This window comes from Phalacrocorax aristotelis, chromosome 3 (assembly GCF_949628215.1).
Source record: "Phalacrocorax aristotelis chromosome 3, bGulAri2.1, whole genome shotgun sequence".
Classification (NCBI taxonomy): Eukaryota; Metazoa; Chordata; class Aves; order Suliformes; family Phalacrocoracidae; genus Phalacrocorax; species Phalacrocorax aristotelis.
Genome location: NC_134278.1, coordinates 119,507,610 through 119,757,730, shown reverse-complemented (window position 1 = coordinate 119,757,730; position 250,121 = coordinate 119,507,610). Strand labels below are relative to the sequence as shown.

At 44.2% G+C, this 250,121-nt stretch overlaps 5 protein-coding genes across 6 annotated transcripts; 1 reads left to right on the top strand and 4 right to left on the bottom strand.

Moving 5' to 3' along the window:
- The first annotated feature begins 20,943 nt into the window (after positions 1-20,943).
- Positions 20,944-30,981, top strand: SCCPDH (saccharopine dehydrogenase (putative)). Its single transcript, XM_075089350.1, has 12 exons — positions 20,944-21,252; positions 21,499-21,611; positions 22,479-22,559; positions 23,037-23,166; positions 24,699-24,748; positions 25,586-25,716; positions 26,218-26,335; positions 27,494-27,613; positions 28,136-28,192; positions 28,727-28,838; positions 30,140-30,221; positions 30,663-30,981. The coding sequence occupies exons 1-12, from the start codon at positions 21,051-21,053 to the stop codon at positions 30,766-30,768; spliced, it is 1,302 nt and encodes a 433-aa protein (XP_074945451.1). The 5' UTR covers positions 20,944-21,050; the 3' UTR covers positions 30,769-30,981.
- A 7,717-nt stretch (positions 30,982-38,698) lies between these two features.
- On the bottom strand, positions 38,699-80,093 carry LOC142055414 (protein ELYS-like). The gene is made up of 35 exons (XM_075089349.1): positions 79,973-80,093; positions 78,510-78,763; positions 74,557-74,737; positions 73,581-73,788; positions 72,160-72,276; positions 71,360-71,444; positions 67,042-67,192; positions 64,727-64,859; positions 64,458-64,639; positions 63,922-63,983; positions 62,845-62,973; positions 60,629-60,719; positions 60,445-60,534; positions 60,142-60,282; positions 59,257-59,361; positions 58,615-58,708; positions 57,826-57,949; positions 57,645-57,701; positions 56,344-56,490; positions 55,404-55,591; positions 55,083-55,227; positions 54,857-54,988; positions 53,503-53,650; positions 53,263-53,413; positions 52,595-52,702; positions 51,906-52,101; positions 50,388-50,585; positions 48,646-49,081; positions 46,999-47,101; positions 45,990-46,096; positions 45,185-45,369; positions 42,231-44,070; positions 41,320-41,453; positions 40,748-40,854; positions 38,699-40,100 (listed from the first exon to the last, which is right to left on the bottom strand). The coding sequence occupies exons 1-35, from the start codon at positions 80,091-80,093 to the stop codon at positions 39,908-39,910; spliced, it is 6,843 nt and encodes a 2,280-aa protein (XP_074945450.1). The 3' UTR covers positions 38,699-39,907.
- An 11,524-nt stretch (positions 80,094-91,617) lies between these two features.
- On the bottom strand, positions 91,618-137,332 carry LOC142055412 (protein ELYS-like). 2 transcript variants are annotated; one of them, XM_075089347.1, is made up of 36 exons: positions 137,314-137,332; positions 132,871-132,997; positions 131,408-131,661; positions 127,454-127,634; positions 126,478-126,685; positions 125,057-125,173; positions 124,257-124,341; positions 119,939-120,089; positions 117,648-117,780; positions 117,379-117,560; positions 116,843-116,904; positions 115,766-115,894; positions 113,550-113,640; positions 113,366-113,455; positions 113,063-113,203; positions 112,178-112,282; positions 111,536-111,629; positions 110,747-110,870; positions 110,566-110,622; positions 109,265-109,411; positions 108,325-108,512; positions 108,004-108,148; positions 107,778-107,909; positions 106,422-106,569; positions 106,182-106,332; positions 105,514-105,621; positions 104,825-105,020; positions 103,307-103,504; positions 101,565-102,000; positions 99,918-100,020; positions 98,909-99,015; positions 98,104-98,288; positions 95,150-96,989; positions 94,239-94,372; positions 93,667-93,773; positions 91,618-93,019 (listed from the first exon to the last, which is right to left on the bottom strand). In XM_075089347.1, exons 2-36 carry the CDS (start codon positions 132,989-132,991, stop codon positions 92,827-92,829), a joined length of 6,843 nt encoding a protein of 2,280 aa, XP_074945448.1. In that variant the 5' UTR covers positions 132,992-132,997; positions 137,314-137,332; the 3' UTR covers positions 91,618-92,826. The 2 variants fall into 2 exon arrangements, with proteins under 2 accessions (XP_074945448.1, XP_074945449.1); XM_075089348.1 differs by lacking the exons at positions 119,939-120,089; positions 124,257-124,341; positions 125,057-125,173; ... (3 more) ...; positions 132,871-132,997; positions 137,314-137,332 and adding an exon at positions 118,346-118,567.
- Positions 137,333-144,501: 7,169 nt separating this feature from the next.
- On the bottom strand, positions 144,502-190,233 carry LOC142055411 (protein ELYS-like). The gene is made up of 36 exons (XM_075089346.1): positions 190,215-190,233; positions 185,756-185,882; positions 184,293-184,546; positions 180,340-180,520; positions 179,364-179,571; positions 177,943-178,059; positions 177,143-177,227; positions 172,822-172,972; positions 170,531-170,663; positions 170,262-170,443; positions 169,726-169,787; positions 168,649-168,777; positions 166,433-166,523; positions 166,248-166,337; positions 165,945-166,085; positions 165,060-165,164; positions 164,418-164,511; positions 163,629-163,752; positions 163,448-163,504; positions 162,147-162,293; positions 161,207-161,394; positions 160,886-161,030; positions 160,660-160,791; positions 159,306-159,453; positions 159,066-159,216; positions 158,398-158,505; positions 157,709-157,904; positions 156,191-156,388; positions 154,449-154,884; positions 152,802-152,904; positions 151,793-151,899; positions 150,988-151,172; positions 148,034-149,873; positions 147,123-147,256; positions 146,551-146,657; positions 144,502-145,903 (listed from the first exon to the last, which is right to left on the bottom strand). Exons 2-36 carry the CDS (start codon positions 185,874-185,876, stop codon positions 145,711-145,713), a joined length of 6,843 nt encoding a protein of 2,280 aa, XP_074945447.1. The 5' UTR covers positions 185,877-185,882; positions 190,215-190,233; the 3' UTR covers positions 144,502-145,710.
- Positions 190,234-197,429: 7,196 nt separating this feature from the next.
- On the bottom strand, positions 197,430-243,164 carry LOC142055410 (protein ELYS-like). The gene is made up of 36 exons (XM_075089345.1): positions 243,143-243,164; positions 238,684-238,810; positions 237,221-237,474; positions 233,268-233,448; positions 232,292-232,499; positions 230,871-230,987; positions 230,071-230,155; positions 225,750-225,900; positions 223,459-223,591; positions 223,190-223,371; positions 222,654-222,715; positions 221,577-221,705; positions 219,361-219,451; positions 219,176-219,265; positions 218,873-219,013; positions 217,988-218,092; positions 217,346-217,439; positions 216,557-216,680; positions 216,376-216,432; positions 215,075-215,221; positions 214,135-214,322; positions 213,814-213,958; positions 213,588-213,719; positions 212,234-212,381; positions 211,994-212,144; positions 211,326-211,433; positions 210,637-210,832; positions 209,119-209,316; positions 207,377-207,812; positions 205,730-205,832; positions 204,721-204,827; positions 203,916-204,100; positions 200,962-202,801; positions 200,051-200,184; positions 199,479-199,585; positions 197,430-198,831 (listed from the first exon to the last, which is right to left on the bottom strand). Exons 2-36 carry the CDS (start codon positions 238,802-238,804, stop codon positions 198,639-198,641), a joined length of 6,843 nt encoding a protein of 2,280 aa, XP_074945446.1. The 5' UTR covers positions 238,805-238,810; positions 243,143-243,164; the 3' UTR covers positions 197,430-198,638.
- Between the last annotated feature and the right edge of the window lie 6,957 nt (positions 243,165-250,121).

Here is a 250,121-nt window from a genome sequence, read left to right as displayed (position 1 = left end):
CATCAGAAATGGCGGTGGAAGCATATGCGTACCAGGAGGAGAGCAGCGTGAGGACATTGTTACTTTGTTACTTCCACATAAACCTTACACTTTTTTTTTTTTTTAATACTTAGGAACCATTCATCAGTTTTCTTTGTCATATTTTATTAGAGAGAGACAGCATTAAGCCAATTCCTCTGGTTCTTCTCCAGGAACTGGAAGTGATGCTTTTTGCCAGAGATAATATGAATCTTATCACTCGGATATGATGCTGGGAATCCTCATGTTTGTACAGCTTAATATTTCTGGCTTTTCTGCCCAAATTTCTATGAGAGTAGCAAGAATATTTTCACACCACTTTTCCTGAGCTGGCTGAATTCAGTGCACTGTAGAAAGGACTCACAGGAAAGAAGAGAGCAGAAAGTTTGAATCATAAGGATCTATACAGATGATTTCAGGAAGACAAAATGTCACTATCATAGAAACTAGCAATGTTGCCCCAAAAAGGCCCACCATAATTAACAGCCAAGAGTATATTTGAAAAGAGTTACAAAGAAAAAAATTAAGTACTGAGGTTTCTCAGTGACTATTCAAAGATCTGAGGCTTTATGTACAGGTTAGTAAATGAAATAAGGGAAAGCAACTTCTCAAGGTTGTGCAAAGGTAAAGACTGGGTATATTATGGGCAAAAGGGCTGCAGATAGACCTTCAATCAAAGGTGATTTAAAAAATGTATTGGTAAAGGATGAAGAATATTTCTAATAATTATATCTTTCAGTGATGGTGGGGTTTTTCCAATCAGATTTTACAGAAACAGGAAAAAAATGCATAATATTTTAATGCCATCAGGGAGGAGAGTCACTAATGGTTAAACTATTGCTGAATTCTTTGTAGAACTCCTCAGGAGGAATTTAAGAGGTTTGTACAAGGTCACATAACAGAAAGAAGCAAAGCAGGACCAGAGCTTATGAATCCTATCTTCTGATATTTTGTCTGGTCCCAATTCCCACTAAGACAACACAGATTAGGGAAGATAAATGAGTACCTGTTCACATTATCTTTGACTTAACACAGCTTTGAAGACTTTAAATAAAGATATTTTTATGGTCTCATAAATTTTGTGGTGATCTTAAGGAATAAAATTGATTCCAGTATGCAGCACTAAGTGCAAATGCCATTTTAGCATATATTTAGGGCTTGATATCATCACATCCGTGGTAGTTGGTTGCTATTTACATGTATTAAAGCAAATTGTATCAACAGACTACATGGAAACACATAGTATAATGGCAACTTCTATTATCAGAAAATGAGGCTTAAGCTGTCTATAATCACTTTGTTTTTCGCTGTCTAACCCTTACTACTCATGTTCTGTTAACCACCAGGAAAGTAACAATGACCAGCAGAGCAGGCCCTGTTGAGAATCCTATTAAAAAAACCAAGCCATGATCTTGCAGCTCTGCTGGGCTTCACACAATACGTATCGCTGTGCCAAGAGTGAGGAAACAAAGCGATGTGGAAAGAAGTAGCGGTCACCAGATTCTGGCTCCCAGCAGAAATGAAGTTCTTGTGAGGCACAGAAATGTTTTGACCATGAAGTGGACGTTGTCGTCACTGTCTGCAAATGTGAAAGATGAAAATAATTTCAAATGTTCTTGGCATCCCTCAAAATACATTTAATAACCTTTGTTTCCTTTCAATTTTTGTATTATTGAAAGCTTTCCCTTAGTTGAAGGGAAAGAGGAAAATTAAGCAATGGTAGCTTTTTTTTAAAAAAAAAAAATTGGCATGTACTGTCTCTTATATTTTTCTATAAATAGGGCAGTGCTTTTCTGAGCCAGTTCATTGCTGGGTAATAGCCCGTGGTTTACCTACAAAGGCAAAATAGATGGCCTTTAGCAGTAAGTGACTCATGTATTATAAAACATCCCCATTAAAAAGAACCATCTCTATCGACTTATGCAGTAGGATGACAAAACATTTTCAGTAAACTGGCTGAATTTTGCAATGCAGTGCAAGCCTTCTGCAGGCCACCCACACTTTGTACTGGGACCTTTCATAGCTACAATTTCCCAGTAGAGAGTAGCCAGGAAGGCAATTAGTCTTCCCTTTGCTCCTTTGACCATTGAGATCACCGGCAGCTGCAGGTCTCTCAAAACCAAACAGAACAGCCATGAGTTGTCTATAAAGACCTCTAGAGTTTCAGCCATGAAACTCCTAAACAGCCTGCCTTTTCATACACTGCCCACAGCTAAAGATGGGGTAGGCGGTAGGCGTCTGCAATGAGTCCATATCCATGAAGCCTAGAGGAGATGCTCTTTGCCACAGAATTCCCTCTGTTGGACAACAGCAGCCATGATTGTGAGTCAAATGTTCCGCTAGCAGGAGATCCAGCAGTGTCCTTCAGCACTGTGCCTGAGATTGTACTGCCTACAGTCCAGCACAGAAGAGGCTGCACAGTATGTTCTGTCATCCTTTCAGAAGTATTTCAAAGTAATTGCTATCCTGAGCACTCCCAAAAATGTTTTAAGAATCTAAACCCACTGATCTTCCTTAAGTAGAAATATGTAGTATGAGGCACTGAAGGCTTTAGTGTCCCACAACAAAGGCATCGCAGAAGCCATAAAAATACTTGCAGAAAGTTTTGAATGGAAGCAGTGCTGCTGAAACTGCCTCAGGATTTCAAGATCATTCATATATGAACAAGAAGGGCAGACTTTAAATAGTTTCTTAAGGAAGAAAGGCTATGCTCTGTGGCACTTACCATCACAGAGTACTTAGCATCACAATCATTAATTCAAATATGGTTTAACAGGTTATGCTAGGACAGAGACAGGGCAAGTTCAAAATTAATTTTTCTGGCTATTCTTCTGAACTGCACTGTTAGATAGCAGAACACGTGCTTTTCAGGTCTGTCCTTATGTTCTTTTCTATTTTATTTTCCTCAGACCTTCATTCCTGCCTCTGAATGACATCCCTTTTAACCAATTGGCTCAGTACTTCTTTTGATATGGCCAGGAAAAAAAAAAACTGGCTGTGGCTGAAAAAGGCTGTGCTGTGACATGGTTTGATGTAGTTGGGAGAGAGAGTTGATTAAGTGATAAGAACACAAAACTGGAACTTGGGGGGCTTTGATTTAATTGCCTGCTCTCCCACAAATTTCCTATGTGGTCTTAAGCACATCACTTAATTCTCCTGTGTTTCGGCACCCTGCCTATGTAATGGGGACAATTCTTCTTTGATGCCCATGTGATGATACAGCAGTAGACATTTCAATGTTCCTTATAGTGAGTGGGGTCATGGTAATCTTAGAAGTAAAACATTTTAAGCAATATCAGCAACTTGCTAGTCATGCTTTGTCTGAAATGGTTACCTCACATTGTCACACATAACTGCAATGAACCCTACATCTGAAAAAAGATGGGAAGAAAACCCTTCTTGTTTTCACTCTCTTTTTTGAGTTTTTTATGTTTCTATGGAGCTGTAGGAAAGAAACTCTTTACAGTAGGAAGATACACTTTAGTATTCTGGCCAGTTTTTGTGCTATGCCATCAGGTATGGAAATTGCATCCAGTTTTATTTTTTGTGAGTTTTTTTAGCATCATGAGCTTTTACAGCTATTTTAAACTACATGTAGAACTATAAACTGCTTTTGCATTGTACCATTTCCCTATGGGAGTGAGGGGTAAAACTAGTTGCTTGGTGGATTTCAGTAGAAGTCTTTTCCAACCTTAATGATTCTATAATTCTATGATCTGCGGTATATAGGATATAGTATATAGGATATATACTATATATATCCTTCCCACTATATATACTATATATATCCTTCCCACTTTATATTATCTGCAATGGAGCAGAGCTTTTAATGGTCTTAATTTTACCAGTGGTTACCTGCAGGGAGCGGGGTGGAGGCAGGAACAGGCTGTGGAAAATATGACCAGGTTGTTTTTTAGTACTCATACTAGATGCTTTGAGAGAGAATCTGAAAGTCTGTCCCCCATACTATTATCATTTATAGCAATTAAGCTTTTTGCTACTGTGTGACTCAGTGTAGTGACAGGATTAGTGGGGATTTAGTGATTTAGATATATTTAGTGATGTAGATTTTCAGGTTCACTGAGAAATTGTCCATCGTAAGCTATTCACTGGAAATCTTGAAAACAATGAGGGGAGGCTGACATAAAGGACAAAATGAGACAAATTAAGGTAGGGCTCCTGGACCAAACTCAACCAATTGCCTAGTGCAGGCACCTCCAGAAGCACCCTTCTGTCATAGATTAGCTGTGGAAACTGCCCTTAACTGCAGAAAGATTCAGGCATCTTGTCTGCTGGTTGTGTTTTTTATCTTTTCATAAGTGACTTTCTTGTGAGTTTTTGTGCAGATGGTAGAGGTTATAGCTTTTGTCCACTTCCTTCCAAATATGTACCCAGGTGGTGGCAGAGAAGAGTGATACCATCATAATCTCTTACTGAAATAGAAAAAGAATATGGTCACAGCAGGTAGCACCCATTTTTCAGTGCCATCATTACATTTCTGTGCACCCATTTTTCAGACCCATGTGTCTTATTCTTTTCAGTTGATGCTAGGAGTACTAAATACAGAGAAGCCACCATTTAATGCTGCCTATCCCTACGTCACATAGGAATACCAGAAATGGATGTTAGGTGAATAATCCTAGCAGCCCCTACTAAAATTCATTGTTAGAGCTTCATGAGCTGAGGCACTTACCTCAGCAGATCTTATGAAGGTACTGCTTTTCAGCACATGTCGCAATTTCCAAGGCACGTGTGAGTAAATGGTTAAAAAACCCTTTAGGAGGGGGAGGGGATGGGTAGGTCATGCAATTAGATGAAAATAGGTCATATGGCTGGGATTTTCCCTGTGATGAAATACTTGTTGCTGCCAATTTATTCAAATTGGGGAGGGAGACAGGAGGAAGGGATGGAACTGTATTGTCCTTTCTCCAGGCTATTTCTTGTTTCTCATTGTCTCTTGACCTAAAATACCTCATTCTACAAAAAAGTCACAGACTCCTGCTGCTGCTGCTTCTGTTACTGTGAGAAGCATTGCTTTTTTAAAGTAGATTACAGATAGACTAGGCTTGAAATGTCACCAGGACGCATATTATCATTAAGAGAAGTTATTTGCTTCCTTTTGAGTTTTCCTCCTTAGGAAGGAGGACTTTATTTAGGTGTACTGCGAATTTCCAGTGTAATTACATTTGAATTTCAAAACCGTCCTCAAACCAACAAATGGCCCATGCACAATATCTATAGTTGGCCCAACTTGCACTAGTTTAATGTGCATTGTAGAGCAGCCTTCTCTCACATTATGCAAACTTGTTGGCAGAGATTGTCTTCTATCTTTTTAAGGCAATACCTCAATATTTATAATAAAGCCTTCAAACATCGTAGTCAAATTAGAGCTAATCCATCACTTCAAATGAATAGTTTCCTAAGCAGAACCTGATGTGGAGGAGGCATTTTAACTAAGACCTGAATACACTCATTGAGTAAGGAAGGCAAAAAGAATACTGAATATTTTCGCAGTGACTGCATGAACAGCATTCCTGAGAAACAACAGGATATGTTAACGTAATTAAAGACAACAACATAATACATAGGTACGAAAAGCCTAAATCACAAAGGACAAGCAGCCTTATTTCTGGGATTTGAGGCATTGACTTTACAATCTTAATGAATAGTGCTCTTCAGAGAAGGAGCAACAAAGTTGCATTACGTTAAAATACGCAGCTCCATCAAAATCAGAACACTCTTGAGTATTAGGCTATTTTCTTCCAAAACAAAATCATAGCAAAGCGGGGAAAAAGCCTTTCGATAGTCCTACAACAACATCTCTAGCTAGAGCAAGGTCAGATTTTTTTATATTCTCACAACAGTTTTTCCACAGAAATTCTTGTATGGATTTGTTATTGATCTTCTAATCGTGGAGATATGCATTTTATCACTATTATAATTACCATTTACAGCACATGAAGAGTCATAATAAGTAGTGCACAGGTCCTATTATGATGACTCTTCTGTATATGCTTCGCTTCTAGCACATGTCTACATGTTTACGGAGATCCGTAAACCAGAGCTACTGAGTAGACAGCCAGACCTTCCTCCCCTTTCTTCCATCTCCCAGGTACGTTGCTTTTACCTACAGGGAATACCAGCGTAAGAGCAGCCCTGCTCTGACCCACACTGTGACAGGACATGGCTGAGGCGTAAGGGTGCTTAATTCCCCTCCCACCATTGCAGTGCAACCCTGTAGAGGAATTTCACTTCCAGTAGACTTGACACCCACCTAAAACTAGTAGAATGCTTTGAGACACTCCTGACTTAAAAAAGTGTTGAAAAAAGAGAAAAAGGTATTACTGTCATGATTTGACACCAAGATGAATTAATTTCAAGCTATCTACCTCATATTTTTTCAGTAAAATACCTACTGAAATAATTCTGTAACTGGCTGCTATAACTTTCCTGTTGTTTCTACATCTTACCCTCCTGGTGTAAATTTTATCTCTTTGATTCTTGTAACACTGCAGTTCAGAAACTGGAAAGCAGCATGACACTGCCTAATTCCTTTTCATGACACTGACATCCTGATATTACTGGTTTTCCCTTCCAAGTGGGTTAGCAAGAGAGGTTGGAAATCTATTTTAATAGCAGTTTTTAATTTTCCTGCAGTTCATCTTTTTCTTGCTGTCTGGGTAATTTATTTTGTTGTTGACCTAGTTCCAGATATGAAAGATTAGACTATTCATTATCACAGAAGTTTTATGTCATGGCCCTTAAAATAATTACACTTTTTGAAAATACATGCTATAGATTATTAGCAAATATTACAATATTTTGCTTATTGAGTTCCTTCTTTCAGATGAAAATATTTTGTTTGTACACAGCCCTGATGATGATTCTTTTTTAATTGTAAGGTGCAATTACCACCAGGAAGGGTGACACTAAAATTTAGCCATGAACTAGTATTTGATCAGCATGGCACATGATGTTGTTGTCTCAGATACCATGGCTTCATTGCATGAATGTTTCCCTCCAGCAATATTGAAGCAGAAGCATCCACTGTAATTAGAGGTTTGAAACCTATGTTGTGTAATTGGTTCTGCTACACTGCGCAGAATGAGTGTCCCTTTTAAAGAGTGGAAGAAGACAGAAAAACAGGTTATCTTCTGAGTGATTCCTGCTAGCTCCCTGCCTGTCCTGCCATCCCCTCTAAGTGACTGCACTTGCTTGCTCTCACTTTGGCAGTCCTGGGAGGAGCAATCAGTTCTCTCAAAGCTTCTTGGCAATTTGTCCGACTTCTAGCAGGTTTTGGGGAGGAGCTGAGTCCAAATGACCTTGGATAGGAGGTTGCAGCTGTGAGGGTGATGGCTAGGTCTTTTTTGGTTCCACCTGTAAAGGGAATTTGCCCCAGTTCCATCAATGTGTGACTAATTTCCAGGGCAGCTTAGCCAGCATAAACCTCTGGTGTAGGTAAGGAAAACACAATTGTTACTAGTTATAAATTCCAGTGGACTTAAGGTAAGTTCAGCTTTTCTTGACTATGCTTGAGATTTGGATGCAGGTCCAGGGTATTGCTGCTTGGCCAGAAGTTTGGTGGAACCTTGGACAAATTCCCAAAGTGCCTCTGGAAGGCTTCTAGGGTGGCAAGATCTGCAGAGCAACATTCCTGGAGCTGCTCAGTGATTAATGATGAAGTCTGCAATAACATGTTCACTACTAATGTTTATGCTGTTTTCCCTTCTAAGCATGTATTTAGAAACACTCCATGAAGACCTTTATGCCATCCATACCCACCAGAGTCCTTTGCTGTTCTGTTTGGCTGCCGCAGGGAATTATGTGAGTGTGGGAGAGAGGCAGCTGTATTTAATAGTGAAGCCAGGTCAGCCTGGGAGAAAGCAAAAGGGCCCAGGAGAATGGGAAGGAATAAAACTGAAAACACTGCAGCTATGGTTTTTGGATGTGAATGAGAGAGAAACTCCTCATGGGCCTTATTTGTAAGGATCAGTTAGGGATATCCCTTTTCCAGTCCAGAATCCTTATCTGCCACTAAGTGATTACACAATATGTTAGTTGAGATTTCTGGCATTTATTGTCCATCACACTGTACACAGATATTACTTGCTTATATCCACAAAACTGTTAAATCAGTCAGCCAGCAAAACAGATATTGCAAAGATTAAGAGGTTATTAAGATGTCTTGCATGAAACCCTAACCCCAAAGTCCTTGGGAGATTCTCCAAGTGTTACCTGAGGAAGATAAATACCATGCACACAGGAGGACTTTTTAGCTACTTGCAAGCAAAAATTTGTGCTTCCAATTTTTGAAAGACACTGTGCAGAATCAAAATTAATTATTGGTAATATGTTGCCACGTCAAACTGAGGAGACGTCTTCTCTCTCCTTGTTCATCAGTGAAATGTGAGTAACTGGGTGATGTCATGTGGTGCACGTTCTGTCTGCAAAAGTGGCACTTTCATATGTACCAGAGAGAATGCAAAGAGGAAGCAAATTAGAAGAGGCCAAAAGTGGAGGATGGAGACAGTGGGAGTGAGCTCTGGGCTCTGCTCAATGGCTTCCAGGAACTAAAGGAAGGCAGAGGAAAAAGCTAGAGACAATCCTGTTTGAGCAAGAGGCCAGATATAATAGTGCCTCCTCATTGGGTTTAGTCTAGTTGTGCGTACATCTTCAGTCTTACTTTTGGCTGCAATTATTTTCACTTTTGTTCACTCCCTCTCCTGTCCTTTCAAGAGCGAGAAAACGGGGCACATGTGTGGGCTGATGAACTGAGAGCAGAGAGTATTGAGAACCGCAAAAAGAAAGTTAAATGTAGCCTCTGAGAATGCTGATAAACAGACACCTCAAAACCAAACGAGCATCCAGATTTTTATTTCAAAACAAATGTTGACCTCTGTGCAGCAAGTACCCAGACTGCTGCTTCAAAAATACCTCCTTTTGCACACTTTGCCCTTCTTTGGATTTTTCCGATTCCCCCCCTACTTACATCAAAAGAAATTAAAAAAGCTGTGCACTCCTGACCTTAAGGACAGAAAGCTGTCCTAAATAGGACAGAGCCCATACGTGCGGTCTACACGCCAACGTCCGCAGAACATACAAAGGGAAAACCGTCAGAACGCAGCAGCGGCACAAGCGGCGATGCCACCTGCTGGCTTTGAGGCAGCCGGGCTTAATTCTCGGGCGTCCTCCAGGACCATCACACAGCGGGGCGGGAAGAGATGGCCTGTATTCAGTGATCCAGGCTGACGGCTGCAGCTGAAATAAAAGTGCTTGAAGGAACGATATTCTTTGTTTCTGCCTGCGTATGTTCCAAATTGGTCACACAAAAATACAGGAAATGATTGCAGTGTTAATGAGAGGAGAAGAAGTCCATATCGTGTGGCTGTAATAGCTGATAACAGCACAAGTCTGTTCCTCAGATCTAAGCAGTGCTTGGTGATTTCTCTGCTCCAGCTGATTTCAGTGCACAACCACATGACTGTCAATTTTTCTCATTAATGCTTGGGAGTAAATTTCAGGTTATTTGTAATGTTCTCAGAACCAGACGTGCAGGTTTAGTATCTGGTCTTAACTGGTAATTCTGACGAGCATCTATGGCCTGTGTTCAGATGACTTACATACTTAAATCCTAATGAGTTATTTTTAAAGCTAAAATGTCCTAATTTCAGTTTCAGCTTTACCTACTGGATCTTGTTATTTATTGCTATAAAGATGATTGGTCATTTTTCATAAAAAGTCAAATTCTAGTGTGTTGGGATCAGGCGCAGTCAACGTAGCTTCATGAAAGGCAGGTCCTGCCCGACCAACCTAATCTCCTTCTAGGACAGGGTGACCCGCCTAGTGGATGAGGGAAAGGCTGTGGGTGTTGTCTACCTGGACTTTAGCAAAGCCTTTGACACTGTCTCCCACAGCATCAACCTAGAGAAGCTGGTGGCTCATGGCTTGGACGGGTGTACTCTTCGATGGGTAAAAAACTGGCTGGATGGCCGAGCCCAGAGAGTTGTGGCAAACAGAGCGAAATCCAGCTGGCGACCAGACACAAGTGGTGTTCACCAGGGCTCAGTATTGGGGCCAGTCTTCTTCAATATCTTTATCAATGATCCCAACAGAAGATTGAGTGCGCCCTCAGTAAGTTTGTAGATGACTCCAAGTTGGGCGTGAATGTCAATCTGCTTGAGGGTCGGAAGGCTCTGCAGAGGGATCTGGACAGGCTGGATCGCTGGGCTGAGGCCAATTGGGTGAGGTTTAAGAAGGCCAACACTGCATTTTAGTCACAACAAACCCCATGCAATGCCTGGGGAAGAGTGGCTGGAAAGCTGCCCAGAGGAGAAGGACCTGGGGATGTTGGTTGACAGCCGGCTGAACATGAGCCAGCAGTGTGCCCGGGTGGCCAAGAAGGCCAACAGCATCCTGGCTTGTATCAGGAATAGCGTGGCCAGCAAGAGCAGGGAAGTGATCGTGCCCCTGTACTCGGCACTGGTGAGGCCACACCTTGAATACTGTGTTCAGTTTTGGGCTGCTCAGTACAAGAAGGACATTGAGGTGCTGGAGCATGTCCAGAGAAGGGCAACAAAGCTGGTGAAGGGTCTAGAGAGCAAGCTCCTTATATTCCCTTCAGGTATGGAACCCTTGTAAGACATAAGAGAGTGATCATTAGAAATAACCTTTCTTCTGCGGGGACAGGTATTGCTGATACGTATATAATTAAATGTAAGGGCACTTGTCTCGGGCCCATTAAAGGGTCTTTGGTGATGCTACATCAGCACTTTTAGTGATGTGTTGGTTTTTAACAAGGCCCTGGCAGGCTGCCATTAACTTGCTTTTATTCCTCTCTTGTGTCTTCATAGCCGCAGGCCAGACGGTTTCAGCATTATATGCTCCCTCTGATATGGAATCTGACCACCATGCTCCAAATTACTTGTAAGGTACCTGTCATTCCACATGCTGTATTTCTTGTTACATATCGCACTACATTCAGCATTGGTCATTTCAGCTAAAAAAAAAAAAAAACAACAACCTAGAAACTTTTCCATGTCGTAAGCAGCATGTAGAGCTGGTGACTGAGCACAGGTCTCAATGGGACTATTATTCTCCTTGGAAGTCTCAACTACTGCTGGATTTGTAGGGTAGGACAGAGCAACTGCTTTGAAAAATTCCACTCGAATGCTTAGTGTGTGATCAAATGGTGAACTAGCCAGGGCGATGGAGAGATAGTGCAGTGGTTTCTACTACCACAGCCTTTGGGTTCTTCCTCTCCTCTGAGATCTTTTGTCAAAACAAGTGAACAAACCCCCTGGTGGTGAGCCTATGACGAGCCTGATGTGGTGGGCAGGGAAATATTGCTCCTTGGTAACTTTAAAGGTAAAGCTCCAGTTCTTCATTCCCTTCCTCATTTGGGTAAATTAACTTCCTCTACAGCTCCCACTCATCCTTGTTCTTTTTTACTTTTCTGGAAACTTCTGAAAAGAACAACTTAGCTTTAGGAAGCAGAATTCATGTGAACTGTTACACGTCAGGCACAAAGATCCTTTGCCTGTTCATTTGTTTTAAAAGTATTTGGGTTTGAATTTAGCTATTCAATCAATAGGTATATATATGGTAGCTGGTAGTAATCTTCGAGCACAGAAAACCAACACAACTCACTAGAGGGAGCTCAGACACAGTTCCTGAGCCTGGCAAGGAGCTACTACACCTCACTCTGCTACTTGCCCCGTGTTTTGTTGGTAAATCTCTCCCACTGATTAATTTACAGCTTCTGTGTGGTCATCTACAGAGTCTGCATTATGAAAAGTACACTGAGCTTTCATTTGCAGATAATCCGCAAATCAGTACTGAACTGGGGCAGGGAGTCTCAAACTTTAATTATTTTGTCAGCATTGGTAGGTATTACCAGAATACTTTTTCCCAGACCATAAAAATGGGTCAGAAGAGGTTTGTTTCCCCTCCTGCCTGCCTCTTCCCTCCTAGTGCGTTCCTTCCCATCATTAGATGCTCAGATCCATGTACCAACATCCTTCTGCTGCACATCCGGCTCCTACAAACCAGCGTATCTACTTCAGATGCTCTACTTTCCTGTCTGAGCAACTCACCTCACTCAGATCCCACCCTTTTGCCTCTGCCCATCTACTGTGTGCCCCCAACCTAATCCACTCACTGGTAGGTATAAAGCACATTAGGTTTCACCAATACCCTGTGCTTTGGCTTATCCTTTCCCCTTATCTTTCCTTGCTCCACCACCCTGAGCTGCAAGTGTGGGTTCAGGCACAGCTTGGCTTGCTGCTGGAGGTATTTTGAGAGGAGCAGTTGAACACACTATATACAGCAGTGAGGTTCTGTTGACTGGCTGTAAATGCTGTTTTGAAAGTGTTTCTCTAATGTTCAGGAAGTGATGAATGAGTAAAGACCTTTATAAATGCGCTTCCCTTGTGGTCAGGTAGTTATCTGCCATCAAGCAGTCCTCCCCACATCACACAGTCGCTTTTCATGTGGAGGTATTTGCTCTTGTTCAGGCAAGATACAGCACACGGCAGACTTGGAATCCATTAGAGCTGCCACATAAGCTGATTTTTCCTTCAAAAAAGACTTGTAAAAACAGTTTGTGTGCCACACCTTGGGAGCCTTTTTGCTGGAGAACACTAAAATACTAGTATAAGTTGGAAAAATCATCCAAACCACCTAGGACAGTCTTAGGTACTCTGCTAAAGAGGAAGTCCTACAGGAGGAGGACAGAGAAGAACAGACTGGGGCTTTTTAGCCTTAACACCCTGCACATGTTCGGCGACATAGTGAAAAGGCTTAATACAATCAACTTCTTATTTCGTGTGAGTCGAGCAAGCTTTGGTAGGTGACAAACAAGATGGTGTTACTAAAGTAAAGCCTTAACCGACTGATTAGACACCTTGACGCTATCCCAGAAATTCAGAAAAGCAGGAGAGAATTGTCTCTGTGTGGGTAACCGAGGCTCTGTCCTGACACAAACCTATGCAGGGCTCTCTACACAAGCCTTGCAAAGCTTCACCTGTGGTGTTGGAGGTATGCCGAAGAACATGGCCAAACATGCTGCACTGAGGATATTCCCCATGTTGTAGGACTATTTGGTTCTCTAGTATTCCTAAAAGTTCAGTTACTGGCCCTGCATGCTGCTGAGCAGGCCAGCTCTATCAAATGAGGGGAATTTGCTGTCTCTGCATTACATTGCATGGTTTGTTCCTTCCATCCTTACAGTAAATGTTATGTGCTGACAGCTCAGCTCTAAACTTGGTCCTGAGGCAAGACAGTGGTCTGAAAGCTAAGCTTCTGCTTTCTACAGAATGAACAAAAGGATATGGTTGATCATTCTTGTGGCAATTTTCAGAAAATCTCTGTGATGAGATGTATTTGTGAGCAGCAGATTTTGGAAAACGTGCCCCATTCTAACGTTACAGGCACTAGAGATCTGTTAGGATCTTTCCTGTGAGGAAGATGGAAGACATCTTGCCTTTGTTCATATTACAGACAGATCTAAATTCAATTGCAGCTATCCTGTGATAAGCTGTTAGGCGCTATTGAATAGTACCTACATGGGAGACATAGAAACAGCAGCTATGAAGTGTTGCTTCTCATCTGTATTTCAGCATAGATATATCTCTGCAGGGTATAGTGGCTGAGAGCACAGGACATTTGGCATTTTGCTGTCACCCCCAAAACCCTGCAGCAACTCTCCTGCACAAAACATCCACACAGAGCAAGAGCAGCTGCACAAAACTAAATGGTGTGCTCTCCCACTTTCTTTCACAAGAGCAAGAGGGAGAAAAGCTCCACCAAGGCACCATTTCTTCTCCCCTTATGAGGAATTCCCTTCCCTTCAGTCTCTGACGGTTCATGAGGATGTAGCATTAGTGAGAGAGGAGGCTTCAAGGGAAGTTATGCTGGCACAAAGGCTTTTTAAAATTATTTTTTTTAAATTGGTATTATTTTTATAAATTCATATTCTTTTAAAAAATAGGGTTAGAAGGAATGGTTATGTGCTCTGCTTGCGGAATGTGGTTTGGGGGGTGTTTTGCACTGAGCTGCTCTAGTTTCTGGGATGAAGATCAGTTTTGTGAAAAACCATCCTTCCTAACACTTACTGTAAAGTAAACAGGTGCAGTGGATTGATGGCCTCACACAGGAGCTGTTCAAGATAGTACTGGGAAAAAGAAAAGTCTTTGGAGGTCAAAAGATGAAATATATTATCAATTCAAAGACAGCTACAAGGGTTTTGAGACCAGTAATACCTGCGTAGTTCAGCTGTGATTTATAAATGTGACAAAAATGAGTGGTCATGGTTTTGCCAATGTGTAAAACTGGACAATCTGAGAATACTTCTTTGCATGTGAACAGACAGTATACAACCTGAAAGAAGGAAAGTACTTGTACTTTTCATGAACACTGACAGAGCATTGAAATACACTGAACAGAGGCATCCAGGTGTGGGGCCAGGCCTTGGCTGGCCCCCAAGAAGTTCTGTAGGCAACTAAAGTCAGTAGAGTACAGAGAATGGCATCAAGGGACTGTATGTTTTTGCCTGTAAGCAGTTTTAGCTGATTAGAATATATAGATATTTTCCCTTTGTAATGATCTTGCTTAAATAAGATACAAGAAATAATTTAAGAACTGTTAGATTCTGTTATATTCACAAGGTAATTGAGGGAAGGGTGGCTAGAGAATTTTATGATTCAGTCTAATGCTGAAGACTGCACAGTAAAGAACAGGTCATCCCTCTAGCTCATCCACTCACTCTTGCTGCAACATATGGCTTCCTCATAGTCAACTTTCTGATGCTCTGTCCCACCTACTTACATGCTCAGTTTCACATGTCTTGTCCATTGGCACTCAACAAATCACTGGTCTCATTCTCCTATCGACGCCTCCCTTGCTGTGAGGAATAGACTGTGCTGGTCTATTTGCTCAGGTGCAAACATTTGCTCACTCTTTTTGTATTCCAAGTCCTTTACCCTTCATCCCTAGAAGTTACATCCTCAGATCTTTGCAAACCATTATCATGCCTCTGTAGCTATTTTTATCTTAATAATATATACTTTGAACTTTGGATTTGTGCTGGAAGGTATCTCCATTCCTACTCCTGGATAACTCATTATTTCCTGGATGATTTTCTTGTAACTGTCTGCAATTAGTCAGTCTATTCATTGTAGTGAATCCCAGGTTGGAAGGGATCTCAGAGATCATCTAGTCCAACCTTTCTAGGAAGAGCAGTCTAGACAAGATGGCCTGATTTTTGTTTCTTTGTATGCAATCCGATTCTTCTACATTGCTAATATCTCCCACATTTGCATCCACTGGGCAAAACATTTATCCCTGTTTCTTTTAGCATAGAATATTCCAGGTTTTAACTTCTCCAGTATAGATTAGTTTGCATTTTCTGAATCCTTTCATTTTAATTTCTTAGCTGCCTTTAAATTATTTCGCTGAAACTATGAGAGAAAGTTTCAAATCTTTAATTGTTGTCATCAAAATGACCAGTGAGCTGTGAGGTAGGGCACAGCCCCACAGTACCCAGCAAGTGCAGTCTGACGTTTAACTCTTTATGTCTTAATTTACTGTGCAGCCACTTTTATTACAGAGTGTTCTAATGCAACATTAGTTACCATTTAGTGTTATCAGAAAAATGTGCTCTTTCCCTACAATTTCTTGTTTGGTCTTCATCTACTGAAAAAACTGTACATTTATCAGTCTTTTCATGCCTGTAAGTGTTTCAAGTTCAGTGTGAGAAGTGACAACTCTAGTAAATATTGAGCCTGAACTCCAGTGGCAATGAAAAGCTTTGACCTCTACCATACTTCTATGGGTCAATGGTGCCTTTATTTCTTCTTTTAAAAGATTTTTTAGAGTTGTGTATGAATGGGAATGTGTATACAGATTATTAAAAAACAAAAGCAGGTGTGGTAGGCTGCCATCTGTTGTTTTGTAACCTCCCAAATTAGAAATAAGCAAAATACGTGGAAATAACTTTGTTATTTATTATTTTTGTTTGGCTGAATATATACTTGGTTGAAAATGTATATATGTACACAATATACATATTACATATGTGTATGTATACATATATATTATAATGGTCCTGCACTTTGGTCACTACAACCCCATGCAACGCTTGGGGAAGAGTGGCTGGAAAGCTGCCCAGAGGAGAAGGACCTGGGGATGTTGGTTGACAGCCGGCTGAACATGAGCCAGCAGTGTGCCCGGGTGGCCAAGAAGGCCAACAGCATCCTGGCTTGTATCAGGAATAGCGTGGCCAGCAAGAGCAGGGAAGTGATCGTGCCCCTGTACTCGGCACTGGTGAGGCCACACCTTGAATACTGTGTTCAGTTTTGGGCCGCTCAGTACAAGAAGGACATTGAGGTGCTGGAGCATGTCCAGAGAAGGGCAACAAAGCTGGTGAAGGGTCTAGAGAGCAAGTCTAATGAGGAGCGGCTGAGGGAACTTGGGTTGTTTAACCTGGAGAAAAGGAGGCTCAGAGGAGACCTTATCGCTCTCTACAACTACTGGAAAGGAAGTCATGGCGAGGTGGGTGTCAGTGTCTTCTCCCAGGTAACAAGTGATAGAAGAGGAAATAGCCTGGAGTTGTGTCACGGGAGGTTTAGATTGGGTATTAGCAAAAATTTCTTTACTGAAAGACTGCTCAGGCATTGGAACAGGCTGCCCAGAGAGGTGGTGGAGTCACCATCCCTGGAGGTGTTCAAAAGACATGAAGATGTGGCACTTAGGGACATAGTTTACTGGTGGACTTCGCAGTGATAAGTTTATGGTTGGACTTGATGATCTTAAGGATCTTTTCCAACCTAAATGATTGTATAATTCTATGACTTTAATTTGTTTTCCAGAAAGGTTAGGTGGTATTTTAATTTCAAAATAAAATTAAGAGAAAATAAATAAAACATTACTGAACTGCCACATGTGGCAAGCAACTCTGTTGGATTCTCTACAGTTTTTAACTTCAAGCTCCTCCTTTTAGTCCCAGTCTAAATGATTTGGTTTATTAGAAGTTCTTAAGGTCTGTATGGAGTGACTTTTTGGACAGTATTGCCTCTTGATTATAAAGTAATATTCTGCCTAAATTAGGGATAAGATATGTCATGGCAGGATGAACTGTGGCTTTGTTCCAGAAACATTTGTTCTCACGGCCTTACAGTACTGAGTAACTGTAGCAGGTACATAGATGCCAGCCTTTTTTTTTTTAATCCTCTATATCCTCACCCACATAATTCTTCATACCCTGCAGCAAATTATCCATGCATTGTTAATCCACTATATTTCCCAACATTTCTGCCTACTCTTACGCTCTATTTTTCTTGTGTTCTGTAGTAACTTTTGCAATGATGCAAGCCAGTGATATTATTTCGTCCTTTGGTGTGCAAGGCAATTTCCATGTTGTGCTTAAAAAAATTGCATTCATACAACATTGTACAATTGACGTCATACTGCACTCTTTATGCTATCTTATTATTATTCTAATTAAAAAGTAGTCATGGAACAACATCTACATTTCCACTCTAATAAACAAAAAGTAACCTAAAGTTATAAATGAGTATAAAAAACTTTACCACAAAGATTGGTGTCCAAGAAATATATAAATATTGATAGAAAGGATCTTATCAGAGCTACTGTACAGAATGAAGGGACATAAAAGTGCTTTTATAAATGCTTAAATAGATTTCTTAGATCCTGCCGGAGGCTCCAGGTGGAACAGGAGAAGCTAGCAAAGGGAGGAATGCCCCTTTTATTTAAGGAATTTGAAAAGATATGGCTTGTGTGTGCATGCATGTGCTTGTATGCTTCTCCGTCCCAAAGAAATTGGCACAGACCTCTAGTAACTGAAGTTATTTTAGGGCTAAACAAAGCTTTACATGAAGTACTGGAATCTTTTAAGTCTCTGTATGCAGATACACATGGTAAAAATAAGCACCTTCAAATCTGAAAAACAAGAATTTAAAAGAAACAGCAGTATCTTTTTTTGTGAGCTTCTAAAGCTGATTCAGATGGGAACCTCCTTTGCAGAATGGCACTTGGCAGCAGATCTGGCATTTCTTGTCTTCCTATTGGACAAGGGAAAACTGTAAATCATCCTACTGCTTTCCCACGGAATAATTTTTGCAATCCTGCGTTGGTGACACTAACTAGAGAGACAAGTTAACCTTTGCCTTTAGTCAAGACTGCTGTAAGCCTTCCATTTAAAATCAGAGCCTTGACATTGCCTTGATGTTTGCTATTTTGAAACCTACCTGTCTACTTGTTAGTTTCACAGGCAGGAATGTAAACTGGCTTAGAGACTTTTTGTTCTTTTTTAATCCAGTGAGTTGGAGTGAAACTGGAGATGTCTGCAAGCAAACTCTTCTACTTGCCAACCACAGGTCTCTCTTGAGAAAAAAAATGAGTTGGAGCTACCATAATTATATTTTATGTAAGCAAAAAAACCCCAGCTTTGCCTCATGATTTGATGCCCCCTAGTTGGTTTTCAGGTGACCCTCTGCAGCTCTGAAAGCCTGATTTCTTGCTTGTGTAAACTGCAATTTACAGGAAATATCTTGCTCCAGCAAGTGTGTTTTAAAGAAATATAGCTAACACTGAAAGAGTAGATGAAATCTTTAGAGTTGTGGATTGAAAAACAGGGTAAATCTGCCCAATTTGATGCAAAATTTCAGTCACTGAGAGGAGACAGGGTTAGCTCTGCATGCAAGCTTGTGCTTGCCAAGCCACTGCCTAACAGCACACTACAGTTCTTGCCAAATATATAGGGCCCAAGGAAGCTTGTGCAGCCCCAATTCTTTATGAATGGATGAGTCAGAGTCATAGGCTTATAAACGGCCTTGTTTTCTGGGAGTGACAGGGAACTAGATGTGAAAAGTGGATAATATGGAAGAGGGAGAGAAGGCAAGAGAGGCACACTTCTGGAGCAAAGGGATGAAGAAAGCAGGCTGAGCATCCCAGCCAGCCCTGCAAGGTACATCAGAATCCCTCTGCAATTTGCAGGCTGCTTACAGTCTCCTGTTACTGTCCAAGTTCAAATGTTAATGCAAAGTCTGAAGAAATAATGGTTTTTGTTAACTTCAAAATATGGGAAAAAATATCTATTGCTTATTGTTGCAATGTTTTTTCAAAGCTTTTGCAAAGGAGAAGGAAGATTAGAAGACCAAAGGCAGTGTCCTTGAAGAAAACAGACTTTGAGAATTGGTGGCAGAAGGGAAAAATTGAGCGTAAGAGGAAAGTAGCTCAGAGGAGTTCAACAGTATTATAAGCACAGCTGGAAATTACCCCAGTGTGTAGGAAGGACAGGAAAGCATTAAGAGACCAGCTTGACTAATTAGATGTTTAGTGACCTCAAACACAAGAAACTGGTTTTGCAGTGTTGCTCTGTAAATCAGATCAACAAAATTATCTGGACCGAAAAAGAATACAAAAACGTCTCTATCCTTCCCTCCACGCTCTTTGGTTTTTGTTAGACTGAGTTGTTTCACTGATAAAGCTGATAGTGTAGGCCTATAAACAACTGCATCAGCACTGCTCAAGGAGTTGATGCTGATGCTTAGAGGTAAGGATCTCCTGCTGCCTCAGAGATAAGCTGTTTAGAACGTATTCAGAAAAGACATTAAAGTTCAGTACATATCTGAGATGGGAGAAGACTGGCTAGGCAGCAGGGATTTGAAAAAAACTCAGAGGTGGAATAGATCATGAGCTGCAGGTGCACCAACAATGTGACACTTGCCAAAAAAAGGCAAATGCTTGGGGCATGTATAAACAGGTAAATTCTGGCACATCACATAACCTTCTCTCGATTTAGCGCTGACAATGTGAATGTGGGGCCAAGCAGTGGACACTAGACTTCAAGAAAAATATAAACCAACTGCAGAGAGTTCAGAGGAGAACAGGAAAAATGCAGGTATGAAGTGGTCTGTGAGGAAACACCAAAAGAATCAGTGCTTTTTAATCTAGGGAAGACTGAGGAGATGCATGGAAGCTTGCAGCTTTGCAGCATCTTTTGTTTTATGTTCCTCAGGTATTAAATCTTTTACCAACGTCCTCTAGAAACAGGAGAGAGAGTATGGGGCTGAAACTACAGGATGTGGAGATTAACTTCTTGTCTCCAGCCATGTGTATAAAAAAGCACAGGAGGAGACTGCCTCTGGAACAGCGTGAAAGCACCTATCACTAGGTGTTTTAAAACAGGTTGGACAGGCAACTGTCAGGAATGGTTTAGATATGGCAGATGCTCCCTGGGAGAAAAGGCTGGCAAGCAGGATTCATGAGGCTGCTTCTTGCGTGACTGGCTGCGAGCCTCTGGAATCCCAGTGAGCAGCCTGGCCATGAGAAGCACAAAAAAGTGACCGCACCTCACCGCACCATGCGGTCGCAAATGCTCCTTACCATCATGGCTTTAAACAGTCACTGCTTCTCCACACTGCAACAGGAACTTCAAATTTACATTCTTCTGCTTTTGTTGTTCAGCAAAACATAACTATCTGCTGGAGTTGTGGGGGAAATTTGACTATTTCATTTTACTTCTTGGTAATTACGGTTTTCTTTTTGATTAGTAACAGTCCCCAGTTCATCTGTATTACCTGTGCTGAAATGCTTATGGCAGTAACAGAGTAACGAGCCATGCCCATCAGGAGTGAGAATTTCTGTCTACTGTGGGACCAGTAACGACGGCCTCTCCCTACAAATGTTGTTGCTAAAACTGCCGAGCTGCGAAAGCTCCTGGCCGGACCTCGGTTTACTTGTTCATCCACGGCAAGCTAAACCCCCCTGACCGACCACACCTCCCCCGCCGCCCTAGCTGCCGGGATGAGCGCAAAGGCTAGGCCTCCCGCCCCTGAGGCCCGGCGCCCCGCCCCCTGCTCGGCACCGCCACCCCCAAACTGCCGCAACGGCCCTAACGGCCATCCTTGAGCGAGTCTCGCGCACCGCCCCCGCGGCGACGGGCGGGGCCGCCTCGTACCGGCCGCTGTCTGGCGCAGGCCGGCGGTGCGACGGCAGGAGCGGCTCCTCTCACCATGGCGGCTGGCGGCGGCGGAGCCGAGCGGCCTTACGAGCTGGTCGTGCTCGGGGCCTCGGGCTTCACCGGGCAGTTCGTGGTGGAGGAGGTGGCGCGGGTGGCAGCCGGCGGGGAGCTGCGTGGCGGCCTGCGCTGGGCCGTAGCCGGGCGGAGCCGGGAGAAGCTCCAGGCGGTGCTGGAGCGGGCGGCCGAGAGGCTGGGTAACGGGCTGCGGTACCCGGGGGGCCGTGTGGCGCAGCGCCGGGGTCGGCGCGGCCCGCGGGCCCCCATCCCCTTGCACTGGGAGCCGCCCACCGGCGGGTGTGAGGGGAATGAAGTGCTATGGGGCGAAGCGGGGCGACCCCCTCCGGTGTCGGGGCTGCGCCGGGGAGCTGGCGGCTAGGCCCGGGGAGGGAGGAGGGTGCGCCCGCCGGGCCGTGTCGGTGACTGTGGTCTCTGGTGCGCAGGGAAGGCGGCGCTCGGGGCGGAGGTCGGCGTGCTGCTGTGCGATGTGGGCGACGCGGCCTCGCTGGCCGCCGTGGCGAGGCAGACCCGGCTGGTGCTCAACTGCGTGGGCCCGGTGAGTGCGGCGATCCTCCGGGCGGTGCTCCCGGCCCGGGGCGGCTGCCGCCCCTCTGCCGTCGTGGGGCTGGGCTCCCCGCTCCTCGGGGCGGGGGGAGCTGTGGCCGCCACCGGGGTACCTGCCGCCGGGCTCTGGAGCCCCGGGAGCCGCCCGGATGAAACGTAGCCTTTTGAACGCGCACTAAAAATACACCTGTCTACTGTAGTCGCCTAAAGGTTTCCCGCCATGGTTTCTGGTGGTGTAATTCCCGGACAAATCCCACAGAAACACAGCGGGGCTGGGGTTTGGGCTTTTTTAAGTCTTTCACAGGCAGCATAAGAAACTGATTGTAAAGAGGGAAGGAGTTTTGGGTTGGGCCAAAACGTTTGAAGTGGTGCCAGGCTGAAAATAAAGCTGGAGAAGAAGCCCGTAGCCTTGGAGTTTTAAGTTCTTGGCCCCTCTAATACCTTCAGCAGCAACATTTCCAGCGCATTCAGAGGTGATTGAAGTGCAAGAGCTGCAGGTTGGGTCATGACAACGTCTTCGAAATGAGGAGTATTTAAGGAGAGAATGTGCTGATAATATCCGTGCAAGAAGCATAAATTGAGATTAGATACATTAAATTGGCCTTGGTGATCTTATGAGGAGATACAGTGGAGCAGTCTGTGCGGCAGACTGTTATCAGTAATGAAGTTTGTTACGCTGTTGTCGTCGTCCCACACACCCACACCCCCCCCCGAAATAGAGAAGTATTGTTACATTTTTGCCCCACTTAGCAAAACCAATAGCTGTCAAGTGTTTACTTTTATTGTAGATAAAGCATGTTGGGTGAGTTGTGGTGTATGTGATTTATTTTGTTATGTGTGGTGTTATTTCCTTTTATAGTATAGATTTTTTGGAGAGCCTGTGGTAGAAGCTTGTGTTGAAAATGGGGCAAACTGCATTGACATCAGTGGAGAACCCCAGGTATGTGACAGTAGAAAAATGCTACCTCATATCAAGGATCTATTAAAGGAGTATTTGTTTAGTATGTTTCATGTTTCTGCTGATGTTTTTGAACATGAAGACAAATCCTGCTTCCTGGTCTACTATTTTAAGATGCAGAAGTATTTTAAAGTACGTTAATGTGCGTTAGTTGTATAGTTTTCTTTCTTTTAGACAAAAGCCTCTTGGGTTCTCTTTGGAAATCCAAAACTCTAGAGTTCTGCTTTAAGTCTCTGTTGTCTGTCTACGTAGTAATTTCGTGTAGATCGCATTTCTTTGCACTGCTGTGACACTTTCATGCCATAAACCAGGAATAATATGGATCTGTCTTACAGATGCTTTTTAAGTGGTTTGAAGTATGCAGGGTGCTATGATATGAGAGTAGAGTGCTGACGGCTAATGTTGGGTGCAGCCAAATATGGAGTTCTGCTTAAAGTATCTGTTCTGACTGTGTTTTAGTTTCTGGAAGGAATGTACCTGAAATACAACGACAAAGCTGCGGAAAAGGGAGTATATGTCATTGGAAGCTGTGGCTTTGACTCTATACCAGCTGATATGGGAGTACTGTACACCAGAGACAAGCTGAAAGGTGACTTAGTTAAGTGTGACCTTATGCTGAAAAAGAAATGCAGATGATGCTTTCATGTGGTTTCCTAAAGCAGCAACACTGATGTGGATACTCTTTCAGTCTATCTTCTTGCCTGCCTCTACCAGCTGACCAGTTTCAACCAGATAAAAATTTAAATCATATTCCCATTAGATCAGAGAACATTGGTCATAGGTATAGGAGGGATTCAAGGTAACATTGCTCACTGAGAGAACAGAACCTTTGGTCGTCAGCAGCAGGCTGTTTAGCCAGGGTGGCGACATCCATAGGCAAGCCTCAGCAGGCTGCCTCCTGTACTGCGAGAATCTGGTGGGGAAGAGACAGTGGGGACAGGAAGGCTGTGGGAAAGGCATCACAAATCAGTGGGTAATTGGGTTTCCTAAGTTTTGTTTTTTCTACTGCAGGCACCAAGAAGCTATTGTATGAGTGTAGGTAGATAGACAGTGCCAAACAATGCCTTTTTCTTTAAGAGCAGCTGAAGGAAAAGAAATATATTTGAGAAAAGATGTGAGATGATTTAATTCTATGCAGATAGTACTTGATCGTATTCTCAAATGAGGATAAGTTGTTCATTATTAGGTCTGACTTTCAACTGGAAGGGCCCATAAGAGCATTCAAATGTTTTGCTTTTGTGTACCAGTAAAACTGCTGTTAAGTGCAGTTGCTTTATATTGGAGCGTATAATCAACTTTCAGTTTAAAAAAAACTCAGTTTGGGTCAGATTTGAGGGAGAGGAGAGGCATGGAAGTTAGTATCTGGTTGCTCCTGGGGTTATAATTTGATGTCTGATATTTGTTTTGAAAAAAGATGTCTTTTACCTCTTTGTATTTTGACTTCATGGTATTACCACCTGTCTATCCAGTTGCTTGCTACCCATACAAGTACAGTTTTACTATCTCAGAAGGAACTGAGCAAAGGAAAACAAAGCAGAATTTGGAGGAGTTGTTTTGTTTTGCTGTTCATCACAACTAAGCATTCTTCGCAAAACACAAGCTATGCTAAAATTAAATGTCTTAGCATATCTTGTGTATTTTGGGGTTTTTGTGGTGGGTTTTTTTGGCAGTGGTGGGTTGTTTGTTTCTGGGTGTGGTTTTTTGTTTTGTTTTTTAGTTAAGGTTTACCAAAATCTATAAGTCTGTCTTGGTTTTCACAGCCTACGTCATCCTTTATTTTGGAACTTGGAGGAAAGCTAAATATGGCTCTTGATATTATTTTCCCTTTTTTTATTGATTATTTAAATTGTCTTATTAACTAGATAAGACAAATGAAAAATTAAATGAGTAAAAATAATATTAGTGACCCTTACTGAGGTGCTTTACATAAGAAATTTTGTTTTTGGTAACTAAAATAGCTGTGGAACTTGATCTTAGTTTATTTTACTTTGAGATAAAGATGTGACTCTGCCTTTTCAACTAATAATGTCAGTGGCATGCTATTTGAGTCTTCCAGAGTGTACTCTGGCTTTGTGTACTAATGACCACATATGCCAAGTAATGTTTTCTCCTCCCTTAAAGGTACCTTAACTGCTGTCGAAAGTTTCCTGACAGTGAAGTCTGGGCCTGAGGTTAGTTAGTTTACACTGTCTTGGAAACTCAAGTATTTGTGATAACATCACCGTAGCCCACTAGATTAACTGTTGTAACATTAATTAAGACCAAGAAACAGGCAATTCTTGGATGATGAGTTTAAGAACTTTGTTCTTTAGGAGCCAATAAAAGTATCCCAAGCAAATGCCCTCTTGTAAGGTTCACCTGCATAGGCTGTCTACCTAAAGTTTGTTGTGTTAAGCTGTTTCAAGAAATACTTAGTTTTAACAGGGATGTGATAAGGATTCATCTGCAAGTAAACTATAACAGATACGTAGTGTATTGCCAGTAATCCTAGTGTTTGGCTGTTTGCCTTTTTTTTTTTTTGTTGGGGGGGGGGTGGGCAGGGGAGCTTTTTTCATTATACTTCAATGCATATAATCATAATACACATTACATATATTACATACATGTAATAATTCTAATAATAATTCTAAGGTCATTATTAAAATAATGCAACAATGACCCAAACCAAGCTGGTGCTGGTGCCCAGCATTTGAACATACTGCTTCTCCAGTCCTGAGCACCCATGTTAACAGATGTGGCCCAAGTTGTAGCCTGTTCTTACAAATGCCTGGAGGATTGGAGGGAGCCCATGGAATGGGAGATTAATATTTATCTGTTAAAGGACAGGGGATAGTAGTTAATGAGAATGTATACATCTGTATGTTATACTTTAATGCGTGTGATCATAATGCATAGATGTAATAATTGTAATAATGTGCAATATATGTAATAATTCTAAGGTCATTATTAAAATAATACATTAAACTTTTAGATACTGAATTAATTACGTTTTCACGGTATGTTACCAGGGTTCTTCTGCACATGATGGGACCTGGAAGTCAGCTGTGTATGGCCTTGCGGATCAAGACAACCTGAGGAAGCTTCGAAAAAAAATAGGATATGCCCCTCTCCCAGTAGTTGGTGCAAAACTTAAAAAAAGGTATAAGAAGCATAAGGTCTGAAACATGCTGTCTTATAACAGCTCCAGTATTTATTATATAGATGAACATATTATGAAATACGAAAAAGATGCATTCAGGACTTGAGCATAATATGAACATAGATGCTTTTCTACTAGAATTGAAGATAAGTTCCATTTCACTGAAAAAAGAACACCTCCCAGCATCTACTGGGTCTCAAAGTTAACTTATATTAAAAGATGTGGCAAACTCTTGAGTTTGATTTCACAAATGGTTGGTGGAACGGGAAAAAAAATGTGATGAGAATATTATTTTAATTATCAAATTCATCCTTGTTATAGTGCATGGAGTTTTGAGTTGTGCCAGGGATACATTTGGAATTGTTTGCTTTCAGTGCAAAGAGATAAGGTCATAAAAATGCTTGAGAAAAAGCCAGTATTGGTAGGGCTGTTAGGATCAGTTTCTTTCAGTTTGCATGAACATGTGATCATTTTTTTCTGACTTTTTTTTTCCATTTGCAGAGGACTTGTATTTTATAATCAGGAATTCAAAGAGTACTCTATTCTATTCATGGGATCTGATAGTTCTGTTGTGAAACGGTCTCAGCATTACTTGCACACGGAGTTGCAGGAAACACCTGTAAGTTACTGTACTAGTATACTATGTCTCTGTTACCATTTTCAACTAATCTTTTCTTTATGTAATAACTGTTCTTAGTGCAGATCTGTGTAGTAGGGTTTCTGTAGTCGGTTAAATAATAATGTGCTGCAATGTGCTTTTGCTTCTGTAAAGAAGGGGTTTTCTTCTGTTGATCACCTTTGGACGCTGCTTGGCCTGATGTGGTCCAGGTTCCTCTGGGTGCACTGGCCTGTTTCATACCACTTGATAGTCTCCCTGATGAGTTTGCTTATTGCTGCTAGCATAGTAGTTACAAGAGTCTCTTGTAGGGTTCTCGTGCTGTCTGATTTCTGGGTATGTATTTGTGGGGAATGGAAGCCTTGAGTCTTAGAAATATTTGAAAGGTAGACTTCATGATTTTGGGAATGATAAATACATAAATTCTGTTCCTGTGCAGAGGCTTTTTTGTTGTATTGGTAGAGCTTCTAAAAACACTGTAATTGTAGTTCATGTAACTATAGTCAGGTCAGTATAGTGTAGTAAACATTCTGATACAAATAAGCAGCATGCGAGTTCTTTATCTGGGGACTTCTTCTGATGCTTGGGTCTCTGGAGTGCAGAATAAAGGCAGTGTGAAGTGGTGGTGGAAAAGAGGTTTAGTTTTTGTTTTCCATGGTTTCCCCGAGAGGAGACCAGCACTACCAACCTGTATAACAGCTGTGCAGAATCACAGGCATCAGTTAAGAGATGAAGATGGGGTAGCGCTTCAAAAATATACGTGGAAACTACTAATGAGAAAGGCTTGCCTTTGCTATTCCAGAATTCTGAAGGCCTCAGTTTCTCTTAAACTAAAGCGCAAAGAGGAAGAAAGGAAGATCTCAGGAAAGAAGCCTGAAATTAGATACCAAAACACATATTTCTTTAAAGCTTTCCACTGTTGTTTACCACGCTTGCTCCCCACCATTCTGTAGTTGTATTGTTTTCTCATAATGAATTATAAAGTGAAGCATTATTCAGAGAGTTGTTGAGAACTAAGACAATTGTTTAAGGCCCTATTTAAACAGCTATCTATTGTATCAAACAATTGCATCCTAGTTTGGGGGTAGATTTATTTTTACAAATAATTTGATGCGAAAATTTAATGTAAATTCTATCACTGAAGGTATGTTTTTACCTCAGGTCCAATATGGTGCTTATGTGAACATAGGTGGTCTTGGCTCTGTTATCAAGCTGATATTTGCTGGCATGTTATTCCTCCTTCTTGTGAAGTTTAGCTTTGGAAGAAAACTTCTGACCAAAGTAAGTGTCCAAAACACAAGTCTTCTGAGGAGTGGCTGAGGGAACTGGGGTTGTTTAGCCTGGAGAAGAGGAGGCTGAGGGGAGATCTTATTGCCCTCTAAACTACCTGAAAGGAGATTGTAGTGAGGTGGGTGTTGGTCTCTTCTCCCAGGTCACTAGAGGTAGGCCTCAAGTTGCATCACGGGAGGTTTAGATTGGATATTAGGAAAAATTTCTTTACTGAAAGAGTGGTCAGGCACTGGAACAGGCTGCCCAGAGAGGTGGCGGAGTCACCATCCCTGGAGGTGTTTGACAAATGTGTAGATGTGGCCCTTCAGGACATGGTTTAGGAGACATGGTAATGTTGGGTTGATGGTTGGACTTTTGATGGTCTTAGAGGTCTTTTCCAGCCTTAGTGGTTTTATGATTCTATGAGAAGAAGTTTTTGGAGGGTTCCCCCCACCGCCTCTAGTTTACTGCTGGTCTCTCTCTTTTTTTTTTTTTTTTTTTTTGTCCCTTGCCCCACTGCCCCTTATTATATAGTACCCAGAATTTTTCTCTGCTGGATTCTTCACGAAGAAAGGACCAACCCAGAAACAGGTAACTGACTGTTGTCCATCACAATTATTGAACACCTTTGTTATGATAACAGTGGAATAGTAATCTAGTCAACTGCTTAGTCTCAAAGAAATAATTTCTAAATGCACATTGTGTGTGCCTGTTCAGATAGCTTTGAATATTTAAATAGTCATGTCTTCTGCTACTAGACACCAAAGTATGTGGAAGTCATATAAGGAAAAAAATGGGTCATGTTGCTGGGTCTGGTGTATTTACATGGATGGCTCACAGTACTCAGTCTGTCAAAGGTGATGACAGAGAGGGAGACTGAGTAGCAAAAGCCCAGGACTGAAATCACTGAGAGAATAAATGGACTTTAGAATAGTAACAGTTCCAACAAAGTGGGAGTGATTAAAAATTTAGATGCGAATGTACCTTCTAAGCAATAACTCAACTGCTCTTATGTTTAGATAGATCATAGTATTTGGCATAATAGATACTTATATTTACCACTTGTGCGTGCCTGATAGAAGTGAGTTACTGTTTTGGTAACCACGCTTGTCTTGTCCGCTACAGATGGATGGAACCTCTTTTACAATGACTTTCTTTGGTGAGGGTTACAGTGAGGGGCAAGATCCCCAGAATGGCAAACCAAATGTAAAGATCTGCACCGAAGTGAAAGGACCAGGTGTGTATTGATGCCGTGAAAAGCTGAAATCAGGACTCAATAGTCTGAACAACTATTAAGCAGGTATCCTTTATTGCAGCACTGGATGCACAGGGGATCACTCCTCCTAATGTGCGTGCCTGCACGGGGTTAATTACATAACTTATACAAGCTTTACATACATATTCATTAATTTTCTGATAATTCATTATCTTCTCCAGATGTCCTTTGCGCATGCCTGTTTATGTGTCTGGGTGGTCATCAGGGGTCTCTGGATGAAGGATATCCTCCTTCTCACTGCATCCAGTAGTTAACTTTTGATTTTGTGCAAACTCAGTTCTGAGATCACGTATATACTGTCCTTGAGAAATAGTCTGTTCTGGTTTAGTGTTTGCTCTGCAGTTCCTTATCTTTATGGTTTGTGCATCTGCCGTTCTAAGGTCAAATGTTGTCATCGTAAATTTTTGTTTAGGCGCTTCTTGTCTTGAAGCCTTTCTGACTCCCCCAAAGCAACAAGTTTTAGTCACAACAGTTATAACTCTATCAGTATGTTAGTAGCAGCTAACTGCTTTTGCCTCACTTTCCTTACTCCAGAATCGGTTTATAGGTCCACTGCTATTCTTTTTACCCTTGAGGAGCACTTGCAACATGGACAAAGACAACAGCTTTTACAGAGTATTACCTTGGATACTAGCATTCATTGTGACCTGTTCTTTGAAATAGCCAATTCATTTGTGTTCTTGCCATTTTTTGTAGAGTAGAGCAGTTAAAGGGAGAGTGCTTTAGGGATAGTTTCCAGTTGCTACAGCCTGGACTTAACTACTTGTTTATTTCTAGTCCCCTGTGCATGAACTTAAACGGATCTGGCATGGTGTCATTTCTACCTGTAACATGCGTTTGAGGAGAGATGAAACCTGAAGTAAAGTTTGGAGACAGCAAGAATGTATATTCAAAAAGAGTTAATAAAGCATAGCTTCTTTAAATAACTAGAGATGCAGCTGAATGCAAGTCTCACAGCAGAAGTCTTAATTTAACCACAGGATGGGGAGAGCTCTTGCTGTAATGGAGAGCCCTCTGTCACTGTGAGGTGATTGCTCTTGGCTGTTGGTGGTTATAGGCCTATATTTGAAGCAGTGTTTGTCCAGATTAGATCTTAAGGACTTCACTAGCTACCTGGGATGATTACCAGATAAAAAAGCTGTTCTTAAATGGGGAAGGCTGTTTCATTGCCAAAGAGATTATTCTTCAGCAACCTGTAAAGGCAAGAGCAAGATTACATTCTACATTTCAACACACTGTACATCACTTGTTGTTTTTGTCAGAGCCTGGCTATGTTGCTACACCAATTGCGATGGTTCAAGCAGCTGTATCTCTTCTGGAGGATGCAGCTTGTCTGCCTAAAAAGTAAGTACTTGCCCTGCAGAAGAGCCTGATCTCCCTTAAAGCTACTGCGTATGTGTCTCTTCGAAAATACAGATCTTATAACCCTGTGGATTTGTGTTACCTCACCCAAATGGCTGTGCAACCACGAGCTGATTTAAAGCCACTTCGTCTTCATCTGCCTTTCGATTCGAAAGGATGTAGTCATAGGTTTTCAATAATGCTGTAGCATCTGTTGCATCAGTGTCTACATTTTCAGTTAATGGAATGGTTTCTCTAGAGTTCGCTGGATACAGAATTGAACCTATTAATATAACCAGCATGCCAAATTCCACATGTGTTTTCCTGTGGGACAAAGTGGCTTTTTCTTTCTTAGGCAGGGAAACAAATCTTTGACTTAAAAAAAAAAAGTGTCACTCAATCACTGTATAACTAATGTTTTTCTCTTTTGATTTTCATTAACAGAGGTGGTGTATATTCTCCAGGAGCTGCCTTCTCCAAAACAAAACTTATTGATCGCCTCAACAAACATGGTGTGGAGTTCTCTGTTATTAGCAAGCCTGAAGTCTGAAATCAAAACATGGCTGTATGAACTAACACCTTTCCTGGGTCTCATTTAACTGTAAAAGCCTAATCATAGAATAGTTCCACTGTGCTATTGTTCACAGCAGAAACAGAAGAAAAAGAAAGTTAAAAATTATCCTATTTGCTATAGTGAGCAAACCCATAAAGGGTACTGAGTTTTAATTCACAAGCATATTAAATGTGAGTGACTTAATGGCTACTGGTCCTAGAATTTTGTTTAATCTTGCCATTTAAGTTTTATGTTATTACTTAATGGAACAACTATAGCATTTTTTGATATATATACATATATATTCATTGCATCAGTACAGCCTCTAAAAGCTCAATCTGAAAAGCACTCTGGAGTATAAAAAGCACTCTATCACCCTCAGCTGCATCACATTCGCTCTCTTTACTGTTAGGCAAATCACATGCAAAACGTTGCGCTCTAGTATCGTAGCTGTATCAAAGATTGCCTGATGGATGTAGTTCACTAAAGGGTGATGTTTCAGGTGCTTCCTCGGAGCTTTGGCAAAAACCAGGTCCCGGTAAACCACTGTTAGAAATCCTTTTGCTCTGAAACTCCACGCTTTAGTGCATCGTTCGAGGAAGCAGCCATTTGCTACAGGCATGGGTGCCTTGAAAAATCAGAAACTGCGTTTAAAGTTTGAGAAGAGCTAAGGGAGATTTCCATCCTTAACATTCTTTAGGAAACCTGTTTTCTCATATCAGAAAAGACTTTGCAACAAAACATTAAAACAAAAATAATCCTAAAAGATCCACAGTACCGCAAACGTTTGGCAGCATTCCATACTCTCACAGTTACGGTATCACCAGTTTACTCTGTTTTAATAGCAATATGGCTCATACTCATAAAAAGAAACAGAAAAAGGGGCTTTTTTTGTTCTTGTTTTGGTTTTGTTGGGGGTTTGGGGAGAGGGAGGTGTGGTTGTTTGAGAGTGCCTTCTAAAAACTTGTTTTTAACAGAAACATGATGCAAGAGGAGACAATCCAAAGCATTTTTAATTGGGTTTTGACACACTGTTGATAGAGGATGGTATCACACAGGAGGTGGAAGTTGCTTCTTCAGGACTAAGTCAAAGATAATAAAACAGAAATAGCCTAGAACAGTCATGCAAGTGTCTTTGTAACATCAGACATAAGTTAAGGCCAGTAAGAAGAGAGGGATGGTGAATCACTGCAGTGGTGTGGAAAAGACCCTTAAGATCATCATGTCCAACCATAAACCCAACACTGCGAAGTCCACCACTAAACCACGTCCTTAAGTACCACATCTGCACATCTTTTAAATACCCAGAGATGGTGACTCCACCACCTCTCTGGGCAGCCTGTTCCAATGCTTCATAACCTCTTCAGAGGAGAAATTTTTGCTAATACCCAATCTAAACCTCCCGTGACACAACTCCAGGCCATTTCCTCTTCTATCACTTGTTACCTGGGAGAAGACACTGACACCCACCTCGCCATGACTTCCTTTCCAGTAGTTGTAGAGAGCGATAAGGTCTCCTCTGAGCCTCCTTTTCTCCAGGTTAAACAACCCAAGTTCCCTCAGCCGCTCCTCATTAGACTTGCTCTCTAGACCCTTCACCAGCTTTGTTGCCCTTCTCTGGACATGCTCCACCACCTCAATATTTTTCTTGTAGTGAGGGGCAACTTCTAGCATCTTCCTTGAGGGGATACCTTTTCTTCATACCTGACAGGTGTCACCTCTAGAGGCTGAGAGGTTCAGTCTCTATTCCAATTGCTTTATCAATTCCCCCTTCCTTAGAAAGAGAACCCAGCTCTTTGGTTTCCCTCCCCTCTAATTTCAGGCTTCTAGCCCCTTTATCCCAGCATGGGAGCAGCCAGGTGACAATGTGCTCGCCTGGACGATGGCTAAAATCTTTTCGCATCTCTTGCAGTTCACTCAGGGATAGGGATTGAGTGGGTTTTTTTGTCTGGTTCACAAGTTCTTCCTCGTCCTCTTCTCATGATGGCCGTGCTTTTTCATCACCCCTCACTAAACAAGCTGACTTGCTTCCAACAGTTCTTCCTGTGTATAGGGGTGACGGGTTGGTTCTCTAGTTCAGCTACAGCACCAGTTGTGGGGTTGGAGTATCTGCAGTGCCTGCAGCCAGAGCTGGAGTAGTCGCAGTGCCTGTCGTAGGGATGGAGTATCCACAGAGCCTGTCGGTTTGTTTTCCCTCTGTTCTCCCTCAGGGTGCTGCATAATGTCAAGCAGTGTTTGGTAGACAGTAGCCAAGGCCCAGCACAGTTGCGTGCGATAAGTTGTGCCTCTTTGGAATAACCACGGCATTTTTTCTCCAAGCATTCCAGCACTTCCTGCGGACCCTGTAGTTGTCGGGGAGTGAAGTTCCAGACCACTGGAGGTGAGAGGTTCTCTAAGTCCCTGCCCGCGTTCTGCCACACGCGGTGCCACCCACGACCACCCAGCCTCGGGACGGATCTCTGGTTTAACCCTGAACAAGACCTGAAGCACATTCAGGAGACACAGCAACAGGAGCATGCTGGCTTGAACTTCCCAAAGATAGTCACAATTCTCGAGAGCTGGTGTAACTAGCCTGAAGGAGAAAGGGCAGGTGAAAGAGCAGGGAAAGCACCCGCCCCACGCCTCTTGCCCAGGGATCGGGTCTCCGAGGAGAAAAGGTGGAGAGGGTCATTATTAATCATTTTGAGAGACGGCGCCCGAGGTACGGCGATGACAGCACTACTGATCTCAAATACCAAATTAGTTTTGGACCAGGAATAGTATTGCATCATAAGCCAATGTTACACAGTACAGCAAAATGATAATCCCGACCCACCTCCCAGAAGGGATAAACAGCACCACAGGGAATGCGTGCTGCAAGTGAGGATTTCTGTACTACAGCCGCGCACGAGATCAAATAAAAAACCATTGTGACCAGCAACGATTAATCTAATAAAATGAATTCTTACAACTAACTCATTTTAACAGACTCTGGTCAGGTCTGCTGTTATCTCAACCCTTTGTGCCTCACGCCGGGCACCAGAAAGGACTGTTGTGGTTTAATGCCAGATGGCAACGAAGCACCACGGAGCCGCTCGCTCACTCCCCCGCAGTGGGAGGGGGAGACAATCGGGAAGGTGAAACCGAGAAAACTTGTGGGGTGAGATAAGAACAGTTTAATAATTGAAATAAACTTGAAGTAATAACAATAACAGTAACGACGATGATGAAAAGGAAAACAACAGAAGAGAGAGCGAGAGGAACAAAACGCAGGAGAAACAAGTGATGCAACTGCCCACCACCTGTCGAGAGATGCCCAGCCAGTCCCTGAGCGGCGACCGCTGCCCCTGGCCCCCTCCCCCAGCTTATATAGATACTGAGCATGACGTCATATGGTATGGAATATCCTTTGGCCGGTTGGGGTCAGCTGTCCTGGCTGTGCCCCCTCCCAGCTTCTTGTGCAGCTCCTGGCTGGCAGAGTACGGGAAGCTGAAAAGTCCATGACACAGTGTAAACACTGCTTAGCAACAACTAAACCATCAGCGTGTTATCGCATTATTCCCATGCCAGAACTAGAACACAGCACTATACCAGCTACTAGGAAGGAAATCTACTTTATCCCAGCTGAAACCAGGCCACAAGCAGAGGGGCGTAAGGGAAAATAAAGTAATAAAAAAGATGCTTTCTTCTTAACCCGTTTTCTTGAAAAAGGAGCAAAATACAGAAAGGAGGAGGAGGAAAAGTACCATGGGATGAAACAGCTTGGCCAGTGCTATGGCAGAGCAGCTGGGGAGCTGAAGCAGCAAGAAGTTGCCATCATGGCCAGACAGCAGCCACACACTCCAGCCAGCGTGCCCAGAAGGGTCATGTTCAGAGAGCACAAAGGGTGATTTTCATATTTAAATAAGCAAAAAAAGGAATAAACTTACATAGAAGAAACTAAGAGTTGTTAATACTGAAACAAAGCGAGCTCATTACCTGTTTGGTAGAAATTTCCAGTATACTGAATATCATCTGTGACGACAAGAAGTAAGCGGGAGGTAAAAAGCATTTGAAGACACCTCACACACATAACGGAGTGTCATCGCCTTGTAAAAACAAGGCAGGTTGCATGGATCGAACTTCCCTTCACCCCAAACTATTACATAAGCTTCATTCACGCAGTTATTCATCAGAGCTGTACTGTTTCGTCACAACTCTAAGCATCAGCAACCGAAGTCAGGTCACACACGACGGGCCCGCGTGTCTGCGGTGTCAGCGAGCGGGGCGGCGAGGGTCTCAGTGCCGGCAGCTGGACTGGGGACCACAGTCATAGGCTCCAGGTGTCCAGGGTGCCACCAAGGGGAGGGAGCAGGGTGGCTGTATTTTCCCCTAGCCATCTATGTGCGCGTGTCAATTGCTAGCACGCCTCAGGGAGGGCCAGCCAGCGAGTAGGAGGAAAGCCCCTCTCTGGAAAGACTTGCTGTGTCAGCCGGAGGTGAGGCGGGGGGCCCAGGGTCCGGGCGCAGGCGATAGCTGAGCTTGAGGCTGTGCTGACCTTCTGGGGCTCTGCAACGTGGGTGCGCGTGGGAACCTCCAGAGTGACAGCGCACCTCTGGTGTCACTCCTCAGCTTAAACCGCAACAAGCGCGAGAGGAGGCTTTCGGAGAGTTGCACTAGCGCTCGATGCGGGGTGTTGGAGGCACGGCCCCGTCTCCCGCAGCCTGTGCAGCCAGCCACGCTGCTCTCCTGCACGCGCGTGGTGCACGCTCAGCCTCGCTCCTGGCCAGACCTGCACAGGGGAAAGCGGCAGGCACAGCTGCCGTTCTGGGTCGCAGACACCCCCAGGGCTGGGGTGCGCCGGGCCGGGCTCTGCGGCCAGGAAGGAGGAAGCTCTGCGTTGGCAGCGTTCCAACACCCCTTCACGACTCGGCAGGCGCTGGCATCAAACGCCGAGCTTCGCAATAATAAAGCCACTAACTTCAAAAAGAAATCTCTTCCGTAACAGTACGGCTATGGTTACGAAGGAAAAGTAAAACTAGAGAGCCACGACATGACTTTCGCCTCTGGACAAGCAACAGGAACTGTCCACAATAGGAGTAACTCGGCTTCAGACAGGGTTTTTGCATTCCCACCTTGCTATTGCAGGCAGGATGGGAAGGAAGGAGTTTCCACCGCTGTGATTATCACAGGGGCGCACAGCGGCTGACCTCAAAGGCAAACAGAACCTGGTCACAAATGGCGCCCCTGCGTCAGCCGCGGAGTAAGCGACCTGAACCAACGGACACATCGGCAACCGTCCCTTGCCTTTTTCCCTCTACCTCCCGTATCGGCCATCCACAGAGCACAGTGCTTTGGAAAATGCTTTTTATTTTAGGAACGGCTCTAATTCAAGAGGAACCACAGTGCATGTATCTCCAAGCATATCAAAGAGACTCATCATCTTGGCAACCTTGGTGAAAAAAGCATTCCTGGGATCGAAACCTGGGAGCTTTGCACAGAAGACAAAAGTACCGACAAGTAAGGAACAAACGCTATCCTATTACTTGAAATTCTGTCCTTTCCCAGTATTTTCAGACTGGCTTAGACCAAGAGGTTACAAGCATTGCCTAACAACTCACGAGAAACTATGGATTGCCTTCAGCCTATAGCTTGCTTCTACCCACCAGAAATCAACAACTAGGCTATTTATGGCTGGTTACATGGGAAGTGATGAAATTGCAGCAAATAAATTTATTGCGCTGACAACCCTGAGCATAATCTTCCATGAGAGGAAGCGCTGATGGAGGGTGCAACCGCTTTGTTATCTGCGGCCTTATTTGCGCACTGGGCACGTACACATATTAAGGCAAATAAACGAAGTCAATGTGAATTATTTAACGCCTGAAGCATCAAGTGGCTATCAAAAGTAAAATGGATTTGCTTTAATTCTCCTTCATGTTATAACCTGGAATGAATACTTTCATCAACCATAGCTTCTAAACATCTGAAGAAAGAGAGCCTTACAAATATTTTTAACTCTCTGACTCAGGGAGCCACTTCTACTGAAACACTGCCTTTCTTGACAAATTCCCTCCTAACAACAGCCCTTAATCTTATTGATATTCATTCTTCCTTCATCAGTATCTCCTACGAGGGGTTTCCTGGAAATAAAATCTGCCATGACACCTATTTTTATTCTTTCTGAAAGGGGAGAGTCTACTACCCCAAGAGAGTCAGCCTTCCAATGGGATTTTCTCAGGGGTTACAGCCCCAAAGGTGTACCTTTGCACAATTTAGCTCCCGCTTTTAGCCATCTGCCATTAGGTCAAAGCAAATGCATCAAAACACTCTTGAGAAACCCCAGCTCTTCTTTAAGGGGAGAAAAACAACGAACCAACCCTCCAACGATTCAATGTCCTATAGAAAAGCTTCAGAATTGCTGTGCTTGGTGATGAACGGGACTGAGTAGCTCCTGGGAAGTTCTCACGGTGCTCACAAGAGCATTTCTGCTCTACACCCCTAGAGCTTTCTGCATGCAGCCACGACCATGATGCATCACCCCTTTTCCTTACACAGGCCCCTCACGCCCTCCTTTGGCACCAGGAATATTATCTTCCCCTCAGATGCAGGTGCAAACACCTGCAGGTCTCTGTTAAGACTCCTAGCCTGCTCAGCCACTCGCCCCCAAGCCATTGTAATCTTCTAAAAGGCCGTCGTCTCCTTCCCAATTCATCCTCACCGTTAAGAAGCGCTGCTCATGCGCTGGATCTCTCTTACCCTTGATGACATGATCTTGTCCACTCTATCCTTTACATACTTGCAGCAAGCCTACACAGAAACCTCAAGTGAAACCTCTTTTCTCCACTTCATCATAAACCCACCTTTGAGCTGCCATCGTGACGCAGTTCGCTAGCTTCTTTTCCTTTTCTCAGGCTCTAAATAAATATTCCCGGTGCCTCTTTTGGCTTCTCTCTCCTTCTCTGTCCCTTAACTTTCTGAAATCCCATTCCTTGTTATGCATTATGCTTACACTCCTCTATTCTTTTTAAACTGCTCCTTGGGGAAACTGGTCAGCACCCGAGAAACACGCACTGAATCTAAGTAGCTGAAGAAAAAAATGGAGGAAAACATTTTAACCTATAACTGGATTAAAATGCATTTAGTGTAAAAAATTGCTAGACTATCACAAACCTTTAAGTTATTAAATCTCAAGCCAATTTTCGTGTAATTACTATTGCTTCCTTTTTTTCCTCCAAAGCACTGCCCAATGAGGATACTTCAGCTAAGCTGGTTATAAAATAAAGGGGCTAAAAATTACTACGGATTATCAGTAAGGTTAGCTAGTATCATGTTTTCATCTCTTCTAATTTATTTTAATACAAAAAATATACTGTCAGTATAAATGACAGAAACATGTTAAAATCCTATTAAGCAATCTTCACTGGCATTTCACAGGTCAATTCTACTTGATCAGGAATTGGAGCATTTCGTAAATACTCTTGTGCACTACACAACACCTCTATTCAGATTTGACATCCATTTTCTTTTCCGGTTTTGAAACTTTGATCTTTTGCCCCATTTTCTAAGCTCTTCACTGCATTTTTTTGTTCAATGCCAATTAAGAAAACCAATATTGCTAGAACCTCCCCCCCCCGCCCCTTTCCTCTTTGACCCAATTTGTATTGTAGTTCAAGTGCAAAATATTGAGAGTAATAATTCCTAACCTGACTGAAAGGTCTCACTCAAAGGGTCACTTTGACACTGTCAACATTTGGCGCTTTTTAAGCTTTCATTCAGCCATCAGCACTCCCAAGGAGAAAACTATCCAAGTGCATGCAACTGCTTCTCTAGAATGACCTGTTCTGAGACAGAAAAACCATGGCCCCAGAAGAAACTTCTTCTACAAGCTTAATCCGTAGTTTATACATTCATCCATTAAGTACAGGATATTAGTTAAGCAATAAATTATTTCTTAGAGTAACTCTAGTAGTTTTTACTAATTGAAAAGTTTAATGTCAGGTTCCACCATTCTGTAGTCTGCAAAGTTGCATCCATATATAAATTAACATACATAAAAATAATCCATTGTCTAAAAGACTGCACATCAAAATAGTACTTCCGTGTCTGCTTTTAAAAGAATAGGGTTTTTAAAATTTATTTTTACAAATGGAAGCTTTATAGGGACATTTACTCCAGAATCCAAGATTATTCATGAAACAATTATCCAAAAATATGGTTTGTGACTAAGAATTCTGTACATTTTGTACCTTTTCCAGACTGTTGTGTTAGCTTTACCTCAGGTTTTCAGCGCTGTGACATGCAGCCTTCAAATATTGCAAGATACGTTGACAGAAAATAACTATTTCCATTACAGTAGCATTCCTATTAACCTTATGAAAATAATTGTGGCTCAAATGTCAAAGCATGTGGGCAGTATCCCTTTAAATTTGATATGCTATTGTAACCATCACGCCCTCTGCCCAGTTAATTTTTTGCTGACAACAAATGGTAAAAAGCAGTGAAACATCTGAGGTGTGACGTAGTTTTACGAACTAAAGAGCAGCTTTGCCAAAGTTTAAGACAAACAGATACAAAAAAAATATTGCACAACTTAAAATACAACTGTTTACATTCTGACTTCGATACAGTACAACGTAACCGTGAATGGAAGGAGTTACCAGTTTGTAGTGTGAGGCCGATTATTTGAGCCAGACGGTCAAACACCATTTATAGAATTCCAACTAGTACGTTTCAAGTGTTTACTTGTTACAGGAGTTCTAAGCAAACTTTTAAAAAGCTTGAGAAGCTTTTGGCCTCACTTTTCAGGGTCAGCAACTCTTGCAAACCAACAGTAACATTTCTGAGCGATACAGGCCATTCAAGCCACTATTCCCTCAAAAAGCTATCAGACAGTGAGCGTATTGTGAAGTATACATTTTTATTCAACATTCCTAAAATAAGCTGTATTTACAGATCATATAAATGTATGAAGTCTTAATATAAAATAGAAAACTGCATTTGGCTGAAGGAATTCCACTCCGTATGGAGTTACCTATTGAAGACCATTTGTTTATGAAATTTTACAATAATTTATATAAATTATCTCTTCCAAATTAGATGAGTTTTTCTTTTTACTAATGGACACAATTCTGATGACTTTACAAAGAGTGGTGTACGTTAGAAACCTAAAAAACTGTTACAGCATCTTCCGGCGCACAACTGGCTTTGGGAAATTTGACAGTCTTTTTTTGGTCTTTCGTACAGTCCTCTCCGCCGCCTCTGCGGTTTCTTTCTGTTTGCTTTTTGTTCCATCCACTGGACTTCCTAAAGGAGAGATGACTTTTATTTCCACTGGTGGAGGTGACCAAGAACCTTCCAGTCGTGGGGTTCTGAAAAGAAACAGAAGTATCAAATTCATTTTTTTATGACTGGCGGTATTTAGTAGAGGGGGGAATAAACCCGTGGAACTACAAAGTCAACGCCAAAGAATCATCTGTCGGTTTCTTTGCAAACAGGACCAAGGCAGAAAAGGTACCTAAGTAAGCTTCCTTTCGCATTCATTCCTCACCAGACCTTCCCAAGCATTCTCAGTCACATTCATATGAGCTTTTAGAGCCCTGCCACCTCAGCTTTTGAGAGGCAAATGCCTCAAAGAGTTTCCCAGAAGGAACCAGAAAACATGTCCGGAAACAAAAGGTTCTCTTTACTCATTTTCTGACCCCCTCCTACCTTGTATGGGGAACTAAAGACCACAAGAGCGCGGTTTCACGTGACAGAATAAGACAATATAAGAGCACGCCGTTGTTGCAAAAAGTAGTATCCACTTGCCCTTTTCCACCCCCTCCCTCTTCTGCTTCCGTTAGAAAACTAAACCATTAAGCGGGGGAAAAGGTGCCTTAGGCCAGCGAGCTGGAAAGGCTTGTAAAGTCAGAGCGGAATTGCACAGCCGAGTGAGGAAGAGGAAGTCAGGTGGCTAACAGCTGAATCAGCACCGCAATAAAGGAACGCGAGGAAGCGGTCAAATAGAATTTCATACTTGCTGGCTTTCTTCATTTTTGATTTTGCAGTTCTACCTCTCTTCAGTTTTTGCTTTCCCACAGGCTCTATGGATTTGGTATCCTCTTCCTCTTTAGTTGGAAGCTCCTGGGTTAAGGAAACAAAAACGTTGCTCATGCACAAGTTCTTACACTTCTACAGAATACAAATGAACGTTTCTTTTAGGAAGTCCTGACAAAGTTACTTCCAAAAGCATTACAAGTTCTCTCCGCAAAAACAAACCTTCCGTCTCAAATTATTGCACCATCCTAAAAGTTCAGATTCGGAAATTAGCAGATAACACACCAAGTAAGTTTAAAGCAAGCCACTGTGCCTTCTGTAAAAGGCAAAGCAATGCTTAGTCATTCTTGACTTAGATTCAGAACTGATTTTTGCAGCTAGTTTTCAGGAAGGAAAGAACAAATTGTTGACTTGATGAATTTAAAGCTCTTAAGATCTAAAGCTTTTTAGATACGCTTTCAAAGAAAACGGCAAGGCATTGCAAAGTATGACTTGAAGAAGCAGCACAGAGCAAAAAATCAAGGACATGAGACAACTAGAGCTTTTACTTACAGCTTCTTTCACACTTTGGGAAGTGGCAGACACATTTTTTCTCCTTGACCTCAAAAGAGGGGGTGAAAAGACAAATTCAGAAGACAAGTCCGGGTCTAAATCCTTCAACTGCACAGGATGGTCTGCTTTTCCAGCTAAAATGACAATGTATCGTTAACATGCACATACGTTACACAGAAAGGACAGTGACATTAAATTATAGCTGATAATCAAGAGCACAATATCTTCCTGAAAGAAAAGGTCCAGTCAGGTTTATAAAAACACTCCATGTGGAGATACTTTTCCCCTAATAACTGCCTCTTGGAATCCCTTCTTCTACAGGAGGTTGTGCAAGAAAAATGAGCCAGTGCAGTGATTTCACCTGCACTTACATAATCAAAGATATTATGCTCAAGAGGCATCAACTGTCCTTACACAACTCAAAAACAATCACAGTCTAATAAAAGTAAAGCTATGTGCAGAAACTTCACTAAGTATATGCTCACAAAAGAACAATCACATAATTAAAGAGCTGTAGCGTTTGTTGTGCGATGCAGCTCCTTTCAAGTTAAAAACTGAACAGAATTTGGAAGCAGGTCTCCTTTACTTCTCCTGTAGTGGGGGAAAGGGATGGCTATCAGGTATTAACAGATACCCTCCAGTTTTTGAAACTGACAGAAATTAATCTCATGCAAAGAATTCAGATTAAATTTCATTTCACTCTACTTAGACCAGCCTCCTCCTCTGTTTCCACCACAACTAGTCAGCCAGTCACGTAGAGTTCAGAGAAAAGATGAATTTCCTCTTTCCACATTTTTAAATTTTGCATGCTTACATTCTTCACAATACTTAAAGCCATCCTTGCAGTCTGTTTTGTGTAGTTTACAAGAAAGCCATATGCCCTATTTTGTGCACGCCCACAAGGCACCTACCTTTAAATTTCTGCGTCAGCTTTGTCAGAGGAGGAGAGAAAACGAAGGACTCCTGTTCCTCAAGAGAGGGCTTCTGGTGCGTGGCAGTTTTGCGGGATGTGGTTCTTGTAACACGGTCTGTCCAAGTTCTTGATCTTTCATCGTGTCCTGATGGGTTTATGTCTTCAAGCAGCAGAGGCGTGCCATCAGGTCCTGGGGGAAAGGCCTCCTCCCCTGTGCTCTGCTCCAGTATCAATTGTCTCTTCCTGCCCCGACGCCCCGTCCTCGCTGTACTCCTGGGTGTGGCCGATCCCTCGTTGGGCTGTGCAGGCGTTTGCTCATGAGTATCCATTTTTCCTGGTTTAGCCTGTGGAACTCTTCTTGTTCTTCTCTTAGGAGTATCAAGGACTTCCCCTTTCCCACCCGCGTGTACGTCTTCCTGAGCAGAGGTAGATTCTGTGTTTGCCAAGAGACTTTGTGTCCCCCTCCTAGCACTTCTTCTAGGAGTGAGAGCAAGTTTGAATTCTGTTTGAGGAAGCAATGATTTAGACAGATCAAGGTCAGAAGTTTCAGAAACTTCTGACAAACTTATCTTTCTTCTTCTGCCTCTTGTAGTTGGCACGGGTAAAAGGAGTTGGTCATGAGGCTGCACCTCCTGATCCTTGACAGTATTCTCAGTAAGCTGTAAATTAACACTTTTCAGTTTTCTTGCACTTCTGCTGGGGCTGACTGCTGTTTTTATCCTATGATGAGTGTCAGCCTGGCCAGTTTCTTCATCTCCTGCTGAGCTTTTTCCTCCTCTAGTCCTTCTGGAAGTAGCAGAACCAGTAACGCTACCTTCAGCAGGAGAAGTTCCCTCAGTAGCCTCTTCCAAGAGTTCAGATGCAGCTTCCTTTGCTCTCCTTAATCCTCTTCTTGGAGGAACGGCTACGGACTGCGCGCTGACGGACAATCTTTGCCCATCGGATTGGCTACTTTCTACTTTTACTAAATTAGCCACTTTAGGCTTCCTCCCTCTCCTGGGAGTAGCAGGGGTCACAGGCAGTTGCCCCTCTTGAGCATTTCCTTCTCTCTGAAGACTAGAAGTCTCAGGTGCTTCCTTTGTTCGCCTGGTACTTCTCCGAGGAGACAGTCCAAACAAAACTGGTTTGTCTGTCTTCCGTAGCTGCTGATCGCCCGCCAATGGAATACTTAGACTTCTACTCAGTTGACCCCTTGCGCGCGTTCGAGGAGTGGTGACATACTCTGCTTGATGTATGCCGGGTTCCTCTTCCACTCCTTCTGGCACAGTTGTTAAGGGGGCTTTTGCCTTCTGGAATCGAGTTACCTTTTTACCTATGGTTTCATGAATTGATTGTTCTACAACCTCAGATGTAAACTCTTTACTTCTTGTGTCTTTGATTACATCCAGTAAGTTCTCAGCAATAGCTACCTTAATGGGTTCAGGCACATACGGGAGTGACTCGGCAATGTTTTGAGACTCCTGGTCACTAGTTACAGTGGACACTGAGTTTGTAGCGTGTTCTTCCTTTTCAATATTTCCTAAATCGTCCACAGGTTTTTCCTCTGCTGTCGTGCCAGCCGGTTTAGAGGCATCTACTAAGGAAGGGTCTCCTATCTCCGCTTCACCTTCTTCTCCTTCCAAGACTAAAGTAAAGTTACTCTGAGATATGAAAAGCTCTCCATCTCCCTCAGCTGCATCACATTCGCTCTCTCTACTGTCAGGCAAATCACACGCAAAACGTCGCTCTATAGTATCGTAGCTGTATCGAAGATTGCCTGACGGATGTAGTTCACTAAAGGGTGATGTTTCAGGTGCTTCCTCGGAGCTTTGTGCCTTAACCGCACCATCTTCAATAACCTAAAGTTAAAAAATGTCTGTTAATGCACTATTAATTACCAAACAGACTAGCCTGAAACTGAGCTCCATGGTGAAATGTTGCTCCTCCTTTCAGATCACCGCTGAATGTAAACTTAGAAACATACAGCATACTCCCTTCTACAGATAAAAGCTTATGCGCGTAAGGGACAGAGAACAGAGCATTCCGTGTATGCAATCACATGCTCCGTCTGTGAGGTTTCTGGTCATGGCTAACGACTGGCCACCACCCGCGAACACACTGAGCATTTCACAATGCAAGCTGTATACACACCTGGCTGTAATCGTCTCACTGCAGTGCTGACTACAAACCCACACAGGGTGCCTGACTCGGCATCTAAGAGCATCTAACAGGGCAAAACACAGTTATGCCCCCAAAGCTTAAAGTTTCAGCCATGACAGTTGTGACCGCAACACTTGGTCGCACTGGCCAGGCGTCACATCCGACAACTCAACGCTGCGCCTTAAGCAATCGCTTGGATTGCAGGAGACAACACGTGCATTCTAAATACCTCCATCCCAGGTTTTGTAGTTCCCTGTACTGAGCAATTCTTCTTCCCTGCTGGATCCACGTGACAGTCTCAGGCTTTTTTGTTGAGAACAAAAGTAGTATCTGTTACTTATTTCAAGTGACCCGGGTGGCCAAGACAATTTATTCCCTGTGTAAAGACCTTTGCCCAACCCTCTAAGTTGTAGCGCTAGCCAACGACGGCAGAAGGAAGAAGCCACTCAACAGGAGCCTCCATGCAATCTGCTTATTTGCTTGCCTCCTGCCTTGCCAGAAGTCGCTAACGCATCCCATCGTAGCAACGGGCCGTGCTTCAAAACTAAATTCAAGAGATACTAGTCTGCATAAACTCTCCTTTTGTGCTTACAAATCTGCAAACAAGAAAGCAGTGGTACTTTGTCCTAAACTCAGTGAAGGCAGGCGAGCCAAAAACACATGTTCACATGTAAATCAGTAAGGACCAGGTGTATCAGAAGCAGAAACACTTGAGACATTTCTGTGTGCCTTCTGACTGTCGGTACGGCAGGACCGTCCTCAATCTGCAACGTGTCTCCTATTTTGTAGAAAATGGGAAAATAGTTTACTTACATTAAAGTCGTCAGTTTTAGGAAGATTGTTGGAAACAGTTCTTTCTTCCTGTGGAAAAGCAACATTTTCTTCAGCTTCAGCTGCTTCTAGGTTATGTTCTTTAGGTAAATCCACACACTTCCCCTCCAGGTGATTTCCTGAAGGAGTACTGACCACATCCTCACTCTCAAGGATGCTTATCACACCTGGAAGAGATTTATATCGTTTTAACCTAACTGCTATAAAGAGGACACAGGTAGTAAGAGAGGGAGCAGGGGCCAACAATACAGCTCTCCATCCTGCCACGCCTATTGGGCTTTCTCCAAAACTAGAAGCCAGAACTACCTATCTGGTAGTGGAGGCAGCCCCACAATAAATTTACAACAGGAAGGGGAAAATCAGCTGGCAAGTCCATGGAGAGAAACAACAGCAGAGCAAAGGGCGGCTGGAAGGGCACACTGATAGCTAGTTATTCTTCACAGCCTGAACACCAAGCATGCATCCTCTTTTAAGGTAGTAACTCAAGCAGCAGATCCCATAGCTCACAAATTACTAGTGGTGCACAACATTAAAACAAACACTGATGTCTCCTTCTAATATTGGAAAATCTACCAGTTTTCTCAATAGCTTTATCAAGAGGAGGAACATTCACTATGCATTGCTCTACAGGGACTTTCTTTGAGTTTAATTACAGTTAGCAGAAACACGCTAGTACTACTTCCATCTGAGAGACCTGTAGCGGTACGGCAAACTACACATTGTACTTCAGGACTTTAATTACTCGGCTGCCTCAGCTCACGTAACATCTCCAACATACTGTACATACGTTGGCTGTCTGCCTCCGGGGACTCAGAACGCTGCGGATTTGTTACAGCTGGTGTGGCTGCTTCTTCTGGTGCAGAGGACATTTTCCACTCCTGGCCGTTTGTTTCACTTCATGGATAGAAAGAGAGAAATTCGTCATCATTGAAGAGCTTCACAGATCACTTTCTCACTGTAAAGTCTTCAAGTTCCAAAACAGAAACAACGAAGAAAAGTCAGGAATTCCTTTACCAACCTAGCTACAGTAATTTTTATGCAATGAATTCAGTACTTGCCATTCTTCCCAGCTGTCTAACGCTAGATAATAACCTAACAACAGAGTCGTATTAAAGAATGATGTGTCATTTGGCTTCTGTAGGAAGAGTGCAACTGCTATATTGGAGGTTTAGGACAAACCAAACAGAAGTTTGTACCAGTTTGTATCAGCTGCCCCTGGAAATTAAGGGTTATGTTCTCTCTTTAGCACTCAGCATTTGCAGCTTCTAAAGTATCTGGTGAGAAAACTGCTTCCCTTCCCAGAAACAAATAGATGCTAGTCGAGCACACACAGCACATATAGAAAGTAAGTGGACAAAATGCTGCCAGGAAGTATCCAAACCCCCAGATGAACCCGCTAACGTTAGGGGAATCTCAGGTGTGATGTTTAGCTACACCATTTTCAGACAAAAGCAGGGCCTATGTTCACAGTATCTGTCCTGAGGAATAACCCTCAAACTGTAAAAAGGTTTATATAGCCTGTTCAATGAAGAAATCTTTATCACCATGCTTTATCACCATGCTCTGGGGTCTGCAATGATTTGAGGAAAAAACAGGCTCAAACTGGCAGCGGGTCCATCCGACTTATAGTCAAGCCAAATTAGTTCTGTTCGCAGACAGAAATGAACAGAAAAGCTGTTCTATGGAAGAACACAGGAAAGAACCAAGACCAGGTCAAAATCAGAGTTTTCAAACACAGGAAAGCCAGCACTTGCATGTCGTGTGAGCCCAGAGATGTACCTGTGCTATAAGCTTACCTTTCACTTGCAGTCCCAAAAGTAGCAGCCTCAGCAGCTTCGAATGCCGAGTGACCATCCTCAGGAAGGGGAAGGCAGTCAGCATTTGAGTCTTCCACAAAGCCTACAAAAACAGACAGAGGGAACACTTCCCTGTTGCACTCGGCTTCATTTCTTTTAAAATGCTCACATGACTTTGAAGCGAGCCTTTACGCATTTCATCTAGGACAGTCACCTAACTAAAGAACGCTACCAAGGCTTCAAACGCACAGGAGGTCTGAAGTCTTCTTCCCAACAAAACAAGAAGTGTGATGTGTCATTTCAGTCAAGAAGACAGTGACCACTGATACTCCGTCCACAAACTAAACTTGATATGTTACTCTCCCAATACTTCAGAAAACACCCCTCCTTCCTACAACTGGGAAGTAGGTTTTCTTATTTCTCTTTGGACATTCATCTCATTCCAGCAACACTTCCTTCCTTTCTTGACTCCATTTCCCCTTTTGTACAAGAATGCATCTAAGGTCTTGTCTTGTTCTTTTCTCTAGTGACTGACCGGTGCTGTTGAAACCCAACTACTTGCTAACCTGTTTTTATCTCAACAGGTTCGAGTTTAGAAACATCCTCCTTTTCTTCTTTGTTTCTAGTGCCTACCTTCCTCCAGAGCCAGCGACTACCTTTGCACACAGTGTGCGGGGCTGGGATAATACTGCGAGCTGAGGCCAAACAAGAGCTATACAGACGGCCCTCTAATCCTTCCAGAGTACTGAAATTGTACACAGCTCTCTGTGCCACCAATGACAAAGTTTCTTCAAAAAGTTATTCTTTAATGATTAGTCCCTTATGATTATTTTTCACGAAAAGCACCTTTGATTTCTTGTCCAAATACAGGACGTCTGAAATAGGGCAGGCAGATGTTCTGGCCCGTCTTACTGGAAACGCTCAGAACTGGAGAATCCCTTTACCATTGTACATGGAGTCTGTATCTGGGCACTTCTGTTACTTAAAAAGAAAAGGAGCTGCGGAACTCCAGCAGCAACAATCATTCTCTCCAGGATCCTCCAGAATCACCTCAGACTTAGGCCTAAATCAGGCTGCATATGATGCACTCATACTGCAGTTTACACTCAATGCTACAAACTGCCTCTTCTAATCTGCCAGTAGACCTGCTCATATGAGCACACCCTCAGCAGCCGGACTGGCTTGAGTGAGCTGAATTGAGCTGAATTCCCAAAGACCAACTGAAATGGGTTTGCAAAAGGCTGCATTTGAGGTAGAAGATGAGCAAGCATAGGTGTCATGAGAAGCAGATACACAAGCAGACCCACTTCCAGAAGAGAACATGTGGTCTACAGCAGTACGCCTAAAACATAACCAGAAGCCTAAGGTTTCAGCTCGTCTCCCTCCCAAAAATTCCCACTAATCACTGCTGCCTCTCAGCTGCAGTTACACACCAGAAACGCCAGCCAAAAGCAGGATATGTTCATAATGTCCATGATACCTAAAAAAGGACTCAAACACACCGTGGCAATTTTAAAAGCCTAGGACAAGGACATGCCCGGGACACTTGTGAACGCTCATCATTAACTGTTGCCCTCATCAGTAATTTAAGCTTTTGACGACACTTGAAAAATTCAGAAACTCAGGGTATCATAGGACGAAACACACCAGCTTCTTCTCTCAGGTCTGGTGAATCTGGTTGCTCCATCTGGAAAGGTTTCTCTTCAACCATTTCACTGTCTTCTTCCTTCCCCAGCTCTTGAAAATCGGCAGTTTCTTCAGTGGAAGAGTTAGCTGGTTTAGCAGCTATGAAGATGACATCGTCTTCAAAATCGCCAGGTGACTTTGCATCGTGATACTCCAAGGTTGTTTGGTCTGACCTGGCAGAGACGTTACTATTTTCTTTGCTGGCGTCCATCATCTCCAAACCATCTCCAGGTATGCTTTCTGAAGACTCTTCCATTTCAGCACCATCATCCTCAGGATTGCTCAGAGTAAACAGAGTTGCTTGAGCTCTACTTTCAGACCAAGCATCCTCCGTCACTCCATGATGATGCTCGCATGAAGCTCCAGATAGTGCTTTGTCATCTTCTGTTGCCTTTTCCTTTTTAAGAAGAAAAAATATCATGATCAGTAACATGCATTTGCTTTCTGTGGAAGCAAGGAAAAAAGAAAAAGCAAACATATACCGATGTCTGTCAATGTTACAAGTATCAGCTCAAGCAAGGCGCTACAGAATTAATTCTCATTCTAGCACCCTCTTCGCTTTTAAAGACAAGTGCAAAAATTAATCACGCTTTTGACCGCTTGTTGAGGTTCCACGACCTTGGAGAATTAAGATGAAGTGGGTCTTGTAAGGGCTTGCTTATCCTGTCACCTCAAGGCTGTTCACTTACAGGGTTCACTACTGTGTTTTCAACAAGAGGGAGCTTTGCATACCTAAAATGATAACTCAAGGCTTCTCTTCTTTTATGCTTGCCTCTTCAACTTGTGTGCACTACACTACCAAAACACTGTAGTGTTCACTATGCCTGTAGCACGGAACAAGTACATTACTCCGGCCACACCGCGCGATTCGTAACACCTTCAAAGAGGAGAGAGCGCCGCTTGTTACGGTTGAGTCGCTCTTTGTAACAGGCAATAAATGTGTAATAAAAACAGAGTCTGAGAATTTGCTAGAACGTGTACGGCAAGCTCATACACGTAGAGAGTAGCACGTGCCCCTGTTCTGCCCCTGATTTTGGTACGTCACTTGGGCAACTGCATGAGGAGCTGAATCAGGGAATCCAACTGACAGAGCAAGAGGAGGAGTAGAAGGGGGCAACTTTCAGATGGACCAACTTCATTTGACAGCTCTACGAGTGCGAGCCCTGGTGCAAGGCAAGAAAGAAAACGGAGAACTTTAGGGATGGAGAACAGACACCAGTACAGTTCTCTTCAGCAGGAGTCTATTCTTGCCACAATTTAAGCAAACACGGCCTTGCGAGAAGAGAGACTGAAATAAATGCAGCTCAGGGCTTCTGTTGCTTTCAGAGGTGTTTCATTCACAAAGCTTAGCAAACCCAGACAAGTGGCTCAGTCTATATTCCTTACCTTCCTGCCATAGCACCACCTGAAAGGTGCAGTGGGAAGATGACCTAGCAATCTGGAACAATCCCAGCTCCTAACAACACCTGAGTGAAAACCGCCAAGGGCACCGGCGTTTATGATGAGGATGTTCCTGCAGGCACGTGATGCTACAGAAGGTCTAACAGAACCTTTTTTGGACCAAATTCAGGTCTGCCGTCCTGATCTGCAGTTCCAAGTCTCAACAGGACAGAAGGAGTTTTGGCAAATGTGAAAAAAATCTAAATCAAATCACAGCCTATAAAGCCTTTCACTCCCAAAATCAGTAACTAAGCCCAGCTTACCCCAACAGTCCATTTTGCAGTCAGGTTCTCTTCCCTGAAAGATATTCTTGGTTCCTGTGCTCGTAGCGGAGGAGTAACTGATCGCCCTGGAGATGCAGAGGGAGTTGCTAGGGGTGTGGTGCGAAGGCTGGATCTGAGAATGGACTGAGGAGTAAACCCAGCAAACCCAGAAGCAGATGTGGCCAAAAGTTTAGCTCTCTATCAAAAGAAACAAAGATATTTAATGTGAAGCCAGCTAAATCCTCAAAAAGAAGAATTCACTTGTTAAAAGTATTAGTTTAAATTACAAACTGAGTTTGTAGCAGCAGGGAGGACAAAGTTTAGCCTCCGCGCTGCTCTTTTTCCAAAGGTACGAAAATCTTCATGATGAAAACCCATGGTTTTTAGGTTTCTTCTGGCTTTGGTTTAGGTTGTTTTTTTTGTTTTGGGTTTTTTGGGTGGCTTTTTTTTAAAAATGCCAACACAAAATGTCATTTTTCAAACTAATTTCCTGAGAAAACAAGGATACGGCATCTTGTCGTCTGCAACCTTATCTCCCATCCCAGCACCTTTTGCAATTTCTACACTGTTCTTCTACAAGGCATACAACCTCAAAGGTTACCCCGGATAGGGTCACTGGAAACACTGCCATGCAAAATGGCCTGCAGCAAACCAATAGCGACAGCTTGTTTTATCACTAATCATTCAAGCCGCGCACTAGACTAGATTAAGTGGCGCTGCCGTAAAAATACCTACACACCTTCATCTAGAAGCATTCATGGTCTTCTTACCTCAGCTCAACAAAGATTTTTCCACAATTGAAAGGGTTTAAAAGGAGCATAAGGAAACTACCTGAATGACATGGACAATATTTAATGAGAAGAAAAAGGTTACAGTTCAGAGAGATCACGGCTATGTCGCTCACAGGTAGGCAAAGGCACAAAGATCAGCACCACAAAGATAGGTCGGGTGTTATTTCCTTGCCGGGTGCAGAGTTTGATGCAGTGAATGGAAACACAGTTTCACACAAACCATTAATAACTAAAATCACTGCAAAAAGCCATCACTGAATTGGACAGAGACTGACATCACTCCCTTGTCATTCACCTCACGGCATTAAGAAACTGAAGCATGGGCATTCTTCCTGGTAGGTATCCAAGTCAAACTACACAGAGCTACCCAGCGCTTGCTTGAGTAACGAGATGGTTCAGCTACAGATTGCACCTTCAGGTATCCAAGTATATTGGAAAGTCCAATTTTAACTCGCTTTCTTACACGCAGTAAAAACAAGCGTATTTCACAAAGCTACGGGACAACGTGCATACTGCAATTACGTTAGAACTCAGATTTCCCTCTTCAAGACAGTTCCCAACGTGCTGCTTCCAAAAGGACCGTATACACAATAACCACATGCTTACTGAAAATACTCCACCACTTGAACCCAACAGCGTTTGTGTTAAATACTTTGGCGGTTTCGTTTAAGCAAACTTCACAGGCTTTTGGTTTGGTTGGTTGTTACCGGGTTTTTTAAATACAGACCTTGACCACAAGAGGAGTCCTTAGTAAATTCAGCTCTGATGCCGCTGAACAGTTCTTTTGTGAGATGGAACCGTGCGTATTTGAATTCAATGGGCTGGATGCCATGAATGAAGCCGGAGCTGTGCATGGTGACTGCCAGATACCGCCCTGTGCTGCAGAACAGGAAGGAACAGGACGAACCACCAAATCCAGCAATCTGTTAAGATACACAATTTAGGATATGAATAAAGAAAACAAAAAAATCATGCTGACTTCAAGAAAGCTGGGATGATACAAAACAAAAACATTCAGTGAACAGGAAACACAGGGGAACCCTCGCTGTTGGCGAGATGTACCAGGCCCGTGAAGGAGTTACAGGCATCTTCTTTCTTTTTAATTGTTTCTTTACATTTTGTACTTCACTTCCTAAATCACTGCTTCTGAGGCAAGAGTCATCCAAGTTTAAGTTGCACAAGTGATGTAGTGCTCATGTCAGAAGAAAATGCATCTACATTCCAATGCTGGCACCACTTGAGAGTCTCCACTGAGCCGTATCCCTAAGTTGACCTTTTCTTTAACAGAGACAAGCCTAAATGCAAACCGAACACTTTGCAGCAAGCACAGAAAATACACACACACAGACACATATGCTTATGTATACGTGAGGAGCAACACCTTGCTGAAATATTCGTTCTGTACATCTACTATACCTGGAACATTTTTGCGAGATTTTTGTGACTGGTGTCCCAACAAACGCATCGCGCAACTCTGCCTCAGGGAGAGGATGTGTTATGGCTGGTGGTTCTGTAACTCTAGGACTAGAAGTAAAAGGAAAATGTAACTGACCTTCATTCCCCTGGAGACCAAATATACCAGAATTCACAAGAACTCACCTTTATTTGACCACACCACCTGTCGGAAAACCATCTGACAACTAACAGCCTCTTTCCTGCTCCTGCTAATTCTGCCTGGTTTTAAGTAAAAGAGGCAGAAACGAAGCAGAAACTGGGCAGGAAGTGGGAAAAGATTACGATTTGGTCACACGCCCAAGCCTATCAAGATCCGTCCACCAGCGGCTTGATGGTAATCATAGTTTTAGCTGCAGCTGTCTTACATTGTGTAAACACATTTACCGTGATGTAAAGAGATGTATTTGCAACACAAAGACTGTCATGGCAGAAAAACCCTCTCTCCAAATGTTACGCTAAGACGCATTGATGCCTGAATGGTGCGTTTTGTTTGGCTTTTTTGCACTTCCACCGCTTCAGTCAGGTGCACCTCCCCTCCAAAACACTAACAGAATTCTAACGGATTTTTCTCTCTCTCTTTCTCTCCAAGCACGTAGCTCAAGACTAAACCTCGTTCAAAGGCTGCTTACCTATCGTACTGTGAGCAACTGGGTTTCTGCTCACTTCCTACCCACACGTCGCCAATTTTGGACAACATGTTACTGATGAAAGTTGCTCTTGTCTGCACATTTCCTGCACGAGCTTGTTTCGTTACTGTCGATAATGGCTTTGGTCTTGCAACTGTAAAGCAAGAGGGGACAAAATTAGCAGCCTGTGTAATCCAAGCAATGGTTAGTTGTCCATTCTATTTCCCCTCCCCTAAAAATTACCTGCTCTTAAGACCGATGAAGGCAAATGGTAAGGCTTGGCTCTCTCTACAGCCAGCTTCCTCTGAATTCTAGGAAGGATCTTCCCATATTGGCCTAATATGGAATTTCTGGCAAGCGCTCTCTCTCTCAAGCGAGGATCATGATCATTCTGATGAATGAAAAACCCAAAGCAAAAAGTTCACTGATTACAAGGGATTCATCGCACAGAACTCTCGCTGCTATTGCTAATTAGCGAATACATTTCCTCTACAGATGTAGTAAGACACATCCACTGCACAGAACAGCAGCAAGCTCAACCCATCAGCACACACCAGTTTCACCCAGTATTTTTAGCAGAGCGGAAGGAAGACTAGAATAATAACAGGACCTACGACTTTAAGTAAAACAGTTCTGGCACCCAGCACAGCCGTATTCTGATACACTTGATAGCACCTGCAATTGTTAAATGGCTGACAACATAGCAGGCTTTCCCTTGTTTTTCCTGAAACGCCGCTGACCGAGACAACTGAATACAGAGGGCAGCGGCCCATTACGTTGGACAAAAGGAAGCCGGTATTGGAACGACGAAGAGAAAGCTACCTACACGCACCTTCCGGCTGGATCAAAGTTTTCAAGTGCACGAACTGAAACTTCCAAAACCACCCCATGGCTTTGCTTCGCTGGAAAACTATGCTTCCGGAAAAGCGCAAATATGTCACGGATCCACAACGGAAGTTCACCTAACACAAAATTTGATCTGGCTATTTTGAGATACAGAAGTTGGATACGAATTTCTGTCCTAAAAGTGGTAAAATGAACGTTGTGGAATTGCAGAGCTCACGCTATGACTTGGGGAAATAAACAAGAAACACCCCAAACAACCCACAACACCAATTTTACCCATGGATTGGCATCCAGGCGGCTCTCAGCTAGAGAAATCTAGTTGCGTGCAAGACACAGGAGATGACGTACAACGTACTCGTCATTCCGCAGCAAGGAGCGACACAAACAACTTTCAGTAATCTAAACCATACATGGCATACGTCTCCGAATAACTGACTGGTAAGATTGGCTGACAGGAGAGATTATATATAGAGATATATATATATATTTATTCCTCAGATGCAAACAAACTCTTTTAGTGGAGTCAGCAAGGGTCTGTACCATTTGATTTACAACATCACAGGGTACCTCTGGAGTAGTGAAAGATCTTGGTCAACTTTTACATTCAGCTGTAACGTAAGGTGTAGAAACCCATTCCTAGCATTTCAAAGAACGGTGTGAAAAACAAAGCAGGATTTTTACTGAGTACTACCAAAACCGGTTAGTAACACCTAACAGGAACTCGCACGCTTGACAGCACTTTTGCCCTTACCATAAGATTAGCCTTCATTGACTGGTTCAACTGTAGTGCTGCGATATAGTTGGCACGCTGCAGATGGTGGACTAAAAGAATTTCTTGATTCTGAACACCAGCATTGGTCTGCAAAAACTTCTCCAAACACTTCTGTGAGAAACAGCACATTTCAAAAAATGTATTACGATTCTGCCTCTTCTCTTTCCAAAGAGACGATGAAGATTTGCTTCTGGTCCACACTTACTTGTTCAGTGTCTGTGAAAGGCAGCTTCAGTAATTCTTCCATGAGTCCCATCTCCTGACAGACTTCATACATGTGCTTTAATAGCTCCTCTACGTTCACCTTAGTGGCGTGCTGCTGCAACAGACCCCAAGCCTCCACCATGCACCTGTAATTGTTTTTTTAATTGAGACGTAAAGGAACATGAGTAGTATAACCAGAAAGATGCCCCACAATTATTCTATTGCAAGTTTAAAGGAAATTTAAGGGATCGTGATTTCTATCACTTGTTCTCCACCTTTCACAATATCGGAATGCAAAAGGGTGGGAGAGCTATTTCTTTACCTATTGGACAACAGCACAGTGAGGAAAAGCTGCACTTCACTATTGCTTGAGATTGATGGCTTCATCATCTGCATGTATCTGAGGGCTTGCCTCTGCTCTCCTCGGCACATGAGGGACTGAATAATTCTCACATGTTGCCACGACACAGTTTTGATTGTAGCTGGATGAAAGAGCAGGGCCAGGGAATTCTGTAGAAGTTAGAGATCAGGTTTATTAAGATACATACATACACACATGCACCCAACAACAGTATTCAAAAGTTTCTTAAGTCAGGGTGGAGGTCTGTTAAACAAACCTGGATGATGACTAAACAACGAAATCCTTGCTACAGGACAGGTAGATATAAATTCTTAAGCATTTGCAGAAGAAAATTCAGTTAACCGTACAGAACAAAGTCAGTCCTTTAAAGGGAGTAATGCACCCTCTTCTAGGTTAACCAAATCTCTGTATGCAACCATCACTCCTTATAAACGCAAGTTATTCTCCCAGGCAAACATGTTTGATTAACGTCGTGACAGGCAAAGAACAACCCTCAGCATCAGAAAGGACATGATTTGGGTTGAAAAGTCACTTTTGCAGTCTTCTGTCTCAGACCGCAAAGCTAGGATCGTAGTTTTAATCCTTCAAGTACCCAAACCACTCTTTTTGAGAAAGCGCTCAACTGCTCTGGTGAAAACAACCTAAACGGGCAGCTTCGACAAGTCACATATCGAGCATCAGTAAAGCTGATTTCTTCATTGTCTTAATCAATTTCCTGTCAAAGTAATTACAACTAAATTTCAAATCGTCGTTTTTTGCTGAAGATGCCACAGCAGTATCACAGAAAGCGCTTCTAACGTTTTATCACCTGTTGTTAGCTAGGCACCCGTTTTTGAAAATCACTGTATAAATCACAGCTTTGCACTGCAATGGATGCCTACCCAACCGGTAACGTACGTACTTCATAATCGTTGTGATCCAGAAGCCAAAAGCCTTGAATAAGCTTCACAAGACCCCAGGGGATAGCAAAGGCAGTTGGGAAGGAGTCAATTGAAGTTTCCCTTTTATTCGGAAGGGAATGCATGATATCCAGCAGCAAGTAAATTGTCTGATACCAAGCATCTAATTAAGGCTAATAAATTTGCCAGACCAACAATTTATCACATTACCTTTAGAAAGACAAGGAAATGAGACTATAGAAGCCGTGGGAAGCAGAAAATACTCATGAATTAGTCTTGCCCGTTTATGCCAGCATTACCTGAAGAGAGTCAGGTCCTAACAAGAAAATTGCACTCTGAATAAATAACCAGAAAGGAAGACTCTCTGATTTCTGCAAGGCATTCAAAAAGGTCACCTTTAGATATTTAAATGCTTCCGTTCAGAACTCAGGCTCCCTCTTTGAGCATGGGAATGCCCAACGCTTAATTATTAAAGCAAACAAATTCTACACTTGGTTTTTTCCCTCATTTCCAGCGTATATAAACCAATGCAAATTAGGGCGTCCTTACAACACAACTTTGCTCGGAATGATCAAAACTGGATTTAAAGCAGTATGTGGATCACTCCGTGGTAGTGCCATTTCCTCTTTCTGACACCCGTTTTTAGGGACTGTTCTAATAAGACAGCTCCAGGGCACAGCAGTTTTTAAACCCCTTGCTCTCTAGTCTTCCCTCTCGGGTCAGGCAACGAACAACAAAAGCCATTCTGTACATTTCAGCGGCTTAAAAATTAAGGTTCTGCCCAATGACTTGTCTCTCCCTCTCTGTTGGTTATCCTGCATGCCTGCACTCTTCACAGAACAAAAGCAAGCCCTGTTAGCTGGGCTGGAAAATGGATGATTTTGGCAAAAACCAGGTCCCGGTAAACCACTGTTAGAAATCCTTTTGCTCTGAAACGCCACGCTTTAGTGCATCGTTCGAGGAAGCAGCCATTTGCTACAGGCATGGGTGCCTTGAAAAATCAGAAACTGCGTTTAAAGTTTGAGAAGAGCTAAGGGAGATTTCCATCCTTAACATTCTTTAGGAAACCTGTTTCCTCATATCAGAAAAGACCTTGCAACAAAACATTAAAACAAAAATAATCCTAAAAGATCCACAGTACAAAGAAAGGAAACAATGCAACTTGATTCTAAACTAAATGTTTTCACTGGCATTGTGTTTGAAGCATCGTTTAGAAAACGTATTAAACACGTAGGTGGCAACCATTTCAGAGCACCGATGTGCATATCACGAGGGTGTAACAGAAATAACTCGAAAAGGATACAATTGCATGCTTGTAGCTTTCTTCAACGCTTTCGAGCAAATAGAGATCCAGCAGTGCCTGAAATGAAGAGTTAGAAGTTTTTTAGAAACTCCTCTCTTTGATAAATCATTGGCTTTTGGGGAGGGGTGGCCTGGGGGGAGGTGGGGTGGCGGTGGTTCTTTTCAGTGAACGTAACACTCACATGTAAACTAGCAGGTGGATATTTCCCAGTTCCTCCTCCATCTCTCTGCCACAACTTCTCAACTTGGTCTCCTAACTGGGAAACCATTCCATCGATCATCAAGCAGTCAGAATCCCATTTTCCTCTGCAACAAAAGGTAGCAAGGATTTGGACAGAGTAAAACACTAATTCCACCCTCTCAGTGTAACAGATTGCCTCCAGTCAAAAACAAACAAACCAGATGGGTCCGTACACGCACCGTTCCAATTACAGAGGGCTGCCCTTTCAAACATTACATTCTTCAAAACCCCATCACACTCTCCTGCTGACTGCCATGCTACCCTGTAACTTCCCAATGACAAAAAGCAGAAGCAGCACACCAGACGCCGTGTGCTTCTAAGGAACGCACGAGCCCGTATGTAAGTTACCTGAGAAGTAAGCTAAGTAAGGTGAACTTCAAAGTCAATACCTAACACAGTGCAGCTTCCACCTTAACTCATCTTGCAGCGCCTTGTTCGCAGTGCCACAGCCTAAGCTTCTTTAGGTCCTCGGTCAGTTTTCAGCACAAGTGCCAAAGGAAAATCTTGTCTCACCTAATACAAGGCATATCCCCTAGATGCTAGGAAGCTCGTCCAGGAAACAGGGTTCACTTTAGGAAGTGACTTTTATCCAAGAGCCAGCAGAGCGCTTGGTGTGCCAGCTACACGTAACTCTGACCGTCTGCTTAAATTACACAGATGTACAAAAGCCTTTCACTTCCACTTGTGGACGAGTAGCGGAAGCCTCTTTGAATTTCCCTCTAAGTCTTACCTTGATAAACGCTCAAGTTTCTGTCGATGACCAGCGTAGTAGCTCTGAATCAGAGGGTAATTGTAGAAAGGTCTAGACAAATGCATATCCTCATCTACAGGCAATACAGTAAAAGCAAGTTAAAGAAGTAGTATCACATTTTTAAGCTGAAATTTTTGACTAAGACGACAGAAGATCACACAAGCTAAGCATCAAGAAGGACAGGCAAGGCTCTGCCTTTGAAAGAAGCCAATCCTCTTTCTGCCTTTGCTGAAAGACACATAAGGCACAGGACTAGTTATTTCTTTAAAATCCCAAGCATTTCAAGCTCTGGGCGTAAGCAGCTCCTTGAATCGGAGGCTTATCGCTATTGCTAAGAAACCTCCCGGAAAGAAACTGCTTGACGCTTGGACTTGATGATCTTAGAGGTCTTTTCCAACCTGAATGATTCTACGATTCCACGCTTGCATTATTCTACACTATCGAGTTGAAAAAATACCAGTCAAATCTCAACTTCAGCAACAGAACTTCAGCATACGCTGTCACCGAAGCAACACGACTTCTTACTGACAAACATTTACAAAAACATGGCTAAGCACGTGTTCGTAGGAACCACTTACTGGGTCGTCCCCTTGTGACAAATGTAGTACAGTTTAGGCTTACCTAAACCCTCTGGCAGGAGACTCGATCGACAGAACCAGAGGACCACTTGTGCGTACAGAGAGATGAGGCTGGTCACCACCTGCTTATTCGTCAAGTCTGCAAAACCTGAAAAAAGGCATAAGAAGATTTTTGCTATGCAATTCCTTTCATTTTTACAAAACTCCCTTCATCACACTACAGAGAATGGAGAAAAATATCATGGTAGACGTCTTTCCCTTTGCATTTTTCACTCGGTATCACTTCCTTATTTGCAGAAAGAACCCACAATCGCCACCAAAACAAAAAGCAACCCCCACAAAGAAGCAGAGTCACTAAAGGTTAAAGAAAAAAAGGAAAGCCTGAACTATTAAAGCCTCTCATGAAGAAGACACCTCTTCTTCACATAGCAGAGACTTTTACCATCACAAACGGATATTCTCTCTTTCCCTCCATATGCCAAGAGCAATTTGTCATACAAAAAGCTATAGACTGGCAAGCAACTTACTTTACCTGTTATTCATTCATGCTTCCTGTATATTTTTAGTCATGTGCAATACCAGGGTGGCTTGCAATCATAAATTGCTAACTAAGAATCACAGAGAGACATTTCCAGCATTACAACATTCAGCGCCTGTAATTTCAACCCAGTTGCTTACACAGCTTCTTGCTGAATGTAGCCTCCCCTACCCACGTGCACAAACTCCACAACACACTGTTTCCCTGTTCTCCAGGCGTATTGAGTGGCAGTCCCAGCTCCTCCGATTTAGGCCCCTTCTCCCAGCTACCTTTGACTGCCTTCCAATCATCAAACACAACAACTAAAGCTCATGTTTCCACAGTTACAGCCCAAGCATAATTCCGAGCCTTAGGAAAACGTACCCGAGATTTAGAAATACCGTTACAAACCTTTCTCCGTGAGCTCTTGTGCTTCTGTGAGAAAACAGTTTAAGACTGTGCTAAGGTTGCTGAAAAGCAACTGGCAGTGCTGAAGAGACTGTAACGTCTGTGGGTCAATGAAGTTGCAGGAGCCATCAAACAGCGGAACACCTTTTCAAGAAGAAGCATTAAATTGTGAGCCTACAGAGCAATTTCAGAGTTTCAAAGTACACTTCAAGAACCGCGGCCAATATCCTATACCAGCAGACTACTGAATAAGCTCAGCTAGAAAGAATGATTTTACCTTTGCAGAATGACTACACTAGTACTCACATATTTGGTCCAGTTCGTCTTTTGTATAGACCACTTTGTTCCATGTCCACTCAAGAACAAACCGTAAATTAGCAGCAGAACTTGGCTGCTCTTTAAGGAAAAAAAAAAAAGAGAACAAACCAGAAATGAATCAACAGTTTCAAACTAAAAACCACGCAACATAAACACACGTAACAAGTATTACCTTCAGATGTCCAATGCTTAATGCATCCGGTCAGAAGTTCTAAAGAACCTGTCTGGACAGCAGCTGACAAGACCGCTTCTAGCTGCTCCTCCTAAATGCAACAGACAAAATAAAAGGAGAATCCTACCCCCTTTCAACATCCAAACCAGCAACAGGAAATGTCTGCTTCTAACCGTGCACTCATTCAGACATCACAGTCAATTAGTACACGTACAAGGGATTCCACGCTCCTTCTCTTAATTCTAGCCACAGCCTGGACTACTTGTTGGTCTGAGGAACACAGGAAACTTTTCCTCTGACATGTCAGCTTCCTGCAGGCTAATTCTAATCTTTATTCGCATGCCTCTGCATTACAGTCTCAGTTTACTGAGTTCCAATTAACTCTTCCCAGTACCATCCCCTGCTAATACCCATTACGTGTGTCGTGCATGTAAGTTTGCCATCAGGAATGCACGAAGGGGACAGAACAAACAGAACTCTGCAATGTTTGCACGGAAGCAGTGAAGCCAAGGTCAAGCAGCTTCCTAGACTATGAAGATCTGAAACAGCTCCCACACCCAAAACAGTTATGTAACTTATATATCATACATATATATGTTCTAGAATGAGAGAAAAGAAGTGAAACATCTAAATTCTAAGAGGTTTCAATTTTAAGCTCTTCAAGCACTCTATTTTAAGGTAGTGGGAGTCCTTCAGAAGGGCAACACACAGATCTGCACAGACGCGCGCTACTAAGTAGTAGCTTATTGCAGCTGGTGTCTTGATACTTTTTTCAGGTGAAGGGATCCCCCATAAAATTGGTTTTGGTTTGTTTGCTTGCTTGTTCTTTTTAAACACATCCACAGATATCTTTCCCTTCTAGGTAAAATCTTCCCATTCAAAGCCATCTCTACACATTAGGATAGATATGTGAGCTTTCCATCTTTTTCTGAAAACCGGTTTCAGACAATGCAACACACCGACTACTCCTTACGGTGGCAAACAAAAGCCAGACTAGGTTCTAGAGTCTAATTCTGAAATTTGCCCTACTAACATTCAAAAGAAAACCCTGCTAAAATGCCTAACAAGTCTTTGGACGAGGTAGTCACAATTCAGCAAAGGTTATGAAAAAATGTCTTCCTTTCTCAAGTTATTTCCAAACTGGAGTTGACATCAGATCATCCAATTTGACTGTAATAGTCTACATCAGGCTTGCAAAATGAACAGTCTAGGGGCTAGGTCGACTTGCCAAGAAATTCATTTTAGCCACCAGCCTGTGCAGAAGTGCTCTTTGCCCTAACACACGTCCACAAATCTGGTGAAGGATCCAGCAGAGGGGAAGATGAGAGTAGTGGAAACACTACTCTCCCCTTCCGACTAATTGCTCCACTGTCTGATGACTACCTAGCCGGTCATTTAGCTTCGATCCTGCCTGGGTGAAGGTGGCTGGTTCATCCCAAAGGCTCCATCCCTCAGGAAAATCCTTCAGATGAGAGAGAAAGGCTGGTGCACTGCAAAGGGAAAACCTATGAAGGAGGGGAGTGAAGTCACTACGGCGGCACAAAGCAGACAGAAGACACACGGGTGTCTTGAGATAAAGGTGTTTGAGCCGTTGCAGCAGCAAGAGGGCAGCTTAAGAGGAGTAAATTGGGTGACTGTAGCACAAGGCAAAGGCAACAGAGCTGAAGATCTGCTTTGAGAGGCTGCGGAAAAGCCTACTGATGAAGGGAAAATGAGGGGAAGCGGTGACGCAAGCGTCACATAGAGCTGCCAACAGTTAATTGTTTGCTGCAGCCCACTTCCTTGGAAGCAAATGATCACGTACAGTGCAGCAAGTGGATGTTTGCAATAGCTCGCATCCGAGCGAGACACCCCCTTCGTCAGCTCCTGCACTGAACCTAGCGCTCGGAGAAACTGACAGGGATGAAGCTTGTTCTGAGGGAAGAATGCTTTCTGTTGGACATGACCAGCAGCGACTGCGCGCTTCCTTGTCCGTACCTGTGGCACAGAATTAATAGATGGATCCTGAAAGACTGATCTATTAGGGCTGTTCCCTACCAAACGCAGGAGTTTGGATCGAAGAATACTATCGCTTCTGCTAACTAAAGTTAACACCTGCATTTCAACGCAGCCTGCAAATAATATGAAAAGCAGACTTTTTTCACATCTTGTAGCTTCTACAGCCCCGTCAGACAAGAGGGATGTATTTCCCCCTTGACTCCCTGATACGCACTCACCTGACTCAAACTGGATGGCTGGACATCAACTAGTCTCGGAGACAGCAAGCCAGCTACAAGGCACCTATTGTAGCTATCATGGATGGCTTCCCTTATCGAAGGACCGGACTTCTTTAAAAAATTCAAGGTCTGAAACATCAATCAAAAACTTCAGATTAAGACAACGTTATTAATCAGTCCCTAAGGTTCTGGATGACCACCAGGAGAAATAATAGGAACGTTGCCTTCAACTGTCACAAAGCCTGCATCAGTAACACGCTCTAGGTTAGCAATCTGAGTAAGCATTACTATGTAGAGCCTTAAAGACGGCAGCCAAACTAACGGTTCCAGCTTATAAAAACAAAAAAAAAATCCCGCAAAACCAAAACATCAGCCCTTGCAATGCTTAATTACATATTTTGTAGCTCCTCTGCCAATCCACAGGCCTCTCTTCTTCCCTGAACGCTGACACAAAATACATTCCGTTGAAGGTAAAACTAACACACGACTTTAAATCGCACCTCGGAAGACCCTTGCTATGCTTGTTCGTGCAGAACCTGATTTATGTTGGAAATATTTAGTGAGCTGAAACTTAATTCAAAATTATCTGATACAATCTGTGCTGTGGCTCTCAAGGTAGAATTTGGCTGAGTTTGGGAGAAAAACAATTCATTTCTTCCTAGAAACTCTTCCACAATTTTTCCTCTCCTCCATTCTGTCCTCCTGTTGCAAGTTAATCAGGGATCAAAACCCTAACTCAAGACTACGCAGGCAGTTGGGCTCATGGGTAATAAAGAAGTAACCGCTTTCCCCAACTCGCACAATACTTTTGATCTTGCTCCTCCAGCAACGCTCTGTTCCTTGCTAGACATTCAATCCCTGATGCCGCTTCAACAGGAGACAGTGGTAGTTTTACAATCCCAAGAGTGGACCTGAAGCATTGCCATTTGCATAAAACTGGCAGGATACAGTCACAGTTACGCGTGTGGATGGGCAGGAGGAGCGTAAAATGGTCTCTGACTCTGAAAGCAGTGCAATAGAAAACTTAGAAAAGGTACACCTCTTGACTTTCTCAGTAAAGATACAGTAAAAGATCACCTCCTTCTGGAAGCCGGTGCAAGTCACGTGAACAACTCCAGAGTTCAGCAAGCACGTACCATCTGCAGAGACAACAAAGGTTTGACAGCGTTCCATACTCTCTCAGTTATGGTATCGCCAGTTTACGTTGTTTTAATAGCAACGTCTGGAACGATAGAACTGAGTACCCGTTTTCTTCATCAGATCGCTTACAACCTTTTTTAAAAAACATATTTACTCAGTGTAGAAATTTTATCTCCGGTGCTATCAAGGTGCTGTGCTTTGAGCTTCAGTTCAAAGGCGTTTCATTTTATAGCCACCACCGCTTCACAGGCTCCGTTACAAAAGCACCAAACCCCAGCACTCAGCAGACCCTCCGATCTGTTTCACAATAGTTAATAATTTGTCAGAACAACGTAATCAGAGTTGGGCTGGGGGGGTGTTGGGGTTTCTTGCTTTGGCTTGGTTTTCACGGGACAAATAACAAACAAGAGAACCAATAATGGCATTTGACCTCACTTTAAGCTTTTCGCTAATCAATGCAGCAAAACACCTACCGAAATTATAGGTGCTTGGATTAAAAAACTGCTCAGGTGGTGGATAAGAAGGAGGAACTCCTCGACTTAGGCTCCGCTCATGTACCACAATATCCAAAATGAGGTTTGGAGAAGTCATGCTTACTACAGTATCCAGTGACCACAATGCAAAATAGGGGCAATCATGAAGGAATTCTTCTGGCCTGAAAGAAAACAAGTGCATAAGCTAAACGCCAACTTCCAGATGAATTATTTGTAGGGATATTGAAAACAACTTAATCAAAATCTACCTTAGTGAATCTGGCATTTGAGCATGATACCAGCGATTAATGTCAAATACACCCAAATAAGTAGATGGTTTTCCCTGACCATATGTATTCACTTGCCATCCAAAGATTGATACACTGGTGTCAGGAGATATTACTGCAAAAGACAAGACATTGTTTCTTATTGTTAGAAAATACCGTAAACCTCCTGCTTTCAAAACACCACTTTCTAGGTTTGCTTCGTTCTGCCATAGCACTCATGAAACACAACACGTAGTAAGAATGCTAAGATTACTAAGAATAATAAAAAAATTTACGCCACAGAGCAAACATCTCTGTGATAGGTTTCAGTCATACTGACCCTTTCTCTTGTTCAAATGCTATCAGTCCTAAGCCAAATCAAGTACACAATTATTAGCTAATCAAGGGTTCCATACAGTAAGAGTGGATCAAGACATTTAGCTGGATGAATAGTTTAGCAAAAAAAAAACCCCAAAAATAACGCTAGGACCATACATTGCTACTTTTAGAAAGCACACAAATAACTCTCATATACACGTGTATCACTCAGCTGGCAGTATTCATTTCCACATTTGACTCAATTACAAGCATTAAGAATAGCTCCTTTCCAGCATATTCAGAATGAACGGACACAATCAGCAGACAACAGAAATACAAAACCCCCAAAGCCAACAAACAGGTAATTGGAATAAAGATTCTAACATGAAACATCGGCAAGGCTATACTCCGGTTCTCTCAAGAAGTGGGATGCTCTGTCTTCTCTGGGGAGAATGCGTTCTCTAGACATAAGCAAAGTATGTGGTACATCATCTGCCCTCACTGAGCACGGAACAAGAAAACAGTTCGTTTGGCAAAATGTGCCTCTCTTCTCTGTCAAGTTCACCATTACTGCTTAGAGAGCCTCACACATTTGACTATATTTCGTTGAGAACTTCTGTGCCATCTCAGTTGCGTTACACGCTGAAACTGCCTTTGAAGGTATCAACTCTTTTCATATTTCAGAAGCCAGCTTCATTGCTAAACTCAATCCACCTCCAACGGAAGCTCATGTGTGCCTAGAACTTAACTTGAACAGATTCTGAATAAAAGCTAATTAGAAACCAGCAGAAAAATTACAGCTATTTCTCCATGCTTCATACTTCGTAAAATGGAGACAGAAAGGGGCTTTTTTGTTGTTTAGTTTGGGTTTTGGTTGCAGTTGGTGGGGGGTTTTTTGTTTGTTTTTTTTTTTTTTTTCCTGTTTTGTTTGTTTGTTTTTATGTTGTTTTTTTTTTTTTAATTTTGCAGGTGGGGAAAATCCAAAGGTGTTTTTATTAGATTCTAACACACTGCTCCCTCAGCTACTCCTCATAAGCCTCATGCTCCAGATTCTTCACCAGCTTTGTTGCCCCTCTCTGGACACGCTCCAGCACTTGAACGTCCCTCTCGTACTGAGGGGCCCATAACAGAACACAGTACTCAAGGTGCGGCCTCACCAGTGCCAAGTACAGGGGAACAATCTAGTTCTGCTGGCCACACTACCAGCCAGGATGCTGTTGGCCTTCTTGGCCACCTGGGCACGCTGCTGGCTCATGTTCAGCCAGCTCTCGACCGACACCCCCAGGTCCTTCTCCACTGGGCAGCTTTCCAGCCACTCTTACCCCAGCCTGTAGCGTTGCATGGGGTTGTTGTGACCCAAGGGCAGGACCTGGCACTTGGCCTTGTTGAAACTCACCCAATTGGCCTCAGCCCAGTGATCCAGACTGTCCAGATCCCTCTGCAGAGCCTTCCGACCCTCGAGCAGACCAACACTCCCGCCCAGCTTGCTGTCGTCTACAAACCTACTGAGGGTGCACTCGGTCCCCTTGTCCACATCACTGATAAAGACATTAAAGAGAACTGGCCCCAGTGCTGAGCCCCGGAGAACACCGCTTGTGACCGGCCACCAACTAGATGCAGATGCACACATAGGTTTGAACAGGGGAAAAAAGGAAATTCAGGTAACATTCCTAGCAATGGAGGGGATGATCTCACTGTTCAAAGGAGACAGCTGGAGGAATAGAACGACCGACAAGCACTGTCCACATGACCTCACCACACATCACTACAGCATGTCAGCAAGCATAAAATGAAACGTATTTTTTCCTTTAAAGAAGTCCCACATCACTTAAACACCCAGTTTTTCTTTTTAGGTAAGCCCAAGCTTACCCAAGGTAGCCCAACAAGCTAGTCTATACAGACATTTAAGATTTGCAGACTCTGGGTACAGAACAGCATTCATTGCTTAGATTCCAGAACCATTTACTTTAGAACAGCCCAGCGCAGACATCAGAACAAACCTTCATTTACGCTATCTTCTCTGTCAACGTGGTTGCGAAATTTTTCTACAGTCTGACAGCTGAGTAATTTGGTATTGCTGGTCTGCCCTCTCAATGGAAAGACTCCACCTGGGAGATCTAAACTGTACCTTTCGTCACAGTATTCCAAGCCCTGGGGAAAAAATAAAAGAAGAGAGAAAAGGACATTTTGAGATAAAAACAGACATCGTACCCAAGTAGGAAAGAATGTATATATTTAACATAAATACGCATATTGTACCGTATCTCTCCCATGCGCTTATTTCTGATGGCAAAGAGAAACTACATCTGACATGCAGGAGAACTAAGTGTCAAATCATAACAGGTACGTTTGGCTGTAAAAGCTTTGCCCGTTTTCAAAACTTAGCGTTTCCCTAACTTGATTCAGTCCTACACGTGTTGTGCGGAATTCCTTGCAACACCGAGGTTTCTTTACCAGCCTAACTATTTATCTACATAGAGATACCTGAAATAATGCAATACATACGCATGCATGCAAAGCTCTTTGCTCCGTGACTTGATTACTGAGCTGATGCAGTTAGAGAAGTCACGGCACTACAGCAGCTAAAGCTCTCTTGAGAGGTATTACCTAGAGGCACACCACTAGAGTCAAAACACCTCCCTCTGTAGTAGCTGTGAGAGCTTCTTACTGATTAACAATCTTCTCCCAAACCACGTAAGCGCCTACCATCTCCTCCTCTAATCCTGTAAAGACCAATGGGTGAAATATCCCTCCGCTCCTTCACCAAGCACAGCCAGCCAACAGTAAAAGGGGAAAACAGGGAGGATGTGGGATGCACATGGGCAATGCATTTAGGATCATGATTACTACAGAGTCAGCAAACTACTTTGAGATATACAGAAGCATCAGCAGAATTGCGCTGAACCTCTAACACCACCATTTTCTAAGGAAGCATTAACTGAAATACTGTCTTTCCAAATACAGCATTCGGTCAAACGGTCTACCACACAATACATGGACATGTGGATTGCGGACAAACTCTGCAGCTCTACAATTAAAAAGAAAAAAGAATAAACCCAAACAGGAAAAAAAAAAAACCAACACAAAACTCAAAAAAACCCAAAAAGAAAAACAAAATTTTTAATTTTTACAGCTAGAAATTTCACGCTTAATTCACATATGAAGAGCCAGTCTCTCACAAAGCTGGGGCAGAGTTCAGGAAGGGGAGAATAATATCAAACAAGACAACCCCTGAAGCAAACTAGCCTATTTTAAATTTTCCACACCGGGCCAAGCAAATCTAAAATAAGGTCTGCCATACAGTGCAGTTCCTTAAGTAATGACTTTATTGACCCATAAAATATGAAGACACATTTCAAATGAGATGCGCTGCTCAGACTCGGATATGGAAGGAGAGACTGTACACTCTGTCCAGCCGCAAGCATTGTGTAGGACACAGGTAAACATGTGCTCCATGACCACGATGGGATGCACTGGTTTAGCAACTGCTGAGATGGTATAAAAAAAGGCCTTTGAAAGCATAGCTCAAACGCACTGGTAGATTAATTACTTGAACACAGGCTTGAACTAGCCTTGAATGCAATGGAAGCACAAGCTCGGTGCTCATTTATAAAAAGACAGCGCCACATGTTCCAGAAGTCCTATTTGTGATTCTTGCTACGATACAAAGTCAAAGGTGCGCTGTTTCACAGCCTCAAGCCTGATTCCTGGAAAGGAAAGCACTGCTGTAGGAGACAAGTCTTTCAAGCTCCTGTGAACTCTATTCAGTGAACAAGGATCAACAGTCGATTGCTCCTTGTTTGCTCAAACTCGGCCTGGCAAATGGGAACAACTCCTAAATTTTCTGCCATGGACAAGAAACTTGATTCAGCCAAGTCACGTAGGCAGGCAGCCATGTAGTACTGACCAGTCTGTGACTCCAGGGAAGTATTCTGAGCCTAAAAGTGTCCACTGTAGAGCACAGAACCTGCCCTAATACGCCTTTGGGGGTTTTGGGGCATTTGGGAGTTGTCTGGGGTTTGGTTTTTTTCCAGCAGTAGGTATTACCCAGTCGTGGTACGAAGCCACATTGGCGAGTGGCTCATCTGGAAGCTAGCTGAAGAAGCTGCCTTTTCTCCCCAGGGGGCACAGCTGCTCAGTTCTCTCTTCAACCTGTGATACTCACTCCGATAACTTTGGGTATTAAGCCCCCTGAGTTGGGTATTCAGCCTCCTGAGCTGGATGGCAGGGACAGAGCGCAGAATAAACCCCCCATAATCCAGCAGGAAGCAGATTACCATCTGCTGAGCCACCTGGACACTCCCAAGTCTGTGAGGTCAGATTGGGATCCACCCGAGAGTACCGAGGGAGATGCGGAGGAGCTTGCCAAGTCACACTCCATCGTTTGATCAGCAGTCCTGGTGAACAGGCGATGTCCCAGACTATTGGAGACTTGCCAATCTGATGCCCATCTGCAAGAAGGGCCAAGAGGAGGATCCAGGGAACTACAGGCCTGTCAGCCTGACCTCCGTAGTGGGGAAAATTATGAAGCGGTTCATCTTGAGTGAGCTCACCAAGCATGTGCAGGACAACCAGGGGATCAGGCCCAGTCAGCACGGCTTCATGAAAGGCAGGTCCTGCCCAACCAGCCTGATCTCCTTCTAGGACAGGGTGACCCGCCTAGTGGATGAGGGAAAGGCTGTGGGTGTTGTCTACCTGGACTTTAGCAAAGCCTTTGACACTGTCTCCCACAGCATCAACCTAGAGAAGCTGGTGGCTCATGGCTTGGACGGGTGTACTCTTCGATGGGTAAAAAACTGGCTGGATGGCCGAGCCCAGAGAGTTGTGGCAAACAGGCTGAAATCCAGCTGGCGACCAGACACAAGTGGTGTTCACTAGGGCTCAGTATTGGGGCCAGTCGTCTTCAATATCTTTATCAATGATCCCAATGGAGGATTGAGTGCACCCTCAGTAAGTTTGTAGATGACAGCAAGCTGGGCGGGAGTGTTGATCTGCTCGAGGGTCGGAAGGCTCTGCAGAGGGATCTGCACAGGCTGGATCGCTGGGCTGAGGCCAATTGGGTGAGTTTCAACAAGGCCAAGGGCCGGGTCCTGCCCTTGGGTCACAACAACCCCATGCAACGCTACAGGCTGGGGTAAGAGTGGCTGGAAAGCTGCCCAGTGGAGAAGGACCTGGGGGTGTCGGTTGAGAGCTGGCTGAACATGAGCCAGCAGCGTGCCCAGGTGGCCAAGAAGGCCAACAGCATCCTGGCTTGTATCAGGAATAGTGTGGCCAGCAAGCGTGCCCCTGTACTTGGCACTGGTGAGGCCGCACCTTGAGTGCTGGGCAGATGAGGAAGGGATGTTTGCAGATGAGGAAGGGCAAAGGTCAAAATTTAAGCTCATTCAACAAAATCAAAACCCACAGTCCCTATAAAAACAGAGTACCACGGTACAAGAATCACCCCTCTTTCATTCCATACCTGTTCAGCATATGCAAAAGTATCCAAACAGGAGGAAAGAATTGCTCTGAATTCGGATTACTTTCCCTCAAAAAGATTTTGCAAGGGCTTCAAGCATACTGCTGAACAGAAGTATATATTCTACAGATGCGTCTTAGATCTGTTACATATCTGAGATGTAACGATAGTTCCAACCAACTTTAAACACATCATCTTTGGAGCCACTTCTAAAAATTTACGCACACTCTTTTGAACCAAATCGTACCACTGTTTACTCTATTTACGTATTCCACTGGCTTGAAGAGTAGATTTCATAGGTAACCCAGCCAAAAAGTAGAGAGAGTTATCTTTATAGCGACTAACTTGCAGGACCAACACTTAAGAGACCCTCTAGGTACATTTCATTGGAAGTCCTGCTGACAGAGCTCAAAAGAAAACAAAAAGAGAAACCCGGAGATCAGAAAAGAATAAAGCTATGCGACCGTACTCTAAGAAAGGGAATCCGACAGAAGCTTATTCAAGTCTACAGTTTGGTTAAACAAAGCTATTCAAAGCCCCGTCTTCTCTTCCTACGTGCCATTAATTTGGCGTTTAAATGAAGAATAGTTTTATTTTTAAAAGCAGCGTCCTCTTCAGGAATTGAATTTGCACGAGCTCCTGGCAGGTGAGTGTAGTTGGAACAGGTGACACTGCAGTATAAAACGGTAGGACTTGTTTTCAAAAGGCACGGGCAAAGGCCATGCCCAAGACGACTCAGCAAAAGGTCATTTTTAGTCGTCTCTGAATTTTCACGGTAAATATTACCCCTGCCAACTTAACTGATACTCACTTGAGAGAAAATTACTCTTTTCATCCTCTCACATACGTGCGCCTCTTACCTCATACATGACTTGTCCTGATGCCAAGCGTTTTCTGTCACCGAATGCTAACTGCAACAGGTGTAAACTCACAACATCACCTTCACTGAAAAAGGTATAAATCATGAAATTTGGTTACAAGGCTGCTCTATAGTCCTCATTATCGTTTCATTAGGTCTAAATGGAAGTTTTCTTAATAGCACGCTCTTGCTCAAAAGAAAAACACCACCTCCCAAAACATGCTGATGAGCCGCATTTAGCCGCTAAAACACAAAGGAGGACATCTGGACACCAACAGCTTCTGGGGCAAAGGCTAACCCTACAATTTGAAAGCTTTCATACGTTGTACGATTGCCACTCCAGGAACAGCTGAGCTGCCAGGTGAGCTGGACGGGCTCATGAAGGCTAAAGCTGGCACAAGGTAACCGGCCATACTGTCACCTCCTGCTTTAGGGGCAGCAGACTGTTGTACCACCACGTTTACTGTTCCTCATCTGCAGCCTCAACTACTTCTGTGGGTCTTTTAAGACCGTCGTGTGATATCAAGCAAATCATGAAGCAGTCGTCAAGAAACAAAGGAAATCATTTCAGAATGCAAGCCCAAAGAGCCACTGTTGTTTTGCCTCCTTTCAGCAGGTAGGAACTGGTAGGTGCCTCTTCATGTCTGTTAAATCCTGTCAAAACTGCACTGGAAGCTCAACAGCTTCTGTACCTGAGAGACACTCCTGCACGGCCAAATAAAGCAAATATACGTGTGTCCACTGTATGTGAAAATATACATTAAAAAATAATTCCGTGGCTTAAAGCAAGTTTTTCTTCACCTTTCTTGAGTAGACTGAACAGCCCACAAGTAGCAACAATTGTGAGGATCGTTCTCAGGCTCTTGAAAAGTAACCGCATAGACAGGAATCCTTCCTCCTTCAAGCTGAGAGTGGTGCCTACAGGTTTAAACAAAAAAAAGTAAGAAAGACAGTAAGAAAAAGAAAAAGAAAAAGAAAGAAGGTGAGCCTACTGGCCCCGACTGTTTGTACAAGGGTAGAAGCATCCTCTGAGAAAAGAGCACCTTCCGTGCTTATCCTAAAAGTACAGAAGGTCATACTCCCACCTCAAACAAGTGAGTCAAGAAGCAACTACTTTTTATGCAGCAGGCAAGAGGCGAGGAAATTACTCTCCAGTGAGTGCGATGACCTGGGTTTATCTCCTCCTCTGCCTGAGGAGGACGAGGAACAGCAAAGATTACTTCAGCTGCCAGGCAAAAGACTCTTCCTACTGTTGTAGCCTGCTTCCACATCGAACTGAAAATGCAGCACATCTTCTGAACAAGTTTAAAGCAGCGCCAAACAGAAGTCGTCTCTCATTTCTTTACTTGGGCTACCTAAAGCATTTTTCTTCCAGACTTCAGAACCTTATTTGTACCTTTGCAATCTATTCTTGCCACCTAACTATTCCTCCACCGTCTATTTAGGCACCCAATAGTTTCCCAGGACTCACTGCAGATTGGCTTCAGTGAATGCCTATTGGAATCTGGTCAAATATTTCAAGCGAGGTTGCTCTTTGGAAGATTTAAAATAATCTAACTTTTCTCTTGCTTATAAACTAACATGACCCTTATTCTCATCTCCAAGTGTTCCAAGCAGACTGTCATTCACACGCATCGCTGCCTTGCAATGCGTTAATCCCCTCGTTCGGTCAAGGCTGACACGTAGGGAAGAATGTGTTTTCAGGCACAGATCAGCGATTGATCTTTCACGTCTCAGTAGGCTCAGCCTGGACACTTTAAAGAATATCATCATCAAAATCACATTATTAACATACTTGAGCCTTTCAATGTATGCCCTACTTGCAGGAACTGGTTCTGAAAAACAATTTTAAAATCTGTTTCATCAAAATACACACACTTCCCGCTTTCACTGAATACTACTGACAGAACAAACTGCCTTAGGGAAACCGCTTCTATCACTTCCTAGCTGCTTAACATAACCCAAAGCAGCATGCTTTCCACAATTCCTCAACCAACAGGCACATTAAGGAAAACAATCCTAGTCCACTGGGGAGACAGCAGGCCACCTAACCCACGTATGACTGAATCGTTATTCCAGAGGAGGATTTCTAAGCATTCCAAGATTACGCTCAGCATTTCCATCCCTGATAAAGCTCCTTTTCAATTAACGCACTTCCTCCTTAAGCAAAGCATTGAGACCCCTGCACCTCCAGGCATCACCAAGTGCAAAGACCTACTTACTCCCTCTTCAAAGTTTTCATATTCCAGAGTGACAGGTAGCCATCTGAAAAACCCGCAACAAGCTGATTGCTTCTGCTGATGTAGCACAGGGTTGATATGGCTGTTCCTGAAGGGTTTTGGAGTTGAAAACAGAGATGTCTCCCTTCTCTGGTCACAGTTTCTCTTCTCTGCGGAACTTCAGCCGGAATTCTAGTGACAACTTCTAGATCTACGCACACAAAACCACGCAATAAATTAATGTGTTATGCCACTTAGGTTGCATTTTAAGCACTGACGTGACATCGTGTACTACCTAATTCTACTGGCCCAGGCAAGATACCCGTTAATGCAACACACTGCTTGCTGCTTCCCTTTTGTAGATATTCAAAGAACATCAGAACTCTCCGACTGGACAGGTATTCTCGCCCGTATTTCAAAACCAGGTAAAAGTGTAACCTTCATGGACAAATTATTCCCGGACTCTGCAGATCAGGAGTTTCGGCCTCATGAGGAAACTACCGAAGCCACTGTTGTAATAGACAAAACAGCGCATGCAAACGGATCACAAATTAGGAGCTGTCATTCAACCAAATGCATGGTTTTTGATAAGTCAGGTTCGGTTTCAAGAACAAGCCTAAAATTTGCCCCAAGTCAATTAACAGAAGCAGAAGAACATTCCCAAGAAACAGGGCACGTCCCACACAACTTCCGATCAGGCGGCTGCACTGACTCGGATGGTAAAATTCTTACACTTCACTGGCAAGAATCGTAGTGACATGGGGATCCTGGGGGAAGGGGAGGAATTTTTAACACTAGAAGGAGTATTAAGCCACTCCCATTTTTAATCCGTTCAGGACTATACGATGTCAAACTACCACCTGTAATCAGTAGTCATAAATGTCTGCACGCCACTATCTTCAAAGTGGGAGGCATACTGTTTGCCTAAAGACACGAGTTTTCTTACTTTTACATTCAAGTTGACAAACTGCAAGCTTACCTGAGGCTTCTACTTCATTCTGACTGCAAGACAGATCATCCAAACAAAGGTCAACCACAAGCAGATGACCGACATCCGTAGCCACTGCTGCCACTCCAAAGAGCCTTCGCAGAGTCTGATGGAGGTGCTGAGTGCTCACACTGGCTCCGCCGTGATTCGTTATGGGCTCTATAGCTGTTACCTACAGGAAAACTACAAGTTAGTATTTCAGCTCTTTGACAAGCTAAACAGAAATCACTCAAAAGGGAAGCCAGAATTAGCCCATCAGAAACAAGAAAGTCAATACAGGATCGTAAGACTTCAAAACAAAGCATTGCTTCCAATTCTATCACAACAAAAAAAAAAAAAGAAAAAAAAAGCCCTGTACAAAAATCCGTTCCTGCCTACCGTTTACTAGATTTCTTACAGTTATTTAACTGAGTTAACTTCAGCTTCAGTGGTGCACTCTATTATTGCAGCTTACCAACTTCCATTTCCTACTTAGAAACCATTAACTCTAAGAAAACACAGAAAATCAGGTACATGCACAAAACTCTAGCGTATTTAAGGGACTTAAGTAAGAAAGGCTAAATCTCGTCTCCCACTGCTCGCAGCCCATCAGCACCGGGATACAGTCTACGCCTTCTTTGCCAAGCAGGGATCAGGGTAAATCATGGCCCTAAGTCAGACGAGGCAGCGGTCGAGTTGCACAGCAGACACCCCATTTCCAAGGGAAGGAAATATTTTTAGAAAGCGTTGTTGGGAGACACCAGCTTAGCAAAACTTACGCCGGCCCTCGGGTAGAATAAGAAGAGCAACCAGGTAAAGCAAAAGAGTTGTAAATGCACACCAGGACTTTCACAAATGTGAACACAAATTTTAAAAGCCAACCGAGAACAGCGGCAAAAAGAACAGCAGCTTGTTCGGTGAAACGCTAACTCCAAATGAGCAGAAGCGCACGCTACCCTTTAACATGCAAAGCAGTCTGCATGCAGCTTTATTACAAGGTCTTTAGTAAAACAGACCTTTCAGCACCTGCAGCACCTCCCAGGACAACACTGGCTGCTATAGCAGAGATACAAGCCCACAAAGCCTCCTGCACTAAAGCTAGTCAACAAAAGAACACAGGCTATCCTTTAGCCTTCTTGCAAAACACAACACAAACAGGAAGCTTTACATCAACCACAAAGCTTTACATGAAAATAAAACAGAGAAGTGAGCATCACAAGGTATCCATTTTTTATATATATATATATTGGTTTTTCCCCCCAGAGGTGGGGGAAAATAGCTAAACCCCTAAGCCCCCAGGTTTTCTCCTCTCCCACATCAAGCACTTGCGATGACTACCCTGCCTGGCAGTCTACTCCAGAATTTACCTTTCATCTTGGCTACAAGAATCCTAATCTTAGAAGTGCCCAGAGGAATCCAGACAACTTCATTTTGTTTCAGATCTCCTATAAATCAAATTACATTTCCCATCTTCTCTGCTACTCAAAGGACTACCAAAAGCGCTCTCATTGTTTGAATTCTTGCTGCTCCAAGTCTTGACGACGGTTATGAGGAAAACAGAAATACTGCCCGTATCTTGCTGCAGAATTAGCCAGAATTTACCCCGTTCTAACACTTCAATCTTCCACGTAGAATCTCCTGAAACTGCATATTTTTCCACTGCGCTATGCACTGGCTTTGCGTATTCTCCTAGACTACTGCCAACTCATTCTGGGCATGAACAAAGACACCTTGTCTCAGCTCACTGAATCTGAATGCTACCCTTCTGCCCCATACAAACCAGGGAAATTGGGGAAAATACCGTCCCATAGTTCTGAAGCATACAACCATTATCAACCAATTTAATAGAATTAATGCTTTCAATTCAGATTTGCTTTTACGAGAAGCCAATTCAAATAATACTCCACTAACTTTTTCAGTTTCCTGATGCATTTCACATGTATATCCAGAGGACAGTTAGAGATGCTCCCACAAAAAAAGTCAACCGAACAACAAACACCCCCCGCCCCACCCCAAAACTTTCCTTCTAAGCTTGTGAGTTGGGTTTGTTTAATCTCATTCCTTTACTCTCTGAATGACTACACATCTACTCTTACACTGACAGGCAGTCATACAGTCACTATAAATGCCCCCTATTGATCCACCAAGGGCTTGACACCTTGCACCAGAATCACTCTAAGTTGGTGTTAACCTGTCCACAGCGTTAGCTCCCCACAGAAGATATACCCACACGGAAAAGACTCCAGAAATCAAGGTGCTCATTAAAGCCTTAACGCACTAACGACAAGAACTGCAGAAAGTGATGTTAAGGCTACACCTGCATTTTACTCTTAAAAATAATCAGCATGAAAATCAGAGAAACATTCAGGCAGATTCAAAACCCGTGTTACGTGATGCATCTATTTGGAAGGATGAGATACAGGATACCTTCAAAACGTACAGACAGTGGCCAAGTGCCAGGTTTATCTGCTTGGCCTTGCTTACCCTTACTGCCACTGACAACTTGGAAGTTAACAGTCCAACGAGCAATACCTGTCTCCTGTCGATGCTGATCTAACTAATCTAACAGCAAAAAGATAGGGAGCCAAATGAAAGCAACAGGCCAAGCGTGCCTGTACTCAAGGGCATTCATCAGGGCATAAGAGCAAAAATTCAGACAAGCTTTGGTTTTCTTCCAAAGTTCATAGCCTTTAGCCCACAACAGCCCACCTTTCCCCCCAAGGCTCCTTCCTATTTTCTCCTGAACCACTTTTTTTCTAGTCTAGAAAAACTCCCTAAGACAACTGAGAGTTATAACTACATTCTATTTCAAACCCCTTCGGTAGGCACGGATTCAAGATGTGACATGATCCCTCTTCACCTTTCCTTCTCCTCTTCCCAGATTACTTAGATTTCTTGCCATTTTTCACAAACATAATTTACTTACGGATTGTACGCTCGTGTCAGCACGCAGCTTGCCTTTCCACCTAAAACTCTAACGTTCACCAAGAGGATCATCAAACCAACACAGCAGAGCACCAGCCCAGCTCATCTCTCCAGAAATCGCCACCATACAAATGTTTAATACCAGTAATCACGCTGTAGCATTGCAAACAAGCAAAACTCCACCTGTATGCTAGCAAGTCAAACCAAATCACCTCATGGAAGGCTGAGTAATAAGGAAGTATTTATTTGTTGCAGATTCTAAGGTGATAAAAATAGGGGGAATCTTGATGTTCCATTAACTTACGCTGATTCTTGTCTACATGCAGATAATGAGCCGGGGGGGGGCGTGACATCAGCTGAGTTTATGGGCTACAGAAGACAGGAAAAAGTAGTAACCTTACACCAGTGTATCCCAACTACACTAACACAATAGTCAATAGGCAGAGTTTCAAGGATTTCAGGCTGAAAGGCGACCTCCTAACCATCGATCAGGTAACTCACTAAAGGCTCTTTTTCCCTATCCTAAGTCAACAGAAAAATGTGTTCTGCTCTGAAGTCACCTGCTACCTAGTCTGAGACCCAGGAGAACGTGTCAGTCACTTACAGCACAACCATGGAAGCCTGAGGTATTTTAGAGACCGTATTTCTGACATAAATTAACCTTTTAGGACATGTGTGCTGCAGACACCTGAAAGGGAGGGGTTGGGGGGGGATAGGGGTCTTTTTCACTCGGGCCAAAAAAAAAAGATAGCTTTCAAGGCCTTTTTGTGGAACCGGAGAATTAGGTAACTCTGTGCTTTACCATAAAACCAGAAAACTTGTTTTACTGTTGGTAAACTCAAAAGATAATGGTACCGTTAAGCCCACGATTTTACACCAAGGCGCTCTCGACTGCGCACTCTGAAGCGACAGCAGTATGCTGATGCAATATAGCAAAAATACCTCCTAACAAAGAGACGCTCCAAAGCTCTTCCTGAAACAGCATTATGCAGCGCCGAACGACAGAAAGGCTTCGTTTCTCCCGTTAAACAAACACCTACCCGCCCTGGAAGAACAACCGCTTTAACCACTCTTGATATTCCAAGGTCGTACAGGCAGAGAACACTTCCCTCTGCTTCCTCCAAGCCCACCAGCAGTCCAGTTCTCTTCTGCCAGGAGAACTCCTTTACCACACGAACGGTGGGAGGCTGTTCATTTACTCCGCTGAAACGGTACGCAGAGAGACGCTCTCCTGTCACAGAGTTCACTACCTCAAGCTGAGGACCACACGCCAACCATGCCAGGCCATTTCTCCCTGGAAGAGGAAACAAAGCGGACTAAAGTAAATGCCCAGCTAAACACTGAAAACAACGGGAAAAGCACAGTCGCTGCCCCTTCTCTTACTGCAATAAAAGTACCTAACAGATTTACCTAATTCTCGTCAACTACTGGAAGTCACCCACTGAAATCTTCAAGCGATACATCTTAACATTAACCACCTTATTGTTTTGCATTTGTACTTGTCGTTCCTGCACTGAAGAATTCTCATTGTTAGGGATAAAGATTGCAGTACATTGATCTGTACTCTTTATACCATATTCGGCTTGGGTTTGCTAGAAATCATCTCAATACATACGGGAATCCAAGCCTCCAAGCACACTTCAGAAATAACAAATCTAAGCCAATTCATTCCTAGGTTATTAATTTAGCTTGACGCATGCCTGCTTTGGGCAGGGATTTGGACTTCCACAAGGAATCTTCTTCAAACGGGCACTGCAGGAGTCAAATTGAACTTTCACACATGCTGATTACAGACAGAATTTAACACGTTTTGTTTCACTGAACTACTGCCAACCCAAAGGAAGTAGTAACTCCATTGCTGCACTTGCAGTCAGGTAGAGAGACCCTACATGGTCCCAACCGAAGCCTGGACACCCAGACAGGCACCCAGCTCTACGTTCAGATCACCTAGAGAGTCAGCTACCTAATCTGCTTAGCCACTTTCAGCAACTCTCTCTGGATACTCATCTGCATCCTATGAAACGCTTTGGAAATCTGGCTGCAGCGCTTAACGCTGCTATCTCTCCTCTCCCTTCTGCTTTTGTTCCATCTAGAAAAGAAAAAGCAGCGGGGTTTACCTCTCTCACATTGTAGAAGAACCATTTCTGCCTGTGATGTTACGATGGTGCAAATAAATACGGCCCAAAACAACACTACTACTTTTTGGGAAACTGCCTCTTATTGAATTAGGAATTGAGGAGGGCTCACTGGCTCAGCATGCTCAGGGGAATTATTTTCATAGCACACGACTGGCACAGGCTGCTCTAGTTTCAAAGTTTAACTACACTGATGTTTCAATATGAGCATTTTTCATAGTTAAAACATCCTTCCTGCTCTCTTGAAACCTGATGCACCTGAACAGCACCAACCACACACAGCTGATACTATGACCCTACAATACTTCAGGTAACCTCCAGGCAACAACACCTCGATACCAAAACCAAGGGTAAAGGAAAATGCTCACCTCCAGAAATCTTCCCACGCAGCACAGAATCGAGAGTTCTCTCATCTTCCCCAAGCGCCTGAACAGTGACCTCTGGAAACCGCAGCAGGCTGCTCGTTACCTGAGCCGTTAGGTCTTGCATTCTTCACTGTAAATAAAGAAAATAATGCAAAAATAGGCGCAAGTCAGCCATCAGCATTTTTCAGATTGACAGAAGTTTCATCAGGAGGCAGCGAATAATCTCCTCTCCATCTCCTGTAGCTCTTTTCCTTAAAGAAACGGCACTCAGGACAGTTTTGGATCTCAGAGCAGAGCAGAAGGAGACTCCTTTGCTTTTCTCATGCCGATGAGATCACCAACAAAAAGTGGCACGGCGGTGTTGACAGGATAAAGGGCAGGAACCACCCCGCCCCCAATACTCTGAGTTCACGCCTACTCACATAGGTGAGCAAGAGGCGATCTGAGAAAAATCATATTTTAAAAAGCTTCTCAGTAACAGGCATACATTTCCGCCTGCCCTTTCCCTTGATTTTATCCTTTATTCCTCCTTGTCCTTTGTCTCCTAGTAGATTTCACGCCCCATTTATGCCTAGTTCACTTCTTGCATGTTTAGTTTGAACACGAAGGAATACGATGTTCTTGACTACCTTCATTCTCAAACTCTTCCACAAAAGGTACTGTTGATATTTTCACATCACAAGCAATACAGACCTTCATAGCTCATCAATTAGACGGTAGTTCTCCATACACTTACGATGTCACCCTAAGAGAGCACTTTAAACATTGATGGCTTTCTACACTTAAAGCCTCCCTCGTATTCCTTACTCCAGTCCTCTCCTTCCTATTGCCTGTCCTTGTCACATCTCTGCAGTAGCTTGCAAAAATTTCTGGCCCTTGCAGACAGCTCCCGCACTTCTGGAGGTGCTCCAGAAGCGGGCGCCTAAATAGAGATATTCCATGCACATGGAAATACAAACTACTTCCAGTAACTCTGTTTTGCAAGTTCTGAAATGGTTAGTGGAAAAGCCTCTGGAAGGCAAGGCAGATTTAGTCAATTACCTTGTTCAAATCGCACTGCTTTCTTCATGAAATCTCAAAAGGAAGTTTTTAAACGTAGTTCACTATGCCTGGCTGTTACACGCGCTGACCAACTCAGGCGTCACGCAGAACCCTTACCCCGTGCTACAAAGCAGTACAGCCAGCCACTTAAACACGCACGCAAAGCAGGTTGTGTTACCTGTACCGTACACGTACTCCTGCAAAGGTTTATGATTGCTTCTTCCAGAGTGCAGCAATAACCTATTTTCCTTACAGCACAGGAGGTTACAGCTAGCTCTGACGACTAGACTCTGGGAGCAACACAAAGTTATTAAAGGGACAAGCTTAGAAATACATGCAATTTATACAAATTGTACTTCTGTGCAGAAGGACTGTGCTCAAAACGCCGGGCACTGGAATCTACTATACTTCAAGTCACACACACTGCAACTATTTGAGAATACGGTCCAGTATCTTCTGCCAGCATGAAAACGACGAGCGCGTGAAACACAGGACGTGGAGTCAGGGTCCCGCACGAGGCACATGTCAGCATTTTGATGCAAGTACTTCGTGATCGCTGACAGAATATATTACTCTAGTAGCAAGACAGTTTTAAGAAAACGAGTGAACAAGTATCTTCCAGTAGGGCAGGTAAGAGCATTCAGGAAAACTCCTCAACTGCATACTCTCCCTGGGTCGTCCCGAGTCACCCCGCCTTTGCCGCTGCCTGCGCGGACAGGCCAAGAGCACAGAACTTTGCGTGGACAAACTGGAAGGCAAATTTTAAGGTACCCTAGACTGGGGAGGTTTGAGTTTGAAAACAAACCACTCACCGCTCCAAACTCCCCACCAAATCAGAAATTCTTCTTCTCTGGTGGAAAGCTCACACCTTGACACAGTTGTAGTCCTGTCCACAGCACACATCAAATGTGCTTACCAGACCAATACCACCAATAAGAACCATCAAATAAGTAACCCTCTGACACCTGGACCGTTCATGTGACCTTAAATTTAATCACAATGCAGTTATTAACTGCGTATAAAAGCATGGGAAAATGCCGGCGCATCAGGCATGCCCTGGTATCCTGTAGTAAGCCAAGGGGCATTTCAGACATTTTATTTTCTAGGCATCTGCCTTGGCAATATGGAACTAGGAAGATAAAAGCCATAATAAATTACGAACAATATAGATACTGATCTGCTTATTAGTTTGTTGTACTTGCATCATTCTGCTAAGTTAAACCAAGGATTACTGGGAAACCAGAACAGTGGGAAGATAGAGATAGGTTAAAGGCACGAGGCCTCTCCTTTAACGGGTATATCCAACACTAACTGCATTTCTGCTCTCCTTCAAAACAGTGACTGCAACCACATTCATATTTCTCTCTGTTAGAAACCAGATGAGTGTAAAACACCACAGGCTTATTCCATGTTCAGGAGTAAACCAGAATCCAACCTCCCAGCTGTAGCCTATACCAAAGTGGTCTGGGAACAAGTTGCCAAAATTACCATTCTTCTTCACCCTAGCTACTCAGGACTTCCAAACATCTTGAACTATTTCCAAAGAAAGGAACATGCCACGAGTCAGAGACTGATGAGAGATTTTGAAAATTTTCTGGAGCTTTTTAATCCCAAAAATGAGAAATTACATGTCCAACCAGACTCACATACGGCCAAGTCCACATCCTGGGATGTCACTTTTGACTGACATGGAAGTACATGAAAGTCAGTTTCTAAGGCCATCAATGTTACGGCCTCACTGAAGAAGCAGCTAAAATTACGGTCAGTCGCAGCTGACGATATCATGTCACAAAACATGTTGACTTCACGGCCACCAAAAGAGAGGCCTTGCTGCCCACTCCCGTCTCTCCATCTGCTCCTTCGTTCTACCCCTGTATTCCTGCGGCTTCCCTTGCACTCACCTGAACACGGTTTGGAGCGCTTTACGAGCCACCTTCACTCCCCAAGCAGGCACAAAACTAACCCAGAAAAGCAGATACTTTCCCACCAGGTCAGAGAGCTAAACTGGCTTGCAGAGAGAAGTAGCAAGCGTAAAAGTTGGCACAAGGAAGGAGGCTGGACGATGCACTGGGGAGAAGGAGAGGCAGTTTGTCCGTCTCCCTTCTGTGGCAGCAGGCTGTTATGCTAGCTCGTACGCGTGTGAAACTACACGCTCAGTTTGCAAGGAGAGCTAAAACCCCTTTACTTTTAGCAAGGGCAGCACCCAAGACACACTCAGTCAACTTTCAACTCTCTCTCGCACGTAGAGACTCACTACCTCACTGAGAAAGCCGGCGTCATTCTTTCAGCCAGCCAGGTGGGGAAGCTAAAGAGATTTCAGGGGGTGGTTACTACTACATGTTTACACGCAAGAATGATGGCTCAAAGTGCACGCACACACGCACACACTCTCACAGAAGGAGCTCTCTGCCTCTCCCGGGTACCCAGAACGTACAATCACTTGCCTGGAGGGCAGATGGGTGCCGAGGGCTCACTCAGGATATATCCAGAAGGAATCACTCACCCAAAACCAGGCAAGGGCACTCAGTCCCAGGACGTTTCCTCAGGCGCGTCCCAACCCCAGGGGAGATGCTTCGAACACAGCAGCCACAACCAGCATGATCCAGAAGCTTCTCTGAGCCCTGGTGCCTCACTGGCTGTGCCCGAGAGGTCCTGCCTCTGGCCCCCCCATGCCCCCCACGCCCCCGGGGGTGCAGGTGCCCGTGCCTGGGGCAGGCAGAGCACAAACGGTGCCAACATGAGGCGCCAAAAGCCAGCGATCACCGGACCATAGCCCCCGTCTCCAAAGGGGGCAGGGGGGAGCAGAGTGTACCTGCCACACTTGCACTTTGCCATATTTCACTCCTGCAGAAAGAGGATTTAGTGAGCGAGTCAGCAGGTGAGGTAGGGAGTCCCTCTCGGCCATTTCTTTCCCACTTCAGCAGAAAACCTCCCCACAATGGTTTAGGCAAAGACCCTACATCCAGTCCAAAACCTACGCTTTTGTCTAAAAAGCCACTAGCATACCGGAGACCATCTGTATCAGAATTCTACAGTCATTCAGGCTTATTGCACTCAAGTGCAGCCTCCAGATTGTCCTGCAGCGTTCGTGCGGATGCTCCGCAAGCCCTCCGAGAAGCACGAATTGACAGCAGAAGGTGAGAAGAGGAAAGAATTTCAGCTCTCTATCTCAACAGCCCCAATCCATATCTGATGCAGTCCATAGGTTTGATTTCCCTTGAAATGGAAAACAAACAAAGCCAACACACATCAGAATTTGACACTGGAGCCAGTTTACCCGGCTACCTCCTGTGGTTATTCTCGAACACGACTACTCTTGCATGCAAGAGTTGCAGTCCCTGTCCAACGTGGCTAAGCTAGCAAAAGTTCCTAACATCGTTTCTGAAGTTATGCCCTTTTTTACATTGCTTGGCATACCTGGGCAGGCAGGCAGAGGCGCTGAGTGTCGCAGTACAGAACGCACGCGCAGCCTTCCTAATAGAGGGAGACAGTAGTTAAGACAGCATTCCCAGCACACCCCAACACCGCTCGCCCCTCCCCGCACAAATTCCAGAATCACAGAATCACAAAGGAGAGAAAGGCCTTCCAGAATCCCTGGAGGTCCTCTGCTCCAACCCCCCTGCTCAGGCAGGGCCACCTAGAGCGGGCTGCCCAGGGCCATATCCAGACGGCTTCCGAACAGCTAATTCTGACTCACGCCGCACTTCTTTCTATTGGCAGAAGCTCCAGGGATCATCTGTACGTTCTACGTTTCAACCCTGTTTGGTCTGTGGGACCCCAACGTACATCTTCAGCTTAGAGGTGCTGCATTACCAGGGGAGAAAGGGAAGGAAAGCAGCTGAATTAAATCACCCATATGAGAGAGACTCAGAATTCTCAGGAAAAATAGTTACCTCTGCCGTACACCTTAGCTGGAGAAATATATGCCGCTTCTTAATACGAATACAGAATAAGCTCTTAATATGCTGCCCTTGCTGATTGACAGAGTCACACTTTCTGCGTGCTGAGCTGTCACTCGCTTTGAACTGGTATCTTTTGTCATTTTGCCCAGCACCTGACTGCAATTTGCACCAAGACCGGAGAGGGAAAAATTATGACGCTGCACCTTTCTTTCAGCATGTCGTAAGGTTGACCAAGTTTCTTCAAGACAGATGTCTGCTGGGCTCACGGAGGCAATCTGTAAGCATAGGAAAAGTATCGACTGACATTAGGTTTTGCAGGAGATTTTCTAAAATGGTTTTAAACACTGTCAAAAATCAGATAAGGTTTAACACGGGGCATTACATTAAGTCCTTAAACATAAAAGGAGAATGCTAGTGTCTTAGCAATCTGGCTATAAATGAATTCTTTTTAACAGGGAGGAAGGGAGGGAGGGAGGGAGGGAGGGAGGGAGGGAGGAAGACACAGGTAGTTTTTGCAAAAATTAATACTGAAGGCACTTGGCTCCTAGTAACTCCGGCTTACGCTAACATCAATACAAAAAAACCCTTGTAAAAACCCTTTGATGATGTTTGTACAAGTAACAATTGAAGAATCTGTCCTTAAATTTGTTCAAAATGTCTTTAAGGAATCAAGACAGTTAGTATTTGAAGAAACCCAGGTAAGCTGTTTTAAGACTGTCAGCATTTACAGCCAACGTTTTCACATATGCACATTGTCTGCTTGTATTCTACCACCTTTCATTCAGTTGCACTTGCTTTAAAATTGCACCTCTTCAAAGGTGCTGGAGTATGCAGTTAACTCACCTGAGACAAAGAAGAACCTATGGGAGTTTCATCTTAGGTAGGAATGCAACAACTGGTCCATTTTTACTTCAAATGAAGAGATTTAAAAAAAAAAAACAAAAAACCCAACAAAAAAAGAAACATGATGGATGTGGTTAGACTTAGATTTACCTGTATTCCTTCATTCAGTCTGTCTCTACTAGCCAATGCCCAGCACAGTTGCGTGCGATAAGTTGTGCCTCTTTGGAATAACCACGGCATTTTTTCTCCAAGCATTCCAGCACTTCCTGCGGACCCTGTAGTCGTCGGGGAGTGAAGTTCCAGACCACTGGAGGTGAGAGGTTCTCTAAGTCCCTGCCCGCGTTCTGCCACACGCGGTGCCGCCCACGACCACCCAGCCTCGGGACGGATCTCTGGTTTAACCCTGAACAAGACCTGAAGCACATTCAGGAGACACAGCAACGGGAGCATGCTGGCTTGAACTTCCCAAAGATAGTCACAATTCTCGAGAGCTGGTGTAACTAGCCTGAAGGAGAAAGGGCAGGTGAAAGAGCAGGGAAAGCACCCGCCCCACGCCTCTTGCCCAGGGATCGGGTCTCCGAGGAGAAAAGGTGGAGAGGGTCATTATTAATCATTTTGAGAGACGGCGCCCGAGGTACGGCGATGACAGCACTACTGATCTCAAATACCAAATTAGTTTTGGACCAGGAATAGTATTGCATCATAAGCCAATGTTACACAGTACAGCAAAATGATAATCCCGACCCACCTCCCAGAAGGGATAAACAGCACCACAGGGAATGCGTGCTGCAAGTGAGGATTTCTGTACTACAGCCGCGCACGAGATCAAATAAAAAACCATTGTGACCAGCAACGATTAATCTAATAAAATGAATTCTTACAACTAACTCATTTTAACAGACTCTGGTCAGGTCTGCTGTTATCTCAACCCTTTGTGCCTCACGCCGGGCACCAGAAAGGACTGTTGTGGTTTAACGCCAGATGGCAACGAAGCACCACGGAGCCGCTCGCTCACTCCCCCGCAGTGGGAGGGGGAGACAATCGGGAAGGTGAAACCGAGAAAACTTGTGGGGTGAGATAAGAACAGTTTAATAATTGAAATAAACTTGAAGTAATAACAATAACAGTAACGACGATGATGAAAAGGAAAACAACAGAAGAGAGAGCGAGAGGAACAAAACGCAGGAGAAACAAGTGATGCAACTGCCCACCACCTGTCGACAGATGCCCAGCCAGTCCCTGAGCGGCGACCGCTGCCCCTGGCCCCCTCCCCCAGCTTGTATAGATACTGAGCATGACGTCATATGGTATGGAATATCCTTTGGCCGGTTGGGGTCAGCTGTCCTGGCTGTGCCCCCTCCCAGCTTCTTGTGCAGCTCCTGGCTGGCAGAGTACGGGAAGCTGAAAAGTCCATGACACAGTGTAAACACTGCTTAGCAACAACTAAACCATCAGCGTGTTATCGCATTATTCCCATGCCAGAACTAGAACACAGCACTATACCAGCTACTAGGAAGGAAATCTACTTTATCCCAGCTGAAACCAGGCCACAAGCAGAGGGGCGTAAGGGAAAATAAAGTAATAAAAAAGATGCTTTCTTCTTAACCCGTTTTCTTGAAAAAGGAGCAAAATACAGAAAGGAGGAGGAGGAAAAGTACTATGGGATGAAACAGCTTGGCCAGTGCTATGGCAGAGCAGCTGGGGAGCTGAAGCAGCAAGAAGTTGCCATCATGGCCAGACAGCAGCCACACACTCCAGCCAGCGTGCCCAGAAGGGTCATGTTCAGAGAGCACAAAGGGTGATTTTCATATTTAAATAAGCAAAAAAAGGAATAAACTTACATAGAAGAAACTAAGAGTTGTTAATACTGAAACAAAGCGAGCTCATTACCTGTTTGGTAGAAATTTCCAGTATACTGAATATCATCTGTGACGACAAGAAGTAAGCGGGAGGTAAAAAGCATTTGAAGACACCTCACACACATAACGGAGTGTCATCGCCTTGTAAAAACAAGGCAGGTTGCATGGATCGAACTTCCCTTCATCCCAAACTATTACATAAGCTTCATTCACGCAGTTATTCATCAGAGCTGTACTGTTTCGTCACAACTCTAAGCATCAGCAACCGAAGTCAGGTCACACATGACAGGGGCCCGCGTGTCTGCGGTGTCAGCGAGCGGGGCGGCGAGGGTCTCAGTGCCGGCAGCTGGACTGGGGACCACAGTCATAGGCTCCAGGTGTCCAGGGTGCCACCAAGGGGAGGGAGCAGGGTGGCTGTATTTTCCCCTAGCCATCTATGTGCGCGTGTCAATTGCTAGCACGCCTCAGGGAGGGCCAGCCAGCGAGTAGGAGGAAAGCCCCTCTCTGGAAAGACTTGCTGTGTCAGCCGGAGGTGAGGCGGGGGGCCCAGGGTCCGGGCGCAGGCGATAGCTGAGCTTGAGGCTGTGCTGACCTTCTGGGGCTCTGCAACGTGGGTGCGCGTGGGAACCTCCAGAGTGACAGCGCACCTCTGGTGTCACTCTTCAGCTTAAACCGCAACAAGCGCGAGAGGAGGCTTTCGGAGAGTTGCACTAGCGCTCGATGCGGGGTGTTGGAGGCACGGCCCCGTCTCCCGCAGCCTGTGCAGCCAGCCACGCTGCTCTCCTGCACGCGCGTGGTGCACGCTCAGCCTCGCTCCTGGCCAGACCTGCACAGGGGAAAGCGGCAGGCACAGCTGCCGTTCTGGGTCGCAGACACCCCCAGGGCTGGGGTGCGCCGGGCCGGGCTCTGCGGCCAGGAAGGAGGAAGCTCTGCGTTAGCAGCGTTCCAACACCCCTTCACGACTCGGCAGGCGCTGGCATCAAACGCCGAGCTTCGCAATAATAAAGCCACTAACTTCAAAAAGAAATCTCTTCCGTAACAGTACGGCTATGGTTACGAAGGAAAAGTAAAACTAGAGAGCCACGACATGACTTTCGCCTCTGGACAAGCAACAGGAACTGTCCACAATAGGAGTAACTCGGCTTCAGACAGGGTTTTTGCATTCCCACCTTGCTATTGCAGGCAGGATGGGAAGGAAGGAGTTTCCACCGCTGTGATTATCACAGGGGCGCACAGCGGCTGACCTCAAAGGCAAACAGAACCTGGTCACAAATGGCGCCCCTGCGTCAGCCGCGGAGTAAGCGACCTGAACCAACGGACACATCGGCAACCGTCCCTTGCCTTTTTCCCTCTACCTCCCGTATCGGCCATCCACAGAGCACAGTGCTTTGGAAAATGCTTTTTATTTTAGGAACGGCTCTAATTCAAGAGGAACCACAGTGCATGTATCTCCAAGCATATCAAAGAGACTCATCATCTTGGCAACCTTGGTGAAAAAAGCATTCCTGGGATCGAAACCTGGGAGCTTTGCACAGAAGACAAAAGTACCGACAAGTAAGGAACAAACGCTATCCTATTACTTGAAATTCTGTCCTTTCCCAGTATTTTCAGACTGGCTTAGACCAAGAGGTTACAAGCATTGCCTAACAACTCACGAGAAACTATGGATTGCCTTCAGCCTATAGCTTGCTTCTACCCACCAGAAATCAACAACTAGGCTATTTATGGCTGGTTACATGGGAAGTGATGAAATTGCAGCAAATAAATTTATTGCGCTGACAACCCTGAGCATAATCTTCCATGAGAGGAAGCGCTGATGGAGGGTGCAACCGCTTTGTTATCTGCGGCCTTATTTGCGCACTGGGCACGTACACATATTAAGGCAAATAAACGAAGTCAATGTGAATTATTTAACGCCTGAAGCATCAAGTGGCTATCAAAAGTAAAATGGATTTGCTTTAATTCTCCTTCATGTTATAACCTGGAATGAATACTTTCATCAACCATAGCTTCTAAACATCTGAAGAAAGAGAGCCTTACAAATATTTTTAACTCTCTGACTCAGGGAGCCACTTCTACTGAAACACTGCCTTTCTTGACAAATTCCCTCCTAACAACAGCCCTTAATCTTATTGATATTCATTCTTCCTTCATCAGTATCTCCTACGAGGGGTTTCCTGGAAATAAAATCTGCCATGACACCTATTTTTATTCTTTCTGAAAGGGGAGAGTCTACTACCCCAAGAGAGTCAGCCTTCCAATGGGATTTTCTCAGGGGTTACAGCCCCAAAGGTGTACCTTTGCACAATTTAGCTCCCGCTTTTAGCCATCTGCCATTAGGTCAAAGCAAATGCATCAAAACACTCTTGAGAAACCCCAGCTCTTCTTTAAGGGGAGAAAAACAACGAACCAACCCTCCAACGATTCAATGTCCTATAGAAAAGCTTCAGAATTGCTGTGCTTGGTGATGAACGGGACTGAGTAGCTCCTGGGAAGTTCTCACGTTGCTCGCAAGAGCATTTCTGCTCTACGCCCCTAGAGCTTTCTGCATGCAGCCACGACCATGATGCATCACCCCTTTTCCTTACACAGGCCCCTCACGCCCTCCTTTGGCACCAGGAATATTATCTTCCCCTCAGATGCAGGTGCAAACACCTGCAGGTCTCTGTTAAGACTCCTAGCCTGCTCAGCCACTCGCCCCCAAGCCATTGTAATCTTCTAAAAGGCCGTCGTCTCCTTCCCAATTCATCCTCACCGTTAAGAAGCGCTGCTCATGCGCTGGATCTCTCTTACCCTTGATGACATGATCTTGTCCACTCTATCCTTTACATACTTGCAGCAAGCCTACACAGAAACCTCAAGTGAAACCTCTTTTCTCCACTTCATCATAAACCCACCTTTGAGCTGCCATCGTGACGCAGTTCGCTAGCTTCTTTTCCTTTTCTCAGGCTCTAAATAAATATTCCCGGTGCCTCTTTTGGCTTCTCTCTCCTTCTCTGTCCCTTAACTTTCTGAAATCCCATTCCTTGTTATGCATTATGCTTACACTCCTCTATTCTTTTTAAACTGCTCCTTGGGGAAACTGGTCAGCACCCGAGAAACACGCACTGAATCTAAGTAGCTGAAGAAAAAAATGGAGGAAAACATTTTAACCTATAACTGGATTAAAATGCATTTAGTGTAAAAAATTGCTAGACTATCACAAACCTTTAAGTTATTAAATCTCAAGCCAATTTTCGTGTAATTACTATTGCTTCCTTTTTTTCCTCCAAAGCACTGCCCAATGAGGATACTTCAGCTAAGCTGGTTATAAAATAAAGGGGCTAAAAATTACTACGGATTATCAGTAAGGTTAGCTAGTATCATGTTTTCATCTCTTCTAATTTATTTTAATACAAAAAATATACTGTCAGTATAAATGACAGAAACATGTTAAAATCCTATTAAGCAATCTTCACTGGCATTTCACAGGTCAATTCTACTTGATCAGGAATTGGAGCATTTCGTAAATACTCTTGTGCACTACACAACACCTCTATTCAGATTTGACATCCATTTTCTTTTCCGGTTTTGAAACTTTGATCTTTTGCCCCATTTTCTAAGCTCTTCACTGCATTTTTTTGTTCAATGCCAATTAAGAAAACCAATATTGCTAGAACTCCCCCCCCCCGCCCCTTTCCTCTTTGACCCAATTTGTATTGTAGTTCAAGTGCAAAATATTGAGAGTAATAATTCCTAACCTGACTGAAAGGTCTCACTCAAAGGGCCACTTTGACACTGTCAACATTTGGCGCTTTTTAAGCTTTCATTCAGCCATCAGCACTCCCAAGGAGAAAACTATCCAAGTGCATGCAACTGCTTCTCTAGAATGACCTGTTCTGAGACAGAAAAACCATGGCCCCAGAAGAAACTTCTTCTACAAGCTTAATCCGTAGTTTATACATTCATCCATTAAGTACAGGATATTAGTTAAGCAATAAATTATTTCTTAGAGTAACTCTAGTAGTTTTTACTAATTGAAAAGTTTAATGTCAGGTTCCACCATTCTGTAGTCTGCAAAGTTGCATCCATATATAAATTAACATACATAAAAATAATCCATTGTCTAAAAGACTGCACATCAAAATAGTACTTCCGTGTCTGCTTTTAAAAGAATAGGGTTTTTAAAATTTATTTTTACAAATGGAAGCTTTATAGGGACATTTACTCCAGAATCCAAGATTATTCATGAAACAATTATCCAAAAATATGGTTTGTGACTAAGAATTCTGTACATTTTGTACCTTTTCCAGACTGTTGTGTTAGCTTTACCTCAGGTTTTCAGCGCTGTGACATGCAGCCTTCAAATATTGCAAGATACGTTGACAGAAAATAACTATTTCCATTACAGTAGCATTCCTATTAACCTTATGAAAATAATTGTGGCTCAAATGTCAAAGCATGTGGGCAGTATCCCTTTAAATTTGATATGCTATTGTAACCATCACGCCCTCTGCCCAGTTAATTTTTTGCTGACAACAAATGGTAAAAAGCAGTGAAACATCTGAGGTGTGACGTAGTTTTACGAACTAAAGAGCAGCTTTGCCAAAGTTTAAGACAAACAGATACAAAAAAAATATTGCACAACTTAAAATACAACTGTTTACATTCTGACTTCGATACAGTACAACGTAACCGTGAATGGAAGGAGTTACCAGTTTGTAGTGTGAGGCCGATTATTTGAGCCAGACGGTCAAACACCATTTATAGAATTCCAACTAGTATGTTTCAAGTGTTTACTTGTTACAGGAGTTCTAAGCAAACTTTTAAAAAGCTTGAGAAGCTTTTGGCCTCACTTTTCAGGGTCAGCAACTCTTGCAAACCAACAGTAACATTTCTGAGCGATACAGGCCATTCAAGCCACTATTCCCTCAAAAAGCTATCAGACAGTGAGCGTATTGTGAAGTATACATTTTTATTCAACATTCCTAAAATAAGCTGTATTTACAGATCATATAAATGTATGAAGTCTTAATATAAAATAGAAAACTGCATTTGGCTGAAGGAATTCCACTCCGTATGGAGTTACCTATTGAAGACCATTTGTTTATGAAATTTTACAATAATTTATATAAATTATCTCTTCCAAATTAGATGAGTTTTTCTTTTTACTAATGGACACAATTCTGATGACTTTACAAAGAGTGGTGTACGTTAGAAACCTAAAAAACTGTTACAGCATCTTCCGGCGCACAACTGGCTTTGGGAAATTTGACAGTCTTTTTTTGGTCTTTCGTACAGTCCTCTCCGCCGCCTCTGTGGTTTCTTTCTGTTTGCTTTTTGTTCCATCCACTGGACTTCCTAAAGGAGAGATGACTTTTATTTCCACTGGTGGAGGTGACCAAGAACCTTCCAGTCGTGGGGTTCTGAAAAGAAACAGAAGTATCAAATTCATTTTTTTATGACTGGCGGTATTTAGTAGAGGGGGGAATAAACCCGTGGAACTACAAAGTCAACGCCAAAGAATCATCTGTCGGTTTCTTTGCAAACAGGACCAAGGCAGAAAAGGTACCTAAGTAAGCTTCCTTTCGCATTCATTCCTCACCAGACCTTCCCAAGCATTCTCAGTCACATTCATATGAGCTTTTAGAGCCCTGCCACCTCAGCTTTTGAGAGGCAAATGCCTCAAAGAGTTTCCCAGAAGGAACCAGAAAACATGTCCGGAAACAAAAGGTTCTCTTTACTCATTTTCTGACCCCCTCCTACCTTGTATGGGGAACTAAAGACCACAAGAGCGCGGTTTCACGTGACAGAATAAGACAATATAAGAGCACGCCGTCGTTGCAAAAAGTAGTATCCACTTGCCCTTTTCCACCCCCTCCCTCTTCTGCTTCCGTTAGAAAACTAAACCATTAAGCGGGGGAAAAGGTGCCTTAGGCCAGCGAGCTGGAAAGGCTTGTAAAGTCAGAGCGGAATTGCACAGCCGAGTGAGGAAGAGGAAGTCAGGTGGCTAACAGCTGAATCAGCACCGCAATAAAGGAACGCGAGGAAGCGGTCAAATAGAATTTCATACTTGCTGGCTTTCTTCATTTTTGATTTTGCAGTTCTACCTCTCTTCAGTTTTTGCTTTCCCACAGGCTCTATGGATTTGGTATCCTCTTCCTCTTTAGTTGGAAGCTCCTGGGTTAAGGAAACAAAAACGTTGCTCATGCACAAGTTCTTACACTTCTACAGAATACAAATGAACGTTTCTTTTAGGAAGTCCTGACAAAGTTACTTCCAAAAGCATTACAAGTTCTCTCCGCAAAAACAAACCTTCCGTCTCAAATTATTGCACCATCCTAAAAGTTCAGATTCGGAAATTAGCAGATAACACACCAAGTAAGTTTAAAGCAAGCCACTGTGCCTTCTGTAAAAGGCAAAGCAATGCTTAGTCATTCTTGACTTAGATTCAGAACTGATTTTTGCAGCTAGTTTTCAGGAAGGAAAGAACAAATTGTTGACTTGATGAATTTAAAGCTCTTAAGATCTAAAGCTTTTTAGATACGCTTTCAAAGAAAACGGCAAGGCATTGCAAAGTATGACTTGAAGAAGCAGCACAGAGCAAAAAATCAAGGACATGAGACAACTAGAGCTTTTACTTACAGCTTCTTTCACACTTTGGGAAGTGGCAGACACATTTTTTCTCCTTGACCTCAAAAGAGGGGGTGAAAAGACAAATTCAGAAGACAAGTCCGGGTCTAAATCCTTCAACTGCACAGGATGGTCTGCTTTTCCAGCTAAAATGACAATGTATCGTTAACATGCACATACGTTACACAGAAAGGACAGTGACATTAAATTATAGCTGATAATCAAGAGCACAATATCTTCCTGAAAGAAAAGGTCCAGTCAGGTTTATAAAAACACTCCATGTGGAGATACTTTTCCCCTAATAACTGCCTCTTGGAATCCCTTCTTCTACAGGAGGTTGTGCAAGAAAAATGAGCCAGTGCAGTGATTTCACCTGCACTTACATAATCAAAGATATTATGCTCAAGAGGCATCAACTGTCCTTACACAACTCAAAAACAATCACAGTCTAATAAAAGTAAAGCTATGTGCAGAAACTTCACTAAGTATATGCTCACAAAAGAACAATCACATAATTAAAGAGCTGTAGCGTTTGTTGTGCGATGCAGCTCCTTTTAAGTTAAAAACTGAACAGAATTTGGAAGCAGGTCTCCTTTACTTCTCCTGTAGTGGGGGAAAGGGATGGCTATCAGGTATTAACAGATACCCTCCAGTTTTTGAAACTGACAGAAATTAATCTCATGCAAAGAATTCAGATTAAATTTCATTTCACTCTACTTAGACCAGCCTCCTCCTCTGTTTCCACCACAACTAGTCAGCCAGTCACGTAGAGTTCAGAGAAAAGATGAATTTCCTCTTTCCACATTTTTAAATTTTGCATGCTTACATTCTTCACAATACTTAAAGCCATCCTTGCAGTCTGTTTTGTGTAGTTTACAAGAAAGCCATATGCCCTATTTTGTGCACGCCCACAAGGCACCTACCTTTAAATTTCTGCGTCAGCTTTGTCAGAGGAGGAGAGAAAACGAAGGACTCCTGTTCCTCAAGAGAGGGCTTCTGGTGCGTGGCAGTTTTGCGGGATGTGGTTCTTGTAACACGGTCTGTCCAAGTTCTTGATCTTTCATCGTGTCCTGATGGGTTTATGTCTTCAAGCAGCAGAGGCGTGCCATCAGGTCCTGGGCGAAAGGCCTCCTCCCCTGTGCTCTGCTCCAGTATCAATTGTCTCTTCCTGCCCCGACGCCCCGTCCTCGCTGTACTCCTGGGTGTGGCCGATCCCTCGTTGGGCTGTGCAGGCGTTTGCTCATGAGTATCCATTTTTCCTGGTTTAGCCTGTGGAACTCTTCTTGTTCTTCTCTTAGGAGTATCAAGGACTTCCCCTTTCCCACCCGCGTGTACGTCTTCCTGAGCAGAGGTAGATTCTGTGTTTGCCAAGAGACTTTGTGTCCCCCTCCTAGCACTTCTTCTAGGAGTGAGAGCAAGTTTGAATTCTGTTTGAGGAAGCAATGATTTAGACAGATCAAGGTCAGAAGTTTCAGAAACTTCTGACAAACTTATCTTTCTTCTTCTGCCTCTTGTAGTTGGCACGGGTAAAAGGAGTTGGTCATGAGGCTGCACCTCCTGATCCTTGACAGTATTCTCAGTAAGCTGTAAATTAACGCTTTTCAGTTTTCTTGCACTTCTGCTGGGGCTGACTGCTGTTTTTATCCTATGATGAGTGTCAGCCTGGCCAGTTTCTTCATCTCCTGCTGAGCTTTTTCCTCCTCTAGTCCTTCTGGAAGTAGCAGAACCAGTAACGCTACCTTCAGCAGGAGAAGTTCCCTCAGTAGCCTCTTCCAAGAGTTCAGATGCAGCTTCCTTTGCTCTCCTTAATCCTCTTCTTGGAGGAACGGCTACGGACTGCGCGCTGACGGACAATCTTTGCCCATCGGATTGGCTACTTTCTACTTTTACTAAATTAGCCACTTTAGGCTTCCTCCCTCTCCTGGGAGTAGCAGGGGTCACAGGCAGTTGCCCCTCTTGAGCATTTCCTTCTCTCTGAAGACTAGAAGTCTCAGGTGCTTCCTTTGTTCGCCTGGTACTTCTCCGAGGAGACAGTCCAAACAAAACTGGTTTGTCTGTCTTCCGTAGCTGCTGATCGCCCGCCAATGGAATACTTAGACTTCTACTCAGTTGACCCCTTGCGCGCGTTCGAGGAGTGGTGACATACTCTGCTTGATGTATGCCGGGTTCCTCTTCCACTCCTTCTGGCACAGTTGTTAAGGGGGCTTTTGCCTTCTGGAATCGAGTTACCTTTTTACCTATGGTTTCATGAATTGATTGTTCTACAACCTCAGATGTAAACTCTTTACTTCTTGTGTCTTTGATTACATCCAGTAAGTTCTCAGCAATAGCTACCTTAATGGGTTCAGGCACATACGGGAGTGACTCGGCAATGTTTTGAGACTCCTGGTCACTAGTTACAGTGGACACTGAGTTTGTAGCGTGTTCTTCCTTTTCAGTATTTCCTAAATCGTCCACAGGTTTTTCCTCTGCTGTCGTGCCAGCCGGTTTAGAGGCATCTACTAAGGAAGGGTCTCCTATCTCCGCTTCACCTTCTTCTCCTTCCAAGACTAAAGTAAAGTTACTCTGAGATATGAAAAGCTCTCCATCTCCCTCAGCTGCATCACATTCGCTCTCTCTACTGTCAGGCAAATCACACGCAAAACGTCGCTCTATAGTATCGTAGCTGTATCGAAGATTGCCTGACGGATGTAGTTCACTAAAGGGTGACGTTTCAGGTGCTTCCTCGGAGCTTTGTGCCTTAACCGCACCATCTTCAATAACCTAAAGTTAAAAAATGTCTGTTAATGCACTATTAATTACCAAACAGACTAACCTGAAACTGAGCTCCATGGTGAAATGTTGCTCCTCCTTTCAGATCACCGCTGAATGTAAACTTAGAAACATACAGCATACTCCCTTCTACAGATAAAAGCTTATGCGCGTAAGGGACAGAGAACAGAGCATTCCGTGTATGCAATCACATGCTCCGTCTGTGAGGTTTCTGGTCATGGCTAACGACTGGCCACCACCCGCGAACACACTGAGCATTTCACAATGCAAGCTGTATACACACCTGGCTGTAATCGTCTCACTGCAGTGCTGACTACAAACCCACACAGGGTGCCTGACTCGGCATCTAAGAGCATCTAACAGGGCAAAACACAGTTATGCCCCCAAAGCTTAAAGTTTCAGCCATGACAGTTGTGACCGCAACACTTGGTCGCACTGGCCAGGCGTCACATCCGACAACTCAACGCTGCGCCTTAAGCAATCGCTTGGATTGCAGGAGACAACACGTGCATTCTAAATACCTCCATCCCAGGTTTTGTAGTTCCCTGTACTGAGCAATTCTTCTTCCCTGCTGGATCCACGTGACAGTCTCAGGCTTTTTTGTTGAGAACAAAAGTAGTATCTGTTACTTATTTCAAGTGACCCGGGTGGCCAAGACAATTTATTCCCTGTGTAAAGACCTTTGCCCAACCCTCTAAGTTGTAGCGCTAGCCAACGACGGCAGAAGGAAGAAGCCACTCAACAGGAGCCTCCATGCAATCTGCTTATTTGCTTGCCTCCTGCCTTGCCAGAAGTCGCTAACGCATCCCATCGTAGCAACGGGCCGTGCTTCAAAACTAAATTCAAGAGATACTAGTCTGCATAAACTCTCCTTTTGTGCTTACAAATCTGCAAACAAGAAAGCAGTGGTACTTTGTCCTAAACTCAGTGAAGGCAGGCGAGCCAAAAACACATGTTCACATGTAAATCAGTAAGGACCAGGTGTATCAGAAGCAGAAACACTTGAGACATTTCTGTGTGCCTTCTGACTGTCGGTACGGCAGGACCGTCCTCAATCTGCAACGTGTCTCCTATTTTGTAGAAAATGGGAAAATAGTTTACTTACATTAAAGTCGTCAGTTTTAGGAAGATTGTTGGAAACAGTTCTTTCTTCCTGTGGAAAAGCAACATTTTCTTCAGCTTCAGCTGCTTCTAGGTTATGTTCTTTAGGTAAATCCACACACTTCCCCTCCAGGTGATTTCCTGAAGGAGTACTGACCACATCCTCACTCTCAAGGATGCTTATCACACCTGGAAGAGATTTATATCGTTTTAACCTAACTGCTATAAAGAGGACACAGGTAGTAAGAGAGGGAGCAGGGGCCAACAATACAGCTCTCCATCCTGCCATGCCTATTGGGCTTTCTCCAAAACTAGAAGCCAGAACTACCTATCTGGTAGTGGAGGCAGCCCCACAATAAATTTACAACAGGAAGGGGAAAATCAGCTGGCAAGTCCATGGAGAGAAACAACAGCAGAGCAAAGGGCGGCTGGAAGGGCACACTGATAGCTAGTTATTCTTCACAGCCTGAACACCAAGCATGCATCCTCTTTTAAGGTAGTAACTCAAGCAGCAGATCCCATAGCTCACAAATTACTAGTGGTGCACAACATTAAAACAAACACTGATGTCTCCTTCTAATATTGGAAAATCTACCAGTTTTCTCAATAGCTTTATCAAGAGGAGGAACATTCACTATGCATTGCTCTACAGGGACTTTCTTTGAGTTTAATTACAGTTAGCAGAAACACGCTAGTACTACTTCCATCTGAGAGACCTGTAGCGGTACGGCAAACTACACATTGTACTTCAGGACTTTAATTACTCGGCTGCCTCAGCTCACGTAACATCTCCAACATACTGTACATACGTTGGCTGTCTGCCTCCGGGGACTCAGAATGCTGCGGATTTGTTACAGCTGGTGTGGCTGCTTCTTCTGGTGCAGAGGACATTTTCCACTCCTGGCCGTTTGTTTCACTTCATGGATAGAAAGAGAGAAATTCGTCATCATTGAAGAGCTTCACAGATCACTTTCTCACTGTAAAGTCTTCAAGTTCCAAAACAGAAACAATGAAGAAAAGTCAGGAATTCCTTTACCAACCTAGCTACAGTCATTTTTATGCAATGAATTCAGTACTTGCCATTCTTCCCAGCTGTCTAACGCTAGATAATAACCTAACAACAGAGTCGTATTAAAGAATGATGTGTCATTTGGCTTCTGTAGGAAGAGTGCAACTGCTATATTGGAGGTTTAGGACAAACCAAACAGAAGTTTGTACCAGTTTGTATCAGCTGCCCCTGGAAATTAAGGGTTATGTTCTCTCTTTAGCACTCAGCATTTGCAGCTTCTAAAGTATCTGGTGAGAAAACTGCTTCCCTTCCCAGAAACAAATAGATGCTAGTCGAGCACACACAGCACATATAGAAAGTAAGTGGACAAAATGCTGCCAGGAAGTATCCAAACCCCCAGATGAACCCGCTAACGTTAGGGGAATCTCAGGTGTGATGTTTAGCTACACCATTTTCAGGCAAAAGCAGGGCCTATGTTCACAGTATCTGTCCTGAGGAATAACCCTCAAACTGTAAAAAGGTTTATATAGCCTGTTCAATGAAGAAATCTTTATCACCATGCTTTATCACCATGCTCTGGGGTCTGCAATGATTTGAGGAAAAAACAGGCTCAAACTGGCAGCGGGTCCATCCGACTTATAGTCAAGCCAAATTAGTTCTGTTCGCAGACAGAAATGAACAGAAAAGCTGTTCTATGGAAGAACACAGGAAAGAACCAAGACCAGGTCAAAATCAGGGTTTTCAAACACAGGAAAGCCAGCACTTGCATGTCGTGTGAGCCCAGAGATGTACCTGTGCTATAAGCTTACCTTTCACTTGCAGTCCCAAAAGTAGCAGCCTCAGCAGCTTCGAATGCCGAGTGACCATCCTCAGGAAGGGGAAGGCAGTCAGCATTTGAGTCTTCCACAAAGCCTACAAAAACAGACAGAGGGAACACTTCCCTGTTGCACTCGGCTTCATTTCTTTTAAAATGCTCACATGACTTTGAAGCGAGCCTTTACGCATTTCATCTAGGACAGTCACCTAACTAAAGAACGCTACCAAGGCTTCAAACGCACAGGAGGTCTGAAGTCTTCTTCCCAACAAAACAAGAAGTGTGATGTGTCATTTCAGTCAAGAAGACAGTGACCACTGATACTCCGTCCACAAACTAAACTTGATATGTTACTCTCCCAATACTTCAGAAAACACCCCTCCTTCCTACAACTGGGAAGTAGGTTTTCTTATTTCTCTTTGGACATTCATCTCATTCCAGCAACACTTCCTTCCTTTCTTGACTCCATTTCCCCTTTTGTACAAGAATGCATCTAAGGTCTTGTCTTGTTCTTTTCTCTAGTGACTGACCGGTGCTGTTGAAACCCAACTACTTGCTAACCTGTTTTTATCTCAACAGGTTCGAGTTTAGAAACATCCTCCTTTTCTTCTTTGTTTCTAGTGCCTACCTTCCTCCAGAGCCAGCGACTACCTTTGCACACAGTGTGCGGGGCTGGGATAATACTGCGAGCTGAGGCCAAACAAGAGCTATACAGACGGCCCTCTAATCCTTCCAGAGTACTGAAATTGTACACAGCTCTCTGTGCCACCAATGACAAAGTTTCTTCAAAAAGTTATTCTTTAATGATTAGTCCCTTATGATTATTTTTCACGAAAAGCACCTTTGATTTCTTGTCCAAATACTGGACGTCTGAAATAGGGCAGGCAGATGTTCTGGCCCGTCTTACTGGAAACGCTCAGAACTGGAGAATCCCTTTACCATTGTACATGGAGTCTGTATCTGGGCACTTCTGTTACTTAAAAAGAAAAGGAGCTGCGGAACTCCAGCAGCCACAATCATTCTCTCCAGGATCCTCCAGAATCACCTCAGACTTAGGCCTAAATCAGGCTGCATATGATGCACTCATACTGCAGTTTACACTCAATGCTACAAACTGCCTCTTCTAATCTGCCAGTAGACCTGCTCATATGAGCACACCCTCAGCAGCCGGACTGGCTTGAGTGAGCTGAATTGAGCTGAATTCCCAAAGACCAACTGAAATGGGTTTGCAAAAGGCTGCATTTGAGGTAGGAGATGAGCAAGCATAGGTGTCATGAGAAGCAGATACACAAGCAGACCCACTTCCAGAAGAGAACATGCGGCCTACAGCAGTACGCCTAAAACATAACCAGAAGCCTAAGGTTTCAGCTCGTCTCCCTCCCAAAAATTCCCACTAATCACTGCTGCCTCTCAGCTGCAGTTACACACCAGAAACGCCGGCCAAAAGCAGGATATGTTCATAATGTCCATGATACCTAAAAAAGGACTCAAACACACCGTGGCAATTTTAAAAGCCTAGGACAAGGACATGCCCGGGACACTTGTGAACGCTCATCATTAACTGTTGCCCTCATCAGTAATTTAAGCTTTTGACGACACTTGAAAAATTCAGAAACTCAGGGTATCATAGGACGAAACACACCAGCTTCTTCTCTCAGGTCTGGTGAATCTGGTTGCTCCATCTGGAAAGGTTTCTCTTCAACCATTTCACTGTCTTCTTCCTTCCCCAGCTCTTGAAAATCGGCAGTTTCTTCAGTGGAAGAGTTAGCTGGTTTAGCAGCTATGAAGATGACATCGTCTTCAAAATCGCCAGGTGACTTTGCATCGTGATACTCCAAGGTTGTTTGGTCTGACCTGGCAGAGACGTTACTATTTTCTTTGCTGGCGTCCATCATCTCCAAACCATCTCCAGGTATGCTTTCTGAAGACTCTTCCATTTCAGCACCATCATCCTCAGGATTGCTCAGAGTAAACAGAGTTGCTTGAGCTCTACTTTCAGACCAAGCATCCTCCGTCACTCCATGATGATGCTCGCATGAAGCTCCAGATAGTGCTTTGTCATCTTCTGTTGCCTTTTCCTTTTTAAGAAGAAAAAATATCATGATCAGTAACATGCATTTGCTTTCTGTGGAAGCAAGGAAAAAAGAAAAAGCAAACATATACCGATGTCTGTCAATGTTACAAGTATCAGCTCAAGCAAGGCGCTACAGAATTAATTCTCATTCTAGCACCCTCTTCGCTTTTAAAGACAAGTGCAAAAATTAATCACGCTTTTGACCGCTTGTTGAGGTTCCACGACCTTGGAGAATTAAGATGAAGTGGGTCTTGTAAGGGCTTGCTTATCCTGTCACCTCAAGGCTGTTCACTTACAGGGTTCACTACTGTGTTTTCAACAAGAGGGAGCTTTGCATACCTAAAACGATAACTCAAGGCTTCTCTTCTTTTATGCTTGCCTCTTCAACTTGTGTGCACTACACTACCAAAACACTGTAGTGTTCACTATGCCTGTAGCACGGAACAAGTACATTACTCCGGCCACACCGCGCGATTCGTAACACCTTCAAAGAGGAGAGAGCGCCGCTTGTTACGGTTGAGTCGCTCTTTGTAACAGGCAATAAATGTGTAATAAAAACAGAGTCTGAGAATTTGCTAGAACGTGTACGGCAAGCTCATACACGTAGAGAGTAGCACGTGCCCCTGTTCTGCCCCTGATTTTGGTACGTCACTTGGGCAACTGCATGAGGAGCTGAATCAGGGAATCCAACTGACAGAGCAAGAGGAGGAGTAGAAGGGGGCAACTTTCAGATGGACCAACTTCATTTGACAGCTCTACGAGTGCGAGCCCTGGTGCAAGGCAAGAAAGAAAACGGAGAACTTTAGGGATGGAGAACAGACAACAATACAGTTCTCTTCAGCAGGAGTCTATTCTTGCCACAATTTAAGCAAACACGGCCTTGCGAGAAGAGAGACTGAAATAAATGCAGCTCAGGGCTTCTGTTGCTTTCAGAGGTGTTTCATTCACAAAGCTTAGCAAACCCAGACAAGTGGCTCAGTCTATATTCCTTACCTTCCTGCCATAGCACCACCTGAAAGGTGCAGTGGGAAGATGACCTAGCAATCTGGAACAATCCCAGCTCCTAACAACACCTGAGTGAAAACCGCCAAGGGCACCGGCGTTTATGATGAGGATGTTCCTGCAGGCACGTGATGCTACAGAAGGTCTAACAGAACCTTTTTTGGACCAAATTCAGGTCTGCCGTCCTGATCTGCAGTTCCAAGTCTCAACAGGACAGAAGGAGTTTTGGCAAATGTGAAAAAAATCTAAATCAAATCACAGCCTATAAAGCCTTTCACTCCCAAAATCAGTAACTAAGCCCAGCTTACCCCAACAGTCCATTTTGCAGTCAGGTTCTCTTCCCTGAAAGATATTCTTGGTTCCTTTGCTCGTAGCGGAGGAGTAACTGATCGCCCTGGAGATGCAGAGGGAGTTGCTAGGGGTGTGGTGCGAAGGCTGGATCTGAGAATGGACTGAGGAGTAAACCCAGCAAACCCAGAAGCAGATGTGGCCAAAAGTTTAGCTCTCTATCAAAAGAAACAAAGATATTTAATGTGAAGCCAGCTAAATCCTCAAAAAGAAGAATTCACTTGTTAAAAGTATTAGTTTAAATTACAAACTGAGTTTGTAGCAGCAGGGAGGACAAAGTTTAGCCTCCGCGCTGCTCTTTTTCCAAAGGTACGAAAATCTTCGTGATGAAAACCCATGGTTTTTAGGTTTCTTCTGGCTTTGGTTTAGGTTGGTTTTTTTGTTTTGGGTTTTTTGGGTGGCTTTTTTTTAAAAATGCCAACACAAAATGTCATTTTTCAAACTAATTTCCTGAGAAAACAAGGATACGGCATCTTGTCGTCTGCAACCTTATCTCCCATCCCAGCACCTTTTGCAATTTCTACACTGTTCTTCTACAAGGCATACAACCTCAAAGGTTACCCCGGATAGGGTCACTGGAAACACTGCCATGCAAAATGGCCTGCAGCAAACCAATAGCGACAGCTTGTTTTATCACTAATCATTCAAGCCGCGCACTAGACTAGATTAAGTGGCGCTGCCGTAAAAATACCTACACACCTTCATCTAGAAGCATTCATGGTCTTCTTACCTCAGCTCAACAAAGATTTTTCCACAATTGAAAGGGTTTAAAAGGAGCATAAGGAAACTACCTGAATGACATGGACAATATTTAATGAGAAGAAAAAGGTTACAGTTCAGAGAGATCACGGCTATGTTGCTCACAGGTAGGCAAAGGCACAAAGATCAGCACCACAAAGATAGGTCGGGTGTTATTTCCTTGCCGGGTGCAGAGTTTGATGCAGTGAATGGAAACACAGTTTCACACAAACCATTAATAACTAAAATCACTGCAAAAAGCCATCACTGAACTGGACAGAGACTGACATCACTCCCTTGTCATTCACCTCACGGCATTAAGAAACTGAAGCATGGGCATTCTTCCTGGTAGGTATCCAAGTCAAACTACACAGAGCTACCCAGCGCTTGCTTGAGTAACGAGATGGATCAGCTACAGATTGCACCTTCAGGTATCCAAGTATATTGGAAAGTCCAATTTTAACTCGCTTTCTTACACGCAGTAAAAACAAGCGTATTTCACAAAGCTACGGGACAACGTGCATACTGCAATTACGTTAGAACTCAGATTTCCCTCTTCAAGACAGTTCCCAACGTGCTGCTTCCAAAAGGACCGTATACACAATAACCACATGCTTACTGAAAATACTCCACCACTTGAACCCAACAGTGTTTGTGTTAAATACTTTGGCGGTTTCGTTTAAGCAAACTTCACAGGCTTTTGGTTTGGTTGGTTGTTACTGGGTTTTTTAAATACAGACCTTGACCACAAGAGGAGTCCTTAGTAAATTCAGCTCTGATGCCGCTGAACAGTTCTTTTGTGAGATGGAACCGTGCGTATTTGAATTCAATGGGCTGGATGCCATGAATGAAGCCGGAGCTGTGCATGGTGACTGCCAGATACCGCCCTGTGCTGCAGAACAGGAAGGAACAGGACGAACCACCAAATCCAGCAATCTGTTAAGATACACAATTTAGGATATGAATAAAGAAAACAAAAAAATCATGCTGACTTCAAGAAAGCTGGGATGATACAAAACAAAAACATTCAGTGAACAGGAAACACAGGGGAACCCTCGCTGTTGGCGAGATGTACCAGGCCCGTGAAGGAGTTACAGGCATCTTCTTTCTTTTTAATTGTTTCTTTACATTTTGTACTTCACTTCCTAAATCACTGCTTCTGAGGCAAGAGTCATCCAAGTTTAAGTTGCACAAGTGATGTAGTGCTCATGTCAGAAGAAAATGCATCTACATTCCAATGCTGGCACCACTTGAGAGTCTCCACTGAGCCGTATCCCTAAGTTGACCTTTTCTTTAACAGAGACAAGCCTAAATGCAAACCGAACACTTTGCAGCAAGCACAGAAAATACACACACACAGACACATACGCTTATGTATACGTGAGGAGCAACACCTTGCTGAAATATTCGTTCTGTACATCTACTATACCTGGAACATTTTTGCGAGATTTTTGTGACTGGTGTCCCAACAAACGCATCGCGCAACTCTGCCTCAGGGAGAGGATGTGTTATGGCTGGTGGTTCTGTAACTCTAGGACTAGAAGTAAAAGGAAAATGTAACTGACCTTCATTCCCCTGGAGACCAAATATACCAGAATTCACAAGAACTCACCTTTATTTGACCACACCACCTGTCGGAAAACCATCTGACAACTAACAGCCTCTTTCCTGCTCCTGCTAATTCTGCCTGGTTTTAAGTAAAAGAGGCAGAAACGAAGCAGAAACTGGGCAGGAAGTGGGAAAAGATTACGATTTGGTCACACGCCCAAGCCTATCAAGATCTGTCCACCAGCGGCTTGATGGTAATCATAGTTTTAGCTGCAGCTGTCTTACATTGTGTAAACACATTTACCGTGATGTAAAGAGATGTATTTGCAACACAAAGACTGTCATGGCAGAAAAACCCTCTCTCCAAATGTTACGCTAAGACGCATTGATGCCTGAATGGTGCGTTTTGTTTGGCTTTTTTGCACTTCCACCGCTTCAGTCAGGTGCACCTCCCCTCCAAAACACTAACAGAATTCTAACGGATTTTTCTCTCTCTCTTTCTCTCCAAGCACGTAGCTCAAGACTAAACCTCGTTCAAAGGCTGCTTACCTATCGTACTGTGAGCAACTGGGTTTCTGCTCACTTCCTACCCACACGTCGCCAATTTTGGACAACATGTTACTGATGAAAGTTGCTCTTGTCTGCACATTTCCTGCACGAGCTTGTTTCGTTACTGTCGATAATGGCTTTGGTCTTGCGACTGTAAAGCAAGAGGGGACAAAATTAGCAGCCTGTGTAATCCAAGCAATGGTTAGTTGTCCATTCTATTTCCCCTCCCCTAAAAATTACCTGCTCTTAAGACCGATGAAGGCAAATGGTAAGGCTTGGCTCTCTCTACAGCCAGCTTCCTCTGAATTCTAGGAAGGATCTTCCCATATTGGCCTAATATGGAATTTCTGGCAAGCGCTCTCTCTCTCAAGCGAGGATCATGATCATTCTGATGAATGAAAAACCCAAAGCAAAAAGTTCACTGATTACAAGGGATTCATCGCACAGAACTCTCGCTGCTATTGCTAATTAGCGAATACATTTCCTCTACAGATGTAGTAAGACACATCCACTGCACAGAACAGCAGCAAGCTCAACCCATCAGCACACACCAGTTTCACCCAGTATTTTTAGCAGAGCGGAAGGAAGACTAGAATAATAACAGGACCTACGACTTTAAGTAAAACAGTTCTGGCACCCAGCACAGCCGTATTCTGATACACTTGATAGCACCTGCAATTGTTAAATGGCTGACAACATAGCAGGCTTTCCCTTGTTTTTCCTGAAACGCCGCTGACCGAGACAACTGAATACAGAGGGCAGCGGCCCATTACGTTGGACAAAAGGAAGCCGGTATTGGAACGACGAAGAGAAAGCTACCTACACGCACCTTCCGGCTGGATCAAAGTTTTCAAGTGCACGAACTAAAACTTCCAAAACCACCCCATGGCTTTGCTTCGCTGGAAAACTATGCTTCCGGAAAAGCGCAAATATGTCACGGATCCACAACGGAAGTTCACCTAACACAAAATTTGATCTGGCTATTTTGAGATACAGAAGTTGGATACGAATTTCTGTCCTAAAAGTGGTAAAATGAACGTTGTGGAATTGCAGAGCTCACGCTATGACTTGGGGAAATAAACAAGAAACACCCCAAACAACCCACAACACCAATTTTACCCATGGATTGGCATCCAGGCGGCTCTCAGCTAGAGAAATCTAGTTGCGTGCAAGACACAGGAGATGACGTACAACGTACTCGTCATTCCGCGGCAAGGAGCGACACAAACAACTTTCAGTAATCTAAACCATACATGGCATACGTCTCCGAATAACTGACTGGTAAGATTGGCTGACAGGAGAGATTATATATAGAGATATATATATATATATTTATTCCTCAGATGCAAACAAACTCTTTTAGTGGAGTCAGCAAGGGTCTGTACCATTTGATTTACAACATCACAGGGTACCTCTGGAGTAGTGAAAGATCTTGGTCAACTTTTACATTCAGCTGTAACGTAAGGTGTAGAAACCCATTCCTAGCATTTCAAAGAACGGTGTGAAAAACAAAGCAGGATTTTTACTGAGTACTACCAAAACCGGTTAGTAACACCTAACAGGAACTCGCACGCTTGACAGCACTTTTGCCCTTACCATAAGATTAGCCTTCATTGACTGGTTCAACTGTAGTGCTGCGATATAGTTGGCACGCTGCAGATGGTGGACTAAAAGAATTTCTTGATTCTGAACACCAGCATTGGTCTGCAAAAACTTCTCCAAACACTTCTGTGAGAAACAGCACATTTCAAAAAATGTATTACGATTCTGCCTCTTCTCTTTCCAAAGAGACGATGAAGATTTGCTTCTGGTCCACACTTACTTGTTCAGTGTCTGTGAAAGGCAGCTTCAGTAATTCTTCCATGAGTCCCATCTCCTGACAGACTTCATACATGTGCTTTAATAGCTCCTCTACGTTCACCTTAGTGGCGTGCTGCTGCAACAGACCCCAAGCCTCCACCATGCACCTGTAATTGTTTTTTTAATTGAGACGTAAAGGAACATGAGTAGTATAACCAGAAAGATGCCCCACAATTATTCTATTGCAAGTTTAAAGGAAATTTAAGGGATCGTGATTTCTATCACTTGTTCTCCACCTTTCACAATATCGGAATGCAAAAGGGTGGGAGAGCTATTTCTTTACCTATTGGACAACAGCACAGTGAGGAAAAGCTGCACTTCACTATTGCTTGAGATTGATGGCTTCATCATCTGCATGTATCTGAGGGCTTGCCTCTGCTCTCCTCGGCACATGAGGGACTGAATAATTCTCACATGTTGCCACGACACAGTTTTGATTGTAGCTGGATGAAAGAGCAGGGCCAGGGAATTCTGTAGAAGTTAGAGATCAGGTTTATTAAGATACATACATACACACATGCACCCAACAACAGTATTCAAAAGTTTCTTAAGTCAGGGTGGAGGTCTGTTAAACAAACCTGGATGATGACTAAACAACGAAATCCTTGCTACAGGACAGGTAGATATAAATTCTTAAGCATTTGCAGAAGAAAATTCAGTTAACCGTACAGAACAAAGTCAGTCCTTTAAAGGGAGTAATGCACCCTCTTCTAGGTTAACCAAATCTCTGTATGCAACCATCACTCCTTATAAACGCAAGTTATTCTCCCAGGCAAACATGTTTGATTAACGTCGTGACAGGCAAAGAACAACCCTCAGCATCAGAAAGGACATGATTTGGGTTGAAAAGTCACTTTTGCAGTCTTCTGTCTCAGACCGCAAAGCTAGGATCGTAGTTTTAATCCTTCAAGTACCCAAACCACTCTTTTTGAGAAAGCGCTCAACTGCTCTGGTGAAAACAACCTAAACGGGCAGCTTCGACAAGTCACATATCGAGCATCAGTAAAGCTGATTTCTTCATTGTCTTAATCAATTTCCTGTCAAAGTAATTACAACTAAATTTCAAATCGTCGTTTTTTGCTGAAGATGCCACAGCAGTATCACAGAAAGCGCTTCTAACGTTTTATCACCTGTTGTTAGCTAGGCACCCGTTTTTGAAAATCACTGTATAAATCACAGCTTTGCACTGCAATGGATGCCTACCCAACCGGTAACGTACGTACTTCATAATCGTTGTGATCCAGAAGCCAAAAGCCTTGAATAAGCTTCACAAGACCCCAGGGGATAGCAAAGGCAGTTGGGAAGGAGTCAATTGAAGTTTCCCTTTTATTCGGAAGGGAATGCATGATATCCAGCAGCAAGTAAATTGTCTGATACCAAGCATCTAATTAAGGCTAATAAATTTGCCAGACCAACAATTTATCACATTGCCTTTAGAAAGACAAGGAAATGAGACTACAGAAGCCGTGGGAAGCAGAAAATACTCATGAATTAGTCTTGCCCGTTTATGCCAGCATTACCTGAAGAGAGTCAGGTCCTAACAAGAAAATTGCACTCTGAATAAATAACCAGAAAGGAAGACTCTCTGATTTCTGCAAGGCATTCAAAAAGGTCACCTTTAGATATTTAAATGCTTCCGTTCAGAACTCAGGCTCCCTCTTTGAGCATGGGAATGCCCAACGCTTAATTATTAAAGCAAACAAATTCTACACTTGGTTTTTTCCCTTGTTTCCAGCGTATATAAACCAATGCAAATTAGGGCGTCCTTACAACACAACTTTGCTCGGAATGATCAAAACTGGATTTAAAGCAGTATGTGGATCACTCCGTGGTAGTGCCATTTCCTCTTTCTGACACCCGTTTTTAGGGACTGTTCTAATAAGACAGCTCCAGGGCACAGCAGTTTTTAAACCCCTTGCTCTCTAGTCTTCCCTCTCGGGTCAGGCAACGAACAACAAAAGCCATTCTGTACATTTCAGCGGCTTAAAAATTAAGGTTCTGCCCAATGACTTGTCTCTCCCTCTCTGTTGGTTATCCTGCGTGCCTGCACTCTTCACAGAACAAAAGCAAGCCCTGTTAGCTGGGCTGGAAAATGGATGATTTTGGCAAAAACCAGGTCCCGGTAAACCACTGTTAGAAATCCTTTTGCTCTGAAACGCCACGCTTTAGTGCATCGTTCGAGGAAGCAGCCATTTGCTACAGGCATGGGTGCCTTGAAAAATCAGAAACTGCGTTTAAAGTTTGAGAAGAGCTAAGGGAGATTTCCATCCTTAACATTCTTTAGGAAACCTGTTTCCTCATATCAGAAAAGACCTTGGAACAAAACATTAAAACAAAAATAATCCTAAAAGATCCACAGTACAAAGAAAGGAAACAATGCAACTTGATTCTAAACTAAATGGTTTCACTGGCATTGTGTTTGAAGCATCGTTTAGAAAACGTATTAAACACGTAGGTGGCAACCATTTCAGAGCACCGATGTGCATATCACGAGGGTGTAACAGAAATAACTCGAAAAGGATACAATTGCATGCTTGTAGCTTTCTTCAACGCTTTCGAGCAAATAGAGATCCAGCAGTGCCTGAAATGAAGAGTTAGAAGTTTTTTAGAAACTCCTCTCTTTGATAAATCATTGGCTTTTGGGGAGGGGTGGCCTGGGGGGAGGTGGGGTGGCGGTGGTTCTTTTCAGTGAACGTAACACTCACATGTAAACTAGCAGGTGGATATTTCCCAGTTCCTCCTCCATCTCTCTGCCACAACTTCTCAACTTGGTCTCCTAACTGGGAAACCATTCCATCGATCATCAAGCAGTCAGAATCCCATTTTCCTCTGCAACAAAAGGTAGCAAGGATTTGGACAGAGTAAAACACTAATTCCACCCTCTCAGTGTAACAGATTGCCTCCAGTCAAAAACAAACAAACCAGATGGGTCCGTACACGCACCGTTCCAATTACAGAGGGCTGCCCTTTCAAACATTACATTCTTCAAAACCCCATCACACTCTCCTGCTGACTGCCACGCTACCCTGTAACTTCCCAATGACAAAAAGCAGAAGCAGCACACCAGACGCCGTGTGCTTCTAAGGAACGCACGAGCCCGTATGTAAGTTACCTGAGAAGTAAGCTAAGTAAGGTGAACTTCAAAGTCAATACCTAACACAGTGCAGCTTCCACCTTAACTCATCTTGCAGCGCCTTGTTCGCAGTGCCACAGCCTAAGCTTCTTTAGGTCCTCGGTCAGTTTTCAGCACAAGTGCCAAAGGAAAATCTTGTCTCACCTAATACAAGGCATATCCCCTAGATGCTAGGAAGCTCGTCCAGGAAACAGGGTTCACTTTAGGAAGTGACTTTTATCCAAGAGCCAGCAGAGCGCTTGGTGTGCCAGCTACACGTAACTCTGACCGTCTGCTTAAATTACACAGATGTACAAAAGCCTTTCACTTCCACTTGTGAACGAGTAGCGGAAGCCTCTTTGAATTTCCCTCTAAGTCTTACCTTGATAAACGCTCAAGTTTCTGTCGATGACCAGCGTAGTAGCTCTGAATCAGAGGGTAATTGTAGAAAGGTCTAGACAAATGCATATCCTCATCTACAGGCAATACAGTAAAAGCAAGTTAAAGAAGTAGTATCACATTTTTAAGCTGAAATTTTTGACTAAGACGACAGAAGATCACACAAGCTAAGCATCAAGAAGGACAGGCAAGGCTCTGCCTTTGAAAGAAGCCAATCCTCTTTCTGCCTTTGCTGAAAGACACATAAGGCACAGGACTAGTTATTTCTTTAAAATCCCAAGCATTTCAAGCTCTGGGCGTAAGCAGCTCCTTGAATCGGAGGCTTATCGCTATTGCTAAGAAACCTCCCGGAAAGAAACTGCTTGACGCTTGGACTTGATGATCTTAGAGGTCTTTTCCAACCTGAATGATTCTACGATTCCACGCTTGCATTATTCTACACTATCGAGTTGAAAAAATACCAGTCAAATCTCAACTTCAGCAACAGAACTTCAGCATACGCTGTCACCGAAGCAACACGACTTCTTACTGACAAACATTTACAAAAACATGGCTAAGCACGTGTTCGTAGGAACCACTTACTGGGTCGTCCCCTTGTGACAAATGTAGTACAGTTTAGGCTTACCTAAACCCTCTGGCAGGAGACTCGATCGACAGAACCAGAGGACCACTTGTGCGTACAGAGAGATGAGGCTGGTCACCACCTGCTTATTCGTCAAGTCTGCAAAACCTGAAAAAAGGCATAAGAAGATTTTTGCTATGCAATTCCTTTCATTTTTACAAAACTCCCTTCATCACACTACAGAGAATGGAGAAAAATATCATGGTAGACGTCTTTCCCTTTGCATTTTTCACTCGGTATCACTTCCTTATTTGCAGAAAGAACCCACAATCGCCACCAAAACAAAAAGCAACCCCCACAAAGAAGCAGAGTCACTAAAGGTTAAAGAAAAAAAGGAAAGCCTGAACTATTAAAGCCTCTCATGAAGAAGACACCTCTTCTTCACGTAGCAGAGACTTTTACCATCACAAACGGATATTGTCTCTTTCCCTCCATATGCCAAGAGCAATTTGTCATACAAAAAGCTATAGACTGGCAAGCAACTTACTTTACCTGTTACTCATTCATGCTTCCTGTATATTTTTAGTCATGTGAAATACCAGGGTGGCTTGCAATCATAAATTGCTAACTAAGAATCACAGAGAGACATTTCCAGCATTACAACATTCAGCGCCTGTAATTTCAACCCAGTTGCTTACACAGCTTCTTGCTGAATGTAGCCTCCCCTACCCACGTGCACAAACTCCACAACACACTGTTTCCCTGTTCTCCAGGCGTATTGAGTGGCAGTCCCAGCTCCTCCGATTTAGGCCCCTTCTCCCAGCTACCTTTGACTGCCTTCCAATCATCAAACACAACAACTAAAGCTCATGTTTCCACAGTTACAGCCCAAGCATAATTCCGAGCCTTAGGAAAATGTACCCGAGATTTAGAAATACCGTTACAAACCTTTCTCCGTGAGCTCTTGTGCTTCTGTGAGAAAACAGTTTAAGACTGTGCTAAGGTTGCTGAAAAGCAACTGGCAGTGCTGAAGAGACTGTAACGTCTGTGGGTCAATGAAGTTGCAGGAGCCATCAAACAGCGGAACACCTTTTCAAGAAGAAGCATTAAATTGTGAGCCTACAGAGCAATTTCAGAGTTTCAAAGTACACTTCAAGAACCGCGGCCAATATCCTATACCAGCAGACTACTGAATAAGCTCAGCTAGAAAGAATGATTTTACCTTTGCAGAATGACTACACTAGTACTCACATATTTGGTCCAGTTCGTCTTTTGTATAGACCACTTTGTTCCATGTCCACTCAAGAACAAACCGTAAATTAGCAGCAGAACTTGGCTGCTCTTTAAGGAAAAAAAAAAAAGAGAACAAACCAGGAATGAATCAACAGTTTCAAACTAAAAACCACGCAACATAAACACACATAACAAGTATTACCTTCAGATGTCCAATGCTTAATGCATCCGGTCAGAAGTTCTAAAGAACCTGTCTGGACAGCAGCTGACAAGACCGCTTCTAGCTGCTCCTCCTAAATGCAACAGACAAAATAAAAGGAGAATCCTACCCCCTTTCAACATCCAAACCAGCAACAGGAAATGTCTGCTTCTAACCGTGCACTCATTCAGACATCACAGTCAATTAGTACACGTACAAGGGATTCCACGCTCCTTCTCTTAATTCTAGCCACAGCCTGGACTACTTGTTGGTCTGAGGAACACAGGAAACTTTTCCTCTGACATGTCAGCTTCCTACAGGCTAATTCTAATCTTTATTCGCATGCCTCTGCATTACAGCCTCAGTTTACTGAGTTCCAATTAACTCTTCCCAGTACCATCCCCTGCTAATACCCATTACGTGTGTCGTGCATGTAAGTTTGCCATCAGGAATGCACGAAGGGGACAGAACAAACAGAGCTCTGCAATGTTTGCATGGAAGCAGTGAAGCCAAGGTCAAGCAGCTTCCTAGACTATGAAGATCTGAAACAGCTCCCACACCCAAAACAGTTATGTAACTTATATATCATACATATATATGTTCTAGAATGAGAGAAAAGAAGTGAAACATCTAAATTCTAAGAGGTTTCAATTTTAAGCTCTTCAAGCACTCTATTTTAAGGTAGTGGGAGTCCTTCAGAAGGGCAACACACAGATCTGCACAGACGCGCGCTACTAAGTAGTAGCTTATTGCAGCTGGTGTCTTGATACTTTTTTCAGGTGAAGGGATCCCCCATAAAATTGGTTTTGGTTTGTTTGCTTGCTTGTTCTTTTTAAACACATCCACAGATATCTTTCCCTTCTAGGTAAAATCTTCCCATTCAAAGCCATCTCTACACATTAGGATAGATATGTGAGCTTTCCATCTTTTTCTGAAAACCGGTTTCAGACAATGCAACACACCGACTACTACTTACGGTGGCAAACAAAAGCCAGACTAGGTTCTAGAGTCTAATTCTGAAATTTGCCCTACTAACATTCAAAAGAAAACCCTGCTAAAATGCCTAACAAGTCTTTGGACGAGGTAGTCACAATTCAGCAAAGGTTATGAAAAAATGTCTTCCTTTCTCAAGTTATTTCCAAACTGGAGTTGACATCAGATCATCCAATTTGACTGTAATAGTCTACATCAGGCTTGCAAAATGAACAGTCTAGGGGCTAGGTCGACTTGCCAAGAAATTCATTTTAGCCACCAGCCTGTGCAGAAGTGCTCTTTGCCCTAACACACGTCCACAAATCTGGTGAAGGATCCAGCAGAGGGGAAGATGAGAGTAGTTGAAACACTACTCTCCCCTTCCGACTAATTGCTCCACTGTCTGATGACTACCTAGCCGGTCATTTAGCTTCGATCCTGCCTGGGTGAAGGTGGCTGGTTCATCCCAAAGGCTCCATCCCTCAGGAAAATCCTTCAGATGAGAGAGAAAGGCTGGTGCACTGCAAAGGGAAAACCTATGAAGGAGGGGAGTGAAGTCACTACGGCGGCACAAAGCAGACAGAAGACACACGGGTGTCTTGAGATAAAGGTGTTTGAGCCGTTGCAGCAGCAAGAGGGCAGCTTAAGAGGAGTAAATTGGGTGACTGTAGCACAAGGCAAAGGCAACAGAGCTGAAGATCTGCTTTGAGAGGCTGCGGAAAAGCCTACTGATGAAGGGAAAATGAGGGGAAGCGGTGACGCAAGCGTCACATAGAGCTGCCAACAGTTAATTGTTTGCTGCAGCCCACTTCCTTGGAAGCAAATGATCACGTACAGTGCAGCAAGTGGATGTTTGCAATAGCTCGCATCCGAGCGAGACACCCCCTTCGTCAGCTCCTGCACTGAACCTAGCGCTCGGAGAAACTGACAGGGATGAAGCTTGTTCTGAGGGAAGAATGCTTTCTGTTGGACATGACCAGCAGCGACTGCGCGCTTCCTTGTCCGTACCTGTGGCACAGAATTAATAGATGGATCCTGAAAGACAGATCTATTAGGGCTGTTCCCTACCAAACGCAGGAGTTTGGATCGAAGAATACTATCGCTTCTGCTAACTAAAGTTAACACCTGCATTTCAACGCAGCCTGCAAATAATATGAAAAGCAGACTTTTTTCACATCTTGTAGCTTCTACAGCCCCGTCAGACAAGAGGGATGTATTTCCCCCTTGGCTCCCTGATACGCACTCACCTGACTCAAACTGGATGGCTGGACATCAACTAGTCTCGGAGACAGCAAGCCAGCTACAAGGCACCTATTGTAGCTATCATGGATGGCTTCCCTTATCGAAGGACCGGACTTCTTTAAAAAATTCAAGGTCTGAAACATCAATCAAAAACTTCAGATTAAGACAACGTTATTAATCAGTCCCTAAGGTTCTGGATGACCACCAGGAGAAATAATAGGAACGTTGCCTTCAACTGTCACAAAGCCTGCATCAGTAACACGCTCTAGGTTAGCAATCTGAGTAAGCATTACTATGTAGAGCCTTAAAGACGGCAGCCAAACTAACGGTTCCAGCTTATAAAAACAAAAAAAAAATCCCGCAAAACCAAAACATCAGCCCTTGCAATGCTTAATTACATATTTTCTAGCTCCTCTGCCAATCCACAGGCCTCTCTTCTTCCCTGAACGCTGACACAAAATACATTCCGTTGAAGGTAAAACTAACACACGACTTTAAATCGCACCTCGGAAGACCCTTGCTATGCTTGTTCATGCAGAACCTGATTTATGTTGGAAATATTTAGTGAGCTGAAACTTAATTCAAAATTATCTGATACAATCTGTGCTGTGGCTCTCAAGGTAGAATTTGGCTGAGTTTGGGAGAAAAACAATTCATTTCTTCCTAGAAACTCTTCCACAATTTTTCCTCTCCTCCATTCTGTCCTCCTGTTGCAAGTTAATCAGGGATCAAAACCCTAACTCAAGACTACGCAGGCAGTTGGGCTCATGGGTAATAAAGAAGTAACCGCTTTCCCCAACTCGCACAATACTTTTGATCTTGCTCCTCCAGCAACGCTCTGTTCCTTGCTAGACATTCAATCCCTGATGCCGCTTCAACAGGAGACAGTGGTAGTTTTACAACCCCAAGAGTGGACCTGAAGCATTGCCATTTGCATAAAACTGGCAGGATACAGTCACAGTTACGCGTGTGGATGGGCAGGAGGAGCGTAAAATGGTCTCTGACTCTGAAAGCAGTGCAATAGAAAACTTAGAAAAGGTACACCTCTTGACTTTCTCAGTAAAGATACAGTAAAAGATCACCTCCTTCTGGAAGCCGGTGCAAGTCACGTGAACAACTCCAGAGTTCAGCAAGCACGTACCATCTGCAGAGACAACAAAGGTTTGACAGCGTTCCATACTCTCTCAGTTATGGTATCGCCAGTTTACGTTGTTTTAATAGCAACGTCTGGAACGATAGAACTGAGTACCCGTTTTCTTCATCAGATCGCTTACAACCTTTTTTAAAAAACATATTTACTCAGTGTAGAAATTTTATCTCCGGTGCTATCAAGGTGCTGTGCTTTGAGCTTCAGTTCAAAGGCGTTTCATTTTATAGCCACCACCGCTTCACAGGCTCCGTTACAAAAGCACCAAACCCCAGCACTCAGCAGACCCTCCGATCTGTTTCACAATAGTTAATAATTTGTCAGAACAACGTAATCAGAGTTGGGCTGGGGGGGTGTTGGGGTTTCTTGCTTTGGCTTGGTTTTCACGGGACAAATAACAAACAAGAGAACCAATAATGGCATTTGACCTCACTTTAAGCTTTTCGCTAATCAATGCAGCAAAACACCTACCGAAATTATAGGTGCTTGGATTAAAAAACTGCTCAGGTGGTGGATAAGAAGGAGGAACTCCTCGACTTAGGCTCCGCTCATGTACCACAATATCCAAAATGAGGTTTGGAGAAGTCATGCTTACTACAGTATCCAGTGACCACAATGCAAAATAGGGGCAATCATGAAGGAATTCTTCTGGCCTGAAAGAAAACAAGTGCATAAGCTAAACGCCAACTTCCAGATGAATTATTTGTAGGGATATTGAAAACAACTTAATCAAAATCTACCTTAGTGAATCTGGCATTTGAGCATGATACCAGCGATTAATGTCAAATACACCCAAATAAGTAGATGGTTTTCCCTGACCATATGTATTCACTTGCCATCCAAAGATTGATACACTGGTGTCAGGAGATATTACTGCAAAAGACAAGACATTGTTTCTTATTGTTAGAAAATACCGTAAACCTCCTGCTTTCAAAACACCACTTTCTAGGTTTGCTTCGTTCTGCCATAGCACTCATGAAACACAACACGTAGTAAGAATGCTAAGATTACTAAGAATAATAAAAAAATTTACGCCACAGAGCAAACATCTCTGTGATAGGTTTCAGTCATACTGACCCTTTCTCTTGTTCAAATGCTATCAGTCCTAAGCCAAATCAAGTACACAATTATTAGCTAATCAAGGGTTCCATACAGTAAGAGTGGATCAAGACATTTAGCTGGATGAATAGTTTAGCAAAAAAAAACCCCAAAAATAACGCTAGGACCATACATTGCTACTTTTAGAAAGCACACAAATAACTCTCATATACACGTGTATCACTCAGCTGGCAGTATTCATTTCCACATTTGACTCAATTACAAGCATTAAGAATAGCTCCTTTCCAGCATATTCAGAATGAACGGACACAATCAGCAGACAACAGAAATACAAAACCCCCAAAGCCAACAAACAGGAAATTGGAATAAAGATTCTAACATGAAACATCGGCAAGGCTATACTCCGGTTCTCTCAAGAAGTGGGATGCTCTGTCTTCTCTGGGGAGAATGCGTTCTCTAGACATAAGCAAAGTATGTGGTACATCATCTGCCCTCACTGAGCACGGAACAAGAAAACAGTTCGTTTGGCAAAATGTGCCTCTCTTCTCTGTCAAGTTCACCATTACTGCTTAGAGAGCCTCACACATTTGACTATATTTCGTTGAGAACTTCTGTGCCATCTCAGTTGCGAAACTGCCTTTGAAGGTATCAACTCTTTTCATATTTCAGAAGCCAGCTTCACTGCTAAACTCAATCCACCTCCAACAGAAGCTCATGTGTGCCTAGAACTTAACTTGAACAGATTCTGAATAAAAGCTAATTAGAAACCAGCAGAAAAATTACAGCTATTTCTCCATGCTTCATACTTCGTAAAATGGAGACAGAAAGGGGCTTTTTTGTTGTTTAGTTTGGGTTTTGGTTGCAGTTGGTGGGGGGTTTTTTGTTTGGTTTTTTTTTTTTTCCTGTTTTGTTTGTTTGTTTTTATGTTGTTTTTTTTTTTTTTAATTTTGCAGGTGGGGAAAATCCAAAGGTGTTTTTATTAGATTCTAACACACTGCTCCCTCAGCTACTCCTCATAAGCCTCATGCTCCAGATTCTTCACCAGCTTTGTTGCCCTTCTCTGGACACGCTCCAGCACTTGAACGTCCCTCTCGTACTGAGGGGCCCATAACAGAACACAGTACTCAAGGTGCGGCCTCACCAGTGCCAAGTACAGGGGAACAATCCAGTTCTGCTGGCCACACTACCAGCCAGGATGCTGTTGGCCTTCTTGGCCACCTGGGCACGCTGCTGGCTCATGTTCAGCCAGCTCTCAACCGACACCCCCAGGTCCTTCTCCACTGGGCAGCTTTCCAGCCACTCTTACCCCAGCCTGTAGCGTTGCATGGGGTTGTTGTGACCCAAGGGCAGGACCTGGCGCTTGGCCTTGTTGAAACTCACCCAATTGGCCTCAGCCCAGTGATCCAGACTGTCCAGATCCCTCTGCAGAGCCTTCCGACCCTCGAGCAGACCAACACTCCCGCCCAGCTTGCTGTCGTCTACAAACCTACTGAGGGTGCACTCGGTCCCCTTGTCCACATCACTGATAAAGACATTAAAGAGAACTGGCCCCAGTGCTGAGCCCCGGGGAACACCGCTTGTGACCGGCCACCAACTAGATGCAGATGCACACATAGGTTTGAACAGGGGAAAAAAGGAAATTCAGGTAACATTCCTAGCAATGGAGGGGATGATCTCACTGTTCAAAGGAGACAGCTGGAGGAATAGAACGACCGACAAGCACTGTCCACATGACCTCACCACACATCACTACAGCATGTCAGCAAGCATATTTTTTCCTTTAAAGAAGTCCCACATCACTTAAACACCCAGTTTTTCTTTTTAGGTAAGCCCAAGCTTACCCAAGGTAGCCCAACAAGCTAGTCTATACAGACATTTAAGATTTGCAGACTCTGGGTACAGAACAGCATTCATTGCTTAGATTCCAGAACCATTTACTTTAGAACAGCCCAGCACAGACATCAGAACAAACCTTCATTTACGCTATCTTCTCTGTCAACGTGGTTGCGAAATTTTTCTACAGTCTGACAGCTGAGTAATTTGGTATTGCTGGTCTGCCCTCTCAATGGAAAGACTCCACCTGGGAGATCTAAACTGTACCTTTCGTCACAGTATTCCAAGCCCTGGGGAAAAAATAAAAGAAGAGAGAAAAGGACATTTTGAGATAAAAACAGACATCGTACCCAAGTAGGAAAGAATGTATATATTTAACATAAATACGCATATTGTACCGTATCTCTCCCATGCGCTTATTTCTGATGGCAAAGAGAAACTACATCTGACATGCAGGAGAACTAAGTGTCAAATCATAACAGGTACGTTTGGCTGTAAAAGCTTTGCCCATTTTCAAAACTTAGCGTTTCCCTAACTTGATTCAGTCCTACACATGTTGTGCGGAATTCCTTGCAACACCGAGGTTTCTTTACCAGCCTAACTATTTATCTACATAGAGATACCTGAAATAATGCAATACATACGCATGCATGCAAAGCTCTTTGCTCCGTGACTTGATTACTGAGCTGATGCAGTTAGAGAAGTCACGGCACTACAGCAGCTAAAGCTCTCTTGAGAGGTATTACCTAGAGGCACACCACTAGAGTCAAAACACCTCCCTCTGTAGTAGCTGTGAGAGCTTCTTACTGATTAACAATCTTCTCCCAAACCACGTAAGCGCCTACCATCTCCTCCTCTAATCCTGTAAAGACCAATGGGTGAAATATCCCTCCGCTCCTTCACCAAGCACAGCCAGCCAACAGTAAAAGGGGAAAACAGGGAGGATGTGGGATGCACATGGGCAATGCATTTAGGATCATGATTACTACAGAGTCAGCAAACTACTTTGAGATATACAGAAGCATCAGCAGAATTGCGCTGAACCTCTAACACCACCATTTTCTAAGGAAGCATTAACTGAAATACTGTCTTTCCAAATACAGCATTCGGTCAAACGGTCTACCACACAATACATGGACATGTGGATTGCGGACAACCTCTGCAGCTCTACAATTAAAAAGAAAAAAGAATAAACCCAAACAGGAAAAAAAAAACCAACACAAAACTCAAAAAAACCCAAAAAGAAAAACAAAATTTTTAATTTTTACAGCTAGAAATTTCACGCTTAATTCACATATGAAGAGCCAGTCTCTCACAAAGCTGGGGCAGAGTTCAGGAAGGGGAGAATAATATCAAACAAGACAACCCCTGAAGCAAACTAGCCTATTTTAAATTTTCCACACCGGGCCAAGCAAATCTAAAATAAGGTCTGCCATACAGTGCAGTTCCTTAAGTAATGACTTTATTGACCCAGAAAATGTGAAGACACATTTCAAATGAGATGCGCTGCTCAGACTCGGATATGGAAGGAGAGACTGTACACTCTGTCCAGCCGCAAGCATTGTGTAGGACACAGGTAAACATGTGCTCCATGACCACGATGGGATGCACTGGTTTAGCAACTGCTGAGATGGTATAAAAAAAGGCCTTTGAAAGCATAGCTCAAACGCACTGGTAGATTAATTACTTGAACACAGGCTTGAACTAGCCTTGAATGCAATGGAAGCACAAGCTCGGTGCTCATTTATAAAAAGACAGCGCCACATGTTCCAGAAGTCCTATTTGTGATTCTTGCTACGATACAAAGTCAAAGGTGCGCTGTTTCACAGCCTCAAGCCTGATTCCTGGAAAGGAAAGCACTGCTGTAGGAGACAAGTCTTTCAAGCTCCTGTGAACTCTATTCAGTGAACAAGGATCAACAGTCGATTGCTCCTTGTTTGCTCAAACTCGGCCTGGCAAATGGGAACAACTCCTAAATTTTCTGCCATGGACAAGAAACTTGATTCAGCCAAGTCACGTAGGCAGGCAGCCATGTAGTACTGACCAGTCTGTGACTCCAGGGAAGTATTCTGAGCCTAAAAGTGTCCACTGTAGAGCACAGAACCTGCCCTAATACGCCTTTGGGGGTTTTGGGGGCATTTGGGAGTTGTCTGGGGTTTGGTTTTTTTCCAGCAGTAGGTATTATCCAGTCGTGGTACGAAGCCACATTGGCGAGTGGCTCATCTGGAAGCTAGCTGAAGAAGCTGCCTTTTCTCCCCAGGGGGCACAGCTGCTCAGTTCTCTCTTCAACCTGTGATACTCACTCCGATAACTTTGGGTATTAAGCCCCCTGAGTTGGGTATTCAGCCTCCTGAGCTGGATGGCAGGGACAGAGCGCAGAATAAACCCCCCATAATCCAGCAGGAAGCAGATTACCATCTGCTGAGCCACCTGGACACTCCCAAGTCTGTGAGGTCAGATTGGGATCCACCCGAGAGTACCGAGGGAGATGCGGAGGAGCTTGCCAAGTCACACTCCATCGTTTGATCAGCAGTCCTGGTGAACAGGCGATGTCCCAGACTATTGGAGACTTGCCAATCTGATGCCCATCTGCAAGAAGGGCCAAGAGGAGGATCCAGGGAACTACAGGCCTGTCAGCCTGACCTCCGTAGTGGGGAAAATTATGAAGCGGTTCATCTTGAGTGAGCTCACCAAGCATGTGCAGGACAACCAGGGGATCAGGCCCAGTCAGCACGGCTTCATGAAAGGCAGGTCCTGCCCAACCAACCTGATCTCCTTCTAGGACAGGGTGACCCGCCTAGTGGATGAGGGAAAGGCTGTGGGTGTTGTCTACCTGGACTTTAGCAAAGCCTTTGACACTGTCTCCCACAGCATCAACCTAGAGAAGCTGGTGGCTCATGGCTTGGACGGGTGTACTCTTCGATGGGTAAAAAACTGGCTGGATGGCCGAGCCCAGAGAGTTGTGGCAAACAGGCTGAAATCCAGCTGGCGACCAGACACAAGTGGTGTTCACTAGGGCTCAGTATTGGGGCCAGTCGTCTTCAATATCTTTATCAATGATCCCAATGGAGGATTGAGTGCACCCTCAGTAAGTTTGTAGATGACAGCAAGCTGGGCGGGAGTGTTGATCTGCTCGAGGGTCGGAAGGCTCTGCAGAGGGATCTGCACAGGCTGGATCGCTGGGCTGAGGCCAATTAGATGATGTTTACACAAGGCCAAGGGCCGGGTCCTGCCCTTGGGTCACAACAACCCCATGCAACGCTACAGGCTGGGGTAAGAGTGGCTGGAAAGCTGCCCAGTGGAGAAGGACCTGGGGGTGTCGGTTGAGAGCTGGCTGAACATGAGCCAGCAGCGTGCCCAGGTGGCCAAGAAGGCCAACAGCATCCTGGCTTGTATCAGGAATAGTGTGGCCAGCAAGCATGCCCCTGTACTTGGCACTGGTGAGGCCGCACCTTGAGTGCTGGGCAGATGAGGAAGGGATGTTTGCAGATGAGGAAGGGCAAAGGTCAAAATTTAAGCTCATTCAACAAAATCAAAACCCACAGTCCCTATAAAAACAGAGTACCACGGTACAAGAATCACCCCTCTTTCATTCCATACCTGTTCAGCATATGCAAAAGTATCCAAACAGGAGGAAAGAATTGCTCTGAATTCGGATTACTTTCCCTCAAAAAGATTTTGCAAGGGCTTCAAGCATACTGCTGAACAGAAGTATATATTCTACAGATGCGTCTTAGATCTGTTACATATCTGAGATGTAACGATAGTTCCAACCAACTTTAAACACATCATCTTTGGAGCCACTTCTAAAAATTTACGCACACTCTTTTGAACCAAATCGTACCACTGTTTACTCTATTTACGTATTCCACTGGCTTGAAGAGTAGATTTCATAGGTAACCCAGCCAAAAAGTAGAGAGAGTTATCTTTATAGCGACTAACTTGCAGGACCAACACTTAAGAGACCCTCTAGGTACATTTCATTGGAAGTCCTGCTGACAGAGCTCAAAAGAAAACAAAAAGAGAAACCCGGAGATCAGAAAAGAATAAAGCTATGCGACCGTACTCTAAGAAAGGGAATCCGACAGAAGCTTATTCAAGTCTACAGTTTGGTTAAACAAAGCTATTCAAAGCCCCGTCTTCTCTTCCTACGTGCCATTAATTTGGCGTTTAAATGAAGAATAGTTTTATTTTTAAAAGCAGCGTCCTCTTCAGGAATTGAATTTGCACGAGCTCCTGGCAGGTGAGTGTAGTTGGAACAGGTGACACTGCAGTATAAAACGGTAGGACTTGTTTTCAAAAGGCACGGGCAAAGGCCATGCCCAAGACGACTCAGCAAAAGGTCATTTTTAGTCGTCTCTGAATTTTCACGGTAAATATTACCCCTGCCAACTTAACTGATACTCACTTGAGAGAAAATTACTCTTTTCATCCTCTCACATACGTGCGCCTCTTACCTCATACATGACTTGTCCTGATGCCAAGCGTTTTCTGTCACCGAATGCTAACTGCAACAGGTGTAAACTCACAACATCACCTTCACTGAAAAAGGTATAAATCATGAAATTTGGTTACAAGGCTGCTCTATAGTCCTCATTATCGTTTCATTAGGTCTAAATGGAAGTTTTCTTAATAGCACGCTCTTGCTCAAAAGAAAAACACCACCTCCCAAAACATGCTGATGAGCCGCATTTAGCCGCTAAAACACAAAGGAGGACATCTGGACACCAACAGCTTCTGGGGCAAAGGCTAACCCTACAATTTGAAAGCTTTCATACGTTGTACGATTGCCACTCCAGGAACAGCTGAGCTGCCAGGTGAGCTGGACGGGCTCATGAAGGCTAAAGCTGGCACAAGGTAACCGGCCATACTGTCACCTCCTGCTTTAGGGGCAGCAGACTGTTGTACCACCACGTTTACTGTTCCTCATCTGCAGCCTCAACTACTTCTGTGGGTCTTTTAAGACCGTCGTGTGATATCAAGCAAATCATGAAGCAGTCGTCAAGAAACAAAGGAAATCATTTCAGAATGCAAGCCCAAAGAGCCACTGTTGTTTTGCCTCCTTTCAGCAGGTAGGAACTGGTAGGTGCCTCTTCATGTCTGTTAAATCCTGTCAAAACTGCACTGGAAGCTCAACAGCTTCTGTACCTGAGAGACACTCCTGCACGGCCAAATAAAGCAAATATACGTGTGTCCACTGTATGTGAAAATATACATTAAAAAATAATTCCGTGGCTTAAAGCAAGTTTTTCTTCACCTTTCTTGAGTAGACTGAACAGCCCACAAGTAGCAACAATTGTGAGGATCGTTCTCAGGCTCTTGAAAAGTAACCGCATAGACAGGAATCCTTCCTCCTTCAAGCTGAGAGTGGTGCCTACAGGTTTAAACAAAAAAAAGTAAGAAAGACAGTAAAAAAAAGAAAAAGAAAAAGAAAGAAGGTGAGCCTACTGGCCCCGACTGTTTGTACAAGGGTAGAAGCATCCTCTGAGAAAAGAGCACCTTCCGTGCTTATCCTAAAAGTACAGAAGGTCATACTCCCACCTCAAACAAGTGAGTCAAGAAGCAACTACTTTTTATGCAGCAGGCAAGAGGCGAGGAAATTACTCTCCAGTGAGTGCGATGACCTGGGTTTATCTCCTCCTCTGCCTGAGGAGGACGAGGAACAGCAAAGATTACTTCAGCTGCCAGGCAAAAGACTCTTCCTACTGTTGTAGCCTGCTTCCACATCGAACTGAAAATGCAGCACATCTTCTGAACAAGTTTAAAGCAGCGCCAAACAGAAGTCGTCTCTCATTTCTTTACTTGGGCTACCTAAAGCATTTTTCTTCCAGACTTCAGAACCTTATTTGTACCTTTGCAATCTATTCTTGCCACCTAACTATTCCTCCACCGTCTATTTAGGCACCCAATAGTTTCCCAGGACTCACTGCAGATTGGCTTCAGTGAATGCCTATTGGAATCTGGTCAAATATTTCAAGCGAGGTTGCTCTTTGGAAGATTTAAAATAATCTAACTTTTCTCTTGCTTATAAACTAACATGACCCTTATTCTCATCTCCAAGTGTTCCAAGCAGACTGTCATTCACACGCATCGCTGCCTTGCAATGCGTTAATCCCCTCGTTCGGTCAAGGCTGACACGTAGGGAAGAATGTGTTTTCAGGCACAGATCAGCGATTGATCTTTCACGTCTCAGTAGGCTCAGCCTGGACACTTTAAAGAATATCATCATCAAAATCACATTATTAACATACTTGAGCCTTTCAATGTATGCCCTACTTGCAGGAACTGGTTCTGAAAAACAATTTTAAAATCTGTTTCATCAAAATACACACACTTCCCGCTTTCACTGAATACTACTGACAGAACAAACTGCCTTAGGGAAACCGCTTCTATCACTTCCTAGCTGCTTAACATAACCCAAAGCAGCATGCTTTCCACAATTCCTCAACCAACAGGCACATTAAGGAAAACAATCCTAGTCCACTGGGGAGACAGCAGGCCACCTAACCCACGTATGACTGAATCGTTATTCCAGAGGAGGATTTCTAAGCATTCCAAGATTACGCTCAGCATTTCCATCCCTGAGAAAGCTCCTTTTCAATTAACGCACTTCCTCCTTAAGCAAAGCATTGAGACCCCTGCACCTCCAGGCATCACCAAGTGCAAAGACCTACTTACTCCCTCTTCAAAGTTTTCATATTCCAGAGTGACAGGTAGCCATCTGAAAAACCCGCAACAAGCTGATTGCTTCTGCTGATGTAGCACAGGGTTGATATGGCTGTTCCTGAAGGGTTTTGGAGTTGAAAACAGAGATGTCTCCCTTCTCTGGTCACAGTTTCTCTTCTCTGCGGAACTTCAGCCGGAATTCTAGTGACAACTTCTAGATCTACGCACACAAAACCACGCAATAAATTAATGTGTTATGCCACTTAGGTTGCATTTTAAGCACTGACGTGACATCGTGTACTACCTAATTCTACTGGCCCAGGCAAGATACCCGTTAATGCAACACACTGCTTGCTGCTTCCCTTTTGTAGATATTCAAAGAACATCAGAACTCTCCGACTGGACAGGTATTCTCGCCCGTATTTCAAAACCAGGTAAAAGTGTAACCTTCATGGACAAATTATTCCCGGACTCTGCAGATCAGGAGTTTCGGCCTCATGAGGAAACTACCGAAGCCACTGTTGTAATAGACAAAACAGCGCATGCAAACGGATCACAAATTAGGAGCTGTCATTCAACCAAATGCATGGTTTTTGATAAGTCAGGTTCGGTTTCAAGAACAAGCCTAAAATTTGCCCCAAGTCAATTAACAGAAGCAGAAGAACATTCCCAAGAAACAGGGCACGTCCCACACAACTTCCGATCAGGCGGCTGCACTGACTCGGATGGTAAAATTCTTACACTTCACTGGCAAGAATCGTAGTGACATGGGGATCCTGGGGGAAGGGGAGGAATTTTTAACACTAGAAGGAGTATTAAGCCACTCCCATTTTTAATCCGTTCAGGACTATACGATGTCAAACTACCACCTGTAATCAGTAGTCATAAATGTCTGCACGCCACTATCTTCAAAGTGGGAGGCATACTGTTTGCCTAAAGACACGAGTTTTCTTACTTTTACATTCAAGTTGACAAACTGCAAGCTTACCTGAGGCTTCTACTTCATTCTGACTGCAAGACAGATCATCCAAACAAAGGTCAACCACAAGCAGATGACCGACATCCGTAGCCACTGCTGCCACTCCAAAGAGCCTTCGCAGAGTCTGATGGAGGTGCTGAGTGCTCACACTGGCTCCGCCGTGATTCGTTATGGGCTCTATAGCTGTTACCTACAGGAAAACTACAAGTTAGTATTTCAGCTCTTTGACAAGCTAAACAGAAATCACTCAAAAGGGAAGCCAGAATTAGCCCATCAGAAACAAGAAAGTCAATACAGGATCGTAAGACTTCAAAACAAAGCATTGCTTCCAATTCTATCACAACAAAAAAAAAAAAAAGAAAAAAAAAGCCCTGTACAAAAATCCGTTCCTGCCTACCGTTTACTAGATTTCTTACAGTTATTTAACTGAGTTAACTTCAGCTTCAGTGGTGCACTCTATTATTGCAGCTTACCAACTTCCATTTCCTACTTAGAAACCATTAACTCTAAGAAAACACAGAAAATCAGGTACATGCACAAAACTCTAGCGTATTTAAGGGACTTAAGTAAGAAAGGCTAAATCTCGTCTCCCACTGCTCGCAGCCCATCAGCACCGGGATACAGTCTACGCCTTCTTTGCCAAGCAGGGATCAGGGTAAATCATGGCCCTAAGTCAGACGAGGCAGCGGTCGAGTTGCACAGCAGACACCCCATTTCCAAGGGAACGAAATATTTTTAGAAAGCGTTGTTGGGAGACACCAGCTTAGCAAAACTTACGCCGGCCCTCGAGTAGAATAAGAAGAGCAACCAGGTAAAGCAAAAGAGTTGTAAATGCACACCAGGACTTTCACAAATGTGAACACAAATTTTAAAAGCCAACCGAGAACAGCGGCAAAAAGAACAGCAGCTTGTTCGGTGAAACGCTAACTCCAAATGAGCAGAAGCGCACGCTACCCTTTAACATGCAAAGCAGTCTGCATGCAGCTTTATTACAAGGTCTTTAGTAAAACAGACCTTTCAGCACCTGCAGCACCTCCCAGGACAACACTGGCTGCTATAGCAGAGATACAAGCCCACAAAGCCTCCTGCACTAAAGCTAGTCAACAAAAGAACACAGGCTATCCTTTAGCCTTCTTGCAAAACACAACACAAACAGGAAGCTTTACATCAACCACAAAGCTTTACATGAAAATAAAACAGAGAAGTGAGCATCACAAGGTATCCATTTTTTATATATATATATATTGGTTTTTCCCCCCAGAGGTGGGGGAAAATAGCTAAACCCCTAAGCCCCCAGGTTTTCTCCTCTCCCACATCAAGCACTTGCGATGACTACCCTGCCTGGCAGTCTACTCCAGAATTTACCTTTCATCTTGGCTACAAGAATCCTAATCTTAGAAGTGCCCAGAGGAATCCAGACAACTTCATTTTGTTTCAGATCTCCTATAAATCAAATTACATTTCCCATCTTCTCTGCTACTCAAAGGACTACCAAAAGCGCTCTCATTGTTTGAATTCTTGCTGCTCCAAGTCTTGACGACGGTTATGAGGAAAACAGAAATACTGCCCGTATCTTGCTGCAGAATTAGCCAGAATTTACCCCGTTCTAACACTTCAATCTTCCACGTAGAATCTCCTGAAACTGCATATTTTTCCACTGCGCTATGCACTGGCTTTGCGTATTCTCCTAGACTACTGCCAACTCATTCTGGGCATGAACAAAGACACCTTGTCTCAGCTCACTGAATCTGAATGCTACCCTTCTGCCCCATACAAACCAGGGAAATTGGGGAAAATACCGTCCCATAGTTCTGAAGCATACAACCATTATCAACCAATTTAATAGAATTAATGCTTTCAATTCAGATTTGCTTTTACGAGAAGCCAATTCAAATAATACTCCACTAACTTTTTCAGTTTCCTGATGCATTTCACATGTATATCCAGAGGACAGTTAGAGATGCTCCCACAAAAAAAGTCAACCGAACAACAAACACCCCCCGCCCCACCCCAAAACTTTCCTTCTAAGCTTGTGAGTTGGGTTTGTTTAATCTCATTCCTTTACTCTCTGAATGACTACACATCTACTCTTACACTGACAGGCAGTCATACAGTCACTATAAATGCCCCCTATTGATCCACCAAGGGCTTGACACCTTGCACCAGAATCACTCTAAGTTGGTGTTAACCTGTCCACAGCGTTAGCTCCCCACAGAAGATATACCCACACGGAAAAGACTCCAGAAATCAAGGTGCTCATTAAAGCCTTAACGCACTAACGACAAGAACTGCAGAAAGTGATGTTAAGGCTACACCTGCATTTTACTCTTAAAAATAATCAGCATGAAAATCAGAGAAACATTCAGGCAGATTCAAAACCCGTGTTACGTGATGCGTCTATTTGGAAGGATGAGATACAGGATACCTTCAAAACGTACAGGCAGTGGCCAAGTGCCAGGTTTATCTGCTTGGCCTTGCTTACCCTTACTGCCACTGACAACTTGGAAGTTAACAGTCCAACGAGCAATACCTGTCTCCTGTCGATGCTGATCTAACTAATCTAACAGCAAAAAGATAGGGAGCCAAATGAAAGCAACAGGCCAAGCGTGCCTGTACTCAAGGGCATTCATCAGGGCATAAGAGCAAAAATTCAGACAAGCTTTGGTTTTCTTCCAAAGTTCATAGCCTTTAGCCCACAACAGCCCACCTTTCCCCCCAAGGCTCCTTCCTATTTTCTCCTGAACCACTTTTTTTCTGGTCTAGAAAAACTCCCTAAGACAACTGAGAGTTATAACTACATTCTATTTCAAACCCCTTCGGTAGGCACGGATTCAAGATGTGACATGATCCCTCTTCACCTTTCCTTCTCCTCTTCCCAGATTACTTAGATTTCTTGCCATTTTTCACAAACATAATTTACTTACGGATTGTACGCTCGTGTCAGCACGCAGCTTGCCTTTCCACCTAAAACTCTAACGTTCACCAAGAGGATCATCAAACCAACACAGCAGAGCACCAGCCCAGCTCATCTCTCCAGAAATCGCCACCATACAAATGTTTAATACCAGTAATCACGCTGTAGCATTGCAAACAAGCAAAACTCCACCTGTATGCTAGCAAGTCAAACCAAATCACCTCATGGAAGGCTGAGTAATAAGGAAGTATTTATTTGTTGCAGATTCTAAGGTGATAAAAATAGGGGGAATCTTGATGTTCCATTAACTTACGCTGATTCTTGTCTACATGCAGATAATGAGCCGGGGGGGGGCGTGACATCAGCTGAGTTTATGGGCTACAGAAGACAGGAAAAAGTAGTAACCTTACACCAGTGTATCCCAACTACACTAACACAATAGTCAATAGGCAGAGTTTCAAGGATTTCAGGCTGAAAGGCGACCTCCTAACCATCGATCAGGTAACTCACTAAAGGCTCTTTTTCCCTATCCTAAGTCAACAGAAAAATGTGTTCTGCTCTGAAGTCACCTGCTACCTAGTCTGAGACCCAGGAGAACGTGTCAGTCACTTACAGCACAACCATGGAAGCCTGAGGTATTTTAGAGACCGTATTTCTGACATAAATTAACCTTTTAGGACATGTGTGCTGCAGACACCTGAAAGGGAGGGGTTGGGGGGGGATAGGGGTCTTTTTCACTCGGGCCAAAAAAAAAAGATAGCTTTCAAGGCCTTTTTGTGGAACCGGAGAATTAGGTAACTCTGTGCTTTACCATAAAACCAGAAAACTTGTTTTACTGTTGGTAAACTCAAAAGATAATGGTACCGTTAAGCCCACGATTTTACACCAAGGCGCTCTCGACTGCGCACTCTGAAGCGACAGCAGTATGCTGATGCAATATAGCAAAAATACCTCCTAACAAAGAGACGCTCCAAAGCTCTTCCTGAAACAGCATTATGCAGCGCCGAACGACAGAAAGGCTTCGTTTCTCCCGTTAAACAAACACCTACCCGCCCTGGAAGAACAACCGCTTTAACCACTCTTGATATTCCAAGGTCGTACAGGCAGAGAACACTTCCCTCTGCTTCCTCCAAGCCCACCAGCAGTCCAGTTCTCTTCTGCCAGGAGAACTCCTTTACCACACGAACGGTGGGAGGCTGTTCATTTACTCCGCTGAAACGGTACGCAGAGAGACGCTCTCCTGTCACAGAGTTCACTACCTCAAGCTGAGGACCACACGCCAACCATGCCAGGCCATTTCTCCCTGGAAGAGGAAACAAAGCGGACTAAAGTAAATGCCCAGCTAAACACTGAAAACAACGGGAAAAGCACAGTCGCTGCCCCTTCTCTTACTGCAATAAAAGTACCTAACAGATTTACCTAATTCTCGTCAACTACTGGAAGTCACCCACTGAAATCTTCAAGCGATACATCTTAACATTAACCACCTTATTGTTTTGCATTTGTACTTGTCGTTCCTGCACTGAAGAATTCTCATTGTTAGGGATAAAGATTGCAGTACATTGATCTGTACTCTTTATACCATATTTGGCTTGGGTTTGCTAGAAATCATCTCAATACATACGGGAATCCAAGCCTCCAAGCACACTTCAGAAATAACAAATCTAAGCCAATTCATTCCTAGGTTATTAATTTTGCTTGACGCATGCCTGCTTTGGGCAGGGATTTGGACTTCCACAAGGAATCTTCTTCAAACGGGCACTGCAGGAGTCAAATTGAACTTTCACACATGCTGATTACAGACAGAATTTAACACGTTTTGTTTCACTGAACTACTGCCAACCCAAAGGAAGTAGTAACTCCATTGCTGCACTTGCAGTCAGGTAGAGAGACCCTACATGGTCCCAACCGAAGCCTGGACACCCAGACAGGCACCCAGCTCTACGTTCAGATCACCTAGAGAGTCAGCTACCTAATCTGCTTAGCCACTTTCAGCAACTCTCTCTGGATACTCATCTGCATCCTATGAAACGCTTTGGAAATCTGGCTGCAGCGCTTAACGCTGCTATCTCTCCTCTCCCTTCTGCTTTTGTTCCATCTAGAAAAGAAAAAGCAGCGGGGTTTACCTCTCTCACATTGTAGAAGAACCATTTCTGCCTGTGATGTTACGATGGTGCAAATAAATACGGCCCAAAACAACACTACTACTTTTTGGGAAACTGCCTCTTATTGAATTAGGAATTGAGGAGGGCTCACTGGCTCAGCATGCTCAGGGGAATTATTTTCATAGCACACGACTGGCACAGGCTGCTCTAGTTTCAAAGTTTAACTACACTGATGTTTCAATATGAGCATTTTTCATAGTTAAAACATCCTTCCTGCTCTCTTGAAACCTGATGCACCTGAACAGCACCAACCACACACAGCTGATACTATGACCCTACGATACTTCAGGTAACCTCCAGGCAACAACACCTCGATACCAAAACCAAGGGTAAAGGAAAATGCTCACCTCCAGAAATCTTCCCACGCAGCACAGAATCGAGAGTTCTCTCATCTTCCCCAAGCGCCTGAATAGTGACCTCTGGAAACCGCAGCAGGCTGCTCGTTACCTGAGCCGTTAGGTCTTGCATTCTTCACTGTAAATAAAGAAAATAATGCAAAAATAGGCGCAAGTCAGCCATCAGCATTTTTCAGATTGACAGAAGTTTCATCAGGAGGCAGCGAATAATCTCCTCTCCATCTCCTGTAGCTCTTTTCCTTAAAGAAACGGCACTCAGGACAGTTTTGGATCTCAGAGCAGAGCAGAAGGAGACTCCTTTGCTTTTCTCATGCCGATGAGATCACCAACAAAAAGTGGCACGGCGGTGTTGACAGGATAAAGGGCAGGAACCACCCCGCCCCCAATACTCTGAGTTCACGCCTACTCACATAGGTGAGCAAGAGGCGATCTGAGAAAAATCGTATTTTAAAAAGCTTCTCAGTAACAGGCATACATTTCCGCCTGCCCTTTCCCTTGATTTTATCCTTTATTCCTCCTTGTCCTTTGTCTCCTAGTAGATTTCACGCCCCATTTATGCCTAGTTCACTTCTTGCATGTTTAGTTTGAACACGAAGGAATACGATGTTCTTGACTACCTTCATTCTCAAACTCTTCCACATTTTCACATCACAAGCAATACAGACCTTCATAGCTCATCAATTAGACGGTAGTTCTCCATACACTTACGATGTCACCCTAAGAGAGCACTTTAAACATTGATGGCTTTCTACACTTAAAGCCTCCCTCGTATTCCTTACTCCAGTCCTCTCCTTCCTATTGCCTGTCCTTGTCACATCTCTGCAGTAGCTTGCAAAAATTTCTGGCCCTTGCAGACAGCTCCCGCACTTCTGGAGGTGCTCCAGAAGCGGGCGCCTAAATAGAGATATTCCATGCACATGGAAATACAAACTACTTCCAGTAACTCTGTTTTGCAAGTTCTGAAATGGTTAGTGGAAAAGCCTCTGGAAGGCAAGGCAGATTTAGTCAATTACCTTGTTCAAATCGCACTGCTTTCTTCATGAAATCTCAAAAGGAAGTTTTTAAACGTAGTTCACTATGCCTGGCTGTTACACGCGCTGACCAACTCAGGCGTCACGCAGAACCCTTACCCCGTGCTACAAAGCAGTACAGCCAGCCACTTAAACACGCACGCAAAGCAGGTTGTGTTACCTGTACCGTACACGTACTCCTGCAAAGGTTTATGATTGCTTCTTCCAGAGTGCAGCAATAACCTATTTTCCTTACAGCACAGGAGGTTACAGCTAGCTCTGACGACTAGACTCTGGGAGCAACACAAAGTTATTAAAGGGACAAGCTTAGAAATACATGCAATTTATACAAATTGTACTTCTGTGCAGAAGGACTGTGCTCAAAACGCCGGGCACTGGAATCTACTATACTTCAAGTCACACACACTGCAACTATTTGAGAATACGGTCCAGTATCTTCTGCCAGCATGAAAACGACGAGCGCGTGAAACACAGGACGTGGAGTCAGGGTCCCGCACGAGGCACACGTCAGCATTTTGATGCAAGTACTTCGTGATCGCTGACAGAATATATTACTCTAGTAGCAAGACAGTTTTAAGAAAACGAGTGAACAAGTATCTTCCAGTAGGGCAGGTAAGAGCATTCAGGAAAACTCCTCAACTGCATACTCTCCCTGGGTCGTCCCGAGTCACCCCGCCTTTGCCGCTGCCTGCGCGGACAGGCCAAGAGCACAGAACTTTGCGTGGACAAACTGGAAGGCAAATTTTAAGGTACCCTAGACTGGGGAGGTTTGAGTTTGAAAACAAACCACTCACCGCTCCAAACTCCCCACCAAATCAGAAATTCTTCTTCTCTGGTGGAAAGCTCACACCTTGACGCAGTTGTAGTCCTGTCCACAGCACACATCAAATGTGCTTACCAGACCAATACCACCAATAAGAACCATCAAATAAGTAACCCTCTGACACCTGGACCGTTCATGTGACCTTAAATTTAATCACAATGCAGTTATTAACTGCGTATAAAAGCATGGGAAAATGCCGGCGCATCAGGCATGCCCTGGTATCCTGTAGTAAGCCAAGGGGCATTTCAGACATTTTATTTTCTAGGCATCTGCCTTGGCAATATGGAACTAGGAAGATAAAAGCCATAATAAATTACGAACAATATAGATACTGATCTGCTTATTAGTTTGTTGTACTTGCATCATTCTGCTAAGTTAAACCAAGGATTACTGGGAAACCAGAACAGTGGGAAGATAGATAGAGATAGGTTAAAGGCACGAGGCCTCTCCTTTAACGGGTATATCCAACACTAACTGCATTTCTGCTCTCCTTCAAAACAGTGACTGCAACCACATTCATATTTCTCTCTGTTAGAAACCAGATGAGTGTAAAACACCACAGGCTTATTCCATGTTCAGGAGTAGACCAGAATCCAACCTCCCAGCTGTAGCCTATACCAAAGTGGTCTGGGAACAAGTTGCCAAAATTACCATTCTTCTTCACCCTAGCTACTCAGGACTTCCAAACATCTTGAACTATTTCCAAAGAAAGGAACATGCCACGAGTCAGAGACTGACGAGAGATTTTGAAAATTTTCTGGAGCTTTTTAATCCCAAAAATGAGAAATTACATGTCCAACCAGACTCACATACGGCCAAGTCCACATCCTGGGATGTCACTTTTGACTGACATGGAAGTACATGAAAGTCAGTTTCTAAGGCCATCAATGTTACGGCCTCACTGAAGAAGCAGCTAAAATTACGGTCAGTCGCAGCTGACGATATCATGTCACAAAACATGTTGACTTCACGGCCACCAAAAGAGAGGCCTTGCTGCCCACTCCCGTCTCTCCATCTGCTCCTTCGTTCTACCCCTGTATTCCTGCGGCTTCCCTTGCACTCACCTGAACACGGTTTGGAGCGCTTTACGAGCCACCTTCACTCCCCAAGCAGGCACAAAACTAACCCAGAAAAGCAGATACTTTCCCACCAGGTCAGAGAGCTAAACTGGCTTGCAGAGAGAAGTAGCAAGCGTAAAAGTTGGCACAAGGAAGGAGGCTGGACGATGCACTGGGGAGAAGGAGAGGCAGTTTGTCCGTCTCCCTTCTGTGGCAGCAGGCTGTTATGCTAGCTCGTACGCGTGTGAAACTACACGCTCAGTTTGCAAGGAGAGCTAAAACCCCTTTACTTTTAGCAAGGGCAGCACCCAAGACACACTCAGTCAACTTTTAACTCTCTCTCGCACGTAGAGACTCACTACCTCACTGAGAAAGCCGGCGTCATTCTTTCAGCCAGCCAGGTGGGGAAGCTAAAGAGATTTCAGGGGGTGGTTACTACTACATGTTTACACGCAAGAATGATGGCTCAAAGTGCACGCACACACGCACACACTCTCACAGAAGGAGCTCTCTGCCTCTCCCGGGTACCCAGAACGTACAATCGCTTGCCTGGAGGGCAGATGGGTGCCGAGGGCTCACTCAGGATATATCCAGAAGGAATCACTCACCCAAAACCAGGCAAGGGCACTCAGTCCCAGGACGTTTCCTCAGGCGCGTCCCAACCCCAGGGGAGATGCTTCGAACACAGCAGCCACAACCAGCATGATCCAGAAGCTTCTCTGAGCCCTGGTGCCTCACTGGCTGTGCCCGAGAGGTCCTGCCTCTGGCCCCCCCATGCCCCCCACGCCCCCGGGGGTGCAGGTGCCCGTGCCTGGGGCAGGCAGAGCACAAACGGTGCCAACATGAGGCGCCAAAAGCCAGCGATCACCGGACCATAGCCCCCGTCTCCAAAGGGGCAGGGGGGAGCAGAGTGTACCTGCCACACTTGCACTTTGCCATATTTCACTCCTGCAGAAAGAGGATTTAGTGAGCGAGTCAGCAGGTGAGGTAGGGAGTCCCTCTCGGCCATTTCTTTCCCACTTCAGCAGAAAACCTCCCCACAATGGTTTAGGCAAAGACCCTACATCCAGTCCAAAAACCTACGCTTTTGTCTAAAAAGCCACTAGCATACCGGAGACCATCTGTATCAGAATTCTACAGTCATTCAGGCTTATTGCACTCAAGTGCAGCCTCCAGATTGTCCTGCAGCGTTCGTGTGGATGCTCCGCAAGCCCTCCGAGAAGCACGAATTGACAGCAGAAGGTGAGAAGAGGAAAGAATTTCAGCTCTCTATCTCAACAGCCCCAATCCATATCTGATGCAGTCCATAGGTTTGATTTCCCTTGAAATGGAAAACAAACAAAGCCAACACACATCAGAATTTGACACTGGAGCCAGTTTACCCGGCTACCTCCTGTGGTTATTCTCGAACACGACTACTCTTGCATGCAAGAGTTGCAGTCCCTGTCCAACGTGGCTAAGCTAGCAAAAGTTCCTAACATCATTTCTGAAGTTATGCCCTTTTTTACATTGCTTGGCATACCTGGGCAGGCAGGCAGAGGCGCTGAGTGTCGCAGTACAGAACGCACGCGCAGCCTTCCTAATAGAGGGAGACAGTAGTTAAGACAGCATTCCCAGCACACCCCAACACCGCTCGCCCCTCCCCGCACAAATTCCAGAATCACAGAATCACAAAGGAGAGAAAGGCCTTCCAGAATCCCTGGAGGTCCTCTGCTCCAACCCCCCTGCTCAGGCAGGGCCACCTAGAGCGGGCTGCCCAGGGCCATATCCAGACGGCTTCCGAACAGCTAATTCTGACTCACGCCGCACTTCTTTCTATTGGCAGAAGCTCCAGGGATCATCTGTACGTTCTACGTTTCAACCCTGTTTGGTCTGTGGGACCCCAACGTACATCTTCGGCTTAGAGGTGCTGCATTACCAGGGGAGAAAGGGAAGGAAAGCAGCTGAATTAAATCACCCATATGAGAGAGACTCAGAATTCTCAGGAAAAATAGTTACCTCTGCCGTACACCTTAGCTGGAGAAATATATGCCGCTTCTTAATACGAATACAGAATAAGCTCTTAATATGCTGCCCTTGCTGATTGACAGAGTCACACTTTCTGCGTGCTGAGCTGTCACTCGCTTTGAACTGGTATCTTTTGTCATTTTGCCCAGCACCTGACTGCAATTTGCACCAAGACCGGAGAGGGAAAAATTATGACGCTGCACCTTTCTTTCAGCATGTCGTAAGGTTGACCAAGTTTCTTCAAGACAGACGTCTGCTGGGCTCACGGAGGCAATCTGTAAGCATAGGAAAAGTATCGACTGACATTAGGTTTTGCAGGAGATTTTCTAAAATGGTTTTAAACACTGTCAAAAATCAGATAAGGTTTAACACGGGGCATTACATTAAGTCCTTAAACATAAAAGGAGAATGCTAGTGTCTTAGCAATCTGGCTATAAATGAATTCTTTTTAACAGGGAGGAAGGGAGGGAGGGAGGGAGGGAGGGAGGGAGGGAGGAAGACACAGGTAGTTTTTGCAAAAATTAATACTGAAGGCACTTGGCTCCTAGTAACTCCGGCTTACGCTAACATCAATACAAAAAAACCCTTGTAAAAACCCTTTGATGATGTTTGTACAAGTAACAATTGAAGAATCTGTCCTTAAATTTGTTCAAAATGTCTTTAAGGAATCAAGACAGTTAGTATTTGAAGAAACCCAGGTAAGCTGTTTTAAGACTGTCAGCATTTACAGCCAACGTTTTCACATATGCACATTGTCTGCTTGTATTCTACCACCTTTCATTCAGTTGCACTTGCTTTAAAATTGCACCTCTTCAAAGGTGCTGGAGTATGCAGTTAACTCACCTGAGACAAAGAAGAACCTATGGGAGTTTCATCTTAGGTAGGAATGCAACAACTGGTCCATTTTTACTTCAAATGAAGAGATTTAAAAAAAAAAAACAAAAAACCCAACAAAAAAAGAAACATGATGGATGTGGTTAGACTTAGATTTACCTGTATTCCTTCATTCAGTCTGTCTCTACTAGCCAATGCCCAGCACAGTTGCGTGCGATAAGTTGTGCCTCTTTGGAATAACCACGGCATTTTTTCTCCAAGCATTCCAGCACTTCCTGCGGACCCTGTAGTCGTCGGGGAGTGAAGTTCCAGACCACTGGAGGTGAGAGGTTCTCTAAGTCCCTGCCCGCGTTCTGCCACACGCGGTGCCGCCCACGACCACCCAGCCTCGGGATGGATCTCTGGTTTAACCCTGAACAAGACCTGAAGCACATTCAGGAGACACAGCAACGGGAGCATGCTGGCTTGAACTTCCCAAAGATAGTCACAATTCTCGAGAGCTGGTGTAACTAGCCTGAAGGAGAAAGGGCAGGTGAAAGAGCAGGGAAAGCACCCGCCCCACGCCTCTTGCCCAGGGATCGGGTCTCCGAGGAGAAAAGGTGGAGAGGGTCATTATTAATCATTTTGAGAGACGGCGCCCGAGGTACGGCGATGACAGCACTACTGATCTCAAATACCAAATTAGTTTTGGACCAGGAATAGTATTGCATCATAAGCCAATGGTACACAGTACAGCAAAATGATAATCCCGACCCACCTCCCAGAAGGGATAAACAGCACCACAGGGAATGCGTGCTGCAAGTGAGGATTTCTGTACTACAGCCGCGCACGAGATCAAATAAAAAACCATTGTGACCAGCAACGATTAATCTAATAAAATGAATTCTTACAACTAACTCATTTTAACAGACTCTGGTCAGGTCTGCTGTTATCTCAACCCTTTGTGCCTCACGCCGGGCACCAGAAAGGACTGTTGTGGTTTAATGCCAGATGGCAACGAAGCACCACGGAGCCGCTCGCTCACTCCCCCGCAGTGGGAGGGGGAGACAATCGGGAAGGTGAAACCGAGAAAACTTGTGGGGTGAGATAAGAACAGTTTAATAATTGAAATAAACTTGAAGTAATAACAATAACAGTAACGACGATGATGAAAAGGAAAACAACAGAAGAGAGAGCGAGAGGAACAAAACGCAGGAGAAACAAGTGATGCAACTGCCCACCACCTGTCGAGAGATGCCCAGCCAGTCCCTGAGCGGCGACCGCTGCCCCTGGCCCCCTCCCCCAGCTTATATAGATACTGAGCATGACGTCATATGGTATGGAATATCCTTTGGCCGGTTGGGGTCAGCTGTCCTGGCTGTGCCCCCTCCCAGCTTCTTGTGCAGCTCCTGGCTGGCAGAGTACGGGAAGCTGAAAAGTCCATGACACAGTGTAAACACTGCTTAGCAACAACTAAACCATCAGCGTGTTATCGCATTATTCCCATGCCAGAACTAGAACACAGCACTATACCAGCTACTAGGAAGGAAATCTACTTTATCCCAGCTGAAACCAGGCCACAAGCAGAGGGGCGTAAGGGAAAATAAAGTAATAAAAAAGATGCTTTCTTCTTAACCCGTTTTCTTGAAAAAGGAGCAAAATACAGAAAGGAGGAGGAGGAAAAGTACCATGGGATGAAACAGCTTGGCCAGTGCTATGGCAGAGCAGCTGGGGAGCTGAAGCAGCAAGAAGTTGCCATCATGGCCAGACAGCAGCCACACACTCCAGCCAGCGTGCCCAGAAGGGTCATGTTCAGAGAGCACAAAGGGTGATTTTCATATTTAAATAAGCAAAAAAAGGAATAAACTTACATAGAAGAAACTAAGAGTTGTTAATACTGAAACAAAGCGAGCTCATTACCTGTTTGGTAGAAATTTCCAGTATACTGAATATCATCTGTGACGACAAGAAGTAAGCGGGAGGTAAAAAGCATTTGAAGACACCTCACACACATAACGGAGTGTCATCGCCTTGTAAAAACAAGGCAGGTTGCATGGATCGAACTTCCCTTCACCCCAAACTATTACATAAGCTTCATTCACGCAGTTATTCATCAGAGCTGTACTGTTTCGTCACAACTCTAAGCATCAGCAACCGAAGTCAGGTCACACACGACGGGCCCGCGTGTCTGCGGTGTCAGCGAGCGGGGCGGCGAGGGTCTCAGTGCCGGCAGCTGGACTGGGGACCACAGTCATAGGCTCCAGGTGTCCAGGGTGCCACCAAGGGGAGGGAGCAGGGTGGCTGTATTTTCCCCTAGCCATCTATGTGCGCGTGTCAATTGCTAGCACGCCTCAGGGAGGGCCAGCCAGCGAGTAGGAGGAAAGCCCCTCTCTGGAAAGACTTGCTGTGTCAGCCGGAGGTGAGGCGGGGGGCCCAGGGTCCGGGCGCAGGCGATAGCTGAGCTTGAGGCTGTGCTGACCTTCTGGGGCTCTGCAACGTGGGTGCGCGTGGGAACCTCCAGAGTGACAGCGCACCTCTGGTGTCACTCCTCAGCTTAAACCGCAACAAGCGCGAGAGGAGGCTTTCGGAGAGTTGCACTAGCGCTCGATGCGGGGTGTTGGAGGCACGGCCCCGTCTCCCGCAGCCTGTGCAGCCAGCCACGCTGCTCTCCTGCACGCGCGTGGTGCACGCTCAGCCTCGCTCCTGGCCAGACCTGCACAGGGGAAAGCGGCAGGCACAGCTGCCGTTCTGGGTCGCAGACACCCCCAGGGCTGGGGTGCGCCGGGCCGGGCTCTGCGGCCAGGAAGGAGGAAGCTCTGCGTTGGCAGCGTTCCAACACCCCTTCACGACTCGGCAGGCGCTGGCATCAAACGCCGAGCTTCGCAATAATAAAGCCACTAACTTCAAAAAGAAATCTCTTCCGTAACAGTACGGCTATGGTTACGAAGGAAAAGTAAAACTAGAGAGCCACGACATGACTTTCGCCTCTGGACAAGCAACAGGAACTGTCCACAATAGGAGTAACTCGGCTTCAGACAGGGTTTTTGCATTCCCACCTTGCTATTGCAGGCAGGATGGGAAGGAAGGAGTTTCCACCGCTGTGATTATCACAGGGGCGCACAGCGGCTGACCTCAAAGGCAAACAGAACCTGGTCACAAATGGCGCCCCTGCGTCAGCCGCGGAGTAAGCGACCTGAACCAACGGACACATCGGCAACCGTCCCTTGCCTTTTTCCCTCTACCTCCCGTATCGGCCATCCACAGAGCACAGTGCTTTGGAAAATGCTTTTTATTTTAGGAACGGCTCTAATTCAAGAGGAACCACAGTGCATGTATCTCCAAGCATATCAAAGAGACTCATCATCTTGGCAACCTTGGTGAAAAAAGCATTCCTGGGATCGAAACCTGGGAGCTTTGCACAGAAGACAAAAGTACCGACAAGTAAGGAACAAACGCTATCCTATTACTTGAAATTCTGTCCTTTCCCAGTATTTTCAGACTGGCTTAGACCAAGAGGTTACAAGCATTGCCTAACAACTCACGAGAAACTATGGATTGCCTTCAGCCTATAGCTTGCTTCTACCCACCAGAAATCAACAACTAGGCTATTTATGGCTGGTTACATGGGAAGTGATGAAATTGCAGCAAATAAATTTATTGCGCTGACAACCCTGAGCATAATCTTCCATGAGAGGAAGCGCTGATGGAGGGTGCAACCGCTTTGTTATCTGCGGCCTTATTTGCGCACTGGGCACGTACACATATTAAGGCAAATAAACGAAGTCAATGTGAATTATTTAACGCCTGAAGCATCAAGTGGCTATCAAAAGTAAAATGGATTTGCTTTAATTCTCCTTCATGTTATAACCTGGAATGAATACTTTCATCAACCATAGCTTCTAAACATCTGAAGAAAGAGAGCCTTACAAATATTTTTAACTCTCTGACTCAGGGAGCCACTTCTACTGAAACACTGCCTTTCTTGACAAATTCCCTCCTAACAACAGCCCTTAATCTTATTGATATTCATTCTTCCTTCATCAGTATCTCCTACGAGGGGTTTCCTGGAAATAAAATCTGCCATGACACCTATTTTTATTCTTTCTGAAAGGGGAGAGTCTACTACCCCAAGAGAGTCAGCCTTCCAATGGGATTTTCTCAGGGGTTACAGCCCCAAAGGTGTACCTTTGCACAATTTAGCTCCCGCTTTTAGCCATCTGCCATTAGGTCAAAGCAAATGCATCAAAACACTCTTGAGAAACCCCAGCTCTTCTTTAAGGGGAGAAAAACAACGAACCAACCCTCCAACGATTCAATGTCCTATAGAAAAGCTTCAGAATTGCTGTGCTTGGTGATGAACGGGACTGAGTAGCTCCTGGGAAGTTCTCACGTTGCTCGCAAGAGCATTTCTGCTCTACGCCCCTAGAGCTTTCTGCATGCAGCCACGACCATGATGCATCACCCCTTTTCCTTACACAGGCCCCTCACGCCCTCCTTTGGCACCAGGAATATTATCTTCCCCTCAGATGCAGGTGCAAACACCTGCAGGTCTCTGTTAAGACTCCTAGCCTGCTCAGCCACTCGCCCCCAAGCCATTGTAATCTTCTAAAAGGCCGTCGTCTCCTTCCCAATTCATCCTCACCGTTAAGAAGCGCTGCTCATGCGCTGGATCTCTCTTACCCTTGATGACATGATCTTGTCCACTCTATCCTTTACATACTTGCAGCAAGCCTACACAGAAACCTCAAGTGAAACCTCTTTTCTCCACTTCATCATAAACCCACCTTTGAGCTGCCATCGTGACGCAGTTCGCTAGCTTCTTTTCCTTTTCTCAGGCTCTAAATAAATATTCCCGGTGCCTCTTTTGGCTTCTCTCTCCTTCTCTGTCCCTTAACTTTCTGAAATCCCATTCCTTGTTATGCATTATGCTTACACTCCTCTATTCTTTTTAAACTGCTCCTTGGGGAAACTGGTCAGCACCCGAGAAACACGCACTGAATCTAAGTAGCTGAAGAAAAAAATGGAGGAAAACATTTTAACCTATAACTGGATTAAAATGCATTTAGTGTAAAAAATTGCTAGACTATCACAAACCTTTAAGTTATTAAATCTCAAGCCAATTTTCGTGTAATTACTATTGCTTCCTTTTTTTCCTCCAAAGCACTGCCCAATGAGGATACTTCAGCTAAGCTGGTTATAAAATAAAGGGGCTAAAAATTACTACGGATTATCAGTAAGGTTAGCTAGTATCATGTTTTCATCTCTTCTAATTTATTTTAATACAAAAAATATACTGTCAGTATAAATGACAGAAACACGTTAAAATCCTATTAAGCAATCTTCACTGGCATTTCACAGGTCAATTCTACTTGATCAGGAATTGGAGCATTTCGTAAATACTCTTGTGCACTACACAACACCTCTATTCAGATTTGACATCCATTTTCTTTTCCGGTTTTGAAACTTTGATCTTTTGCCCCATTTTCTAAGCTCTTCACTGCATTTTTTTGTTCAATGCCAATTAAGAAAACCAATATTGCTAGAACTCCCCCCCCCCGCCCCTTTCCTCTTTGACCCAATTTGTATTGTAGTTCAAGTGCAAAATATTGAGAGTAATAATTCCTAACCTGACTGAAAGGTCTCACTCAAAGGGCCACTTTGACACTGTCAACATTTGGCGCTTTTTAAGCTTTCATTCAGCCATCAGCACTCCCAAGGAGAAAACTATCCAAGTGCATGCAACTGCTTCTCTAGAATGACCTGTTCTGAGACAGAAAAACCATGGCCCCAGAAGAAACTTCTTCTACAAGCTTAATCCGTAGTTTATACATTCATCCATTAAGTACAGGATATTAGTTAAGCAATAAATTATTTCTTAGAGTAACTCTAGTAGTTTTTACTAATTGAAAAGTTTAATGTCAGGTTCCACCATTCTGTAGTCTGCAAAGTTGCATCCATATATAAATTAACATACATAAAAATAATCCATTGTCTAAAAGACTGCACATCAAAATAGTACTTCCGTGTCTGCTTTTAAAAGAATAGGGTTTTTAAAATTTATTTTTACAAATGGAAGCTTTATAGGGACATTTACTCCAGAATCCAAGATTATTCATGAAACAATTATCCAAAAATATGGTTTGTGACTAAGAATTCTGTACATTTTGTACCTTTTCCAGACTGTTGTGTTAGCTTTACCTCAGGTTTTCAGCGCTGTGACATGCAGCCTTCAAATATTGCAAGATACGTTGACAGAAAATAACTATTTCCATTACAGTAGCATTCCTATTAACCTTATGAAAATAATTGTGGCTCAAATGTCAAAGCATGTGGGCAGTATCCCTTTAAATTTGATATGCTATTGTAACCATCACGCCCTCTGCCCAGTTAATTTTTTGCTGACAACAAATGGTAAAAAGCAGTGAAACATCTGAGGTGTGACGTAGTTTTACGAACTAAAGAGCAGCTTTGCCAAAGTTTAAGACAAACAGATACAAAAAAAATATTGCACAACTTAAAATACAACTGTTTACATTCTGACTTCGATACAGTACAACGTAACCGTGAATGGAAGGAGTTACCAGTTTGTAGTGTGAGGCCGATTATTTGAGCCAGACGGTCAAACACCATTTATAGAATTCCAACTAGTACGTTTCAAGTGTTTACTTGTTACAGGAGTTCTAAGCAAACTTTTAAAAAGCTTGAGAAGCTTTTGGCCTCACTTTTCAGGGTCAGCAACTCTTGCAAACCAACAGTAACATTTCTGAGCGATACAGGCCATTCAAGCCACTATTCCCTCAAAAAGCTATCAGACAGTGAGCGTATTGTGAAGTATACATTTTTATTCAACATTCCTAAAATAAGCTGTATTTACAGATCATATAAATGTATGAAGTCTTAATATAAAATAGAAAACTGCATTTGGCTGAAGGAATTCCACTCCGTATGGAGTTACCTATTGAAGACCATTTGTTTATGAAATTTTACAATAATTTATATAAATTATCTCTTCCAAATTAGATGAGTTTTTCTTTTTACTAATGGACACAATTCTGATGACTTTACAAAGAGTGGTGTACGTTAGAAACCTAAAAAACTGTTACAGCATCTTCCGGCGCACAGCTGGCTTTGGGAAATTTGACAGTCTTTTTTTGGTCTTTCGTACAGTCCTCTCCGCCGCCTCTGCGGTTTCTTTCTGTTTGCTTTTTGTTCCATCCACTGGACTTCCTAAAGGAGAGATGACTTTTATTTCCACTGGTGGAGGTGACCAAGAACCTTCCAGTCGTGGGGTTCTGAAAAGAAACAGAAGTATCAAATTCATTTTTTTATGACTGGCGGTATTTAGTAGAGGGGGGAATAAACCCGTGGAACTACAAAGTCAACGCCAAAGAATCATCTGTCGGTTTCTTTGCAAACAGGACCAAGGCAGAAAAGGTACCTAAGTAAGCTTCCTTTCGCATTCATTCCTCACCAGACCTTCCCAAGCATTCTCAGTCACATTCATATGAGCTTTTAGAGCCCCGCCACCTCAGCTTTTGAGAGGCAAATGCCTCAAAGAGTTTCCCAGAAGGAACCAGAAAACATGTCTGGAAACAAAAGGTTCTCTTTACTCATTTTCTGACCCCCTCCTACCTTGTATGGGGAACTAAAGACCACAAGAGCGCGGTTTCACGTGACAGAATAAGACAATATAAGAGCACGCCGTTGTTGCAAAAAGTAGTATCCACTTGCCCTTTTCCACCCCCTCCCTCTTCTGCTTCCGTTAGAAAACTAAACCATTAAGCGGGGGAAAAGGTGCCTTAGGCCAGCGAGCTGGAAAGGCTTGTAAAGTCAGAGCGGAATTGCACAGCCGAGTGAGGAAGAGGAAGTCAGGTGGCTAACAGCTGAATCAGCACCGCAATAAAGGAACGCGAGGAAGCGGTCAAATAGAATTTCATACTTGCTGGCTTTCTTCATTTTTGATTTTGCAGTTCTACCTCTCTTCAGTTTTTGCTTTCCCACAGGCTCTATGGATTTGGTATCCTCTTCCTCTTTAGTTGGAAGCTCCTGGGTTAAGGAAACAAAAACGTTGCTCATGCACAAGTTCTTACACTTCTACAGAATACAAATGAACGTTTCTTTCAGGAAGTCCTGACAAAGTTACTTCCAAAAGCATTACAAGTTCTCTCCGCAAAAACAAACCTTCCGTCTCAAATTATTGCACCATCCTAAAAGTTCAGATTCGGAAATTAGCAGATAACACACCAAGTAAGTTTAAAGCAAGCCACTGTGCCTTCTGTAAAAGGCAAAGCAATGCTTAGTCATTCTTGACTTAGATTCAGAACTGATTTTTGCAGCTAGTTTTCAGGAAGGAAAGAACAAATTGTTGACTTGATGAATTTAAAGCTCTTAAGATCTAAAGCTTTTTAGATACGCTTTCAAAGAAAACGGCAAGGCATTGCAAAGTATGACTTGAAGAAGCAGCACAGAGCAAAAAATCAAGGACATGAGACAACTAGAGCTTTTACTTACAGCTTCTTTCACACTTTGGGAAGTGGCAGACACATTTTTTCTCCTTGACCTCAAAAGAGGGGGTGAAAAGACAAATTCAGAAGACAAGTCCGGGTCTAAATCCTTCAACTGCACAGGATGGTCTGCTTTTCCAGCTAAAATGACAATGTATCGTTAACATGCACATACGTTACACAGAAAGGACAGTGACATTAAATTATAGCTGATAATCAAGAGCACAATATCTTCCTGAAAGAAAAGGTCCAGTCAGGTTTATAAAAACACTCCATGTGGAGATACTTTTCCCCTAATAACTGCCTCTTGGAATCCCTTCTTCTACAGGAGGTCGTGCAAGAAAAATGAGCCAGTGCAGTGATTTCACCTGCACTTACATAATCAAAGATATTATGCTCAAGAGGCATCAACTGTCCTTACACAACTCAAAAACAATCACAGTCTAATAAAAGTAAAGCTATGTGCAGAAACTTCACTAAGTATATGCTCACAAAAGAACAATCACATAATTAAAGAGCTGTAGCGTTTGTTGTGCGATGCAGCTCCTTTCAAGTTAAAAACTGAACAGAATTTGGAAGCAGGTCTCCTTTACTTCTCCTGTAGTGGGGGAAAGGGATGGCTATCAGGTATTAACAGATACCCTCCAGTTTTTGAAACTGACAGAAATTAATCTCATGCAAAGAATTCAGATTAAATTTCATTTCACTCTACTTAGACCAGCCTCCTCCTCTGTTTCCACCACAACTAGTCAGCCAGTCACGTAGAGTTCAGAGAAAAGATGAATTTCCTCTTTCCACATTTTTAAATTTTGCATGCTTACATTCTTCACAATACTTAAAGCCATCCTTGCAGTCTGTTTTGTGTAGTTTACAAGAAAGCCATATGCCCTATTTTGTGCACGCCCACAAGGCACCTACCTTTAAATTTCTGCGTCAGCTTTGTCAGAGGAGGAGAGAAAACGAAGGACTCCTGTTCCTCAAGAGAGGGCTTCTGGTGCGTGGCAGTTTTGCGGGATGTGGTTCTTGTAACACGGTCTGTCCAAGTTCTTGATCTTTCATTGTGTCCTGATGGGTTTATGTCTTCAAGCAGCAGAGGCGTGCCATCAGGTCCTGGGGGAAAGGCCTCCTCCCCTGTGCTCTGCTCCAGTATCAATTGTCTCTTCCTGCCCCGACGCCCCGTCCTCGCTGTACTCCTGGGTGTGGCCGATCCCTCGTTGGGCTGTGCAGGCGTTTGCTCATGAGTATCCATTTTTCCTGGTTTAGCCTGTGGAACTCTTCTTGTTCTTCTCTTAGGAGTATCAAGGACTTCCCCTTTCCCACCCGCGTGTACGTCTTCCTGAGCAGAGGTAGATTCTGTGTTTGCCAAGAGACTTTGTGTCCCCCTCCTAGCACTTCTTCTAGGAGTGAGAGCAAGTTTGAATTCTGTTTGAGGAAGCAATGATTTAGACAGATCAAGGTCAGAAGTTTCAGAAACTTCTGACAAACTTATCTTTCTTCTTCTGCCTCTTGTAGTTGGCACGGGTAAAAGGAGTTGGTCATGAGGCTGCACCTCCTGATCCTTGACAGTATTCTCAGTAAGCTGTAAATTAACACTTTTCAGTTTTCTTGCACTTCTGCTGGGGCTGACTGCTGTTTTTATCCTATGATGAGTGTCAGCCTGGCCAGTTTCTTCATCTCCTGCTGAGCTTTTTCCTCCTCTAGTCCTTCTGGAAGTAGCAGAACCAGTAACGCTACCTTCAGCAGGAGAAGTTCCCTCAGTAGCCTCTTCCAAGAGTTCAGATGCAGCTTCCTTTGCTCTCCTTAATCCTCTTCTTGGAGGAACGGCTACGGACTGCGCGCTGACGGACAATCTTTGCCCATCGGATTGGCTACTTTCTACTTTTACTAAATTAGCCACTTTAGGCTTCCTCCCTCTCCTGGGAGTAGCAGGGGTCACAGGCAGTTGCCCCTCTTGAGCATTTCCTTCTCTCTGAAGACTAGAAGTCTCAGGTGCTTCCTTTGTTCGCCTGGTACTTCTCCGAGGAGACAGTCCAAACAAAACTGGTTTGTCTGTCTTCCGTAGCTGCTGATCGCCCGCCAATGGAATACTTAGACTTCTACTCAGTTGACCCCTTGCGCGCGTTCGAGGAGTGGTGACATACTCTGCTTGATGTATGCCGGGTTCCTCTTCCACTCCTTCTGGCACAGTTGTTAAGGGGGCTTTTGCCTTCTGGAATCGAGTTACCTTTTTACCTATGGTTTCATGAATTGATTGTTCTACAACCTCAGATGTAAACTCTTTACTTCTTGTGTCTTTGATTACATCCAGTAAGTTCTCAGCAATAGCTACCTTAATGGGTTCAGGCACATACGGGAGTGACTCGGCAATGTTTTGAGACTCCTGGTCACTAGTTACAGTGGACACTGAGTTTGTAGCGTGTTCTTCCTTTTCAGTATTTCCTAAATCGTCCACAGGTTTTTCCTCTGCTGTCGTGCCAGCCGGTTTAGAGGCATCTACTAAGGAAGGGTCTCCTATCTCCGCTTCACCTTCTTCTCCTTCCAAGACTAAAGTAAAGTTACTCTGAGATATGAAAAGCTCTCCATCTCCCTCAGCTGCATCACATTCGCTCTCTCTACTGTCAGGCAAATCACACGCAAAACGTCGCTCTATAGTATCGTAGCTGTATCGAAGATTGCCTGACGGATGTAGTTCACTAAAGGGTGACGTTTCAGGTGCTTCCTCGGAGCTTTGTGCCTTAACCGCACCATCTTCAATAACCTAAAGTTAAAAAATGTCTGTTAATGCACTATTAATTACCAAACAGACTAGCCTGAAACTGAGCTCCATGGTGAAATGTTGCTCCTCCTTTCAGATCACCGCTGAATGTAAACTTAGAAACATACAGCATACTCCCTTCTACAGATAAAAGCTTATGCGCGTAAGGGACAGAGAACAGAGCATTCCGTGTATGCAATCACATGCTCCGTCTGTGAGGTTTCTGGTCATGGCTAACGACTGGCCACCACCCGCGAACACACTGAGCATTTCACAATGCAAGCTGTATACACACCTGGCTGTAATCGTCTCACTGCAGTGCTGACTACAAACCCACACAGGGTGCCTGACTCGGCATCTAAGAGCATCTAACAGGGCAAAACACAGTTATGCCCCCAAAGCTTAAAGTTTCAGCCATGACAGTTGTGACCGCAACACTTGGTCGCACTGGCCAGGCGTCACATCCGACAACTCAACGCTGCGCCTTAAGCAATCGCTTGGATTGCAGGAGACAACACGTGCATTCTAAATACCTCCATCCCAGGTTTTGTAGTTCCCTGTACTGAGCAATTCTTCTTCCCTGCTGGATCCACGTGACAGTCTCAGGCTTTTTTGTTGAGAACAAAAGTAGTATCTGTTACTTATTTCAAGTGACCCGGGTGGCCAAGACAATTTATTCCCTGTGTAAAGACCTTTGCCCAACCCTCTAAGTTGTAGTGCTAGCCAACGACGGCAGAAGGAAGAAGCCACTCAACAGGAGCCTCCATGCAATCTGCTTATTTGCTTGCCTCCTGCCTTGCCAGAAGTCGCTAACGCATCCCATCGTAGCAACGGGCCGTGCTTCAAAACTAAATTCAAGAGATACTAGTCTGCATAAACTCTCCTTTTGTGCTTACAAATCTGCAAACAAGAAAGCAGTGGTACTTTGTCCTAAACTCAGTGAAGGCAGGCGAGCCAAAAACACATGTTCACATGTAAATCAGTAAGGACCAGGTGTATCAGAAGCAGAAACACTTGAGACATTTCTGTGTGCCTTCTGACTGTCGGTACGGCAGGACCGTCCTCAATCTGCAACGTGTCTCCTATTTTGTAGAAAATGGGAAAATAGTTTACTTACATTAAAGTCGTCAGTTTTAGGAAGATTGTTGGAAACAGTTCTTTCTTCCTGTGGAAAAGCAACATTTTCTTCAGCTTCAGCTGCTTCTAGGTTATGTTCTTTAGGTAAATCCACACACTTCCCCTCCAGGTGATTTCCTGAAGGAGTACTGACCACATCCTCACTCTCAAGGATGCTTATCACACCTGGAAGAGATTTATATCGTTTTAACCTAACTGCTATAAAGAGGACACAGGTAGTAAGAGAGGGAGCAGGGGCCAACAATACAGCTCTCCATCCTGCCACGCCTATTGGGCTTTCTCCAAAACTAGAAGCCAGAACTACCTATCTGGTAGTGGAGGCAGCCCCACAATAAATTTACAACAGGAAGGGGAAAATCAGCTGGCAAGTCCATGGAGAGAAACAACAGCAGAGCAAAGGGCGGCTGGAAGGGCACACTGATAGCTAGTTATTCTTCACAGCCTGAACACCAAGCATGCATCCTCTTTTAAGGTAGTAACTCAAGCAGCAGATCCCATAGCTCACAAATTACTAGTGGTGCACAACATTAAAACAAACACTGATGTCTCCTTCTAATATTGGAAAATCTACCAGTTTTCTCAATAGCTTTATCAAGAGGAGGAACATTCACTATGCATTGCTCTACAGGGACTTTCTTTGAGTTTAATTACAGTTAGCAGAAACACGCTAGTACTACTTCCATCTGAGAGACCTGTAGCGGTACGGCAAACTACACATTGTACTTCAGGACTTTAATTACTCGGCTGCCTCAGCTCACGTAACATCTCCAACATACTGTACATACGTTGGCTGTCTGCCTCCGGGGACTCAGAACGCTGCGGATTTGTTACAGCTGGTGTGGCTGCTTCTTCTGGTGCAGAGGACATTTTCCACTCCTGGCCGTTTGTTTCACTTCATGGATAGAAAGAGAGAAATTCGTCATCATTGAAGAGCTTCACAGATCACTTTCTCACTGTAAAGTCTTCAAGTTCCAAAACAGAAACAACGAAGAAAAGTCAGGAATTCCTTTACCAACCTAGCTACAGTCATTTTTATGCAATGAATTCAGTACTTGCCATTCTTCCCAGCTGTCTAACGCTAGATAATAACCTAACAACAGAGTCGTATTAAAGAATGATGTGTCATTTGGCTTCTGTAGGAAGAGTGCAACTGCTATATTGGAGGTTTAGGACAAACCAAACAGAAGTTTGTACCAGTTTGTATCAGCTGCCCCTGGAAATTAAGGGTTATGTTCTCTCTTTAGTACTCAGCATTTGCAGCTTCTAAAGTATCTGGTGAGAAAACTGCTTCCCTTCCCAGAAACAAATAGATGCTAGTCGAGCACACACAGCACATATAGAAAGTAAGTGGACAAAATGCTGCCAGGAAGTATCCAAACCCCCAGATGAACCCGCTAACGTTAGGGGAATCTCAGGTGTGATGTTTAGCTACACCATTTTCAGACAAAAGCAGGGCCTATGTTCACAGTATCTGTCCTGAGGAATAACCCTCAAACTGTAAAAAGGTTTATATAGCCTGTTCAATGAAGAAATCTTTATCACCATGCTTTATCACCATGCTCTGGGGTCTGCAATGATTTGAGGAAAAAACAGGCTCAAACTGGCAGCGGGTCCATCCGACTTATAGTCAAGCCAAATTAGTTCTGTTCGCAGACAGAAATGAACAGAAAAGCTGTTCTATGGAAGAACACAGGAAAGAACCAAGACCAGGTCAAAATCAGAGTTTTCAAACACAGGAAAGCCAGCACTTGCATGTCGCGTGAGCCCAGAGATGTACCTGTGCTATAAGCTTACCTTTCACTTGCAGTCCCAAAAGTAGCAGCCTCAGCAGCTTCGAATGCCGAGTGACCATCCTCAGGAAGGGGAAGGCAGTCAGCATTTGAGTCTTCCACAAAGCCTACAAAAACAGACAGAGGGAACACTTCCCTGTTGCACTCGGCTTCATTTCTTTTAAAATGCTCACATGACTTTGAAGCGAGCCTTTACGCATTTCATCTAGGACAGTCACCTAACTAAAGAACGCTACCAAGGCTTCAAACGCACAGGAGGTCTGAAGTCTTCTTCCCAACAAAACAAGAAGTGTGATGTGTCATTTCAGTCAAGAAGACAGTGACCACTGATACTCCGTCCACAAACTAAACTTGATATGTTACTCTCCCAGTACTTCAGAAAACACCCCTCCTTCCTACAACTGGGAAGTAGGTTTTCTTATTTCTCTTTGGACATTCATCTCATTCCAGCAACACTTCCTTCCTTTCTTGACTCCATTTCCCCTTTTGTACAAGAATGCATCTAAGGTCTTGTCTTGTTCTTTTCTCTAGTGACTGACCGGTGCTGTTGAAACCCAACTACTTGCTAACCTGTTTTTATCTCAACAGGTTCGAGTTTAGAAACATCCTCCTTTTCTTCTTTGTTTCTAGTGCCTACCTTCCTCCAGAGCCAGCGACTACCTTTGCACACAGTGTGCGGGGCTGGGATAATACTGCGAGCTGAGGCCAAACAAGAGCTATACAGACGGCCCTCTAATCCTTCCAGAGTACTGAAATTGTACACAGCTCTCTGTGCCACCAATGACAAAGTTTCTTCAAAAAGTTATTCTTTAATGATTAGTCCCTTATGATTATTTTTCACGAAAAGCACCTTTGATTTCTTGTCCAAATACTGGACGTCTGAAATAGGGCAGGCAGATGTTCTGGCCCGTCTTACTGGAAACGCTCAGAACTGGAGAATCCCTTTACCATTGTACATGGAGTCTGTATCTGGGCACTTCTGTTACTTAAAAAGAAAAGGAGCTGCGGAACTCCAGCAGCCACAATCATTCTCTCCAGGATCCTCCAGAATCACCTCAGACTTAGGCCTAAATCAGGCTGCATATGATGCACTCATACTGCAGTTTACACTCAATGCTACAAACTGCCTCTTCTAATCTGCCAGTAGACCTGCTCATATGAGCACACCCTCAGCAGCCGGACTGGCTTGAGTGAGCTGAATTGAGCTGAATTCCCAAAGACCAACTGAAATGGGTTTGCAAAAGGCTGCATTTGAGGTAGGAGATGAGCAAGCATAGGTGTCATGAGAAGCAGATACACAAGCAGACCCACTTCCAGAAGAGAACATGCGGCCTACAGCAGTACGCCTAAAACATAACCAGAAGCCTAAGGTTTCAGCTCGTCTCCCTCCCAAAAATTCCCACTAATCACTGCTGCCTCTCAGCTGCAGTTACACACCAGAAACGCCAGCCAAAAGCAGGATATGTTCATAATGTCCATGATACCTAAAAAAGGACTCAAACACACCGTGGCAATTTTAAAAGCCTAGGACAAGGACATGCCCGGGACACTTGTGAACGCTCATCATTAACTGTTGCCCTCATCAGTAATTTAAGCTTTTGACGACACTTGAAAAATTCAGAAACTCAGGGTATCATAGGACGAAACACACCAGCTTCTTCTCTCAGGTCTGGTGAATCTGGTTGCTCCATCTGGAAAGGTTTCTCTTCAACCATTTCACTGTCTTCTTCCTTCCCCAGCTCTTGAAAATCGGCAGTTTCTTCAGTGGAAGAGTTAGCTGGTTTAGCAGCTATGAAGATGACATCGTCTTCAAAATCGCCAGGTGACTTTGCATCGTGATACTCCAAGGTTGTTTGGTCTGACCTGGCAGAGACGTTACTATTTTCTTTGCTGGCGTCCATCATCTCCAAACCATCTCCAGGTATGCTTTCTGAAGACTCTTCCATTTCAGCACCATCATCCTCAGGATTGCTCAGAGTAAACAGAGTTGCTTGAGCTCTACTTTCAGACCAAGCATCCTCCGTCACTCCATGATGATGCTCGCATGAAGCTCCAGATAGTGCTTTGTCATCTTCTGTTGCCTTTTCCTTTTTAAGAAGAAAAAATATCATGATCAGTAACATGCATTTGCTTTCTGTGGAAGCAAGGAAAAAAGAAAAAGCAAACATATACCGATGTCTGTCAATGTTACAAGTATCAGCTCAAGCAAGGCGCTACAGAATTAATTCTCATTCTAGCACCCTCTTCGCTTTTAAAGACAAGTGCAAAAATTAATCACGCTTTTGACCGCTTGTTGAGGTTCCACGACCTTGGAGAATTAAGATGAAGTGGGTCTTGTAAGGGCTTGCTTATCCTGTCACCTCAAGGCTGTTCACTTACAGGGTTCACTACTGTGTTTTCAACAAGAGGGAGCTTTGCATACCTAAAACGATAACTCAAGGCTTCTCTTCTTTTATGCTTGCCTCTTCAACTTGTGTGCACTACACTACCAAAACACTGTAGTGTTCACTATGCCTGTAGCACGGAACAAGTACATTACTCCGGCCACACCGCGCGATTCGTAACACCTTCAAAGAGGAGAGAGCGCCGCTTGTTACGGTTGAGTCGCTCTTTGTAACAGGCAATAAATGTGTAATAAAAACAGAGTCTGAGAATTTGCTAGAACGTGTACGGCAAGCTCATACACGTAGAGAGTAGCACGTGCCCCTGTTCTGCCCCTGATTTTGGTACGTCACTTGGGCAACTGCATGAGGAGCTGAATCAGGGAATCCAACTGACAGAGCAAGAGGAGGAGTAGAAGGGGGCAACTTTCAGATGGACCAACTTCATTTGACAGCTCTACGAGTGCGAGCCCTGGTGCAAGGCAAGAAAGAAAACGGAGAACTTTAGGGATGGAGAACAGACACCAGTACAGTTCTCTTCAGCAGGAGTCTATTCTTGCCACAATTTAAGCAAACACGGCCTTGCGAGAAGAGAGCCTGAAATAAATGCAGCTCAGGGCTTCTGTTGCTTTCAGAGGTGTTTCATTCACAAAGCTTAGCAAACCCAGACAAGTGGCTCAGTCTATATTCCTTACCTTCCTGCCATAGCACCACCTGAAAGGTGCAGTGGGAAGATGACCTAGCAATCTGGAACAATCCCAGCTCCTAACAACACCTGAGTGAAAACCGCCAAGGGCACCGGCGTTTATGATGAGGATGTTCCTGCAGGCACGTGATGCTACAGAAGGTCTAACAGAACCTTTTCTGGACCAAATTCAGGTCTGCCGTCCTGATCTGCAGTTCCAAGTCTCAACAGGACAGAAGGAGTTTTGGCAAATGTGAAAAAAATCTAAATCAAATCACAGCCTATAAAGCCTTTCACTCCCAAAATCAGTAACTAAGCCCAGCTTACCCCAACAGTCCATTTTGCAGTCAGGTTCTCTTCCCTGAAAGATATTCTTGGTTCCTTTGCTCGTAGCGGAGGAGTAACTGATCGCCCTGGAGATGCAGAGGGAGTTGCTAGGGGTGTGGTGCGAAGGCTGGATCTGAGAATGGACTGAGGAGTAAACCCAGCAAACCCAGAAGCAGATGTGGCCAAAAGTTTAGCTCTCTATCAAAAGAAACAAAGATATTTAATGTGAAGCCAGCTAAATCCTCAAAAAGAAGAATTCACTTGTTAAAAGTATTAGTTTAAATTACAAACTGAGTTTGTAGCAGCAGGGAGGACAAAGTTTAGCCTCCGCGCTGCTCTTTTTCCAAAGGTACGAAAATCTTCATGATGAAAACCCATGGTTTTTAGGTTTCTTCTGGCTTTGGTTTAGGTTGGTTTTTTTGTTTTGGGTTTTTTGGGTGGCTTTTTTTTAAAAATGCCAACACAAAATGTCATTTTTCAAACTAATTTCCTGAGAAAACAAGGATACGGCATCTTGTCGTCTGCAACCTTATCTCCCATCCCAGCACCTTTTGCAATTTCTACACTGTTCTTCTACAAGGCATACAACCTCAAAGGTTACCCCGGATAGGGTCACTGGAAACACTGCCATGCAAAATGGCCTGCAGCAAACCAATAGCGACAGCTTGTTTTATCACTAATCATTCAAGCCGCGCACTAGACTAGATTAAGTGGCGCTGCCGTAAAAATACCTACACACCTTCATCTAGAAGCATTCATGGTCTTCTTACCTCAGCTCAACAAAGATTTTTCCACAATTGAAAGGGTTTAAAAGGAGCATAAGGAAACTACCTGAATGACATGGACAATATTTAATGAGAAGTAAAAGGTTACAGTTCAGAGAGATCACGGCTATGTCGCTCACAGGTAGGCAAAGGCACAAAGATCAGCACCACAAAGATAGGTCGGGTGTTATTTCCTTGCCGGGTGCAGAGTTTGATGCAGTGAATGGAAACACAGTTTCACACAAACCATTAATAACTAAAATCACTGCAAAAAGCCATCACTGAATTGGACAGAGACTGACATCACTCCCTTGTCATTCACCTCACGGCATTAAGAAACTGAAGCATGGGCATTCTTCCTGGTAGGTATCCAAGTCAAACTACACAGAGCTACCCAGCGCTTGCTTGAGTAACGAGATGGATCAGCTACAGATTGCACCTTCAGGTATCCAAGTATATTGGAAAGTCCAATTTTAACTCGCTTTCTTACACGCAGTAAAAACAAGCGTATTTCACAAAGCTACGGGACAACGTGCATACTGCAATTACGTTAGAACTCAGATTTCCCTCTTCAAGACAGTTCCCAACGTGCTGCTTCCAAAAGGACCGTATACACAATAACCACATGCTTACTGAAAATACTCCACCACTTGAACCCAACAGCGTTTGTGTTAAATACTTTGGCGGTTTCGTTTAAGCAAACTTCACAGGCTTTTGGTTTGGTTGGTTGTTACCGGGTTTTTTAAATACAGACCTTGACCACAAGAGGAGTCCTTAGTAAATTCAGCTCTGATGCCGCTGAACAGTTCTTTTGTGAGATGGAACCGTGCGTATTTGAATTCAATGGGCTGGATGCCATGAATGAAGCCGGAGCTGTGCATGGTGACTGCCAGATACCGCCCTGTGCTGCAGAACAGGAAGGAACAGGACGAACCACCAAATCCAGCAATCTGTTAAGATACACAATTTAGGATATGAATAAAGAAAACAAAAAAATCATGCTGACTTCAAGAAAGCTGGGATGATACAAAACAAAAACATTCAGTGAACAGGAAACACAGGGGAACCCTCGCTGTTGGCGAGATGTACCAGGCCCGTGAAGGAGTTACAGGCATCTTCTTTCTTTTTAATTGTTTCTTTACATTTTGTACTTCACTTCCTAAATCACTGCTTCTGAGGCAAGAGTCATCCAAGTTTAAGTTGCACAAGTGATGTAGTGCTCATGTCAGAAGAAAATGCATCTACATTCCAATGCTGGCACCACTTGAGAGTCTCCACTGAGCCGTATCCCTAAGTTGACCTTTTCTTTAACAGAGACAAGCCTAAATGCAAACCGAACACTTTGCAGCAAGCACAGAAAATACACACACACAGACACATACGCTTATGTATACGTGAGGAGCAACACCTTGCTGAAATATTCGTTCTGTACATCTACTATACCTGGAACATTTTTGCGAGATTTTTGTGACTGGTGTCCCAACAAACGCATCGCGCAACTCTGCCTCAGGGAGAGGATGTGTTATGGCTGGTGGTTCTGTAACTCTAGGACTAGAAGTAAAAGGAAAATGTAACTGACCTTCATTCCCCTGGAGACCAAATATACCAGAATTCACAAGAACTCACCTTTATTTGACCACACCACCTGTCGGAAAACCATCTGACAACTAACAGCCTCTTTCCTGCTCCTGCTAATTCTGCCTGGTTTTAAGTAAAAGAGGCAGAAACGAAGCAGAAACTGGGCAGGAAGTGGGAAAAGATTACGATTTGGTCACACGCCCAAGCCTATCAAGATCTGTCCACCAGCGGCTTGATGGTAATCATAGTTTTAGCTGCAGCTGTCTTACATTGTGTAAACACATTTACCGTGATGTAAAGAGATGTATTTGCAACACAAAGACTGTCATGGCAGAAAAACCCTCTCTCCAAATGTTACGCTAAGACGCATTGATGCCTGAATGGTGCGTTTTGTTTGGCTTTTTTGCACTTCCACCGCTTCAGTCAGGTGCACCTCCCCTCCAAAACACTAACAGAATTCTAACGGATTTTTCTCTCTCTCTTTCTCTCCAAGCACGTAGCTCAAGACTAAACCTCGTTCAAAGGCTGCTTACCTATCGTACTGTGAGCAACTGGGTTTCTGCTCACTTCCTACCCACACGTCGCCAATTTTGGACAACATGTTACTGATGAAAGTTGCTCTTGTCTGCACATTTCCTGCACGAGCTTGTTTCGTTACTGTCGATAATGGCTTTGGTCTTGCGACTGTAAAGCAAGAGGGGACAAAATTAGCAGCCTGTGTAATCCAAGCAATGGTTAGTTGTCCATTCTATTTCCCCTCCCCTAAAAATTACCTGCTCTTAAGACCGATGAAGGCAAATGGTAAGGCTTGGCTCTCTCTACAGCCAGCTTCCTCTGAATTCTAGGAAGGATCTTCCCATATTGGCCTAATATGGAATTTCTGGCAAGCGCTCTCTCTCTCAAGCGAGGATCATGATCATTCTGATGAATGAAAAACCCAAAGCAAAAAGTTCACTGATTACAAGGGATTCATCGCACAGAACTCTCGCTGCTATTGCTAATTAGCGAATACATTTCCTCTACAGATGTAGTAAGACACATCCACTGCACAGAACAGCAGCAAGCTCAACCCATCAGCACACACCAGTTTCACCCAGTATTTTTAGCAGAGCGGAAGGAAGACTAGAATAATAACAGGACCTACGACTTTAAGTAAAACAGTTCTGGCACCCAGCACAGCCGTATTCTGATACACTTGATAGCACCTGCAATTGTTAAATGGCTGACAACATAGCAGGCTTTCCCTTGTTTTTCCTGAAACGCCGCTGACCGAGACAACTGAATACAGAGGGCAGCGGCCCATTACGTTGGACAAAAGGAAGCCGGTATTGGAACGACGAAGAGAAAGCTACCTACACGCACCTTCCGGCTGGATCAAAGTTTTCAAGTGCACGAACTAAAACTTCCAAAACCACCCCATGGCTTTGCTTCGCTGGAAAACTATGCTTCCGGAAAAGCGCAAATATGTCACGGATCCACAACGGAAGTTCACCTAACACAAAATTTGATCTGGCTATTTTGAGATACAGAAGTTGGATACGAATTTCTGTCCTAAAAGTGGTAAAATGAACGTTGTGGAATTGCAGAGCTCACGCTATGACTTGGGGAAATAAACAAGAAACACCCCAAACAACCCACAACACCAATTTTACCCATGGATTGGCATCCAGGCGGCTCTCAGCTAGAGAAATCTAGTTGCGTGCAAGACACAGGAGATGACGTACAACGTACTCGTCATTCCGCGGCAAGGAGCGACACAAACAACTTTCAGTAATCTAAACCATACATGGCATACGTCTCCGAATAACTGACTGGTAAGATTGGCTGACAGGAGAGATTATATATAGAGATATATATATATATTTATTCCTCAGATGCAAACAAACTCTTTTAGTGGAGTCAGCAAGGGTCTGTACCATTTGATTTACAACATCACAGGGTACCTCTGGAGTAGTGAAAGATCTTGGTCAACTTTTACATTCAGCTGTAACGTAAGGTGTAGAAACCCATTCCTAGCATTTCAAAGAACGGTGTGAAAAACAAAGCAGGATTTTTACTGAGTACTACCAAAACCGGTTAGTAACACCTAACAGGAACTCGCACGCTTGACAGCACTTTTGCCCTTACCATAAGATTAGCCTTCATTGACTGGTTCAACTGTAGTGCTGCGATATAGTTGGCACGCTGCAGATGGTGGACTAAAAGAATTTCTTGATTCTGAACACCAGCATTGGTCTGCAAAAACTTCTCCAAACACTTCTGTGAGAAACAGCACATTTCAAAAAATGTATTACGATTCTGCCTCTTCTCTTTCCAAAGAGACGATGAAGATTTGCTTCTGGTCCACACTTACTTGTTCAGTGTCTGTGAAAGGCAGCTTCAGTAATTCTTCCATGAGTCCCATCTCCTGACAGACTTCATACATGTGCTTTAATAGCTCCTCTACGTTCACCTTAGTGGCGTGCTGCTGCAACAGACCCCAAGCCTCCACCATGCACCTGTAATTGTTTTTTTTATTGAGACGTAAAGGAACATGAGTAGTATAACCAGAAAGATGCCCCACAATTATTCTATTGCAAGTTTAAAGGAAATTTAAGGGATCGTGATTTCTATCACTTGTTCTCCACCTTTCACAATATCGGAATGCAAAAGGGTGGGAGAGCTATTTCTTTACCTATTGGACAACAGCACAGTGAGGAAAAGCTGCACTTCACTATTGCTTGAGATTGATGGCTTCATCATCTGCATGTATCTGAGGGCTTGCCTCTGCTCTCCTCGGCACATGAGGGACTGAATAATTCTCACATGTTGCCACGACACAGTTTTGATTGTAGCTGGATGAAAGAGCAGGGCCAGGGAATTCTGTAGAAGTTAGAGATCAGGTTTATTAAGATACATACATACACACATGCACCCAACAACAGTATTCAAAAGTTTCTTAAGTCAGGGTGGAGGTCTGTTAAACAAACCTGGATGATGGCTAAACAACGAAATCCTTGCTACAGGACAGGTAGATATAAATTCTTAAGCATTTGCAGAAGAAAATTCAGTTAACCGTACAGAACAAAGTCAGTCCTTTAAAGGGAGTAATGCACCCTCTTCTAGGTTAACCAAATCTCTGTATGCAACCATCACTCCTTATAAACGCAAGTTATTCTCCCAGGCAAACATGTTTGATTAACGTCGTGACAGGCAAAGAACAACCCTCAGCATCAGAAAGGACATGATTTAGGTTGAAAAGTCACTTTTGCAGTCTTCTGTCTCAGACCGCAAAGCTAGGATCGTAGTTTTAATCCTTCAAGTACCCAAACCACTCTTTTTGAGAAAGCGCTCAACTGCTCAGGTGAAAACAACCTAAACGGGCAGCTTCGACAAGTCACATATCGAGCATCAGTAAAGCTGATTTCTTCATTGTCTTAATCAATTTCCTGTCAAAGTAATTACAACTAAATTTCAAATCGTCGTTTTTTGCTGAAGATGCCACAGCAGTATCACAGAAAGCGCTTCTAACGTTTTATCACCTGTTGTTAGCTAGGCACCCGTTTTTGAAAATCACTGTATAAATCACAGCTTTGCACTGCAATGGATGCCTACCCAACCGGTAACGTACGTACTTCATAATCGTTGTGATCCAGAAGCCAAAAGCCTTGAATAAGCTTCACAAGACCCCAGGGGATAGCAAAGGCAGTTGGGAAGGAGTCAATTGAAGTTTCCCTTTTATTCGGAAGGGAATGCATGATATCCAGCAGCAAGTAAATTGTCTGATACCAAGCATCTAATTAAGGCTAATAAATTTGCCAGACCAACAATTTATCACATTACCTTTAGAAAGACAAGGAAATGAGACTATAGAAGCCGTGGGAAGCAGAAAATACTCATGAATTAGTCTTGCCCGTTTATGCCAGCATTACCTGAAGAGAGTCAGGTCCTAACAAGAAAATTGCACTCTGAATAAATAACCAGAAAGGAAGACTCTCTGATTTCTGCAAGGCATTCAAAAAGGTCACCTTTAGATATTTAAATGCTTCCGTTCAGAACTCAGGCTCCCTCTTTGAGCATGGGAATGCCCAACGCTTAATTATTAAAGCAAACAAATTCTACACTTGGTTTTTTCCCTTGTTTCCAGCGTATATAAACCAATGGAAATTAGGGCGTCCTTACAACACAACTTTGCTCGGAATGATCAAAACTGGATTTAAAGCAGTATGTGGATCACTCCGTGGTAGTGCCATTTCCTCTTTCTGACACCCGTTTTTAGGGACTGTTCTAATAAGACAGCTCCAGGGCACAGCAGTTTTTAAACCCCTTGCTCTCTAGTCTTCCCTCTCGGGTCAGGCAACGAACAACAAAAGCCATTCTGTACATTTCAGCGGCTTAAAAATTAAGGTTCTGCCCAATGACTTGTCTCTCCCTCTCTGTTGGTTATCCTGCGTGCCTGCACTCTTCACAGAACAAAAGCAAGCCCTGTTAGCTGGGCTGGAAAATGGATGATTTTGGCAAAAAACAGGTCCCGGTAAACCACTGTTAGAAATCCTTTTGCTCTGAAACGCCACGCTTTAGTGCATCGTTCGAGGAAGCAGCCATTTGCTACAGGCATGGGTGCCTTGAAAAATCAGAAACTGCGTTTAAAGTTTGAGAAGAGCTAAGGGAGATTTCCATCCTTAACATTCTTTAGGAAACCTGTTTCCTCATATCAGAAAAGACCTTGCAACAAAACATTAAAACAAAAATAATCCTAAAAGATCCACAGTACAAAGAAAGGAAACAATGCAACTTGATTCTAAACTAAATGTTTTCACTGGCATTGTGTTTGAAGCATCGTTTAGAAAACGTATTAAACACGTAGGTGGCAACCATTTCAGAGCACCGATGTGCATATCACGAGGGTGTAACAGAAATAACTCGAAAAGGATACAATTGCATGCTTGTAGCTTTCTTCAACGCTTTCGAGCAAATAGAGATCCAGCAGTGCCTGAAATGAAGAGTTAGAAGTTTTTTAGAAACTCCTCTCTTTGATAAATCATTGGCTTTTGGGGAGGGGTGGCCTGGGGGGAGGTGGGGTGGCGGTGGTTCTTTTCAGTGAACGTAACACTCACATGTAAACTAGCAGGTGGATATTTCCCAGTTCCTCCTCCATCTCTCTGCCACAACTTCTCAACTTGGTCTCCTAACTGGGAAACCATTCCATCGATCATCAAGCAGTCAGAATCCCATTTTCCTCTGCAACAAAAGGTAGCAAGGATTTGGACAGAGTAAAACACTAATTCCACCCTCTCAGTGTAACAGATTGCCTCCAGTCAAAAACAAACAAACCAGATGGGTCCGTACACGCACCGTTCCAATTACAGAGGGCTGCCCTTTCAAACATTACATTCTTCAAAACCCCATCACACTCTCCTGCTGACTGCCATGCTACCCTGTAACTTCCCAATGACAAAAAGCAGAAGCAGCACACCAGACGCCGTGTGCTTCTAAGGAACGCACGAGCCCGTATGTAAGTTACCTGAGAAGTAAGCTAAGTAAGGTGAACTTCAAAGTCAATACCTAACACAGTGCAGCTTCCACCTTAACTCATCTTGCAGCGCCTTGTTCGCAGTGCCACAGCCTAAGCTTCTTTAGGTCCTCGGTCAGTTTTCAGCACAAGTGCCAAAGGAAAATCTAGTCTCACCTAATACAAGGCATATCCCCTAGATGCTAGGAAGCTCGTCCAGGAAACAGGGTTCACTTTAGGAAGTGACTTTTATCCAAGAGCCAGCAGAGCGCTTGGTGTGCCAGCTACACGTAACTCTGACCGTCTGCTTAAATTACACAGATGTACAAAAGCCTTTCACTTCCACTTGTGAACGAGTAGCGGAAGCCTCTTTGAATTTCCCTCTAAGTCTTACCTTGATAAACGCTCAAGTTTCTGTCGATGACCAGCGTAGTAGCTCTGAATCAGAGGGTAATTGTAGAAAGGTCTAGACAAATGCATATCCTCATCTACAGGCAATACAGTAAAAGCAAGTTAAAGAAGTAGTATCACATTTTTAAGCTGAAATTTTTGACTAAGACGACAGAAGATCACACAAGCTAAGCATCAAGAAGGACAGGCAAGGCTCTGCCTTTGAAAGAAGCCAATCCTCTTTCTGCCTTTGCTGAAAGACACATAAGGCACAGGACTAGTTATTTCTTTAAAATCCCAAGCATTTCAAGCTCTGGGCGTAAGCAGCTCCTTGAATCGGAGGCTTATCGCTATTGCTAAGAAACCTCCCGGAAAGAAACTGCTTGACGCTTGGACTTGATGATCTTAGAGGTCTTTTCCAACCTGAATGATTCTACGATTCCACGCTTGCATTATTCTACACTATCGAGTTGAAAAAATACCAGTCAAATCTCAACTTCAGCAACAGAACTTCAGCATACGCTGTCACCGAAGCAACACGACTTCTTACTGACAAACATTTACAAAAACATGGCTAAGCACGTGTTCGTAGGAACCACTTACTGGGTCGTCCCCTTGTGACAAATGTAGTACAGTTTAGGCTTACCTAAACCCTCTGGCAGGAGACTCGATCGACAGAACCAGAGGACCACTTGTGCGTACAGAGAGATGAGGCTGGTCACCACCTGCTTATTCGTCAAGTCTGCAAAACCTGAAAAAAGGCATAAGAAGATTTTTGCTATGCAATTCCTTTCATTTTTACAAAACTCCCTTCATCACACTACAGAGAATGGAGAAAAATATCATGGTAGACGTCTTTCCCTTTGCATTTTTCACTCGGTATCACTTCCTTATTTGCAGAAAGAACCCACAATCGCCACCAAAACAAAAAGCAACCCCCACAAAGAAGCAGAGTCACTAAAGGTTAAAGAAAAAAAGGAAAGCCTGAACTATTAAAGCCTCTCATGAAGAAGACACCTCTTCTTCACATGGCAGAGACTTTTACCATCACAAACGGATATTGTCTCTTTCCCTCCATATGCCAAGAGCAATTTGTCATACAAAAAGCTATAGACTGGCAAGCAACTTACTTTACCTGTTACTCATTCATGCTTCCTGTATATTTTTAGTCATGTGCAATACCAGGGTGGCTTGCAATCATAAATTGCTAACTAAGAATCACAGAGAGACATTTCCAGCATTACAACATTCAGCGCCTGTAATTTCAACCCAGTTGCTTACACAGCTTCTTGCTGAATGTAGCCTCCCCTACCCACGTGCACAAACTCCACAACACACTGTTTCCCTGTTCTCCAGGCGTATTGAGTGGCAGTCCCAGCTCCTCCGATTTAGGCCCCTTCTCCCAGCTACCTTTGACTGCCTTCCAATCATCAAACACAACAACTAAAGCTCATGTTTCCACAGTTACAGCCCAAGCATAATTCCGAGCCTTAGGAAAACGTACCCGAGATTTAGAAATACCGTTACAAACCTTTCTCCGTGAGCTCTTGTGCTTCTGTGAGAAAACAGTTTAAGACTGTGCTAAGGTTGCTGAAAAGCAACTGGCAGTGCTGAAGAGACTGTAACGTCTGTGGGTCAATGAAGTTGCAGGAGCCATCAAACAGCGGAACACCTTTTCAAGAAGAAGCATTAAATTGTGAGCCTACAGAGCAATTTCAGAGTTTCAAAGTACACTTCAAGAACCGTGGCCAATATCCTATACCAGCAGACTACTGAATAAGCTCAGCTAGAAAGAATGATTTTACCTTTGCAGAATGACTACACTAGTACTCACATATTTGGTCCAGTTCGTCTTTTGTATAGACCACTTTGTTCCATGTCCACTCAAGAACAAACCGTAAATTAGCAGCAGAACTTGGCTGCTCTTTAAGGAAAAAAAAAAAAAGAGAACAAACCAGAAATGAATCAACAGTTTCAAACTAAAAACCATGCAACATAAACACACGTAACAAGTATTACCTTCAGATGTCCAATGCTTAATGCATCCGGTCAGAAGTTCTAAAGAACCTGTCTGGACAGCGGCTGACAAGACCGCTTCTAGCTGCTCCTCCTAAATGCAACAGACAAAATAAAAGGAGAATCCTACCCCCTTTCAACATCCAAACCAGCAACAGGAAATGTCTGCTTCTAACCGTGCACTCATTCAGACATCACAGTCAATTAGTACACGTACAAGGGATTCCACGCTCCTTCTCTTAATTCTAGCCACAGCCTGGACTACTTGTTGGTCTGAGGAACACAGGAAACTTTTCCTCTGACATGTCAGCTTCCTGCAGGCTAATTCTAATCTTTATTCGCATGCCTCTGCATTACAGCCTCAGTTTACTGAGTTCCAATTAACTCTTCCCAGTACCATCCCCTGCTAACACCCATTACGTGTGTCGTGCATGTAAGTTTGCCATCAGGAATGCACGAAGGGGACAGAACAAACAGAACTCTGCAATGTTTGCACGGAAGCAGTGAAGCCAAGGTCAAGCAGCTTCCTAGACTATGAAGATCTGAAACAGCTCCCACACCCAAAACAGTTATGTAACTTATACATCATACATATATATGTTCTAGAATGAGAGAAAAGAAGTGAAACATCTAAATTCTAAGAGGTTTCAATTTTAAGCTCTTCAAGCACTCTATTTTAAGGTAGTGGGAGTCCTTCAGAAGGGCAACACACAGATCTGCACAGACGCGCGCTACTAAGTAGTAGCTTATTGCAGCTGGTGTCTTGATACTTTTTTCAGGTGAAGGGATCCCCCATAAAATTGGTTTTGGTTTGTTTGCTTGCTTGTTCTTTTTAAACACATCCACAGATATCTTTCCCTTCTAGGTAAAATCTTCCCATTCAAAGCCATCTCTACACATTAGGATAGATATGTGAGCTTTCCATCTTTTTCTGAAAACCGGTTTCAGACAATGCAACACACCGACTACTACTTACGGTGGCAAACAAAAGCCAGACTAGGTTCTAGAGTCTAATTCTGAAATTTGCCCTACTAACATTCAAAAGAAAACCCTGCTAAAATGCCTAACAAGTCTTTGGACGAGGTAGTCACAATTCAGCAAAGGTTATGAAAAAATGTCTTCCTTTCTCAAGTTATTTCCAAACTGGAGTTGACATCAGATCATCCAATTTGACTGTAATAGTCTACATCAGGCTTGCAAAATGAACAGTCTAGGGGCTAGGTCGACTTGCCAAGAAATTCATTTTAGCCACCAGCCTGTGCAGAAGTGCTCTTTGCCCTAACACACGTCCACAAATCTGGTGAAGGATCCAGCAGAGGGGAAGATGAGAGTAGTGGAAACACTACTCTCCCCTTCCGACTAATTGCTCCACTGTCTGATGACTACCTAGCCGGTCATTTAGCTTCGATCCTGCCTGGGTGAAGGTGGCTGGTTCATCCCAAAGGCTCCATCCCTCAGGAAAATCCTTCAGATGAGAGAGAAAGGCTGGTGCACTGCAAAGGGAAAACCTATGAAGGAGGGGAGTGAAGTCACTACGGCGGCACAAAGCAGACAGAAGACACACGGGTGTCTTGAGATAAAGGTGTTTGAGCTGTTGCAGCAGCAAGAGGGCAGCTTAAGAGGAGTAAATTGGGTGACTGTAGCACAAGGCAAAGGCAACAGAGCTGAAGATCTGCTTTGAGAGGCTGCGGAAAAGCCTACTGATGAAGGGAAAATGAGGGGAAGCGGTGACGCAAGCGTCACATAGAGCTGCCAACAGTTAATTGTTTGCTGCAGCCCACTTCCTTGGAAGCAAATGATCACGTACAGTGCAGCAAGTGGATGTTTGCAATAGCTCGCATCCGAGCGAGACACCCCCTTCGTCAGCTCCTGCACTGAACCTAGCGCTCGGAGAAACTGACAGGGATGAAGCTTGTTCTGAGGGAAGAATGCTTTCTGTTGGACATGACCAGCAGCGACTGCGCGCTTCCTTGTCCGTACCTGTGGCACAGAATTAATAGATGGATCCTGAAAGACTGATCTATTAGGGCTGTTCCCTACCAAACGCAGGAGTTTGGATCGAAGAATACTATCGCTTCTGCTAACTAAAGTTAACACCTGCATTTCAACGCAGCCTGCAAATAATATGAAAAGCAGACTTTTTTCACATCTTGTAGCTTCTACAGCCCCGTCAGACAAGAGGGATGTATTTCCCCCTTGACTCCCTGATACGCACTCACCTGACTCAAACTGGATGGCTGGACATCAACTAGTCTCGGAGACAGCAAGCCAGCTACAAGGCACCTATTGTAGCTATCATGGATGGCTTCCCTTATCGAAGGACCGGACTTCTTTAAAAAATTCAAGGTCTGAAACATCAATCAAAAACTTCAGATTAAGACAACGTTATTAATCAGTCCCTAAGGTTCTGGATGACCACCAGGAGAAATAATAGGAACGTTGCCTTCAACTGTCACAAAGCCTGCATCAGTAACACGCTCTAGGTTAGCAATCTGAGTAAGCATTACTATGTAGAGCCTTAAAGACGGCAGCCAAACTAACGGTTCCAGCTTATAAAAACAAAAAAAAAATCCCGCAAAACCAAAACATCAGCCCTTGCAATGCTTAATTACATATTTTCTAGCTCCTCTGCCAATCCACAGGCCTCTCTTCTTCCCTGAACGCTGACACAAAATACATTCCGTTGAAGGTAAAACTAACACACGACTTTAAATCGCACCTCGGAAGACCCTTGCTATGCTTGTTCGTGCAGAACCTGATTTATGTTGGAAATATTTAGTGAGCTGAAACTTAATTCAAAATTATCTGATACAATCTGTGCTGTGGCTCTCAAGGTAGAATTTGGCTGAGTTTGGGAGAAAAACAATTCATTTCTTCCTAGAAACTCTTCCACAATTTTTCCTCTCCTCCATTCTGTCCTCCTGTTGCAAGTTAATCAGGGATCAAAACCCTAACTCAAGACTACGCAGGCAGTTGGGCTCATGGGTAATAAAGAAGTAACCGCTTTCCCCAACTCGCACAATACTTTTGATCTTGCTCCTCCAGCAACGCTCTGTTCCTTGCTAGACATTCAATCCCTGATGCTGCTTCAACAGGAGACAGTGGTAGTTTTACAATCCCAAGAGTGGACCTGAAGCATTGCCATTTGCATAAAACTGGCAGGATACAGTCACAGTTACGCGTGTGGATGGGCAGGAGGAACGTAAAATGGTCTCTGACTCTGAAAGCAGTGCAATAGAAAACTTAGAAAAGGTACACCTCTTGACTTTCTCAGTAAAGATACAGTAAAAGATCACCTCCTTCTGGAAGCCGGTGCAAGTCACGTGAACAACTCCAGAGTTCAGCAAGCACGTACCATCTGCAGAGACAACAAAGGTTTGACAGCGTTCCATACTCTCTCAGTTATGGTATCGCCAGTTTACGTTGTTTTAATAGCAACGTCTGGAACGATAGAACTGAGTACCCGTTTTCTTCATCAGATCGCTTACAACCTTTTTTAAAAAACATATTTACTCAGTGTAGAAATTTTATCTCCGGTGCTATCAAGGTGCTGTGCTTTGAGCTTCAGTTCAAAGGCGTTTCATTTTATAGCCACCACCGCTTCACAGGCTCCGTTACAAAAGCACCAAACCCCAGCACTCAGCAGACCCTCCGATCTGTTTCACAATAGTTAATAATTTGTCAGAACAACGTAATCAGAGTTGGGCTGGGGGGGTGTTGGGGTTTCTTGCTTTGGCTTGGTTTTCACGGGACAAATAACAAACAAGAGAACCAATAATGGCATTTGACCTCACTTTAAGCTTTTCGCTAATCAATGCAGCAAAACACCTACCGAAATTATAGGTGCTTGGATTAAAAAACTGCTCAGGTGGTGGATAAGAAGGAGGAACTCCTCGACTTAGGCTCCGCTCATGTACCACAATATCCAAAATGAGGTTTGGAGAAGTCATGCTTACTACAGTATCCAGTGACCACAATGCAAAATAGGGGCAATCATGAAGGAATTCTTCTGGCCTGAAAGAAAACAAGTGCATAAGCTAAACGCCAACTTCCAGATGAATTATTTGTAGGGATATTGAAAACAACTTAATCAAAATCTACCTTAGTGAATCTGGCATTTGAGCATGATACCAGCGATTAATGTCAAATACACCCAAATAAGTAGATGGTTTTCCCTGACCATATGTATTCACTTGCCATCCAAAGATTGATACACTGGTGTCAGGAGATATTACTGCAAAAGACAAGACATTGTTTCTTATTGTTAGAAAATACCGTAAACCTCCTGCTTTCAAAACACCACTTTCTAGGTTTGCTTCGTTCTGCCATAGCACTCATGAAACACAACACGTAGTAAGAATGCTAAGATTACTAAGAATAATAAAAAAATTTACGCCACAGAGCAAACATCTCTGTGATAGGTTTCAGTCATACTGACCCTTTCTCTTGTTCAAATGCTATCAGTCCTAAGCCAAATCAAGTACACAATTATTAGCTAATCAAGGGTTCCATACAGTAAGAGTGGATCAAGACATTTAGCTGGATGAATAGTTTAGCAAAAAAAAACCCCAAAAATAACGCTAGGACCATACATTGCTACTTTTAGAAAGCACACAAATAACTCTCATATACACGTGTATCACTCAGCTGGCAGTATTCATTTCCACATTTGACTCAATTACAAGCATTAAGAATAGCTCCTTTCCAGCATATTCAGAATGAACGGACACAATCAGCAGACAACAGAAATACAAAACCCCCAAAGCCAACAAACAGGTAATTGGAATAAAGATTCTAACATGAAACATCGGCAAGGCTATACTCCGGTTCTCTCAAGAAGTGGGATGCTCTGTCTTCTCTGGGGAGAATGCGTTCTCTAGACATAAGCAAAGTATGTGGTACATCATCTGCCCTCACTGAGCACGGAACAAGAAAACAGTTCGTTTGGCAAAATGTGCCTCTCTTCTCTGTCAAGTTCACCATTACTGCTTAGAGAGCCTCACACATTTGACTATATTTCGTTGAGAACTTCTGTGCCATCTCAGTTGCGAAACTGCCTTTGAAGGTATCAACTCTTTTCATATTTCAGAAGCCAGCTTCATTGCTAAACTCAATCCACCTCCAACAGAAGCTCATGTGTGCCTAGAACTTAACTTGAACAGATTCTGAATAAAAGCTAATTAGAAACCAGCAGAAAAATTACAGCTATTTCTCCATGCTTCATACTTCGTAAAATGGAGACAGAAAGGGGCTTTTTTGTTGTTTAGTTTGGGTTTTGGTTGCAGTTAGTGGGGGGTTTTTTGTTTGGGTTTTTTTTTTTCCTGTTTTGTTTGTTTGTTTGTTTTATGTTGTTTTTTTTTTTTAATTTTGCAGGTGGGGAAAATCCAAAGGTGTTTTTATTAGATTCTAACACACTGCTCCCTCAGCCACTCCTCATAAGCCTCATGCTCCAGATTCTTCACCAGCTTTGTTGCCCTTCTCTGGACACGCTCCAGCACTTGAACGTCCCTCTCGTACTGAGGGGCCCATAACAGAACACAGTACTCAAGGTGCGGCCTCACCAGTGCCAAGTACAGGGGAACAATCCAGTTCTGCTGGCCACACTACCAGCCAGGATGCTGTTGGCCTTCTTGGCCACCTGGGCACGCTGCTGGCTCATGTTCAGCCAGCTCTCAACCGACACCCCCAGGCCCTTCTCCACTGGGCAGCTTTCCAGCCACTCTTACCCCAGCCTGTAGCGTTGCATGGGGTTGTTGTGACCCAAGGGCAGGACCTGGCGCTTGGCCTTGTTGAAACTCACCCAATTGGCCTCAGCCCAGTGATCCAGCCTGTGCAGATCCCTCTGCAGAGCCTTCCGACCCTCGAGCAGACCAACACTCCCGCCCAGCTTGCTGTCGTCTACAAACCTACTGAGGGTGCACTCGGTCCCCTTGTCCACATCACTGATAAAGACATTAAAGAGAACTGGCCCCAGTGCTGAGCCCCGGGGAACACCGCTTGTGACCGGCCACCAACTAGATGCAGATGCACACATAGGTTTGAACAGGGGAAAAAAGGAAATTCAGGTAACATTCCTAGCAATGGAGGGGATGATCTCACTGTTCAAAGGAGACAGCTGGAGGAATAGAACGACCGACAAGCACTGTCCACATGACCTCACCACACATCACTACAGCATGTCAGCAAGCATATTTTTTCCTTTAAAGAAGTCCCACATCACTTAAACACCCAGTTTTTCTTTTTAGGTAAGCCCAAGCTTACCCAAGGTAGCCCAACAAGCTAGTCTATACAGACATTTAAGATTTGCAGACTCTGGGTACAGAACAGCATTCATTGCTTAGATTCCAGAACCATTTACTTTAGAACAGCCCAGCACAGACATCAGAACAAACCTTCATTTACGCTATCTTCTCTGTCAACGTGGTTGCGAAATTTTTCTACAGTCTGACAGCTGAGTAATTTGGTATTGCTGGTCTGCCCTCTCAATGGAAAGACTCCACCTGGGAGATCTAAACTGTACCTTTCGTCACAGTATTCCAAGCCCTGGGGAAAAAATAAAAGAAGAGAGAAAAGGACATTTTGAGATAAAAACAGACATCGTACCCAAGTAGGAAAGAATGTATATATTTAACATAAATACGCATATTGTACCGTATCTCTCCCATGCGCTTATTTCTGATGGCAAAGAGAAACTACATCTGACATGCAGGAGAACTAAGTGTCAAATCATAACAGGTACGTTTGGCTGTAAAAGCTTTGCCCATTTTCAAAACTTAGCGTTTCCCTAACTTGATTCAGTCCTACACGTGTTGTGCGGAATTCCTTGCAACACCGAGGTTTCTTTACCAGCCTAACTATTTATCTACATAGAGATACCTGAAATAATGCAATACATACGCATGCATGCAAAGCTCTTTGCTCCGTGACTTGATTACTGAGCTGATGCAGTTAGAGAAGTCACGGCACTACAGCAGCTAAAGCTCTCTTGAGAGGTATTACCTAGAGGCACACCACTAGAGTCAAAACACCTCCCTCTGTAGTAGCTGTGAGAGCTTCTTACTGATTAACAATCTTCTCCCAAACCACGTAAGCGCCTACCATCTCCTCCTCTAATCCTGTAAAGACCAATGGGTGAAATATCCCTCCGCTCCTTCACCAAGCACAGCCAGCCAACAGTAAAAGGGGAAAACAGGGAGGATGTGGGATGCACATGGGCAATGCATTTAGGATCATGATTACTACAGAGTCAGCAAACTACTTTGAGATATACAGAAGCATCAGCAGAATTGCGCTGAACCTCTAACACCACCATTTTCTAAGGAAGCATTAACTGAAATACTGTCTTTCCAAATACAGCATTCGGTCAAACGGTCTACCACACAATACATGGACATGTGGATTGCGGACAACCTCTGCAGCTCTACAATTAAAAAGAAAAAAGAATAAACCCAAACAGGAAAAAAAAAAAACCAACACAAAACTCAAAAAAACCCAAAAAGAAAAACAAAATTTTTAATTTTTACAGCTAGAAATTTCACGCTTAATTCACATATGAAGAGCCAGTCTCTCACAAAGCTGGGGCAGAGTTCAGGAAGGGGAGAATAATATCAAACAAAAGACAACCCCTGAAGCAAACTAGCCTATTTTAAATTTTCCACACCGGGCCAAGCAAATCTAAAATAAGGTCTGCCATACAGTGCAGTTCCTTAAGTAATGACTTTATTGACCCATAAAATATGAAGACACATTTCAAATGAGATGCGCTGCTCAGACTCGGATATGGAAGGAGAGACTGTACACTCTGTCCAGCCGCAAGCATTGTGTAGGACACAGGTAAACATGTGCTCCATGACCACGATGGGATGCACTGGTTTAGCAACTGCTGAGATGGTATAAAAAAAGGCCTTTGAAAGCATAGCTCAAACGCACTGGTAGATTAATTACTTGAACACAGGCTTGAACTAGCCTTGAATGCAATGGAAGCACAAGCTCGGTGCTCATTTATAAAAAGACAGTGCCACATGTTCCAGAAGTCCTATTTGTGATTCTTGCTACGATACAAAGTCAAAGGTGCGCTGTTTCACAGCCTCAAGCCTGATTCCTGGAAAGGAAAGCACTGCTGTAGGAGACAAGTCTTTCAAGCTCCTGTGAACTCTATTCAGTGAACAAGGATCAACAGTCGATTTCTCCTTGTTTGCTCAAACTCGGCCTGGCAAATGGGAACAACTCCTAAATTTTCTGCCATGGACAAGAAACTTGATTCAGCCAAGTCACGTAGGCAGGCAGCCATGTAGTACTGACCAGTCTGTGACTCCAGGGAAGTATTCTGAGCCTAAAAGTGTCCACTGTAGAGCACAGAACCTGCCCTAATACGCCTTTGGGGGTTTTGGGGCATTTGGGAGTTGTCTGGGGTTTGGTTTTTTTCCAGCAGTAGGTATTATCCAGTCGTGGTACGAAGCCACATTGGCGAGTGGCTCATCTGGAAGCTAGCTGAAGAAGCTGCCTTTTCTCCCCAGGGGGCACAGCTGCTCAGTTCTCTCTTCAACCTGTGATACTCACTCCGATAACTTTGGGTATTAAGCCCCCTGAGTTGGGTATTCAGCCTCCTGAGCTGGATGGCAGGGACAGAGCGCAGAATAAACCCCCCATAATCCAGCAGGAAGCAGATTACCATCTGCTGAGCCACCTGGACACTCCCAAGTCTGTGAGGTCAGATTGGGATCCACCCGAGAGTACCGAGGGAGATGCGGAGGAGCTTGCCAAGTCACACTCCATCATTTGATCAGCAGTCCTGGTGAACAGGCGATGTCCCAGACTATTGGAGACTTGCCAATCTGATGCCCATCTGCAAGAAGGGCCAAGAGGAGGATCCAGGGAACTACAGGCCTGTCAGCCTGACCTCCGTAGTGGGGAAAATTATGAAGCGGTTCATCTTGAGTGAGCTCACCAAGCATGTGCAGGACAACCAGGGGATCAGGCCCAGTCAGCACGGCTTCATGAAAGGCAGGTCCTGCCCAACCAACCTGATCTCCTTCTAGGACAGGGTGACCCGCCTAGTGGATGAGGGAAAGGCTGTGGGTGTTGTCTACCTGGACTTTAGCAAAGCCTTTGACACTGTCTCCCACAGCATCAACCTAGAGAAGCTGGTGGCTCATGGCTTGGACGGGTGTACTCTTCGATGGGTAAAAAACTGGCTGGATGGCCGAGCCCAGAGAGTTGTGGCAAACAGGCTGAAATCCAGCTGGCGACCAGACACAAGTGGTGTTCACTAGGGCTCAGTATTGGGGCCAGTCGTCTTCAATATCTTTATCAATGATCCCAATGGAGGATTGAGTGCACCCTCAGTAAGTTTGTAGATGACAGCAAGCTGGGCGGGAGTGTTGATCTGCTCGAGGGTCGGAAGGCTCTGCAGAGGGATCTGCACAGGCTGGATCGCTGGGCTGAGGCCAATTAGATGATGTTTACACAAGGCCAAGGGCCGGGTCCTGCCCTTGGGTCACAACAACCCCATGCAACGCTACAGGCTGGGGTAAGAGTGGCTGGAAAGCTGCCCAGTGGAGAAGGACCTGGGGGTGTCGGTTGAGAGCTGGCTGAACATGAGCCAGCAGCGTGCCCAGGTGGCCAAGAAGGCCAACAGCATCCTGGCTTGTATCAGGAATAGTGTGGCCAGCAAGCATGCCCCTGTACTTGGCACTGGTGAGGCCGCACCTTGAGTGCTGGGCAGATGAGGAAGGGATGTTTGCAGATGAGGAAGGGCAAAGGTCAAAATTTAAGCTCATTCAACAAAATCAAAACCCACAGTCCCTATAAAAACAGAGTACCACGGTACAAGAATCACCCCTCTTTCATTCCATACCTGTTCAGCATATGCAAAAGTATCCAAACAGGAGGAAAGAATTGCTCTGAATTCGGATTACTTTCCCTCAAAAAGATTTTGCAAGGGCTTCAAGCATACTGCTGAACAGAAGTATATATTCTACAGATGCGTCTTAGATCTGTTACATATCTGAGATGTAACGATAGTTCCAACCAACTTTAAACACATCATCTTTGGAGCCACTTCTAAAAATTTACGCACACTCTTTTGAACCAAATCGTACCACTGTTTACTCTATTTACGTATTCCACTGGCTTGAAGAGTAGATTTCATAGGTAACCCAGCCAAAAAGTAGAGAGAGTTATCTTTATAGCGACTAACTTGCAGGACCAACACTTAAGAGACCCTCTAGGTACATTTCATTGGAAGTCCTGCTGACAGAGCTCAAAAGAAAACAAAAAGAGAAACCCGGAGATCAGAAAAGAATAAAGCTATGCGACCGTACTCTAAGAAAGGGAATCCGACAGAAGCTTATTCAAGTCTACAGTTTGGTTAAACAAAGCTATTCAAAGCCCCATCTTCTCTTCCTACGTGCCATTAATTTGGCGTTTAAATGAAGAATAGTTTTATTTTTAAAAGCAGCGTCCTCTTCAGGAATTGAATTTGCACGAGCTCCTGGCAGGTGAGTGTAGTTGGAACAGGTGACACTGCAGTATAAAACGGTAGGACTTGTTTTCAAAAAGCACGGGCAAAGGCCATGCCCAAGACGACTCAGCAAAAGGTCATTTTTAGTCGTCTCTGAATTTTCACGGTAAATATTACCCCTGCCAACTTAACTGATACTCACTTGAGAGAAAATTACTCTTTTCATCCTCTCACATACGTGCGCCTCTTACCTCATACATGACTTGTCCTGATGCCAAGCGTTTTCTGTCACCGAATGCTAACTGCAACAGGTGTAAACTCACAACATCACCTTCACTGAAAAAGGTATAAATCATGAAATTTGGTTACAAGGCTGCTCTATAGTCCTCATTATCGTTTCATTAGGTCTAAATGGAAGTTTTCTTAATAGCACGCTCTTGCTCAAAAGAAAAACACCACCTCCCAAAACATGCTGATGAGCCGCATTTAGCCGCTAAAACACAAAGGAGGACATCTGGACACCAACAGCTTCTGGGGCAAAGGCTAACCCTACAATTTGAAAGCTTTCATACGTTGTACGATTGCCACTCCAGGAACAGCTGAGCTGCCAGGTGAGCTGGACGGGCTCATGAAGGCTAAAGCTGGCACAAGGTAACCGGCCATACTGTCACCTCCTGCTTTAGGGGCAGCAGACTGTTGTACCACCACGTTTACTGTTCCTCATCTGCAGCCTCAACTACTTCTGTGGGTCTTTTAAGACCGTCGTGTGATATCAAGCAAATCATGAAGCAGTCGTCAAGAAACAAAGGAAATCATTTCAGAATGCAAGCCCAAAGAGCCACTGTTGTTTTGCCTCCTTTCAGCAGGTAGGAACTGGTAGGTGCCTCTTCATGTCTGTTAAATCCTGTCAAAACTGCACTGGAAGCTCAACAGCTTCTGTACCTGAGAGACACTCCTGCACGGCCAAATAAAGCAAATATACGTGTGTCCACTGTATGTGAAAATATACATTAAAAAATAATTCCGTGGCTTAAAGCAAGTTTTTCTTCACCTTTCTTGAGTAGACTGAACAGCCCACAAGTAGCAACAATTGTGAGGATCGTTCTCAGGCTCTTGAAAAGTAACCGCATAGACAGGAATCCTTCCTCCTTCAAGCTGAGAGTGGTGCCTACAGGTTTAAACAAAAAAAAGTAAGAAAGACAGTAAAAAAAAGAAAAAGAAAAAGAAAGAAGGTGAGCCTACTGGCCCCGACTGTTTGTACAAGGGTAGAAGCATCCTCTGAGAAAAGAGCACCTTCCGTGCTTATCCTAAAAGTACAGAAGGTCATACTCCCACCTCAAACAAGTGAGTCAAGAAGCAACTACTTTTTATGCAGCAGGCAAGAGGCGAGGAAATTACTCTCCAGTGAGTGCGATGACCTGGGTTTATCTCCTCCTCTGCCTGAGGAGGACGAGGAACAGCAAAGATTACTTCAGCTGCCAGGCAAAAGACTCTTCCTACTGTTGTAGCCTGCTTCCACATCGAACTGAAAATGCAGCACATCTTCTGAACAAGTTTAAAGCAGCGCCAAACAGAAGTCGTCTCTCATTTCTTTACTTGGGCTACCTAAAGCATTTTTCTTCCAGACTTCAGAACCTTATTTGTACCTTTGCAATCTATTCTTGCCACCTAACTATTCCTCCACCGTCTATTTAGGCACCCAATAGTTTCCCAGGACTCACTGCAGATTGGCTTCAGTGAATGCCTATTGGAATCTGGTCAAATATTTCAAGCGAGGTTGCTCTTTGGAAGATTTAAAATAATCTAACTTTTCTCTTGCTTATAAACTAACATGACCCTTATTCTCATCTCCAAGTGTTCCAAGCAGACTGTCATTCACACGCATCGCTGCCTTGCAATGCGTTAATCCCCTCGTTCGGTCAAGGCTGACACGTAGGGAAGAATGTGTTTTCAGGCACAGATCAGCGATTGATCTTTCACGTCTCAGTAGGCTCAGCCTGGACACTTTAAAGAATATCATCATCAAAATCACATTATTAACATACTTGAGCCTTTCAATGTATGCCCTACTTGCAGGAACTGGTTCTGAAAAACAATTTTAAAATCTGTTTCATCAAAATACACACACTTCCCGCTTTCACTGAATACTACTGACAGAACAAACTGCCTTAGGGAAACCGCTTCTATCACTTCCTAGCTGCTTAACATAACCCAAAGCAGCATGCTTTCCACAATTCCTCAACCAACAGGCACATTAAGGAAAACAATCCTAGTCCACTGGGGAGACAGCAGGCCACCTAACCCACGTATGACTGAATCGTTATTCCAGAGGAGGATTCCTAAGCATTCCAAGATTACGCTCAGCATTTCCATCCCTGAGAAAGCTCCTTTTCAATTAACGCACTTCCTCCTTAAGCAAAGCATTGAGACCCCTGCACCTCCAGGCATCACCAAGTGCAAAGACCTACTTACTCCCTCTTCAAAGTTTTCATATTCCAGAGTGACAGGTAGCCATCTGAAAAACCCGCAACAAGCTGATTGCTTCTGCTGATGTAGCACAGGGTTGATATGGCTGTTCCTGAAGGGTTTTGGAGTTGAAAACAGAGATGTCTCCCTTCTCTGGTCACAGTTTCTCTTCTCTGCGGAACTTCAGCCGGAATTCTAGTGACAACTTCTAGATCTACGCACACAAAACCACGCAATAAATTAATGTGTTATGCCACTTAGGTTGCATTTTAAGCACTGACGTGACATCGTGTACTACCTAATTCTACTGGCCCAGGCAAGATACCCGTTAATGCAACACACTGCTTGCTGCTTCCCTTTTGTAGATATTCAAAGAACATCAGAACTCTCCGACTGGACAGGTATTCTCGCCCGTATTTCAAAACCAGGTAAAAGTGTAACCTTCATGGACAAATTATTCCCGGACTCTGCAGATCAGGAGTTTCGGCCTCATGAGGAAACTACCGAAGCCACTGTTGTAATAGACAAAACAGCGCATGCAAATGGATCACAAATTAGGAGCTGTCATTCAACCAAATGCATGGTTTTTGATAAGTCAGGTTCGGTTTCAAGAACAAGCCTAAAATTTGCCCCAAGTCAATTAACAGAAGCAGAAGAACATTCCCAAGAAACAGGGCACGTCCCACACAACTTCCGATCAGGCGGCTGCACTGACTCGGATGGTAAAATTCTTACACTTCACTGGCAAGAATCGTAGTGACATGGGGATCCTGGGGGAAGGGGAGGAATTTTTAACACTAGAAGGAGTATTAAGCCACTCCCATTTTTAATCCGTTCAGGACTATACGATGTCAAACTACCACCTGTAATCAGTAGTCATAAATGTCTGCACGCCACTATCTTCAAAGTGGGAGGCATACTGTTTGCCTAAAGACACGAGTTTTCTTACTTTTACATTCAAGTTGACAAACTGCAAGCTTACCTGAGGCTTCTACTTCATTCTGACTGCAAGACAGATCATCCAAACAAAGGTCAACCACAAGCAGATGACCGACATCCGTAGCCACTGCTGCCACTCCAAAGAGCCTTCGCAGAGTCTGATGGAGGTGCTGAGTGCTCACACTGGCTCCGCCGTGATTCGTTATGGGCTCTATAGCTGTTACCTACAGGAAAACTACAAGTTAGTATTTCAGCTCTTTGACAAGCTAAACAGAAATCACTCAAAAGGGAAGCCAGAATTAGCCCATCAGAAACAAGAAAGTCAATACAGGATCGTAAGACTTCAAAACAAAGCATTGCTTCCAATTCTATCACAACAAAAAAAAAAAAAGAAAAAAAAAGCCCTGTACAAAAATCCGTTCCTGCCTACCGTTTACTAGATTTCTTACAGTTATTTAACTGAGTTAACTTCAGCTTCAGTGGTGCACTCTATTATTGCAGCTTACCAACTTCCATTTCCTACTTAGAAACCATTAACTCTAAGAAAACACAGAAAATCAGGTACATGCACAAAACTCTAGCGTATTTAAGGGACTTAAGTAAGAAAGGCTAAATCTCGTCTCCCACTGCTCGCAGCCCATCAGCACCGGGATACAGTCTACGCCTTCTTTGCCAAGCAGGGATCAGGGTAAATCATGGCCCTAAGTCAGACGAGGCAGCGGTCGAGTTGCACAGCAGACACCCCATTTCCAAGGGAAGGAAATATTTTTAGAAAGCGTTGTTGGGAGACACCAGCTTAGCAAAACTTACGCCGGCCCTCGGGTAGAATAAGAAGAGCAACCAGGTAAAGCAAAAGAGTTGTAAATGCACACCAGGACTTTCACAAATGTGAACACAAATTTTAAAAGCCAACCGAGAACAGCGGCAAAAAGAACAGCAGCTTGTTCGGTGAAACGCTAACTCCAAATGAGCAGAAGCGCACGCTACCCTTTAACATGCAAAGCAGTCTGCATGCAGCTTTATTACAAGGTCTTTAGTAAAACAGACCTTTCAGCACCTGCAGCACCTCCCAGGACAACACTGGCTGCTATAGCAGAGATACAAGCCCACAAAGCCTCCTGCACTAAAGCTAGTCAACAAAAGAACACAGGCTATCCTTTAGCCTTCTTGCAAAACACAACACAAACAGGAAGCTTTACATCAACCACAAAGCTTTACATGAAAATAAAACAGAGAAGTGAGCATCACAAGGTATCCATTTTTTATATATATATATATTGGTTTTTCCCCCCAGAGGTGGGGGAAAATAGCTAAACCCCTAAGCCCCCAGGTTTTCTCCTCTCCCACATCAAGCACTTGCGATGACTACCCTGCCTGGCAGTCTACTCCAGAATTTACCTTTCATCTTGGCTACAAGAATCCTAATCTTAGAAGTGCCCAGAGGAATCCAGACAACTTCATTTTGTTTCAGATCTCCTATAAATCAAATTACATTTCCCATCTTCTCTGCTACTCAAAGGACTACCAAAAGCGCTCTCATTGTTTGAATTCTTGCTGCTCCAAGTCTTGACGACGGTTATGAGGAAAACAGAAATACTGCCCGTATCTTGCTGCAGAATTAGCCAGAATTTACCCCGTTCTAACACTTCAATCTTCCACGTAGAATCTCCTGAAACTGCATATTTTTCCACTGCGCTATGCACTGGCTTTGCGTATTCTCCTAGACTACTGCCAACTCATTCTGGGCATGAACAAAGACACCTTGTCTCAGCTCACTGAATCTGAATGCTACCCTTCTGCCCCATACAAACCAGGGAAATTGGGGAAAATACCGTCCCATAGTTCTGAAGCATACAACCATTATCAACCAATTTAATAGAATTAATGCTTTCAATTCAGATTTGCTTTTACGAGAAGCCAATTCAAATAATACTCCACTAACTTTTTCAGTTTCCTGATGCATTTCACATGTATATCCAGAGGACAGTTAGAGATGCTCCCACAAAAAAAGTCAACCGAACAACAAACACCCCCCGCCCCACCCCAAAACTTTCCTTCTAAGCTTGTGAGTTGGGTTTGTTTAATCTCATTCCTTTACTCTCTGAATGACTACACATCTACTCTTACACTGACAGGCAGTCATACAGTCACTATAAATGCCCCCTATTGATCCACCAAGGGCTTGACACCTTGCACCAGAATCACTCTAAGTTGGTGTTAACCTGTCCACAGCGTTAGCTCCCCACAGAAGATATACCCACACGGAAAAGACTCCAGAAATCAAGGTGCTCATTAAAGCCTTAACGCACTAACGACAAGAACTGCAGAAAGTGATGTTAAGGCTACACCTGCATTTTACTCTTAAAAATAATCAGCATGAAAATCAGAGAAACATTCAGGCAGATTCAAAACCCGTGTTACGTGATGCGTCTATTTGGAAGGATGAGATACAGGATACCTTCAAAACGTACAGACAGTGGCCAAGTGCCAGGTTTATCTGCTTGGCCTTGCTTACCCTTACTGCCACTGACAACTTGGAAGTTAACAGTCCAACGAGCAATACCTGTCTCCTGTCGATGCTGATCTAACTAATCTAACAGCAAAAAGATAGGGAGCCAAATGAAAGCAACAGGCCAAGCGTGCCTGTACTCAAGGGCATTCATCAGGGCATAAGAGCAAAAATTCAGACAAGCTTTGGTTTTCTTCCAAAGTTCATAGCCTTTAGCCCACAACAGCCCACCTTTCCCCCCAAGGCTCCTTCCTATTTTCTCCTGAACCACTTTTTTTCTGGTCTAGAAAAACTCCCTAAGACAACTGAGAGTTATAACTACATTCTATTTCAAACCCCTTCGGTAGGCACGGATTCAAGATGTGACATGATCCCTCTTCACCTTTCCTTCTCCTCTTCCCAGATTACTTAGATTTCTTGCCATTTTTCACAAACATAATTTACTTACGGATTGTACGCTCGTGTCAGCACGCAGCTTGCCTTTCCACCTAAAACTCTAACGTTCACCAAGAGGATCATCAAACCAACACAGCAGAGCACCAGCCCAGCTCATCTCTCCAGAAATCGCCACCATACAAATGTTTAATACCAGTAATCACGCTGTAGCATTGCAAACAAGCAAAACTCCACCTGTATGCTAGCAAGTCAAACCAAATCACCTCATGGAAGGCTGAGTAATAAGGAAGTATTTATTTGTTGCAGATTCTAAGGTGATAAAAATAGGGGGAATCTTGATGTTCCATTAACTTACGCTGATTCTTGTCTACATGCAGATAATGAGCCGGGGGGGGGCGTGACATCAGCTGAGTTTATGGGCTACAGAAGACAGGAAAAAGTAGTAACCTTACACCAGTGTATCCCAACTACACTAACACAATAGTCAATAGGCAGAGTTTCAAGGATTTCAGGCTGAAAGGCGACCTCCTAACCATCGATCAGGTAACTCACTAAAGGCTCTTTTTCCCTATCCTAAGTCAACAGAAAAATGTGTTCTGCTCTGAAGTCACCTGCTACCTAGTCTGAGACCCAGGAGAACGTGTCAGTCACTTACAGCACAACCATGGAAGCCTGAGGTATTTTAGAGACCGTATTTCTGACATAAATTAACCTTTTAGGACATGTGTGCTGCAGACACCTGAAAGGGAGGGGTTGGGGGGGGATAGGGGTCTTTTTCACTCGGGCCAAAAAAAAAAGATAGCTTTCAAGGCCTTTTTGTGGAACCGGAGAATTAGGTAACTCTGTGCTTTACCATAAAACCAGAAAACTTGTTTTACTGTTGGTAAACTCAAAAGATAATGGTACCGTTAAGCCCACGATTTTTCACCAAGGCGCTCTCGACTGCGCACTCTGAAGCGACAGCAGTATGCTGATGCAATATAGCAAAAATACCTCCTAACAAAGAGACGCTCCAAAGCTCTTCCTGAAACAGCATTATGCAGCGCCGAACGACAGAAAGGCTTCGTTTCTCCCGTTAAACAAACACCTACCCGCCCTGGAAGAACAACCGCTTTAACCACTCTTGATATTCCAAGGTCGTACAGGCAGAGAACACTTCCCTCTGCTTCCTCCAAGCCCACCAGCAGTCCAGTTCTCTTCTGCCAGGAGAACTCCTTTACCACACGAACGGTGGGAGGCTGTTCATTTACTCCGCTGAAACGGTACGCAGAGAGACGCTCTCCTGTCACAGAGTTCACTACCTCAAGCTGAGGACCACACGCCAACCATGCCAGGCCATTTCTCCCTGGAAGAGGAAACAAAGCGGACTAAAGTAAATGCCCAGCTAAACACTGAAAACAACGGGAAAAGCACAGTCGCTGCCCCTTCTCTTACTGCAATAAAAGTACCTAACAGATTTACCTAATTCTCGTCAACTACTGGAAGTCACCCACTGAAATCTTCAAGCGATACATCTTAACATTAACCACCTTATTGTTTTGCATTTGTACTTGTCGTTCCTGCACTGAAGAATTCTCATTGTTAGGGATAAAGATTGCAGTACATTGATCTGTACTCTTTATACCATATTCGGCTTGGGTTTGCTAGAAATCATCTCAATACATACGGGAATCCAAGCCTCCAAGCACACTTCAGAAATAACAAATCTAAGCCAATTCATTCCTAGGTTATTAATTTTGCTTGACGCATGCCTGCTTTGGGCAGGGATTTGGACTTCCACAAGGAATCTTCTTCAAACGGGCACTGCAGGAGTCAAATTGAACTTTCACACATGCTGATTACAGACAGAATTTAACACGTTTTGTTTCACTGAACTACTGCCAACCCAAAGGAAGTAGTAACTCCATTGCTGCACTTGCAGTCAGGTAGAGAGACCCTACATGGTCCCAACCGAAGCCTGGACACCCAGACAGGCACCCAGCTCTACGTTCAGATCACCTAGAGAGTCAGCTACCTAATCTGCTTAGCCACTTTCAGCAACTCTCTCTGGATACTCATCTGCATCCTATGAAACGCTTTGGAAATCTGGCTGCAGCGCTTAACGCTGCTATCTCTCCTCTCCCTTCTGCTTTTGTTCCATCTAGAAAAGAAAAAGCAGCGGGGTTTACCTCTCTCACATTGTAGAAGAACCATTTCTGCCTGTGATGTTACGATGGTGCAAATAAATACGGCCCAAAACAACACTACTACTTTTTGGGAAACTGCCTCTTATTGAATTAGGAATTGAGGAGGGCTCACTGGCTCAGCATGCTCAGGGGAATTATTTTCATAGCACACGACTGGCACAGGCTGCTCTAGTTTCAAAGTTTAACTACACTGATGTTTCAATATGAGCATTTTTCATAGTTAAAACATCCTTCCTGCTCTCTTGAAACCTGATGCACCTGAACAGCACCAACCACACACAGCTGATACTATGACCCTACGATACTTCAGGTAACCTCCAGGCAACAACACCTCGATACCAAAACCAAGGGTAAAGGAAAATGCTCACCTCCAGAAATCTTCCCACGCAGCACAGAATCGAGAGTTCTCTCATCTTCCCCAAGCGCCTGAATAGTGACCTCTGGAAACCGCAGCAGGCTGCTCGTTACCTGAGCCGTTAGGTCTTGCATTCTTCACTGTAAATAAAGAAAATAATGCAAAAATAGGCGCAAGTCAGCCATCAGCATTTTTCAGATTGACAGAAGTTTCATCAGGAGGCAGCGAATAATCTCCTCTCCATCTCCTGTAGCTCTTTTCCTTAAAGAAACGGCACTCAGGACAGTTTTGGATCTCAGAGCAGAGCAGAAGGAGACTCCTTTGCTTTTCTCATGCCGATGAGATCACCAACAAAAAGTGGCACGGCGGTGTTGACAGGATAAAGGGCAGGAACCACCCCGCCCCCAATACTCTGAGTTCACGCCTACTCACATAGGTGAGCAAGAGGCGATCTGAGAAAAATCGTATTTTAAAAAGCTTCTCAGTAACAGGCATACATTTCCGCCTGCCCTTTCCCTTGATTTTATCCTTTATTCCTCCTTGTCCTTTGTCTCCTAGTAGATTTCACGCCCCATTTATGCCTAGTTCACTTCTTGCATGTTTAGTTTGAACACGAAGGAATACGATGTTCTTGACTACCTTCATTCTCAAACTCTTCCACAAAAGGTACTGTTGATATTTTCACATCACAAGCAATACAGACCTTCATAGCTCATCAATTAGACGGTAGTTCTCCATACACTTACGATGTCACCCTAAGAGAGCACTTTAAACATTGATGGCTTTCTACACTTAAAGCCTCCCTCGTATTCCTTACTCCAGTCCTCTCCTTCCTATTGCCTGTCCTTGTCACATCTCTGCAGTAGCTTGCAAAAATTTCTGGCCCTTGCAGACAGCTCCCGCGCTTCTGGAGGTGCTCCAGAAGCGGGCGCCTAAATAGAGATATTCCATGCACATGGAAATACAAACTACTTCCAGTAACTCTGTTTTGCAAGTTCTGAAATGGTTAGTGAAAAAGCCTCTGGAAGGCAAGGCAGATTTAGTCAATTACCTTGTTCAAATCGCACTGCTTTCTTCATGAAATCTCAAAAGGAAGTTTTTAAACGTAGTTCACTATGCCTGGCTGTTACACGCGCTGACCAACTCAGGCGTCACGCAGAACCCTTACCCCGTGCTACAAAGCAGTACAGCCAGCCACTTAAACACGCACGCAAAGCAGGTTGTGTTACCTGTACCGTACACGTACTCCTGCAAAGGTTTATGATTGCTTCTTCCAGAGTGCAGCAATAACCTATTTTCCTTACCGCACAGGAGGTTACAGCTAGCTCTGACGACTAGACTCTGGGAGCAACACAAAGTTATTAAAGGGACAAGCTTAGAAATACATGCAATTTATACAAATTGTACTTCTGTGCAGAAGGACTGTGCTCAAAACGCCGGGCACTGGAATCTACTATACTTCAAGTCACACACACTGCAACTATTTGAGAATACGGTCCAGTATCTTCTGCCAGCATGAAAACGACGAGCGCGTGAAACACAGGACGTGGAGTCAGGGTCCCGCACGAGGCACATGTCAGCATTTTGATGCAAGTACTTCGTGATCGCTGACAGAATATATTACTCCAGTAGCAAGACAGTTTTAAGAAAACGAGTGAACAAGTATCTTCCAGTAGGGCAGGTAAGAGCATTCAGGAAAACTCCTCAACTGCATACTCTCCCTGGGTCGTCCCGAGTCACCCCGCCTTTGCCACTGCCTGCGCGGACAGGCCAAGAGCACAGAACTTTGCGTGGACAAACTGGAAGGCAAATTTTAAGGTACCCTAGACTGGGGAGGTTTGAGTTTGAAAACAAACCACTCACCGCTCCAAACTCCCCACCAAATCAGAAATTCTTCTTCTCTGGTGGAAAGCTCACACCTTGACGCAGTTGTAGTCCTGTCCACAGCACACATCAAATGTGCTTACCAGACCAATACCACCAATAAGAACCATCAAATAAGTAACCCTCTGACACCTGGACCGTTCATGTGACCTTAAATTTAATCACAATGCAGTTATTAACTGCGTATAAAAGCATGGGAAAATGCCGGCGCATCAGGCATGCCCTGGTATCCTGTAGTAAGCCAAGGGGCATTTCAGACATTTTATTTTCTAGGCATCTGCCTTGGCAATATGGAACTAGGAAGATAAAAGCCATAATAAATTACGAACAATATAGATACTGATCTGCTTATTAGTTTGTTGTACTTGCATCATTCTGCTAAGTTAAACCAAGGATTACTGGGAAACCAGAACAGTGGGAAGATAGATAGAGATAGGTTAAAGGCACGAGGCCTCTCCTTTAACGGGTATATCCAACACTAACTGCATTTCTGCTCTCCTTCAAAACAGTGACTGCAACCACATTCATATTTCTCTCTGTTAGAAACCAGATGAGTGTAAAACACCACAGGCTTATTCCATGTTCAGGAGTAGACCAGAATCCAACCTCCCAGCTGTAGCCTATACCAAAGTGGTCTGGGAACAAGTTGCCAAAATTACCATTCTTCTTCACCCTAGCTACTCAGGACTTCCAAACATCTTGAACTATTTCCAAAGAAAGGAACATGCCACGAGTCAGAGACTGACGAGAGATTTTGAAAATTTTCTGGAGCTTTTTAATCCCAAAAATGAGAAATTACATGTCCAACCAGACTCACATACGGCCAAGTCCACATCCTGGGATGTCACTTTTGACTGACATGGAAGTACATGAAAGTCAGTTTCTAAGGCCATCAATGTTACGGCCTCACTGAAGAAGCAGCTAAAATTACGGTCAGTCGCAGCTGACGATATCATGTCACAAAACATGTTGACTTCACGGCCACCAAAAGAGAGGCCTTGCTGCCCACTCCCGTCTCTCCATCTGCTCCTTCGTTCTACCCCTGTATTCCTGCGGCTTCCCTTGCACTCACCTGAACACGGTTTGGAGCGCTTTACGAGCCACCTTCACTCCCTAAGCAGGCACAAAACTAACCCAGAAAAGCAGATACTTTCCCACCAGGTCAGAGAGCTAAACTGGCTTGCAGAGAGAAGTAGCAAGCGTAAAAGTTGGCACAAGGAAGGAGGCTGGACGATGCACTGGGGAGAAGGAGAGGCAGTTTGTCCGTCTCCCTTCTGTGGCAGCAGGCTGTTATGCTAGCTCGTACGCGTGTGAAACTACACGCTCAGTTTGCAAGGAGAGCTAAACCCCCTTTACTTTTAGCAAGGGCAGCACCCAAGACACACTCAGTCAACTTTTAACTCTCTCTCGCACGTAGAGACTCACTACCTCACTGAGAAAGCCGGCGTCATTCTTTCAGCCAGCCAGGTGGGGAAGCTAAAGAGATTTCAGGGGGTGGTTACTACTACATGTTTACACGCAAGAATGATGGCTCAAAGTGCACGCACACATGCACACACTCTCACAGAAGGAGCTCTCTGCCTCTCCCGGGTACCCAGAACGTACAATCGCTTGCCTGGAGGGCAGATGGGTGCCGAGGGCTCACTCAGGATATATCCAGAAGGAATCACTCACCCAAAACCAGGCAAGGGCACTCAGTCCCAGGACGTTTCCTCAGGCGCGTCCCAACCCCAGGGGAGATGCTTCGAACACAGCAGCCACAACCAGCATGATCCAGAAGCTTCTCTGAGCCCTGGTGCCTCACTGGCTGTGCCCGAGAGGTCCTGCCTCTGGCCCCCCCATGCCCCCCACGCCCCCGGGGGTGCAGGTGCCCGTGCCTGGGGCAGGCAGAGCACAAACGGTGCCAACATGAGGCGCCAAAAGCCAGCGATCACCGGACCATAGCCCCCGTCTCCAAAGGGGGCAGGGGGGAGCAGAGTGTACCTGCCACACTTGCACTTTGCCATATTTCACTCCTGCAGAAAGAGGATTTAGTGAGCGAGTCAGCAGGTGAGGTAGGGAGTCCCTCTCGGCCATTTCTTTCCCACTTCAGCAGAAAACCTCCCCACAATGGTTTAGGCAAAGACCCTACATCCAGTCCAAAACCTACGCTTTTGTCTAAAAAGCCACTAGCATACCGGAGACCATCTGTATCAGAATTCTACAGTCATTCAGGCTTATTGCACTCAAGTGCAGCCTCCAGATTGTCCTGCAGCGTTCGTGCGGATGCTCCGCAAGCCCTCCGAGAAGCACGAATTGACAGCAGAAGGTGAGAAGAGGAAAGAATTTCAGCTCTCTATCTCAACAGCCCCAATCCATATCTGATGCAGTCCATAGGTTTGATTTCCCTTGAAATGGAAAACAAACAAAGCCAACACACATCAGAATTTGACACTGGAGCCAGTTTACCCGGCTACCTCCTGTGGTTATTCTCAAACACGACTACTCTTGCATGCAAGAGTTGCAGTCCCTGTCCAACGTGGCTAAGCTAGCAAAAGTTCCTAACAACGTTTCTGAAGTTATGCCCTTTTTTACATTGCTTGGCATACCTGGGCAGGCAGGCAGAGGCGCTGAGTGTCGCAGTACAGAACGCACGCGCAGCCTTCCTAATAGAGGGAGACAGTAGTTAAGACAGCATTCCCAGCACACCCCAACACCGCTCGCCCCTCCCCGCACAAATTCCAGAATCACAGAATCACAAAGGAGAGAAAGGCCTTCCAGAATCCCTGGAGGTCCTCTGCTCCAACCCCCCTGCTCAGGCAGGGCCACCTAGAGCGGGCTGCCCAGGGCCATATCCAGACGGCTTCCGAACAGCTAATTCTGACTCACGCCGCACTTCTTTCTATTGGCAGAAGCTCCAGGGATCATCTGTACGTTCTACGTTTCAACCCTGTTTGGTCTGTGGGACCCCAACGTACATCTTTGGCTTAGAGGTGCTGCATTACCAGGGGAGAAAGGGAAGGAAAGCAGCTGAATTAAATCACCCATATGAGAGAGACTCAGAATTCTCAGGAAAAATAGTTACCTCTGCCGTACACCTTAGCTGGAGAAATATATGCCGCTTCTTAATACGAATACAGAATAAGCTCTTAATATGCTGCCCTTGCTGATTGACAGAGTCACACTTTCTGCGTGCTGAGCTGTCACTCGCTTTGAACTGGTATCTTTTGTCATTTTGCCCAGCACCTGACTGCAATTTGCACCAAGACCGGAGAGGGAAAAATTATGACGCTGCACCTTTCTTTCAGCATGTCGTAAGGTTGACCAAGTTTCTTCAAGACAGACGTCTGCTGGGCTCACGGAGGCAATCTGTAAGCATAGGAAAAGTATCGACTGACATTAGGTTTTGCAGGAGATTTTCTAAAATGGTTTTAAACACTGTCAAAAATCAGATAAGGTTTAACACGGGGCATTACATTAAGTCCTTAAACATAAAAGGAGAATGCTAGTGTCTTAGCAATCTGGCTATAAATGAATTCTTTTTAACAGGGAGGAAGGGAGGGAGGGAGGGAGGGAGGGAGGGAGGGAGGGAGGGAGGGAGGGAGGGAGGGAGGAAGACACAGGTAGTTTTTGCAAAAATTAATACTGAAGGCACTTGGCTCCTAGTAACTCCGGCTTACGCTAACATCAATACAAAAAAACCCTTGTAAAAACCCTTTGATGATGTTTGTACAAGTAACAATTGAAGAATCTGTCCTTAAATTTGTTCAAAATGTCTTTAAGGAATCAAGACAGTTAGTATTTGAAGAAACCCAGGTAAGCTGTTTTAAGACTGTCAGCATTTACAGCCAACGTTTTCACATATGCACATTGTCTGCTTGTATTCTACCACCTTTCATTCAGTTGCACTTGCTTTAAAATTGCACCTCTTCAAAGGTGCTGGAGTATGCAGTTAACTCACCTGAGACAAAGAAGAACCTATGGGAGTTTCATCTTAGGTAGGAATGCAACAACTGGTCCATTTTTACTTCAAATGAAGAGATTTTAAAAAAAAAAAAAAAAAACCCAACAAAAAAAGAAACATGATGGATGTGGTTAGACTTAGATTTACCTGTATTCCTTCATTCAATCTGTCTCTACTAGCCAATGCCCAGCACAGTTGCGTGCGATAAGTTGTGCCTCTTTGGAATAACCACGGCATTTTTTCTCCAAGCATTCCAGCACTTCCTGCGGACCCTGTAGTCGTCGGGGAGTGAAGTTCCAGACCACTGGAGGTGAGAGGTTCTCTAAGTCCCTGCCCGCGTTCTGCCACACGCGGTGCCGCCCACGACCACCCAGCCTCGGGACGGATCTCTGGTTTAACCCTGAACAAGACCTGAAGCACATTCAGGAGACACAGCAACGGGAGCATGCTGGCTTGAACTTCCCAAAGATAGTCACAATTCTCGAGAGCTGGTGTAACTAGCCTGAAGGAGAAAGGGCAGGTGAAAGAGCAGGGAAAGCACCCGCCCCACGCCTCTTGCCCAGGGATCGGGTCTCCGAGGAGAAAAGGTGGAGAGGGTCATTATTAATCATTTTGAGAGACGGCGCCCGAGGTACGGCGATGACAGCACTACTGATCTCAAATACCAAATTAGTTTTGGACCAGGAATAGTATTGCATCATAAGCCAATGGTACACAGTACAGCAAAATGATAATCCCGACCCACCTCCCAGAAGGGATAAACAGCACCACAGGGAATGCGTGCTGCAAGTGAGGATTTCTGTACTACAGCCGCGCACGAGATCAAATAAAAAACCATTGTGACCAGCAACGATTAATCTAATAAAATGAATTCTTACAACTAGCTCATTTTAACAGACTCTGGTCAGGTCTGCTGTTATCTCAACCCTTTGTGCCTCACGCCGGGCACCAGAAAGGACTGTTGTGGTTTAACGCCAGATGGCAACGAAGCACCACGGAGCCGCTCGCTCACTCCCCCGCAGTGGGAGGGGGAGACAATCGGGAAGGTGAAACCGAGAAAACTTGTGGGGTGAGATAAGAACAGTTTAATAATTGAAATAAACTTGAAGTAATAACAATAACAGTAACGACGATGATGAAAAGGAAAACAACAGAAGAGAGAGCGAGAGGAACAAAACGCAGGAGAAACAAGTGATGCAACTGCCCACCACCTGTCGACAGATGCCCAGCCAGTCCCTGAGCAGCGACCGCTGCCCCTGGCCCCCTCCCCCAGCTTATATAGATACTGAGCATGACGTCATATGGTATGGAATATCCTTTGGCCGGTTGGGGTCAGCTGTCCTGGCTGTGCCCCCTCCCAGCTTCTTGTGCAGCTCCTGGCTGGCAGAGTACGGGAAGCTGAAAAGTCCATGACACAGTGTAAACACTGCTTAGCAACAACTAAACCATCAGCGTGTTATCGCATTATTCCCATGCCAGAACTAGAACACAGCACTATACCAGCTACTAGGAAGGAAATCTACTTTATCCCAGCTGAAACCAGGCCACAAGCAGAGGGGCGTAAGGGAAAATAAAGTAATAAAAAAGATGCTTTCTTCTTAACCCGTTTTCTTGAAAAAGGAGCAAAATACAGAAAGGAGGAGGAGGAAAAGTACTATGGGATGAAACAGCTTGGCCAGTGCTATGGCAGAGCAGCTGGGGAGCTGAAGCAGCAAGAAGTTGCCATCATGGCCAGACAGCAGCCACACACTCCAGCCAGCGTGCCCAGAAGGGTCATGTTCAGAGAGCACAAAGGGTGATTTTCATATTTAAATAAGCAAAAAAAGGAATAAACTTACATAGAAGAAACTAAGAGTTGTTAATACTGAAACAAAGCGAGCTCATTACCTGTTTGGTAGAAATTTCCAGTATACTGAATATCATCTGTGACGACAAGAAGTAAGCGGGAGGTAAAAAGCATTTGAAGACACCTCACACACATAACGGAGTGTCATCGCCTTGTAAAAACAAGGCAGGTTGCATGGATCGAACTTCCCTTCATCCCAAACTATTACATAAGCTTCATTCACGCAGTTATTCATCAGAGCTGTACTGTTTCGTCACAACTCTAAGCATCAGCAACCGAAGTCAGGTCACACATGACAGGGGCCCGCGTGTCTGCGGTGTCAGCGAGCGGGGCGGCGAGGGTCTCAGTGCCGGCAGCTGGACTGGGGACCACAGTCATAGGCTCCAGGTGTCCAGGGTGCCACCAAGGGGAGGGAGCAGGGTGGCTGTATTTTCCCCTAGCCATCTATGTGCGCGTGTCAATTGCTAGCACGCCTCAGGGAGGGCCAGCCAGCGAGTAGGAGGAAAGCCCCTCTCTGGAAAGACTTGCTGTGTCAGCCGGAGGTGAGGCGGGGGGCCCAGGGTCCGGGCGCAGGCGATAGCTGAGCTTGAGGCTGTGCTGACCTTCTGGGGCTCTGCAACGTGGGTGCGCGTGGGAACCTCCAGAGTGACAGCGCACCTCTGGTGTTACTCCTCAGCTTAAACCGCAACAAGCGCGAGAGGAGGCTTTCGGAGAGTTGCACTAGCGCTCGATGCGGGGTGTTGGAGGCACGGCCCCGTCTCCCGCAGCCTGTGCAGCCAGCCACGCTGCTCTCCTGCACGCGCGTGGTGCACGCTCAGCCTCGCTCCTGGCCAGACCTGCACAGGGGAAAGCGGCAGGCACAGCTGCCGTTCTGGGTCGCAGACACCCCCAGGGCTGGGGTGCGCCGGGCCGGGCTCTGCGGCCAGGAAGGAGGAAGCTCTGCGTTGGCAGCGTTCCAACACCCCTTCACGACTCGGCAGGCGCTGGCATCAAACGCCGAGCTTCGCAATAATAAAGCCACTAACTTCAAAAAGAAATCTCTTCCGTAACAGTACGGCTATGGTTACGAAGGAAAAGTAAAACTAGAGAGCCACGACATGACTTTCGCCTCTGGACAAGCAACAGGAACTGTCCACAATAGGAGTAACTCGGCTTCAGACAGGGTTTTTGCATTCCCACCTTGCTATTGCAGGCAGGATGGGAAGGAAGGAGTTTCCACCGCTGTGATTATCACAGGGGCGCACAGCGGCTGACCTCAAAGGCAAACAGAACCTGGTCACAAATGGCGCCCCTGCGTCAGCCGCGGAGTAAGCGACCTGAACCAACGGACACATCGGCAACCGTCCCTTGCCTTTTTCCCTCTACCTCCCGTATCGGCCATCCACAGAGCACAGTGCTTTGGAAAATGCTTTTTATTTTAGGAACGGCTCTAATTCAAGAGGAACCACAGTGCATGTATCTCCAAGCATATCAAAGAGACTCATCATCTTGGCAACCTTGGTGAAAAAAGCATTCCTGGGATCGAAACCTGGGAGCTTTGCACAGAAGACAAAAGTACCGACAAGTAAGGAACAAACGCTATCCTATTACTTGAAATTCTGTCCTTTCCCAGTATTTTCAGACTGGCTTAGACCAAGAGGTTACAAGCATTGCCTAACAACTCACGAGAAACTATGGATTGCCTTCAGCCTATAGCTTGCTTCTACCCACCAGAAATCAACAACTAGGCTATTTATGGCTGGTTACATGGGAAGTGATGAAATTGCAGCAAATAAATTTATTGCGCTGACAACCCTGAGCATAATCTTCCATGAGAGGAAGCGCTGATGGAGGGTGCAACCGCTTTGTTATCTGCGGCCTTATTTGCGCACTGGGCACGTACACATATTAAGGCAAATAAACGAAGTCAATGTGAATTATTTAACGCCTGAAGCATCAAGTGGCTATCAAAAGTAAAATGGATTTGCTTTAATTCTCCTTCATGTTATAACCTGGAATGAATACTTTCATCAACCATAGCTTCTAAACATCTGAAGAAAGAGAGCCTTACAAATATTTTTAACTCTCTGACTCAGGGAGCCACTTCTACTGAAACACTGCCTTTCTTGACAAATTCCCTCCTAACAACAGCCCTTAATCTTATTGATATTCATTCTTCCTTCATCAGTATCTCCTACGACGGGTTTCCTGGAAATAAAATCTGCCATGACACCTATTTTTATTCTTTCTGAAAGGGGAGAGTCTACTACCCCAAGAGAGTCAGCCTTCCAATGGGATTTTCTCAGGGGTTACAGCCCCAAAGGTGTACCTTTGCACAATTTAGCTCCCGCTTTTAGCCATCTGCCATTAGGTCAAAGCAAATGCATCAAAACACTCTTGAGAAACCCCAGCTCTTCTTTAAGGGGAGAAAAACAACCAACCAACCCTCCAACGATTCAATGTCCTATAGAAAAGCTTCAGAATTGCTGTGCTTGGTGATGAACGGGACTGAGTAGCTCCTGGGAAGTTCTCACGGTGCTCACAAGAGCATTTCTGCTCTACACCCCTAGAGCTTTCTGCATGCAGCCACGACCATGATGCATCACCCCTTTTCCTTACACAGGCCCCTCACGCCCTCCTTTGGCACCAGGAATATTATCTTCCCCTCAGATGCAGGTGCAAACACCTGCAGGTCTCTGTTAAGACTCCTAGCCTGCTCAGCCACTCGCCCCCAAGCCATTGTAATCTTCTAAAAGGCCGTCGTCTCCTTCCCAATTCATCCTCACCGTTAAGAAGCGCTGCTCATGCGCTGGATCTCTCTTACCCTTGATGACATGATCTTGTCCACTCTATCCTTTACATACTTGCAGCAAGCCTACACAGAAACCTCAAGTGAAACCTCTTTTCTCCACTTCATCATAAACCCACCTTTGAGCTGCCATCATGACGCAGTTCGCTAGCTTCTTTTCCTTTTCTCAGGCTCTAAATAAACATTCCCGGTGCCTCTTTTGGCTTCTCTCTCCTTCTCTGTCCCTTAACTTTCTGAAATCCCATTCCTTGTTATGCATTATGCTTACACTCCTCTATTCTTTTTAAACTGCTCCTTGGGGAAACTGGTCAGCACCCGAGAAACACGCACTGAATCTAAGTAGCTGAAGAAAAAAATGGAGGAAAACATTTTAACCTATAACTGGATTAAAATGCATTTAGTGTAAAAAATTGCTAGACTATCACAAACCTTTAAGTTATTAAATCTCAAGCCAATTTTCGTGTAATTACTATTGCTTCCTTTTTTTCCTCCAAAGCACTGCCCAATGAGGATACTTCAGCTAAGCTGGTTATAAAATAAAGGGGCTAAAAATTACTACGGATTATCAGTAAGGTTAGCTAGTATCATGTTTTCATCTCTTCTAATTTATTTTAATACAAAAAATATACTGTCAGTATAAATGACAGAAACACGTTAAAATCCTATTAAGCAATCTTCACTGGCATTTCACAGGTCAATTCTACTTGATCAGGAATTGGAGCATTTCGTAAATACTCTTGTGCACTACACAACACCTCTATTCAGATTTGACATCCATTTTCTTTTCCGGTTTTGAAACTTTGATCTTTTGCCCCATTTTCTAAGCTCTTCACTGCATTTTTTTGTTCAATGCCAATTAAGAAAACCAATATTGCTAGAAATTCCCCCCCCCCGCCCCTTTCCTCTTTGACCCAATTTGTATTGTAGTTCAAGTGCAAAATATTGAGAGTAATAATTCCTAACCTGACTGAAAGGTCTCACTCAAAGGGCCACTTTGACACTGTCAACATTTGGCGCTTTTTAAGCTTTCATTCAGCCATCAGCACTCCCAAGGAGAAAACTATCCAAGTGCATGCAACTGCTTCTCTAGAATGACCTGTTCTGAGACAGAAAAACCATGGCCCCAGAAGAAACTTCTTCTACAAGCTTAATCCGTAGTTTATACATTCATCCATTAAGTACAGGATATTAGTTAAGCAATAAATTATTTCTTAGAGTAACTCTAGTAGTTTTTACTAATTGAAAAGTTTAATGTCAGGTTCCACCATTCTGTAGTCTGCAAAGTTGCATCCATATATAAATTAACATACATAAAAATAATCCATTGTCTAAAAGACTGCACATCAAAATAGTACTTCCGTGTCTGCTTTTAAAAGAATAGGGTTTTTAAAATTTATTTTTACAAATGGAAGCTTTATAGGGACATTTACTCCAGAATCCAAGATTATTCATGAAACAATTATCCAAAAATATGGTTTGTGACTAAGAATTCTGTACATTTTGTACCTTTTCCAGACTGTTGTGTTAGCTTTACCTCAGGTTTTCAGCGCTGTGACATGCAGCCTTCAAATATTGCAAGATACGTTGACAGAAAATAACTATTTCCATTACAGTAGCATTCCTATTAACCTTATGAAAATAATTGTGGCTCAAATGTCAAAGCATGTGGGCAGTATCCCTTTAAATTTGATATGCTATTGTAACCATCACGCCCTCTGCCCAGTTAATTTTTTGCTGACAACAAATGGTAAAAAGCAGTGAAACATCTGAGGTGTGACGTAGTTTTACGAACTAAAGAGCAGCTTTGCCAAAGTTTAAGACAAACAGATACAAAAAAAATATTGCACAACTTAAAATACAACTGTTTACATTCTGACTTCGATACAGTACAACGTAACCGTGAATGGAAGGAGTTACCAGTTTGTAGTGTGAGGCCGATTATTTGAGCCAGACGGTCAAACACCATTTATAGAATTCCAACTAGTATGTTTCAAGTGTTTACTTGTTACAGGAGTTCTAAGCAAACTTTTAAAAAGCTTGAGAAGCTTTTGGCCTCACTTTTCAGGGTCAGCAACTCTTGCAAACCAACAGTAACATTTCTGAGCGATACAGGCCATTCAAGCCACTATTCCCTCAAAAAGCTATCAGACAGTGAGCGTATTGTGAAGTATACATTTTTATTCAACATTCCTAAAATAAGCTGTATTTACAGATCATATAAATGTATGAAGTCTTAATATAAAATAGAAAACTGCATTTGGCTGAAGGAATTCCACTCCGTATGGAGTTACCTATTGAAGACCATTTGTTTATGAAATTTTACAATAATTTATATAAATTATCTCTTCCAAATTAGATGAGTTTTTCTTTTTACTAATGGACACAATTCTGATGACTTTACAAAGAGTGGTGTACGTTAGAAACCTAAAAAACTGTTACAGCATCTTCCGGCGCACAGCTGGCTTTGGGAAATTTGACAGTCTTTTTTTGGTCTTTCGTACAGTCCTCTCCGCCGCCTCTGCGGTTTCTTTCTGTTTGCTTTTTGTTCCATCCACTGGACTTCCTAAAGGAGAGATGACTTTTATTTCCACTGGTGGAGGTGACCAAGAACCTTCCAGTCGTGGGGTTCTGAAAAGAAACAGAAGTATCAAATTCATTTTTTTATGACTGGCGGTATTTAGTAGAGGGGGGAATAAACCCGTGGAACTACAAAGTCAACGCCAAAGAATCATCTGTCGGTTTCTTTGCAAACAGGACCAAGGCAGAAAAGGTACCTAAGTAAGCTTCCTTTCGCATTCATTCCTCACCAGACCTTCCCAAGCATTCTCAGTCACATTCATATGAGCTTTTAGAGCCCCGCCACCTCAGCTTTTGAGAGGCAAATGCCTCAAAGAGTTTCCCAGAAGGAACCAGAAAACATGTCTGGAAACAAAAGGTTCTCTTTACTCATTTTCTGACCCCCTCCTACCTTGTATGGGGAACTAAAGACCACAAGAGCGCGGTTTCACGTGACAGAATAAGACAATATAAGAGCACGCCGTTGTTGCAAAAAGTAGTATCCACTTGCCCTTTTCCACCCCCTCCCTCTTCTGCTTCCGTTAGAAAACTAAACCATTAAGCGGGGGAAAAGGTGCCTTAGGCCAGCGAGCTGGAAAGGCTTGTAAAGTCAGAGCGGAATTGCACAGCCGAGTGAGGAAGAGGAAGTCAGGTGGCTAACAGCTGAATCAGCACCGCAATAAAGGAACGCGAGGAAGCGGTCAAATAGAATTTCATACTTGCTGGCTTTCTTCATTTTTGATTTTGCAGTTCTACCTCTCTTCAGTTTTTGCTTTCCCACAGGCTCTATGGATTTGGTATCCTCTTCCTCTTTAGTTGGAAGCTCCTGGGTTAAGGAAACAAAAACGTTGCTCATGCACAAGTTCTTACACTTCTACAGAATACAAATGAACGTTTCTTTCAGGAAGTCCTGACAAAGTTACTTCCAAAAGCATTACAAGTTCTCTCCGCAAAAACAAACCTTCCGTCTCAAATTATTGCACCATCCTAAAAGTTCAGATTCGGAAATTAGCAGATAACACACCAAGTAAGTTTAAAGCAAGCCACTGTGCCTTCTGTAAAAGGCAAAGCAATGCTTAGTCATTCTTGACTTAGATTCAGAACTGATTTTTGCAGCTAGTTTTCAGGAAGGAAAGAACAAATTGTTGACTTGATGAATTTAAAGCTCTTAAGATCTAAAGCTTTTTAGATACGCTTTCAAAGAAAACGGCAAGGCATTGCAAAGTATGACTTGAAGAAGCAGCACAGAGCAAAAAATCAAGGACATGAGACAACTAGAGCTTTTACTTACAGCTTCTTTCACACTTTGGGAAGTGGCAGACACATTTTTTCTCCTTGACCTCAAAAGAGGGGGTGAAAAGACAAATTCAGAAGACAAGTCCGGGTCTAAATCCTTCAACTGCACAGGATGGTCAGCTTTTCCAGCTAAAATGACAATGTATCGTTAACATGCACATACGTTACACAGAAAGGACAGTGACATTAAATTATAGCTGATAATCAAGAGCACAATATCTTCCTGAAAGAAAAGGTCCAGTCAGGTTTATAAAAACACTCCATGTGGAGATACTTTTCCCCTAATAACTGCCTCTTGGAATCCCTTCTTCTACAGGAGGTCGTGCAAGAAAAATGAGCCAGTGCAGTGATTTCACCTGCACTTACATAATCAAAGATATTATGCTCAAGAGGCATCAACTGTCCTTACACAACTCAAAAACAATCACAGTCTAATAAAAGTAAAGCTATGTGCAGAAACTTCACTAAGTATATGCTCACAAAAGAACAATCACATAATTAAAGAGCTGTAGCGTTTGTTGTGCGATGCAGCTCCTTTCAAGTTAAAAACTGAACAGAATTTGGAAGCAGGTCTCCTTTACTTCTCCTGTAGTGGGGGAAAGGGATGGCTATCAGGTATTAACAGATACCCTCCAGTTTTTGAAACTGACAGAAATTAATCTCATGCAAAGAATTCAGATTAAATTTCATTTCACTCTACTTAGACCAGCCTCCTCCTCTGTTTCCACCACAACTAGTCAGCCAGTCACGTAGAGTTCAGAGAAAAGATGAATTTCCTCTTTCCACATTTTTAAATTTTGCATGCTTACATTCTTCACAATACTTAAAGCCATCCTTGCAGTCTGTTTTGTGTAGTTTACAAGAAAGCCATATGCCCTATTTTGTGCACGCCCACAAGGCACCTACCTTTAAATTTCTGCGTCAGCTTTGTCAGAGGAGGAGAGAAAACGAAGGACTCCTGTTCCTCAAGAGAGGGCTTCTGGTGCGTGGCAGTTTTGCGGGATGTGGTTCTTGTAACACGGTCTGTCCAAGTTCTTGATCTTTCATTGTGTCCTGATGGGTTTATGTCTTCAAGCAGCAGAGGCGTGCCATCAGGTCCTGGGGGAAAGGCCTCCTCCCCTGTGCTCTGCTCCAGTATCAATTGTCTCTTCCTGCCCCGACGCCCCGTCCTCGCTGTACTCCTGGGTGTGGCCGATCCCTCGTTGGGCTGTGCAGGCGTTTGCTCATGAGTATCCATTTTTCCTGGTTTAGCCTGTGGAACTCTTCTTGTTCTTCTCTTAGGAGTATCAAGGACTTCCCCTTTCCCACCCGCGTGTACGTCTTCCTGAGCAGAGGTAGATTCTGTGTTTGCCAAGAGACTTTGTGTCCCCCTCCTAGCACTTCTTCTAGGAGTGAGAGCAAGTTTGAATTCTGTTTGAGGAAGCAATGATTTAGACAGATCAAGGTCAGAAGTTTCAGAAACTTCTGACAAACTTATCTTTCTTCTTCTGCCTCTTGTAGTTGGCACGGGTAAAAGGAGTTGGTCATGAGGCTGCACCTCCTGATCCTTGACAGTATTCTCAGTAAGCTGTAAATTAACACTTTTCAGTTTTCTTGCACTTCTGCTGGGGCTGACTGCTGTTTTTATCCTATGATGAGTGTCAGCCTGGCCAGTTTCTTCATCTCCTGCTGAGCTTTTTCCTCCTCTAGTCCTTCTGGAAGTAGCAGAACCAGTAACGCTACCTTCAGCAGGAGAAGTTCCCTCAGTAGCCTCTTCCAAGAGTTCAGATGCAGCTTCCTTTGCTCTCCTTAATCCTCTTCTTGGAGGAACGGCTACGGACTGCGCGCTGACGGACAATCTTTGCCCATCGGATTGGCTACTTTCTACTTTTACTAAATTAGCCACTTTAGGCTTCCTCCCTCTCCTGGGAGTAGCAGGGGTCACAGGCAGTTGCCCCTCTTGAGCATTTCCTTCTCTCTGAAGACTAGAAGTCTCAGGTGCTTCCTTTGTTCGCCTGGTACTTCTCCGAGGAGACAGTCCAAACAAAACTGGTTTGTCTGTCTTCCGTAGCTGCTGATCGCCCGCCAATGGAATACTTAGACTTCTACTCAGTTGACCCCTTGCGCGCGTTCGAGGAGTGGTGACATACTCTGCTTGATGTATGCCGGGTTCCTCTTCCACTCCTTCTGGCACAGTTGTTAAGGGGGCTTTTGCCTTCTGGAATCGAGTTACCTTTTTACCTATGGTTTCATGAATTGATTGTTCTACAACCTCAGATGTAAACTCTTTACTTCTTGTGTCTTTGATTACATCCAGTAAGTTCTCAGCAATAGCTACCTTAATGGGTTCAGGCACATACGGGAGTGACTCGGCAATGTTTTGAGACTCCTGGTCACTAGTTACAGTGGACACTGAGTTTGTAGCGTGTTCTTCCTTTTCAGTATTTCCTAAATCGTCCACAGGTTTTTCCTCTGCTGTCGTGCCAGCCGGTTTAGAGGCATCTACTAAGGAAGGGTCTCCTATCTCCGCTTCACCTTCTTCTCCTTCCAAGACTAAAGTAAAGTTACTCTGAGATATGAAAAGCTCTCCATCTCCCTCAGCTGCATCACATTCGCTCTCTCTACTGTCAGGCAAATCACACGCAAAACGTCGCTCTATAGTATCGTAGCTGTATCGAAGATTGCCTGACGGATGTAGTTCACTAAAGGGTGACGTTTCAGGTGCTTCCTCGGAGCTTTGTGCCTTAACCGCACCATCTTCAATAACCTAAAGTTAAAAAATGTCTGTTAATGCACTATTAATTACCAAACAGACTAGCCTGAAACTGAGCTCCATGGTGAAATGTTGCTCCTCCTTTCAGATCACCGCTGAATGTAAACTTAGAAACATACAGCATACTCCCTTCTACAGATAAAAGCTTATGCGCGTAAGGGACAGAGAACAGAGCATTCCGTGTATGCAATCACATGCTCCGTCTGTGAGGTTTCTGGTCATGGCTAACGACTGGCCACCACCCGCGAACACACTGAGCATTTCACAATGCAAGCTGTATACACACCTGGCTGTAATCGTCTCACTGCAGTGCTGACTACAAACCCACACAGGGTGCCTGACTCGGCATCTAAGAGCATCTAACAGGGCAAAACACAGTTATGCCCCCAAAGCTTAAAGTTTCAGCCATGACAGTTGTGACCGCAACACTTGGTCGCACTGGCCAGGCGTCACATCCGACAACTCAACGCTGCGCCTTAAGCAATCGCTTGGATTGCAGGAGACAACACGTGCATTCTAAATACCTCCATCCCAGGTTTTGTAGTTCCCTGTACTGAGCAATTCTTCTTCCCTGCTGGATCCACGTGACAGTCTCAGGCTTTTTTGTTGAGAACAAAAGTAGTATCTGTTACTTATTTCAAGTGACCCGGGTGGCCAAGACAATTTATTCCCTGTGTAAAGACCTTTGCCCAACCCTCTAAGTTGTAGTGCTAGCCAACGACGGCAGAAGGAAGAAGCCACTCAACAGGAGCCTCCATGCAATCTGCTTATTTGCTTGCCTCCTGCCTTGCCAGAAGTCGCTAACGCATCCCATCGTAGCAACGGGCCGTGCTTCAAAACTAAATTCAAGAGATACTAGTCTGCATAAACTCTCCTTTTGTGCTTACAAATCTGCAAACAAGAAAGCAGTGGTACTTTGTCCTAAACTCAGTGAAGGCAGGCGAGCCAAAAACACATGTTCACATGTAAATCAGTAAGGACCAGGTGTATCAGAAGCAGAAACACTTGAGACATTTCTGTGTGCCTTCTGACTGTCGGTACGGCAGGACCGTCCTCAATCTGCAACGTGTCTCCTATTTTGTAGAAAATGGGAAAATAGTTTACTTACATTAAAGTCGTCAGTTTTAGGAAGATTGTTGGAAACAGTTCTTTCTTCCTGTGGAAAAGCAACATTTTCTTCAGCTTCAGCTGCTTCTAGGTTATGTTCTTTAGGTAAATCCACACACTTCCCCTCCAGGTGATTTCCTGAAGGAGTACTGACCACATCCTCACTCTCAAGGATGCTTATCACACCTGGAAGAGATTTATATCGTTTTAACCTAACTGCTATAAAGAGGACACAGGTAGTAAGAGAGGGAGCAGGGGCCAACAATACAGCTCTCCATCCTGCCACGCCTATTGGGCTTTCTCCAAAACTAGAAGCCAGAACTACCTATCTGGTAGTGGAGGCAGCCCCACAATAAATTTACAACAGGAAGGGGAAAATCAGCTGGCAAGTCCATGGAGAGAAACAACAGCAGAGCAAAGGGCGGCTGGAAGGGCACACTGATAGCTAGTTATTCTTCACAGCCTGAACACCAAGCATGCATCCTCTTTTAAGGTAGTAACTCAAGCAGCAGATCCCATAGCTCACAAATTACTAGTGGTGCACAACATTAAAACAAACACTGATGTCTCCTTCTAATATTGGAAAATCTACCAGTTTTCTCAATAGCTTTATCAAGAGGAGGAACATTCACTATGCATTGCTCTACAGGGACTTTCTTTGAGTTTAATTACAGTTAGCAGAAACACGCTAGTACTACTTCCATCTGAGAGACCTGTAGCGGTACGGCAAACTACACATTGTACTTCAGGACTTTAATTACTCGGCTGCCTCAGCTCACGTAACATCTCCAACATACTGTACATACGTTGGCTGTCTGCCTCCGGGGACTCAGAACGCTGCGGATTTGTTACAGCTGGTGTGGCTGCTTCTTCTGGTGCAGAGGACATTTTCCACTCCTGGCCGTTTGTTTCACTTCATGGATAGAAAGAGAGAAATTCGTCATCATTGAAGAGCTTCACAGATCACTTTCTCACTGTAAAGTCTTCAAGTTCCAAAACAGAAACAACGAAGAAAAGTCAGGAATTCCTTTACCAACCTAGCTACAGTCATTTTTATGCAATGAATTCAGTACTTGCCATTCTTCCCAGCTGTCTAACGCTAGATAATAACCTAACAACAGAGTCGTATTAAAGAATGATGTGTCATTTGGCTTCTGTAGGAAGAGTGCAACTGCTATATTGGAGGTTTAGGACAAACCAAACAGAAGTTTGTACCAGTTTGTATCAGCTGCCCCTGGAAATTAAGGGTTATGTTCTCTCTTTAGCACTCAGCATTTGCAGCTTCTAAAGTATCTGGTGAGAAAACTGCTTCCCTTCCCAGAAACAAATAGATGCTAGTCGAGCACACACAGCACATATAGAAAGTAAGTGGACAAAATGCTGCCAGGAAGTATCCAAACCCCCAGATGAACCCGCTAACGTTAGGGGAATCTCAGGTGTGATGTTTAGCTACACCATTTTCAGACAAAAGCAGGGCCTATGTTCACAGTATCTGTCCTGAGGAATAACCCTCAAACTGTAAAAAGGTTTATATAGCCTGTTCAATGAAGAAATCTTTATCACCATGCTTTATCACCATGCTCTGGGGTCTGCAATGATTTGAGGAAAAAACAGGCTCAAACTGGCAGCGGGTCCATCCGACTTATAGTCAAGCCAAATTAGTTCTGTTCGCAGACAGAAATGAACAGAAAAGCTGTTCTATGGAAGAACACAGGAAAGAACCAAGACCAGGTCAAAATCAGAGTTTTCAAACACAGGAAAGCCAGCACTTGCATGTCGCGTGAGCCCAGAGATGTACCTGTGCTATAAGCTTACCTTTCACTTGCAGTCCCAAAAGTAGCAGCCTCAGCAGCTTCGAATGCCGAGTGACCATCCTCAGGAAGGGGAAGGCAGTCAGCATTTGAGTCTTCCACAAAGCCTACAAAAACAGACAGAGGGAACACTTCCCTGTTGCACTCGGCTTCATTTCTTTTAAAATGCTCACATGACTTTGAAGCGAGCCTTTACGCATTTCATCTAGGACAGTCACCTAACTAAAGAACGCTACCAAGGCTTCAAACGCACAGGAGGTCTGAAGTCTTCTTCCCAACAAAACAAGAAGTGTGATGTGTCATTTCAGTCAAGAAGACAGTGACCACTGATACTCCGTCCACAAACTAAACTTGATATGTTACTCTCCCAGTACTTCAGAAAACACCCCTCCTTCCTACAACTGGGAAGTAGGTTTTCTTATTTCTCTTTGGACATTCATCTCATTCCAGCAACACTTCCTTCCTTTCTTGACTCCATTTCCCCTTTTGTACAAGAATGCATCTAAGGTCTTGTCTTGTTCTTTTCTCTAGTGACTGACCGGTGCTGTTGAAACCCAACTACTTGCTAACCTGTTTTTATCTCAACAGGTTCGAGTTTAGAAACATCCTCCTTTTCTTCTTTGTTTCTAGTGCCTACCTTCCTCCAGAGCCAGCGACTACCTTTGCACACAGTGTGCGGGGCTGGGATAATACTGCGAGCTGAGGCCAAACAAGAGCTATACAGACGGCCCTCTAATCCTTCCAGAGTACTGAAATTGTACACAGCTCTCTGTGCCACCAATGACAAAGTTTCTTCAAAAAGTTATTCTTTAATGATTAGTCCCTTATGATTATTTTTCACGAAAAGCACCTTTGATTTCTTGTCCAAATACTGGACGTCTGAAATAGGGCAGGCAGATGTTCTGACCCGTCTTACTGGAAACGCTCAGAACTGGAGAATCCCTTTACCATTGTACATGGAGTCTGTATCTGGGCACTTCTGTTACTTAAAAAGAAAAGGAGCTGCGGAACTCCAGCAGCCACAATCATTCTCTCCAGGATCCTCCAGAATCACCTCAGACTTAGGCCTAAATCAGGCTGCATATGATGCACTCATACTGCAGTTTACACTCAATGCTACAAACTGCCTCTTCTAATCTGCCAGTAGACCTGCTCATATGAGCACACCCTCAGCAGCCGGACTGGCTTGAGTGAGCTGAATTGAGCTGAATTCCCAAAGACCAACTGAAATGGGTTTGCAAAAGGCTGCATTTGAGGTAGGAGATGAGCAAGCATAGGTGTCATGAGAAGCAGATACACAAGCAGACCCACTTCCAGAAGAGAACATGCGGCCTACAGCAGTACGCCTAAAACATAACCAGAAGCCTAAGGTTTCAGCTCGTCTCCCTCCCAAAAATTCCCACTAATCACTGCTGCCTCTCAGCTGCAGTTACACACCAGAAACGCCAGCCAAAAGCAGGATATGTTCATAATGTCCATGATACCTAAAAAAGGACTCAAACACACCGTGGCAATTTTAAAAGCCTAGGACAAGGACATGCCCGGGACACTTGTGAACGCTCATCATTAACTGTTGCCCTCATCAGTAATTTAAGCTTTTGACGACACTTGAAAAATTCAGAAACTCAGGGTATCATAGGACGAAACACACCAGCTTCTTCTCTCAGGTCTGGTGAATCTGGTTGCTCCATCTGGAAAGGTTTCTCTTCAACCATTTCACTGTCTTCTTCCTTCCCCAGCTCTTGAAAATCGGCAGTTTCTTCAGTGGAAGAGTTAGCTGGTTTAGCAGCTATGAAGATGACATCGTCTTCAAAATCGCCAGGTGACTTTGCATCGTGATACTCCAAGGTTGTTTGGTCTGACCTGGCAGAGACGTTACTATTTTCTTTGCTGGCGTCCATCATCTCCAAACCATCTCCAGGTATGCTTTCTGAAGACTCTTCCATTTCAGCACCATCATCCTCAGGATTGCTCAGAGTAAACAGAGTTGCTTGAGCTCTACTTTCAGACCAAGCATCCTCCGTCACTCCATGATGATGCTCGCATGAAGCTCCAGATAGTGCTTTGTCATCTTCTGTTGCCTTTTCCTTTTTAAGAAGAAAAAATATCATGATCAGTAACATGCATTTGCTTTCTGTGGAAGCAAGGAAAAAAGAAAAAGCAAACATATACCGATGTCTGTCAATGTTACAAGTATCAGCTCAAGCAAGGCGCTACAGAATTAATTCTCATTCTAGCACCCTCTTCGCTTTTAAAGACAAGTGCAAAAATTAATCACGCTTTTGACCGCTTGTTGAGGTTCCACGACCTTGGAGAATTAAGATGAAGTGGGTCTTGTAAGGGCTTGCTTATCCTGTCACCTCAAGGCTGTTCACTTACAGGGTTCACTACTGTGTTTTCAACAAGAGGGAGCTTTGCATACCTAAAACGATAACTCAAGGCTTCTCTTCTTTTATGCTTGCCTCTTCAACTTGTGTGCACTACACTACCAAAACACTGTAGTGTTCACTATGCCTGTAGCACGGAACAAGTACATTACTCCGGCCACACCGCGCGATTCGTAACACCTTCAAAGAGGAGAGAGCGCCGCTTGTTACGGTTGAGTCGCTCTTTGTAACAGGCAATAAATGTGTAATAAAAACAGAGTCTGAGAATTTGCTAGAACGTGTACGGCAAGCTCATACACGTAGAGAGTAGCACGTGCCCCTGTTCTGCCCCTGATTTTGGTACGTCACTTGGGCAACTGCATGAGGAGCTGAATCAGGGAATCCAACTGACAGAGCAAGAGGAGGAGTAGAAGGGGGCAACTTTCAGATGGACCAACTTCATTTGACAGCTCTACGAGTGCGAGCCCTGGTGCAAGGCAAGAAAGAAAACGGAGAACTTTAGGGATGGAGAACAGACACCAGTACAGTTCTCTTCAGCAGGAGTCTATTCTTGCCACAATTTAAGCAAACACGGCCTTGCGAGAAGAGAGCCTGAAATAAATGCAGCTCAGGGCTTCTGTTGCTTTCAGAGGTGTTTCATTCACAAAGCTTAGCAAACCCAGACAAGTGGCTCAGTCTATATTCCTTACCTTCCTGCCATAGCACCACCTGAAAGGTGCAGTGGGAAGATGACCTAGCAATCTGGAACAATCCCAGCTCCTAACAACACCTGAGTGAAAACCGCCAAGGGCACCGGCGTTTATGATGAGGATGTTCCTGCAGGCACGTGATGCTACAGAAGGTCTAACAGAACCTTTTCTGGACCAAATTCAGGTCTGCCGTCCTGATCTGCAGTTCCAAGTCTCAACAGGACAGAAGGAGTTTTGGCAAATGTGAAAAAAATCTAAATCAAATCACAGCCTATAAAGCCTTTCACTCCCAAAATCAGTAACTAAGCCCAGCTTACCCCAACAGTCCATTTTGCAGTCAGGTTCTCTTCCCTGAAAGATATTCTTGGTTCCTTTGCTCGTAGCGGAGGAGTAACTGATCGCCCTGGAGATGCAGAGGGAGTTGCTAGGGGTGTGGTGCGAAGGCTGGATCTGAGAATGGACTGAGGAGTAAACCCAGCAAACCCAGAAGCAGATGTGGCCAAAAGTTTAGCTCTCTATCAAAAGAAACAAAGATATTTAATGTGAAGCCAGCTAAATCCTCAAAAAGAAGAATTCACTTGTTAAAAGTATTAGTTTAAATTACAAACTGAGTTTGTAGCAGCAGGGAGGACAAAGTTTAGCCTCCGCGCTGCTCTTTTTCCAAAGGTACGAAAATCTTCATGATGAAAACCCATGGTTTTTAGGTTTCTTCTGGCTTTGGTTTAGGTTGGTTTTTTTGTTTTGGGTTTTTTGGGTGGCTTTTTTTTAAAAATGCCAACACAAAATGTCATTTTTCAAACTAATTTCCTGAGAAAACAAGGATACGGCATCTTGTCGTCTGCAACCTTATCTCCCATCCCAGCACCTTTTGCAATTTCTACACTGTTCTTCTACAAGGCATACAACCTCAAAGGTTACCCCGGATAGGGTCACTGGAAACACTGCCATGCAAAATGGCCTGCAGCAAACCAATAGCGACAGCTTGTTTTATCACTAATCATTCAAGCCGCGCACTAGACTAGATTAAGTGGCGCTGCCGTAAAAATACCTACACACCTTCATCTAGAAGCATTCATGGTCTTCTTACCTCAGCTCAACAAAGATTTTTCCACAATTGAAAGGGTTTAAAAGGAGCATAAGGAAACTACCTGAATGACATGGACAATATTTAATGAGAAGTAAAAGGTTACAGTTCAGAGAGATCACGGCTATGTCGCTCACAGGTAGGCAAAGGCACAAAGATCAGCACCACAAAGATAGGTCGGGTGTTATTTCCTTGCCGGGTGCAGAGTTTGATGCAGTGAATGGAAACACAGTTTCACACAAACCATTAATAACTAAAATCACTGCAAAAAGCCATCACTGAATTGGACAGAGACTGACATCACTCCCTTGTCATTCACCTCACGGCATTAAGAAACTGAAGCATGGGCATTCTTCCTGGTAGGTATCCAAGTCAAACTACACAGAGCTACCCAGCGCTTGCTTGAGTAACGAGATGGATCAGCTACAGATTGCACCTTCAGGTATCCAAGTATATTGGAAAGTCCAATTTTAACTCGCTTTCTTACACGCAGTAAAAACAAGCGTATTTCACAAAGCTACGGGACAACGTGCATACTGCAATTACGTTAGAACTCAGATTTCCCTCTTCAAGACAGTTCCCAACGTGCTGCTTCCAAAAGGACCGTATACACAATAACCACATGCTTACTGAAAATACTCCACCACTTGAACCCAACAGCGTTTGTGTTAAATACTTTGGCGGTTTCGTTTAAGCAAACTTCACAGGCTTTTGGTTTGGTTGGTTGTTACCGGGTTTTTTAAATACAGACCTTGACCACAAGAGGAGTCCTTAGTAAATTCAGCTCTGATGCCGCTGAACAGTTCTTTTGTGAGATGGAACCGTGCGTATTTGAATTCAATGGGCTGGATGCCATGAATGAAGCCGGAGCTGTGCATGGTGACTGCCAGATACCGCCCTGTGCTGCAGAACAGGAAGGAACAGGACGAACCACCAAATCCAGCAATCTGTTAAGATACACAATTTAGGATATGAATAAAGAAAACAAAAAAATCATGCTGACTTCAAGAAAGCTGGGATGATACAAAACAAAAACATTCAGTGAACAGGAAACACAGGGGAACCCTCGCTGTTGGCGAGATGTACCAGGCCCGTGAAGGAGTTACAGGCATCTTCTTTCTTTTTAATTGTTTCTTTACATTTTGTACTTCACTTCCTAAATCACTGCTTCTGAGGCAAGAGTCATCCAAGTTTAAGTTGCACAAGTGATGTAGTGCTCATGTCAGAAGAAAATGCATCTACATTCCAATGCTGGCACCACTTGAGAGTCTCCACTGAGCCGTATCCCTAAGTTGACCTTTTCTTTAACAGAGACAAGCCTAAATGCAAACCGAACACTTTGCAGCAAGCACAGAAAATACACACACACAGACACATACGCTTATGTATACGTGAGGAGCAACACCTTGCTGAAATATTCGTTCTGTACATCTACTATACCTGGAACATTTTTGCGAGATTTTTGTGACTGGTGTCCCAACAAACGCATCGCGCAACTCTGCCTCAGGGAGAGGATGTGTTATGGCTGGTGGTTCTGTAACTCTAGGACTAGAAGTAAAAGGAAAATGTAACTGACCTTCATTCCCCTGGAGACCAAATATACCAGAATTCACAAGAACTCACCTTTATTTGACCACACCACCTGTCGGAAAACCATCTGACAACTAACAGCCTCTTTCCTGCTCCTGCTAATTCTGCCTGGTTTTAAGTAAAAGAGGCAGAAACGAAGCAGAAACTGGGCAGGAAGTGGGAAAAGATTACGATTTGGTCACACGCCCAAGCCTATCAAGATCTGTCCACCAGCGGCTTGATGGTAATCATAGTTTTAGCTGCAGCTGTCTTACATTGTGTAAACACATTTACCGTGATGTAAAGAGATGTATTTGCAACACAAAGACTGTCATGGCAGAAAAACCCTCTCTCCAAATGTTACGCTAAGACGCATTGATGCCTGAATGGTGCGTTTTGTTTGGCTTTTTTGCACTTCCACCGCTTCAGTCAGGTGCACCTCCCCTCCAAAACACTAACAGAATTCTAACGGATTTTTCTCTCTCTCTTTCTCTCCAAGCACGTAGCTCAAGACTAAACCTCGTTCAAAGGCTGCTTACCTATCGTACTGTGAGCAACTGGGTTTCTGCTCACTTCCTACCCACACGTCGCCAATTTTGGACAACATGTTACTGATGAAAGTTGCTCTTGTCTGCACATTTCCTGCACGAGCTTGTTTCGTTACTGTCGATAATGGCTTTGGTCTTGCGACTGTAAAGCAAGAGGGGACAAAATTAGCAGCCTGTGTAATCCAAGCAATGGTTAGTTGTCCATTCTATTTCCCCTCCCCTAAAAATTACCTGCTCTTAAGACCGATGAAGGCAAATGGTAAGGCTTGGCTCTCTCTACAGCCAGCTTCCTCTGAATTCTAGGAAGGATCTTCCCATATTGGCCTAATATGGAATTTCTGGCAAGCGCTCTCTCTCTCAAGCGAGGATCATGATCATTCTGATGAATGAAAAACCCAAAGCAAAAAGTTCACTGATTACAAGGGATTCATCGCACAGAACTCTCGCTGCTATTGCTAATTAGCGAATACATTTCCTCTACAGATGTAGTAAGACACATCCACTGCACAGAACAGCAGCAAGCTCAACCCATCAGCACACACCAGTTTCACCCAGTATTTTTAGCAGAGCGGAAGGAAGACTAGAATAATAACAGGACCTACGACTTTAAGTAAAACAGTTCTGGCACCCAGCACAGCCGTATTCTGATACACTTGATAGCACCTGCAATTGTTAAATGGCTGACAACATAGCAGGCTTTCCCTTGTTTTTCCTGAAACGCCGCTGACCGAGACAACTGAATACAGAGGGCAGCGGCCCATTACGTTGGACAAAAGGAAGCCGGTATTGGAACGACGAAGAGAAAGCTACCTACACGCACCTTCCGGCTGGATCAAAGTTTTCAAGTGCACGAACTAAAACTTCCAAAACCACCCCATGGCTTTGCTTCGCTGGAAAACTATGCTTCCGGAAAAGCGCAAATATGTCACGGATCCACAACGGAAGTTCACCTAACACAAAATTTGATCTGGCTATTTTGAGATACAGAAGTTGGATACGAATTTCTGTCCTAAAAGTGGTAAAATGAACGTTGTGGAATTGCAGAGCTCACGCTATGACTTGGGGAAATAAACAAGAAACACCCCAAACAACCCACAACACCAATTTTACCCATGGATTGGCATCCAGGCGGCTCTCAGCTAGAGAAATCTAGTTGCGTGCAAGACACAGGAGATGACGTACAACGTACTCGTCATTCCGCGGCAAGGAGCGACACAAACAACTTTCAGTAATCTAAACCATACATGGCATACGTCTCCGAATAACTGACTGGTAAGATTGGCTGACAGGAGAGATTATATATAGAGATATATATATATATTTATTCCTCAGATGCAAACAAACTCTTTTAGTGGAGTCAGCAAGGGTCTGTACCATTTGATTTACAACATCACAGGGTACCTCTGGAGTAGTGAAAGATCTTGGTCAACTTTTACATTCAGCTGTAACGTAAGGTGTAGAAACCCATTCCTAGCATTTCAAAGAACGGTGTGAAAAACAAAGCAGGATTTTTACTGAGTACTACCAAAACCGGTTAGTAACACCTAACAGGAACTCGCACGCTTGACAGCACTTTTGCCCTTACCATAAGATTAGCCTTCATTGACTGGTTCAACTGTAGTGCTGCGATATAGTTGGCACGCTGCAGATGGTGGACTAAAAGAATTTCTTGATTCTGAACACCAGCATTGGTCTGCAAAAACTTCTCCAAACACTTCTGTGAGAAACAGCACATTTCAAAAAATGTATTACGATTCTGCCTCTTCTCTTTCCAAAGAGACGATGAAGATTTGCTTCTGGTCCACACTTACTTGTTCAGTGTCTGTGAAAGGCAGCTTCAGTAATTCTTCCATGAGTCCCATCTCCTGACAGACTTCATACATGTGCTTTAATAGCTCCTCTACGTTCACCTTAGTGGCGTGCTGCTGCAACAGACCCCAAGCCTCCACCATGCACCTGTAATTGTTTTTTTTATTGAGACGTAAAGGAACATGAGTAGTATAACCAGAAAGATGCCCCACAATTATTCTATTGCAAGTTTAAAGGAAATTTAAGGGATCGTGATTTCTATCACTTGTTCTCCACCTTTCACAATATCGGAATGCAAAAGGGTGGGAGAGCTATTTCTTTACCTATTGGACAACAGCACAGTGAGGAAAAGCTGCACTTCACTATTGCTTGAGATTGATGGCTTCATCATCTGCATGTATCTGAGGGCTTGCCTCTGCTCTCCTCGGCACATGAGGGACTGAATAATTCTCACATGTTGCCACGACACAGTTTTGATTGTAGCTGGATGAAAGAGCAGGGCCAGGGAATTCTGTAGAAGTTAGAGATCAGGTTTATTAAGATACATACATACACACATGCACCCAACAACAGTATTCAAAAGTTTCTTAAGTCAGGGTGGAGGTCTGTTAAACAAACCTGGATGATGGCTAAACAACGAAATCCTTGCTACAGGACAGGTAGATATAAATTCTTAAGCATTTGCAGAAGAAAATTCAGTTAACCGTACAGAACAAAGTCAGTCCTTTAAAGGGAGTAATGCACCCTCTTCTAGGTTAACCAAATCTCTGTATGCAACCATCACTCCTTATAAACGCAAGTTATTCTCCCAGGCAAACATGTTTGATTAACGTCGTGACAGGCAAAGAACAACCCTCAGCATCAGAAAGGACATGATTTAGGTTGAAAAGTCACTTTGGCAGTCTTCTGTCTCAGACCGCAAAGCTAGGATCGTAGTTTTAATCCTTCAAGTACCCAAACCACTCTTTTTGAGAAAGCGCTCAACTGCTCAGGTGAAAACAACCTAAACGGGCAGCTTCGACAAGTCACATATCGAGCATCAGTAAAGCTGATTTCTTCATTGTCTTAATCAATTTCCTGTCAAAGTAATTACAACTAAATTTCAAATCGTCGTTTTTTGCTGAAGATGCCACAGCAGTATCACAGAAAGCGCTTCTAACGTTTTATCACCTGTTGTTAGCTAGGCACCCGTTTTTGAAAATCACTGTATAAATCACAGCTTTGCACTGCAATGGATGCCTACCCAACCGGTAACGTACGTACTTCATAATCGTTGTGATCCAGAAGCCAAAAGCCTTGAATAAGCTTCACAAGACCCCAGGGGATAGCAAAGGCAGTTGGGAAGGAGTCAATTGAAGTTTCCCTTTTATTCGGAAGGGAATGCATGATATCCAGCAGCAAGTAAATTGTCTGATACCAAGCATCTAATTAAGGCTAATAAATTTGCCAGACCAACAATTTATCACATTACCTTTAGAAAGACAAGGAAATGAGACTATAGAAGCCGTGGGAAGCAGAAAATACTCATGAATTAGTCTTGCCCGTTTATGCCAGCATTACCTGAAGAGAGTCAGGTCCTAACAAGAAAATTGCACTCTGAATAAATAACCAGAAAGGAAGACTCTCTGATTTCTGCAAGGCATTCAAAAAGGTCACCTTTAGATATTTAAATGCTTCCGTTCAGAACTCAGGCTCCCTCTTTGAGCATGGGAATGCCCAACGCTTAATTATTAAAGCAAACAAATTCTACACTTGGTTTTTTCCCTTGTTTCCAGCGTATATAAACCAATGGAAATTAGGGCGTCCTTACAACACAACTTTGCTCGGAATGATCAAAACTGGATTTAAAGCAGTATGTGGATCACTCCGTGGTAGTGCCATTTCCTCTTTCTGACACCCGTTTTTAGGGACTGTTCTAATAAGACAGCTCCAGGGCACAGCAGTTTTTAAACCCCTTGCTCTCTAGTCTTCCCTCTCGGGTCAGGCAACGAACAACAAAAGCCATTCTGTACATTTCAGCGGCTTAAAAATTAAGGTTCTGCCCAATGACTTGTCTCTCCCTCTCTGTTGGTTATCCTGCGTGCCTGCACTCTTCACAGAACAAAAGCAAGCCCTGTTAGCTGGGCTGGAAAATGGATGATTTTGGCAAAAAACAGGTCCCGGTAAACCACTGTTAGAAATCCTTTTGCTCTGAAACGCCACGCTTTAGTGCATCGTTCGAGGAAGCAGCCATTTGCTACAGGCATGGGTGCCTTGAAAAATCAGAAACTGCGTTTAAAGTTTGAGAAGAGCTAAGGGAGATTTCCATCCTTAACATTCTTTAGGAAACCTGTTTCCTCATATCAGAAAAGACCTTGCAACAAAACATTAAAACAAAAATAATCCTAAAAGATCCACAGTACAAAGAAAGGAAACAATGCAACTTGATTCTAAACTAAATGTTTTCACTGGCATTGTGTTTGAAGCATCGTTTAGAAAACGTATTAAACACGTAGGTGGCAACCATTTCAGAGCACCGATGTGCATATCACGAGGGTGTAACAGAAATAACTCGAAAAGGATACAATTGCATGCTTGTAGCTTTCTTCAACGCTTTCGAGCAAATAGAGATCCAGCAGTGCCTGAAATGAAGAGTTAGAAGTTTTTTAGAAACTCCTCTCTTTGATAAATCATTGGCTTTTGGGGAGGGGTGGCCTGGGGGGAGGTGGGGTGGCGGTGGTTCTTTTCAGTGAACGTAACACTCACATGTAAACTAGCAGGTGGATATTTCCCAGTTCCTCCTCCATCTCTCTGCCACAACTTCTCAACTTGGTCTCCTAACTGGGAAACCATTCCATCGATCATCAAGCAGTCAGAATCCCATTTTCCTCTGCAACAAAAGGTAGCAAGGATTTGGACAGAGTAAAACACTAATTCCACCCTCTCAGTGTAACAGATTGCCTCCAGTCAAAAACAAACAAACCAGATGGGTCCGTACACGCACCGTTCCAATTACAGAGGGCTGCCCTTTCAAACATTACATTCTTCAAAACCCCATCACACTCTCCTGCTGACTGCCACGCTACCCTGTAACTTCCCAATGACAAAAAGCAGAAGCAGCACACCAGACGCCGTGTGCTTCTAAGGAACGCACGAGCCCGTATGTAAGTTACCTGAGAAGTAAGCTAAGTAAGGTGAACTTCAAAGTCAATACCTAACACAGTGCAGCTTCCACCTTAACTCATCTTGCAGCGCCTTGTTCGCAGTGCCACAGCCTAAGCTTCTTTAGGTCCTCGGTCAGTTTTCAGCACAAGTGCCAAAGGAAAATCTAGTCTCACCTAATACAAGGCATATCCCCTAGATGCTAGGAAGCTCGTCCAGGAAACAGGGTTCACTTTAGGAAGTGACTTTTATCCAAGAGCCAGCAGAGCGCTTGGTGTGCCAGCTACACGTAACTCTGACCGTCTGCTTAAATTACACAGATGTACAAAAGCCTTTCACTTCCACTTGTGAACGAGTAGCGGAAGCCTCTTTGAATTTCCCTCTAAGTCTTACCTTGATAAACGCTCAAGTTTCTGTCGATGACCAGCGTAGTAGCTCTGAATCAGAGGGTAATTGTAGAAAGGTCTAGACAAATGCATATCCTCATCTACAGGCAATACAGTAAAAGCAAGTTAAAGAAGTAGTATCACATTTTTAAGCTGAAATTTTTGACTAAGACGACAGAAGATCACACAAGCTAAGCATCAAGAAGGACAGGCAAGGCTCTGCCTTTGAAAGAAGCCAATCCTCTTTCTGCCTTTGCTGAAAGACACATAAGGCACAGGACTAGTTATTTCTTTAAAATCCCAAGCATTTCAAGCTCTGGGCGTAAGCAGCTCCTTGAATCGGAGGCTTATCGCTATTGCTAAGAAACCTCCCGGAAAGAAACTGCTTGACGCTTGGACTTGATGATCTTAGAGGTCTTTTCCAACCTGAATGATTCTACGATTCCACGCTTGCATTATTCTACACTATCGAGTTGAAAAAATACCAGTCAAATCTCAACTTCAGCAACAGAACTTCAGCATACGCTGTCACCGAAGCAACACGACTTCTTACTGACAAACATTTACAAAAACATGGCTAAGCACGTGTTCGTAGGAACCACTTACTGGGTCGTCCCCTTGTGACAAATGTAGTACAGTTTAGGCTTACCTAAACCCTCTGGCAGGAGACTCGATCGACAGAACCAGAGGACCACTTGTGCGTACAGAGAGATGAGGCTGGTCACCACCTGCTTATTCGTCAAGTCTGCAAAACCTGAAAAAAGGCATAAGAAGATTTTTGCTATGCAATTCCTTTCATTTTTACAAAACTCCCTTCATCACACTACAGAGAATGGAGAAAAATATCATGGTAGACGTCTTTCCCTTTGCATTTTTCACTCGGTATCACTTCCTTATTTGCAGAAAGAACCCACAATCGCCACCAAAACAAAAAGCAACCCCCACAAAGAAGCAGAGTCACTAAAGGTTAAAGAAAAAAAGGAAAGCCTGAACTATTAAAGCCTCTCATGAAGAAGACACCTCTTCTTCACATGGCAGAGACTTTTACCATCACAAACGGATATTGTCTCTTTCCCTCCATATGCCAAGAGCAATTTGTCATACAAAAAGCTATAGACTGGCAAGCAACTTACTTTACCTGTTACTCATTCATGCTTCCTGTATATTTTTAGTCATGTGCAATACCAGGGTGGCTTGCAATCATAAATTGCTAACTAAGAATCACAGAGAGACATTTCCAGCATTACAACATTCAGCGCCTGTAATTTCAACCCAGTTGCTTACACAGCTTCTTGCTGAATGTAGCCTCCCCTACCCACGTGCACAAACTCCACAACACACTGTTTCCCTGTTCTCCAGGCGTATTGAGTGGCAGTCCCAGCTCCTCCGATTTAGGCCCCTTCTCCCAGCTACCTTTGACTGCCTTCCAATCATCAAACACAACAACTAAAGCTCATGTTTCCACAGTTACAGCCCAAGCATAATTCCGAGCCTTAGGAAAACGTACCCGAGATTTAGAAATACCGTTACAAACCTTTCTCCGTGAGCTCTTGTGCTTCTGTGAGAAAACAGTTTAAGACTGTGCTAAGGTTGCTGAAAAGCAACTGGCAGTGCTGAAGAGACTGTAACGTCTGTGGGTCAATGAAGTTGCAGGAGCCATCAAACAGCGGAACACCTTTTCAAGAAGAAGCATTAAATTGTGAGCCTACAGAGCAATTTCAGAGTTTCAAAGTACACTTCAAGAACCGTGGCCAATATCCTATACCAGCAGACTACTGAATAAGCTCAGCTAGAAAGAATGATTTTACCTTTGCAGAATGACTACACTAGTACTCACATATTTGGTCCAGTTCGTCTTTTGTATAGACCACTTTGTTCCATGTCCACTCAAGAACAAACCGTAAATTAGCAGCAGAACTTGGCTGCTCTTTAAGGAAAAAAAAAAAAAGAGAACAAACCAGAAATGAATCAACAGTTTCAAACTAAAAACCATGCAACATAAACACACGTAACAAGTATTACCTTCAGATGTCCAATGCTTAATGCATCCGGTCAGAAGTTCTAAAGAACCTGTCTGGACAGCGGCTGACAAGACCGCTTCTAGCTGCTCCTCCTAAATGCAACAGACAAAATAAAAGGAGAATCCTACCCCCTTTCAACATCCAAACCAGCAACAGGAAATGTCTGCTTCTAACCGTGCACTCATTCAGACATCACAGTCAATTAGTACACGTACAAGGGATTCCACGCTCCTTCTCTTAATTCTAGCCACAGCCTGGACTACTTGTTGGTCTGAGGAACACAGGAAACTTTTCCTCTGACATGTCAGCTTCCTGCAGGCTAATTCTAATCTTTATTCGCATGCCTCTGCATTACAGCCTCAGTTTACTGAGTTCCAATTAACTCTTCCCAGTACCATCCCCTGCTAACACCCATTACGTGTGTCGTGCATGTAAGTTTGCCATCAGGAATGCACGAAGGGGACAGAACAAACAGAACTCTGCAATGTTTGCACGGAAGCAGTGAAGCCAAGGTCAAGCAGCTTCCTAGACTATGAAGATCTGAAACAGCTCCCACACCCAAAACAGTTATGTAACTTATACATCATACATATATATGTTCTAGAATGAGAGAAAAGAAGTGAAACATCTAAATTCTAAGAGGTTTCAATTTTAAGCTCTTCAAGCACTCTATTTTAAGGTAGTGGGAGTCCTTCAGAAGGGCAACACACAGATCTGCACAGACGCGCGCTACTAAGTAGTAGCTTATTGCAGCTGGTGTCTTGATACTTTTTTCAGGTGAAGGGATCCCCCATAAAATTGGTTTTGGTTTGTTTGCTTGCTTGTTCTTTTTAAACACATCCACAGATATCTTTCCCTTCTAGGTAAAATCTTCCCATTCAAAGCCATCTCTACACATTAGGATAGATATGTGAGCTTTCCATCTTTTTCTGAAAACCGGTTTCAGACAATGCAACACACCGACTACTACTTACGGTGGCAAACAAAAGCCAGACTAGGTTCTAGAGTCTAATTCTGAAATTTGCCCTACTAACATTCAAAAGAAAACCCTGCTAAAATGCCTAACAAGTCTTTGGACGAGGTAGTCACAATTCAGCAAAGGTTATGAAAAAATGTCTTCCTTTCTCAAGTTATTTCCAAACTGGAGTTGACATCAGATCATCCAATTTGACTGTAATAGTCTACATCAGGCTTGCAAAATGAACAGTCTAGGGGCTAGGTCGACTTGCCAAGAAATTCATTTTAGCCACCAGCCTGTGCAGAAGTGCTCTTTGCCCTAACACACGTCCACAAATCTGGTGAAGGATCCAGCAGAGGGGAAGATGAGAGTAGTGGAAACACTACTCTCCCCTTCCGACTAATTGCTCCACTGTCTGATGACTACCTAGCCGGTCATTTAGCTTCGATCCTGCCTGGGTGAAGGTGGCTGGTTCATCCCAAAGGCTCCATCCCTCAGGAAAATCCTTCAGATGAGAGAGAAAGGCTGGTGCACTGCAAAGGGAAAACCTATGAAGGAGGGGAGTGAAGTCACTACGGCGGCACAAAGCAGACAGAAGACACACGGGTGTCTTGAGATAAAGGTGTTTGAGCTGTTGCAGCAGCAAGAGGGCAGCTTAAGAGGAGTAAATTGGGTGACTGTAGCACAAGGCAAAGGCAACAGAGCTGAAGATCTGCTTTGAGAGGCTGCGGAAAAGCCTACTGATGAAGGGAAAATGAGGGGAAGCGGTGACGCAAGCGTCACATAGAGCTGCCAACAGTTAATTGTTTGCTGCAGCCCACTTCCTTGGAAGCAAATGATCACGTACAGTGCAGCAAGTGGATGTTTGCAATAGCTCGCATCCGAGCGAGACACCCCCTTCGTCAGCTCCTGCACTGAACCTAGCGCTCGGAGAAACTGACAGGGATGAAGCTTGTTCTGAGGGAAGAATGCTTTCTGTTGGACATGACCAGCAGCGACTGCGCGCTTCCTTGTCCGTACCTGTGGCACAGAATTAATAGATGGATCCTGAAAGACTGATCTATTAGGGCTGTTCCCTACCAAACGCAGGAGTTTGGATCGAAGAATACTATCGCTTCTGCTAACTAAAGTTAACACCTGCATTTCAACGCAGCCTGCAAATAATATGAAAAGCAGACTTTTTTCACATCTTGTAGCTTCTACAGCCCCGTCAGACAAGAGGGATGTATTTCCCCCTTGACTCCCTGATACGCACTCACCTGACTCAAACTGGATGGCTGGACATCAACTAGTCTCGGAGACAGCAAGCCAGCTACAAGGCACCTATTGTAGCTATCATGGATGGCTTCCCTTATCGAAGGACCGGACTTCTTTAAAAAATTCAAGGTCTGAAACATCAATCAAAAACTTCAGATTAAGACAACGTTATTAATCAGTCCCTAAGGTTCTGGATGACCACCAGGAGAAATAATAGGAACGTTGCCTTCAACTGTCACAAAGCCTGCATCAGTAACACGCTCTAGGTTAGCAATCTGAGTAAGCATTACTATGTAGAGCCTTAAAGACGGCAGCCAAACTAACGGTTCCAGCTTATAAAAACAAAAAAAAAATCCCGCAAAACCAAAACATCAGCCCTTGCAATGCTTAATTACATATTTTCTAGCTCCTCTGCCAATCCACAGGCCTCTCTTCTTCCCTGAACGCTGACACAAAATACATTCCGTTGAAGGTAAAACTAACACACGACTTTAAATCGCACCTCGGAAGACCCTTGCTATGCTTGTTCGTGCAGAACCTGATTTATGTTGGAAATATTTAGTGAGCTGAAACTTAATTCAAAATTATCTGATACAATCTGTGCTGTGGCTCTCAAGGTAGAATTTGGCTGAGTTTGGGAGAAAAACAATTCATTTCTTCCTAGAAACTCTTCCACAATTTTTCCTCTCCTCCATTCTGTCCTCCTGTTGCAAGTTAATCAGGGATCAAAACCCTAACTCAAGACTACGCAGGCAGTTGGGCTCATGGGTAATAAAGAAGTAACCGCTTTCCCCAACTCGCACAATACTTTTGATCTTGCTCCTCCAGCAACGCTCTGTTCCTTGCTAGACATTCAATCCCTGATGCTGCTTCAACAGGAGACAGTGGTAGTTTTACAATCCCAAGAGTGGACCTGAAGCATTGCCATTTGCATAAAACTGGCAGGATACAGTCACAGTTACGCGTGTGGATGGGCAGGAGGAACGTAAAATGGTCTCTGACTCTGAAAGCAGTGCAATAGAAAACTTAGAAAAGGTACACCTCTTGACTTTCTCAGTAAAGATACAGTAAAAGATCACCTCCTTCTGGAAGCCGGTGCAAGTCACGTGAACAACTCCAGAGTTCAGCAAGCACGTACCATCTGCAGAGACAACAAAGGTTTGACAGCGTTCCATACTCTCTCAGTTATGGTATCGCCAGTTTACGTTGTTTTAATAGCAACGTCTGGAACGATAGAACTGAGTACCCGTTTTCTTCATCAGATCGCTTACAACCTTTTTTAAAAAACATATTTACTCAGTGTAGAAATTTTATCTCCGGTGCTATCAAGGTGCTGTGCTTTGAGCTTCAGTTCAAAGGCGTTTCATTTTATAGCCACCACCGCTTCACAGGCTCCGTTACAAAAGCACCAAACCCCAGCACTCAGCAGACCCTCCGATCTGTTTCACAATAGTTAATAATTTGTCAGAACAACGTAATCAGAGTTGGGCTGGGGGGGTGTTGGGGTTTCTTGCTTTGGCTTGGTTTTCACGGGACAAATAACAAACAAGAGAACCAATAATGGCATTTGACCTCACTTTAAGCTTTTCGCTAATCAATGCAGCAAAACACCTACCGAAATTATAGGTGCTTGGATTAAAAAACTGCTCAGGTGGTGGATAAGAAGGAGGAACTCCTCGACTTAGGCTCCGCTCATGTACCACAATATCCAAAATGAGGTTTGGAGAAGTCATGCTTACTACAGTATCCAGTGACCACAATGCAAAATAGGGGCAATCATGAAGGAATTCTTCTGGCCTGAAAGAAAACAAGTGCATAAGCTAAACGCCAACTTCCAGATGAATTATTTGTAGGGATATTGAAAACAACTTAATCAAAATCTACCTTAGTGAATCTGGCATTTGAGCATGATACCAGCGATTAATGTCAAATACACCCAAATAAGTAGATGGTTTTCCCTGACCATATGTATTCACTTGCCATCCAAAGATTGATACACTGGTGTCAGGAGATATTACTGCAAAAGACAAGACATTGTTTCTTATTGTTAGAAAATACCGTAAACCTCCTGCTTTCAAAACACCACTTTCTAGGTTTGCTTCGTTCTGCCATAGCACTCATGAAACACAACACGTAGTAAGAATGCTAAGATTACTAAGAATAATAAAAAAATTTACGCCACAGAGCAAACATCTCTGTGATAGGTTTCAGTCATACTGACCCTTTCTCTTGTTCAAATGCTATCAGTCCTAAGCCAAATCAAGTACACAATTATTAGCTAATCAAGGGTTCCATACAGTAAGAGTGGATCAAGACATTTAGCTGGATGAATAGTTTAGCAAAAAAAAACCCCAAAAATAACGCTAGGACCATACATTGCTACTTTTAGAAAGCACACAAATAACTCTCATATACACGTGTATCACTCAGCTGGCAGTATTCATTTCCACATTTGACTCAATTACAAGCATTAAGAATAGCTCCTTTCCAGCATATTCAGAATGAACGGACACAATCAGCAGACAACAGAAATACAAAACCCCCAAAGCCAACAAACAGGTAATTGGAATAAAGATTCTAACATGAAACATCGGCAAGGCTATACTCCGGTTCTCTCAAGAAGTGGGATGCTCTGTCTTCTCTGGGGAGAATGCGTTCTCTAGACATAAGCAAAGTATGTGGTACATCATCTGCCCTCACTGAGCACGGAACAAGAAAACAGTTCGTTTGGCAAAATGTGCCTCTCTTCTCTGTCAAGTTCACCATTACTGCTTAGAGAGCCTCACACATTTGACTATATTTCGTTGAGAACTTCTGTGCCATCTCAGTTGCGAAACTGCCTTTGAAGGTATCAACTCTTTTCATATTTCAGAAGCCAGCTTCATTGCTAAACTCAATCCACCTCCAACAGAAGCTCATGTGTGCCTAGAACTTAACTTGAACAGATTCTGAATAAAAGCTAATTAGAAACCAGCAGAAAAATTACAGCTATTTCTCCATGCTTCATACTTCGTAAAATGGAGACAGAAAGGGGCTTTTTTGTTGTTTAGTTTGGGTTTTGGTTGCAGTTAGTGGGGGGTTTTTTGTTTGGGTTTTTTTTTTTCCTGTTTTGTTTGTTTGTTTGTTTTATGTTGTTTTTTTTTTTTAATTTTGCAGGTGGGGAAAATCCAAAGGTGTTTTTATTAGATTCTAACACACTGCTCCCTCAGCCACTCCTCATAAGCCTCATGCTCCAGATTCTTCACCAGCTTTGTTGCCCTTCTCTGGACACGCTCCAGCACTTGAACGTCCCTCTCGTACTGAGGGGCCCATAACAGAACACAGTACTCAAGGTGCGGCCTCACCAGTGCCAAGTACAGGGGAACAATCCAGTTCTGCTGGCCACACTACCAGCCAGGATGCTGTTGGCCTTCTTGGCCACCTGGGCACGCTGCTGGCTCATGTTCAGCCAGCTCTCAACCGACACCCCCAGGCCCTTCTCCACTGGGCAGCTTTCCAGCCACTCTTACCCCAGCCTGTAGCGTTGCATGGGGTTGTTGTGACCCAAGGGCAGGACCTGGCGCTTGGCCTTGTTGAAACTCACCCAATTGGCCTCAGCCCAGTGATCCAGCCTGTGCAGATCCCTCTGCAGAGCCTTCCGACCCTCGAGCAGACCAACACTCCCGCCCAGCTTGCTGTCGTCTACAAACCTACTGAGGGTGCACTCGGTCCCCTTGTCCACATCACTGATAAAGACATTAAAGAGAACTGGCCCCAGTGCTGAGCCCCGGGGAACACCGCTTGTGACCGGCCACCAACTAGATGCAGATGCACACATAGGTTTGAACAGGGGAAAAAAGGAAATTCAGGTAACATTCCTAGCAATGGAGGGGATGATCTCACTGTTCAAAGGAGACAGCTGGAGGAATAGAACGACCGACAAGCACTGTCCACATGACCTCACCACACATCACTACAGCATGTCAGCAAGCATATTTTTTCCTTTAAAGAAGTCCCACATCACTTAAACACCCAGTTTTTCTTTTTAGGTAAGCCCAAGCTTACCCAAGGTAGCCCAACAAGCTAGTCTATACAGACATTTAAGATTTGCAGACTCTGGGTACAGAACAGCATTCATTGCTTAGATTCCAGAACCATTTACTTTAGAACAGCCCAGCACAGACATCAGAACAAACCTTCATTTACGCTATCTTCTCTGTCAACGTGGTTGCGAAATTTTTCTACAGTCTGACAGCTGAGTAATTTGGTATTGCTGGTCTGCCCTCTCAATGGAAAGACTCCACCTGGGAGATCTAAACTGTACCTTTCGTCACAGTATTCCAAGCCCTGGGGAAAAAATAAAAGAAGAGAGAAAAGGACATTTTGAGATAAAAACAGACATCGTACCCAAGTAGGAAAGAATGTATATATTTAACATAAATACGCATATTGTACCGTATCTCTCCCATGCGCTTATTTCTGATGGCAAAGAGAAACTACATCTGACATGCAGGAGAACTAAGTGTCAAATCATAACAGGTACGTTTGGCTGTAAAAGCTTTGCCCATTTTCAAAACTTAGCGTTTCCCTAACTTGATTCAGTCCTACACGTGTTGTGCGGAATTCCTTGCAACACCGAGGTTTCTTTACCAGCCTAACTATTTATCTACATAGAGATACCTGAAATAATGCAATACATACGCATGCATGCAAAGCTCTTTGCTCCGTGACTTGATTACTGAGCTGATGCAGTTAGAGAAGTCACGGCACTACAGCAGCTAAAGCTCTCTTGAGAGGTATTACCTAGAGGCACACCACTAGAGTCAAAACACCTCCCTCTGTAGTAGCTGTGAGAGCTTCTTACTGATTAACAATCTTCTCCCAAACCACGTAAGCGCCTACCATCTCCTCCTCTAATCCTGTAAAGACCAATGGGTGAAATATCCCTCCGCTCCTTCACCAAGCACAGCCAGCCAACAGTAAAAGGGGAAAACAGGGAGGATGTGGGATGCACATGGGCAATGCATTTAGGATCATGATTACTACAGAGTCAGCAAACTACTTTGAGATATACAGAAGCATCAGCAGAATTGCGCTGAACCTCTAACACCACCATTTTCTAAGGAAGCATTAACTGAAATACTGTCTTTCCAAATACAGCATTCGGTCAAACGGTCTACCACACAATACATGGACATGTGGATTGCGGACAACCTCTGCAGCTCTACAATTAAAAAGAAAAAAGAATAAACCCAAACAGGAAAAAAAAAAAACCAACACAAAACTCAAAAAAACCCAAAAAGAAAAACAAAATTTTTAATTTTTACAGCTAGAAATTTCACGCTTAATTCACATATGAAGAGCCAGTCTCTCACAAAGCTGGGGCAGAGTTCAGGAAGGGGAGAATAATATCAAACAAAAGACAACCCCTGAAGCAAACTAGCCTATTTTAAATTTTCCACACCGGGCCAAGCAAATCTAAAATAAGGTCTGCCATACAGTGCAGTTCCTTAAGTAATGACTTTATTGACCCATAAAATATGAAGACACATTTCAAATGAGATGCGCTGCTCAGACTCGGATATGGAAGGAGAGACTGTACACTCTGTCCAGCCGCAAGCATTGTGTAGGACACAGGTAAACATGTGCTCCATGACCACGATGGGATGCACTGGTTTAGCAACTGCTGAGATGGTATAAAAAAAGGCCTTTGAAAGCATAGCTCAAACGCACTGGTAGATTAATTACTTGAACACAGGCTTGAACTAGCCTTGAATGCAATGGAAGCACAAGCTCGGTGCTCATTTATAAAAAGACAGTGCCACATGTTCCAGAAGTCCTATTTGTGATTCTTGCTACGATACAAAGTCAAAGGTGCGCTGTTTCACAGCCTCAAGCCTGATTCCTGGAAAGGAAAGCACTGCTGTAGGAGACAAGTCTTTCAAGCTCCTGTGAACTCTATTCAGTGAACAAGGATCAACAGTCGATTTCTCCTTGTTTGCTCAAACTCGGCCTGGCAAATGGGAACAACTCCTAAATTTTCTGCCATGGACAAGAAACTTGATTCAGCCAAGTCACGTAGGCAGGCAGCCATGTAGTACTGACCAGTCTGTGACTCCAGGGAAGTATTCTGAGCCTAAAAGTGTCCACTGTAGAGCACAGAACCTGCCCTAATACGCCTTTGGGGGTTTTGGGGCATTTGGGAGTTGTCTGGGGTTTGGTTTTTTTCCAGCAGTAGGTATTATCCAGTCGTGGTACGAAGCCACATTGGCGAGTGGCTCATCTGGAAGCTAGCTGAAGAAGCTGCCTTTTCTCCCCAGGGGGCACAGCTGCTCAGTTCTCTCTTCAACCTGTGATACTCACTCCGATAACTTTGGGTATTAAGCCCCCTGAGTTGGGTATTCAGCCTCCTGAGCTGGATGGCAGGGACAGAGCGCAGAATAAACCCCCCATAATCCAGCAGGAAGCAGATTACCATCTGCTGAGCCACCTGGACACTCCCAAGTCTGTGAGGTCAGATTGGGATCCACCCGAGAGTACCGAGGGAGATGCGGAGGAGCTTGCCAAGTCACACTCCATCATTTGATCAGCAGTCCTGGTGAACAGGCGATGTCCCAGACTATTGGAGACTTGCCAATCTGATGCCCATCTGCAAGAAGGGCCAAGAGGAGGATCCAGGGAACTACAGGCCTGTCAGCCTGACCTCCGTAGTGGGGAAAATTATGAAGCGGTTCATCTTGAGTGAGCTCACCAAGCATGTGCAGGACAACCAGGGGATCAGGCCCAGTCAGCACGGCTTCATGAAAGGCAGGTCCTGCCCAACCAACCTGATCTCCTTCTAGGACAGGGTGACCCGCCTAGTGGATGAGGGAAAGGCTGTGGGTGTTGTCTACCTGGACTTTAGCAAAGCCTTTGACACTGTCTCCCACAGCATCAACCTAGAGAAGCTGGTGGCTCATGGCTTGGACGGGTGTACTCTTCGATGGGTAAAAAACTGGCTGGATGGCCGAGCCCAGAGAGTTGTGGCAAACAGGCTGAAATCCAGCTGGCGACCAGACACAAGTGGTGTTCACTAGGGCTCAGTATTGGGGCCAGTCGTCTTCAATATCTTTATCAATGATCCCAATGGAGGATTGAGTGCACCCTCAGTAAGTTTGTAGATGACAGCAAGCTGGGCGGGAGTGTTGATCTGCTCGAGGGTCGGAAGGCTCTGCAGAGGGATCTGCACAGGCTGGATCGCTGGGCTGAGGCCAATTAGATGATGTTTACACAAGGCCAAGGGCCGGGTCCTGCCCTTGGGTCACAACAACCCCATGCAACGCTACAGGCTGGGGTAAGAGTGGCTGGAAAGCTGCCCAGTGGAGAAGGACCTGGGGGTGTCGGTTGAGAGCTGGCTGAACATGAGCCAGCAGCGTGCCCAGGTGGCCAAGAAGGCCAACAGCATCCTGGCTTGTATCAGGAATAGTGTGGCCAGCAAGCATGCCCCTGTACTTGGCACTGGTGAGGCCGCACCTTGAGTGCTGGGCAGATGAGGAAGGGATGTTTGCAGATGAGGAAGGGCAAAGGTCAAAATTTAAGCTCATTCAACAAAATCAAAACCCACAGTCCCTATAAAAACAGAGTACCACGGTACAAGAATCACCCCTCTTTCATTCCATACCTGTTCAGCATATGCAAAAGTATCCAAACAGGAGGAAAGAATTGCTCTGAATTCGGATTACTTTCCCTCAAAAAGATTTTGCAAGGGCTTCAAGCATACTGCTGAACAGAAGTATATATTCTACAGATGCGTCTTAGATCTGTTACATATCTGAGATGTAACGATAGTTCCAACCAACTTTAAACACATCATCTTTGGAGCCACTTCTAAAAATTTACGCACACTCTTTTGAACCAAATCGTACCACTGTTTACTCTATTTACGTATTCCACTGGCTTGAAGAGTAGATTTCATAGGTAACCCAGCCAAAAAGTAGAGAGAGTTATCTTTATAGCGACTAACTTGCAGGACCAACACTTAAGAGACCCTCTAGGTACATTTCATTGGAAGTCCTGCTGACAGAGCTCAAAAGAAAACAAAAAGAGAAACCCGGAGATCAGAAAAGAATAAAGCTATGCGACCGTACTCTAAGAAAGGGAATCCGACAGAAGCTTATTCAAGTCTACAGTTTGGTTAAACAAAGCTATTCAAAGCCCCATCTTCTCTTCCTACGTGCCATTAATTTGGCGTTTAAATGAAGAATAGTTTTATTTTTAAAAGCAGCGTCCTCTTCAGGAATTGAATTTGCACGAGCTCCTGGCAGGTGAGTGTAGTTGGAACAGGTGACACTGCAGTATAAAACGGTAGGACTTGTTTTCAAAAAGCACGGGCAAAGGCCATGCCCAAGACGACTCAGCAAAAGGTCATTTTTAGTCGTCTCTGAATTTTCACGGTAAATATTACCCCTGCCAACTTAACTGATACTCACTTGAGAGAAAATTACTCTTTTCATCCTCTCACATACGTGCGCCTCTTACCTCATACATGACTTGTCCTGATGCCAAGCGTTTTCTGTCACCGAATGCTAACTGCAACAGGTGTAAACTCACAACATCACCTTCACTGAAAAAGGTATAAATCATGAAATTTGGTTACAAGGCTGCTCTATAGTCCTCATTATCGTTTCATTAGGTCTAAATGGAAGTTTTCTTAATAGCACGCTCTTGCTCAAAAGAAAAACACCACCTCCCAAAACATGCTGATGAGCCGCATTTAGCCGCTAAAACACAAAGGAGGACATCTGGACACCAACAGCTTCTGGGGCAAAGGCTAACCCTACAATTTGAAAGCTTTCATACGTTGTACGATTGCCACTCCAGGAACAGCTGAGCTGCCAGGTGAGCTGGACGGGCTCATGAAGGCTAAAGCTGGCACAAGGTAACCGGCCATACTGTCACCTCCTGCTTTAGGGGCAGCAGACTGTTGTACCACCACGTTTACTGTTCCTCATCTGCAGCCTCAACTACTTCTGTGGGTCTTTTAAGACCGTCGTGTGATATCAAGCAAATCATGAAGCAGTCGTCAAGAAACAAAGGAAATCATTTCAGAATGCAAGCCCAAAGAGCCACTGTTGTTTTGCCTCCTTTCAGCAGGTAGGAACTGGTAGGTGCCTCTTCATGTCTGTTAAATCCTGTCAAAACTGCACTGGAAGCTCAACAGCTTCTGTACCTGAGAGACACTCCTGCACGGCCAAATAAAGCAAATATACGTGTGTCCACTGTATGTGAAAATATACATTAAAAAATAATTCCGTGGCTTAAAGCAAGTTTTTCTTCACCTTTCTTGAGTAGACTGAACAGCCCACAAGTAGCAACAATTGTGAGGATCGTTCTCAGGCTCTTGAAAAGTAACCGCATAGACAGGAATCCTTCCTCCTTCAAGCTGAGAGTGGTGCCTACAGGTTTAAACAAAAAAAAGTAAGAAAGACAGTAAAAAAAAGAAAAAGAAAAAGAAAGAAGGTGAGCCTACTGGCCCCGACTGTTTGTACAAGGGTAGAAGCATCCTCTGAGAAAAGAGCACCTTCCGTGCTTATCCTAAAAGTACAGAAGGTCATACTCCCACCTCAAACAAGTGAGTCAAGAAGCAACTACTTTTTATGCAGCAGGCAAGAGGCGAGGAAATTACTCTCCAGTGAGTGCGATGACCTGGGTTTATCTCCTCCTCTGCCTGAGGAGGACGAGGAACAGCAAAGATTACTTCAGCTGCCAGGCAAAAGACTCTTCCTACTGTTGTAGCCTGCTTCCACATCGAACTGAAAATGCAGCACATCTTCTGAACAAGTTTAAAGCAGCGCCAAACAGAAGTCGTCTCTCATTTCTTTACTTGGGCTACCTAAAGCATTTTTCTTCCAGACTTCAGAACCTTATTTGTACCTTTGCAATCTATTCTTGCCACCTAACTATTCCTCCACCGTCTATTTAGGCACCCAATAGTTTCCCAGGACTCACTGCAGATTGGCTTCAGTGAATGCCTATTGGAATCTGGTCAAATATTTCAAGCGAGGTTGCTCTTTGGAAGATTTAAAATAATCTAACTTTTCTCTTGCTTATAAACTAACATGACCCTTATTCTCATCTCCAAGTGTTCCAAGCAGACTGTCATTCACACGCATCGCTGCCTTGCAATGCGTTAATCCCCTCGTTCGGTCAAGGCTGACACGTAGGGAAGAATGTGTTTTCAGGCACAGATCAGCGATTGATCTTTCACGTCTCAGTAGGCTCAGCCTGGACACTTTAAAGAATATCATCATCAAAATCACATTATTAACATACTTGAGCCTTTCAATGTATGCCCTACTTGCAGGAACTGGTTCTGAAAAACAATTTTAAAATCTGTTTCATCAAAATACACACACTTCCCGCTTTCACTGAATACTACTGACAGAACAAACTGCCTTAGGGAAACCGCTTCTATCACTTCCTAGCTGCTTAACATAACCCAAAGCAGCATGCTTTCCACAATTCCTCAACCAACAGGCACATTAAGGAAAACAATCCTAGTCCACTGGGGAGACAGCAGGCCACCTAACCCACGTATGACTGAATCGTTATTCCAGAGGAGGATTCCTAAGCATTCCAAGATTACGCTCAGCATTTCCATCCCTGAGAAAGCTCCTTTTCAATTAACGCACTTCCTCCTTAAGCAAAGCATTGAGACCCCTGCACCTCCAGGCATCACCAAGTGCAAAGACCTACTTACTCCCTCTTCAAAGTTTTCATATTCCAGAGTGACAGGTAGCCATCTGAAAAACCCGCAACAAGCTGATTGCTTCTGCTGATGTAGCACAGGGTTGATATGGCTGTTCCTGAAGGGTTTTGGAGTTGAAAACAGAGATGTCTCCCTTCTCTGGTCACAGTTTCTCTTCTCTGCGGAACTTCAGCCGGAATTCTAGTGACAACTTCTAGATCTACGCACACAAAACCACGCAATAAATTAATGTGTTATGCCACTTAGGTTGCATTTTAAGCACTGACGTGACATCGTGTACTACCTAATTCTACTGGCCCAGGCAAGATACCCGTTAATGCAACACACTGCTTGCTGCTTCCCTTTTGTAGATATTCAAAGAACATCAGAACTCTCCGACTGGACAGGTATTCTCGCCCGTATTTCAAAACCAGGTAAAAGTGTAACCTTCATGGACAAATTATTCCCGGACTCTGCAGATCAGGAGTTTCGGCCTCATGAGGAAACTACCGAAGCCACTGTTGTAATAGACAAAACAGCGCATGCAAATGGATCACAAATTAGGAGCTGTCATTCAACCAAATGCATGGTTTTTGATAAGTCAGGTTCGGTTTCAAGAACAAGCCTAAAATTTGCCCCAAGTCAATTAACAGAAGCAGAAGAACATTCCCAAGAAACAGGGCACGTCCCACACAACTTCCGATCAGGCGGCTGCACTGACTCGGATGGTAAAATTCTTACACTTCACTGGCAAGAATCGTAGTGACATGGGGATCCTGGGGGAAGGGGAGGAATTTTTAACACTAGAAGGAGTATTAAGCCACTCCCATTTTTAATCCGTTCAGGACTATACGATGTCAAACTACCACCTGTAATCAGTAGTCATAAATGTCTGCACGCCACTATCTTCAAAGTGGGAGGCATACTGTTTGCCTAAAGACACGAGTTTTCTTACTTTTACATTCAAGTTGACAAACTGCAAGCTTACCTGAGGCTTCTACTTCATTCTGACTGCAAGACAGATCATCCAAACAAAGGTCAACCACAAGCAGATGACCGACATCCGTAGCCACTGCTGCCACTCCAAAGAGCCTTCGCAGAGTCTGATGGAGGTGCTGAGTGCTCACACTGGCTCCGCCGTGATTCGTTATGGGCTCTATAGCTGTTACCTACAGGAAAACTACAAGTTAGTATTTCAGCTCTTTGACAAGCTAAACAGAAATCACTCAAAAGGGAAGCCAGAATTAGCCCATCAGAAACAAGAAAGTCAATACAGGATCGTAAGACTTCAAAACAAAGCATTGCTTCCAATTCTATCACAACAAAAAAAAAAAAAGAAAAAAAAAGCCCTGTACAAAAATCCGTTCCTGCCTACCGTTTACTAGATTTCTTACAGTTATTTAACTGAGTTAACTTCAGCTTCAGTGGTGCACTCTATTATTGCAGCTTACCAACTTCCATTTCCTACTTAGAAACCATTAACTCTAAGAAAACACAGAAAATCAGGTACATGCACAAAACTCTAGCGTATTTAAGGGACTTAAGTAAGAAAGGCTAAATCTCGTCTCCCACTGCTCGCAGCCCATCAGCACCGGGATACAGTCTACGCCTTCTTTGCCAAGCAGGGATCAGGGTAAATCATGGCCCTAAGTCAGACGAGGCAGCGGTCGAGTTGCACAGCAGACACCCCATTTCCAAGGGAAGGAAATATTTTTAGAAAGCGTTGTTGGGAGACACCAGCTTAGCAAAACTTACGCCGGCCCTCGGGTAGAATAAGAAGAGCAACCAGGTAAAGCAAAAGAGTTGTAAATGCACACCAGGACTTTCACAAATGTGAACACAAATTTTAAAAGCCAACCGAGAACAGCGGCAAAAAGAACAGCAGCTTGTTCGGTGAAACGCTAACTCCAAATGAGCAGAAGCGCACGCTACCCTTTAACATGCAAAGCAGTCTGCATGCAGCTTTATTACAAGGTCTTTAGTAAAACAGACCTTTCAGCACCTGCAGCACCTCCCAGGACAACACTGGCTGCTATAGCAGAGATACAAGCCCACAAAGCCTCCTGCACTAAAGCTAGTCAACAAAAGAACACAGGCTATCCTTTAGCCTTCTTGCAAAACACAACACAAACAGGAAGCTTTACATCAACCACAAAGCTTTACATGAAAATAAAACAGAGAAGTGAGCATCACAAGGTATCCATTTTTTATATATATATATATTGGTTTTTCCCCCCAGAGGTGGGGGAAAATAGCTAAACCCCTAAGCCCCCAGGTTTTCTCCTCTCCCACATCAAGCACTTGCGATGACTACCCTGCCTGGCAGTCTACTCCAGAATTTACCTTTCATCTTGGCTACAAGAATCCTAATCTTAGAAGTGCCCAGAGGAATCCAGACAACTTCATTTTGTTTCAGATCTCCTATAAATCAAATTACATTTCCCATCTTCTCTGCTACTCAAAGGACTACCAAAAGCGCTCTCATTGTTTGAATTCTTGCTGCTCCAAGTCTTGACGACGGTTATGAGGAAAACAGAAATACTGCCCGTATCTTGCTGCAGAATTAGCCAGAATTTACCCCGTTCTAACACTTCAATCTTCCACGTAGAATCTCCTGAAACTGCATATTTTTCCACTGCGCTATGCACTGGCTTTGCGTATTCTCCTAGACTACTGCCAACTCATTCTGGGCATGAACAAAGACACCTTGTCTCAGCTCACTGAATCTGAATGCTACCCTTCTGCCCCATACAAACCAGGGAAATTGGGGAAAATACCGTCCCATAGTTCTGAAGCATACAACCATTATCAACCAATTTAATAGAATTAATGCTTTCAATTCAGATTTGCTTTTACGAGAAGCCAATTCAAATAATACTCCACTAACTTTTTCAGTTTCCTGATGCATTTCACATGTATATCCAGAGGACAGTTAGAGATGCTCCCACAAAAAAAGTCAACCGAACAACAAACACCCCCCGCCCCACCCCAAAACTTTCCTTCTAAGCTTGTGAGTTGGGTTTGTTTAATCTCATTCCTTTACTCTCTGAATGACTACACATCTACTCTTACACTGACAGGCAGTCATACAGTCACTATAAATGCCCCCTATTGATCCACCAAGGGCTTGACACCTTGCACCAGAATCACTCTAAGTTGGTGTTAACCTGTCCACAGCGTTAGCTCCCCACAGAAGATATACCCACACGGAAAAGACTCCAGAAATCAAGGTGCTCATTAAAGCCTTAACGCACTAACGACAAGAACTGCAGAAAGTGATGTTAAGGCTACACCTGCATTTTACTCTTAAAAATAATCAGCATGAAAATCAGAGAAACATTCAGGCAGATTCAAAACCCGTGTTACGTGATGCGTCTATTTGGAAGGATGAGATACAGGATACCTTCAAAACGTACAGACAGTGGCCAAGTGCCAGGTTTATCTGCTTGGCCTTGCTTACCCTTACTGCCACTGACAACTTGGAAGTTAACAGTCCAACGAGCAATACCTGTCTCCTGTCGATGCTGATCTAACTAATCTAACAGCAAAAAGATAGGGAGCCAAATGAAAGCAACAGGCCAAGCGTGCCTGTACTCAAGGGCATTCATCAGGGCATAAGAGCAAAAATTCAGACAAGCTTTGGTTTTCTTCCAAAGTTCATAGCCTTTAGCCCACAACAGCCCACCTTTCCCCCCAAGGCTCCTTCCTATTTTCTCCTGAACCACTTTTTTTCTGGTCTAGAAAAACTCCCTAAGACAACTGAGAGTTATAACTACATTCTATTTCAAACCCCTTCGGTAGGCACGGATTCAAGATGTGACATGATCCCTCTTCACCTTTCCTTCTCCTCTTCCCAGATTACTTAGATTTCTTGCCATTTTTCACAAACATAATTTACTTACGGATTGTACGCTCGTGTCAGCACGCAGCTTGCCTTTCCACCTAAAACTCTAACGTTCACCAAGAGGATCATCAAACCAACACAGCAGAGCACCAGCCCAGCTCATCTCTCCAGAAATCGCCACCATACAAATGTTTAATACCAGTAATCACGCTGTAGCATTGCAAACAAGCAAAACTCCACCTGTATGCTAGCAAGTCAAACCAAATCACCTCATGGAAGGCTGAGTAATAAGGAAGTATTTATTTGTTGCAGATTCTAAGGTGATAAAAATAGGGGGAATCTTGATGTTCCATTAACTTACGCTGATTCTTGTCTACATGCAGATAATGAGCCGGGGGGGGGCGTGACATCAGCTGAGTTTATGGGCTACAGAAGACAGGAAAAAGTAGTAACCTTACACCAGTGTATCCCAACTACACTAACACAATAGTCAATAGGCAGAGTTTCAAGGATTTCAGGCTGAAAGGCGACCTCCTAACCATCGATCAGGTAACTCACTAAAGGCTCTTTTTCCCTATCCTAAGTCAACAGAAAAATGTGTTCTGCTCTGAAGTCACCTGCTACCTAGTCTGAGACCCAGGAGAACGTGTCAGTCACTTACAGCACAACCATGGAAGCCTGAGGTATTTTAGAGACCGTATTTCTGACATAAATTAACCTTTTAGGACATGTGTGCTGCAGACACCTGAAAGGGAGGGGTTGGGGGGGGATAGGGGTCTTTTTCACTCGGGCCAAAAAAAAAAGATAGCTTTCAAGGCCTTTTTGTGGAACCGGAGAATTAGGTAACTCTGTGCTTTACCATAAAACCAGAAAACTTGTTTTACTGTTGGTAAACTCAAAAGATAATGGTACCGTTAAGCCCACGATTTTTCACCAAGGCGCTCTCGACTGCGCACTCTGAAGCGACAGCAGTATGCTGATGCAATATAGCAAAAATACCTCCTAACAAAGAGACGCTCCAAAGCTCTTCCTGAAACAGCATTATGCAGCGCCGAACGACAGAAAGGCTTCGTTTCTCCCGTTAAACAAACACCTACCCGCCCTGGAAGAACAACCGCTTTAACCACTCTTGATATTCCAAGGTCGTACAGGCAGAGAACACTTCCCTCTGCTTCCTCCAAGCCCACCAGCAGTCCAGTTCTCTTCTGCCAGGAGAACTCCTTTACCACACGAACGGTGGGAGGCTGTTCATTTACTCCGCTGAAACGGTACGCAGAGAGACGCTCTCCTGTCACAGAGTTCACTACCTCAAGCTGAGGACCACACGCCAACCATGCCAGGCCATTTCTCCCTGGAAGAGGAAACAAAGCGGACTAAAGTAAATGCCCAGCTAAACACTGAAAACAACGGGAAAAGCACAGTCGCTGCCCCTTCTCTTACTGCAATAAAAGTACCTAACAGATTTACCTAATTCTCGTCAACTACTGGAAGTCACCCACTGAAATCTTCAAGCGATACATCTTAACATTAACCACCTTATTGTTTTGCATTTGTACTTGTCGTTCCTGCACTGAAGAATTCTCATTGTTAGGGATAAAGATTGCAGTACATTGATCTGTACTCTTTATACCATATTCGGCTTGGGTTTGCTAGAAATCATCTCAATACATACGGGAATCCAAGCCTCCAAGCACACTTCAGAAATAACAAATCTAAGCCAATTCATTCCTAGGTTATTAATTTTGCTTGACGCATGCCTGCTTTGGGCAGGGATTTGGACTTCCACAAGGAATCTTCTTCAAACGGGCACTGCAGGAGTCAAATTGAACTTTCACACATGCTGATTACAGACAGAATTTAACACGTTTTGTTTCACTGAACTACTGCCAACCCAAAGGAAGTAGTAACTCCATTGCTGCACTTGCAGTCAGGTAGAGAGACCCTACATGGTCCCAACCGAAGCCTGGACACCCAGACAGGCACCCAGCTCTACGTTCAGATCACCTAGAGAGTCAGCTACCTAATCTGCTTAGCCACTTTCAGCAACTCTCTCTGGATACTCATCTGCATCCTATGAAACGCTTTGGAAATCTGGCTGCAGCGCTTAACGCTGCTATCTCTCCTCTCCCTTCTGCTTTTGTTCCATCTAGAAAAGAAAAAGCAGCGGGGTTTACCTCTCTCACATTGTAGAAGAACCATTTCTGCCTGTGATGTTACGATGGTGCAAATAAATACGGCCCAAAACAACACTACTACTTTTTGGGAAACTGCCTCTTATTGAATTAGGAATTGAGGAGGGCTCACTGGCTCAGCATGCTCAGGGGAATTATTTTCATAGCACACGACTGGCACAGGCTGCTCTAGTTTCAAAGTTTAACTACACTGATGTTTCAATATGAGCATTTTTCATAGTTAAAACATCCTTCCTGCTCTCTTGAAACCTGATGCACCTGAACAGCACCAACCACACACAGCTGATACTATGACCCTACGATACTTCAGGTAACCTCCAGGCAACAACACCTCGATACCAAAACCAAGGGTAAAGGAAAATGCTCACCTCCAGAAATCTTCCCACGCAGCACAGAATCGAGAGTTCTCTCATCTTCCCCAAGCGCCTGAATAGTGACCTCTGGAAACCGCAGCAGGCTGCTCGTTACCTGAGCCGTTAGGTCTTGCATTCTTCACTGTAAATAAAGAAAATAATGCAAAAATAGGCGCAAGTCAGCCATCAGCATTTTTCAGATTGACAGAAGTTTCATCAGGAGGCAGCGAATAATCTCCTCTCCATCTCCTGTAGCTCTTTTCCTTAAAGAAACGGCACTCAGGACAGTTTTGGATCTCAGAGCAGAGCAGAAGGAGACTCCTTTGCTTTTCTCATGCCGATGAGATCACCAACAAAAAGTGGCACGGCGGTGTTGACAGGATAAAGGGCAGGAACCACCCCGCCCCCAATACTCTGAGTTCACGCCTACTCACATAGGTGAGCAAGAGGCGATCTGAGAAAAATCGTATTTTAAAAAGCTTCTCAGTAACAGGCATACATTTCCGCCTGCCCTTTCCCTTGATTTTATCCTTTATTCCTCCTTGTCCTTTGTCTCCTAGTAGATTTCACGCCCCATTTATGCCTAGTTCACTTCTTGCATGTTTAGTTTGAACACGAAGGAATACGATGTTCTTGACTACCTTCATTCTCAAACTCTTCCACAAAAGGTACTGTTGATATTTTCACATCACAAGCAATACAGACCTTCATAGCTCATCAATTAGACGGTAGTTCTCCATACACTTACGATGTCACCCTAAGAGAGCACTTTAAACATTGATGGCTTTCTACACTTAAAGCCTCCCTCGTATTCCTTACTCCAGTCCTCTCCTTCCTATTGCCTGTCCTTGTCACATCTCTGCAGTAGCTTGCAAAAATTTCTGGCCCTTGCAGACAGCTCCCGCGCTTCTGGAGGTGCTCCAGAAGCGGGCGCCTAAATAGAGATATTCCATGCACATGGAAATACAAACTACTTCCAGTAACTCTGTTTTGCAAGTTCTGAAATGGTTAGTGAAAAAGCCTCTGGAAGGCAAGGCAGATTTAGTCAATTACCTTGTTCAAATCGCACTGCTTTCTTCATGAAATCTCAAAAGGAAGTTTTTAAACGTAGTTCACTATGCCTGGCTGTTACACGCGCTGACCAACTCAGGCGTCACGCAGAACCCTTACCCCGTGCTACAAAGCAGTACAGCCAGCCACTTAAACACGCACGCAAAGCAGGTTGTGTTACCTGTACCGTACACGTACTCCTGCAAAGGTTTATGATTGCTTCTTCCAGAGTGCAGCAATAACCTATTTTCCTTACCGCACAGGAGGTTACAGCTAGCTCTGACGACTAGACTCTGGGAGCAACACAAAGTTATTAAAGGGACAAGCTTAGAAATACATGCAATTTATACAAATTGTACTTCTGTGCAGAAGGACTGTGCTCAAAACGCCGGGCACTGGAATCTACTATACTTCAAGTCACACACACTGCAACTATTTGAGAATACGGTCCAGTATCTTCTGCCAGCATGAAAACGACGAGCGCGTGAAACACAGGACGTGGAGTCAGGGTCCCGCACGAGGCACATGTCAGCATTTTGATGCAAGTACTTCGTGATCGCTGACAGAATATATTACTCCAGTAGCAAGACAGTTTTAAGAAAACGAGTGAACAAGTATCTTCCAGTAGGGCAGGTAAGAGCATTCAGGAAAACTCCTCAACTGCATACTCTCCCTGGGTCGTCCCGAGTCACCCCGCCTTTGCCACTGCCTGCGCGGACAGGCCAAGAGCACAGAACTTTGCGTGGACAAACTGGAAGGCAAATTTTAAGGTACCCTAGACTGGGGAGGTTTGAGTTTGAAAACAAACCACTCACCGCTCCAAACTCCCCACCAAATCAGAAATTCTTCTTCTCTGGTGGAAAGCTCACACCTTGACGCAGTTGTAGTCCTGTCCACAGCACACATCAAATGTGCTTACCAGACCAATACCACCAATAAGAACCATCAAATAAGTAACCCTCTGACACCTGGACCGTTCATGTGACCTTAAATTTAATCACAATGCAGTTATTAACTGCGTATAAAAGCATGGGAAAATGCCGGCGCATCAGGCATGCCCTGGTATCCTGTAGTAAGCCAAGGGGCATTTCAGACATTTTATTTTCTAGGCATCTGCCTTGGCAATATGGAACTAGGAAGATAAAAGCCATAATAAATTACGAACAATATAGATACTGATCTGCTTATTAGTTTGTTGTACTTGCATCATTCTGCTAAGTTAAACCAAGGATTACTGGGAAACCAGAACAGTGGGAAGATAGATAGAGATAGGTTAAAGGCACGAGGCCTCTCCTTTAACGGGTATATCCAACACTAACTGCATTTCTGCTCTCCTTCAAAACAGTGACTGCAACCACATTCATATTTCTCTCTGTTAGAAACCAGATGAGTGTAAAACACCACAGGCTTATTCCATGTTCAGGAGTAGACCAGAATCCAACCTCCCAGCTGTAGCCTATACCAAAGTGGTCTGGGAACAAGTTGCCAAAATTACCATTCTTCTTCACCCTAGCTACTCAGGACTTCCAAACATCTTGAACTATTTCCAAAGAAAGGAACATGCCACGAGTCAGAGACTGACGAGAGATTTTGAAAATTTTCTGGAGCTTTTTAATCCCAAAAATGAGAAATTACATGTCCAACCAGACTCACATACGGCCAAGTCCACATCCTGGGATGTCACTTTTGACTGACATGGAAGTACATGAAAGTCAGTTTCTAAGGCCATCAATGTTACGGCCTCACTGAAGAAGCAGCTAAAATTACGGTCAGTCGCAGCTGACGATATCATGTCACAAAACATGTTGACTTCACGGCCACCAAAAGAGAGGCCTTGCTGCCCACTCCCGTCTCTCCATCTGCTCCTTCGTTCTACCCCTGTATTCCTGCGGCTTCCCTTGCACTCACCTGAACACGGTTTGGAGCGCTTTACGAGCCACCTTCACTCCCTAAGCAGGCACAAAACTAACCCAGAAAAGCAGATACTTTCCCACCAGGTCAGAGAGCTAAACTGGCTTGCAGAGAGAAGTAGCAAGCGTAAAAGTTGGCACAAGGAAGGAGGCTGGACGATGCACTGGGGAGAAGGAGAGGCAGTTTGTCCGTCTCCCTTCTGTGGCAGCAGGCTGTTATGCTAGCTCGTACGCGTGTGAAACTACACGCTCAGTTTGCAAGGAGAGCTAAACCCCCTTTACTTTTAGCAAGGGCAGCACCCAAGACACACTCAGTCAACTTTTAACTCTCTCTCGCACGTAGAGACTCACTACCTCACTGAGAAAGCCGGCGTCATTCTTTCAGCCAGCCAGGTGGGGAAGCTAAAGAGATTTCAGGGGGTGGTTACTACTACATGTTTACACGCAAGAATGATGGCTCAAAGTGCACGCACACATGCACACACTCTCACAGAAGGAGCTCTCTGCCTCTCCCGGGTACCCAGAACGTACAATCGCTTGCCTGGAGGGCAGATGGGTGCCGAGGGCTCACTCAGGATATATCCAGAAGGAATCACTCACCCAAAACCAGGCAAGGGCACTCAGTCCCAGGACGTTTCCTCAGGCGCGTCCCAACCCCAGGGGAGATGCTTCGAACACAGCAGCCACAACCAGCATGATCCAGAAGCTTCTCTGAGCCCTGGTGCCTCACTGGCTGTGCCCGAGAGGTCCTGCCTCTGGCCCCCCCATGCCCCCCACGCCCCCGGGGGTGCAGGTGCCCGTGCCTGGGGCAGGCAGAGCACAAACGGTGCCAACATGAGGCGCCAAAAGCCAGCGATCACCGGACCATAGCCCCCGTCTCCAAAGGGGGCAGGGGGGAGCAGAGTGTACCTGCCACACTTGCACTTTGCCATATTTCACTCCTGCAGAAAGAGGATTTAGTGAGCGAGTCAGCAGGTGAGGTAGGGAGTCCCTCTCGGCCATTTCTTTCCCACTTCAGCAGAAAACCTCCCCACAATGGTTTAGGCAAAGACCCTACATCCAGTCCAAAACCTACGCTTTTGTCTAAAAAGCCACTAGCATACCGGAGACCATCTGTATCAGAATTCTACAGTCATTCAGGCTTATTGCACTCAAGTGCAGCCTCCAGATTGTCCTGCAGCGTTCGTGCGGATGCTCCGCAAGCCCTCTGAGAAGCACGAATTGACAGCAGAAGGTGAGAAGAGGAAAGAATTTCAGCTCTCTATCTCAACAGCCCCAATCCATATCTGATGCAGTCCATAGGTTTGATTTCCCTTGAAATGGAAAACAAACAAAGCCAACACACATCAGAATTTGACACTGGAGCCAGTTTACCCGGCTACCTCCTGTGGTTATTCTCGAACACGACTACTCTTGCATGCAAGAGTTGCAGTCCCTGTCCAACGTGGCTAAGCTAGCAAAAGTTCCTAACATCGTTTCTGAAGTTATGCCCTTTTTTACATTGCTTGGCATACCTGGGCAGGCAGGCAGAGGCGCTGAGTGTCGCAGTACAGAACGCACGCGCAGCCTTCCTAATAGAGGGAGACAGTAGTTAAGACAGCATTCCCAGCACACCCCAACACCGCTCGCCCCTCCCCGCACAAATTCCAGAATCACAGAATCACAAAGGAGAGAAAGGCCTTCCAGAATCCCTGGAGGTCCTCTGCTCCAACCCCCCTGCTCAGGCAGGGCCACCTAGAGCGGGCTGCCCAGGGCCATATCCAGACGGCTTCCGAACAGCTAATTCTGACTCACGCCGCACTTCTTTCTATTGGCAGAAGCTCCAGGGATCATCTGTACGTTCTACGTTTCAACCCTGTTTGGTCTGTGGGACCCCAACGTACATCTTCGGCTTAGAGGTGCTGCATTACCAGGGGAGAAAGGGAAGGAAAGCAGCTGAATTAAATCACCCATATGAGAGAGACTCAGAATTCTCAGGAAAAATAGTTACCTCTGCCGTACACCTTAGCTGGAGAAATATATGCCGCTTCTTAATACGAATACAGAATAAGCTCTTAATATGCTGCCCTTGCTGATTGACAGAGTCACACTTTCTGCGTGCTGAGCTGTCACTCGCTTTGAACTGGTATCTTTTGTCATTTTGCCCAGCACCTGACTGCAATTTGCACCAAGACCGGAGAGGGAAAAATTATGACGCTGCACCTTTCTTTCAGCATGTCGTAAGGTTGACCAAGTTTCTTCAAGACAGACGTCTGCTGGGCTCACGGAGGCAATCTGTAAGCATAGGAAAAGTATCGACTGACATTAGGTTTTGCAGGAGATTTTCTAAAATGGTTTTAAACACTGTCAAAAATCAGATAAGGTTTAACACGGGGCATTACATTAAGTCCTTAAACATAAAAGGAGAATGCTAGTGTCTTAGCAATCTGGCTATAAATGAATTCTTTTTAACAGGGAGGAAGGGAGGGAGGGAGGGAGGGAGGGAGGGAGGGAGGGAGGAAGACACAGGTAGTTTTTGCAAAAATTAATACTGAAGGCACTTGGCTCCTAGTAACTCCGGCTTACGCTAACATCAATACAAAAAAACCCTTGTAAAAACCCTTTGATGATGTTTGTACAAGTAACAATTGAAGAATCTGTCCTTAAATTTGTTCAAAATGTCTTTAAGGAATCAAGACAGTTAGTATTTGAAGAAACCCAGGTAAGCTGTTTTAAGACTGTCAGCATTTACAGCCAACGTTTTCACATATGCACATTGTCTGCTTGTATTCTACCACCTTTCATTCAGTTGCACTTGCTTTAAAATTGCACCTCTTCAAAGGTGCTGGAGTATGCAGTTAACTCACCTGAGACAAAGAAGAACCTATGGGAGTTTCATCTTAGGTAGGAATGCAACAACTGGTCCATTTTTACTTCAAATGAAGAGATTTTAAAAAAAAAAAAAAAAAACCCAACAAAAAAAGAAACATGATGGATGTGGTTAGACTTAGATTTACCTGTATTCCTTCATTCAATCTGTCTCTACTAGCCAATGCCCAGCACAGTTGCGTGCGATAAGTTGTGCCTCTTTGGAATAACCACGGCATTTTTTCTCCAAGCATTCCAGCACTTCCTGCGGACCCTGTAGTCGTCGGGGAGTGAAGTTCCAGACCACTGGAGGTGAGAGGTTCTCTAAGTCCCTGCCCGCGTTCTGCCACACGCGGTGCCGCCCACGACCACCCAGCCTCGGGACGGATCTCTGGTTTAACCCTGAACAAGACCTGAAGCACATTCAGGAGACACAGCAACGGGAGCATGCTGGCTTGAACTTCCCAAAGATAGTCACAATTCTCGAGAGCTGGTGTAACTAGCCTGAAGGAGAAAGGGCAGGTGAAAGAGCAGGGAAAGCACCCGCCCCACGCCTCTTGCCCAGGGATCGGGTCTCCGAGGAGAAAAGGTGGAGAGGGTCATTATTAATCATTTTGAGAGACGGCGCCCGAGGTACGGCGATGACAGCACTACTGATCTCAAATACCAAATTAGTTTTGGACCAGGAATAGTATTGCATCATAAGCCAATGGTACACAGTACAGCAAAATGATAATCCCGACCCACCTCCCAGAAGGGATAAACAGCACCACAGGGAATGCGTGCTGCAAGTGAGGATTTCTGTACTACAGCCGCGCACGAGATCAAATAAAAAACCATTGTGACCAGCAACGATTAATCTAATAAAATGAATTCTTACAACTAGCTCATTTTAACAGACTCTGGTCAGGTCTGCTGTTATCTCAACCCTTTGTGCCTCACGCCGGGCACCAGAAAGGACTGTTGTGGTTTAACGCCAGATGGCAACGAAGCACCACGGAGCCGCTCGCTCACTCCCCCGCAGTGGGAGGGGGAGACAATCGGGAAGGTGAAACCGAGAAAACTTGTGGGGTGAGATAAGAACAGTTTAATAATTGAAATAAACTTGAAGTAATAACAATAACAGTAACGACGATGATGAAAAGGAAAACAACAGAAGAGAGAGCGAGAGGAACAAAACGCAGGAGAAACAAGTGATGCAACTGCCCACCACCTGTCGACAGATGCCCAGCCAGTCCCTGAGCAGCGACCGCTGCCCCTGGCCCCCTCCCCCAGCTTATATAGATACTGAGCATGACGTCATATGGTATGGAATATCCTTTGGCCGGTTGGGGTCAGCTGTCCTGGCTGTGCCCCCTCCCAGCTTCTTGTGCAGCTCCTGGCTGGCAGAGTACGGGAAGCTGAAAAGTCCATGACACAGTGTAAACACTGCTTAGCAACAACTAAACCATCAGCGTGTTATCGCATTATTCCCATGCCAGAACTAGAACACAGCACTATACCAGCTACTAGGAAGGAAATCTACTTTATCCCAGCTGAAACCAGGCCACAAGCAGAGGGGCGTAAGGGAAAATAAAGTAATAAAAAAGATGCTTTCTTCTTAACCCGTTTTCTTGAAAAAGGAGCAAAATACAGAAAGGAGGAGGAGGAAAAGTACTATGGGATGAAACAGCTTGGCCAGTGCTATGGCAGAGCAGCTGGGGAGCTGAAGCAGCAAGAAGTTGCCATCATGGCCAGACAGCAGCCACACACTCCAGCCAGCGTGCCCAGAAGGGTCATGTTCAGAGAGCACAAAGGGTGATTTTCATATTTAAATAAGCAAAAAAAGGAATAAACTTACATAGAAGAAACTAAGAGTTGTTAATACTGAAACAAAGCGAGCTCATTACCTGTTTGGTAGAAATTTCCAGTATACTGAATATCATCTGTGACGACAAGAAGTAAGCGGGAGGTAAAAAGCATTTGAAGACACCTCACACACATAACGGAGTGTCATCGCCTTGTAAAAACAAGGCAGGTTGCATGGATCGAACTTCCCTTCATCCCAAACTATTACATAAGCTTCATTCACGCAGTTATTCATCAGAGCTGTACTGTTTCGTCACAACTCTAAGCATCAGCAACCGAAGTCAGGTCACACATGACAGGGGCCCGCGTGTCTGCGGTGTCAGCGAGCGGGGCGGCGAGGGTCTCAGTGCCGGCAGCTGGACTGGGGACCACAGTCATAGGCTCCAGGTGTCCAGGGTGCCACCAAGGGGAGGGAGCAGGGTGGCTGTATTTTCCCCTAGCCATCTATGTGCGCGTGTCAATTGCTAGCACGCCTCAGGGAGGGCCAGCCAGCGAGTAGGAGGAAAGCCCCTCTCTGGAAAGACTTGCTGTGTCAGCCGGAGGTGAGGCGGGGGGCCCAGGGTCCGGGCGCAGGCGATAGCTGAGCTTGAGGCTGTGCTGACCTTCTGGGGCTCTGCAACGTGGGTGCGCGTGGGAACCTCCAGAGTGACAGCGCACCTCTGGTGTTACTCCTCAGCTTAAACCGCAACAAGCGCGAGAGGAGGCTTTCGGAGAGTTGCACTAGCGCTCGATGCGGGGTGTTGGAGGCACGGCCCCGTCTCCCGCAGCCTGTGCAGCCAGCCACGCTGCTCTCCTGCACGCGCGTGGTGCACGCTCAGCCTCGCTCCTGGCCAGACCTGCACAGGGGAAAGCGGCAGGCACAGCTGCCGTTCTGGGTCGCAGACACCCCCAGGGCTGGGGTGCGCCGGGCCGGGCTCTGCGGCCAGGAAGGAGGAAGCTCTGCGTTGGCAGCGTTCCAACACCCCTTCACGACTCGGCAGGCGCTGGCATCAAACGCCGAGCTTCGCAATAATAAAGCCACTAACTTCAAAAAGAAATCTCTTCCGTAACAGTACGGCTATGGTTACGAAGGAAAAGTAAAACTAGAGAGCCACGACATGACTTTCGCCTCTGGACAAGCAACAGGAACTGTCCACAATAGGAGTAACTCGGCTTCAGACAGGGTTTTTGCATTCCCACCTTGCTATTGCAGGCAGGATGGGAAGGAAGGAGTTTCCACCGCTGTGATTATCACAGGGGCGCACAGCGGCTGACCTCAAAGGCAAACAGAACCTGGTCACAAATGGCGCCCCTGCGTCAGCCGCGGAGTAAGCGACCTGAACCAACGGACACATCGGCAACCGTCCCTTGCCTTTTTCCCTCTACCTCCCGTATCGGCCATCCACAGAGCACAGTGCTTTGGAAAATGCTTTTTATTTTAGGAACGGCTCTAATTCAAGAGGAACCACAGTGCATGTATCTCCAAGCATATCAAAGAGACTCATCATCTTGGCAACCTTGGTGAAAAAAGCATTCCTGGGATCGAAACCTGGGAGCTTTGCACAGAAGACAAAAGTACCGACAAGTAAGGAACAAACGCTATCCTATTACTTGAAATTCTGTCCTTTCCCAGTATTTTCAGACTGGCTTAGACCAAGAGGTTACAAGCATTGCCTAACAACTCACGAGAAACTATGGATTGCCTTCAGCCTATAGCTTGCTTCTACCCACCAGAAATCAACAACTAGGCTATTTATGGCTGGTTACATGGGAAGTGATGAAATTGCAGCAAATAAATTTATTGCGCTGACAACCCTGAGCATAATCTTCCATGAGAGGAAGCGCTGATGGAGGGTGCAACCGCTTTGTTATCTGCGGCCTTATTTGCGCACTGGGCACGTACACATATTAAGGCAAATAAACGAAGTCAATGTGAATTATTTAACGCCTGAAGCATCAAGTGGCTATCAAAAGTAAAATGGATTTGCTTTAATTCTCCTTCATGTTATAACCTGGAATGAATACTTTCATCAACCATAGCTTCTAAACATCTGAAGAAAGAGAGCCTTACAAATATTTTTAACTCTCTGACTCAGGGAGCCACTTCTACTGAAACACTGCCTTTCTTGACAAATTCCCTCCTAACAACAGCCCTTAATCTTATTGATATTCATTCTTCCTTCATCAGTATCTCCTACGACGGGTTTCCTGGAAATAAAATCTGCCATGACACCTATTTTTATTCTTTCTGAAAGGGGAGAGTCTACTACCCCAAGAGAGTCAGCCTTCCAATGGGATTTTCTCAGGGGTTACAGCCCCAAAGGTGTACCTTTGCACAATTTAGCTCCCGCTTTTAGCCATCTGCCATTAGGTCAAAGCAAATGCATCAAAACACTCTTGAGAAACCCCAGCTCTTCTTTAAGGGGAGAAAAACAACCAACCAACCCTCCAACGATTCAATGTCCTATAGAAAAGCTTCAGAATTGCTGTGCTTGGTGATGAACGGGACTGAGTAGCTCCTGGGAAGTTCTCACGGTGCTCACAAGAGCATTTCTGCTCTACACCCCTAGAGCTTTCTGCATGCAGCCACGACCATGATGCATCACCCCTTTTCCTTACACAGGCCCCTCACGCCCTCCTTTGGCACCAGGAATATTATCTTCCCCTCAGATGCAGGTGCAAACACCTGCAGGTCTCTGTTAAGACTCCTAGCCTGCTCAGCCACTCGCCCCCAAGCCATTGTAATCTTCTAAAAGGCCGTCGTCTCCTTCCCAATTCATCCTCACCGTTAAGAAGCGCTGCTCATGCGCTGGATCTCTCTTACCCTTGATGACATGATCTTGTCCACTCTATCCTTTACATACTTGCAGCAAGCCTACACAGAAACCTCAAGTGAAACCTCTTTTCTCCACTTCATCATAAACCCACCTTTGAGCTGCCATCATGACGCAGTTCGCTAGCTTCTTTTCCTTTTCTCAGGCTCTAAATAAACATTCCCGGTGCCTCTTTTGGCTTCTCTCTCCTTCTCTGTCCCTTAACTTTCTGAAATCCCATTCCTTGTTATGCATTATGCTTACACTCCTCTATTCTTTTTAAACTGCTCCTTGGGGAAACTGGTCAGCACCCGAGAAACACGCACTGAATCTAAGTAGCTGAAGAAAAAAATGGAGGAAAACATTTTAACCTATAACTGGATTAAAATGCATTTAGTGTAAAAAATTGCTAGACTATCACAAACCTTTAAGTTATTAAATCTCAAGCCAATTTTCGTGTAATTACTATTGCTTCCTTTTTTTCCTCCAAAGCACTGCCCAATGAGGATACTTCAGCTAAGCTGGTTATAAAATAAAGGGGCTAAAAATTACTACGGATTATCAGTAAGGTTAGCTAGTATCATGTTTTCATCTCTTCTAATTTATTTTAATACAAAAAATATACTGTCAGTATAAATGACAGAAACACGTTAAAATCCTATTAAGCAATCTTCACTGGCATTTCACAGGTCAATTCTACTTGATCAGGAATTGGAGCATTTCGTAAATACTCTTGTGCACTACACAACACCTCTATTCAGATTTGACATCCATTTTCTTTTCCGGTTTTGAAACTTTGATCTTTTGCCCCATTTTCTAAGCTCTTCACTGCATTTTTTTGTTCAATGCCAATTAAGAAAACCAATATTGCTAGAAATTCCCCCCCCCCGCCCCTTTCCTCTTTGACCCAATTTGTATTGTAGTTCAAGTGCAAAATATTGAGAGTAATAATTCCTAACCTGACTGAAAGGTCTCACTCAAAGGGCCACTTTGACACTGTCAACAT

Bases quoted from the DNA above. Each gene is read 5' to 3' on its own strand.
- SCCPDH (XM_075089350.1), top strand. From the start codon at position 21,051: ATGGCGGCTGGCGGCGGCGGAGCCGAGCGGCCTTACGAGCTGGTCGTG. The intron at 23,167-24,698 runs GTGACTTAGTTA...CCTCCCTTAAAG, and splicing joins CACCAGAGACAAGCTGAAAG to GTACCTTAACTGCTGTCGAA. The intron at 30,222-30,662 runs GTAAGTACTTGC...TTTCATTAACAG, and splicing joins GCAGCTTGTCTGCCTAAAAA to AGGTGGTGTATATTCTCCAG.
- LOC142055414 (XM_075089349.1), bottom strand. From the start codon at position 80,093: ATGCAAGACCTAACGGCTCAGGTAACGAGCAGCCTGCTGCGGTTTCCA. The intron at 57,950-58,614 runs GTAAGACTTAGA...CTTTTGTTGCAG, and splicing joins AAACTTGAGCGTTTATCAAG to AGGAAAATGGGATTCTGACT. The intron at 53,414-53,502 runs GTAATTTTTAGG...CTTGCTTTACAG, and splicing joins TTCATCGGTCTTAAGAGCAG to TTGCAAGACCAAAGCCATTA.
- LOC142055412 (XM_075089347.1), bottom strand. From the start codon at position 132,991: ATGCAAGACCTAACGGCTCAGGTAACGAGCAGCCTGCTGCGGTTTCCA. The intron at 131,662-132,870 runs GTGAGCATTTTC...TTCCTCTTCCAG, and splicing joins GCGTGGGAAGATTTCTGGAG to GGAGAAATGGCCTGGCATGG. The intron at 110,623-110,746 runs GTGAGTGTTACG...TCTTCATTTCAG, and splicing joins ATCCACCTGCTAGTTTACAT to GCACTGCTGGATCTCTATTT.
- LOC142055411 (XM_075089346.1), bottom strand. From the start codon at position 185,876: ATGCAAGACCTAACGGCTCAGGTAACGAGCAGCCTGCTGCGGTTTCCA. The intron at 161,395-162,146 runs GTACGTACGTTA...TAACTTCTACAG, and splicing joins TGGATCACAACGATTATGAA to AATTCCCTGGCCCTGCTCTT. The intron at 154,885-156,190 runs GTAAGCTGGGCT...CTTCTTAAAAAG, and splicing joins CTGCAAAATGGACTGTTGGG to GAAAAGGCAACAGAAGATGA.
- LOC142055410 (XM_075089345.1), bottom strand. From the start codon at position 238,804: ATGCAAGACCTAACGGCTCAGGTAACGAGCAGCCTGCTGCGGTTTCCA. The intron at 217,440-217,987 runs GTAAGCCTAAAC...TATTGCCTGTAG, and splicing joins TCTCCTGCCAGAGGGTTTAG to ATGAGGATATGCATTTGTCT. The intron at 211,434-211,993 runs GTAAGCAGCCTT...TTTTACTTCTAG, and splicing joins AGTTGCTCACAGTACGATAG to TCCTAGAGTTACAGAACCAC.